This window comes from Phocoena phocoena, chromosome 13 (assembly GCF_963924675.1).
Source record: "Phocoena phocoena chromosome 13, mPhoPho1.1, whole genome shotgun sequence".
NCBI classification, from domain to species: domain Eukaryota; kingdom Metazoa; phylum Chordata; class Mammalia; order Artiodactyla; family Phocoenidae; genus Phocoena; species Phocoena phocoena.
The window spans coordinates 50,456,635-50,744,992 of NC_089231.1; the positions used below are offsets into that span (position 1 = coordinate 50,456,635).

At 43.7% G+C, this 288,358-nt stretch overlaps 6 protein-coding genes across 9 annotated transcripts in view; 3 read left to right on the forward strand and 3 right to left on the reverse strand.

The window, feature by feature from the left end:
- The window catches only part of LAMA3 (laminin subunit alpha 3), a 240,568-nt gene extending 227,839 nt beyond the window's left edge, over positions 1–12,729 (reverse strand). The window contains exon 1 of the mRNA XM_065889461.1: positions 12,436–12,729. Within this exon, the coding sequence (XP_065745533.1) occupies positions 12,436–12,729 (294 nt within the window). The remainder of the gene's footprint in view (positions 1–12,435) is intronic.
- Positions 12,730–35,083: 22,354 nt separating this feature from the next.
- ANKRD29 (ankyrin repeat domain 29) lies at positions 35,084–77,647 on the forward strand. Its single transcript, XM_065889462.1, has 10 exons — positions 35,084–35,575; positions 45,216–45,326; positions 49,011–49,109; positions 53,022–53,120; positions 56,667–56,765; positions 60,416–60,514; positions 68,541–68,639; positions 70,242–70,337; positions 72,571–72,669; positions 77,564–77,647. The coding sequence occupies exons 1-10, from the start codon at positions 35,084–35,086 to the stop codon at positions 77,645–77,647; spliced, it is 1,377 nt and encodes a 458-aa protein (XP_065745534.1).
- Positions 77,648–92,349: 14,702 nt separating this feature from the next.
- Positions 92,350–139,946, forward strand: NPC1 (NPC intracellular cholesterol transporter 1). The gene is made up of 25 exons (XM_065889768.1): positions 92,350–92,518; positions 103,355–103,477; positions 104,401–104,507; positions 106,454–106,629; positions 112,856–113,023; positions 113,590–113,839; positions 115,611–115,684; positions 116,267–116,637; positions 118,072–118,298; positions 121,033–121,133; positions 123,317–123,419; positions 126,064–126,253; positions 126,694–126,876; positions 127,649–127,763; positions 129,558–129,685; positions 129,781–129,921; positions 131,279–131,368; positions 131,771–131,961; positions 132,279–132,394; positions 133,046–133,175; positions 135,160–135,360; positions 136,249–136,480; positions 137,450–137,563; positions 138,377–138,539; positions 139,146–139,946. The coding sequence occupies exons 1-25, from the start codon at positions 92,462–92,464 to the stop codon at positions 139,226–139,228; spliced, it is 3,834 nt and encodes a 1,277-aa protein (XP_065745840.1). The 5' UTR covers positions 92,350–92,461; the 3' UTR covers positions 139,229–139,946.
- RMC1 (regulator of MON1-CCZ1) lies at positions 139,646–161,413 on the reverse strand. Of its 3 annotated transcripts, XM_065889769.1 has the most exons (20): positions 161,170–161,413; positions 160,396–160,472; positions 157,635–157,719; positions 156,709–156,765; positions 155,254–155,340; positions 151,464–151,604; positions 151,052–151,155; positions 149,358–149,447; positions 149,161–149,266; positions 148,305–148,416; positions 145,158–145,202; positions 144,852–144,905; positions 143,969–144,097; positions 143,379–143,485; positions 141,811–141,930; positions 141,421–141,498; positions 141,015–141,119; positions 140,859–140,927; positions 140,541–140,766; positions 139,646–139,809 (listed from the first exon to the last, which is right to left on the reverse strand). In XM_065889769.1, exons 1-20 carry the CDS (start codon positions 161,269–161,271, stop codon positions 139,730–139,732), a joined length of 1,974 nt encoding a protein of 657 aa, XP_065745841.1. In that variant the 5' UTR covers positions 161,272–161,413; the 3' UTR covers positions 139,646–139,729. The 3 variants fall into 3 exon arrangements, with proteins under 3 accessions (XP_065745841.1, XP_065745843.1, XP_065745842.1); XM_065889771.1 differs by lacking the exons at positions 155,254–155,340; positions 156,709–156,765 and having other exon boundaries at positions 140,541–140,642; positions 161,170–161,271; XM_065889770.1 differs by lacking the exons at positions 155,254–155,340; positions 156,709–156,765 and having other exon boundaries at positions 161,170–161,271.
- Positions 161,414–174,341: 12,928 nt separating this feature from the next.
- On the reverse strand, positions 174,342–198,793 carry RIOK3 (RIO kinase 3). 2 transcript variants are annotated; one of them, XM_065889826.1, is made up of 13 exons: positions 198,562–198,793; positions 190,810–190,925; positions 190,046–190,191; positions 189,845–189,952; positions 189,549–189,658; positions 187,741–187,884; positions 186,935–187,062; positions 181,305–181,502; positions 179,936–180,095; positions 178,125–178,205; positions 177,948–178,037; positions 176,946–177,053; positions 174,342–175,989 (listed from the first exon to the last, which is right to left on the reverse strand). In XM_065889826.1, the coding sequence occupies exons 1-13, from the start codon at positions 198,622–198,624 to the stop codon at positions 175,882–175,884; spliced, it is 1,560 nt and encodes a 519-aa protein (XP_065745898.1). In that variant the 5' UTR covers positions 198,625–198,793; the 3' UTR covers positions 174,342–175,881. The 2 variants fall into 2 exon arrangements, with proteins under 2 accessions (XP_065745898.1, XP_065745899.1); XM_065889827.1 differs by having other exon boundaries at positions 175,882–175,989; positions 190,046–190,143; positions 198,562–198,624.
- Positions 198,794–206,164: 7,371 nt separating this feature from the next.
- Positions 206,165–288,358, forward strand: part of TMEM241 (transmembrane protein 241) — a 91,268-nt gene continuing 9,074 nt past the window's right edge. Inside the window, exons 1-13 of the mRNA XM_065889463.1 lie at positions 206,165–206,236; positions 208,678–208,724; positions 215,077–215,154; positions 229,334–229,415; positions 242,940–243,017; positions 248,999–249,024; positions 252,348–252,399; positions 254,595–254,643; positions 255,779–255,824; positions 256,939–256,974; positions 260,345–260,379; positions 266,519–266,588; positions 270,341–270,434. Of these exons, the coding sequence (XP_065745535.1) occupies positions 206,165–206,236; positions 208,678–208,724; positions 215,077–215,154; positions 229,334–229,415; positions 242,940–243,017; positions 248,999–249,024; positions 252,348–252,399; positions 254,595–254,643; positions 255,779–255,824; positions 256,939–256,974; positions 260,345–260,379; positions 266,519–266,588; positions 270,341–270,434 (765 nt within the window). The remainder of the gene's footprint in view (positions 206,237–208,677; positions 208,725–215,076; positions 215,155–229,333; positions 229,416–242,939; positions 243,018–248,998; positions 249,025–252,347; positions 252,400–254,594; positions 254,644–255,778; positions 255,825–256,938; positions 256,975–260,344; positions 260,380–266,518; positions 266,589–270,340; positions 270,435–288,358) is intronic.

Below are 288,358 nucleotides of genomic sequence, written 5' to 3' on the forward strand. Positions count from 1 at the left end.
AACATGTTCCCACCTCAGGGCCCTTGCACCTGCTGGTCCTCTGCTGGGAACACATTTTCCCAGCCTTTCCTTGGGGCTAGATTCCTCTCAACCCTCAGCTTTCCGTACCAATAACACTCCTTAGAAAAGCTTCTCCATCTACTTGACCTATAGAAGCTTCCCTCTTTAATCTCAATCGCAAAATCCCATTTATTCTCTCCAAGACACAATAACAATCTATAATTATCATATTAGTTTGCTCACTGGTTACAGTCTCCCCATAGAAGGTTAGCTGCTTATAAGCAGGGACCTTTTTTCTGCCTTGTTAGGAATTGTACTCCCAGCCCATCATATCCCTGTCCTCTGTGCCTGGCACAGAGATGTCAATAAATATTTGTTAAATATAGTAGTGGATGAATATTGCACACAAGTATGTGTACAGGCATGCTTCCAGGTGGCAGTTCCTTCCCTAGGTGATAAAAAAGCTACAATAGGGATCGTCCACAAAAGACAGATCTGGGTGAGCTGCCAGGTGTTAGGTGGTCAAAGAGGACAAGGGGCTAATTTGAAAGCAGCAATCAAGACCATTCACTTCCTGTGCCTGACTGTGCAGGCAAAAGGCAAAGGAGAAAGGTGCCAACTCCCCAGGGTTCCATTTCCCCCATGGAAGGGCACCAGGCAAGGGTCAGATGACAGGGGAATGAGCACACTGCCCAGGAACCCCAAACAAAAGGCTCCTGCCTTCTTATGCACCCAGGGAGTTGGGAGGGGGATGCAGAGAGGAGTAGAACAGTACCAAGTCCAAGTGGGGGAAAGGGCCTCACCCATAGCACCCTGATAGCACCCCAAAAAGGAGTCTCAATGGAGGCCTCTGAACAGAGGCTCCAGGGCGGAGAATTTAGATAAGTATATGAGCATGGCTGGTCCACGGGGGCCTGACTCCTTGACTGCAGCTCCCTCCAGAAAACTGCAAGGCACTGGTGTGGGGAAGGCAGCTGCCCATGCTAGGCCCCTGCTAGGCCCCAATTAAAGCCTTTGGATTGCCTATGATGCAACCTAAAATCACACAGACGATTCTGACCTGGAGACAGCCTTCTCGCCCTCCTCTCTGAAAATCCTTTCAGTGGTGCAGTGCACTGGAGGCAGTCCTTCTCCACAGCTGAACTCAATCCTTCGCTCTGCAAAGCTACACCACCCTTTGTATTTTGTCTTCAGTGAAGATGGAGAACCATTGGTTACAAACATCCCTATCATGACTGTGAAGGCCCTTGGCCTCATCTTCCTTGTGGTTAATCAAGCAGATTTACTCTTTCAGCTATGGTCTTCCTAAGCTCCAGTGACAGTTACTATCTATTACAGCTAGGGAAAAACCACACTCCAGAACCAAGGCAAGCAACGGATCAAAGAAAAAGGCGGCTGCATGTAACACCAAGTATGTGAGGGGTATGAAGTGTTACTTCAAAACCAGCATGGTGCTCAGAGAAAGGGAATGAAAACTTTATCAGGTCCTGGTATTCTATTAGAAAAAGTGCCTTCAAGGTATATTTTTATTTAAATAAAAGTCTACTATTTGACCTAAAAGATAATGAAATAAAACAAGAGGGAAAAAAAAATCAACTAGTTTGTGGCAATCTTACTAAAAGATTTTCCTGAAGAGGTCTCTCAGCAACTTCTGCTACTTTTTCTGGTACATTAAAAACATTCGAAATTCAATGTCACATTAAAGATACATTAAGTGATCAGCTGTCACAATGAAATAGGAACATCACTTAGAAACAGATAAGACATATATGTATATGTATAACTGATTCACTTTGTTATAAAGCAGAAACTAACACACCATTGTAAAGAAATTATACCCCAACAAAGATGTTAAAAAAAAAGCTTCAGTTCCTTTAAAAAAAAAAAAGACATATAGGAAAGTTTGAAAGTCTAAAATTTTTGTATTCTCATCAAATCACTAGGCAAACTACCTTGCATAGAATCTTTGCCACCAATGTCTTTTGTACACACAAATCCTCAGCCATATTCAGTCTCTGCAGAGCCAATCTTGGGAAACAAGGAGCTGGGCCTTTCATTTCACAATCCCACCCCATCCTTCCCCTGATGCAGCCCCCAGAGCCCTCACTAGTAAAGGAATCACCCAACCACTGGGCTCTGCGCAACTCACTGTGTCCAGAGCCCCCAGACTCCCACCACCCCACCCGTGTTATTAGGCAATCCTTATTTTATGCCCCACTGATATATTCTTCATATTTAAGGATTACTCTCAATATGGGTGATCCCTGAATATTTGTTCAACCAAGAGCTCTCCTTATTCTGTTCAGGGACTAATTATGAATATCAGATTGCAAAGTCTCAAAAGCAGAGACCCTAGGACCACCCAAGAGCTTCATGTAGTCCCCCATCTTCCACCCTCCCATACACAGATAACTCACACGCTGGTCCATTAAACACTGCTGACTGACCGAGAGGTTGGTGACCTGGCTTAAAGCTGAAGCTACTGCTAGGGACTGAATATCTGTGTCCCTCCCCCAGATTCATATGTTAAGACCTAACCCACTAGATGATGGTATTAGGATGAGGGTTCCACCTACATGAACGGAATTAGTGCCCTTATAAAAGAGGCCCTGGAGAGATCCCTCACCCTTCCCACCTTGTGAGGACAGTGAAAAAACAGCAATCAACGAACAGGAAGTGGGTCCTCACGAGACACTGAATCTGCCCACACCTTGACCTTGGATTTCCCAGCCTCCAGAACTGTGAGAAATAAATTTCTGTTGTTTATGAGCTATCAATCTATTTTTTTGTTATGGCAGCCCAAACGGACTAAGCTGAGCTGCCGTAACAAAGTACCACAAACTGGGTGGCTTAGAACAACAGAAAGTTATTGTCTCACAGTTCTGGAAGCTGAAAGTCTGAAATCAAGGCATTGGCAGGGCCCCTTTCCCTCTGAAACCTGTAGAGGAAGGATCCTTCCTTGCCTCTTCCAGCTTCTGGTGGTCCAGTCCTAGTCATTGGTCTCTGCCACTACATTAGGCATTACTTTGAAATTCAACACACCAGGGCCACAACTGTCTTCCAGAGGCAGGTTGTTGAAAGTCAGGTATTCTTTCTGTCAAACAGCACTTCCATCAAGGTGTTGCTCTAGTAGGAAAGTTCTATGATGGTGTTGCCCTTTGCACATTTCTCCAAAAAGCATCTATGAAGTGTCTGTGATAAGCTGCCGCAGGGAAGACAAACAGCAGGAAAATGTGGCCTCACACTCAGGAAGCTCATGAATTAATAAGGATACAGACATGAAAATCAATGGCTCCAAGGCCATGAATGGAGTTAGGGAGGTGGCACAGAGTTTGGCTGGAACTCGGAGGGAAGAGGAGTTGGCTCGGCAGTGGCAGCATAGCACAGCATAGCACAACTCTGCAGCCAGAGTACCTGGCTTTTCCACGTACTAGCTGCGTGACCTTGAACAAATCACTTAACCTCTCTGTGCTTCAGTTTCCTCATTTGTACATTGAGTGTGCTAAGAGTACCTCCTTTATAAATTGTTGTGAGGATGAAGAAGTTTGTGAAAGGGGCTTCAGAACAGTGCCAGGTACCGGTTAAGTGTTAAATTAATACTCCACATTAAATAGGGGAGCTACTGAACCAAAAAAAGAAAAAAACAACAGGGGAGCAAGTCTCCTGGTTACTAGGCTGTTCTCCCTATTCCCCATTCTGCCCGCCCCCCCTTAATTTGGTATCACTCCTGTACACAGTATATAGCGCAACTTGAAAGTAATGGAGAATTACATCATACCCCACAGTTAAGATATGCATAGATAATCTAATTAAAACCTATATTTCTCTCAAGCTAATATTCATTTATTACTTCCACATGTATTTTCTAAACATTTAGGATGGGAAAACCAAGAGAATACAATATGCTTATGATATTGAGAAACGGGCAGGACACATGGGACTCAATGAGTTGGCTCTCCCTAGGGCAGGTTCCACCCTGTTGGCAGGAGGGATCTAATCAAGGATCTGCTAGCTCATGCAAACAGCTCTTTTTTGAGAAGCAGAAAAAGGCTCCCTGCCTCCGAGCAGATACAGCCTTGCCCGAGCTGGATTTTCAGCCCCCTTGGCCAGGAGCCCATGTATACAGCACAACACAGGCAGTTCTATTGACTAAGACCACTGAGGTACCATTTAATAAATCTTTTCCTCACTAGGCAAATGGTTCCACAATGTTGAGCAAAAGTTAACACAGGTTTCGTGAAAGCCTAAATCACAACGGGAAATAAATTTATGATCTGGGAGAATGTATTAGTGCTACCAAAATTCACCTTAAAAAAGTAATACCTCCCCAAAAATGTTAGTTTAGCTGATAAAAGTGTGTGTATATATGATGTGGGTGTATATAGGAATTAGTAGATATACATATAACTCCTAGCTCTGTCCCCTGAAAGGGTCTAGAAGCAATGACACACCAGTAACAATGAGCACACCTCATATCCAGACTTGGTTTCTACATACCACACTCAATTTAAAAAAAAAAAAACAGAGATTTTTGGAAAAGTAGTTAGTTCCAACGCTGGAGCAAAGAAAATTAAAAGTGACCCTGGAACATCTTGTGTTACCAGAAACTACATAAATAAATGAAGTCCCTACATAAATAATATCTGAACTAGTTATTAATGCATTACCAAAACAATTCAACATTGCTATTCTATAGAAAGCTATAAATGTCTTTATGCCTGTGGATTATTCAGCATGCCAAATGTGTTCCGTGTATAATGCACTGTAGACGTCATCATTAAAAGAACTTTTTACTCAAAAATTTAAAATGACTATTGTGATAAATCATTTTTGTAGCTTACCACTTCAGAAGTCTTAAAAAGAATTTTTTCTCTCCATGAAAAAACACATTTATTGAGCACTAACTATGTGCCAAGAAAAATACTAAGTGCTTTTATCCTCCAAATAAACCTGTGAGATACACAGGTTTATTAATCCTGTTTTATATAAGAAAACTGAGATTTTCCAAGGTCAGAGAGCTGGTAGAGTTAGAATTCAAACTCAGGTCTACATGATTGTAGAGCCAGAGTTCTTCATCTCTAAGTGAGAGTAGTTTGATAATATCTACAGTGAGATGATGTTGTATTTTCCCTCACAGGAGTTTCCCTGGTCATTTAAGAAAATTGGGTCATAAAAAGGCTAGTCATCTACAGAAAGATCCACACTGAGACACATTATAAACAAACTGTCAAAAGACAAAGAGAAAATCTTGAAAGCAACATGAGAGAAGCAATTTATCACATATAAGGGATCCTCAATAACATTAACAACCTATTTTTCACTGGAAACCACGGAAGCCAGATGGCAGTGAGACAATAAAGTGCTGAAAGAAAAAAACTGTCAGTCAAGAATTCTATACCTGGTAAAGTTATTCTTCAAAAATGAAGGAGAAATTAAGACATTCCCAAAGAAAAGCTGAAGGAGTTTGTTGCTAGTAGACCTGCCCTACAAGAAATGTTAAAGGGAGTCCTTCAAACTGAAATAAAGGACATTAGACAGTAACTCAAAGCCATACAAAGAAATACAGAACACCAGTACAAATAACTACAGAGGTAACTTAAAAAGCCAGCATTATTGTATTTTTGGTTTGTAACTTTTTTTCCTATATGATTTAAAACACAAATGCATAAAACAATAATTATGTTTTTATCCCAAGGGGCAACAATGTGTAAAGATGTAATTTGTGACAATAACATCATAAAAGGGGAGACAGACCTATATAGGAGAAGAGTTTTAGATGCTATTGAAATTAGTTGATGTCAAATCAAATTGGATTGTTATAAATTTAGGATGTTAATTGTAATCCTCAGAGTAAGCACTAAGAAAATTACTTTTAAAAATTTACAGGGGGGGCTTCCCTGGTGGCGCAGTGGTTGAGAGTCCGCCTGCCGATGCAGGGGACGCAGGTTCGTGCCCTGGTCCGGGAAGATCCCACATGCCGCGGAGCGGCTGGGTCCGTGAGCCATGGCAGCTGAGCCTGCGCGTCTGGAGCCTGTGCTCTGCAACAGGAGAGGCCACAGCAGTGAGAGGCCTGCGTACCACAAAAAAAAAAAAAAAAAAAATTTACAGGGGATTTCCCTGGCGGTCCAGTGGTTAAGACTCCAGCTTCCACTGCAGGGGGCACAGGTTCAATCTCTGGTCAGGGAACCAAGATCCCGCATGCCGCATGGCACAGCCAAAATATAAATTAAAAAAAAATAAATTAACAGAACAGGAAATGAGGAGGAAATCAAAATGACACATTAGAAAATTTAATTAAACACAAAAGAAAACAGTAATAGAGGAACTGAGGAACCAAAAAATATATAATGCATATATATATAAGACATATATAAGACATTTGTCACATATAAGACAAATAGCAAAATGGCAGAAATAAGTCCTTCATTACCAATAATCACTTTAAATGTAAATGGATTAGACTTAGTTAAAAGCAGAGACTGGCAGAATGGATTTATACATATATATATATATGTGTGTGTTCTAAAACTAGACTCTAGTAATAGCTGCACAACTCCATAAACTTTCTAAAAATTATTGAATTCACACTTAAAATGGTTGCATGTTATGGTATTTAAATTATGCCTCGGGGCTTCCCTGGTGGCACAGTGGTTAAGAATCTGCCTGCCAATGCAGGGGACATGGGTTCAAGCTCTGGTCCGGTAAGATCCCACATGCCACACAGCAACTAAGCCTGTGCGCCAAAACTACTGAGCCTGCACTCCAGAGCCCCCGAGCCACAACTACTGAGCCCTCGTGCCAAAACAACTGAAGCCCACATGCCTAGAGCCCGTGCTCTGCAACAAGAGAAGCCACCGCAATGAGAAGCCCGTGCACCACAACCAAGAGTAGCCCCCACTTGCCACAACTGGAGAAAACCCACGCGTAGCAATGAAGACCCAATGCAGCCAAAAATAAATAAATGAATTTATTTTAAAAAAAGAAGCATTTGTCCTTCAACTGCTGGCTGTAATCATTTGAAGTTTTGAAATAACTCTATTAATAATTGTTACAAATATATCAATGGACACAGTAAATGTTTTAGATTTCCCCCAAATTTTCACATCTGTATCACAAAGGAAAAGGCCCTTGTTGAAGTTAACAAATGGCTCTCTTTCACAATAGTTCTGTAAACAGAGCCTTAGTGAAGTTGAGTTTCCTTTATGGCTATTAGTGCAAGTTACACAAACACACAACCGGGACTGCTTTGTGGCAAGCATGCTCGCTCTTAGCCATAACTCAGGTGAGTGTACTTCTCTATCAATATCATTTAGGTTAAATACAAATTCTTATGCATAGATCAAAGTGCACTGAAAGAACTTATAAAAATATGTTGAGGGGCTTCCCCGGTGGCGCAGTGGTTGAGAGTCCGCCTGCCGATGCAGGGGACACGGGTTCGTGCCCCGGTCCGGGAAGATCCCACATGCCGTGGAGCGGCTGCGCCCGTGAGCCATGGCCGCTGAGCCTGCGCGTCCGGAGCCTGTGCTCCTCAACGGGAGAGGCCACGATAGACAGAGGCCCGTGTAGAGCAAAAAAAAAAAAAATATGTTGAACTGTCGATGTACAAAATCAAGATCATATGTTTGCTGGGACTTCCCTGGCGGTCCAGTGGTAACTCTGCACTTCCACTGCAGGGGCTGCAGGTTTGATCCCTGCTCAGGGAACTAAGATCCCACAAGCGGCACAGCGTGGCCAGAAAAAAAATAAAAAGATCATATGTTTGGTAAATACGTGCAGGTCATTTCTTGTGAGCATAGTGTTTATGTCAAGCTAAACCAAACCCAAGGCTTTTCAACACAGCCTTCCACTTCCATTTTATCATCACCTCTATCAGATGTCAGTAAATTTAGTCCTCCCTTGGTATTTGTGAAGGACTGGTTCCAGGAACCCTACAGATACCAAAATCTGCAGATGCTCGAGTCCCCTGTATAAAATGGCATCATAGTATTTGCATATAACGTACATACATTCTCCCATGTACTTTAAACCACCTCCAGATTACCTATAATACCTAATACAATGTAAATGCTATGTAAATAGTTGCCAGTATAGGGTGAATTTAAGTTTTGCTTTGGGGAACTTTCTGGATTTTTTTTCTCCCGAGTATTTTTGACCCACAGTTGGTTAAATCTGTGGATGCGAAACCCAAGGATACTGAGGGCTGACTGTAATAATGTCTTTACACCCCATAGGTAAGTAAACATTTAAAGTTAAAGTGCAAATTGTGACATATTTCGGTTATAATTACTTTTCATCAGGATAGAACTAATTTGCATACTTTTCTTGTTTCCTCTTTATATTAACTTCAACTGTACCTTCACTCCACCATCCTTTCATTCAATATTTTCCAAGCACCTATTCTGTTCCAGGCTTTTGTGCTCAGCACTGGAGAGAGAGCCGTGAACCAGACAGATAGGATCCCTGAATCACAGAGCTCTCAAACACCAGAAACTTAATGTCTGAGCAGTAGCAGGTATATAAAATCTTATTTAATGAATCTTAAGTCCAGAGAAACCACAGCAAACATTTTTCACCCAACAAACAAAATGCAGACTTTTTAAATGCTCTGCCTGTTGACACACGCTACCGTTCAAGTATCAGCATTGTTATTATAGAATCAGGACCATAAACCCTGGGTTTTTTTCTAAGATGTGACTTTTATCCATTTTTTTACATTTCTTGCATCCTTTTGGCCTGAAATTCTAAACTCTGGCTGGCTCCCAAAGATCTATTTTTAGAAAGTTCAAAGAAGTAGAACTTTTTTTGTTAACTCTTCTCCATTCCCCATCTTGAGCTGTACATGAGCAGATTCAAAATGATCATCACTCAGGTACAGCCACATGGTTAATCATAAGCTCTCTTCCTTTCCTCCACCTGTCTCCCACCACACCCACTTTTCTGAAAGGCAGGTCTGCACCAGCTGCTGCCAACACTGGGCTAGAACAAGTGTCTAACAGCCCAGCTTCTGGAATTTGCCTTCTCCTTCTTGTCTCCAACATGCTTCTCTCCTCATTACATGAGAACCTCTCACATCAGCAATCAGTGCACCTGCTCAGGCCCTCAACTGTGAACGCAGAAAGCACTTTTGTTCATCCCCAATTTTTACAGAAAGAATAAGGCAAAACACCAGATAGCATCCTTTTCCTGCAGGCTACACCTTGGCCTAGAAATGCAGTCTGTTGAGTGAGTTCAGAAAGGCACTTCCTACTCTATCTAGGCCTGTGGACCCAGGTTTAAGCACCTATTCTGGAAACTCAATTGGAACAAGAAACGTGACTTTTCTGGACTTCCCAAAACAGTAGTGCCAACTTATGACACTTAATAAAAATTCCAGCTGAGGAGAATAAGAGTTGGCCCATTTCTAGGCAAATCTGGGGAGAAGAGACGGCTGAAAATTTCCTTGATGACTTCCTTCTCCTTACATTTACTCTCCCCACAATTAGAACAATTTTCTCCGAAGTTGGGTGTGCCAGGCAATCTAGTGGGGTGCAAGAAGGGAATATTAAAACTGTTTATTTTACTTAAAGTGAAGAAATTCAATTTTTCTAATACTTAATATACAGATTGCCTAAAGGCCTTCATCCAGTCCACAAGTTAGGAGGTCACAAGAGTCCTGAGTGTCTGTTCAAGGGGAGAGGAGACGTTTCACCAGGCTATCAGCTGACCAGGACACACGAAGCGTAAGTGCACCTGGCAAAGTGGACATGTGGATTCTATTCTCCTAAATAGCAGAACAGTTAAAACCTTGTACTGAAATAGGGAGTGATTATGAAATACTTTTGACTACACAGGCTCACTGGTTTTCTCATGGAAAAGTACTTAAAAGACTTCTTAAATTTAAAGATGAGTTATACATTTTTTTTTCACAAAAATTCCAAATTGGCTGACTTTTGCTGGGATGACAAGTGACTGCCAGTAATATACTACCTGATAGATATTTACAAAATAATGGAAGTACTTTGTTCCATCAAAGAAAAGGTGTTGTTTTAAAAATGTGTGAAAAAGGACTTCCCTAGTGGCGCAGTGGTTGAGAGTCCGCCTGCCGATGCAGGGGACACGGGTTCGTGCCCTGGTCTGGAAAGATCCCACATGCCACGGAGCGGCTGGGCCCACGAGCCATGGCCGCTGAGCCTGCGCGTCCAGAGCCTGTGCTCCGCAACGGGAGAGGCCACAACACTGAGAGGCCCCTGTACCGCAAAAAAAAAAAAAAAAAAAAAAAAGTGTGAAAAAGTAAATACTGTTCTAAAGAAATGCAAACTTTGGAAAGACCATTTCGTAAAACAGATGTTTGGAAATGTGTCATCTTTTGTTGCTGAAAAGATGGAACTGTGTTACTCTAAAAGTTCTTATATTTGCACATTTTAAAAACACGGAAACAGAATTTTGTAACATTTTTCCAAATGAAGAATGAACTTTGAATCTATTGTTTATAGCATTAAAACACAACACTTTTCTATCAGGAAGTACTGAATTCCACTTGAAAAATGAACATATACTGGCCAAGTTTCTACTTAAAAAAAACTTTTAGAATAATTGGAGGATGGAGCAGAAGTATGAGTACCACAATTTAGGAAATTCTCACAGGGTCCCACTCCTAGAAAGGCCCCTCACTTAGTTTAATGCTCTGCTATCCCCACATCTTGAAATTCATAATTTTTGAACAAGCAGCTCCATTTCATTTTGCAATAGACAGTAAATTATGCAGCTGGCTCTGGAACTCAGGAGTCAATGCAGTTCTTTCATTTGAATTTACATATTTTTGAGGTATTTTTTCAGTGATGACAACTACTAAATTCCAGTATTAATGTAAAACTAACTATGAATGGCTATATCATATGTGCTAAACTACACTTGTCAAAAATAATTATATATATGACTAACATTTGAATATTTGTTTATAACTGGTTATACAAAGTCACAAAACATTTAAAGAAAGCAAAATTATTTGGGGCTCTTTTTTTTTTTTAAGGGAGGTTGCAATTTTTAATTTATTTATTTATGGCTGTGTTGGGTCTTCGTTTCTGTGCGAGGGCTTTCTCTAGTTGTGGCAAGTGGGGGCCACTCTTCATCGCGGTGCGCGGGCCTCTCACTATCGCGGCCTCTCTTGTGGAGCACAGGCTCCAGACGCGCAGGCTCAGTAATTGTGGCTCACGGGCCCAGTTGCTCCGCGGCACGTGGGATCTTCCCAGACCAGGGCTCGAGCCCATGTCCCCTGCATTGGCAGGCAGATTCTTCCCTGCACCACCAGGGAAGCCCTATTTGGGGCTCTTAATAAAGAAAAAAGCATTTTCATCATTATTCTTTTTATTTCTATTTTTGTATATTTTATAGTACACACAAATTAATAAAGTAATACATGCATGTAATTTATAAATAAATTAGCATCTATCGCATAAGAATATACTGCATGTTCAACAGCCTGTCATTTATGGGAGTGCTTAGTCAAAAGACTTTCTAAAAGACTGACCTAGACTCGGAATGATAATCTTTCGCTTTGGGAGCCCAAACTCCAAAATTACTCCCTCTTCTGGCAACAATTTCCTCAGCAATACTTCCCGGGAGAGGGAGGGAGGCAACGACGTCTTAGCGTAAAGAGGATTTGGAGTCAGGACTGGGTTCAAATCCAGATGTCCTCCATGATGACGTAGGCACATTTCTTAACCTGGTCACCTGATCCAGTGCCCAGCGCTGTTGTGAGGCTCGTGTGTAAGGACCTGGCACATTTCCAGATGCTGATGAAGCACCAGCGACACTAGCATTTACACAGGTGTTCGCAGTAGGAGTCCGATGGACTCTGAGCACCGTGTCTCTGTCCACTCGCGCCTAATGGCTCTGGATGGTGGCACTTCAGGCTGTGGGGTGAGGTGCGTTTTTCTGGTGAGATGGGAGTGGTACTACTGATACAATCTAAAAGTTCTCTCTTTAAATACACCACGGAATCTAACTGCTACCCGCTTCTCTGCATAAGGTCGGGGAGATGAAGGGCCTCGAAGGAGGGGCGCCGGTGAAGCCCAGGGGGGCTCAAGCCCTGGCCAGGCGCTACCTCGGTGACGGAGGCAGGACAGGACCACAGTTCAATGCATCCCGAGAGCGCAGCTTCGCACTTTCTCCTGGGCAAGCCCAAACTTAACCTCAGCCTGCATTCACCTCGGGATGGGCAAAGCATACCCATCCCGGCCCTGAGCGGCGCATCGGCGGAGGCGGTGCTCCCCAGTACCACTCCCGGGGGACACCGCGCCCACCTCCTCCCGGGGTCGCCGACCCGCGCAGGGGTTGGGGGAGCTCTTCCCGGTCGCCTCGGGTCCCGAGAGTGCGGGGAAAAGGCCCGACCCCTTCGCCCAGGGTGGCTGGCCCGCGCGGGGAGGGAGCCCGCCCGGGAGGGACCTGGGACCTTACCTGGATGGTATGGCCGCTGCTCTGGACGGTGGGCCCCCCCACCAACTTGCAGTAGAGCTCGGGCCGGGGTCGCGTGCCGCCGGGCTCCCGCTCCCCGCAGGTGGCGGTGGCCCAAATCCTCGCCGCCTCGGCCAGGTTGAAGTAGGGCGGGTGCAGGCTGCGCCGCGCCGGGGCCGCGGGGTCCCGAGAGGTCGCGCACTCGGCGGGGGGCGGCGGCAGCAGCAGCGGCAGCAGCGGCAGCAGTGGCAGCACTGACATTGGTGCCCAGCCCCGAGCCCGCCCGGCTGCCGCCATCTCGCCGCGCGCGGTCCTCCTGCCTCGGCGGCCAGCGAAGGGGCTCAGGGACACCGCGTTCTCGGCGGACGATCCTCAGGCTACCAGCGAGCGCGGCCCGAGTGTGGGCGGGGTCGGCGGAGGCGCGCCCGCGCCCCCACGCGCCGGGAGCCCGCGGCGAGGGGGCGGCTCCTCGGGTTTGGAACGTGCTGCGGCCGCAGCTGGCACCCGCCGGATAAGGAACTGACAGCGCCCGGCCTCGGCCCGCAGACGTTGTCTCCGCCAGCGCGCTGCGCGCTGCCAGCTTCGCCGGCTGGGAGAGCAAAAGGCGTGTCTCCGGCTGCCACCCCCGCGGCTGAGGCGGGGACCTGGACCGCCCCACCTCCCCACGGCCGGGGCAGAGATCCGAGAGTCCTCTTCTCCAGAGCCTCACGGTGGATCTCGGACTAGCGGGAAGGAGGCTCGCGGCGAATGGGGTGAGACAGCAGAGGCAACTGCCACTGCCTGCAGAACCTACACCAAAGACACTGTGGTTTCCCAGATGAGTTTCAGTTGTCAAAGGACAAGTCCCGTCAATTCTCAGACCCTGGGCGCCAACGATACCTATGGCACTGCACACGCGTACTGAGTGTGAGATCAAAGGAGCTCTGGGGAACTGGGAGTGACAGAACGTACACAATTTAAAGACAGCCACTAGTGCAAGTTGTAGTGTGCCCAAAGGTAAAGGTACTTTGGAGGAAATTTTTCAGATGCCCCATCTGCTATATTTTACAGGTGAACAGAGACATCGAGTGTATTACTCGAGCTGTCACGTCGGCCTCTGGGGAAAAGGATGCGAACCCCCCACCTCCCAGGGCTGAGGCTTGGTCTTGCACGCAGGACATCTCACCAAAACGGAGCCGGCAGAGGCCTCTAACAATTAGAGGGGGGTGTCATTGCTGCAGGCCAGGACGGACACAAGTGCCCCAGAGGAAGAAGGACTAGAGCTTCGAAAGACGGAGAAGGAAAATCGAGGGAGTGTGTGAGAGCACTGCTTGAACAAAGATTGAGATGGGAATTGAAGGGGAACAGTTGAAAGAAGAGAGAACTAACTAGTCATGAACCTACACTGCTTTGCCCTAATAAGAACATTCATATTTTAATAAAGCAACTGAACGAGTGCCCAGCACTACCTGGAATAGTCCTGCAGAGGTGGTATGGTCCTATCTAAACTGATGAAAGAAGATTGCAGAAAAGTGAGAAAGATTTTACATTCTTTTTATAAAGTCCTTCCGGACAAGATCATTTGCACGAAAACGTTCAACAAACAGCTAAGATTCCAAAATTATTTTATCAATAGGCAGATAAGAAGGCGAAGGGCTTCCCTGGTGGCGCAGTGGTTGAGAGTCCGTCTGCCGATGCAGGGGACACGGGTTCGTGCCCCGGTCTGGGAAGATCCCACATGCCACGGAGCGGCTGGGCCCGTGAGCCATGGCCGCTGAGCCTGCGCGTCCGGAGCCTGTGCTCTGCAACGGGAGAGGCCACAACAGTGAGAGGCCCGCGTACCGCAAAAAAAAAAAAAAGAAGGTAAAGTCTACATTGAAGTAACTGTTCTCGACCCAGCCAGTATCTCCCCACGCTGCCAGGCCTGTTCACTGAGAGGTTCTGGTGTCAGAATCCTCAGCAGCAGAACTGACCATCTCTGGATTCACAGCAATGCTTCTTCCTCATAGAACTTCGCATTTTGCTCCAAAAGGCAAAAATTACGAGCATGACATAAAAATTGCTGTATTGTACATGACAACATTTCTCTTTGGTATGTTTTATTACACTCCCTAGTCAGAAGGTATATAATATCATTGCAATTGAAAAATAACTTTGTGAAGTCAGGGCACAACAGGTGTGTTTGCCCACTGAGAATAGCTTTAAAGACGAACAAATAAAAGGTACATATCTGAAGTTCATATTTGTTAGTAAAGTTCTCTCTGTAAAGGCTATGTATCCAAAACAAACATCCCGGGAGCACCGACCCTCCGTGGTTCTAGATACGGGAAATATGATGGGAATATTGACACTTTGGTTGGGGGAGGGGAGATAGGCTGCTCTGAAGTTTAAATGAAGAAATGTATGAGCAAGTGCTTTTTTTTTTTTTTTAAACATCTTTATTGGGGTATAATTGCTTTACAATGGTGTGTTAGTTTCTGCTTTGAGCAAGTGCTTTTAAACATTAAGGCAGCAAACAGAAGGCACACTTGTGTTTTTAAGGCAAAATGGGGCTCTTATGTTTTCATGGGGAAAGATGATGCTTGAAGAAATTAAATGACTTGCCCATGTTTTAAGAAAAATAGGAATAATAAGCAGGACCCATGGCTTCCGATTCTCAGTTCATGCTCCTAGGAGGACTCCGGGGGGTGGGGGGGAAAGCCACCTGGGTGAGGCCCATGTGAGGTGTGAAGGCTTCAGAAGTGTCCCAAGCACAAGAGGAGCTATTGGTTTACTTAGCTCTAGAGGGGTGGGTGCGACAGACATGCATAGTTGGGTGTAAACAAACCCAAACTAACACAGTGAATTTGGGGTTTGGCTGACCTCTCAATACTTCAGTAGTGATTCATGCATAGCTGTGTCCTTGAGATCTTAAGATAGAAATGCAACTTGCCATGCCATTGTCGCAAAGAATTTCCCTGGAATCAAGAATGTAGGCACGCAAGGGTGGTAAGCTCACTGTCTTGCAAGGGCATAGTCAGACTCGATCATGTCCCATTAATACAGTGATGGGCCTAACATTATCCTCATGACTGATGCTTCTTTAGGTGAAAGCATAGATTTTCTCCTTCTCCTTCTTTTCTACCCCCTCCCCAATATGGCAGCTTTTCCTTCTGCCCTCCCAAGTCATCCTAGGAATATGAACTGGGATTATATAAATCCTGGGCCCTGCTTATTATTACTGTTCTTCTTAAAATTGTATTGTTAAACTACACCTTACCATTGGTTGGTCTCACTTTAAAAACAAGTTGCACTTTTCCTCTTGTATCATCACTTCGTAGAGAAAACAATGACATCGTTCTAAACCAACAGCAGTCTGTGGGTCACCAACAGCAGTGAAAAGAATACAAACAAAACAGAGAAACAGAAGGTGTTACTGCTTCTTGCAATACCACACAAGAGCCTGGCGAGAGCTCCCCCTGAAAACCAGGGGTAACTAAACGATGAGGGAAGTTCTGCTGTCCAACTGGCCAGCTTCACTGCAAACCCAAAGATCAAGAGCATCTTTTGGAACCCAACCATTCTATCATAAAATATAGGAATATAAGGATATATATTAATATCCTTTTATTACTCTTCTCCCATGACCTCCTGCTTGGAAAGAATTTCACAAACTGTATTTCTTAAGTATTTTCCATGTTACCAAAGATCTATATAACTGTCAATATAGGCTTTGGCTTATCATGAAGTAGTTAGCATGACCACGCTGAGCTTTAATCATTCCAGCTCAAAGTGGAGAAAGTGAGCTTCCATCCGCCTGTGTTGCTAAATAAAGGCAGGGTTTCTGCTGGTCATTTTGGAACTGAGAATTGCCCCTAGACCCCTGGACTTTGGAAAACACGAATCTAACACCACCCACTTTTATTTATAGATCAGAAGTCAAGGTTAAGGGACTTGACCAAGTCCTCATTACCACAAAATGGTGTCCAGAGCCCAGCCTGTGCCTGCCTGGGATTACAGCACACCTTACCCCCACTGCCTTTTGTGGTGGGCCCCCTGCTCCGGACCCCTAATCTAATGGCTCCTTGTAAAGTAGTGATGCTCCCTTGGCACATGGCCTGGGTCTGATTCATCGTCTCAGCTCAGAAACCCCAGTGTTAACCAAAGTGGAGCGGAAGTCTCAGTATCCAATGTTTCTGCTCACTGCAGGCAGAACCCAGCTTCGGTTGGAACCTTGACACTGGTACGTTGCATTAGGGCACTCTCTGGTAGTTAGCTCCACCAAAGGCCCTGTGAAGCATTCACATTCCAATTACATGAATTTCCTCTCCAGCTCTCGCTACACACACTCCAGTTTGGCCTTTATGTGAAATATGCAGTTGGGCAGAGCAGGTAATTTTATACATTTGTTATTAAGGAGGATTCCTTTTTCCACCCCAAGTGTGTGTTACTACAAGCAGTAGTGCTAGGATAAAAGAAAGGCTAAACCTAGGTAACAGTACCTTTTCTTTACGATGAAATGTTTTCCTATCAGCCCAGAGCTAACCCTGAAAGGTAAGCGGGCCATTATTCTCATTATTATTATTCTCATTCTGTGGATGAGTGAAAATAAGGTATTGAGTAATTAAATCATCTGGCTCAGGCTAAGTGGAGATTTAAGAAATGGAGCCTTCATTCTCTTGACATGAAGGTTAAGTAACTTATCTGGCAGAGATTTTGAGTGAAAATTAGAAAGCAGCCTCTAAGTTATCTTCTTGAGTCATTTTCACATTTTCTCCTTTTGGGCCACCCTAAGTTTAAGGACTTGAACCCAGTTGAATTATCTCTGTGACCACAGGAGGCAACACTACTGGCAATGTTCAACCACACTTCACTTTGTTTCCATGTCCAAAATACCTCACTTTGAAAAGGATTAAATAAAAAAATGATTGGAGCTCAGTCCAATGATGGTACCCAGAGAAGACCAGCAAGAATTTTTGCCACGTAGAAAGAATCTCAGAATATTGAGTAGAGTTCCCTGTGTTATACAGTAGGTCCTTTTTGATTATAACCTAAATGCGAAAAGAATCTGAAAAAGAATGGATATATGTATAACTGAATCACTTTGCTGTACACCTGAAACTAACACAACATTGTAAATCAACTATACTCCAATATAAAATAAAAATTAAATTAAGAAGAAAAAAAAATACCTAACTTCAGAGACATGTATTTTGGTAAGAATTTGCCCAAAAGATCCAATAAAAGGTTATTTCACAATAAAAGATGAAAACTCTTGTGGTCAGAGGCTGGCCCAAAGAATTTTTTCTTGGTATCCTTTGAGATCTCTATAGGAGTACCTTATACAGAGCAGCAGGTTGGTAAATACCTGTCAAAATTTACCAAGATGGAATGAATTTCACTTGAGCCCTAGAACACAGGGTTAATAGGTAATTTTGTAACCATATAATCACTGAAATCTCTCATCTCTTTAATAACTCTCTTAATGCTGAGTAGTTCACAGAACAAATTGGGGTGCTAACTTCAATACTTTTTTTAATTGAAGTATAGTTAATTTACCATGTTTTGTTAGTTTCAAGTATACAGCAGTGTGATTCAGTTATACATATATATTCTTTTACAGATTCTTTTCCATTATAAGTTATTACAAGACACTGAGTATAATTCCCTGTGTTATACAGTAGGTCCTTGTTGTTAACCTATTTTATATATAATAGTGTATATATGTTATTCCCAAACTCCTAATTTATCTCTCCCCCACTATCCGCTATCCCCTTTAGTAGTCATAAGTTTGTTTTCTATGTCTGTGAGTCTATTTGTTTTATAAATAAGTTCATTTGTATCATCTCTTTAGATTCCACATATAGGTGATATCATATGATACAATACTTACTTGTTAAGAAGTCAATGTAGATTCAACTTGCTCATTTCTCTACTTTTTTACTCTAGATTTGTAGTAGAGTACTGAATGACGTTTATGGAACTCACAAGCTATTTCCTTATCTCAGACACTGCGTTCTTCATGGATGATTCTGAGGGTGGCTGGTTAGACAGCCAGGCCTATAAATCAACTGGAAAATATGAGTGAACTTCATGCGTGGCTCTGAGGAGGTGGGAGGAGATGAGGGAGGGACAGGGTCAATGGTACGTGAATAATACGAAGAGGTGAGGAAAAGAAACACCAAAGAGTCATGGGAACTCTCAACATAATCTAGTCTGGTGGGATAAAATGACTAGCTGCCCACCAAGGATCGGTTCTCTCTTTCCATAGGGTAGAGTTGTTCTGTGAAGTGGCTGGTGGCCCCAGGGATACATTTCCCACCCGACTTGCATCTAGGTGTGGTCCTTGACTGATTCTGAACCAATGAAAAAGTGAGAAGTGGTCCATAAAATCCTCTTGCAGATCCTTCATGCTTTACCTCTTTTCCTGCCTGGAAGCCCAGGGCTCCAAAGCCCTAGGAGGTGGAGGACCACAGGATGGAAGGAGCCCGGGTCGCATGTGGGAGTCTGCCTCCTACACACCCACACTGCACTCTTATAAATGAGAAACAGACCTTCATTAAATTAAGCCACCAAGATTTGGGGGGTTTTATGAAGTTAAAGTAGTGTTACCTTAACTAATACATCTGAATTACTATTGTTGTAATATTTTTACATATACGGGAGCAGAAAGAAGACCCTCCTAATGAAATGTTCAATGGTAAATAAGAAGCTATCTAAGGCCTTACAGCTAAGTTATCACATGGGTCGTGACTCCAGTTTTCTCATCTCACAAACTAAGTAGCTTATTGTTTTATTTTAAAATTATGTTGGAATATTGAACTGGGTTCACTTGGGTTTAGCTGGACCAATAACATTAAACACCTGTGTGGTTTAGTTGTTGCCTGTTGCTTGCACTCTATTATGCTTAACATGCTTTATTTTCCTATTAACTCTGAAGGCCAAAGTCCTTTTAGCTATTTCCATTTATGTGGGCCAGCAAATAAAATAGTATCAGATCTGTTACCTTGAAACTACCCACTATCAAAGAAATCTCTTAAAACTGTTCATAATTTTTTTAATCCTATGGTTTAGACATCCTTAATTGTCTTTTCTCACCTCCTCAACAAACATACACAGAAAAACGTCTTCCACTTAGGATATACCTCATTTTCAAAATATATGCAGTGGGACCTACCAACATGCCCCCTTCTTGGCCCATCCATTTCCATCAGTGCCAACACCAATTTGTCTAGTATCCCAGAGAAAAATTTTTGTGAACGTATATACCATAGCGCAAATTAATAATCATTCATTCACTTTTCCCTTTTCTTTCCTCAGTCAGACTGGAAAACATGGCTTTCTCATGGATTATTCTTTTTCCATGATCCCTTATGTTTAAATGACATTGGTTACCATTCACCTGAATTCACTTATTTATCCAGACCACCCTCAGCCACGCCAAGAGCAGCTACCCTGCTGCTCTCGCTGCCTCCAGTCTCTCTCTCTTACAATCTATTTTGCATAACAGTGGAAGACCAGCATATGTGCCAGATCAAGGTGTTGCCCAACTTCCTACTGCTCCACAGGCTGGATTTGGCCTCATCCTCCTAAGTGGACTTATATGTGTCCCTACTCTTGAGTGCCCATCTTCTTCTCATGGTCAGGGCTGCTCCCTCCTGTCAAATAAGATACCAAATTCTGTCCATTTCATTTCCTAAACAGTTCTCAATTTGGTTGCCTCAACTGCATTTCCATGGCCCCAGCCTTAATTCAAGACCACATTTCTCCCACCTGAGTTGTTACAGTCTTCCAACTCCCTCCAGTCTTGTCCACATCCAATCCATCCTCCACACTGCTGCCAGAGGGATTTTTCTGAAGCTGATATGTCCAATATGGTAGCCAAGGGCTACGTGTGGCTATCTAAATTTAAGTTTAAAAATTAAAAATTTAGTTCCTCAGTACACTGGCTGCATTTCAAGTGCTCAATAACCGCATGTGGTTAGTGGTTACCATATTAAACAGAGAAGATTATAGAACATTTTCATCACTGCAGAAATTTCCTTCGGGCAGTGCTGTTACTAGAATGTAAATTTGATCATGTCTCTACCCTGCTTAATGCATTTAATGTTTCTCATTGCTTAGGATAAAGTCTAAACTCCTTAGTAGGTTGGTTGGTAAGTTGGTCCATAAGCTGGTCCTAAGCTTCCATTCTGCCCTATCTCCTTATTACTTGCCTGCATTGGACCATAGTCTTCAGCCTTATTGAACGATTTCCTTTTCCTCAGTGAGTCTCCATGACTTTGCGCACGGCTATATCTTCTGTCAGGAATGTCCTTCTCCACCTAGGTGACAAGTGTACTCCAATTTGCTCTTGAAACTTCACCTCAAGCATCACCTTTCTCAGCAGACTTTCCATAGCCTTACCCAGGACTCTCCCTTTACTCTCAGAGCTGGCCATTCCTGTCACTGTGCCCACACAGCACACTATCCACACCTCTATGGAGCATTTAGATCTGCCTACTTATGAGACAGGGAGCTCTTTGGGGACAGGCACCAGGTTTAATTCACTTTGTATCCCCAGAGTCTAGCAGAGTGTCTGGAACAGAAGTAGGTGCCTAGAGGAGAATCAGTGTTCTTTCTTCCCTGCTCTTCTGCTGCTCCAAATGCCGTCACATTCTCCACCATTTGGCATAACTACCCAGCTGTTATCCCCTCCCAGTGCACTTGAACGTAGCCCTGTGGCCAGACTGTAGGTTACTAACAAACAGGAGAACCAGGAAGATGCTGACAAATTGACTTGCAAGGCACCTGCCTTCTGAAAGGACAAGGACTCAGCCTTGAGAATGTATAACCACCTTTCTTTAAGCGTCTGAATGCCCTTGTTCTCTGCATTCATAAAACCAGTGTCCTCCACCCCGGAGAGGAGTACTAGTAGAGCCAAACAGGTGTTGTAGTCACCTGCACAGACTTGGATTAGTAATGGATTGTTCCAATTCTGAGACCATATCTCCTATGTTGAAAGGAGATGACCGAAAGTCTGAAATTCTTTACTGCTTTGTGGTCTATATGCACAGTTTAACACGTGGTTATATTGTCTTACCCGGTTTCCAACGCTAAATATTGTTTGTATTCAGCTCCATCGTAGGTACCCTGAATGCAAGGAAAATGTGTCTTCCATGCCACCTTGCATAGTGATAATAACTTAATAGGTGCTCAGTAAATACTATTGATCGGTTGGCTTGGTTGGTGTAATCTGGTGAGTTTTTATAGTCCTTCATGCCATTAAGAGTGTTCCCAAATACTGATGCCATTTTACAATCTCTAGAACATCAGCTGGATTTTCCAAGTAATGTAATTCTGCCTTATTCAGAAAAATGGAATTTGTATTTATATAAATTTTAAACATAATTTAGTTAAAATTTTTTTTATTTTATAATTAACTGTTACATCAGTGGCCCCCAATGAACCATGCCTCTCAGAACTCCTGTCCTTGTGTTGTTCCTTCCCACATTGAGTCTGAGTTTGGTCCAGTGACTTGCTTTAGCAAATGAGATATTAGCAAGTTTGATGCAAGCAGAGATTTGATAAGTGCTTGTCATCTTAGAATTCTCCCTCTTGGAACATAGACTGCATGCTGTAAGGAAGTCCAACCATACTGCTGGAGAAAGAAGGTATGTAGAGAGAGATTCTGAATATGTGAGACCATACAAAGCATGTGAGCAAAGCCAGCTTGGTCTTAAAAGACCGATTCAAGCCATCAGATCAAGCCACCTGCATGAGAGATCCTAGGTGAGACCAGCAGAACTGTCTAGCTGATTCCAGCCCAGGTTGCTGAATCATGAACAAATGAAGAGTTGTTGTTTTAAGCCACTGGCTTATGGTCTCTTACACAACAGTAGACAACCACAATAGTCAGAAATTTGTCTCTTCTTATTCATCAGTGTGAGCTGATCAGTATCACCTACTACTTGCAGGTTCTATTCTTAAGTGTCTTGAGTTAGCATTAAAAGTGAAATATGACTACTCTTTCCAATTAGAGTGAGAATGTTTTTATTTCTAGACACTTCTGGGAAACTGAGATTTTAGAATTTGACTTTTGCATTTAGAATTTTTTTCTATGTAGTTGATGTCTTTAAGACAAATTAAGTTTAAGTTTATCTCTTCTTATTTTTTTCCTGGCTTTTGCCCCTGGGTAAGCATCTAGGGAAAAGAAAAATTTGATCTCATGAATTTTATGCCCTGTTTTTTGCTCTTGCCAAAATGTTCTGTTAACTTCATTCCAAGTAAAAAAAAAAATTCTTGTGAATATGATTTCTGCCACGGCATCAAGAACTGTGCCAGAAAGGACAATTCTATAAAAATAGATTTCTTCATTCTGTATCTATGTGAATTCCACACAGTCAGATACTCCTTTAGCAGCTATCTTGTAAGTCATAGTTTTTCTGTGAAAGCAGACTTTTTACCATTTGTGAGACCTTGGCCTCCCTTTTTCCCCTCAGCTTGGGTTTATATTTTATATTTCCTTCTTTCACTCTTTATGTACCTTTCATAGGTTGGTCTCCAAAGGAACTATTTCTCCCTTATCTCTCAGTTGGTAAAAGTGTGGTTTACCTTGAATAATAGTTTCTTTAATAGGTTCATCAAGCATTGGAAAGTCCACTAACATGATAAGCATAAAGAATTCTAAAACTGGAAGAAAAAGCAAAAGCTCGTTTTTCAGTTGTTGGATGGTTTCAGAATGGTCATGCCTTGTTTAAATCATGACTGATCAAAGCGTGGTCTGTGGACCACTTCCAGTCCATGAACTGTTATTGCAATGAGAAAAAGTACGAAAACTGAGAGTGCTTATAAACGTTTTTAGCAATTTCATATTGCCATGACATGTGATCGTTTTTCTCATAACCCAGTTTTATTGTGTATTGCAAAATATTGGTCAACGATGGATCGGAATTTTTTTTAATGGTCTTTCTTCACGGATGGTTTAAAAAGCACTAGTCTAAATGATCTCTCCAAGTGACCTTCCAGCCTCAGGCCTAGAACACTGTGGGACACAGAGTGGGCAGTTAAGAAACATTTGTTGATTGATTGATGGTTACCTGAGGGGTAGTTTCTAATCCTATGATGCTCTAATATTGTGTTAAATCGTGGGGGCTTCCCTGGTGGCGCAGTGGTTGAGAGTCCGCCTGCCGATGCAGGGGACGCGGGTTCGTGCCCCGGTCTGGGAGGATCCCACATGCCGCGGAGCGGCTGGGCCCGTGAGCCATGGCCGCTGAGCCTGTGCGTCCGGAGCCTGTGCTCCACAACGGGAGAGGCCACAACAGTGAGAGGCCCGCGTACAGCACAAAAAAAAAAAAAAAAAAAATCTTTACCATTCACTAAACAGTACATACGACAAATGTACTGTTTTAGTCAGAGTTTTACAAACTTTTTTTAAAAGGGCATGAAATAACCTGCCTAATTCTCTTGGTTCGGTATGACTAATTAATGATACCCAAGTTTAGAGAACTCAAAAGAAAGGACACATATGCTAAAGTTAAAATTAGCTTTCACTGACTCCATAATAGCACTGACTGATTCAGCTGTCTTTGAGCAGGGAGATGGTATAAGGTGTCGAGCTCAATGTAAGGACTAAATCCATGACTCATTCCTTATGAAGAATAAATGCATCATTGGGTTATATCAAGTGAAAGCCACTCCTTACACCTAGTACAGGAAGTCAGACTCCTTGAAGTTGTGTGTCTTTAAAATCACTCCCTATCCTAGGGGATCTTTACTAACTCAGATTCTGGATTAAGAAGGTCTGAATGCACAGCAGGTATTACATTCTTGATGTGTAGGTCTCTTCCTTCTCCACAGCACATCAACTTCAGGGCAGCCTTGCTGCTGGTTTTGCTCTGACCTGTGCCCCAGTCCCATTAGTTGGGTTATTGCCTCCTTCCTGTGGGATTTTAGGCAAGCCACTTAGTCTCTATGTGCTTCAGATCACTCATTGGAAAATTTTTTTTTAAATGAGGACAAGGGCACTGTAAAGAGTAAATGATACAACGCGTGTGAACGCGTCTGCGGCAGCGCTGGACCGGCCCCAGTTGGAGTTCACTGTTATTCGCCCTTCACCTTGCCCCTACTCCCCGACCAAGCTTTCACCATGCAGTGCAGTGTAGTGGTTAAGCCCACAAACTGCAGAGTTCTAGACTTGGGTTTAAGCCCCAGCTCCCCCATCTACTGGCTTCTGTGACCTCATGACTTTGGGCAAGTTATTTAGGCTTTTTAAGTCTCAGTTCCTTCATCTGAAAAATTTTACCCATGGTGAGAGATTTGTGACTATTGAATGAAGTCATATCCTTCTCAAGGGTCAAAAGCAATGACAGCACATAGCATGCCTCGAATTAAGCCAGCTATTGTTATTTTACGCCCAGTTCCAGAAACAAGTTTTGACCGACTGTGTCTGCATATCTGTCCCAGGGCCTGCCTAGGATCCTGATTTCTCAGAACCTGGAAGCTTTCTTTGCTCTTGCCATTAAGCATCAGTCCTTAGTGATCGCATTTCTGCTTCTACCTGCTGACCACCTCTGCTGCTGCCCTTTTTACCTTGCCAGAGCCCCAGCATCCTAGAGGGCTGTCAGGAGTCCTATGGAAGCTCTCACAGCCTTAGGATCCTCTGGTCAGCTGTTCTGCCTTGCCGACCACCTACTGTCTGCCCCCAGATTCCCCAGGACACAGCACTGGTCCCCAGGCTTCTTTACTTTCTGTTGGGAGCTTCTGGATCCCTGCCCCCTCAGTGAGTCCAACTAGCCCTGGGATTGAGCCAGAGTGGCCTGGCCCTCAGGCCACCTGCAGAGCCCCAGCTCTGACAGGACTTGCTATGCAACAAGTCAAGGTCTTGGTCCCATCCTAGGTTTGGTACATCACCCCCAGGTCAGAATGCTGGCACAAGACTGAAGGCAGATATTACAAGACCCGTTTTGTCTAGAAACTATGTTTGATCGTGGCTCTCCTGGGAACTTCTGCTGACATTTCTCTTTCCAATGAAATCCTTTGGATTTCCCCACACACACTCTACCACTTTTTGTTTAGGGTTCCTTCTTCAGCCCCATCCCACTTTCTGGGGGAAGTGAGAATCCTACACCTGCATAAAAGGCATCGAAGCCAGCAGTGGCCAGTGAGGGGCTATGACCTAAGTTTGTTTGAGCTGTACCTTGCAGGGAGCGGGGGTGGGTGATGGGAGTGTTCCATACCAGCACAAGGTCCCTCATTCAACTCAAAATTCCAGAGCACACCCCCACTTACACGCACAGAGCACACATACACATACATGGAGTATCAGTTCATTTAAACACACACAGACACACACAAAGATGGAATCACAGCCCCTTACTACAAAAATAGGACTTTTTTTTTTTTTGCCTGCCCAATGGCCTCCCTTACAGCCTACTAGCTACATGCCTTAGATTCCTGAGTAAGATAAGAACCTCACAAACACAGACTCCAAATCTCATTAGAGAAAAGAGCATCAGAAGCTTTGATTCTGTATCTGAGAAGCTCGTGGATCCTCAGGTAATCTGAGAGAATTCCTTCAAAAATACTCAGTGAGCACCTACTATGTGCCAGGGCCTGGACTTGACATTGGAGCTACAAAGAGAATGAGGCAAATATGGTTTCTGATTTAACGTGGCTCAGCGTCTAATTTTCAGTCTCAGTGAAGTTCCCGTGACCTTACTTACGCTGCCTTGCAGCGTAACCCTAGACTTACCTCTAAGCTGTGAGAAGCCAACTAAGGAATCTTCACTGAAAGAATGAAGCTCCTGGGGCTTCCCTGGTGGCGCAGTGGTTGGGAGTCCGCCTGCCGATGCAGGGGACACGGGTTCGTTCCCCGGTCCGGGAAGACCCCACATGCCGCGGAGCGGCTGGGCCCGTGAGCCATGGCCGCTGAGCCTGCGCGTCCGGAGCCTGTGCTCCACAACGGGAGAGGCCACAACAGTGAGAGGCCTGCGTACCGCAAAAAAAAAAAAAAAGAACGAAGCTCCTGCCACACTCGAAACTTGCACAATTTTAAGACACAGTTTAGTACATTACTATATAATTGCCAAACAAGGGCTCCAAAAGTCAGCCTGTTATCTCCACAAACAAAAGTAAACTTGAAGTCCACACTTGCTCCCATGTAAGACTGTGAGAGAATTTCCATAGCAAGCGAGTCTTCTAGTCCGTCTTCCCTGAGGACTGAACTCAGCCTTTTTGGCTTCTCTTAAATGGTTTTGGTTCAATTAAAGATGAAGTGAGGGACTTCCCTGGTGGCTCAGTGGTTAAGAATCCGCCTGCCAATGCAGGGGACACAGGTTCGAGCTCTGGTCCGGGAAGATCCCACAGGCTGCGGAGCAACGAAGCCCGTGCGCTACAACTACTGAGCCTGCGCTCTAGAGCCCAAGAGCCACAACTACTCAGCCCACATGCCACAACTACTGAAGCCCATGCTCCTGGAGTCCGCACTCCACAACAAGGGAAGCCACCACAATGAGAAGCACGTGCACCACGACGAAGAGTAGACCCCGCTCGCCACCACTAGAGAAAGCCAGCGCGCAGCAATGAAGACCCAATGCAGCCCAAAATAAATAAATCAATAAGTTTATTTTTAAAATAAATAAATTTATTTTTTAAATAAATAAATAATAAAGAGTAAGTGAAATCAGTCCCAACTTTGGAAATAATTTAACCTGTGTGCACATTTCTGCTGCACTTTTGCCCCTATGGCTTTAACAACTTGGTAATAAAATGTAAGGACTGAGATTTCAGCTGATCAGCATTCAGGCTCCTCCAAACATTAAAAGATAAAGCCTTTGCATGGTACTGCAAAGCCTCAGCGGAATGCTGAAGACAGCTTCACTTAGGCGGCACTCCTCTGGGCCCACCCATAATAGATGCTTTTATCACCAAGGGCCAGATTACCAGCCCAGTGATAGAGTACTTGCCAGTTACTAACCCAGACTCTCTTTAAACAAATGTTGGGAACCGAGGCAGCTGAGAGAGTTACACGATAATGCTAGACGTAAAATAAAAATCAAACACTTCAAGGAAAATCTGGACATCTGACCAAGGGATGAAGGCTCCTGGATTGGCATTTCGACCCCAGCACTTAGTCCGCTGGGTCAGAGTAGAGTTGAGTAGGGGTAAGAAGGATGGGTCTTTATACTCCCATGTCAGTGTCATGAGATGTGGGCCCCGGGAAGACAGCATGACCTTAGCAAGGTGGCTGTCTGTAGCTGATGCAGTCCCGGAGGGCTAGCAGCTGAGAGTTATCTGCCGACAGCACTTGAATAACTGGGGTGACAAGTCCCTCTGCAGAAGAATTCAGTTAGGGAGACAGATGTCCCAGATAGGCCCCCACCTTGTACACTCAGAACCACTTCATACGAGTGCCCCGAGTAGCTCCTCTAGGATTCTGGGGGGCCCCTCTTCCTGGGAGGAAACATGGAAGAGGAAAGTTGGTGGGACGCATCACAGCCCCCGCTGCTGCATCTGGTCTCAGGACTGCAGCTATGACTCCTCATCTCACTCCTCGAACATCTGTGCCAGATTCCCCTCATCCTCAGCCAGCATTTCTGCCCGTCCTGAAGACTTCTCAGGCTGGAGTTTCATCTTTTGTCCATTTTTCATCCAAAAATGGTCAAGAGATACCCAGGTAGAGCATCTGAATTTCTTAAGTATTCCCCTTGCCCCACTGTATAACTGCAGCCCGTGTTCCTCCTGATGACTGTGGTCAATTACACCTGCCAAGATGGTGACTCCCCTTCTCACCTGCTGCCCCTGGACACAAAGAACCTAAAGTGCCCAAGCAGTGGCCATAGGTTATAGTTCAATAGAACTATTACTATGCCCATTGGTAGAAGTCTTCCCCTTTTTGGAAACCAGAACTTGGAAACTGGCAGAGCCTAGAGTTGCAGAGACAGGAAACACAAGTGGATCATTGGGAGTGATGGTAAATGGGGCCACGCCCACTTCCCACTCCCCGGTCTGCAGACCCTCATATTCTTTCTATGGGACACAGCGCCATTGACAGCTCTTCGATCCAAACTGTATATTGTGTCCTGGAAGATGGTACCCTATGCTTGTAAAATACCATCTCCAAATTGGTCCTTCAGCTATGCCTTCAACAAGCCACCCCCAACACTGAAATGTGTGTCAGCTTTGGGTAATGTGAATGCCATGGGCTTTAGCCCATGACGGTACCTCCTTTGCTGTAAAGTGGGTCTCTTGGTTTAACATAACATTATTCTGGATCCTGTGCTAGTCTACTAGTCCAACAAACACTCCATAAGCTCCCAGATAGTGGTGCTGGCTGACACCCCACAGGCAGGAGTAATGGCAAACCCATACCTAGAATGTGTCTATTCTTACCAAAAGAAATCATTGGCTTTCTAGGATGAAACATGTCCAATATAGTCAATTTGCCAGCGAATGGCCAGGCGATCTCCTCAAGGGATGACAGCATACTGGAGGCTCAGTATTGAGGCCTGTTATTTGCCATGTAGTGGCCACAGTAGCTAGATCAGGCTTGGTAAGTAGGATCCCATACCCTTGGGCCCATTCAATGACCTTCATCCCTGCCACCACAGCTGCATCGCTCACAAGCCCGTCATGCCAGCACTGGGGAGGCCAATGATAGAGGCTGGTTGATGTCAGCTGGTAAGTTATTTTTTCTGTTTGGTCATTTAGTGCCTTTCTTGTGGGGAATGCTCTCTGTTGAGCATTAATGTGTATTACAAATCTCTTCTTACTTTCTGCCCACACCCATGAGTCACCCACAGGACTCCTCCAGAGCTCCTTCTCCCCAGTCCTCCAACACTTCTTCTTCCTAGGACATGACTACAGGTCCAGCCATTCTCCTCTGCTGTGAGTCATAGATAGACTCACCTTGGGCCACTTCTCTTTCCATGCAAAGTGGATGACCGTGTCCTCCACCGGCAGTTCTGTTTTTCAAGCCACCTCTGAATGGGGCTACAGTGCAGCCACCATCCATATCAGCTTATACACATATACATCCCCCATCCTACCAGGCAGGCCAAGACCCCTGCTTCAGCTCATTTCTGATGCATCTGGTTGGCCAAAGGGCTTCCCCACAGATCAGCAAGTATAAGCCGAGAGGTACAGTCGTACAGGTTTGCTTGTGCCCTCTGATCCTGCTCAGACTCAACCTCAGATGTACCACTTCCACCTTCTGATGGATTATTGCTGGGTCCGCCCAAGCTTATGACAGAACCTAGCTCATGATGGAAAGTTCTGGCCATATTGAGACTTGATGTCCATGGTCAAGCACTCTGTCTTTACCAGGGCTCAGTAGCATCCATCTTGGGTTCGTCCAGGGCTTTATCTACTCTCTGGCTGGGTGGGTAGTCTCCCATTTAAGTTCATGTCAGGTTTCTGAGCTATTATTAGAAAGCAGCTCTCATTTCCATGTTTACGTGATTTAACTCCATGCCTAAGCCATTGCGCTCCAGGTACCAGCTGGAAAATGAACCTCAAACTGAGCCATTCAATGACTTGAGAAGAACAGTATTTACAGAGGACCATTTAAGGGTCTGTGGTCCCCCCAACCTCCTGGAAGCCAGCCCAGCAGATGCTATACCTAAGCTGCGCAGTTTTGAGTTCTCCTGAATTCCTCTGATGTTAGGTTGTCAGCCTGCGTGAAGGAATAGCCCCACATCAGCTCTGTGAAATTTACCAATGCATTTACCATAAAGATAATGCTGAGGAAGCTGTGCGTTGCTCTGTATAGTTTTATTTCTGCCTGTAATAGTTGACCCTTTCAGGGGCAACTGGAGAGTTTTGATCTTAGGGACACTCATGAACCATAAAAATGATGGTGTCCCGGCTCTGTGTTGGTTGTTGAAAAGCCAAGTGTGTCCCTCCTGCCTCCCCTTTTGTGTTCTCTCTTATTCCTGGCTTTGTGTTATCTTTCTTGTTTTCAATTTCTCTTTGTCCCATTTTTTCTTATTTCTTATTTTATTTTTACCCCGTTTTATTCTATGCAATTCTTGAAGAGAATTTAAATAATGTCTGGCAGGGGTATAAATAAGCAAACAAATAAGTAGAAAGCTTAGTGCATATAATGTTTGCCTACACAGTCAGCATTCAGAAAAATCCAAAATAATAATTTAATCAGCCTGGATGGAGGTATAAATCTGGCCGAGAATTTCTGTAAAGCAGTTGGTAGATATGAATTACCATCCTTTACAATGTTCACATGCTTGGGCTCTGGAATTCTAGAAATTTATCCTAGTATGAAATAGTGGGAGGTGTGGATAAAATTTAGGTATGAAATAATTATTCTAGGATTATTTTTAATAGCAAAACTAAAAGCAATGAAAGGTCTTGTAATAGGATAAAGGTTAAATCAATTATAGTATACCTCAATTTTAAATGCAATCATTAAAAGCAAGATTTTCAAAGAATTTTTATGCCAGAGGAAAGTGTCCTCTTTAGCATGTTTGTAAAAAAGCAGAATACACGTGATTCCAATTATGTTATTATATGCTTTTTAAAAGATCGGGGCATAGTTAGCAACTGATAACTCTAGGAACTTATATTAAAGGTCATTGTTATATATCTTTGTCATATATTATTGTTCTATTATCATTATTTTATATATATATGTTTATATATATATATTATATATAAATATTATATATATACTATATATACTATATATATATCATTGTTATATACAGACCTGGAAAGATAGCATAGTGGAGAGAGCAGGAGTCTTACTCTCAAATTTGCCTGGATTCAAATACCAGTTTCTTACTTTTAGTCCCTGTGATTATAAACAAGTTCTCATCCACTCTGAGTCTCAGTTTCATCATCAAGAACGCTTTCATATAAAGCTGGAATGAGAGTAAAATTTAATGACACATTTAAAATGCCAGCAAATAATGGACATTAATCAATATGGATTAAGTTCCTGACCCTTTGCCCCCCACCCCTTGCTTTCATTCTCACCCAGGATCAGAATACTTTCAATGGAAAGTAGCTTAAACAGCAAGAAGTCCTGGGACAGGGCAGCCCCAGTTGGTCAACACAGACCTTAGTGACACCATCTCTTTGCTCTGCCACCCTCAGAAGATAGCTCCCCTCATGGTCACGAGGTGGTTGCAGCAATTCCAGGCATCACATCCATTCAGGACAGCATTACAAGGAAGAAAAGACTTTCTCCTCCTGGGTATGTCTCTTAGAAGCAAGGAAATCTTTCTCAGAAGCCCCCAGCACACCTCCTTTCATGTCTCAGAGACCAAAATGTGCCACACGCTCACCCCCAAATCAAGCACTGTCACTAGCTTAGGTAAGAAAGTTTGTAGACCAGCCGGACCGACTAGAGCAAGTCCTGCTAGGGCGTAAACTGAGAGTGCAAAACCCAGAATAAACACATTACAGTCTGTGCTGGTATAAACCGCGGTGATAACAAACATGGCCTCATTTGAAATGAACTCAGATGGCTGCGCTTATGTGCCATGGGTGTCTGCAAAGGAGTGGTGGGCTTTCTGACCGTGTAGATGTGGAGAATACAATTCCTGAATCTTCTATTCAATCAACAATAAATACATTTCGACCACCTACCGTATCTCCAGCCGTAAACTAACCCCTGAAAAAAAAATAAAAGACATATTATAAGACTCAGAGTCTGACTTTGAAGAATTTAGACTCCGCTGGAGGAGTCAAAAGTAACAGAAGCAAAGTCTAGAGGAATACCTCGGGCTAACGGATGTGGTGCAGAGCAGAATTACAGCAAGAACTCAACAAAGTTGGGAGAGAGATGGCTGAGGGGCAGGACGCAGGAAGGGACTTGAGCTGGGAGTAACTCCGCCAGGTCAAGATTGGGGTTAGGGCAGACAGAAGAGGGAAGACACGAGCGAGCCATGGGGATGGGAGGGAGGATGATAACAAGGAGATGCCTAGGACAAGTGTGGAGCCCTTCTTTTGGGGGAGTGAGAAAGTATTTGAATATGGAGGGTGGGGCTACAGGGATTGAATTTCCTGTGTTAGGCCTGGTGGGTTCCTGCTAAGTTCCAGAGTAGAAGACCTTAGAAGGAGGTGCCTGGCTGTGGTCATGAGAGATTTGCTCTGTTTGGGGGCTTTTTCATGAAGACAAGCTGAGCCACGTGTATGGGATGGTGTACATTCTTTTTTTTTTTTTTTTAACCATTTAAACTTTGTATTCAGGCACTTTTTTTCCTTTGACAAGAATCCCATCAGCAGCCTGGCCAGAGACAATGTCCAAAACAAGTCTGAGTGGAAAGGAAACAGGCTTTGAAGCCAGAAAGACTTTTTTTTTTTTTAATTAATTTATTTGGCTGTGTTGGGTTTTCATTGCTGCAAGCGGGCTTTCTCTAGTTGCGGCGAGCCGGGGCCACTCTTGGCTGCGGCGCACGGGCCTCTCATTGCGGTGGCTTCTCCCACAGCGGAACACCGGCTCCAGGTGCGCGGGTTTCAGCAGTTGTGGCACGCAGGCTCAGTAGTTGTGGCTCACGGGCTCTGCAGTGCAGGCTCAAGAGCTGTGGCGCATGGGCCCAGTTGCTCCGCGGCATGTGGGATCCTCCCAGACCAGGGCTCGAACCCATGTTCCCTGCACTGGCAAGCAGATTCTTAACCACTGCGCCACCAGGGAAGCCCACAGAAAGACCTAATTAAAGGTCTAGGCTGACCACTCATTAGCAAATTACTTCATCTTTCAGAAAGAGTTTTTTCCAGCTGTGGACTGAGCATAATACACACCTCATAGCATTTTTACAAGGGAAGCTCCTGGTACATAGCACTCAAAATATTAATTCTTTCCCTTCCTCTTTTTTTCAAAACTATTAATAAAGCAAAACTTCCAATGCTTGATTTTATATAATAATGTCATGTAGCTACTTCAAAACTATCTCATCCGTAGACACCCAGGGCAGGGGAAAAGTTTTGAGTCTTTTTTTTTTTTTTTTTTTACTTTTTGGCAGCACCATGCAGCACGTGGGATCTTAGTTCCCCGACCAAGAATCAAAACCTCGCCCCCTGCAGTGGAAGGGCGGAGTCTTAACTGCTGGACCGCCAGGGAAGTCCCTGAGTCTATCTTGATTTTAAAAATTAGAAATTCCTATCAAATTTTAGAACTTTTTTCCTTAAAATTGTTTTAAACACAAAGTAATACAATTTATCCATACAAGATAAATATTTTTATGCTCTTTATGAACTTTAATTTGTAGTTTTTTTTTTAACTTTTAAATTAAAAAATCATTACAAATTCATTGGAAAAAAGAAGGAGGCTCAAACAGAGGTGAGGGGGAGGATGAATGGATTCCTGTAGTGTGAGGGTGTGAGACGTTCACTTTTACTTTAGCGTTCGAATTTTCTAGAAAGGATATTATTGCTGTTTATACTTTAAAAATAATATATTTTTTAATTTAAAAAATACGACTCTCCCACTTTTACTCCCCTCAGACCAACCCTGGGCAATTAGCAAGCAGTACGTTCGAGGGAGTGGACAGCTCCTGTGATACTGCAAGGTGTGCAGGATAAGGCCAAGGGGAGAAGGTGGTCGGTGTGGTAAAAAGAGGAATATGTGTCTATTTCAAACTGTGCCCTCCACCTTCAAAAAGGAAAATACCACTTATCATTCCTTCAGTCAAAAGGCTTGTTTCCCAGCTCTTTCCCCAGGAGGAAAAATCCCAGATTCTTATAAAAGAAAAAGAAGAAAAAGAAGAAAAAGAAAAGAAAACCTAGAAGGTCAGAAACAAAACTGAAAATGGTTATTTGAAAGAGTGGTGGGATGATGGGTGAATATTTTTCTTATGTTTCATTTCCATCATCATCATATTTGTGCTGTAATGAAGGTTAAGAGTCATCTGATGAAGACCATGCCCTTTTGGAGGATGTGGGTGTGTGTGGATGTGTGTGTACTGTGTATACATGGATGTGAGTTTGGAATTATGTATTGTGTGTGAACCTGTGTGCGTGGAATGTAGAGTCTGTGTAGAGACTGCAGTGTATGTGTGTGAGGACTGTGGATGTGCATGGAGTGTGTGCATGAGAGAGAAGGTGGGTGTGTGAGGGGTGTGGGTGTGTCTTTTTCTTTTCCTCCTGAACCAAAAATTTTTTTAATTAAGTTTTTAGTGCATACGAAAAATTTTCATAACACATGACATATAAAGATGTTAGCACATTGAACTACAATAGAAAACATTTTTATCCAACTTTTGAATCATTAATATGCTTATTTCTCCTGTGAATGAATGCAGCTAGCTTAAATCAACTTTGTCACGGAGTATCAAGTAGGTTTAAAACGTGGGGCTAGGGTTGAGTGTGTGTAACCTGGAAAGTGTGCACAGTGTGAGGTGTACAGTTTGGAGTGGGATGGAGTGGGAGAGAGTGAGCCCGGATGTGTGAAGAGTGATGTGAGGTTGTGAGCGTGCAGTGGTGGATGTATGAACCTGTGTGTGTGTAGAGTGTGCACAGTGCATGCGGAGTTGGGAGTGTGTGTGTGGTAGGTACGCGGAGGGCGGTCGCGTGTGAGCCCCCCGCCCCTCCTCCTTCCCCTCTTCTCTCCCCCCGCCCCGGCCCCGTCTGCTGCGGCGAGAGCGCGCGGCGCCGGGAAGGCCGCCCCTCTGCGGAAGGCGGCGGGTGAGCGGGGGAGGGCTGGGCCGGGCGTCCGGGCCGGAAGCGCACCGGTCCCGGCGGGGCGGCCGCGGACATGTGCAGGATGTCGTTCAAGGTGAGCGCCGCGGGCTCCGGGAGGGAGCGCCGGGCGGGCGGCAGACCTGCGGCGGCGGGGCCCGCACCCACCGTCCGCCCGGAGCCGCCGCGGGCCCGCAGGGAGGGGTGGCCGCCGTTCCGGCGGGGCTGGCGGGGGACGGGAGGGAGCGACCGGGCCTGGATGGCTCCTGCGGTTTGTGGTCTAGGGGTGCGGTGTTTGCCCGAAAGGCTTTCAGTACTTCTGGCTGCAGGTGCGGTGAGCCCGGCCGCGGGGCGCAGGGGCGGCGAGCACTGTCGCCGGGGTAACAGTCGGGCGGGGGGCGGGGAAGAAGCCCTGGGTCTGCGCTCCTGTGCGGCCGCCCCTCGCAGGGACCAGGGCTGCGGCACCGATGCCCGATCCTGCGTCCGCGTTCCCGAACGCCAGCCGCACCACTGCTGCCTTCTACCCACAGGACTTTTTTTGACCCTGAAGCTGAGTGACGAGCGCAGAGTGGAGCTGCGATTGATTACCAGACTTCAGTGTCCAAAGAGGTTATTAAAGTCATTCATTTAACACCCACATTTTAGGATGAAAATGAGGTTCACTGATATGCCTCTATTGAAGGTTTTAATAAAAATAGTAGTTAAGATGTATTGAGCACATAAAATGTGCCCGACTCTGAACCAAGGGCATCATGGAGCATCTTCTGAATCCTCAGGAGGACCCACGAGATGGTACTTTGGTGCCCCCGACTTTTTTTTTTTTCCAAATAAGAAAACTAAAACATGGAGAAGTTAAATAACTCCTCCCACAGCCGTGCAGCCAGTGTGTGAATGGTGTTCAGATTGAAACCCTGGTGTGTCTGGCTCCAAAGCCAGTGTAATCCCACCTCTTACAGTAGCTCGTGTAAGCAGAGGAATGACACGGTGAGATTTGCATGTTAGAAAGATCTCTGGCTACGGTTTGGAGAAGAGAATGGAGCTGGGAGACCAGTCAGGATGATGCTGGGGTCATCTTGTTAAATGGTACCAGACTAGGGCACAGGTTTTGAGGATGGAAGGAAGCAGACAAATGTGTGACAAAATTTTTTTTTAATCAGCAGAATTCGGTAATTGATGTTATTCACTGAGTTAGGGAAGGCCAGAGGAGTAAAGATAAAATGTTTGGGGTGGGACATGTCAAGTTTAAGGATGGATAGGAGTCCAAGTAGAGATGTTGGTTAGACAGATGTACAAACCGGGAGCCCAGGAGAGTAGTCTAGGCAGGAGATAGAGATGAGATTTAGGAGTGAGCAGTGTTAAGTGGTCATTGAACCCTTGGGGATGAATGTGATTGCCCAGTGAGATCACGTAAAGGTAGAAAATAAGAGGACTGGGCTTCCCTGGTGGCGCAGTGGTTAAGAATCCACCTGCCAATGCAGGGTACACAGGTTCGATCCCTGGTCAGGGAAGATCACACATGCCATGGAGCAGCTAAGCCCGTGTGCCACAACTACGGAGCCTGTGCTCCAGAGGCCGCGTGCCACAACCACTGAAGCCCGCGAGCCTAGAGCCCGTGCTCCGCAACAAGAGAAGCCACTGCAATGAGAAGTCCGCGCAACGCGACGAAGAGTAGCCCCCGCTCGCCACAACTAGAGAAAGCCAACACGCAGCAACCAAGACCCAATGCAGCCAAAATAAATAAATAAATAAATAAAATTTATTAAAAAATAAAAAAGAGGACTGAGGACAAAATCTTAAAGAAGCTCAAGATTTTAAGAATGAGCAGAATAAAGGAAACCCATTGAGAAAATGGAGGAGCAGACAGAAGTGTATGAGAAGAATCAGAAGCGTGTGCTATCATTAAGCCAAGAATCTGTAGTCTTTCCACAAAGGCAGAGAGGGCTGCAGAGTTAAATACCACAGAGAAATCAAACAAGCTTAGAATCGAAAAGTGCCTCTTGAATTTTGTAACAAAACAGGCTCTGGTGACCTTGCTGAGAGCAGTTTTAATGCAATGTTGAGTTCAGAAGCCAGATTGTAATAGCTTGAAAAGAGAGTGGGTGGAAACCACAAGTGGAGAGAACTCTCTCAAAAAATTCTGCGGGAACGGTGGCTGCAGCAGGAATCCAGACTTGGCCAAGGGTTTGTTTGCTTTAAAATGGTAGAGACTTCAGCATCTTTAAATGATAATAGACATCTCAACAATAAACAAGACAACCCAATTTTAAAATGGTCAAAGGATCTGAATAGACATTTCTCCCAAGGAGATATACAAACGGCCAATAAGCCACTGAAAGGATATTTTACATCATTAGTCAACAGGGAAATGCAAATCAAAACCACAATGAGATACCACTTCACACCCATTAGGATGATTACAGTCAACAAGACAGACAATGACAAGTGTTGGCAAGGATGTGGAGAATTTGGAACCCTCATACATTACTGGTAGGAATATAAAATGATGCAGCCATAATAGAAAACAGTCTAGTCATCCTTCAAAAAGTTAAACATAGAGCTACCATATGACCCAACAATTCTGCTTCTAGGTGTATATGCACAAGAAATGAAAACATATGTCAGGAATTTATATCTCACAGTGCTGGAGGCTGGGAAGTCCACAATCAAGCTGTTGGCAGGTTCAGTGTCTGGTGAGAACCCTCTTCCTACCTTGCAAACAGCCACCTTCTGGCTATCTCCTCAGAAAGGGGAGAGAAGGAGCTCTAATGTCTTCCTTTTCTTGTAAGGGCACTAACCCCACGATGGGGGCTCCACCCTCAGGACCTAATCTAAACCTAATTATCTCCAAATGCCCCACCTCCAAATATCATCACAATGAGGGTTAGGAATTCAACATAGTAACTTGGAGGGGGGAGGACACAGTCATTCAGTCCATAACATGGTATATCCATATAATGGAATATCATACAACCAACGAAAGGAATGAAGCACTCATACCTAGCAACATGCATAGACCTTGAAAACATTATGTTAAGTGCAAAAAGCCAGACACAGAAGGCCATGTATTACATGGTTCCATTTATACAAAATGTCCAGAATAGGCAAATCCATAGAGACAGAAAGTAACTTAGTGGTTGCCAGGGACTGGGGGAAGAAGGGGGTGATGGGGAGTGATTGTTAATAGGTACGAGGTTTCTCCTGGTTGATGAAAATGTTCTGGAATAGTGGTGATGGTTGTGAAACCTTGAGATTAAACTAAAAACCACTGAATTATATGCTTTAAAAGGATGAATTTTATAGTATGTACATTATATCTCAATAAAAAAGTATTTTAAGATGACAACAGGGAGTGCTGAGAAGGCTTGCACATGGAGGGGGTGATTGAGCTGAGTGCTGAAGTTCTCAGGAGGTGGGAGGGGCAGAGATATTGATGTGTTATACAGTGAAGGCCAGGATGCGGTCAGAATTTGGGGTGGGCAGAAAGGAAGGTGCCAACATTTCCAGTGAAGAAAATGTTCATTTTCAGTGAAGAAAATGTCAGGAGGCGACAACTACCTTGAGGTGAGGCAGAGGATGAGAAGGTAGGATGGCCTGAGTCTTGAAGCAGCAGAGATGTACACCTGGTGAGAAGGGCAGTGTCTGGAAGCCAGGTCAGGCTTCCTCACCCTAGGGCTGGGGTGAGAGCAGGCCCAGCCTCCACCAGGGAGGCAGAGGAAGCTCGGTGCTAAGTGAAGGAGAAAGACAGTTGATTTTCCAGCAAGTGGAGGAGTTCCAAAAGGCACAGAGGGAAGGCTTGAGGGGGAGTGGGGGAGGGGAGCAGAGTCACAGGCCGGTGACTAACCCTGCACTAGCCCCAGCTCATATCATACCAAACATATTAAAATGTACCCTTAGCCCACAATGAGAATAGCAACTTTTGGGAATTCCCTGGCCAGGGAATTTGGACTGAGTCCAGTGGTTTGGACTCAGCACTTTCACTGCCAGGGGCCCAGGTTCAATCCCTGTTTGGGGAACTAAGATCCCACAAGCACTTTTATTGTACATTTTTGGAAGGATTTGTATGCTATTGCTTTTTAACTTATTTAGCAACAAATAACATTTAATTTACATTTGTCCAGGATTTTTCTGCAATTCAGTAGTTCTTGTCTAGTGAGAAAATCAGCCCTGCCGATTATGTACATGTGTCAGCGGTATTTTATGAATACCAATTTTAGCAATTAGTAAAGTTGACCACATGTTACATTTCGTACATACTGAATGATGTTTTCGTTAACTTTGATTTTGGAGCCATAGATTAACTGTTTCATTTTCATGGGCAGCTGAAAGGCTTGTAGCCCCGAGGCCCTGGATCTCCAAGGCCTGCATTGAAAAGACCCAGCATTGTTGGCTGAGTCTGTGGGAGGATCAACAGAGCGTTAGAAACCACAATTTCACTTCTTCTCGATGACTGAGTCACCACTTGTAGGGCTATTTGCTTCTGAACCATGTGGACACCCTTTTTTATCCTTCGTCCATTGTGCTGTCAGCAGTCCCTTCTTGCTGGTAGCGCTTTGCCTCTCCAGTAAACTTCCTGTTTCACCCTTGGCAACTCCCAATTTGTTCTGGTTGGGAAAAGAGATACATGTTTGTTGGAATTGTTTTTAAAGTAAAAGCAAACTCAAAGTGCAGGTCTGAGTCTTTTTGTGGAATGAAGCTCGTGGATTTCAGTACATTAACTTTTGTCTTTATAACAGCTATTTCTCCAGGGCTGAGGTTGCCAAAAGTCTGGCACAATTTGGGGGTTAGACCCTAACCCAATGAGGGAGGTCACCATCCCAGGGGAATCATCACTAGATAAAGGATAATACCTAGGTCTTTCTTGAGCCTGTCTTACCCAAGAGGATAAAGCATCTCAATTCCAGGCTTCATCTTGGTGATGGAAATTGTTCATGTCTTGGCCAGACGTACAGGAACTTGTATGTTCCATCTGTGTTCTGAAGGTATGTAAATTATCTCAAAATCAACTCCAGTTCATCAATCATCTGAAATTTTTTGGATGAGCCACAGGAGAATAAATTAACAAAGCCATTTATTTTTTTTAACAGCTTTATTGAAATACAGATCACATACCATATAGTTCACCCCGCTAAAGTGTTCGTTTCAGTGGTTTTTAGCATATTCACAGAGTTGTACAGCCATTAGCACAATCAATTCTAGAATATTTTAATCACCCCAAAAAGAAACTATATACCTCTTAGCAGTGACTGTATTCCTCCAAACATCCTTGTTTCAGAAAACTGCTAAACTACTTTCTACCTCTATCGATTGGCCTATTCGGAACATATATGTGTCAAACAGACTTTAAACGTGGTCTTGAGTTCTGAGTTTGGAAACGCCAGTGTTATACAGGCCTACCTCTTAGGCAGAATGCCTGGGTGAATAAATCACTTACTTTTTGCTCTTAGGTTTCCTATCGCTTACAGAAGTGTAATGATACTTACAACACAGGGTTAATTCTCAGTTCATGTTTATTAAGCAATTCTGTAAATTTCAGCCATTTAGCAGGAAGTGGAATGGTGACATATCAAAAACCTCCTCCTGCCCGTGGTCTCTCAACCCTCCTTATCCCCCTGTTTAATGTGGCTTCGAACATCAGAGAAATTCATCATTGAACAAAGCTAATGTTCTCTTGATTAGATTAATTATACAAATGAAATCCACATTATTCTTAACCCTTTTTTAAACGAGTAGTTTAGATCTCTACCCCCTCTTAGCTTTTAATCAGAATTCCAGTTCTGTACAAGTAACAACTTCCCTTCTGTGTTTCTCTCCCCTTCCTTCCTGTATTTAATTTCTGGTAGTGTGCTAATGACCACTGTGTGAGCCAAAATTCTGGCAGTAAATAGGGGGGAAAAAGAGAAGGGAAGACAGCATATGTGGAAGGTTATACTCAGGTTTTCTCACAGCGGATGAGATATAGGATCTCAAACTCTGGACCCAAACAGACTTGGGTTTGAATCCCGTTACTTCCTAGCTGGATGACCTTACATAAGTCACTTCTGTGCCTCAGTTTCCTCATCTTAAAAATGGGAACAGTAACACCTACCTCATGGGGTTTTTCTGGGAATTAAAAGCGTTAGAACAGTGAGAGTACTCGGCACACTGCCTGATACAGAGCAAGAACCCAACATAGGTTGTCACTGCTGTGATGACAATGTCACAGCCAACAGCCTGCTTGCAGAGACCCAAAAAACCAAGGAAGAGGTTAAATAGTAATCACACGATTGGCGAAGTGCCTTAAGATTTGTGTGAAGCATTTTCACGTGCATCAGCTCCTTTAAAGACTTAAAGGGCTGCCCTATGTAAACAGCATTTTATGATTATGTGCAGATTGTACCCAGAGGAGGTTTGGAAGTTCACCAGGCAATATGGTCTGTAGACCCCAAAAAGAAAGAAGGTCGGTGGACTTTCCATCTTGGCAGAAGAGGACTTGGAATGAGGGTAGGAAGGAGGTCACTGGGGTCCACACTGCCTGTTCCTTGCTGTCTCTGGAGGAGAATTCCGCAGGAGGCAGGACGATAGGATGACTGAAAGCCCAGCCTCAAGCACCAGACTGCCTGGGGCTGAAGCCTGCCTTGTTGCTTCTCGCTTCTCACTTACGTCACCTGAGCAGTGGGATAATAATGCACCCACTTCCCTGAGCTGAGATGAGCCTTAGATGAGCTAGTCTGAAGAGGATGTGCCACTGGTTCGCAATAAGCACTTGGTAAGTATTAGCTCAGGACTCCTGCACTCCAGTAAAATGGGTTGGCCGCAGTGTGATAGGAGAACTTACGCATTGCTTTGCTAGACATTTCCACTTAGATGCCCCATAGGCATCTGAAACTCGGCATGTGCAAAGCTGAACTCATCACTTTTCCCCATAATCTGCCTTTCAACCGGAGCTTCCGACTTCCATGAGTGGCACCACATCCACCAGGCTCCTTCTCTCCCTCCGCTCCTGCACAGACAGTCATACACCGAGACTACTCGGTTTAGCTCCTTGAAATTTCCCCCGTCTGTCTCATCCTGCTGTCCCAACGATCGTAGCCTCAGCTCACCATCTCTTCCCTGTCTGTACAGTGTCTCCTAACCTTGTAGACACTAATCTCGGTCTGGCTCCAGTCCTCAGTCCATTCTTCCTGAGGCTGCCACGGGGACCTTCTAAAATGCAAAACTGGTGGTCTCTCCCCACCTTCCTTGACTCCCTAGTACCCACCGGATGAAGGCCAAGCTCCATCACATAGCACAGCAAGTCCTTCAAGATGTGGCCCTGACTACCTGCCCTCCAGCATCTCCTGCCCTCTCTCCCCCCAACGTCCTTCACTCCAGCCCTTCTGAGCTAGTGACGGTTCCCAGGATGCCCCCATGTCATTGCATCAGCACTCTGCATGCCTGGGATGCTCGTTTCCTACTGGCCCATAAAGCCATTGGAGCACAGATCAAGGTTGACTGGTACCTCTAGTCCTAGCCCCTGGCCATTGCCACTCTCCTGAGCACATGCCAGCAACCAAGCAAGTGAATTCTCCTGGACAAGTCTTTTAAAGGGCTGTGAGGACTGTGCATCTAGAGCTCGCATCTCTTGAGCGTTTGCTGTCAAAGTGCATTTGCATGTATTACTTCATTTATCCTCTAACAGCCCATGACAGAGGTACAGTTGACCCTCCGTGTCTGCAGGTTCCACATCTGCCTATTCAACCACAGATCAAAAGTATTCAGAAAAAAAATTCCAGAAAGTTCCCAAAAGCAGAACTTGAATTTGACCTGCACTTGCAACTATTTACATAGCATTTACATGTGTAAGCTATCACAGGTAATCTCGAGATGATTTAAAGTACGTGGGAGGAGATACATAGGTTATATGCAAATACTGTGCCGATTTATATAAGAGACTTGAGCATCCACAGAGTTCAGTATCCGCAGGGGGTCCAATCCCCCAAGGATACTGACTATACTACCACTATTAATATCATTCTCACTTTCCTAGGGCAGAGAGAAATTAAATAACCTGCCCAAGGTCCCAGAACCGGGAAGTAGCAGGGCCAGGACTTGAACTCAGCTCTCTCTCACCCCAAATCAACTACTCTATCATGCCTCCACCTCCCAGTATATCAAGCTCTTGAGGGAAAAAAGAAGGATTTACACCTTTTCCCAAAGCTCAGTTTCTAGAACCTTGTAGGAAACCAGGATGTGTAGCCCGTGCAGGAGAGGAATCCCCGAGGCCATCCCAAAGGCAGGAGAGGCTCCTGGCTGGAGAGCTTGTCATGACAATAGAAGTTTGTGGTTTGCGAATGGTTTTTTGAAAGGTATTTGGGGTTAAAGTGAAACAACAAAATCACTGAAAATGATTTACACTTTATGACTCTCAAGGTTTCATGTTTCCAGAAAAGCCAACAGAGCTGTTCCATGGTGCATATTAAATTGTCTTCCTGATTCACTCTCCCAAACTTCATCTTGGCCTTGTGCAATCTCTCTATTAAAGGGGCATTGTTTCATGATTTATTATACAAGTCAAACCAGCCTTGCCATTGCTTCACCCACTTACTAACAACTGTAACATCAGACCCAGCCTGGTGCAAAAACCACAGACACTGGGTGTGAAAACTCCTGGGACAGTAAAGCTTACACCTTCAGGGGAAGCAAATTATTCACCTGGAATTTAAGGTGATCTGTTTCCTCCTAAGTGAGCCAGGAAAGCATTCCAAGTATGCTTGTAATCTGCTTATCACTCCCCACTTTGCCACGCTCTTGTCCAAGAATGCACAGGAACAGTAAGTTGTGTATGTGCTGAAGAGCTCCTGAAATTAAATCCTCACACCCACAGGTGCGGCCACCGCTCTGCTGCCACTGGACCTTCACTTGTGATGGTTCTGTGGAGCAGCGGAAATTGTTGGTGTTTTCAACTTAGCATCGGTGAGTTAGCTATTGTATGTAATACCTTATACATACACTTAGAAGACGTATTGCATAAAAGACCCTCTGGGGCAGATATGTGCTTTGAGCCCACCCCAAAAAGTGTTTTTGTTCAACAATTTGAATACTAGAAAATTTCCTGAGACCAGCAGAATTCTTTATTAGTACCAATACTCTGAGTTCAGCTGTGCCTGTTGATTCTAACTTTGGAAAGAAAGTGGACAGAAGGAAAGAAACTAGTATTTGTAAGCATGTATGATGTGCTGGGCACCGTATTAGCCAATTAACCTGCATCATTTAATTTTTACCATAAACTTCAAGGCGGGTAATGTGATCTCCATCTGAGCAAGAGGAACCCAGGCCTCAGCGGGGCCAAGTCCGCTGCCCAGGGCTGGGGTGGAAACCCTGAGCTGTCTGGTTCTGTCTGTCCCTCACCCCCACCAGGGACTGTTCTCTGCAAATTCAAATTGATCTGTTTTAGAGAAGGTGGTGGTACTACAGTCAACTCTGCAGCTCTGATTCAGGAGACCTGTTCTCCAGCTCTGTTCCTTCTGTAGTTGTTCCAACGTTAACTTAGCAACTTTAAAATAACCCAGGAGTGGAGTGAAGGATCCACTGGACAAAACTGGAGTGGGAATGCCCGTTTTCACTGTGGCCTCACCCACTGACCATGTTGATTACCACTTTACTCCTTTTTCTTAAAGGACTCACAGCAACATTTTCTGCCCAGAGTTCCTTGTTCTCAGCAGAAACCTCTGTCAAGTTCCAGCTGAAACAGAGAAAATTTGGTGGAGGGAAAGTGAGGCATTTACCCAGGCAGCTGGAACCAGGTAGAAAGTATTGAGGTCACAGAAAAGGTACCTGTAAACTCAGAATTGGGAGAGATTTCCCTCTGCTTAGAGGCGAAGAGAGATTTGGGAACACTTCAGGGAGGAAATAACCTTTAAGCAGAACCTTGGCCGTGAAGGATGGGGGAAAATTCATTTCAAACAAAAAGGAAACTGTGAACAGAGGCAGGAAAGTGAGGACATTGGTGGGAAATAGAGTATTAATAGTGCTGTGTAATCAACAACACGGCTCTTCATCACAGCCCCATGGCTCGGGTATCTGCATCCCATAAACAAGCAACGACAATCACCTGTTGCCAGAGGAGCACTCTTTCAAATGATCAGACACATCTGGAAGTTCTCCCTTTTGAATGGTAGTGCGTACCTGCGTGGAAGCGGTCGTGTTAATGAAGATCGATTTTAAGATTCCGTTTTGTTTTGCTTCTGCAGAAGGAAACCCCACTTGCCAACGCGGCGTTCTGGGCAGCGAGGAGGGGCAACTTGGCCCTGCTCAGGCTGCTGCTGAACAGTGGCCGAGTGGACGTGGACTGCAGGGACAGTGTACGGACCGGTCCATTCGGTACACGCATGCTGGGAGCTCGCCGTCCCCCGCTGGCATGAGAGCGCCTGCCGAGTACCCTTCCTTCACAGTGCTTGTCTGCTTTTCCATGTGTTTGCTTGCTTCATCCTTTTCAAAAAGTCCGAAGTACCACGGGGAACTTCAAAACATACTGGGGGGCTTCCCTGGTGGCGCAGTGGTTGAGAGTCCGCCTGCCGATGCAGGGGACGCGGGTTCGTGCCCCGGTCCGGGAAGATCCCACATGCCGCGGAGCGGCTGGGTCCGTGAGCCATGGCCGCTGAGCCTGCATGCCCAGAGCCCGTGCTCCACAACGGGAGAGGCCACAACAGTGAGAGGCCCGCGTACCGCAAAAAACAAAAAAACAAAAAACATACTGGGAAAGCCATTACCTGCATAAAACAGGAGGGGCCACAATAGGGGAAGAGACACGTCACTGGGAATCAGAATCGGCCAAGTCCAAGAAGAAAAGGGGGAGATGATTCAGAACGGAAGGGGGCTGCCGCGGATGTGGGAGTTGGGTTTTTTCTACTGAGAGATGGAAGCCTCCACCCAGCCTCTTATCCCTTCCTTACCTTGGCAAACACCAATACCCTCATCGGCAATGAAGGGGAAATAAAAACAGGTCCTCCCGCCTACTTTCAGGCATCACTGCGAGAGCCCTTCCTTCCCCGGCTAGAGGCGGCAATTTCCCTGTTCTCGGCAGGATGTCGCGTCTCTGGGGACTAAGAGGACCTCAGATGAGGAGAGAGGAGATGTTTTGATTTTAGGGATTAAATAGAAATGTTTGCACAGGAGCCTTCCTGTTTTCCTGATAACAGGGTGTGCCATTTCCATTTTTTATTGCGCAAATTTGGTAGGTGATGTCAGCCACCAGCCCAAGCGAGGTATCAAAATTTGCTCCACTTTGCCCCCCCCGCCACCGGGCCTCAGTGCAGGACAGCTTGGGGTGCACCTCCAGACCCACTTGTAACTTTCTCCAGTTTGCTCTGTGTCCCAGAGTTGGAGCTGTCTGGCCTGCCCCAGGGGACTGGCTTCCCTCTGGCCTCCAGTAGGGTTTGGCCAGTGGGAGCATTGGCAGGAATCAGAGGGAGGGAGGACAGGGATGTTGGGGAGTCTAGACCCCCCCCATCCTGTCTGGCAGCAGGACTCTCACCCTCTCCGTCCTGGGAGCCACCACCTGTCCCTCACGCCTTCGGGCCTGGGCTAGCAGTGCAGCTCCGCTGTTACTCGCTCCCAGTACTGTTCTTTGTAGTTTCCCTACATCCAGAGCATAGCCTTATAAATAGTCTCTTTATTAAACTTTCGTCCAGTTATCCCAGTTTGAATGTACCATCTGTTCTTTGCCAGGACCCAAACTGATATGGGGTCTTGGGCATCTGTGAACTGGTCGTCGGGTCTTACTTGGGTCTCGCTGGGCAGCAGTGCCACACTGGACAGAACTGGAGTGGGAATGCCTGTTTCCATTGTGGCCTCACCCACTGACCATGTTGATGACCACTTTACTCCTTTTTCTTAAAGTCACCCCTTTTCAGACACCCCCTATGACCTTCTCCTGATTCCAGCTTTGTGTAGCTTAATACATCCACAGATCCCTCCTCTTTTTAAAATTAATTAATTTGTTTGTTTATATTTTTGGCTGCGTTGGGTCTTTGTTGCTGCGCACGGGCTTTCTCTGGTTGCGGCGAGCGGGGGCTACTCTTCGTTGTGGTGTGCGGGCTTCTCATTGCGGTGGCTTCTCTTGTCGCGGAGCAGGGGCTCTAGGCGCGCGGGCTTTGTATTCTATTCCTCCTTTGTCCCAACCTCTGACTTCTCCTCAGTCGACCATGATGTGGAAGTGAAATACAATGTGTAAAGGAGCATTTTGGTTATTTGTTTCATTCATCTTCCCTTACTGTAAAATAGATGAGCCTGTTGTTTTTTATTTTCTTTTTAACATATCCAAGTTAAGTGCTCTGGGGTTCCTGTAGCTCATGATTGATTTGTATTTTGAGACCATGATGTGACCCATGATGTGACCCATGATGAAAAAATTTTCTCATCTCTCACGCAAAGGATACATTCATAGCTTGCCTGTTCAGACTGGCTTTAAATCAAGGAGTCTTCTGTCTGAATGCTGAATAAAAATGTTCTCACATTCAAGAGGAGGTTGGTAACTCCAAGTTTGCTACTCTAATCTTGAAAAACACGGAGGAATAAGTCCCCCTGAATGATAGGTGGTACAGCCGACATGAAGGTCCTACATTCAAATACCAAATGCTGTCACGTGGGGTAGAAGAGTATCATCTTCTCAATTCTACCGGTACTTTTACTTATAGCAAACAAGACTTTCCCCAAACTAGGATCGTCTTTCACACGAGTCAACAAAAACCAAATAATAATCTAACATTTACTGAGGCATCATAATATTATTTTAACATCTAACTCTTTTTTTTTTTTTTTTTGCGGTACGCGGGCCTCTCACTGTTGTGGCCTCTCCCGTTGCGGAGCGCAGGCTCCGGACGCACAGGCTCAGGGGCCATGGCTCACGTGCCTAGCCGCTCTGCAGCATGTGGGATCTTCCCGGACTGGGGCACGAACCCGTGTCCCCTGCATCGGCAGGCGGACTCCCAACCACTGCGCCACCAGGGAAGCCCTAACATCTAACTCTTACTGAATATTTAACATTACTAAGATAAGCACATCGCCTGAATTATTGCTTTTCCCCATTTAATTTAATCAGGCAGATGCTTTTACTAGTCCGCATTACAGATGAGGTGAATGAGCCTTTGAGAGCTCAGATAACCGGCCCAGAATCATACTGTCAGTGACCACTCAACTACACTGCCTTCCTACAAAATCCCACAGACGTATTGAATATATAGCACGAGGCTTCTAAGAATCACCACCCCGTACCTCGTGAGGCTTCCTCACAGGCAGAGCCGTCTGCCTCTCTCTTATCCTCTCCACAGAAGCAGGCGGCTGACCACACAGAAGAGGTGGTTCAGATTACAGTTTCGAGCCCTTGAAAACAAATGTAAATTAAACCACAAAAGTCCACTTGAATTGGAATATCAGGTGGTACGTCTCAAGCCCTTGAATCTTAAAGCTGGCAGGGACCTTGGCAATCATATCATCCAGCTCCTCATTTTAAACCTGAAGTAAACGAGTCCCAGGAATTGTGAGCAGTGTGCCCCAGGTTACGCTGCTGGTTGATGACAGAGATGGACCCCGGGGCTCCTGACTCTCACTTCTGTAGTCTCTCGTGGCATCTTTACCTGAATCCGTTTGAAAATAAAGAATTCTAAACTCAGAAAACCGACTAGTACCACTTAACCCACTTTTTTGCGTTAATAACAGTGTTTTGGCTCAGGAATCATAAAACGAGGCCACCACGTCACTGCTGCCTCAAAATGCAATAACCGTGGTTCACTTGGACTGCGTGTCTGAGGGTAATGGAAGTAAGTGAATGTTTGAATTGAAAATGCCAGCCTCAGCAATTTGTCACTTTGCTTTTTCCTGTTTGGTCTGCATCATAAGATTATTCACGAGACACTTTTATTTACTACGGGAGATGTTGCGCTCAGCTCGGACGTGTCCTGGGAGGAGCTGACGTCTGCGGCATCTTCTCCAGGCCACCTCTCTGGTGTCACGTGGCCTGACTGCTCATCTGTCTCTCCCCCACCCAGAATGGCACAACACTCCTCATGATCGCCTCCTATGCTGGCCACATAGGCTGTGTGAGGGAGCTCGTCCTGCAAGGAGCTGACATCAATCTCCAGAGAGAGGTAAGTCAGGTTTTGCACGTGAATAAGAATAACGCAGCTCTATTGACAACAGCCAGGTCATGGAAGCAACCCAAGTGTCCATCATCGGACGAACGGAGAAAGAAGATGTGGTACATATATACAATGGAATATTACTCAGCCATAAAAAGAAATGAAACTGAGTTATTTGTAGTGAGGTGGATGGACCTAGAGTCTGTCATACAGAGTGAAGTAAGTCAGAAAGAGAATAACAAATACCCTATGCTAACACATATATATGGAATCTAAAAAAAAGTGGTCATGAAGAACCTAGGGGCAAGATGGGAATAAAGACACAGACCTACTAGAGAATGGACTTGAGGATACAGGGAGGGGGAAGGGTAAACTGGGACAAAGTGAGAGAGTGGCATGGACATATATACACTACCAAACATAAGGTAGATAGCTAGTGGGAAGCAGCCGCATAGCACAGGGAGATCAGCCTGGTGCTTTGTGACCACCTAGAGGGGTGGGATAGGGAGGGTGGGAGGGAGGGAGATGCAAGAGGGAGGGGATATGGGGACATATGTATATGTATAACTGATTCACTTTGTTATAAAGCAGAAACTAACACACCATTGTAAAGCAACTATACTCCAATAAAGATGTTAAAAAAAAAAATAGAATAACGCCAGTGACAGAGATGTGAAGTTCTCACAATAGTGAATTGTTAAAAAGGACTAGAGTACAGTCATCCCTCTGAATACGCAGGGGATTGGGTCCAGGACCCCCCGTGGATACCAAAATCTGCAGATACTCAAGTTCCTTATGTGAAGTGGCACAGTATTTGCATATAGCCTACGCATATCCTCCGATGTACTTTAAATCATCTCTAGAGTACTTATAATATCTAATATGATGTAAATGCTATGTAAAGAGTTGCTGGTGCGTGGCAAGTTGGAACTTTATGGAATTTTTCTTTTTTTAAAAAATTTAATTGGAGTATAGTTGATTTACAATGTTGTGTTAGTTTCAGGTGTACAGCAAAGTGATTCAGTTATACATATACATATATTCTTTCTTTTTCAGATTCTTTTCCTGTATAGGTTATTACGGGATATTGAGTAGAGTTCCCTGTGCTATACAGTAGGTCCTTGTTGGTTACCTATTTTACATAAAGTAGTGTGTATGTGTTAATCCCAAACTCCTAATTTATTCTTCCTCACCCACTGTTTGGTAAGTGTAAGTTTGTTTTCGAAATCTGTGTCTGTTTCTGTTTTATAAATAAGTTCATTTGTATCATTTTTTAATTAGATTCCACATATGAGTGATATCATGTTTGTTTTTCTCTGTCTGACTTACTTCACTTAGTATGATAATCTCTAGGTCCATCCATGATGCTACAAATGGCATTATTTCATTATTTTTTATGGCTGAGTAATATTCCATCGTATATATGTACCACATCTTCTTTATCCATTCCTCCGTTGATGGGCATTTAGGTTGCTTCCATGTCTTGGCTATTGTAAATAGTGCTGCGTTGAACACTGGGGTGCATGTATCTTTTCGAATCATGGTTTTCTCTGGATATATGCCCAGGAGTGGGATTGCCAGATCATATGGTAGCTCTATTTTTAGTTTTTTAAGGAACCCCCATACTGTTCTCCATAGCGGTTGTGGAAATTTTTTTAAAATATTTCTTTCTGTGGTTGGTTGAATCCATGAATGCAGAACCTGTGGATATGGAGGGCTGACTGTAATCATTGCTTTTTTCCTATATGACATTAAAGCCCAGGTTGCAGACTGCATTGTGTCTAAATAAGGCCCAGGGAGGGACTGTTGGTTGTACTTCAGTTGAACAAATCTTCTAGGCCCATGTTACATCTGACATAACAAAACCTCCAACCACATTCCTTAAACACCCATATGTTTTGCCCTGAGCCTAAATCACTTCTTCCTTCTTCCCTTGGGATGAGATGCTATAGAAGGTATAGGATTTTCACAGAGATTATATTTTTAGAAGGATTGGGTCACCCACTGTTAGCTAGGCTCACTGGCTAGCCTACCTCAGCCATTCTCACCAAACCATGTTTGCAAAGGGCTTCTCTGACCAGCCATGAGTTAAATAAGTTCTCTCTCCGAAAGGCATGTGGTGAACATTGGACTAAAATGTGAGCCTGTTCACACAATCGTTCAAGGGCCATCTCAGGAGTCCTATCTAGCCAGAGGATCCATTCTCAGTCCGATGCAGAGGAGCAGTGGGAGGCTGGAGATTCAGGCCTGGGGAGGTGCACGTATTTCCAAGCCAGTCTAGGGCCTGGTGAGTTCACCTTTGTGGAGACACATCCAAGGTCACGCCTAGAGTGAATGTGACCTCAGTCCACAGAGACTCAGACCCGAGGTGGGCATACAGGGGCAAGCTCCAAACCAGACAGGAGCGCTTGGTTTTCCTTGATCCACTCTTATCAGAGGCCCTGACCTGCAGGTGTTTCGGAAAGGATGATTCACCAACCAAACTTTCATCAAGCAAAACACCCTTCTCCCAGGCTGGACCCCCATCCCTGAGTGGAGAAAAGTAAGATACACCACGTGTAAGGTCTGCATTTTCCTGGGGGCATCTAGAAGTCCCTCCCTCTCCCCTCTGGGTGTCACCTTGGCTGTGGACCGTGGGAGAATAACCCTTGATAGATAGCATCCGGACACTGGTTCTCCACAGCCCCGGATCAGCAAGCCTGGGCCTTGAGAGGAGCAGTACAGAGACTACAGGAAATCCATCCAGTCTCCTCCCGGACAGATCCTTCTGAGTAATTTCCACAACACCGAATCATTGTTTTAGGTCATTTTCACTTCAGCAGCTGATTTTCTTCCGGAAGGAAGATGTTTGGGCCCCTTTAGAATTCGACTTTAAAACTTCCCTAATCGTTTTATTTTTCCCCTCTGCTTTACAGCCTTTGTTTATTTTAACTTTAAAGAAAAGACAGATTTTCTCTAATAAAAACAATACAGTCCAGATCTGCTTACTCAAAGACTTTATTGTGAAGGGCTAGTTCAACATACACAAAAATCTCTTAAGAAAAACGGAGAGAAGCTGGGAGAAGAAGAGAAACGTTTGTTGGACTTCCACCCAAAGTATGGTTTTTATGGTCTTTATATTTATCTGTTTGGTTCCAACTGCTCAACTCATGTTCTTGGTGATGAAAACTATTGTGCATTGAACACAGTGGCCCTTGAGGAATTAAGTGTGTTGGGTTTAGAGGTAACCTGTGTGGCGCAAATAACGATGACATGTAGGTCCCCGGTGACCCCCAGAATTCCCTGAGCCAGGTCAGTCTGGAAAAATAGCCAAAGAGAGGCCCTGACCTCACCCCGCATGTTTTGGAAGCTGGAAGAGAGTGCCTGGCAGTGCTGTGGAACTGACGCTTAGAGCAGACTTCCTCGGTTCATCTGTAATCCAATTTGCAATATCAGAATATTTGTCTCCTGAAGATGGACCTGCCACTGTTTCCTTTAGTTTGCTCTCCAGACACATAGCATTTGCACACTTCGGTAGTCTCTAAAATTCATGTCTATTAAGAAGGTGAGGGATTTCCCTGGCAGTCCAGTGGTTAGGAGTCCACGCTTCCACTGCAGGGAACACAGGTTTGATCCCTGGTCGGGGAACTAAGATCCCACATGTGCACAGGGCAGCCAAAAAAAAAAAAAAAGATGAGAGTTTTCCTATTCTAGCCCAGTTTCCTCATCCAGACCTTGTTACATCTTAACATTTCTGGAACCCAGCAGCCTCCACACTGGTCACTTACCTGAACAAGGAATACAGTCTGTTCAAATATAGCCCCCTCCTAGGCTGGAAGTTTATATGCAAGGATTTTGTTTTGTTTTGTTTACAAGCATATAAATCAAATGTAATGTAACCAAATATCTTTTAAAACCAGCCTCTGTCTCTCTCTCTCTCAGTCAGGTACAACTGCCCTGTTCTTTGCTGCTCAACAAGGACATAATGATGTTGTGAGATTTCTCTTTGAATTTGGAGCATCCACTGAATTTAGGACCAAAGTAAGAGAATTTTCTTGCTTTTATACCTTGTTGAAGAATTTCAGCAGTCATGAGTTTCCATTTCTCTTCATCTATAGTATGAATCTTTGCTTTGCTTTTTACAAGATTTTCAAGCCTAAGAAGGTGGGTTTCACAAGGTTAAATTGTAATGATTCAGGGGTAGTCCTAGGAATCCAATTCATTTTTACTTTGGGCTCACAATTGGAGAACTCGGGGTGGGAGGAATTGCTTAGATTGTTACTTGTACTGGTAACTTTCTACTCTGGGACACTAAATTTTGTTATCAGGATGGATACAGTAGCAGGTGCTTTATAACTCTCCCTGTTTTCATATGCTTTTTTCTGCTTCAAGGCTAATCCCAGTGCTATGATAGGAATTGTTGGAAGTATTAAGCCAATCCTAGTGAATCTGAGAGATTTCTAAGGAGGGTTTGGCAGACAGTTTACTTTCTGAAATGTCCTCACTGAAATATATATGATTACAGTTTATATAGTTGGGCAAGGAATTGTGGTTCTTCCTTTGAAGAAGTCATTGATTCTTCATGTTTGACGTGTGGATAAGAAAACTGAGGCTGCAGAAAGATAAATTTTGTGTTCACAGCATGACCTTTCATGATAATGCTTTGTAGTAGAAGAATTTGAACTGCCATCGCATTGTAATTGAAAACTTATTTCTGTCATAAAAAATTGCTTCAGTCATAAAAAATTCCTGAAAATTTGCCCTAGTTGGAAACTTTTAGGTTTTCTTAATTTACTCTATGTGATATTTTGATATCAAGGAGGTTTCCAGTGGAGTTTTTTTTTTCCTGTTAAAACACTATTAAGTAGATCTGAATTTCAGAAAGGGTTTCTGTCCTTTCTAAAACCTACTGTTGGACCGTGTACATGCCTCCAGACATGCTGAATATAATATACAGTAATCCAAAATACATGTGTACACATATTTTATATTAAATATCATTTTATTTTTAATTATAAAAGCGATACAACTAAAAATAAAAAGTTCTACAAACCTGACTCAACTCTGAACTACGTCAAATGATCGTGTGTGACCACATGGCTGCTTCGTTCTTCTTGGCTAACAAGTTAATGCTGGCCTTTGAGCCAGTTTGTGCTGTCCCAGAAATCCATGGAACATGGGACCCAGGGCGAGCAGTTCCACATGTTTCCATTAGGTCAACTGCAGGTGGCCAAGAGTTTTCCATGGGAAGAAGACAGTGTCAGGAGGCTTTGAGTTTTAGTATGATCCTGTCATCAAAACTGACTCTGTGGGCTTCCCTGGTGGCGCAGTGGTTGAGAGTCCGCCTGCCGATGCAGGGGACGCGGGTTCGTGCGACGGTTCGGGAAGATCCCACATGCCGCGGAGCAGCTGGGCCCGTGAGCCATGGCCGCTGAGCCTACGCGTCCGGAGCCTGTGCTCCTCAACGGGAGAGGCCACAACGGTGAGAGGCCCGCGTACCGCTACAAAAAAAAAACAAAAAACTGACCCTGTGGGCTTCCCTGGTGGCGCAGTGGTTGAGAGTCCGCCTGCCGACGCAGGGGACGCGGGTTCGTGCCCCGGTCCGAGAAGATCCCACATGCCGCGGAGCGGCTGGGCCCGTGAGCCATGGCCGCTGAGCCTGCGCGTCCGGAGCCTGTGCCCCGCAATGGGAGAGGCCACATCAGTGAGAGGCCCGCGTACCGCAAAAAAAACAAACAAAAAAACAAACTGACTTTGTGTCAACTGTTCTCATTGTAATTGAACCTATGTCCCCAAAAATGTGTTTTTTTAAATAAAAGGTATCAGCTCTTCTATGACGATCATGTTTTATCTGTTCTCTAAACCCATTAGGCAAAAAGCTGGGAAGATTGACACAACAAAACTTGGAAACATTGGTGCTCGTTGCTGCTAATAGCTTAATAAGCAACTTCTTAATGCCCACCCGCCTCCACCTCCACCCACCCCCACCAGCCTCAGCCCTCCAGTCTCTCTCCTCCATTCCCCACCCTTCAAAACGCAGCTCTTCCCACCACACAGCCGGGCCCTTGCTGAAGCCTTACTCAGCCATGTGCATCCCCCAGCACCCTGCCTGCCTGTGAATGCGGGACCATGTGCAGCAGTGTTTCTCCAAGGGAGGCCCACCTGCCTCTGGCACCTCTCGGTCACCTCACATGGCTGGTCAAATGCCTCCCTCTGGGGCTCACTCCAGACCTACTGAATCTGAGGGTGGGGCTGCGAGGGTAGCCATTTTGAATAAACAGTCTATGCCCAAATTTAGAAACCACCCTATCTTTTATCTATGACTTGTATTTTAGAACCAGAGTCCACGTTCTTCGATTGTTTACAGTTGGCTCAAATGTCCACATACCCACTCACAGAGCCAAAGAAACAACACAACAACCCTAGATGGGAAAAGAGAAAGCCTCAGCCCAGCACCTGAGAAAAACCATTAAGGGCTTCACGGACTTCCCTGGGGGCGCTGTGGTTAAGAATCCGCCTGCCAATGCAGGGGACACGGGTTCGAGCCCTGGTCCGGGAAGATCCCACATGCCACGGAGCAACTAAGCCTGTGCACCACAACTACTGAGCCTGCGCTCTAGAGCCCACGAGCCACAAGTACTGAGCCCGTGTGCCGCAACTACTGAAGCCTGTGTGCCTAGAGCCTGTGCTCCACAACAAGAGAAGCCACTGCAATGAGAAGCCCGTGCGCTGCAACGAAAAGTAGCCCCACTCCCCGCAACTGGAGAAAGCCCACACGCAGCAATGAAGACCCAACGCAGCCAAAAAAAAAAAAAAGAAAGGGTTTTAGTTGACCACAAACTCAGTGAGTCAGTATTTGGTGTGGTTGGCTTAAAAGCTAATTCTAATTTAGGCACAGAGATAAAAGTAGAGGAGATGGAACCAAGGAATGTCCCATCAGGCCGCATCTACTTTGCAGTGCTCTGTTGAGTCCTAGCGCCCACGTTTTAAAAGAGGTCTGGACAAATTGGCACATGTTCAAAGGAAAATGCAAAACAGGAGAGAGAAGCACATGGAATAGGCTGCAGTTATCCCCACTTTCAGTGCATGCAGATTTCGTCCCATGAAGGCAGGGGCCCAAGAGGGCTACTCCCTAAAAACACCTTAATCTCAGAGACCTACAACTGGGTGGACCCACGGGGAGAAGCCAATGTTTGTCAGTTGGGTCTCTGGTGAGACCACAGGAGATGATTCTGGTGATTCCAAGACACAACTGATTGGTACAGACTTCCTGTTCTGTTTCCTTTATTGAGAGGCAAAGAGATGATTCTGCGTTTGACATGAGAAATTTCTAAATTAATTATAATAACTTAGCAAATAGCTGTAATATATCTCAAGCAAGTCACGCCAGTACACAACATAAAGATGCCCTTAAGATGAACTCTGTCACGATTATAAAGAAAAAGTAAAAGAGAGAAAAGAGGAAAAGTGAGTTTGTTATTATGTATGGAAAATTCTTTTCCAAAGTTCTCACCACGTGAAGAGCCTCTGCTCGTAAGATTTGTGCCCTCACTGTTTCTAACGCATTTATACTTCTCATGACCGCAGGACGGGGGCACTGCCCTGCTGGCCGCCAGTCAGTATGGGCACATGAAGGTGGTGGAGACCTTGCTGAAGCACGGAGCCAACATCCATGACCAACTTTATGTGAGTGTGTTTCAGGGGGGCTCTCGGGGGGACACTTGCTCATTCCCTTATCACAAATAGCATCGCAGTCTAAATTCCGGAAGTGGCATCTGATGCAAATTATTGCAGTTATCAGAGAACTTCAGGGGAGTTGTAAACAGTGTAGAATGATAGAGAAATTAAGAAAGTTGGTGATTAAGATACGACCAGTGGATTTAGGCATTAGGATATATGTATTAAAAGAGCAAAACCCTCAGAGGTCACCAAAGAGACCAGTACTGAAGTCAGAATGTCAAGGGTTAAGAGAATGGGAGGTCAATGAGTGATAGTAGAAGGACAGCACTCACCTGAGAAGTATTAAAACAAAACACAGAGAAAGTTGATGCGAGATAGAAGTTTCACTCATTAGTTATACGCTCCTTTCCTTCTTGACAACCATAGACAGTATAAATGCATTTATGTTTTACTGGCATCATAATCAAAGATGTCATTAAAGATGTCAATCTACCGTATCATTAAATTTTTTTTCCAGGACCAAAAGCATTATGACATTTAAATTAAAATGTTCCTGACAACTTTATCCACCCTTCCAAAGTCCAATACCTATGAAATGAGTGATGGGGGAGGATCCTCTGGTAACAACCCTGTTGAGGACTTGCTCCAGAATTTCTTGTCTGATCATCTCATGGATCTAAAAAGAACAGAAGAACCAATAAAATATTCCTTGGTGACCTTCAGCTTACAATCGTATCAATGCATGTTAGGCAGAATAAAGAACAGTTTGAATATGGGTTAAAAAAAAAAAAAAGAAGTGACATCTGAGACATCAAAGGAAAAAGATAGAGTTAACCAGGTGAGCTTTTTCTATGTAGAAACCCATAATCTTATTTACCCACCTTTGCTCTGCCTTTTAAATCTCTTGCACATATGATATATTTCATGTACCTATGTAATTAAGAGCTTCAAAAATAATGTGATACATACTTATTTGTAACATGTCAAGCCCAGTGTATGGACTTGCTGAAAACCAACATAAGTCCTCCTGTTGTAGAGTTATTTGGGAGGAAGAACACAAAAAAGGAGAAATCAAGTTATTTGGAAGAGAAGTGAGGATGGGTGAATGAAGACCTCTGAAATACATGCACGCCATTGACCCTGAAAGGCATTCACTGCCAGTGTGGGTCTGTTTGCCGCTAATCGGCAATTAGCACATTACCCAAGCATTTTTAATGGTCACTCTAATTCCGTAGAATTTATGGCAAATGTTATTCTTGTTTTGGAGGAAAAAATAAAATATGGGGAGATAAAGTGACTTGACAGTCTCATGGTGAGGAGTGGAAGAATTCCTGCTTCCATTTGTCTAGGAACCATATTTTACGCTATTGTACCACTAGACATGAGCCCTATGCCCAGGGGTGCTATACTTTCATAGACGTGTAATGAGATGTGTAGGTGTGAACTTTTCCATTTGAACACCCTTTCCAGAGTTTACACAGATACCTCTGACAAATCACCAGCCTCTCTGAAATCCATAGAAACTAGCCTTAGGCTTTGCACTTCAAAATCTGTTACCACTCTGTGAACCTGTAGCATTCCTGGTTCAATGACTAAACTACTTGACTGTGGTCTGAAGGAGTGATTCTCAACTCTGGCTGTCCATTAGAACCAGGGAGCATTAAAAAAATTCCACTTCCTGGGCCCACCCCTGACCAACTAAACTGGAGTCTCTGAGGGCAGCTTGGGCAACAGGTGGTTCTGACATGTGGCCACATCTGAGAAACAGAGGTCTGCAGCTCCGTATTTCTTCAACTGTATATAGTGAAGTTGTATCTGAGAGTGTGTATGAGTATATGTATGTACAGGTTGAATAGCAAGAGCCCCTGTCTTTGGAAAAGGAAAATGGGTTATTGTTTTCATAGCATTACCATTAATAGTCAGCAATCCAAATTGACTGTGGGTATAGATTTTGTACTGTTAGATAACATTCTTCCATAAGGCTCCTTGAAGCAACACTTAATTTTAGAAATGTAGAGTTTGGGGAGATCCCATTCCCATGGTAAATTCCTCTCTGTTATAAGGTAACCTAGAAATTTCATGCACCAGAACTTCCATTTTGTATTAAGACTTTTACCCTTACCTAAACAGTCCAAATATAAATGTTTCCATTAAAAACAGTTGAAATACAGGGCAGGGGGCAGGGAGTGTCAATGATGCTTGAAAACTTCTAGGAACAGAAATGTGTAAAGCACAGTAAAAAAAAAAAAAAATCCAATGCATGGAGATCTGTTTTGGAAAATTCCTAAGAGTTATCAGCTGCTAAGGGCAGGGAAGACTTTCTGTGGCAACACAGTAAGGAACAGCTGAAAATTGTATCCCCATATCAAACATTTGCTTAAAAATCTGTACAGGCTGAGACTTCCCTGGCAGTCCAGTGGTTAAGACTCCGAGCTTCCACTGCAGGGGTGTGGGTTTGATCCCTGGTCAGGGAACTAGGATCCCACATGCCGAGTGGCACGGCCAAAAACAAAGAAAGAATCTGTACAGGCTGATTACTTTTTTAATGATTGCGTTGAGGGCAGTCTGGCAGCTCAGCTGACCCCCACTGGAAATTCAGCACCCTCTGCCTGGTTGGACTTGTAGGGAAGGTGCTTTGATCCTGTGGTTAATGTTCCTGACCGTGAGGGGTGGTAATTAGCTGGGTTAAGTAGTTTTCCACTTAGGTCTGAAAGTAATGAGGCTCACTCTGTCCTGTGAATGCTGTCTGTGTGAAGTAAGCACCTGGACAGGAGGTGTGCTCTCGACTGACCGATGTACTTGCTGAAATTAACCAATGATACGTCTTCAAGAAAAAAGAAATGCCCAAAAGATGTACAGGCCCAGTTAAAAAGAAAACTAAAGAAAATCGGAAACAAGCACTTGCTTTGGGCTTTTTATGCACGACTGCTTAGTTGTGTGTATAGGTATTGTTGGCGTCTGCTGGGCTGGCATGGAGAGAATTCATGGACATTCTTACCAGGGTGGGTATTCTGGAAGCATCTTGTGTTTTAAAGCTTAGAGGAACTGCATGTTGGGAGAACATGGATAAGGGAGCACGAAAGAGAAAGGAGTAGGGAATATCTAATTAAAAGGATACTTTTCATTCCCAGTTCATTAGAGCACACAAAATAGATTTGAGGGATTTCTTTTTTGTTTTCTATTAACAGATTTTATTCTGTTTTTTTGTTTTTTCATGAACACTTAGCTCTCAGTGACAAAAGGACTGCAATGGAAAATTGTATTAAATGTGTATGTTTTTAAAATCTAAATACAAGAGGGTGGACTCTGAGATCATGCAACAAAAGCAGAAGGCAGCTAATGAGAAACCTATGCAGACAGAGGAAAATGATGATTATTTGGAAAACCTGAGTTTTCCAGCTAGATGTATCATAAGCTGTATGACCAAGATTTTATAGAGTAAATAGTCATTACATATGTCGTAACTCATCCTTATACAACTGTCTATTTTAAACTTTACCTTTCAGCCTGACTTAGTGTGATGTTTTAGAATGGTTCTTCAATGAAGAAAACGCCACACATATTAAAAGGGGGGAGGGGAGGAAATAAAAATCTAATTTCTTTTATAATAAATGTGAAAGATGACTTGTTAACACTTTCAATTTGCTATCTGTCAGGATGGAGCCACCGCACTCTTCCTAGCTGCCCAAGGTGGTTATTTGGATGTGATTCGATTACTGTTGTCCTCAGGAGCAAAAGTCAACCAGCCGAGGCAGGTAATGTTTGCGCGTGCGCATGGGGCGGTAGGCGGGGCGGGCCTGCGGGCCTGCAGCAGCACGTGCCTAAGATAACCAGTCAGCACTGGGCGTCTCTAAACCCTTTTGCCTCTGGGTAAAAAGTTCATCTTTGATTAGGGTTTTCCCTGTTCTTTGCCTTGGGCTCACCCGAAAGCCTATGAAATCAGGCTGACACCATTATTCAAGATGTTTGGCGTCTGAGGACAAGTACATACTCTGCCACCTCCTGTTCAAATAAATGATGGCTGTACTGGGGTCAGGAGAGTAGGCTAGCCTGGGACATAGGTAAATAGAGGCGGGTCAGGTAGCCTTGCCCTTGCTCAGTCTCTCTGTTGATATGCTGCCTTATCTCTTACCCACCACTTCTTGTGCTGAGCCAAAGAGGAGTCCATGTTCTTGGAATCATTACTGGGTTCTGCACCTTCATCTCTCACCATTACAACACCACTGAGACTTCATTTACCAAAAGTAGTTGTTATCTGGCAAATCAATTAACTGATACTTAAAGGAACAGGACTACAAGGTAATACAGGCCACATTTATAAATGGTAAAGAGCCATCCAAATGTAAGGTATTATAATTAGCCTCTCATAACTATTTCTGCACTAATCCATTTGTTTTTAACGAAACATTTCAGATTAAGGTAACAGTACTTTAAAGGTAGTTTTCTAGGGAAAAGTCAAGCTGATAACTTACCAGTAAATGACACGCAGGCAGATTTCCACTGTCATGTGGCCTGATATGGGAAGACCTGTATTCTCATTAGTGAATAGCTATAGGAACCTTAAGGTCGGCCTGAGCTTTTGGCCACAGGCTTCTTCAGACTTTAGAAATCCAAGTGCATAAGGAACGTGAGAAAAGAAAGAGCCTTTGGGCAAAGTAGATTGGAGGTCAGGAATCCTGAGCTTTAGATCCAACTCTGCCACTAACTAGCTGTGTGGTTTTGAACAAGTAAATTAACCTCTCTGGACCTCTGTTACTTTATCTGAAAATTAGAAGGCTGGACAAAATGATCCTGATAATATCTTCAAGTTCCCAAATTTTGATAATTGTTTTTTTTGTTTGTTTGTTTGTTTTGTTTTTTGTTTGCGGTACGCGGGCCTCTCACTGTTGTGGCCTCTCCCGTTGCGGAGCACAGGCTCTGGACGTGCAGGCTCGGCGGCCATGGCTCACGGGCCCAGCCGCTCCGCGGCATGTGGGATTTTCCCGCACCAGGGCACGAACCCGTGTCCCCTGCATCGGCAGGCGGACTCTCAACCACTGCGCCACCAGGGAAGCCCCTTGATAATTGTTTTATTCAATGTTCACTCTGTATTTCTTGAGCACTTGTCATGTGACAGACACTGCTATGAATATAAGATCATAATTTTAGAATTTTAAAGATGTTATAGGTTTGGATGGCCCCAGTAATACTCCTGGGAAAGGATGCTTTTAGAAAAAAATAGCACTTCCAATGTTGACATTTGGGAATTGGAATTTAGTATTTTCTTGTTGGTCCTTCTTATTTCGAAATCATTGTTTGATTCTGAATCAGAGTCTTCATTTTTGAAAATTAATGAAAGGAATTTATTTTAGATTGCTTAAGTTTGATTTGGAGGCCATTATTGAGGGTACCACTGTGAATTTAGAAATGAGAGATTATCGAGATGGTCAAGTCTCTCTGTACATCTGGCACTTCAAAACTGTGGTTGTAAAGATGCATTATTTGTATGCCTGAGGTACTGTTTGTAAAAGACCAAGTTGACATAAGAGATCATATTTCAAATGTTGCCTGAATTATGTCCATTTAACCCTAAATTGAGTAGTGTGATGGCATTAAAGCCAAGAAGTTGAAGAGTAAGCCATCAGGGCATCCCTGGTGGCACAGTGGTTGAGAGTCCGCCTGCCGATGCAGGGGACACGGGTTCGTGCCCTGGTCCGGGAAGATCCCACATGCCGTGGAGCGGCTGGGCCCGTGAGACATGGCCGCTGAGCCTGCACGTCCAGAGCCTGTGCTCCGCAACGGGAGAGGCCACAACAGTGAGAGGCCCGCGTACCGCAAAAAAAAAAAAGAGTGAGCCATCAGTGCCGTGGTAGCCACAACACGCCGCAGCTGTATTTCATCTGTCAGGAGTGAGGATAACCTGGGCAAAGTAGGCAACCCAGCCTGGGAACAGGAGGGGCCCACCCTTAGCTCAAGGAGCAAGTGACATGCCCTTCCAACAACTGCATCTAATGCAACTGTTTGGAGTTGTGAGTGTCCAGATCTGAAAAGATTTTTATTTAGGGAGAGGTGTTTTATAAAATACGAATTGCTTTAGGGGGGAAAAGCGATGAAATTTTTCCTTTTCATAGAGTGCCAGTAACCCCTTTGTACCCTCACACCATAATCTTTTTACTACCACAAGCTTATAGTTAAAGGTGATCTAGCCAGGTCAGACTAGTCCAAGTTCTGTCTTCTGTAAAAGAGTAAACTTTGCATGTTTAATTCCATTCCAAGAAAACAAGAAGTGTCAGAAATATAGCAAAAGTGATATCAACCCCAGCTGACTTTGTCACAAGTTATGAAGAGGTTAAAAAAAAAAAGTCTAATTAAAAGTTTCTATTAAAATGGCCTGTACGTGGTAGACGGTTATATAGGTAGGACATTTGGAAGCCAATGTTTTATTCTGAAATCTCAGCTGCCACATTGAATCATTGTCAGAAAATTCTTGAATTTACAAAATAAGGGCAAGGATATTTGCCTGGTTTAATTTCTTAGTATTTTTAGATAAATCTGATTTCTAATTTTTGCTTCGCCATTCCAAGGAGTCCTGACATTTTATGGTACACTGTGCCAGGATGTGAATGAAGCTGCATTGAAATTATTCGGCTAACATTTGATCTGAGCTTCAGGGAACCTGAACGCTAGTAGAAATGACTTTTCCTTGTAATTCCATCACTGAAGAACTAACTGAAAACCTTCTTGGTACTCTTGTAGAAGGAATCATATGCATAAAGCAAGCCATAGGCAGATTTTGGAATGACTAATTTCTTTTTTTTTTCTTTCTTTCTTTTTAATTTTTTATCCCTGGAAAGACTAAATTACTGTTTTGAAACTTGAAAATTTTCCCTTCTAAGCTGTCCTGAATAAAGAGGTCAAGAGTCACAGACATAATTGAAATCCACAGTCATTTAAAACCTCATTTTCAGTTCTTTCTATGTGTCCTCACCAAGTGGAGTTGATATGACTCAAACCTTTTTGATCACTAGCTGAGATGGTTAGTCTGTTTTCCTACCAACAAAATGCTTTGACATATACGTTTCCCAGCTCAACTCACGCAGTCCATTAACATGATGCTTTTACAGAGTGGCGAAGGTCGGGCTCGGTTTACCTGGGGCTGAGGTTGGTCAGTCATCACTCATCTCTGTCTAGTCCTCTTAATATGCTAATCAGCATTTCTTTGAAGCCTGACCGAAACGCCATCTTATAAAATGCCTTCTCTATCAGAAGCCTTGGTTTGGACTTGTATGCAGAGATGCTGACACCCAGACAGTATCCTTTCTCCCAGGTTGTAAGCTTGGAGGGCAACCCAGTGGTGGGCAACGGGCAACATAGAGTCAGCAGATGGGTGCAGTGTCCTGAGGGTTCTGAGAAGGGAGCGGACCACAGTAGGGAGGCCCTGCTGCTTGCATGCCCTCTTCTCTCAGAAAAGCCGTGTTGACCGCCAGGGGACACCCTGTGGCCTGGGCAGAGTGCCCATAAGGCCTGGAAGGCTGCAGGGCATGGAGATCAGTGACTGGGAACTGGAACAAGGCTCCGATACAGGGCCCGGACTCCTGAGCAGGACAGGAGGATTCTAAGAGCCAGCTAGGAAGCCAGAGCCACGTCTCGGGGCTGGGACTGCAGATGGGGGAAGTGAGCAACTTGGTAGTTACAGGGATATGGATAAGAAAATGAAACACAGTCCCAGTTTTGCTCATGAACTGTATGACCTTGAACAAATCGCTTTGTCTCCCTGAATCTCATTTTTTTCATCTGTAAAACCATGATAATGATGGTACCTTTGCTACAGGAATACTGTGAGAATTTAAAAAATAAATAATCCCTGCAAAACTCTTCATGCAGTGGCCAGTATAAACCGAGTACCTAGTAAATGTTAGGTATGGTATTATCATTTCTATTCCATCCAGGCCTTCCTGGAATAGAAAACCCATCAGAAATCAAGGCTGCTCTCTTTCCCAAATAAGCCAAGTTGTCTCTGTCATCTCAAAGTCCCTTCTTTCCTCTCTTTCTCTCTCCCTACTCCTTTTCATTTTGATCAGCTTCCTCTGCCTATGTATCTTGTATGCAGTCCCCAAGTTTACAGGTCAGACTCCCAGACTCTTGGCGTAGCCATGTCACTGTCACAGCTCATCCCCGCCCTCCAGGCCACAGTGGACTGGCTGGCCTGCCCATCCTCAGTCTGATCACTTGTGGCTGGGAGAATGGGTCAGGGTGTGGGCAATGCAGGCATCTTTTACAGATTAAAAGATTTTACATCTTTTACAGATTAACATCTTTTACAGATTCATTTGCTGGACCAAGGACACAGAGTAGAGGGACCCAGTACTGAGAAATGGGCTCCAGGGCCGGTAGCAAAGTGTCTCCCTATTGAACCCCCTGTGTTACTGATGAGGTTCCTTATAATCTCTTGAACCCCCAACTTAGAATAGAATTGGTCCCCAGCACTTGCTGTCTGGCTCAAACCTGCAGGTGAAGTAGCCTAAGTATAGGTACCGGAAGGCAGTAGAAGCAAAGAGCCAGTGCCACTTAATACACTTATTGCCATGGGAGAGAATGGCTTTATGGTTTTAATTCTTTTTTCTACATCATCTTTAGGAGCCTAAATAAGACCAAATAAAATTTAGTCTCTAATACAAGTCACATCATATACTCCATCTCATGCTGTGACCTCTCTATAAAAATACATTAGAGGAGACTTGAAAATATTATCTCAAATGGAATGAGGGAATAACAGAGCTGGAAGGAACTGCAAAATCCCCTATTTAACCATCCATCAGGTACTAGAAGCTGATTGGGAATCAGCCACTGTCAAGCCTCTCCAGGCGTGGGGAACTCATTACTACCTCATCAGCTCACTCAGTCTTTAACCCGCCCTCCTTATCATTCCTTTCTTACGTGGAGCCAGTGTACCACTTGGTATGCAAAATAAATTTTTTTCCGCTTGTCATGCACACAAATAGTAAACAACAGCTGTCATAACCCCGGTGAATCCCATCTTCTTCAAGCAAAGTGTTCTATTTCTTTAAAAAAAAAAGTGCAGGTGAGATTGTAACTTCTACTTCATGACAACTTCTTTGACAAGAAGAAACTGTATATTTTTGTCAAGAAGTATTTTAAAACTTACATAAATATTTTCAGACGTTTTTCCTACTCCGATTCTCTCCAAAGCTCTACAAAAAAGAAGCTAAATCGACTTAATTGCCCTCATTTTTATTATGAAGCCATCTTCACAATGAAGATGCTGACTATCGTAATAGAAGGAAAATATATGACAAAGCAGAAATTGAGGTGTACGGAAGAGGAAGACCTGTCCTCTTCACAAACTAGATAATCAACTGATAAGTAATTGGATCTGACAAGAGTTCTCTAATTCACATTCAACTTCCTGGGTTCAAAAATCAGCTTTGGAGAAGTAAGCACCGGTAAGGAAATACACAGGTTTCCCCCAAATCTCATTTTCCCAATCGTTCCTACCTGCTCTATCAGTTATCTCACAGGGTAACTGGGAGAATCAAATTAAATAAAGCACATGGAATGCTTTGTAGACAAAAGTACAGATTAAATTACTTACTGTTTTTCATGATAACTAATATTCAGATCCATTTTCTAAGCATCTGTTGGCCATTCCTTGTTCTTAGCACATTTCTGTATGTTTTCTCCTTCACAAGTATCTCTGCGAGGCTAATGTTTTTGCAGAAGGGGACGATGAGGCTCAGAGGGATTTCCCTAAGTTCTCACAACCAGGAAGTGGTGACTTTTTTTTCCACCTACTATGACTATTGCAATTAAGGTGATAACATTTGATAAAATATAGAAATATAACTGTTATGATATTAATAGTTGTTGCTGATACAGCACCTCTCAGCACTTTCCCACATAGTAGTGTCAATTAATAGAATTTAAAGACAACCAAACCCTTGGAAAGCACGGGGAACAGCCTGCTGGCTGCCTTTCCTTGCCTGCCCTCTGGCGGCGATGACAAAGAACAGAATGAACCCAGAGCGGGCAGAAGGGGAAAGTGCATCCACATCTGAGCCCCGGAAAATCCTTTGTGGAGCCCAGACCCTCTGTCCGGTCTCCCCGGGCCCTGCCCACAGCCCTTGGGCTGTAGCCAGCTGGATTTCCCCCAGATCCTTCTAGGCTCCTGATTCGCCATCACCCCACTCAAAGGTCTTGGTCCTCTGTCCCTTTGCCAGGACAGCAGTGGGCAGTGACCCTGCTCCTGCTGCAGGTGGTACACTGGGGCTGAAATGATATCCTCTAGCAGAAAGTGAAACTTTAGCTTCTGTACCTGAATCGTCTTGCTCTTCAGCCCACAGTCCCACTGATGAATAATTCAGTCTTACATGACTAAGGCAGTCTCTTTGGGTCCCATTACCTTAATTGCATTTGAGGTTAAGGTTAGTCAGTTCTGGGTTCTCCCTCTTCCTGACCTTCTCTCCAGGTGACCCAAGTTCTCAGAGGTCAGACTATCACCCTGGCATTGGAGTTGGGATGGGGATGCTCGTGTCTGCTCCTTGTGCTGGCTTGTCAGCCTCCCTGGTCCCTGAGCATCCTGCATTGGTCCCCGAAGGCGCAGCTGGTCCACCATATGTGGGCCCTGCCGTCATCTATGTCCCTGACGTCCCGTGGCCTTATCTCCCCAACCCAGGCTTACTCCAGGCCACTGTTCAGCCTGCACTTCTGATTTCCTTCAGGCAGGCAGGCAGGGACTCCTGGGGGGATGTGGGCCCGGGGTATTGGGGGCGTGTCCAACATGGGTCCAGACGGCTCCCATGGCCATTTCTGTTCTACCTGTAAGGCACTGGCCAAGCGCAGAGCTCCTTAGGGGGCTTGCAGTGTTCCTGGGTTTCATTCCAAGAACAGGAGAAAATCCTTTCCTATCTGGAATTCACTATAATTTATCTGGGTGTTTCTAGCACCCTAGCTTACCCAACCCAGATTCAACCCAGAGCAGGAGGAAAACAGAGACACTCATGACCCTGCCTCCCCCATTCCTCTCTAGTGCCTCCCTCCTGCACTAGAAGGGTTTTCTAGTTTCCTTTCTGTCCAGCAGGAACCACCCTCCTTGCTGTCAACTCCTTCTCTGTCCCCTGGATGTTCCACCTCTTCTCTGGAGCAACATACCTCAGCTTCATGGCTCAGTGTGCACAGAAAAAGGGTCACTGGGCACATAATACACAGCAGGCTTTACCAAAACTATCAATCTGCTGTAGGTGGGCACTGTGTGGCAGCCCCCACAGTATCACATCCTGCATAAAATTATGGTCCTTGAGAATAACATGGCTTGGAGGGATTCTGGACACAAGAGCAGAGTGGGAGCAACGTCTTTAGCTTTCTGACCCTCAGACCGGCCTCAGAGGAAGTCGCCCCCTCTCCTGTAGGAATGAGGGGGCCCCACGAAGCAGGGTGTGTTGTGTGAACCCACCCGTAAAGCAAACAGGCAGAGTCTGGGCAAAATAAGGACAGGCTGACCTCTCCCCGGGTTTGTCGAATTTGGTTCTGCTTGGTATGCCTGCAACACAGCCGCTTCCCACGCGTGTTCCCTGGAGCCCCGCAGCACACTCGGCCGTGAAAGGTCTTGCCGTGCAATGGCTTTTATAAGCCAAGATCTGAATACTGGCACTTACCCAAGTAGTCCGGGCACTGCCCAATGCCAGCTTACTTACGTGGGTCAGAATCACCCTCGTCGTGGGCCGTTGGGAGCCCTCCCTGGGGCGTAACCCGCCATCCCGTGGATGCTGTGTCCTCTCCCCGCAGGACGGCACGGCGCCGCTGTGGATCGCGTCGCAGATGGGCCACAGCGAGGTGGTACGGGTGATGCTGCTGCGCGGAGCAGACCGCGACGCCGCCCGCCACGTGAGTGCGAAGACCGCCGCGCGCGCGGGCTCGGATGGGGACGCCTTCCTTTGAAGCCTTGACCTCCGAGTTTAACTCAACCGAAACGTGCGGAGGAGACGCAGCTTTATTCTGTCTCTTGCTCACCGGGGTTTTCTCCCGACCGCCTCCTGCTCTTCAGCAGGAAAACGAGGGAAAGGTCTGAATCAGTTGAAACCTAGCAACTGCTGCTCAGTCCCTGTAAGGGGAAAGTATTGAATTCCTTGAGCTCCTCCTCCACCTGGGCTGACCTCTGGATGACCCGGGAGGACCAGGTAGGAGACTCAGGCCTCCGCTGCCCTTGGGGATGTGTCCGCCAGCGGCTGCCGGTCTGCCTGGCGCTGCGCCTCCTGTTGGCCTCCAGGCCACAGTGCAGCTGGCTCGCGGGGTCTGTGGTTTGGGGTCCTCGGTGCCCCGGCTCCCCGAGCTGCAGACCCCCGCACCACATCCCCCATCGGCCTTCACTTAGCCTCTGTTGGGGTCACTTCATTTTTTTTTTTTTTTTACACTATCTGGCCTTTTTGCCCTTAATATTACCTTGCCTGTGTGACCCACCTCCACTCTCCCGTCTGAGCCCACAAAGGGGGAAACCGAAAGACACATTCCTGACCGCTTCTCTGTCCTCTCTTCCACCCTCTCTTTTTTCCTTCCCACAGTCTCTGAAGTCAGAAAGGAAAAATCCTCTATTCTCATCTTCCTCCTGATTCCAGCTAAACCTTTAGAGCAGCCTGGGATGTTTCCTTTACTACAGAACTCTGTGAGCAAAATCCTCCAAATACAGAAATTGATGCGTGAAAGTAGGAGGAAGGGGGAATTGGAAAATCTCTTTTCAGGCCAGAAAAGGATGACAGAGCTTAATATTAATTTTTGAACTTGTCTTTGCATTCTTTTTTTTTAACAGATTTCAATCTATCCCCTTCTTACTCTCCCCCCATCACCACTACCACAGGTAGGCAGGTACCCAGGACAGACTAGAGCAAGGCTGTATACACGGGAAGGCAAAAAGAAAAGCAATTTAAAAATTTAAAACAGTAGATACAGTTCAACAATTGTTTAAATCATTAAAAACAGTTCAACTGGGAATTCCCTGGCGGTCCAGTGGTTAGGACTCCGCACTTTTACTGCTGAGGGCACAGGTTCAATCCTTGGCAGGAAATTAAGATCCCACAAGCCACACAGTGAAAAATACTTAAAAAAAAAAAAAAAGTTCAACAATTAATTTCTAAGTCATGAACTGCAGAGAATGCCTCTTTAGTCCATCTATGTTCTAAGAATATCCTCCTGAAATTCTCCTTGTTCCTGTACCCAATATTCTAAGGGACTAGAAGACCATGGATTCCCAGATGGCAGGGTTTGAAGATACTGGAGTAAGTCACATATTTTGTCTGGTATTCTTTCACGCAGAATTAAGTGTTTAATATGCTCTAAAATGATTTTAGATTAAGAGACGTTGCAGGCCTCTGCTTTAGTTTACACATTTTGCCTCCTTCTGACAAGCACATCCCAGTTCTCAACCAACATTTCATTATTATCCAACACACACATATGTTAATAATCAACTTTTCTTTTCCTCTCTCTGTAAAGGATGGTACAACAGCATTACTGAAGGCAGCCAACAAAGGGTATAATGATGTCATAAAAGAGTTGCTGAAATTCTCACCCACCCTCGGTATTTTGAAGGTAAGACCTACAGAGAAAATTTTACCAACCTGTAAAAGAGAGAGGATAGAAATTTAAGAAGTCCACACTGGGGACTGCAGTAGAATCTGGGTATACCATTTGCATGGTTAGTTGTATTACTGAGAGAACATGCCTACAACTTATCCATGTTAGAGATTCCCGGGCACTGGTAGAAATAGGAAGGTAATAAAAAGAGCGAACCGGAGTCTGTAGGTACCTAGTTTTCTAGGGGGAAAAAAAATTAAGCAATAGTACTGAAATTGCTAAATTGGAAATCACCCATATTGATATATCATTGGAAGATTTGTGAAATCCTCCACAAATGAAACACATGATTTGTGTCCCAGAAAACATGAGGGATAGGAACTCACATTCCTTCTCTTCATTATCTGGGGCAAAGAACCACATTGTTACCTTAGGTGGAATGAAATAAGCCTCAAACATCTGGACACGTCAGAGAATGTGTCATTCTGGAGGGCTGCGTCTTCCAGAAAACAGAGCCCCAAAACTCCTTTTTTAAGTTGATCATTTTGGATTAAAATATTCCTCAACTAGAGTATCTACCAGAGGTTGGCAGTCTTTTTCAATAAAGGACCAGATAACAAATATTTTAGTCTTTGTGGGCCATACAGTCTGTGTTGGAACCGCTCCACTCAGCCATTGTAGAAAAAAAGCAGCCATAGAAAATACGGCAACAGCAAAAAGTGTGCCTGCATCCAATCATACTTCATTTATGGATGTTGTATTTCTAAAATTTCATATTTTTACGTGTCACAAAATAGTCTTCTTTTTTAAATTTTAAAATGCTGAGCTCATCAGGATGTAGAAAAACAGGCGGGGCAGGGAGAGGGGGGAGTTAGATTTGTCCTGCGGGCTGTAGTTTGCTGACTCCTGGTATACACTCTAGTGTTTTGTTAAATAGAGGACACCAAACCTGTTCTAAACTTGGGACAGTAGTTTAGCACTTTTTTGGATTTATTGATGTATCTGAAGTCTACTTACCCTTTAGATGCCTTCTGTCTGATTTTTATGGGTTTAAGGCTCCGTTGTTGCTGTCAGCTGATACAGAGCTGCTGTTGGTATGCCGTACTCTCTTGCCCCCGGGAACTAATTCTAATCTTCCATGAGCTTACGAGTCAAAAAAGCTGTACTTTGTACTTGTAAAACTTGTTTAGCAAGTAAGAATAAACAGTCTGTGAAAATGAATTCTCTATGAATAAAAGAAACTAGCTTCAGAAATGGACTTTGCGATATCTAGTCGTGTTGCAGACAGCTTTTAGGCTTAGTTTTTTATTCTTAGCCACACTGCACTTCGGCAACACCGATAAGTTGGTTAAGATTTTGATAAGTGAAATGTTACAAGGTTAGTGTATTGCTGCCCATGGCAAACATGGTGAAGCAAACAGGGAAAACGGCTACTTTGCTGGAGTTTTTCTCTGGGTATGATATTTAACGTGCCTACAAGATCAGAAAGTGTTTTACGTATATATATGAAGTAGTTAATTTGAAAACTAAGCTTGCATTTAGGTACTATTCACAGACATATGTACCTTCTAGAACAGATGTCTTGTGACTGCCCATCGTTCTTATATTGGGTTCGTCATATTCTCTTTTCCCCTCCCAGAATCCAGCTACACGCTGCGCATAGCTGCTTCCTTATGTCAATAAATATTTGCAGTAAATTCCATAAAATGTCAGCAACCTATCCACTAGACCCCTCAGTACCCAGAAATGCTCCAACTCAGGGCTGGGGTTGGGGGTGGTCCTCAACGCACCTACTCTTACTCTTAAGCCGTGTAGCTCCCAGTCGCTCTCCTGCCCACCTGCGTGTGTGGAGTGTGTACAGCTGGGTTGACAACTCGGCCCATAGGTGAGCAGGCTATTCCTCCAGCCTTGCAGAAGTGTGCTCACCAAAAGCACAAAGACCTTAAGAAAAAAAAAGTTTGACGTAGCGTTGTTGTTTTTCCCACAGCAACTTCTGATGCCTCTACAATGGACCAAGTGAGCATGAAATCATGTACCCGCTGGGCAGATGTCTTATTTCACTTGCAAAAGGTTATTGGCAATATTTATACTGACCATACACGGTGTCCCTGAGGACACTGTACTAGGTGCTGATGTGACTTTGAAAAGGGAAGATAAGGATGAGTGAGACTCTAGCATTACCGTCTCATCAGGCCGAGTGCTGATGGCTGTGAGCTCTCTCCTGACGCACACTGTCCTTTTCTCCTAGAATGGGACCTCAGCACTCCATGTGGCAGTGCTCAGCGGAAATATTAAGGCAGTCGCGCTGCTCCTGGAAGCAGGGGCAGACCCAGCCCTGAGAAACAAGGTACCGTCTTAGTCATCTTTTCCCTCCATCGGGCGCCTGTGCAAAGAGATAAGGCGGCGTCTGCTGAAGCCAAGAGAGCATCTTGGCTCCAGTCGCTCCTCATCCTTGGGTATAGTAAGGGCATAAAATGTTGTCATCATAGGTTATGAGTGAGCAGTACATTTGGACCCAGAGGACTATACTAAAACCCCTCTATTATCAGTGATTTTCAGGTAACAGTGGGGCGGGGGTAGGGGGCAGTGGTTGTGGGGAGTAAGGTTGTAAGTGTTCTATCATCAGAGAAGTGTCCTAAAAATGTCAAAGTTCCGGTAGTTTAATCACCATCCTCCGTGAGTTGGATACTGGTACCTTGAGAATTGCCTGTGCTCTATTTGGTGACCTCATGGGGAAGATGTTGCTTTTTATATTGTTAACAGGACTTTGCCCCACAGTTCCAAAACCAACCCATATTTTTTTTAATTGAAGTATAGTTGAGCAAAACCAACCCATATTTTTTCATAGCTCAAAAATTTTCTTAGTTTTCAATTAAGCCAAACTTGGAGGTGGGAGGATGCCCAGTAAAAAATGACTGTCATTGTATTTCCTCCTACTCAACATCTGCAGTCACAAGTAGAGGCTGAGGGTGGGAGAGTAGCCTAGGAAAGGTCTAGAGGAAGCACACTGAAACTACTGACTTTTGAAGGAGGAAGTATGGTGGGGACTTATTAACAAGGGAGGGTATGAAAAGCAACTTTCACTTTATACTTAGATAGTGTTTGAATTTTTATAAACATCTATTACTGTGTTAGATTTTATTAATAATAAAACCAAAATCATATAACATTTCATGATATTTTTAAAAGAAACTATTAAGAAGTGCAATTAGACAACATGCCAAGAGCCGCCACCTTTTCTCATTCCACTTAGCACGTGGAATTATTACTTCCCCTGTTCCTACCATTGAAACTGCTTGAAGACAACATTTCTGTTTATTTCTTCCTGAGATACATAGGTTTGTTTTCCATTAGCTGGTCTGGCTGTGTGATGAGCCCACTGAAATCACAATTGCTCTCTTATCTTTGCACCTTGGACACAGATGTCCTAAAAAGATCAGTCTTCGTTGCTAAGCCACCCAGTACTGAATTAAGGCAGTTTCTTTACATAGAAACTGAAAGATGCAATTCCTTGTGTGTCTCGTGGAATCTCAGCAATAATGGTTATGGGGAATTTCCAGTGACCAAAATGCTGGTCTTTGGAGGGTCTGTGTAGCTGCCTGTGTTGGAGTTTCATCCTGCAGAAGCCCTTGGAGAGCCGGGGGTAGCTGCCAGGAAGCTGCACGCCTGCACACCAGGCAGCCTGTAGAAGCCAGGCTCTTCAGAGGCAGCTCCAGAAGCAAGGGTGTTGGGATTCCAGCAGCCACTCAGGACTCTTGAGGGGGTATCCTTGACCTTTATTCATTCATGCAACAAACACTTATTGAGTGCCTGCTAGATGTCATGCGCTGTGCTGTGAGCATTGTCTATGCGGAGATAATAGTGAAAGAGATTCACATAGTGTCTGTCTTCATGGGGCTCAGAGTTTACTGGGGAATAAAGATAATTAAACAAGCAATTGCAACACACAGTGACAAGGGCTGTCAGCAGGAAGTGAAGAACGCTATCGAAGGCTTCCTGGAGAGAGTCACTTTTCAGCTAGTACAGAAGCACCCTTCTGCTCTAGGGGCTCCAGGACTTCTGCTCTGGGGCAGATGCCAGAGGAGAGGGTAACCAATGGCCGAGAACCTCTCCCCACACCGTAGCCATCCCCATGGGTGTGGGGATCCCATGTTCCTGATAACCCCCAACTGAGGACTCAGAACACATCTTCTCCCAGGAGCAGCGGGGACAGAGAGTGGTGTGATGCTGTGGGTCATGAGTATGGACCTATGGTCCTGCTCCATAATGGATAAGATGGCCTTTAGGGGCTAGCCTGGGCGCTAGCCATCATAACCTGAGCAACTTGAGAATTCAGTGGGGACCCTCCTGAGAGAGGAGTGAGACCAGGTTTTTAAAACTATATGGATGACACACAGAACAGCGATGTGATTGACTGAAGCAACACAGTTTGAGAGTATAAAGCCTATTTTAATGGCAATGGATATGGACATTCATGGAGATGGTCACACACACCGTAACTTAACGAGCTTGTAGACAGAGGTGCAGCTTCTTAGACCCACTCCTCTTCCTGACTGCAGAGGATCCTCTGGCTACCTGCCAGCCTGTCGCGAAGGACCAGTAACCGATGCAAAGCAGTTCGTTCTTCCTGAGGGTACTCTGAGACTGGATGGTGCTCAGGTCTGTTCTCCAGGAGCACTATTGTCAGCCCCAGGCATTAGCCCTCTACAACATCTGCTCCTGCAGGAACTAAGCTAATACTAGACTTAACCCCACAGAGGGGTCTCTGGTCTAAGGCAGCATCGAATAGCACCTCTTGTTAGAGTCAGTCCAGCACCAGCATCAAGGGTCCTTTGGGTGGGCAGGAGTGCAGCTGCAGGACATGCTGCACAGCAGACCACTGTGGCAAACTCATCATTCCCAGCAAGTGAGGTCCCAGCCAGTAGGTGGGGGTCAGAGGGCAGGATCCAGCCTAGAAGGTAGGTATTGCAGGAGCTTCACCTAAGATCAGGGTTTCAGATAGAGCAGACGGGGTTCCAGGTTTAACTGCAGGGGAAAAAAAAAAACTACATCCAAGTTCTCTCCCTGATGTGGTTGCCTTTCTACCCTTTAATTGCCTCTCCCCTGAATTCCCAAGAACATCCTTTTATTCATCTGTAACAACTGTTCTCAAAGTGTGTTCCGTGGACCCTTGGGGTGTCCTCAAAACCCTTTCAAGGGTTCTAATAGGTCGAAACAATATTCTTAGTAATACAGAGACACTATTTGCCCTTTTTCGCTGTGCCGACATTTGCCGTAACGGTGCAAAGGCAATGGCGGATGAAACTGTTGGCACCTTAACACACATCAAAGCAGGGTCACAAACTGTAGTGGCAAATGATTTTACAAACCTCTAAGTTACTTTACACGTTGTAGATTATTTTATAAAAATACCAGTTTTACCTAAGAATATCTTTGATGAAGCAGCAAACAGTTTTAATTTTATGAAACCTTGACCCTTGCTGTATGTCTTTTTACTATGTAACAAAATTCGAAGTTTGCGCCAAGCACTTCCGCTGTAGGCTGAAGCACATGGTTGTCTCAGGGAAAGCACTTGTGCAATTGTTTGAGTTACAAAGGGAGCCAGCCACTTTTGGGGGGGAGCTCCACTTTTACTTGAAAGAACGGACTTGTATCCATCACATGAGCCTGACAGCTTCCCGATACCTGTAGCTTTTCTGATGAATCAGTGATAATATTAATGAATGATGTGAGCTTTGAGGATTGTATAATAAAATGTGTCAACATTTGGAAGATCTGCATAACTCAGTGAGCTACTATTTTCTAAATGGCCGGTACATGATGTTACAAACATGCATAGGTAAAAAAATCCACCTGCAGATAGACAGACCTATGGATTTTAATGCAACAGAGTAGAAAAATTCATTGATATGGTTTCAAATTCCACATGGCAATTTAGCTTTAAGATAATTGATTGGATACAGAAGCAGATATAAGAATCCATTTGTCTTCTTTTAAGCTACACAGTAAAGAAATATGCAAAACCGTTAACAGTGCTACACTTCTAACTTTTCTGTTTTTGAAAATTTAGTTCTTTTTCATAAATATGTTATTTATGTTAACCTGTAATGGGTTTATTATTTTTAATGAATTAATAAATATACTTAAATTTTTTTCAGTTTTGATTAGTTAAAAACAAAAGCTCTTTGGGGTCCTCAATAATTTTTAAGATTGTACAGAAGTCTTGAGACTAAGAAGTTTGGGAACCATTGCCCTATAATGTCTATTTCTTAAGATAGGGACTCGCTCACAAAGTAAACACTTACAGAATGTGTCTCAGCAGCGCTGTGAAAAGAAAGGACATAGAGTGAGACTGGATCAGGTGGGGTGTGGGCCACTGAAGCTGTTCTTCCCCGTGTGTCTTACGCTCTGGGTGTTTCCTAACTCTGCCTTCTCATCAAAAGATGGGTCTCAAGTCCCTAGCAGCCAGACTGCCTTATATAATAAACTAATAAGTTATCAAATCTATTTATTGACAACATACTAGATAAGCTAGGCATTGTGCTGGAAGTGAGGATACAGTGATTAATAAGATATAGACCCTGGCCTCCTGGAGATTATAGCCTAGTAAGGGATATGGCTAGATAGAAAAATCACTCTAAAAGACAAATATCATATGATATCACTTACAGGTCAGATCTGAAATATGATACAAATGAACTTATTAATAAAACAGAAACAGACTCACAGACATAGAAAACAAACTTATGGTTACTAAAGGGGAAAGGGAGGGAAGGATAAATTAGGAGTTTGGGATTAGCAGATATAAACTACCATATATAAAATAAATAAACAATAAGAGCCTACTGTATAGCACGGGGGACCGTATTCAATATCTTGTAATAAACCATAATGGAAAAGAACATGAAAAGGAATATATGTATATGTGTTTATGTGTGTGTGTGTGTGTGTGTATCTGAAGCACTGTGCTGTACCCCTGAAACTAACACAACATTGTAAATCAACTATACTCCAAAAAATTGTAAAAAGAAAAATAACTAACAATGAGATAAGAAAGTGACTGATGATATTTATATTTAAATATATTTAAAGAAAACCTTTAATGCCTTGATACAAAAGGCTGAGTCCAGTGGGGTTTTTCATCAGTGGAGGAGCAAGTGTGGGTCAGGGGCCCCTCTTTGGAGTCCCTGAAACCACACCAACTGTGGGAATTCACTCATGCCTATCTTATCTTCTTTCAGGCCAATGAACTTCCGGCAGAACTAACCAAAAATGAACGTATATTGCATCTCCTCCGAAGTAAAGAAGGACACAGGAAGAACTAACTTAGTTTCATATTCGACTGAAAGATAGAAACCTTAATCATACTGTCCAAAAAGAAATTGCTTTTCAAATAGTGTTGGAAATTCCTAGAAGAAAGAAAATGCCCAGAATGCCCATGCTGGGTCCCTGACCAAGGAGAGCTGTGCTTTGTGCCCTGAGTCAAAAGCGGAGCAGCTCAGGGACCCCTTCCTCTCATGTAGTGGGCTTCTCACACTGGCCTGTAGCCCCACTCCAGGGGGCCTGGCATGTTCGTGGATTCCACAGAAACTCGTTTTAAACTACATCAACTTGGGTCTTTCAGTTAAACTCTAAGATAGAGTTAAACCCTCTGTCTTAAAAATAGAAACAGAAAGGAAGCAGAAAGCTTTGTTCCTTTAAAAAGACTGAAAGTCTGACCTTCAGTGAATTGGTGCACTTTTGCTTTTGTGTTAAATGTATGTGTGCTCAAAGATATGGCTCCATCGTATTTTACATATATTTGTATGTCATTCCAGTGTAAAATGTTCTCCTCTATGAATCAATAATGTATAAAGTTATATTATTGAAAAGCCACTTCTGACATTCCACCATGTGCTTTTCAAAGATGGACTGTTGAACTATAAAAAAAAGAAAAATTGTTCATTTTTACCTGGAGTCAATGTTGTAGGTATGATAGGATACAAGTGGCAAATTTGGAAATTCAGAAAATTACAAACCACAAGAAATGTAGGCTTGTCTCTTTGAACCATTACTTTGGGTCTATTGCTGGGAATCTATTTCCTGTGCCATAACTAAGTAGACTTAATATGCTGTGGAATCTTGAGCTTCCAACACCAATTGCTTGATACAATGACTTTGGAGTCCTTGGATAAAATGTGATATAATATGTTGCTATTACTATTGCAGAAGTATAAGTAATAAAAGACTGTTACTAGTATTTAATAAGTGTTCATCTATGCGTGTTTTTGGGTTGATTGATTCCAAGAAAGAAACCTGGGTTTTGTTGAATTATTCCTTTGAAGGGGGTCAAAATTTATACTCAATGCACTTTATAATCAATGGTGTCTAAATGCCTCAGTCAGTGCCTAACTGCACACACAAAAATTAAACCTTCTTTCTATAATCTACCATAATAAACACGGATGGCATTTTGTTATTTAAACACATCTTTAGTTTTCTTGTTCATGTTCTGCTCTGGTTTCCAGCCAATGTTCTATGTTGAGATGGAGGGAAATGTTCTAAACCATATTTTTTTTTTTTTTTTTTTTAACCAACTTGCAGTGGTGGTACTAAAAGTATTATCTTTATGTCAGTAAATGAGTTATAATTTTGAAATTAGAAGATATTCTCTTAAAGTTTGTTATGATCAGTAAAACAATCAACCAACAAAGATCAGCTTATTTTAATCCATGTCACAAGCAAAGCCAGTGATGAGCAATCCACAGGGCCCCCAGAGAGGCCTACAACCCGACCACCCAGGCAACAAGCCTGCAATCTAATTTCTGGATTAAAAAATTAGAAAGCTGTCTGTATTGCTAAGACATCCAGATATAAACATTTTAGTAGTTAAAAAGCAGTGCCCATCTCCGCGCTGGCTTTCTTTTATTCAACAAAGTTGTACAAATACATCTTCTTTTATGGGAATTTCATAAAGCTATATTCATTTTGAAGAGGAAAATAATGTGGCCTGAAGTGCTTTATTTTTTTCCCCAACCAAAAAAAAAAAAAAAAAAGTTTGCTCATCACTGATATAAATCAAAACAGTATAATGGGTACTGATAACAAAGTTCCAAAAGACAAAATGGGATGAAATGACAAACTTAATGTTTTTCACTAGAGCATGTTGTCCTGGGCCTACTTGTTAGATCCTTTAAAATGGATAATGTTCTTGACCAATATTAGGGGCATAAAGAATGAATTCAGTAGCTTTAACAATATTGAAAGGAGGCCTTCTTAACTGTAGGTAAGAGGTCTCTAGCTTAGAAGGATCACATTTAGTCTAAATGAGTCTAAATATTATCCATAGCAGGGAAGAAGATTGTGTTAATCCCTCACCAAAGACTGAACAAAAGTTCTGTTATTTAAAATTAAATTGCATTTTTAAACGTTTTTTAATAAGTTAAATTGCATTTATTTTGCACGCAGGTAGATGATTCTTACTTTATGTTAATCTAATTCACAATTCAGTGCTCTGCATCTTAAAACTTAGAAGTAGCAATTCCTATGCAAATTATTTGCTTAATTGAATCCCCAAAGTTTTTCATTACATTCATTTGTTTGATGACAAATTCCATGTTATAATTCAAAATAAAGTTAACGTACTACCCAATCTGCCTTTGCTGATTTTTCCTGTTTGTTCGTTTGTTTTTTTTCCCTTTTTTTTCCTTTTCCCTGTTTGTTTTTAATCAGAAGTTCTTTCAGTGTGATTTTTAATAGTATGGAATTTTAGAGTGAATAATTCCGCTCTGTTGATAAATATATTGATATTTGGAAACTGAAAAGGATTAAGCTTTATGGACCTATGATTTCATTACTTCTACCATGGAGAACTTTTGTCATGATCCCAAAAGGTTTTTTATTCAAACAAAAATTCCTGGGATAGTCATGAAAGGTACTGAAAGGTACCGAAAGGTACTGAAAATGAAATTCTAAGCTGTACGTCGTGACGATTTGCTATTTGTAGACGCTGTGAAAGTATTCCCCCAGCTAGGTAATTAACACATCCATCACCTCACATATTGATCTTTATGTGTGTGTGTGAGAACGTCTTAATATCCATTTGTATTATCTATGATGCTCCTGGCTCTTCAGTCCTTTGCATTGGCTCTTTCTTCTGCAATAGTTGAGGATTTTTGCACAACTTCATATTTAGGAAACAAGTATTTGCAACGGTAACATTAGGAATCTGGAGCACTCCATGGCCGTTCTGGGATCCTCCCCTCTTCCATCCACCCTCTGCAACTAAAACCGCACAACGCAGATGGAACTCAAACCCAGCCAAAACCCAGATTGGGACTTGAATCCTGTCGTTTAATTAAGATTGCACACGTGGTCTAATGCTCACGTGGACTTAATGAAGCTCAGGTTCTTTATGTCTCAGCACAGAAGGAATTCAGGGAGAGGCAAAGTAGTAGGTAAGCAGTGGATTTATTTAGAGAGATACACATTCCATAGACAGAATGCGGTCTGTCTCAAAAGGCCAGAGCAGCCCTGGGAGAAACGCATGCCACATACAGAGTGTGGGCCATCTCAGAAGACAAGAGCCCCGAAATATGGGGTGGTTAGTTTTTACGTGTTGGGTAATTTCACAGTCTGAGGAGTGGGAGGATTATTTCAACTATTTGGGGGAAGGGGCGGGGATTTCCAGGAATTGGGCCACGGCCCGCTCTTTGGCCTTTTATCGGAAGCCTCAGAACTGTCAGGGTGCCTGTCAGTATGTCATTTAACGTGCTGATGTATTACAATGAGCGTATGACGAGGTTCAGCTCGAATCTTCCGCTATCTTGGACCGAATCGGTTCTAACCAGTTTTTGTCGTATTCTCAACAGCTATGTTGCTCTTTTCTTTTATTTTGTTTTATTTTAAGAGAGCTTGGGAATAAACTATTTTATTTTACTTATTTATTTATTCTTTTTTTTTTTTTTTTACCGTGCCCCGCGACATGTGCACTGGAAGTGCAGAGTCCCAACCGCTGGACCGCTAGGAAAGTCCCCTTAAATGTTGTGCCCTGCCCCCTCCCTCCTCTTTCACAGCCACAGAAGAGTTACGTCTCATCATTACCCCACACTGGGACACCTACTCAGAGGAAAAGAGAACCCCGCAAATGCCAGGCTACTTGGAAACTGACGGCGATGCCTGCATTTCGGGGTGCGCCTGCGCTTCAGATTACAGGGGTGAGAAGCTGAGGTCCTAATTTCATTATGAAGTGGTTTTGGTGCTGGAACCGGCTGAGCCTCACAAGTGGAGTCTACAGATTATTAGTACTAACAATAGAAAGAGCAGATAACATTTGTTAAAGGATTGTTATGTGCTCAGCACTTTACATAGATAATCTCATGAAGTTTATACGCATTTTCTTATTTACCCCTGACAACAACCCTGTGGAACAGGCACGATTGTCATCGTCATCTTGCAGCTGAGAAAACGGGCTTTGAGAGTGTTTTATTCATTTATTTATTTATTTAAGATTTATTTTATTTACTTTGGCTGCACCGGCTCTTAGTTGAGGCATGCAGGCTTCTTAGTTGCAGCATGCATGCAAGATCTATTTCCCCAACCAGGTATCGAACCCAGGCCCCCTGCATTGGGAGCAAGGAGTCTTATCCACTGGACCAGCAGGGAAGTCCCAAGAGTGTTTTTAAAAAGAAACAACAGGCCCCAAATGGAGTCAGTTGCCCCCAGAACAGCAAACCTAGGTTTAATTTCAATTTCAGCTACTCCTAGGAGTGTGAACTTTAAGCCCTCGATCTGGAATTACCACATCAGCACCTGTGAGGTAAACTGCATGATAGATTCCTGCCCTTCCCCCAAAGGAAGGTGACTTTGCCTGAAATACTGTAACCATTTTTCTTTTTTATGACTTCCTTGTCCCACCCCCTTTCTACCTTTGAAACCCTTCCATTTTGTACAGCTCCTAAAGCTCCTTTCTACTTGCTAGGTGGGATGTTGCCCAATTCATGAATCCTTGATTTTTTTGGCTGCCCTGCATGGCTTGAGGGATCTTAGTAAACCAACCAGGGATGGAACCCATGCCCCCTGCAGTGGAAGCGCAGAGTCCTAATCACTGGACCACCAGGGAATTCCCATGAATCCTTGAATAAAACCAAATAGGTCTTCAAATGTACTCAGTTGAATTCTTTTTTTTAACAAGAAATAACCTCCCAATGCTATGAGGCCAATGCTAAACCCTCTGATCTTTGGGTTTTGCTTTTTTTAGTGGGGGAAAGGGGGGAGAATGGTGCCCAGATGGAGTCACGGTTATGGCATCAAGGCAGTGAGGGTGGAGAATATGGGACTTTTTTTGTTTTTAATATTTAGAGGTAGAGCTAATGATAATTAGGTGATTAATTGAAAAGAGAGGGTGAGGAAAAGAAAGAAGAGTTAGAAATTATACTAAGGTGTGTCAGGGGACCCTAAGACCACTCCCAGGTTTGGTGATTTGCTAGGAAGGCTCAAGAGGCTCATTGTATGGTCATATTCATGGCTAAGATTACAGCGAAATTGATAAATAGCAAAATTAGAAAAGGGAAAGGGAAATGAAATGGAGATATATAGGAAACCAGGTTAAAGCTTCCAAGAGTCCTCTCCTCTAGGAAAGTCTTGTGACAACATTACGAAGTGTCATCTGCTGGGGAAGCTCATTAGAGACTCACTCAGGCTTTTAACTGGGAGCTAGTCACATAGGCACCCTCTGCCTTAGCATTTACCAGAATTCCAGAAGGAAATCAGGCATTTAGCATAAACCACATTGTCTGTGTAGACAGCAGAGGCACCGTGAGCCATTATCACTTAGGGAAAGTTTTCTATCAGTGCAGGGAACGATTTGCCAGTCAAGAGTCCAGATGCCAGCCAGCAGCCAACCTTGTAAGCAAGACTTTCTATAGACAGGAGTCTCAGGTCTGCTGTGCTAAGTCTTTCCCACATACAAGGTTTACATGGAGGATGGTGAAATTTTCTCTAGGAAATAAAGAACAGCAGGGTTGGGGTGGGGACAGAGAGAGAGGGCGTTTGGACACGTTCAATTTGAAGAATGTGTGAAATAGACTTCAGAAGGCAGTTGGAAACAGCAGCTTAATGTTTAGGACAAGACTCTTCCTGATCTGGGCATCATCTACGTAGAAGTGATGGTCAAAGTCATGGGACAAATGAGGTCTCCCAGAAAGACTCTTGTGAGAGGAAATAGCTGAGAAGGAAATTAGAAGGAAGAAGGGAATCAGCAGAGGAGAAGAGATGAAATGGACAGGAGCGGGAAGTGAAACGCGGATCAAGGGAGGAGACAGTCTCAAGAAGAGGAGAGCAGACAAAAAACGCCATGAAGAAATGTGTGGCCATGAAACACTAGGGCCGGAAAATTCCAGACCTCCTTTACTGCACAGCCTTGCCCTTGGTGAGCTTGTTCAGTCGTCAAAGAACTCTGGCCCTGTGTTGGAGAGGAAAAGCATGGAGTCTGGTCAGGACCTGCCGCTAATGATAAATTAAATGGTTGACTTGAAATGATTCTAGTTCTGTTGGTAGAATTGTTTTTTGAAACCACTCCTAACACTTTCTAGGAATTGTTGGCAGCCATCAGAATGTATTACCTCTGCTTGTCACCAACAAGGGACTTTGTGCAGGATCTGTGTGGTGCCTGAGAGTTAATGTTTTACTACCTTCTTGGTAAAGCGCAAGAAAATACACTTATCTATGCCGGTCAGTTGGTCTTAATTAGTGAGTTCTATCTCACTGTGAGAAGGTGCTAAAAAATGAGCATGTAGAACCATGCTGAGACCCAGCTATGTACAGACTCACACCGTGTGATGGTGATTCATGCCATTTTCCCTCATCAGCTCACACCCATGTGCTTCAAAATACGGAGAAAATCAAAAACCAAAATCAAAACGAAATAAGGGGCTTCCCTGGTGGCGCAGTGGTTGAGAGTCTGCCTGCCAATGCAGGGGACACGGGTTCGAGCCCTGGTCTGGGAAGATCCCACGTGCCACGGAGCAGCTGGGCCCGTGAGCTACAGATACTGAGCTCTGCGCGTCTGGAGCCTGTGCTCCGCAGCAAGAGAGGCCGCGACAGTGAGAGGCCCGCGCACCGCGATGAAGAGTGGCCCCTGCTTGCCGCCACTGGAGAAAGCCCTCGCACAGAAACGAAGACCCAACACAGCCAAAAATAAATAAATGAATAAATTAATTAAAAAAAAAAAAAAAAAACGAAATAAGACAAAAAATATGTTCTCTGCTCTCTGGGCAAATTTAGAATAATTTATTTCACATCCCTCTGACTGAGAGACTGGCCTGTCTCTTTACTCTGTTTAACTTACCAAACACAATGAGAGAAGCCAGTAATACTAACTGAGGTGTTTTCTCCAAGCTCTCTGACTGTACTTAGTCCTCAGTTAAATAATTTATGCATTAGTGGGCCTGGAAAGTCTTAGAATCTTTTCCTGGTGACTTACCCTTATTTTTTGGCAGTATTTTAAGATAATTTAAAAATATAAGTGAAGTCACATTTTAACAATTGAAGGAAGTTAAAGATCTTCAGGTTTTTTTTTTTTTTTTTTTTGACCACGCCTTGAGGTTTGTGGGATCTTAGCTCCCCAACCAGGCAGTGAAATCGCTGAATCCTAATCACTGGACTGCCAGGGAATTCCCAAGATCTTCAGTTTTTATTAGATGCCTTGTCAGCTTTATCTCTGGCAACAGAAAGAATGACTTCTCCCATCGCTGGTCTCTTCTTCTCTCCCTCACTAGACTTTAACCCTCTAATTTTTAGGAAATGCTGTTATTGTTCCTATTTCTTGCAGTTGAACTTTAAAGAATAGCCTTAGAAAAGTCTTCTGTTTACAAGTTAGACTCCCGACTTTAGGAAAGATAATACCAAAAGCCACCCCAGGGCTTCCGTGGTGGCGCAGTGGTTGAGAGTCCGCCTGCCTATGCAGGGGACACGGGTTCGTGCCCCGGTCCGGGAAGATCCCACATGCCGCGGAGCAGCTGGGCCCGTGAGCCATGGCTGCTGAGCCTGCGCATCCAGAGCCTGTGCTCCGCAACGGGAGAGGCCACAACAGTGAGAGGCCCGCGTACCGCAAAGAAAAAAAAAAAAAAAAAAAGCCACCCCAGATGAGGGAGACTGTATTATGTGACTGAATCCTCCAGATTAGGGAATGCCAAGTGAAAACCACTGACAGCCATGTTTCAAGGTATCCCCGTGCTAATAGCATCCTATGCAAGTGTAAGCTACACAACCCATGACTGGATTAATCACCAATTCAAGTATCCTTAGTATGGTGAGTAATACTTTACCATAAGTCTGACCAAAAATAACCCATTCCTGAACCCTCATAAACCACTGACATTGAAGTCATGAGTTGTGTCTGTAAGCTATTTTAAATGAAGATGTCTGTAAAATTTGGCTTGCTTAAGTATGGAGTTTTAAAACTCTATTGCAGAACCCAAAAGAACTGAGGGCTTATTTCAAAGAAATGACCTGTACAAGAATGTTCATAGCAACTCTATTAGCCCAAACTGGAAACAATCCAAATGTCTGCCGTGGCATTTTTATACAATGGACTGTTACTGAGAAATAAAAAAAGATGAACTATTGCTATAAGTTATGTGGATGAATCTCACAGACACAGTGAAAGAAACCAGACACAAAAGAATATGACTCCGTTTGCATGAAGTTCAGAGACAGCAAAAGCAATTTATGATGATAGAAGTCAGAATCGTGGCTATCTTTTGGTTGGAGGAGGGGATGATATTGACTGGGAAAAGGCATGAGGGTTCTGAAAATGTTCTATAGGCTTCCTCTGGTTGGTGGCTACATGGATCTGAGGTAACTAGCCTCCAAGAAGGTCCCCAATGCTCTGGAATTCTTGTCCCTGTATAGTCCCCCTCCTACATTGTATCAGGACTGTTTGGTGTGATCAGCAGAATATGGCAAAAGTGATGGCATGCCACTGAGTTGAGGCTCCGTCTTGCTCTCTCTTGGATCACTCACTCTGGAGGAAGCCAGCTGCAAGTCTTGAGAACACACAACAGCCCTGTGGAGAAGCCCACACAGAGAGGAACTGAGGCCTCCTGCCAGCAGCATCTTGCAAGCCAATATTCCAGCTCCAGTCAAGCATTCAGATGATGTAGCCCAGCTGACATCTTGACCACAACCTCACAAGCCAAAACCACCCAGAACCACACTAATCCCTGGCTGACAGAAACTCTGATATAGTAGATGTTTCTTCTTGTAATCTACTACATTTTGGGATAATTGGTTATCAAGTAATAGGTAATATAAGTATATTATATGTAAGAACTCATTGAACTGTACAGGCAAGTTTTATATACTTTATATATGGGTTATATATTAATAAAAAAGAAAAAAGTCTATTACCAAAAAGAGACTGTCAAAAACACTCAACCTGAAACTCCCTAGATGTTTGGCAGAAGTATTAACTCAAGGTCTCCTATATTTCACCAAAATGTGTTCGCAGTGTGTAGTCGGACGGAGGGAGACAGGTGTGAGCTGGTCACCTTCTCCTGTTTCCTGTGTTGAACTGGTCATCCTCCGACTGTCTACAGGTGGTGCTTTTAGAGTCAGCTCTAGCTGCTCTTCCTGGACCTTTTTGGGGGCTGTCTGTTAGCAAAATTTACAATGTCTACAAAAGTGGGGCTGACTTCTCCATTAAGCCCAGTAGGCCTAGTGCCTAGGGCCCCTGACACTTTCAAGGTCTCATAAAATGTTTTAACATCAATTTATTTTAAAATCAGAAGAAAAATATAATAATAATAAATATATAATAATGAAATTAGCTTGGATTATATCCATCTTCATACCAAATGCAGTTGTAAAATATAATTTTAAGTGTTTTTTCTTTAAGGAGGGAGGGGCCCCCAAAGGCAAACGCACTTAGAGCCAACAAAAGTCATAGCCCAGCCCTGAGCACAAGGAGGCGTGCTATGGACTGAACAGTGTCCTCCCCCAAATTTATATGTCCCCCTAACCCCCAAAGTAACTATTTAGAGACAGGGTTTTAGGAGGTACTGAAGGTCAAATAAGGTCATAAGGGTGTGACTTTAACCCGATAGGATTCCTTGACTTTCTACGAAGAGAGAGATTTCTCTCTCCACATATGTTCACCAAGGAAAGACCATGTGAACACACAATGAGAAGCCAGCCATCTGCAAGCCAGCAAGCGGGGACTTACCAGAAATAGAACTCACTGGCAGCTTGATCTTAGACTTCTCTGTCTCCATAACCGTGGGTTATAAATTCCGGATGTTTAAGACATCCAGTCCATGGTATTTTGTTACGGCAGCCTAAGCTGACTAATACAAGGAGGGAAAAGTGGGAAAAAAAAAAGAGCAAAGTGAAGACATGCTGAGTCCAACAGGAACGGTCTCAGGTATCACCAGATTAAGTCAGTAGTATCCCAAAGGCCCAGCTCTATCTTCATTTCCTATTATTGAATTTCAGCCTTCAAGTTAGAAACTAGGCAAGCTTGCAATCTGTGCAGAGGTTAGGCATTCTTTTTTCTTTGACCACTTGAATCACTGCCTACTTTGCAGGTTTCAAGTTAGTAGCAACAGCAGCAAAAAAGCTTCTATATTAGAAGAACTCAAAGTTATTTTATTGGAATAAAATTTTATTAACATGAATATCCTGCTCAAATCACATCCCTAGTCTAGAAAATGAGATGCAGTGATTGCTTAGCCAATGAGGTAACCCAGGAGAATGAGGGTTAAAGAAGTCTATGTTTTATGAAGAATATGTGATCATCTGCTGAACGTTACTAAGAGGCCAAGTGAGATGAGAACAAAGGAGTTGTCATTGATTTGGCAACACAAAAACCAGTGATGACTTTAAGGAGAGCAGGTGTCCATCTGATTGCTGAGGCTCTGGGGGGAGGTAGAGAGCCAGATCTTTACATCACTCCTTGCAGCAAAATAATTCCAGATGGATCATTATCTTCATGAAATCATTAAAACTCTAAAGGAAAACATGGAATAATTTTTTATAACCCTGTAAGCTAGTAAATTAGTAAAAGTTTCTGCAGTGCATTTGCTATACCAACAGGTGAATTTTCTTAATAAATAGTTTTTACAAATCAATATAAAAAAAACTAACAGAAAATGAAGAATACAGAAAAAGAAATAAAATTTATAAGTGTATGAAAAGATTCTTAATCTCACTTATAATTAATAAAATACAAATTAAAGCATCATAATATTTTTTAAAATAAGAAACAAAATAATTAAAATCACAGATACTATTTTTCACCTAACAGAATGGCAAAGATAAGTGTTGGCAAAGAGGTAGAATCAAGTACTACCATATGTTGTTAGCAAAGGTGTCAATTGCAATCTCTTTGGAGGGCAATTTGGCAATAATCAAAACTAAAATACACATTTCGTTTGATCCAACAATATATACATTTTTCTGACAGTTCTATTTGTATATGATTGTAAAGATTTAGGTACAAGGATGTTCACTGCATCACTGTTTCCTGTAACAAAAGTGACAAACCAAACATAAGACAGGAGATTGATTAAATAAATTATGTAATGGATCAAAAACTATTAACAGACTATTTCTAGCCTTCCCCTTCCATCTGCTAGGTAAAAAGAAATTTGTTTTGGGTCAACGTTCTCATCTCTCTCCCTAAGGAAAATGTCCAATAGCTTTTAGACTTCTGTGATGCAATACCATGAGGAAAGCAGAGCGCACAGAAAGATGCAAAGCTTTGTGGAATCCAGACAAGCTCAGGAATGTGAGGAGGCATAAGAAAAAGAAAGGTGAATTTATACAGTATTACTAGAGATATACAAACCCTTCCCATGTTTCAGAAATGCAATTTTGAGGCTTAAGTCATTTTGAAATACTTTTTGGTGGTGAACTCTATTTCACTGACTTAGGCACAGCTCTGAGACTGGCCTACAGTGCTAGCTTCAGAAATGTCATATACACACAATGAAATCCATAAAGCTAGTAAAAGTATTGAGGTGGAAAAGCATATTGCTAAATGTAAAAAAGTAAGCTGTAAACTGTATACCGTATGTTCCCACTTGTTTAAAAAGCCCATCCATATATTATTCACGTACATGTTTTCGAATACATAGGTGTTTTCTGGAGGATGGTTCTGCACATTTATAAAGATGCATACATGTAATAATTTCATTGATCCTCTTGTTTGGTCCTTCATTTTTATGCAATCAATGCTGAATGGTGTTTATAATGACAGTGGTATTGAGTATTATTTAAACAAAAAGTCTCTCTTAGGACCTCAACTATGTGTCAACTGAAATAAAAATGCACAATGTAGGACTTCCCTGGTGGCGCAGTGGTAAAGAATCCACCTGCCAATGCAGGGGACACTGGAAGATCCCACATGCCACGGAGCAACTAAGCCCATGAGCCACAACCACTGAGCCTGTGCTCTAGAGCCCTTGAGCCACAACTACAGAAGCCCATGCGCCTAGAGCCCATGCTCTGCAACAGGAGAAGTCACTGCAATGAGAAGACCGCGCACCGCAATGAAGAGTAGCCACCCCCCCCCCGCCCCTTTAACCCCCGCTCATCGCAACTAGAGAAAGCCCATGGGCAGCAACGAAGACCCAACACAGCCAAAAACAAATAAATCTATATTTTAAAAAAAACACACAATGTAAATGTTGTGAGTCAAGTTTTATTTGGGGACCTTACTGAGGACTAGAGCCTGGGAGACAGCCTCTCAGGAACTCTGAGAAACTGCTCCAAAGAGGTAAGGGAGGAACCAGGATGTATGTGAACTTTTCTGCTTGGAAAAAAACTTGTAATCAAGCATAAAAAGATCACTGCTAATCACAAAGAACGGACATTTCAAGTTAATGATTTTAGTGCTTTTCTAAGTAGGGGAAGATGAAAGAATCTAGGGTCTTTTTGAAATTTTTCCTTAGCTACGTATCTTAGCTACCTAGTGGTCAGTATATCCGATGCACAGAATACTTCCAGTTTTTCTCCATCCTGAATTCCCCTCAGGGTGCACACATTAGCAACTGCAGTGGTTAAAGGCTTAATCCTTGTAGAATTGGGATGGCAGGCAACTTTTTTTTCTTTATGAGTGAAAACAATTTTCAGAGAAGAAGAAAATACACCATGATGTGACATAGATTATCCATAATGGTGGAATTATATATGACTTTTTTATTCTTGTCTGTAAACTTGTGTATTTTCAAAGTTTCCACCAAGAGCATGGATTACTTTATCAGCAAAACAAATTTCTCTTCAAAATATGATAGTTTATTTTTAAAATATATTCTAGCCTTTTGGATATTGTCAAAGCTGTACAAAAAAACAGAACCAGAAAAAATATATATAGCTAAAAGATCTTTTAGTTACTATTTTGGTGAATAGTAGACAATTTGTTGGGTATCAAAATTTCTGCCCATCCCAGAAATGTTTCATGTGGTGCTTAAAATTACCTTTATTCAAGTCAATTATTTAGTAAAGGTTGTTTGTTTGTTTCCCCCATAAGGACTTTGCTAATATTGGAAGGGTAACTAACCCACCAGGATCCAGGGAATACATTACAGAGGTAGTTCTTGAATTGGAATGTGAATTGGAACCACCAGGAGGGCTTGTTAAACTAAAAAGGGCAGCTTCATCCCCTAGGCTTTCTGATTTGGTGGGTCCAGGGTGGGACCCATAATTTGCATTTCTAACAAATTCCCAGGTGGTGGTGCTGCCAGCTGGTTCAGTGACAACAATTTGAGTATCTCTGCATGAAGCATACTACCTTATCATCAGCGAGAGCACCAGGCACCTGAGAGCAAGCAGATGCCTGAGGCCAGGGGGTCGTCATGGCTGAAGGTCCAGAGGGAATCCCTATAGTTTCAGTGCCCAGCCAGACAGGTGGACATTTCAGGGCTGAGGAGGTGGGGAGGCAAATTGGTAACTGAATCAGAGGTTTTGTAGAGTAGGGATGGGAATGTCACCTGCATCATGGTCCTAACTTCACTGGGTTTGTTCATTGCTACAGATGGATATTTAGTCTTTTCATTGTAAACTGGCTTCCACTGTGCGGAGAAGAGATCCATACCTGCATTTCCTTACCTTCAAAATGGAAATGACTGATGCTTCTGAGTGGTTTTAATAAGGGAAGGAAAATGTTACCAGAAATACATATAACAAAAATAAATGTAAAAAGATTATAATAAGTGTAAGACTTAAAAACGTAGATGCTTCTTTATCTTTGTTACTTCACTTCACCTAGAACTTAACGGACTCTGGTCCCACCTCTGGGTCAAACCTCCCCCCGGGCTGGTGGCGGGCTCTTCTGACGTCCGCACATTCCCTGCCACGCTTGGCTCCGCCAGCAGATGGTGCGGTTCTAGCGCTTTTCCAAAAGTGGGCTGAGAGGACAGAAAACACAGAGATTGGGTAGCTCTGAGGCATCGTCCACAGCCACGCACTGCCCGTGGAGCTCTCGGATCACAACACTGTCAGGCCACTGCGTGGCGCCGCCCCCCGCTTTGCTAGAAGTGCCCAGGCATGGATTCCTTTTGGGTGACTGGGTTTGGAAGGAGAACTTGCTTAGGGTGCTAATTGGACCCGCTGAGAAGTGGGGTCTTAAGTGGGAAGATAGTCCGCACGCAATCCCATGTGCTAAAACCTCGCCCACCGTCTCCAATCGAGGAAAGACAAAAAGGGGAGAAAGGAGTTAAACCATCAAAACCACACGCCGTTGGGACAGCTCCAGTAGTATGCTTCTCGGATATGTTCAGGGGCCCAGGTCTGCGAGTCCCTGGCCTGAGGCTGCGCCCCCAAGCGCCGCGGGACGGAGAAGTGCCGAGCTGGGACTGGGGAGGGCGCTGTGGGATCCGGCGGTCGGGTCCCGACTAGCCCCGCCCCTGTCCCGCTCCCCACCCCGGGCCGGTCCAGCCCCAGGACAGGTCTAGGGCGGGTCCAGGCAGTGCCGGCAGCGGCCCCGCCCAAAAGTGGGAGGAGCCGACGACGCCATCGTCATTCCTGACCTGCGCGCGCAATCAGCCGCAGCTGGCGCTTGTTCCCTCCCTCAGGCGGCGCCGGACCCAGACAGACCCGGACGCCGATCGGAGCCTGCCAGCTGACCCTCACAGACGTCTGCAGCCCGGCGCCACGGCAGCATGAGTGCGTGCGGCCCGGTCCTCGGCCTCCTCCTGCTGCTGCTCTGCCCCGCGCAGGTGAGCGGCCGCCGGCGACCCGGGCAGGCTGTGGGGGACGTGGTGAGGCCGCGAGGCGGGGAGGGCTGCGGGCTGTGCAGAGGCTCAGGCGCCCCCGGCCCCAGAGGGGACCAGCCGCGGGTCCAGCGGATCCCGGGGAAGTTGGTCTAGCGATGGAGCCCCTGGAGGTCCCCCCACAGCTCCCCGGTGCCTTTCTCCGGCCACGCGGTTTTCCCTGTGGTCTGGAAGACGGTGGCAACTGGGGGCTGCTTATTTGACCTGTTTGGAACTCCTTTCACCTGTGGTCACCTCGTTTCTGGATTTAGGGTAGGGGGTGAAGAGAGGAGGAAGAACATGGGCAGAGAGGAAATAGGGTTCGTATTATTTAACCTGCCTTTCCCCCTTAATTCTGCCAGATGCACGCGAATTCTTTGTAAATGTGTTTAGAAGATCTGACCACTTTATTTCTTCTCCTCCTCCCCTAAAGGTGAAGGAGGGAGGGGAGATAAAGTTAGCAATCCGTCAGGCCCCAGATTGGAACAACCCTAAGTACTTTACAGAAGGCAGCTTGGTCTTCTAAAGAGTGCAAGTTACTTCTTACCCACTCCCTTTATATCTCTAGAAGCTGAGGCCGACAGGTGCACGGGTTAATTGGATTTCGCAATACTAGCCGTGGAGAGGAGGGGCCTGGAACTCCCTGGGTCGGCTTTCCCCTGGTTTGGTAGAAGCCCTGGGCATGAGCGCCTCGCTGCTATTTGTGTGTCTAGTTTTATCCTTTAAAACTGTGGGTGTCCGGAGGGATGTCTAAGGATTTAGTGCTGATTAAACCAGATCCGGATGGGAATCCCAGGTTCTCGTGCCCACTCATAGGTGTGTCAGTGATGAGGGGGCAGTGAGTCCCAGGGGAAGGCAGATCAAGGGGTTTCCTGCACCAGGAAAAGCTCTCCTGAGACATCTGCATAGTTCTCAGCAGGGGGGTAGGTGTGGGTGACCGGGAAGGGCCTCCTGTATGTGCGTGTGGGCGTCGCCAGGGGTGTGGGTTTGTGGAAGTGCACACACCTGGTGGGCAGGGGAGGCAGAGGAAAGCAGGTTTCAGGGAGGTGCTTTGGAATGGGGTCAACCGGTAGACCGCCTGCTAGCTCTGTGGCTTTGGGCTCATTACTCTTTCAAGCCTAACTTTTTCTGAAGATGAGCAATTCCTCATACGGTTATTGAGGTCCCTTCATGCATAATGACGTTTGGAGAGATCGCATCACTGGTAAAAACTCAAGAAATAGCAGCAGTTATTTGCTTTGAAAATACAGCTATTCAATTTCCCGAGAGTTTTAGGTTAGGATCTAACAGGCAGGCTTCACATGGTTAAGTAGCTTTAATTTATCTCTGAAATCCTTTTACCTCAAGGTAGCAGCCAGGGCTGATGGTAAATGAGTGCCTCTTCTCCTAGGACTTTTGGGATAGGTCAGGGGTTGGTCACAAGTTCCTTGCAAAATGCCTGGAAGCCTTGAGAGGGTTTGCAAATATGAACTGGAGACCCTCGTGTTGATATTTTTAAGATTAGCTCCCTCATGTCTGCAGAGGCTTTCAGTACCTGCATTTCCTCACACCTGAAATGTGATGGGGGGGCGGTTCCCGCTTTTAGAATTCTCACCAGTGATAAGCAGCTCGTCTGGGTTGAGTCTGAGCACCAGTAAAGTTCTGTCACGGAATTGCAGACTAACTGTCCTTCATAAAGTCTGAAATACCCTTGTGGGGTGGGGGATTTTTGCTTTCCTTAACTTTTAAGTTTTACAGGTGATGAAATCCCATTACTAAGACTGCGTGGTTTTTAAACCTTGTGCTCATCCAAATAATGTGTGCAGTTTTGAGAAGTAGTACGCATCTCTCCTGACTGTAATATTTATAAGCTTTTTCTTGAGGGACTTGCACCATAATGAGGCCTGGGTAGGAATTAGGCCATTAAAACTGCTTTTCCTGAGGAGATTGGGAATGGGTTAATCTTTCAGCCTGAGAGCATTGAAGAATAACTTTCTGAAATTGGAGCGAATTTGGGTCATCTTCCCCAGTCTCTCCCATTCCTTAATTGATGCTGTGATCAGTTATTTTACTAACATAAGTAATCAAGGGAGAATGAGGCTTTTTATTATTAGCAAGTGGGCAGAAAGAAAACGCCTTGCTGAATAGGTCTTTGTATTCCTTCAGTGTTTGTCATATTACCCAGAACAAAGAATCCTCTTTCCTGGGTAACCCTTCCCCTCCCTCCACTCCTCCTAAAAGGGATGCTTTCAGGGGTGTGTTACAGATGACACATTACCTGTGCGGAAGCCTGGAGTGGGCCGTCTCTGACCTGATCTCAGGTGCCTCGTCTGCTCTTTCACCCACAGATCTGTGAAGGGCACCAGCTCTCCAGCCAAATAAACTACTTGCTGTCAAAACCCTGCCCATCTTCCAAGGCCCGGTTCAAAAGTATCTTCATCTGTGACGTTGTTATTCTGTTCCCCCAACTAGAATGCCTTCACTCTGAAGTTCTCAATCTTCTTTTAAACTGCTGCAGGAGCAGCAGCATTTACGGCCTGGCACAAGACTTGGAGTTAAAAGACCTGGTGTGGGTCTTGACTCTTCCTCTTACCAGGAGTGATCTTGGGCAAAGGCAGTCTCCTCCTCTGTAAAATGGGGTTAACAACTTCACCTACTTCTCAGGGTGCTTGTGGAAAGACAGAGAAATATTGTTTGAATTGAACTACCATGCTGCAGGCTCCTTGAGGGCAAGAACTATATTTTACCATCTCCAGCATGGCCTGAATCAACAAATCATTGGGCCTTCATGGATTTGGGTGAGGGAATAAGATCGGTGAGGCATTCAGAGGCTACTAGAGATCAGAATTGGATTTGCATTTTTTGTCTCGGTGATTGCAAAGATCAACGGTGGCCCGACAGGCTTTCCTTTGCTTGGAACACGCTTGTTATTTTCAGTCTTTAGAATATTTGCTTTGGCAAGAAGACTTTAAAACACACACACACACACACACACACACACACACATACACACAAACCCAAAAAACCCCTGCTCTCTCTGATGCAAGTGTGCTCTTGGGGGATTTGTGAGGGAATCTTTAGAATTGGGCCACGGAGGAACTCAAATTACCGTCATTCAGTAATTTCATAAATGTGAAGTGAGTGCAATGTAGGATACAATAGTAGATCGAAAGAATCACCTAGTCAGAAAGTGGTCTGTCTACAAACTGTAAAGTGCTATGTAAAAGTTAGTAGTTACTATCTCTGTCTTGTTCATAGTTGATGGGAGGACGAGTGGATACACAAAAAAATTACAATGCAAAGAAAAGTGTGCTCTAATAAAGGGACAGAATGTGATGGGGAGTCCATTTTTGAGCTGAGTATTGGAGGGTGAATTAATGCTTACCGGGCGGATGAAAGGAAAACTGGAGAAAATGGGGGGGAAAGTTACCCGATTGTTACTAAAAACCATTAAACTGTACACTTCAATGGTGAATTTATGGTATGTAAATTATCTCAATATTTTTAAATGGCATCCTGGATTACAAGAGACTAAGGAAAAAGGAATTACCTAATTTTTGCATAGTACTCCATTGCAATGACACCTCTGGTCTTGTTTTAACCTCCAAGGACTCCTTAATATAGGTGTGATGCTGTTTTTCCTGTTTTACAGATGTGGATATTAAGGCTGAAGTTTGTCTCAAGGTCATAGTTGGTACATGGCAGACTGGGGCTTGAGCCACTGTCTTCTGACTTCCGGGCTCTGCTTTATTCAAATTCAGAATATTGCTGCCAGGTTATTCATATTTAGCAAGCTCTGTTGAATGGGTGTTTAGCAGACGTTCTACTTGGCCAGTAACATTCAAGGCATGTTGCTGGCTCCAGTGTGGCTTCTCCAAAAGCCTGTGATAGATCAGGGGTGGATTTAGCCTACTGGCCTGACCCTTGGTTCAATTGTCACGTTGTGTGAACATTCCCTAGGAAAACACCTGCGGACAGTATACACCCCCATCCACTTTCATGGTTTTGATTTACCCTTGTGGCTTTTGGATTATTTTTCAAACTCATGAGTGTGGGAGCTCAGAAATGTCTAAGACTGACTAATAGTGTGACCTTGGGCAAGTCAGTTAAACTGCAAGCTGGAGGGGTTATCTGTAAAGTGAAGATTGGCTGAGCCCATCTAACTCGAAAAATATATCTAAAATACCCATCTAAAGGCGTGCCTGGTGCTCACACAAATTATCCTTTGTTATGTGGATATGTTTACCCCAGGTTGGCTATAAAACAGAGTTCCAGAGAATTCCATCAATAAAAGAGCAGACCAGCCTCCACCCCAAATGTCCTGTCATATTTGTTTGGTCTGCATACCTGACCCCAAAGGACACAGCAGGCAGCTTAATCTCTGGACAGGATTCTCTGGGCCACTGCCTCCTGGGTTATCCTGACTGGCCAGGCCAGCCCCTCAGCTCCACCCCTCGCGAGAGCTGCAGCTGGGTGTGTCTCCAGGTTCCATCGTGAGCTTTACTCATCCAGGACAGCAGCAGAGATGAGGGGCCCAGGCCCTGCACTGCATCTGCATGGGATGGCCAGGTACAGGCCTGGGGCTGAGGACAGTCACTGGTCCTGAGAAAGTGAGTCAGGACTTGACAGCTGCCTAGAGTTGTATGTAAATGGTAGTCATCAGTCCTGCAGCTGAACAAGGCTGTGTGGAAAGAGGGACACCTGTGTAGGATGATAGTGGAGGGGACAGCCCATCCCTAGCACATTGTCGCAATCTAAGGATACTTCCATGTACAGACTGAGCTGAAGTTTGAACACTGCAGCAGCTGATGGGGTGGGTGTGGGGGTGAATAGGAGGGAGAATGCTTAACTTGGCATTCAAAATCTTGTTTCTCATTACTGGTTTTCTCACTTATGAGCCATGTGACCTCAGAGAATCCTCTCTGAGCTCCAGTTTCCTTACCTGTAAAATTCTGTGATACTACTACTCCATGGGGTGTCTGAGAAATAAACGAGGCAGTGAGGGAGAAATCACTCAACTTTTTGCCTGGCACTCAGTTGATGTTCATTAAGCATTTGAACATGAGTTAATATTTACCCTGGAGTATAGAATTCTGTTGCTGATGTTCAGAGCTTCTCCGTGTGATAAGATGTGCTTTCAGGGAGCTCCCAATTAGAGTCTGTTTAGCAGCTGCTAGAGTTGCTGACACGTAGCAGAAGGGGCATTTTTTTTTTTTAACTTTCCTGAACTATTCCTATTATTATTGAAAGATGCTTCCCTGTGCAGTCATATATCCAATAATTAAGCTCTAGAGCATGTTGTGAAATAACCATGTGGCCTAACCTTTAAAAGCAGAGATAGCGTACCTAGGCTTGTAACTACTAAATTCTGGGTTAAAGCCAAAGCAACTTCTTATATAATCCAGTCAAGCTCCTTCAACTCATCTTGTACGTTTTGACAGTTTCTGAATGAGTGAACACTGGATGAGATACTATAGAAAATTTCAAAGGAAGTATAACACCTGGGCTCTGCCCTTTAGGATTCTGTGGCCTCACAGGGCATTCGAGACCAAGGCAAGAAAATACTCTTGCAACTTCTGCCTTCATGCACAACTTTGTGATACTCATAAATTCTCCTTGATCTTAGAGCAGGAGCCAGCAAATTATGACCTGGCTAGAGCCTGTAGCTGTGGATAGTTTTCTTGGGACACACCCACGCCCATCTTTTACCCATTGTCTGTGGTTACTTTTGAGCTACAGCAGACAAGGTTGAGTATGTAGCACAGAGACCTCAGGGCCCACAAACCTATCATATTTAATATTTGGTCCTCTAAGGAAAAGTTTATCCACTGCGTCCTGGTGGATCCCCAGGGGAGCTTGTGGAATGTAAGTCACAGAGAAATGGTTCGCCTGAGCTCTGGGTGCAGGACACCTGCTGACTCAAGCAGTGAGGATGGATTCCCGTGAGCACCAGCCAGGTGCTGCCTGGGGCCAACCTGCCTCTGCCCCAGGACAGCTCACCTGACAGGGGAACACCATGACCAGATCCAGGTGATAGGAGTCAGAGTTAAATTTAGTGGAGGCAGTGAGTCTTGGGTGAGGCTTGTAAACAGGGAGGCCGTTCCAAGATGGGGGGGACTGAAATGTGTGGAGAAAACAAGGGAGGGCAGACAAGGGATGGAGTCCGGCCTTGGGGACCCCGATAAATACATTTAGAGGCAGTTCAGGTAGAGTCAACAGCCAGTCACGGAAGGTAGTAGAGATTATGTAAAAGTTACTGCATTTGGGTGTGTTTGCGTGGATATATCTCTACAGGTTTGCCTGTGGGAGGGAACTGAAAGCCCGGAAGACCTAGATCTAATAAGTTAGCATTGGTTAAATCTGAGGAATGGGGTGGCAGTGGAGAGGTAAGGGGGAGCTTCCAATGTTATCTCATATACACCTGTAATGTTTGAATATTTGTGATGGGTGGGTGCTCTGTAATTAAGGAAAATAAAATCTACACTCATTTAACATTTTAGGAATCAGTCAAATGTTTAAATGCTTAAATAAGACAGTTCTTGTGGTCATGAATAGCTCTGTAAGACTGGTCAGTGCCCATGAGATGAACTGTGAAGAATTATCATTCTTTGAACTTGTCCCGCACCGACCCCAAGTGGAGCTTTGACAACACCTGTTATTAGAGACTCTGGCTGTGTCGCATGACGCTCAGACCCATGGTGTTCAACTGACGGTCACCCTTCTCTGTTTAATCTCAGTATAACCAAGAACGTGCTGTCTGCAGTCCTTGTCACTGGGCTTTTCTCTTACATGGTGAAGGAAGGGCATCCGAGCTCATGTATTGTGATAAAATACACATAAAATCGACCATTTTAAGTTAAAGTACAGTTCAGGGACATTAGGTACAACACATGTTGTGCAACTACCACCACTGTCCATCTCTAGAGCTGAGCTCACACGCAGTCTGGTGCCCTTTGGGCTCTGTCAGACCTCCAGCCTTGGTGGGTTTATTTCAGTATCGGGCAGGATATGTCCTTCCCCAGATAATCGACCACTTTAAGTTAAAGTACAGTTCAGGGACATTAGGTACAACACATGTTGTGCAACTACCACCACCGTCCATCTCTAGAGCTGAGCTCACATGCAGTCTGGTGCCCTTTGGGCTCTGTCAGACCTCCAGCCTTGGTGGGTTTATTTCAGTATCGGGCAGGATATGTCCTTCCCCAGGTGAGTATCATTGGTGTGAAGTCAGCACCAGTTGTTCTTGTATCAGAGCAAAGGCAGCTTTCACCCAGACACCTTGCTTCCCTGAGAAAGGAAGTACGTGGCCTGTACCTGAGCCCTTGATTGCTCGGCGTGCCCTTAGTCTTGGTGTCGGCTTGTGCTGCCCTGACATTCCAGGAAATCTCCCAGGGATCTTGAGGTGAGCCGTTGTCTTCGTTGATAAAGTCCGACCGCTGGGCCGTGGCACTTTGGAGCCTGGAAACCCCAGTTGTTCGGATGTCAGCTAGGTTCTTGACGGGCTGCATAGATGAGCTCGGCCTAGTCAGTGGTCCGCTGAGGAGTGACCCTCATGCAGCATAAGGAGTAAGAGCTCCAGCTTCCAAACCAGCCAGGCCTTGGGTCAGGTCTGGCTCTGCCGTTCTCAAATGTGGCCTCAGATGGGTCACTTTACCTGTGTAACCCTCAGTTTCCTCATATGTGAAATGGTGTTATTTTAGTGGCAGCCTTACAGATCTGCTGCGGGATTGAGGTGACAGGGGCACCCTTATCCAGTGCCTGGGTGCCGTGGGCGTGGCGTACCCCCATGGGAGCAGACCATGTGGTGGGAGGTGATGAGGTGGACAGAGGATGGCTGTGGGCTCGCAGGGAAGGGGTTGCGGGGGAAGGGGTGAGGGAGGCTGCACCGGCGAGGCTTCCCGGGAGGTTGGTGGGAAAGGTACCTGGGCCTGAGCCCCTGATGAAGAGGGCCTGGCGATGGAGAAAAGACTGGTTTCCTTTTGAGCACCTGGGCTGTGCAGCAGGCGGTTGGAGGTGCAGCTGGAGAGGAGTTGGGGGTGGTCTGACTGAGCGGGAGGGTGAAATGGAGCAGCCTTCATGGGCAGGAGCAGGTGAAGGGACCAACACAGAGATGAGGTTGAACACGTGGGTGAGGAGGAAGCCAGGTGGTGGAGGTCCCCAGGGGCCTCGGCACCAGCGGGGCCTGCGGTTGAAGGAGATGCTCGGGTTCCAGCTGTAGGTGAGCCGAGGGGAGTCGGGGAGACAGACTTGAGGTGGGGAAGAGGCCTCCCCACCTGTGCAGCCGTGTGAGTGAGTGCACAGGCGCACAGGCCTGCACAAGGGATGGGTGATGGACCCCCTTGAGGGAGGACCTTAATTATAGGGTTGATTATATCTTATTGAGAGTCTGTTTCTGGAACTAGAATGTTCTGCTTTGAATCCTGGCTCTGCTGCTTTGGGGCAAGTTATTTAGCCTCTCTGCCTCTGTTTGCTCATCTGTAAATTGGGCATAATAGCACCTCCCAGGACTTCCCTGGCGGTCCAGTGGTTAAGACTCTGCGCTTCCACTGCAGGGGGTACAGGTTCCATCCCTGGTCGGGGAACTAGGATCACGCATGCCGCGCGGTGTGGCCAAAAAAAAAACTTCCCTCGTGCATTTGTTGTAAGGATTCATTGGGTTAATATGTAAGAACAGTTAAAACAGTGCCTGGCACACAGCGAGTGGCCTGTGAGTACCTTTGGGCCCCGCCGGTTCATGCTTCTTTAGGTAGGTGACTTGGGAAAGCAAACCTAGGAGCAGTGACTCAGGCCCAGTTTTTTCCTGGCCCCAAAGAAACCACGAGCAGTTTATTTTCTTCAGGTCTTTGGATCCTCTTTGGTGAGGTCCCAAACAGTTGGAAGACATTAAGAATACTTCCTTACGTTTGAGTGGTAGTGCTTTCTAGTTTCCTAAGCACTTCCTCCTTGATTCCCTCATTCAGTGTTCACACCAGAACTGTGACGTAAGCGGGGTGTTGAGTGCAGTTCACAGGTGGGAGACTCCTGCTCTTCTCAGCCAGGTTACCTGCTCCAGGTGCAGCCGGCCGCAACATTTATGGAGGAACCCAAGACTCCTGATCTCCCGCCCCTCAAGCTCAACCCTCAGCCCTTCCTCCCTACCCCACCCCCCGCCCCATCTCTTTTTGGTGGGTGGAAACAACTTTGCTTTGAAACAAATAGTGTAGATTATAAAGGATCTTGTAAATAGGAACCAAACAGCATTGGGTCATCTTTATTTTCCCGTAGAGTGCTAAGTGCTGAGGAAGGGGAACTTAGACTCCAGATGTCCGTCCTGTTAGTCATGCCAGAGTTGGCGTTTTTATGACTGGATTCCTGCCACTCCTGTGGGTGATGTGCCAGAGTGCCCCCTGGCCGGGACCTGCTTGCCCTGTTGGTCTGTTGAGAATTCTGTGAGGGGGAGTCCAAGGGACGTGTCCCTTGTGTGTAAATTACGGGTCAGTATCAGCAGTTGTCACCCCTCCTTAGCTTATTTGCCTTTTCAAACTTCAGTAGATGGAGAATGACCTTTTAGTGGGAAACCCAGAGTTCTGGAAAGAGCAGTACTTTCTCTAGATTCGCTAGGTTTATGGACATAATTATGAGTCTTTTTATATAGAAATGGTGGAATTTTGCAACTTCTTGCCAGAGGTTTGGGATATGGCGTTGTTAAATGCTTGTTGCTTCCTCATTTGTATAATTTCCCTTCCTGTGGCCTAAATATATGACTTTTAATGAAACAAGATGGGGTAAGTCATAATTTCTGTTTTAAAAAATCTGAAGAATGAATTCAGAGACAAGTCATTTGGGCCCTGAGATTTCCTCTCGAAACCCCTCAACCTCCTGCTTGTTTTTCCTTTCATGTCTTCAAGGCCTGTTGTGGGATTTGTGTCTTGATGCCGGCGACCAACACAGCCCAGCTTAACTCCTTGCAGTGTGCGGCCCGTGTGCCACTGCCCCTGGAGAGAATTCACTCTCTTGCTTCTATGCCGATTTTTTTAAAATGACTTTTCCAACAGGTATCTTGGGATCCATGGTTGCTTCTCAACAGTCTCTGTTTCCCTACACGATAGCTGATTGCAGGGTCATGCCGGCCTTGACCCTGGCCAGCTTGGTGGAGCTTGGTGGCCTTGCTGATGGGATGAGTCACATGGTGCCCTCCTCCCCCCAACCCCACCGTGTGACTCACGTGGGGAATAGGAGTGGCTCTTGAGAAATCTTTACACAAGAGGTTTTATGTTTTTAAGATTCTGAGGGGATTTTCCTTAAAGTGAGCACATATCTTGCCTTTTAGTTAAATCTCGAGGACAAAGTATTCATTCTTCTCCTCCTTAAGGTCTTTTCTTCACATTACTCATGGTGTGCTGATATTAATTAACCTTAACAGATACGCAAATGATCTTTCATTATTTAGACCTGACGCAGTTCCTTATACAGACGTGCAAAAATAGAGCCTTAGTAATCACAGACTCACATACTACCTTGCTTTCTTCTACACTGATTGTTAGTGACTCTTATGTGGAACTGTAGCTTCCTCTTATTAATAAATAAATCTAGCAGGAAGTAGAAATCATGTAAATAAGAAATTTCTGTTACCTCCTTCACTGACTGACTTGACAAGTCCATTTTGGTCTATTTTAATTAATATTTGTCAAAATGTTAAACTAACCAGTGCCTCTTGCTGTTACTTGGCTTTGCAGGTAACCTTGGAAGCTTCTATGAATGAGGCTTGAGTGGGTGCCCTTTGCTGTTGAACTTTGTGTTATCCCTGAGGCCCTAATGAAGCGAGTTTTGGGTTGACTTTTGTAGGTATTTTCACAGTCCTGTGTTTGGTATGGAGAGTGTGGAATTGCATCTGGAGATAAGAGGTACAACTGCAGATATTCTGGGCTACCAAAGCCGTTGCCAGAGGATGGCTATGACCTGGTGCAGGTGAGTTAGTTGTCTTGGGCGTTGGGAACACAAAATGCTAATCAGAGATCCTCTGCAATTATACCTAAACATTACTGTGGGGTGGGGATAGAGATGAAATGAATGGGCTTTTCTCATCCCAAACTCTTATCTGTAGCACAAAGAAGATAACATAACTCCAGAGGCGTAATTTTTGGGGGCTTACTATACCTTGCTCATAAAGTTCCCCATTATCAGGTTACTACTTAGGGACTGATCTTGGTACCTCAGATGTTGCTTTAACAGCTTCTTCAAAATACACTCAAAGTTAACTCTTTTTGTTCCTAGATTTCAGGACTTGAGTGGGCGAGGCTGCTAAGTGGCTGTGACTCCCTTGTCCTCTGTTCACTTTAGTGATTCCTCCGGTTTCCACCAAGAGCCTATGAACTTTGGCTGCTACCAGGAATCTGTTTCCTGTTGTCTCTTTCACCATCCCTGATACACAGGGATATTAGAAAAGAACTGGAAATATCCAGGTGGAAAGACTGGTCTTAGAGGCTGCAGTTGACACGATAGCGGGTCATCTGGACTTACTCCTTTCATCAGAATTATTAAAGGCATTTGACATTCCCTGGAGTGACTGATGGAAAGAGTAAATAGCATTCTGGTTAAACTTAACCAAATAACCTAAAAAGAGGTAAAATGATTGTCAAGGGAGGAAAGTGAGCTTCCCAATTAGAAAAAAAAAAATTAAAATACCTCTACTGCCTCTACTTCTGTGAATCCTTAGTTATAAACAGTAAATATGATAGCCTTTTAAAAGAATTGTGCAAGCACTTTGCATATAGGTGTCTCACCGGTGTGTACCTAAAAAGGGCGATATGAATAAAATGGTCTTATATTTGAGGAATGCTTGTCCTTATTTAACTGTGCTCCTCTGATGTCCGTGCTTTCTCACCCAAAAGGAACTCTGTCCAGGGTTCTTCTTCGGCAACGTCAGTCTTTGCTGTGATATTCAGCAGCTTCGGACATTGAAAGACAACCTGCAGCTGCCCCTGCAGTTTCTGTCCAGGTGGGTTGACTGCCAGGCATGCAGGAAAAATAGGTCTAAAAGTTAGCTCTTGTTTTAAGAATGCTATCTTATGACTTCTCAGAAATAAACAGTAACTTCTGATAAGGTAATAATTATCAGACTCAGTTCTCTCTTTACATTCAGAGTTGCTACTTGGTTTTCCTCTGAGATGTCTTCATCCCAAAGGGGACCTGCACTGGGGTCTGGGTCCCTTCAGACTTGAGCCCCTTCGTGCTGTGGGGAGGAGAGGGGTTCCTGCCCATTTCTCTGACCTGAGACCCTCCTCCGTGCAGTCCTCTGCATTGCCTCCCTCCCCTGCTTTGTGCGTGGTTCTCTCTTCTTATGGTGACCCAGGCCTCATAGAGCCGGCCTTTGGTAACTGCTCAAAGCTTGTTTTGGCAGAGTCGGCTGGTTTTGTCAAAATTAGTTTGCCATCCAGTGTGTTCTGTGTGACCGGGGCAGTGAAAAGGGCTTCGTAATACATGTTCTCTAAGCTTACCCAGCAGTTCTCGAATGTGCAGAAGAACCAACTGGTGGTGGTCTTTAGATCAGCATGCTGAGCACCCTGGTAAAGGCGGATGGGAAGGACATGTGCTTCTCTATGCAGGTGTCACTGCAGGTGACAGGGCACAAGTCGGTGTCCACTCGGAAACTTAGCTTCTTCTCAGATTTTCAATCGGCAATATAGAGTGGAAAACCATCTGTAAATTGTTCTCTGAGGACAACAAACAATATAATAGATCAGAAAGTTGAGACTCTAATCAGGCCAGCTTATCTTGTGGAAGGAAGCCTAGTCGATGTTGCTGTAGCCAGATTGGAGCTGTCAGTTAGCCAAAATATATTTATCTAGCACCTGCTCTACGTGAGGTATTATGGGCGTAAACATCAAAAGATAACCAAGTTTTCCCCGTGTTGTCAGAGGTAGCAAAGCTTTATTTATAATAGCAAACAGTGAGATGCTAATATGGAAAACTATGCAGCTGTCCAAACTGATGATTGTACAGATTAAGTGGAGTACCATAGAAAGAGGTTTGTAATTTATGGAAAGTAGTAGAAAACTGTGCACCCCGAGAGCGAATTCTGTTTGAATGGTGTAATTGTCTTTCCTGTTTGTCACAGTAAAGCACGGAACTCCTGAAAGCAAGTTAGTGTGGGTGTCTGCTCCTTCACTAGACCAGAGGCTTTGAAGGCTGGGACCACACCTTCCTTGTTCTGTGTCACGTGTGGTCGTCTGGGTGGGTTCAGAATAGAGAGCAATCCTGATTGGTTTTGTTGCAAGAATGCAAGTCTGATGAAGCAATAGCTTTTACAGATAACGGTGAACCAAAGAGGAGAGAGAGGTCTTCTGCCACATAACTGGTCAACATTAGACGCTTAAGCTTTGAACCTGGAAGACAGCAGACAGTTGTGGTTCTTAAGAAAACCCAGGTGCTTCTGAAATGCATGCAGCCAGAGGACACCACTGCTGTTCTCTTTATCTTCTCATGTCACAGGGAAATCCTCTTGTGTTTAGAGAGAGCCTAGGATTATCTGGGGTTTGGAAGAGAGCCCTTCAGTAGGTTATAAGATGAAAACTAATGTGTAAATCTCATTTTTTCCCTCTTTTCTTCTCAATCAGAATTGTCACCATGATGCTTCTAAGTCCTTCTAACTTCAAGACAGAGAAAACATGTCTGAATTATAAAGTGCAGAATTCAGAGAGCATTTGTCTCTTTTTGAAATTACATCTGGGCAGCACAAATGTAGTAATTAGGGCAGTTTCTAAAGAGGTGTCTTTATTTTAACATGAGGTTTTAGGTTTGGAATTGCTGGGTTTAATATGTCCTCATGGTAATCCATTTGCCATTTTACAATAAATTTTCAACATTCTTTGTCTATTTTAAATCATCTTTTTGCTGGCCCTATTATCCGTGAAATCATACAGAGCAGTTTACTTTTCCTTTTAGATGTCCATCCTGTTTTTATAACCTAATGAACCTGTTTTGTGAGCTGACATGTAGCCCTCGACAAAGTCAGTTTCTGAACGTTACAGCAATGGAAGATTATGTTGATCCTGTTACAAACCAGACAAAAACAAACGTAAAAGAATTACAATACTATGTTGGAGAGAGTTTTGCCAATGGTAAGTAAATTTTTAACTTATTCCTCTTTTATATTTGGTATCAGGACAGTGGATCAAATTGTCCCTTTTTGTTGTCCTGTCAACTCTGTGAAAATGAGTTTTTAGTTCCATTGGCCTTGAAATGTGAGTTGTTGCTTTGCTTGTATCCTGGGACTTGAGCTACAACCTTTTATACAATCTCCTTAAAGTATTTGCTTTAACTCCTTCCTAAGTATAAGTTCCCACATGGAAATTTTTAGTATGTGCAAGCTTATTTCTATACATTTTAGAAACCATTGGAACTTTGGTTCTTGTGGACATGAAAGGCATAACTTCATGAATTACTGCAAGACTGAGGAGATGGGGTGGAAGGTAGAACTAGTTGGCAGAGGAGAGATTTTTGACCTTGAAGAAACAGATCACGAGAAGGGAAAGTAAGCAGGTGTAACAGATAGGAGAAAGGGTACCCCAGCAACTAGAAATCATAGAACAATCTGAAAAAGACCATGTCATGTTTGTTGAAAATGACTGAAATGAAAGAATTCTACAAGAATAGGACACTAAAGAAAAAGAATGAACAGATTAGAAATAGAACCACAGGGCTTCCCTGGTGGCACAGTGGTTAAGATATATAACAGGCAGGCAGTGGTTAAGAATCTGCCTGCCAATGCAGGGGAAACAGGTTCGAGCCCTGGTCTGGGAAGATCCCTCATGCCACAGAGCAACTCAGCCCATGCACCACAACTACTGGGCCTGCGCTCTAGAGCTGTACGCCACAACTACTGAGCCTGTGTGCCACAATTACTGAAGCCTGTGTGCCTAGAGCCTGTGCTCCGCAACAAGAGAAGCCATTGCAATGAGAAGCCCATGCACTGCAACGAAGAGTAGCCCCCACTCACCACAACTAGAGAAAAGCCCGTATGCTGCAACGATGACCCAATGCAGCCAAAAATTAAAAAAAAAAAAGGAATCGTCATTTAAGTAGATTAAAAGAAGATTAGATGCAGCTGAATAAAGAATGTGCCCAAAAACAATAAATAAAATAAGAAAATAATTCATCAAAGTTGTTGACTATAAGAGCAACATATAAATTTAATTATAATGATCAGTTAAAAACGTAACACAAAAACTTACTAGAAAAAAGATCCCATTCACAAAAGCAACAAAAAGTAGGGTACCTAGGAATAAATCTACCAAAAGATGTGACGTAAAAGACAGCCTGACAGGATGAAGAGAGATGATTCTGTGTAGAAACAGAACCATCCATGTGGACAGTTGATACAGGTGTGTTGTTACAAATCATTAAGGGAAAGAGTGGGCTAGTTGATAAATGGAGTGAGAAATTAATTATTCATCTAAATTTATTTTTGATTAACAAAGTAAAAATCCTAATCTTGGAAATTTTTAGAAGTAAATATAGAATGTCTTTATGACTTTAAGGTAAGAAAGGATTCTAGACAAGAGAGGAAAAGCAGAAACCAGAAGTGAAAGGATTTATAAATACAGATAATTAGCATCTGTAGCAGTCAGTGAAATGCAGATTAAAACAGTGAGCTACCATTTCATGTATCAGATTGGCACAGATTTAAAAATTGGTCAACTCGAAATATTGGTGAGGATGTAGAGGCAGAGGAATGCTAATATACTACTCCACTGGTAACTGTAACTTGGTGTGAGTGTTTGAAGCCATTTGAAAAATAGTTTTGCAATACCTGGTAAACTTGAAGATAAATAAACCCTCACCGCAGAAATTCCACTTAGAGGTGCCTACCTTAGGGAAACTCTTAATGCATGTAAGGAGGGAGAACCATATAAAAACGTTCATTGTAGCATTTCTGTGATCATGAAAAATTGGAGACATCAAGAGAATGAGAAGACAAGCACAGACAGGGAGAAAATATTTACAAAAGACATAATCTCATAAAGGACTGTTACCCAAAATATATGAAGAATTCTTAAAACTCAACAATAAGGAAGTGAACGACCTGATTGAAAAGTGGGCAAGACACCTGAACAGACACCTTACCAAAGAAGATACATGAATAGCAGACGCTAAGTGCTAATTAAGAGGAGAACAGATCAGTATACTGGAGCATAGTCATAGTCTGTTATGTTAAAATGGGTGAATTAGGATTGTGTCAGTCACGTGAATGACACTTAAAAATACTGACTGAAAGTAACAGAACATATGTAGTATGTTTATACTAAACAGTACTACATATTTATGGATACAATATATCATAAAAGTACACAAACGTGCATGGGAAAAATAAACATCAAACTCAGGATTGTGATTACCTTAGGGAAGGGTGGATGCCCATAGGAAGGGATAGTGAGGGAGCTTCAGCTATATGTATAATGTGTTTTTGTTAATGTTGAGGCAAATGTAAAATAGTCAGATCGGTAGAGGTGGGTGGCAAGTACATGAGAATCACATTCTCCATATTTTCCGTATCCTTGAAATATTTGATAAATTAAAACCTGAAAACCAAATGGTTAGCTGGAAGATATGAGGGAATTACTCAGAAAACAGCATAGAGATATAAAGTTCTGGAAATCATTAAAAGTGACATATGGGGGTAAGAGAGCTGGGGAGAGACAGTAAGCAAAAGGATAATGGCTGGGGATTTTCCAAAATGGATGAGAGATAAATCTTCAGGCTTATGAAAAGAAAATGAATCCTTAAACCAGATAAATTAAGAAGAAATAGAATAGGGGCTTACCTGGCAGTCCAGTGGTTAAGACTCGTTGTTTATACTGCAGGGGGCGTGGGTTTCATCCCTGGTCACAGAACTAAGATCCCACATACTGCATGGCGTGGCCAAAAAAAAAAAAGAGAAAATATATATATAAATCAGTTGTATTTCTATACACTTGAAATGGACAATCTGAAAGTGAAATTTTTAAAAAAATTCCATTTACAGTAGTATCAAAAAGAATAAAATGGGCTTCCCTGGTGGCGCAGTGGTTGAGAGTCCGCCTGCCGATGCAGGGGACACGGGTTCATGCCCCGGTCCAGGAGGATCTCACGTGCCACGGAGCGGCTGGGCCCGTGAGCCATGGCCGCTGAGCCTGGGCGTCTGGAGCCTGTGCTCCGCAGCAGGAGAGGCCACAACAGTGAGAGGCCTGCGTACCACAAAAAAAAAAAAAAAAGAATAAAATACTTAGGAATAAATTTAACAAAAAAAGAGTGAAACATATTCTAAAAGCTAAAGAACATTATTTAAAAAATTAAAGAGGATCTTTATAAATGGAAAGGCATCTCGTGTTCATGGATCAAAGACTTAATACTGTTATAAGATGGCAGTACTCCCCAAATTGATATACAGAGCCAGTGCAATCCCTATCAGAATCCCAACTGACTTCTTTGTAGAAATGGAGAGGCTGATTTTTAAATTCACATGAAATTACAAGGGACCCAGAATAGCCAAAACAATCCTAAAAAAGAAGAACAAAATAGGAGGAATCACACTTCCCAGTTTCAAAATTTACTAAGCAACCAGTGGAAATCAAGATGGTATGGTACCAGTATAAGGATAGGCATGCAAAGAAATGAGACAGAATTGACAGTAATCCCATACATCTGTGGTCATCTGATTTTTGACAAGGGTGTCAAGACCATTCAGTGGGGGAAAGAATAGTCTGCAACAAGTGGTCTTGGACAACTGGATAGCCACATGCAAAAGAACAAAGTTGTACCCTTACCTCACACCATATACAAAAATTAACTTAAAATGTTTGCAGCAACATGGATGGACGCATTATGCTAAGTGAAATAAGTCAGACAGACAAAATTAAATACTGTATGATCTCACTTATATACATGGGATCTAAAAAATACAACAAACTAGTGAATATAACAAAAAAGAAGGAGACTCAGATATAGAGAACAAACATGGTTACCAGTGGCGGGGTGGGGGGGCAACATATAAACCCTGAGGGAGTGGGAGGTACAAAATATTGGGTATAAGATAGACTCAAAGATGTACTGTACAACATGAGGAATATAGCCAGTATTTTGCAGTAACTTTAAATGGAGTGTAACCTTTAAAAATTGCATTTAAAAACTTAAAATGGATCAAAGACCTAAATGTAAGAACTAAAACTAGAAAACTCTTAGAAGAAAACATCAGGATTAAAAATTTTAAAAAAACAAACATCAAGATAAATCTTCATGACCTCAGATTTGGCAATGAATTCTTAGATATGACAGCAAAAGCATGAGCAAACGAAAGGAAGAAATAGATATCTTGGACTTGATCAAAATAAAAAACTTGGGCTTCCCTAGTGGTGCAGTGGTTGAGAGTCCACCTGCCAACGCAGGGGACACGGGTTCGTGCCCTGGTCCGGGAGGATCCCACATGCCGCGGAGCGGCTGGGCCCGTGAGCCATGGCCGCTGAGCCTGCGCATCCGGAGCCTGTGCTCCGCAACGGGAGAGGCCACAACAGTGAGAGGCCCGCGTACTGCAAAAAATAAATAAATTAATTAATTAAAAACTTGTGCATTGAAGAACACCATCAAAAAGAGGCGAAAACAATATTTTCAAATCATGTATTTAATAAAGGATTTATATCTAGAATATACAAAGACTTCTAACAACTCAGTAAGTAGATAACCCAATTTAAAAATGGGCAAACGATCTGAGTAAACATTTCTCCAGTATGTGATACAAATGGTCAATAAGCTCATGAAAAGATGCTTGAGATCATTAGTCATCAAGGAAATGCAAATCAAAACCACAATGAGGTACCGCTTCACACCCACTAGGGTGGCTAGAATCGAAAAGATAACAAATGTTGGCGGGGATGTAGACAAATTAGAACCTTCATACACTGCTGGTGGGGATGTAAAATGGTGCTGTCACTTTGGAAAACAGTCTGGCAGTTCCTGAAACAGTTAAACATAGAGTTACCATGTAACCCAGCAGTTCCACTCACAAGAGAAATGAAAACATATGTTCATAATAGATGGAAACAACGAAGATATCCATCAACTGATACATAGATAAACAAAATGTGGTACATCCATACGATGCAATATTATTTGACCATAAAAAGGAATGAAATATGGATCCATGCTGCAACATGGATGGACCTTGAAAACATCATGCTAAATGTTAGAAGCCAGTCAAAAGACTGTATATGATTACATTTATATGAAATGTCCAAAATAGGCAAATCTATAGAGACAAAAGTAGATGAATGGTTGCTTAGGGCTTGAGGGGATGGGGAGATAAGGGAGCATTAGTTAAAGATACCAGGTTTCTTTTTTTAAGGTGATGAAAGTGTTTTAAAATTGACTGTGGTGGTGATTGCACATATCTATGAATATGCTGAAAGCCATTAGATTTTAACTTTAGATTGGTGAATTGTATGGTATGAGAATTATCTCAATAAAGCTATTTTAAAAAGGAATCCATACCTAAATATAGCTCATAAAAACTATAAAATTCCAAAGACAAATATCAAGTAGAGAAAGGATAGAAATCACTTCAAAAGAATGACAATTGGAGATTTTCTAACCAGCAATGATAGAGGCCTGAGGGCAATGGAATTATAGTTCTAAAGAAGCTACTATCGCACTAGCTAAATTGTCTTTCAAGAGTGAGGATAAAGCACAATGAATTTATAAGTATCTCCTTAAAGTTTAGGGGAAGAAGGTCCTGGGAAGTTTCTAACAAGCAGGGACTGGTAATTGAATATTAAGATAGGACCCATTACCACTGCTTCCTTATGTGCAACATGTCATTGACATTCTTATTTCGTGTGTTGTCTTTATGCGTACTAAAATAAAACCCAAAAAGAGAGTGGTATTGGGGTCATTCACATGTGAAGTCTGTCCTGAAACCAATTTTTACCCTGGAAGTGCCATCATTCTCCAGCTGTAGAGTTTCCTGGAACCAGCTTTGCTGGCTGAAGAGGCACTGAGGTCCTTAGCTTCTCCTTGCTCGGCCTTCAGTATGCTGTTGCATGCGCTGGAGGTGATACTGGGATGACGTAAGCCTTTCCTGTCTTTGACTTTTAAGTTGCTTGGAATCTGGCCTGATGTTACTTGTAGGGTGACAAGCTGGTTTCAGAGGTGACCTCCGTTCCCGTCCTTAGTGTCTACTGTCCCGAGTCCCAGCCCGCGGCTCCTGCTTGCAGTGTGTCTGGATTTCCAAGGTCACACGTGAGAGGCCTCCGGTAAGATCACATCTGGTGAATTAAAGCAGCTCGGCTTCAGTCTTTTCCCTTCCTCCCCTGCCAGCCATGTACAATGCCTGCAGGGACGTGGAGGCCCCCTCGAGTAACGAGAAAGCCCTGGGGCTGCTGTGCGGGAAGGAGGCCGAAGCCTGCAACGCCACCAACTGGATTGAGTACATGTTCAACAAGGACAACGGCCAGGCGCCTTTCACCATCACGCCCATCTTTTCAGGTGGGGATGAAGACCTCCACGTTTGGTGTATTGTACTTAGGATTTTTTTAAAGCCCAGGAACCTTAACCTGCAGTAGGAAGATAAATTCAGATCACTAGGTCCTAGAGTTTCCTCCAGCGAGAGAGGTAACTAGAGCATTTATCCTGCCCCTGGTTGGTTAGGGGCTGGGCATGGGAGTGGAAATAGAAGAATTGCCTTCAGGTGTTGCTACAGAATTGAAGGAATAAGCTGTTTTTTAAAAAAAGTTTTTTCAAAAGCTCTGCCATAGTGTTAGACTAGCTCCTCAGTGGAGATAAAACTTGATTGAAGGTTTACCGTGGAATGTGGTGGACTTGGATTTCGGTGACAAACCCTATGCCCAGAGTTATTGAGGTTAACTTAAAATTTTACAGGACTAAGCAGCAGAACATAACTTGATCACCCAGAAACCTCCAGTCCTTTTTATTCTTCCATTTGTGTTACTTTCAGTGTGCTTATCATTGGGTTTAAATATAATTTAACACAAGCCTTGTAGTGTTTGCTTTTTTTTAATGGAGATTCTCACTCAACACAATCCTTCCCACAGATCTTCCAGCCCATGAGATGGAGCCCATGAACAATGCCACCAAGGGCTGTGACGAGTCCGTGGATGAGGTCACGGGGCCCTGCAGCTGCCAGGACTGCTCGATCGTCTGTGGGCCCAAGCCCCAGCCCCCCGCCCCTCCTGTTCCCTGGAAAATCCTGGGTCTGGACGCCATGTACGTCATCATGTGGAGCACCTACATGGCGTTCCTGCTCGTGTTTTTTGGTGCATTCTTTGCCGTGTGGTGCTACAGGTAATCCGTTTTGTTTTTCCTCCAGGACAAGAAGAGCAAAATTACCTAAGTGGCACTTCTAGCTTTCGCTCGGTAGACTTTGGTTCATTAGAATAGGAAACAAATATCTGCATGAATACCATTCCATGAATTGCTTATGCCCTGCAACTAGTCAATAATCAAAAGCCTATTTAGCCGTTGAAACATTTGAAGTCAGTTTCATTGATTTATTCAAAATGGCATGTGATTTAAAGCAGCCATTCTGTAACACAAAGTCTCATGAGCCAAATCTGATTCAAATCCTTTCAGATGCAGTACTGTATCCTTCTAGATATCTGCGTCTTGACTTAGGACAGCACATTTTTTTTTAAACTTTTTATTCTGAAATAATTTTAGACTCACCAAAAGGGTACAAAAATAGTAGAGTTTATTTATATCCTCTACCGGCTTCCTCTAGTGTTACAACGTACATCACCCATGGAATATTATTTAATCAAAACCATGAAAATAACATTGGTATACTGTTGTTGGCTAAACCACAGTCTTTTTTTCAAGTTTCACCAGTTTTTTCTCTAACACCCTTTTTCTGTTTCAGGAACCCATGTCACGTTCACTTTTTGTTTTATTCATCTCCTCCTATCTGTGACAGTTTCTCATCTTTCCTTTTCTCTTACGGCCTTGACACTTTTGATGAGTGCTGGTCAGTTATTTTGTAGAATGTGCCCCAGTTTGTCTTTATCTGATATTTTCTTGTGATTAGGTTGAGGTTAGGTGTTTTTGACAATATCACAGAAGTGACGTGTCTTTCTCAATGTATCATATCAAGGGCTTATGATGTCAGTATGTCTCATCACTGGTGAGGTTAGCCTCGATCGCTTGGTTAAGAAGGTGTCTGCTGGGTTTCTCTACTACAGTAATGGTGAAGTTACTATTTCTCCCTTTGGAGTTGATAAATATCTTAGAGGAGGTATGTTGAGACTATGTTAATACCTTGTTTCTCCTCAAACTGCCGCCCACTGATTTTAGCATCCATCCGTGGATCTTGTCTTCAACACTTATTTCCTGTGGTGTTTGCCTGCTGGTGCCTTTGTATTTCCCTCGTTCCTTCTCCATTTACTAACTGGGCTTACTCTGTACAGAGTTATCCTTTCTCCTCTACTTATTTATTTATTCAGTTACGTTTACATCATGGACTTTTAAAAAAAATTCTGTGGTCTCTGTTCAGTATCATCATTTATCTTATTGCTCAAATTTTCCCAGTTTCAACCACTGGGAGCATCTTCTGGTGGCTCCTGTGCTTTTTTAAGCATGCCCCCCCCCACCCCACCCCCCAATTCTCAAGCTTGTTCTTATTTTCTGGAATCACAAGATGTTCTTTTATTTTCCCTGCTCCAGCCCTAGAAGCATCCTTTTCTGCAAGGAGTCCTGGTTGCTTTCATTGGAGAGTGGTGTTTAGAAACCAAGATCTAGGCACTAGATGTGCTCATTGCTCCTGCAATATAGTGTTTACTGTGTTTTTAAAGAACCTAAAACTTTTAAATGTAAATGAGGGCTACAAGGTGAAATTATCCTTTATTAATTTTTTTTAATACCCTCATAAATTCTCCCCTGAGACTGATGAGCAGAGAGACCCAGAGCAAGAGAACTTAAGGGAAGGCAGGCACCAATTAGGGAGGAAGCAAACAGGATGCGGAAGTGAGCTTTCAATGGGGAAGCTCGTGTGGGAATGTCAGAAGAACAGCCTCACTGTGCCGAGGTCCACGAACACGACTTGCATGCTTTTATTTTCCAGAAAACGGTATTTTGTCTCCGAGTACACCCCCATTGATGGCAATATTGCTTTCTCTGTAAATGCCAGTGACAAAGGTAGGCACGTTGGTACTTAACTAAAAGGGTTGGGACCATGTTGGCACAAGAGTGTTCATGTCCTCAACAAACGTTCATATGCCTGTTCCAGGAGAGGCCCTGAGCTCATGCCGAGGACACGGCTGTGATGGAGACAGGGTCCTTGACTTTGTGTGGCACTAACAACCTGGTCAGGGTGGCAGATCAGAACCACGCAGTTAATGATAGCAGTAGAATGATCCTGGCCTGGGATGAGAGCTGTGGAGGCGCCAGCGTGGTGGGCTGAGAGCCGGGGTAGCAGGAAAGATTGGAGGGAACTGCTCTGGACAGAGTGCTGAGAGCACTTTGCTTTTCTGAGGCTTGTGTGTGAGCACCGTTCCTCTAGGGGTGGGGATAGGTGTGGGCAGGTGAGCAGGGCCACTTCCAGAGCAGACAAGTAGCTGGTGGGAGGCGGGCAGGGGATCGTCCTGTGCACGTCCCGGTGTGTCCTGTGTGGGCGCTAGTCCCGTTATGGGCAGTGGTAGCTGATGCTCTCCCCGTTCCGACTTTCAGGAATGGCTTGGCTCTTAACCTCCACCCTCTCTTCCTATCCCGCTCTTCCAGGGGGGCCGTCCTGCTGTGACTCTCTGGGTGCCGCCTTCGAAGCCCGTCTACAGTGGCTCTTCGCACAGTGGGGCTTGTTCTGCGTCCAACACCCCGGCTGCATCATTTTCTTCTCCGTGGCCTTCATTGCCGCCTGTTCTTCGGGCCTGGTGTTTGTGCAGGTCACGACAGACCCGGTGGACCTCTGGTCTGCGCCCGGCAGCCAGGCGCGCCGGGAGAAGGAGTACTTCGACACACACTTCGGACCTTTCTTCCGCACCGAGCAGCTCATCATCCAAGTCCCCCTCACCCAGCCACACATGTACCATCCCTACCCCTCTGGAGCCGACGTGCCCTTTGGGCCTCCACTTGCCATAGACATCTTGCACCAGGTAATCTGCTCTTTGCAGAAATCAATTCCGGGGGACGCGGCACTTTGTCAGCTTTTGACCAGTTTACTTGATGTGGGTTTGGGGCTGAGTGTGGTGGTTTATCTTGTAAACCTTAATGATAAAAGTACAGGCGCTTTTCACTTACTTTTCAAAAAAGTGATAGCTGTTGAATTTAATGAAAAATTTACTGTAGACCGCTTTGGTATTTATTTCATACAGATGGTCTTGCTTGAAATTGAGATGAGCATTTCTCTTTTGAAACAGAATGTATTTATAATTCACCTAGGAACTTATGGATTTTTTTCCCGTGATAATTAAAAAGTAATACACCAGGATCCAAAGGGATAAAGCCTCTTACGCTGTCCTGGGGACCTAGGAAGGAACTGCTGGATCACTGCTGATCCACCTGCAGGAATGAACTTAGTGTTGCCTGAATGTGGGCTCCCTGCCTGCGTTTGGTGGGAGGTGCATTTGGAACGAGATCCATCCCGTGCTCTTACAAAGGCTTTTAAACCTGCCCGTTCTCCCTTATCACACTTACCTGTAAATAAACTGCATCCACTTATTTTTTAATGAACAGTTGCACGGTTGCATGGTTTTTCCTTTAAACATTGCTGTTGCCCTACAGAAAGTCTTGATAGCTTGAAAAAACATCAAAATAGTCTCAAGACTTTAGTAGGATCTTTTTTCCACCCAATGACTGTCTGTTGCTTTTTCCCAGCTTGTTGCAAAAGGTGCAAATGTTGTCATTTACCTCCTGGAATATATTCTCTATTAGAAAGTACAAGAATATACATAAATAACCATAGTATGGAGGAAGGTGGTATTTGTTGGTGAGGGGAGGGAGTGTCAGGAAGATCAGGCAGATGACCCCAGGCTGCCCTCTGTGGCCTCGTGGGTCCCTGTGGAGAAGGGTGGGAGGGCAGATGTTCGTGTGTCCTGCGCTGGGATCTGACCTGTCGTGGTGCCCCCTCCTCTCTCTGGGTGCCTGTAGGTGGGGTCTCCATCCCAGTTTGCTGTTCCTCCGCAAAAATATGTTTGTTTTCTTTTTAAGATTTTTTTTTTGATGTGGACCATTTTTAATGTCTTTATTGAATTTGTTACAGTATTGCTTCTGTTTTATGTTTTGGTTTTTTGACTGCGAGGCACCTGGGATCTTAGCTCCCCAGCCAGGGATTGAACCCTCACCCCCTGCATTGGAAGGTGAAGTCTTACCCACTGGACCGCCAGGGAAGTCACCAAAAATATGTTTTAAAAAAAAAAAAAAATTTTTTTTTTTTTTAACCGTCATGTGTCTCAGCCTTCCCTGTCTCAGGAAGAATTTTCGCCAAATCCTCTTTACCTTCTGACTCCTCCAGGCGATAACGGTTAGTCAGCCTCTGAGGGAAAACTGATACATTTCTGGGTTTGTTTATTTTAAAAATCATCCTTCAGGTTCTTGACTTACAAACAGCCATCGAGAACATTACTGCATCTTACAACAATGAGACTGTGACACTCCAGGACGTCTGCTTGGCCCCCCTCTCACCATATAACAAGCACTGCACCATCATGAGCGTGTTAAATTACTTCCAGAACAGCCATTCCGTGCTGGACCACAAAGTAGGAGACGACTTCTTTGTGTACGCGGATTACCACACACACTTCCTGTACTGCGTTCGGTAAGTGGCAGGGACAGTCCTTCCTTCATTCCTCCAACATTGGAGCCCCTGCTGTGGCCACACACCGTTGAAGGTACTGGAGCCCCAGCAGGGGTAAACAGTGGGATCCTCCAGGCAAAGCCTTCCTTCTAATGAAGGGAGGCAGAGGGTGAACAGTAGCCACTGGCCCTGACACCGGGTTGAGACGGTGCCAGGTAGAGGCGATGCAGTGGGGAAAGGAAGCTGGGCGAGGGCAGGGAGTGCAGGGGGCATGCCGCTCTCCATGCAGCAGAGACCTGGTCAGCAGAAGGGAAGACGGAGGCCTGGGAGAGTTGGGGTTGGGGGGGTGGGGGGAGTGTTCCGTGTAGGCGGGCAGCAGGTGCAAAGGCCCTGGGGCGAGGCATTCGTGGTGTGTCATTGAGGAACGGCAGGTACCGCTCAGCCCCTGCCTGGATTGATAACACATAGTTGCACTGCCCCAGGCATTCCTGAGCTGGTTAAATAGTGCAAAAATAGAAGCCTATAGTGCTTTTTCTTGTCTTTCAAGTATAAATTTATTTCATGATACTGAGTTTTTAAAATGTGCAGCATCCCCTCGAGGAGTGGGGGCTGGATTAGAGTGCAGTTAGATCGCAGGGCACTGAAGCTGCTTCGCCTCGGCGGCTCGACTGGCTGGGCAGGGTGTGTGTATGGTTTGAATTAGACACAGAGAAGCGTGCTCGGTGACCTGTGAGGTGATCTTTAGGCCTGTCCCGCGGCAGGAGGAGCGGCTTGCGGCTTGCGTCTGCTGTCTCTGGATGCCATCCATGTACCTTGGCCTGATCTGGCCCAGAGACAGTTGTTCAGCCAATCAGACCACCACTGTGGCTGTTTCTTTTTTTTTTTTTTTTTGCGGTATGTGGGCCTCTCACTGCTGTGGCCTCTCCCGTTGCGGAGCACAGGCTCCGGACGCGCAGGCTCAGCGGCCATGGCTCATGGGCCCAGCCGCTCCGTGGCATGTGGGATCCTCCCGGACCGGGGCACGAACCCGTGTCCCCTGGATCGGCAGGCGGACTCTCAACCACTGCGCCACCAGGGAAGCCCTGGCTGTTTCTTCATTATGGAAGCAGAGAAATTATTCCTTGTCACCTGTGAACGTGCTGCTCAGTTAACCACATCTTGACAGCCAACTGCTCTAGCTTCTGACCTGGTTTGGTGACTTTAGGTTCCGTCTCTTTTTGTTACTGGAATGTGACTGACTCTAGATGGTTGGGCTGTGTTTACTCTCTTCAGGATGTCACATCTATAAACACAGCCCGTGAAACAATAAGTGTAGCCCGTGTACCCAAAGCAGTGTTCTCCGAAGGACAGGTGGTACAGGGTGGCCACTGGTAATTGGAAAGAAAGGTTCAGTATTATTTAACTTTAGTATTTAAAGAAAAAAGTTATTTTCTCTCTGTTTGTTTTACAAAATAAAATATCGACAGAATTTTGGCCACAGGGGAGACACATGAGATGGGTGTTTTGCCCAAGGGGAGTGTGGTTCACACAGGTGTGGAAACACCACCGTGAGCACCTCCTCTCCTGCGCGGCAGAGGTGTGTGTTGTCTGTGGTTCCGCTTGTGCGTCCCCAGCTCTCAACTCCCTCCTCACCCTCCACCTTTCCCTGGGCTGTTCCGCCTGGGGGCATGCAGGCCCTGCAGGAGCCCGGCTAGCCCAGAACCAAGCACAGACCTCCTGCTTCCCCCGCATCACATGATGGCATCAACGCCTAACCGCTTACAGGATGCCTGGACTCTTCCTCACGTAGCTCTTATGGGTTTTAACCTCAGCATGAGCCCTCAAGCCCGCAGTGTGGCAGCAGAGCCCCACATGTGTGGGTTGACAGGACTCAGCTTCTATGCAGCCCTGCTGTTTGCCCCCAGCAGTGACCTGAGCTCCAGGACCTGAGCCCGTCCCTTGTCCCTTGGCGCTGAAGGGCGGTGGTTCACATTATATACGAGGACCTTCACGTGTGCCCAGCGTCTGCCTGACTTCTGTGCTGAAATGCTGGTTCCCTGTCACCGGTTGTCTGTCTCTCCTGCACTGCTTGCATCCCTGGCCTGGTCTCCCTGCTTCTTTCTTTCCTACTTCCAGACCTCCTTCCGCTTTGCCACCCGAGTTATCTTTGTCAAACAGCTCATGACCTCCCTTTTCCCCACATCTGCTTGCTCCCTAGTGTCTACAGGATAAAAATCCAAACTGCTTAGCGTGGCGCCTACCCCTTTTTTCCGCTGCTTCCCTCTTCCTTCCTAGCCCCACCCCCTGCCTGGGAGGCCCCCCTTCATGAGTACCCCATGCTCTAGACCCAGGACTTCCTGTGGTCCCTCAGGCCGCCGTCCACTCTATCCTTTCCTGTACCTGTCCTCATGCTCTTTCTTCTCTTCCCACCAGTGTGGTGTGTGGAAGCCCTCACTTCTTCCCTGCCAGGTGAATCGCCCCTCAACCTTAGAGACCTGGCCTGTACAGCTCTTTTCTTCATGGTGGCGGTTTTCCCCACGTATTAGCGGCCCCCTCCTCTGTGCACCAGGTGACATCAACCACATTGCACTGTATGTGCCTGCCTCTCAGTGATGCTGAGCTCCCAAAAGCAACTACTGAACTGTTATTATTCATCCAAGGAACCAACCTCAGGCTCACATTCTTAATCCGCCTCATGACTGCTGCGTAAACGTTTAGGTCTCTGTGACGTCTTAAGGTTGTTCTAATTGGGTGGTGTTTTCTGAATTCTTGGCAGGGCTCCCGCCTCCCTGAATGACACCAGTTTGCTCCACGATCCTTGCCTGGGGACCTTTGGTGGACCAGTGTTCCCGTGGCTTGTGTTAGGAGGCTATGATGGTGAGAGAAGCTTTTACTCTTCCTGCTAGATAAAGTAGTCTTGGTTCTGTCATTAACAGTCAAGTGATAATTACGAAGATTTCATCAATCGAGCACTCTTATTATTTACCCAGTATATTGGGTCCCAAATATAGTATCTCCTTCGGCTTTGGGTTTTATTGTGCATTTGAAGGAAGTGGTATTAGCCATTTTTAGGTTACTCTTGGGAAAGCTGTCGACAGCTAAGGACGTTTTCCCAGAGTAATGCCATTGTGTACATCCACGTAATACGTTGCTCAGTTTCAGGGAGTTCATGGAACCCTTGAAACTCGTTGAGAGAGCCCCTGTGGAGTCTCTAGCCCTCTGGTTAAGAATGTCTGTAATGGGGGAGAGATAATATGTGAGATGGGGGAAAAGAAACAAAGTGGATAGATTTTTTCCTTCTAAACCAGTTGGCTAAGAATTCAAACACTTTTATAGTGGGAGAGGCGGTTGGTTTGCTCTTTGCTGGTTCCTGCAGCACCTTGGAGCAGATTCTGTTAGGTGTGATGGGGTAGTGAATCATGTGACAGCTTTGGCATCTGAAGCCTAATTACAGGCAGCCTAACAGGTTTTTCTCCAGCCTAAAGAAGAAGCCAGATGTTCTTCTCCTCATCCAGTGGGAAGGGAGAAGTTGTGAGCTGTAAATTTTACTCTGCCTTATGTAACACCATGTGGTTTCTAATCAGTGGGGAAAAGATGGTGTCACCAGCTGGGTAGCCACAGCCATCAAAATTAAATTTGTTCTCTACCTTATTCCTTCCACCAGAGTTAAATTCCAATGGAACAAAGATTACAGGATAAGAAGTGAAACTATTAAAGTACTAGAAGAGAATGCAGGATGAATTTTTAAAAATAATTTTTAAATGGAGAAGGCATTTCTAAGCAGGACACACAATGCAGAAGCCACAGAAGGAAACACTGATGAATTTGACTGCATGAGAATTTAAAATTCCTGTGTAGAGAACAAAGTTTAAAAAACAAACAGCAAACTGGAGAAAAAAAAAAGTTAGTGTACATAACAGACAGCATTTCCTTAATATGTGGAGAGCTCTTGGGGAAAAGAGAGAAGGTCAGCCACCCAAAAGAAAAGTGGGCAGAAGTCATATGAGTGTTAACAAAGGAAGAAATGCAAGTGGCTTTCAGTTATATGGGGAAAATGCTGAACCTTACTCCAAATTAGTGAAATGCCTCTCACTTCAATCTTTTACATAAGAGATTAGTAAAGATCTAAGTGTTTGATAAAATCTTTTGTGGATGGATGTGGGGAAACCACATTGTTGGTGGAAGTATAAATGGTTACTGGAATATAAGCTCCAGGAAGACCGAGATTTTTATCTCCTTTGCTCACTGATGTATCCATAGTCTCTAAGATAATGTCTGGCACAAAGTAGGTCTCAGTAAATATTTTGTTGAAGAAAGAAATGAAAAACAGGAGGCCTCTTTGGAGGGCAGTTGGGGGGCATCTATCAAAATTAGAAATGCACATATTTTTTGATTCTGTGATTGTACTTATAAGAATTGATTCTACGAATTACATTGTACATATTGGAAATATCAGGTTATTCTTTGTAGTAATTCTGTATATAATACCAAAAAGATTTGCAAAGATAGCCATCAACTGGAGATTGGTTAAATTATACTAGGAAATATCATACAGCAGAAAAAAGAATAAGGACACTCTCTGTGTACTAAAACAGAGCATTCTCAGGACACGACTTTAAAAGCAGCATTTGCAGAAGAGCGTGTCACCGCTTGTGTAAACAAGGAGGGAAGGGGAGACTGTGCTTATGCACGTGGCTGGAAGGAGTCACAGTGCCATGGTGTGGGGAGGAGAGCTGAGACACAGACGGGGACTGAGGGAGGAGGGAGGCTTTTCCCTGAACACCTTTCCGCTCTGTTTGAAATTGTCACCATGCACATGCCGTGTAGTAATGATGATATGAATGACAACTGTGCCTACTTCCACACGAGGGTCCTTTTTCTTCACTAGCTGAACTACACAGGCACCAGATCTCCTGTTGTGTTCCTCGAGCTCAGGTGTGTATAGGCTTCAGCCCTATGAGAAACCAGGCACCTAACTGGCTTGTGATTTTCCCCTCGTATTGATCTAGTTTTCTGCACGCTTGTAATCTGCTTTTTGATGTCACCTTTTTCCTTTCTAGATGAAAACTACAATAACGCCACAGCCCTTGTGATTACCTTTCCTGTCAATAATTACTGTAACGATACAGAGAAGCTCCAGAAGGCCCAGGCCTGGGAAGGAGAGTGAGTTGCTCACAGGGCCTAAACAAGCTGTTCTTTCTGTGGGAAGGTGGACCGTAGCAGAAAGCATTTACAATTAGTTCAACTACATTAACCAACAGTAGATCTAAGTTATGCCATTTTTTTCACTTGGTACTGGTGGTGCTATGAAAAAAAAATCTATTAATAAATTTACTTATAAACATTCTTTTAATACATATCCCTGCAACAAGAATGCAAAAGTATCTATGCAGAAATGTTCCTTGCATTCTTTTCTAACAGCGAAACCTGAGCAGGCTGAGTGTATGTTAGTAGGGAGAAGTACAGTAGAATATTATTTCGTCATTAAAGATGGTGAGGCAAATAAATGGTTCAAGATAGTGACTAAAAACTGCAGTCAGCATGTTTGGACAAATATATGCTATGCATGCCATCCATGCCTAGAAAAGATATCAAACAAATGACCTGGGAACCGGTTAGCTGTGGTATAACCTCTAGAGAATGGGAAGAGGGGACCGAGGGAGACAGGGACTCTGAACAGCTTTGTTGGGATATAATTCATATACCATACAGTTCACCCATTTAAAGCGTACAGTTCAGTAGCTTTTAGTATATTCACAGATGTGTGCAAACATCACCATGGGCAATTTTAGAACATTTTCTTTACCACAGAAAGAAATCCCATCTTCTTTATTGGTCACCCTCCTAACCCCCAGCCCTACCCAGCCACCAATCTACTCTCTGTCTCTAGATTTTCCTATTCCAGACTTTTATATGAATGGAATCATGTACGTGGACTTTTGGGTCTGGCTTCTTTCAGTTAGAATAATGTTTTCAGGGTTCATCCAAGTTGTAGCCTGTGTCAGTACTTCGTTCCTTTTTATGGCTGAAGAATATCCCATCCTATGGATATACCACATTTTGTTTATCCATTCATCAGTTGATGAACATTTGAGCTGTTTCTACCTTTTGGCTATTAGGAATAATACTACAAACATTCATATACAAGTTTTTGTGTGAACATGTTTTCATTTCTCTTAGTTGGTATATATCTAGGAGTAGAATTGCTGGATCATACGGTAACTCTGAGGAACTGGCAGACTTTTTTCCAAAGCGACTGCACCGATGGGACTTCCCTGGTGGTCCAGTGGTTAAGGCTCTGCTTCCACAGGTTGGGGAACTAAGATCCCACGTGCTGTGCGGCACAGCCAAAAAAAAAAAGTGACTGCACCATTTTACATTCCCACCAGTGTATGGAGGTTTCAGATTCTCCACACCTCGTCAACACTTGTTATTATTTGACTTTTTGATTCTAGCTATCCTAGTGGGTGTGAAGTGGTATCTCATTGCAGTTTTTTTTGTTTTATTTTGTTTTTTTCGGCCAAACTGCACAGCTTGTGGGATCTTAGTTCCCCAACCAGGGCTTGAGCCGGGCCACGGCAGTGAAAGCACCAAGTCCTAAGCACTGGACCACCAGGGAATTCCCTCATTGCAGTTTTGATTTGCATTTCCCTGATGACTAATGAATTTGAGCATCTTTTCATGCACTGATTTGTGTAACTTCTTCGGAAAAATGTTTATTCATATCCTTTGCCCATTTATTTCACTGGGTTATTTGTATTTTTATTATCGAATTATAAGAATTGCTATATATTCTACAAGTCCCTTATCAGATGTATGATTTGCAAATATTTTCTCCCATTCTCCAATCTGTGTTTTTGCCTTTCTTGATGGTATCCTCTGAAACACAGAAGTTTTTAATTTCAGTAAAGTCCAATTTATCTATCTTCTCTTTTGTTATTCATACTTTTGGTGTCATAGCCAAGAAACCATTGCCTAACCCAAGGACCTGGAAATTTACACCTATGTGTTCTTCTGAGAGTTTTATAGTTTTAGCTCTTACATTTAAAAGGTCTTTTATCCATTGAGTTAAGAGTTAATCTTTATACACGGTGTGAGGTAAGGGTCCAACTGCATTTATTTGTATATGGCTCTCCAGTTGCCCCAGACCATTTGTTGAAAAGATATTCTTTCCCCCATTAATAGTCTTGCCACCTTTATTGAAAATTAGGTGAAGGCAGATACATGGCATATTTCTGGACTCTTAGTTCTGATTCTTTGATCTGTATGCCTGTCCTTGCCTTGTGCTTGTAACCACACTGTCTTGATTACTGTTGGTTTGTAGTAAGTTTGAAATTGGGAAGTGTGAATCTTCCTACTTTGTTCTTGAAAAAGAGGATTTGGGCTATTCTGGGCCCCTCGCAATTCCATGTGAATTTTAGAACAGCTTGTCTTTCTACAAGGAAGTCAGCTGGGATTCTGATAGGGATTGCATTGAATCTGTAGATCAACTTTAAAAATTTTTGTTCCATGAGCATATGTCTGTAGTATAATATACTTCATTTAGAAATCATTTTTAGTAAAAAAGAAGTGAGACCATGAAGCAGTTTTTAAACTTGTTCTAAACCTGTTTTAAATACTGGAAAACTCAGCATGTCTGGAACTTCGTAATCTGGAAGTGTCCTACCTTCTACTTGCCAGTTTAGAAGGTCCTAACGAGGTATAAGGGTTAAGTGTGGCTTTTGTGTCGTAGAAGTTACGAAGAAGTTCCTTACTTAGTTGTCACTAAGTTTTAACTAAAAATACAAAATTTTGCTTACCCTTTTAGGTTTATTAATTTTGTGAAAAACTACAAGAATCCAAATCTGACCATTTCTTTTAAGGCTGAACGAAGTATTGAAGATGAAATAAACCGTGAAAGTAACAGTGATATCTTCACTGTTCTAATCAGCTATGGCATCATGTTTTTATATATTTCCATAGCCTTGGGGCATATCAAAAGCTGTAGCAGGTTTCTGGTAAGTGGGGTGTGTAGGTGTGTGTGTGTATGTGTGTTAGAGGGAAATGACAGTACACAGCGTGATGGCATGTTTTTGCCTCTGCTTAATCCTAATTCATTATGTTCAAAACTACCTTAAATTGTCCTGTGTTTTACTTGTTTGTCACATTTTCTGCTTCCTGCATCTGTTTTCTTCAGTTCCAATTTCTTATCTTCAACTTAAAGTTTATTTCACGTAATCCAGTTTTTTTTCTAACTTGCCATCACCTAAGAATGTAAGCTGATAAAATATGTTGCTAGGGAAGACCTAGACAACTTTTCATATCTTCTCTCAAACCGGGAACCGTACTTTTAAATCTAGATGGGCAATATCCAGGTAAAGAGGTGAAAATGAGGACCTTTTAGGAACAGGACAAAAAACACCCTAAATGAGGATTTATGTCTTTGTGGCATCTCCAGGTGGATTCGAAAATCTCCCTGGGCATCGCGGGCATCCTGATTGTGCTGAGCTCGGTGGCGTGCTCCTTGGGCATCTTCAGCTACATTGGGATCCCCTTCACCCTCATTGTGATAGAAGTCATCCCGTTCCTGGTGCTGGCTGTGGGAGTGGACAACATCTTCATTCTGGTCCAGACCTTCCAGGTGCATTTCAGAGTCTCACAGAGTCTGACCAAGTACCAGGCTCCACATACAGCTGTTCAGCTCCATGCGGAGTATTTGAGTGTGACACGTGGAGACTTCGTTTCCGTTCCTCTGTGTTGCTTGTTGGTGCCTGTAACTTGTTCTGGACATTTTGAGACCAAGAAGATTGAGACCAACATTCTCTTTGGTTGGTGGCATAGATATAAAGTGAGAGTTTGGTTTTATATGTGCAACATGTGTGCAAAAAGGGCTAACACGCTTGTAGAAAATATTTTGGGCACAACAGCTATTAAAATGATTCTCAGTATAGTGTAGAAGAATGAGGGATTTGTCAGAGGTGCCACAAAAAGGCAAAAGGTCAACACAGGACCCACTGATGTAAAAAATGATGTCAATCCGTTGGTTCTCCCAGGGTCCCTTGTCCTGTAGCGCTTACCTGGGCAGAGACCCAGTGGCATGTAGGAGTGTTATTTAAAGGTCCAGCCACCTGCAGCCTGCGTTGCTTGTATTTTCCTGATAACCTGATTCAATCCTTCCTTTAGATTCTCACCTGTTACCTGGCTCCGGGCTTCAGAAATATCCCAAATGAATCAACATGAGAAGTTTGGGGTCCTCACCGCTTTATTGTATAAAGTTCACAAACAACAAGTAGATGCTGCTAATCATTATTTTTTACCATCAGGTTAACACAAGGCACCAAAGAAGCAAAGAGGTGGCATTGTAATTGAGAAACTTTAATGTCGCGTGTTTAACTTTTTTTTTTATTTTTAAGAGAGATGAACGTCTCCAAGGGGAGACGCTGGACCAGCAGGTGGGCCGGGTCCTGGGAGAAGTGGCTCCAAGTATTTTCCTGTCGTCCTTTTCAGAGACGGTAGCATTTTTCTTAGGTAATTACTCTTTGAATCTGCCAACCCTGAGGTTTGCTGAGCCTGGGTGTATCAGTATATGACCCTTTGAGCTCTTTTTTAGGTTTTATTCTGTGATTGGAAAGTATCAGAGTGGACCACGAGAAAAATTGGTGGCAGTATCTCGGATACCATTAGCAAGTGTCTTCTTTTTTTTAACTACATTATTTATTTATTTTTAATTTTTAATTTCTTAAAATTTTGGCCACACCATGCGGCATGCAGGATCCTAGTTCCCCCACCAGGGAATTTCCAGCAAGTGTCTTCCTTCTCACATTGTTTCAGGACGGTGTTGATGTTGGGGTTCAGATACCTAGGACTGCTGCCCCTGCCCGTTTAGGGCACCCATGGCAAGTGCTGGGGTTTGAAAATAGCACTCTTGAAGGACAGCCACAGGGTCCTTCCCGTCACAGCACTCTCGGCAGCAACTCCAAAATCACAGGCGTTAGCTCGCAAGGTGTTTGCCACTGTTCCGAAAGGCAGTCTCCCCGCCTCTGCACACACATTTCACTGGGAAGCAGCCTCGTCAATGAGCAGAAGTTCTTCAGTCTTCCCTCAATACAAGGAGCCAGAATAAACTGGCACAAAACCCAGCACTTCTGTATTCCTTCAGGTGGAGAAATCGGTAGTCTTACTAGCAGGGCACTGCCCACCCCCATGTCTGGCATGTAGTAAGAGAAAACTGATCATATCCTCTGCAGAGGACGCTGATTAGAATCGCCCAGTAAGTCCAGGGAAGACACACGATCCGTGGGTCCCAATGGAAATGCCTGCAGGGGCCACCAGGTCATCTTACAAGGGGCCATGGGAGGGACATTGTAGGTGTGGTCTTTGGACACAGACACGCCGTTAGCATAGATCATCCCCCATCTCCACGAAGCAGTGCACTGTGAAACAAACCTGTGGCTCTTGTGTTTCTCTTTATGGATACAGATGCAAAACAGTTACTTCCTCTCTTTCTATTATAAAAAAAAAACAGTGCAAGTGTGTTGGTGATAGCAGCTGACCCTGGGCCTCAAGGTCAGAGTGACTTTGGGGGGACAGGAGGAGCAGTGGGGACCGTGGCACCCAGAGTCTGGGGTCCCATCTGCAAGAGGCAGCTATGTGTTGCTGGCCCAGTGCTGCCAGGTCCAATTTTTTTCTCAAGCGACGCTGTGAATCTAGATTTTTTTTCCTCTCAAGTGACACTGTGAATCTCATTGTTAACTATTGGCTATTTATTTTTTAAAAACTGTTTTTAAATTCTAAAATGGGTTTCTATATATCTGGCCCATGGGCAGCCAGTTTTCAGCTTCTGAGTCTTAGCCTGGAGGACGCTTGGAGCATCCTCATTTGTAACTAAACCAAGAGACTGACTGGATATATAATAGCATATGGGAAATACCATCCCTCTTGTGGACTGAAGCGTAGCAGGTACTATAAGAAATGGCCTGTGTTAATGGATCTCAAATGTGAAAGTGCATGCATTTGCTTGGAGAGCTTGTTAAAGTATAGAGTTGGGATCACAGAATTCTGAACAGCAGAATTGGGGTTGAATTCCCACTGTCTTGATAAAGTAGGAGGGGGCCCGGTCCCTGGAACGTACATTTTAACCTTGCCAGGTGGTTCTGGTGTGACACCCGCAGATCGTGCAGAGTGCCTTTGGGTGGGAGGATTGGGGGGATTCTTCTTGTGGGATTGGCCTGTTCTGGTGCCACGTGTTCATATGTGCACGTGCCTGTGAGGCCTGCTGAGCCCTCAGCTGGGAAGGACGTGGCTGCTCTCTTCTCCCCACAGGAGGCCTGTCCGTGATGCCAGCTGTGCACACCTTCTCTCTCTTTGCGGGGATGGCGGTCCTCATTGACTTCCTCCTTCAGATTAGCTGTTTTGTGAGTCTCTTGGGGTTAGACGTTAAGCGTCAAGAGGTAAGTTGTCATCAGGCGTGCAGCCTGTTTCATTTGAGTCTAGAATCTAGGTGAGGCGGCTGGAGGGTGACCTCTGTTCCTCTTCATCCCCTCAGAAGAACCGGCTGGACATCCTCTGCTGTGTCGGGGGCGCGGCAGACAGAGCAGGCATCCAGGCCTCGGAGAGCTGCTTATTCCGCTTCTTCAGAGACGCCTATGCTCCACTTCTGCTTAAGGACTGGATGCGGCCCATTGTGGTAGGAGCCTGTCTGTGGTTTTTCTCCCCAAAGTTGTCACATGCCTTCTAAGAAATCAGAGTGCTTGGGAAGGATTCTGACAGCTGTTGTGTGTGTGTGTGTGTGTGTGTGTGTGTGTATACAAGAATGCAGAAGCAAATATATACAAATATAAAATATTTTTAGCAGGCAATATAAGCAAGAGTTTCTGTCTTAAGTTGGTTGTTTTGTTTTTAAATAATTACAGATTCATAGAAAGTAACAGAGGTAGTGCAGAGAAGGACCCAGCTGCCCTTTGCCAGTTTCCTTCCAAGGTCTTACATAATTGTAGTTCAATATCAAAACCAAGAGCTTGACATTGGCACAATGTATGTGTCCAGTTCTGTGTCAGCTTATCACATGTGCAGATTCGTGTAAGCACCAAGATATAGATCTATTCCATCACCCTCGTCCTGCACCTTCAGTGTCACCCACCTCCCTCCCCTGCACTGTCCCTCATCCCCAGTAACCATGCAAGAGCGTTTTGTAGTACAGTTTACACACTGGATATAGCCAACAGCTATAATCTACCACATCTCCCCTAAAAGAATGTAAATTCATTCCAGTAAAAGTAATAGTGGGCTTCCCTGGTGGCGCAGTGGTTGAGAGTCCGCCTGCCAATGTGGGGAACACAGGTTCGTGCCCCGGTCCGGGAGGATCCCACATGCCGTGGAGCGGCTGGGCCCGTGAGCCACGGCCGCTGGGCCTGCGCGTCCTGAGCCTGTGCTCCGCAATGGGAGAGGCCACAATGGTGAGAGGCCCACGTACTGCAAAAAAAAAAAAAAAAAAAGTAATAGTAACACCTAACATTTATTGAACACTTAATATCTGGTATTGTGCTCAGAACCGGGTACTACGCTAAATTCTGGATTATCCCTAGAATTTTCTCATTTAATCCACAAAATTATCTGATGTTACAAGTCTTATTTTTCCTGTTTTATTGAGGAGGAAATAGAAGCTAAGAGAGGTTAAGTGACTTCCCCAGGGTCACTCAGCTTGTAAGTGGCAGAGCCAGGATTTGAACCCAGGTGGCTTTACTATTGAGACCGTGACCTCGGCTACTGTCCCAGACTCCTTGTTTTCTTAGCGTGTCATTTAAACTTGCTTTTCGTTTAGAAAAGTCCTGTTTTGTGTGTTTAAGATTTGATTTAGGGAGTTCCCTGGTGGTCCAGTAGGTAGGACTCAGCGCTCCCAGTGCAGGGGGCCCGGGTTCAATCCCTGGTCAGGGAACTAAATCCTGCATGCAGCCATAAATAAATAAAATAAATAAATAGATAAATAAATGATTTATGTTTTTAATCATGATAACTCTAACTCTGTAACTCACTTCACATTCCAGGTAGCGGTATTTGTGGGTGTTCTGTCATTCAGTATCGCAGTCCTGAACAAAGTAGAAATCGGCTTGGATCAGTCTCTGTCAATGCCAGATGTAAGACGCTTTCCTTTTATTCTAACTCATTTAGCCCATAGTGAATGCATTTTTCAAAATACTCACGCAGGTGTTTCAGCTGATGTCCGCTTCTAAACGTGGGTGCTGGCAGGCTCTCCCGCATTGCAGGAACCTCACCAGAGCTCTGCCCGTGAGGCCCGGGCCTTCTGAGCTCACAGGCCTCGGGCATGGCTGCAGAACACGAGCAGCCGGTCTTGACCTTGTGAGGTGCCCTGCTGACGGTGGGACCAACTGGAAAAGCCCCTGGGCCCAGGGTGGGGAGGGGGCGCTGGCTGTGGAGGGAGTCAGGAACCTGGGCTCGAGGCGTCTCGGCCGGGAGCCCCCCTCTCGCTTGCACAGGACGTTCACACTGTGTCCTGTTGTCCTCTCTCTCTCTCTCAGGACTCCTACGTGACGGATTATTTCCAGTCCCTCAATCGCTACCTGCACGCGGGCCCGCCCGTGTACTTTGTCATGGAGGGAGGGCACGACTACACTTCTCTGAAAGGGCAGAACATGGTGTGCGGGGGCCTGGGCTGCAATAACGACTCGCTGGTGCAGCAGATCTTCAACGCCGCCCAGCTGGACAACTAGTCAGTACCCCAGCTGCGGACGGGCTCCTGGCCCGGGACCTCGGCCTGAAACCTCTCTCTAAAGATAGCTTTTCCTGGAAAATCTATCTTGCCAAATGTGGGTTGAATCTAGCTTTACCTGAGCAAAACCTTTTAAAGGGCAAATTTACCACCTCACGTTCTGAAGCTTTTCCCATTAAGCACTAACGTGGTTTGTCTTCTGACTGGGTGGCATTAAAAGGTCTAGAAAAGGAAGTTTTGGATTTCAAGAAAAGGGACTGAAACTGAAGACTTCCTCCTTGTGGGGGCATCAGTAACCCTTTCTCTCCTTTCCCTAGTACCCGGATAGGCTTTGCTCCCTCGTCCTGGATTGACGATTATTTTGACTGGGTCAAGCCACAGTCGTCTTGCTGTAGAGTCTACAACAGCACGGATCGGTTCTGCAATGCATCGGGTACTTGATCCTTTTCCAGATCTTTCCCTCTTTTCTGAAGAACTTTAACATTATAATTTAAAAGTCATTTGCATTTTACCTCCACGTCCACCTGTTTGTCTGCCATTGCTGCATCTCATTCCCCTTGGCATCATCCCCTTCCTCCATTGTTCACTCTGGAGATACCTTGTTGTCCCCTTTCCAGCCCCCCATGGGGCTGCAGGCTGAACAAGGCCCAGGTCAGGGGACCCTGGTTTTCAGGTTTGTCATCTTTTCCCGACAATGCTGTTGGTCTCTCTTGATTGGTATCTGGCCGTAGCTTCTCATGGGAGTGCTTTTCTTTGTTTATCACTATTGCCACATGGTTTTGTAAAAGTGTTGAGTCTGTCCTAGGATTTTCTTGATAAAAACATGGACGTCCTGGGCTCTGATAATAACATACTGAGGTTGTCCTTAAAGCAGGAAACCTGCTTCAGGGAAGAAAATTTGTACAGCCTGTGTTAGATGAAGATGGGACCTCAAGTTTGACTGTGAAAACCATGTGTTTGAAGCTTTTGGATAAACAGAAGGATTCAGGAAAAGAATTCCCATCACTTCTTTATCATTATTTTTAAATGTTTTAATATGGAGACCCATCCTTCTCACCGTGGCTCCCTCAACCTGTTTGCACAGTGGTTGACCCTGCCTGCGTCCACTGCCGGCCTCTGACTCCAGAGGGCAAGCAGAGGCCTCAGGGCGCAGACTTCATGAGGTTCCTGCCCATGTTCCTCTCCGATAACCCGAACCCCAAGTGTGGCAAAGGGTAAGTGACACGGAACCCATTCAGCTGTGTGGCCGCTTCCCCTTTAATTTGCACTGGGAAGCTGGGGAGGGCTGGGGTGGGAATGGTGGATGGGAAGGTCCTCTTCTCTGCCACTCCCCACCCTGTCCCGCAGAGGAACCAAAACGCCTTTAAAGAAAACTCCTCATCTTAAAAGAAGATGGTTCTGGAGAACTTAGGGGCAGGATAGGAATAAAGACACAGATGTAGAGAATGGACTTGAGGACCCGGGGAGAGGGAAGGGTAAGCTGGGGTGAAGTGAGAGTGGCATGGACATATATACACTACCAAACGTAAAATAGATAGCTAGTGGGAAGCAGCCGCATAGCACAGGGAGATCAGCTCAGTGCTTTGTGTCCCACTAGAGGGGTGGGATAGGGAGGGTGGGAGGGAGATGCAAGAGATATGGGGATATATGTATACGTATAGCTGATTCACTTTGTTATATAGCAGAAACTAACACAACATTGTAAAGCAATTATACTCCAGTAAAGATGTTAAAGAAAAAAAAAAAGAAAACTCCTCATTCTGACCCGATTCCATCCTGGCTTGAGCATTCTGTCTCACGCTCCCCTCCTGGCGGCATGAAGGACACAGTCCTGTGCAGACCACCAGCAGGGCAGATTGTGGGGAGGGATGCGGGCGATTCAGGATGTGAAAGGGTTTGTTCAGTTGTGTCTGGGGCATATGGGGCACTGCAGCTCTGCTCTGGTGACATCACCCGGGATGAAGGTTTAGATTCTTTTTTTTTTTAATTTATTTATTTATTTTTGGCTGCGGTGGGTCTTTGTTGCTGGGCACGGGCTTTCTCTAGTTGTGGCGAGCGGGGGCTGCTCTTCGCTGTGCTGCTTGGGCCTCTCATTGCGGTGGCTTCTCTTGTTGCAGTGCATGGGCTCCAGGCATGCGGGCTTCAGTAGTTGTGACCCATGGGCTTAGTTGCTCTGTGGCATGTGGGGTCTTCCCAGACCAGGGCTCGAACCCGTGTCCCCCGCATTGGCAGGTGGATTCTTAACCACTGCGCCACCAGGGAAGCTCCGAAGGTTTAGATTCTTTTAGCCCCACTGTGCTTCTTGCCAGCCTGTCTGTACGAGGTTATGGGCGTCTGACTCCCCCATCTAGCCAGGCAGCCAGCTACTGTGGAAACAGGATCTCTGGCCCAGAAATAGCAAAGATGACTGAAGTCTGGAGTTGGGCGGATTTGGATGTTTTGGTAGGAAGGTGAATGTCCAGGTGTACATTAGGTAAACGCTGGACATCCCTGTTCTTCATAAGAATACATAATGTGACCAGAGTCCCGTCAGTCATACATCTCACGTCTGTGTTTTGAGACCTAGACTAGGTACCATGGGAGGCCTGTCCCTAAAAATAAAGGAGAAATGAACCCTGTAGCTTGGTCTCCTGGCAGACTGAATGCTCGGCTACATAAAAGAAGTCAGAATGAATTCAGCTCGTAGGAGGGCAACAGACAGGGAGCCTCCTGTGTGCCAGGATCGTGCCAGGCACCTCAGCGACACTATTTCACTGACTCGCCACACAGCCCCATGAGTAGGTGGTGGTACACCCTTTGCAGATGACACTGCAGCCCAAATTGAGTGATTCTGCGCAGGGCTCCAGGGCCGAGGTCGACCTCATGGCGGTCTGATTCCAGGGCCCTTGTCCGTTTGCGCCTCCTGTCACACAGCACTGCTGAGCAAACCCTGTAGAAGAACACACTGGGCTGTGAGCAGAACCAGCTACAGAAACAGTAGCGGCTACGCATCAAAGAAACCAAAGCAGCAAAGAAAAGCCAGTGTGGGCAAGAATGAGCTAAACCTTCATCGCGCCTTTTCAGGGGCTTCCCTGTCCCTGAAATTGACAGCTGGTCTGATCCCTGAGTCCAGGGTCAGGTGACACCACTCAGCCTTGATGCTCAGATTCTGCAGGTATGGCATGAGGTGTTGCCTTTGATACCACTGTCTTCTCCCAGGGGACACGCCGCTTACAGCGCGGCAGTTAACATCCTCGGCAACGGCACGGGCGTCGGAGCCACGTACTTCATGACCTACCACACGGTGCTCAAGACCTCTGCTGACTTCATCGACGCCATGGAAAAGGCCCGCCTCATCGCCAGCAACATCACCAGAACCATGGGCCTGGAAGGAAGTGATCACCGTGTGTTCCCATACAGGTAACGTGTGGATTTTGTAAATGAGGATGTCCTGGGGAAGCGCCCACACCCTGGGGTGCCCTTGCTGGGGGTGCCGACACTCGGCTTTCCTTCTGAACCCGGCTCCATCCTGAGCACAGGTGAAGCCTGTCTCAGGAAACGGCACCTGGGCCAGAATCTGCAGCACCTACTGAGGTCTCGGGGCTGGAGCTCACACCCTGCAAAACAGGCAGGGGGCATGGGTCACGGCACCTGGGGAGCAGCTTCACAGAGAGGGCCCGGCAACTGATCGCTGGGGACAGTGCCTCTATGGAGGTTTCTCTTTTTTCACTTATTGTTTTTCTTTTTTTCCCTCATAAAGAAAATATTTTATGAAATACTGAATTTGGAAAATACAGAGAAGTAGGAGAAACAAGTGATTTTCCCCCCAGCCCCTGTAATCTCATTGAAGGGAGTCTGGACCTGTTCCTGGCAAGAGGACAGCCTGTTTTCCTGTGGAAGGAGTTCTTGGAGTGGGTGTCCTGACTCCTTAGAGAAGCTGGTTAACTTTGCCGAAAAAGCATTTTCTTCTCAGGCCCTGCATAGACCCCGTTGGGCTGGGGGTAGCCCTCAGGATAGACCAGGCCTTGTTTTCCTAAAATACCACGGAATATTCTTTGTCAATAAATGCCTATAAAGTTGGGCACATCAACAAAAACCTTATATAAAATACATATCTCGGAGGCCCTTCTTTGGGTGTCAGTGGTCAGAGGTCCAGCTTAACTGCTGGAGGTGAGTCTTGCACAAACAGGGAGGTTTTATGTGAGGATGTCTCTCAAGGTAGTTTCTGTTCTGCAGTTGTGGCAGGATGAGGAGTAAAGATTCCAGAAGCAAAAACAAGCTGTAACAGAACCTTCTCCCCCTCTCCAGTGTGTTCTACGTCTTCTACGAACAGTACCTGACCATGATTGACGACACTATCTTTAACCTCGGTGTGTCCCTGGGTGCCATCTTTTTGGTGACCGTGGTTCTCCTGGGCTGTGAGCTGTGGTCGGCAGTGATCATGTGCATCACCATTGCTATGATCTTGGTCAACATGTTCGGTGTCATGTGGCTCTGGGGCATCAGTTTGAATGCGGTTTCTTTGGTCAACTTGGTTATGGTGAGTCCTGGTCCACTCAGTTTGTCCCTCACTCCTTATGTCACTGCTGTACATTGTTTCTTGGGGTGAGAGATCAAGGCCAGCTCCTTCTCTTGGCGCACGTGGTCAGGTGGGGTCAGTGGCAGGTGGAGTTGGACGTGGGTGGTACGTATAGCAATGGAAATGTGAGGTCATGGTCTGGCTTAGGCATTCTGCCTTTAAATTATTATTCTGGGGCTTCCCTGGTGGCACAGTGGTTGAGAGTCCGCCTGCCGATGCAGGGGACACGGGTTCGTGCCCTGGTCCGGGAGGATCCCACATGCCGCACAGCGGCTGGGCCCGTGAGCCATGGCCACTGAGCCTGCGCGTCCGGAGCCTGTGCTCCACAACGGGAGAGGCCACAACAGTGAGAGGCCCGCGTACCGCAAAAAAAAAAAAAAAAAAATTATTCTGAAGGGTGCTTTGCCGAAGTATGTAGCCGATGACAGCATGATGTTCAGTTTTCAGTTAGAAAAACTGCCCCTTCTCAGTGGAATTTTCTGACCAAGACCTTTTGCCTTCCATGTGGTTGCCAGGTGCTTTTTAATAGTCTTGAATATGTGCACATTTGAGAAAGTATTAACAGAAAACAGACACAGTGCATCTGCTCTTCAGATACGAACTGAATGTGGCTTCAGGGGGAGCGGTAGTGAGGCCCAGCTAAAGAAATGAGTGTGCTGGCTGGCTGGGGGTTGGGGGGAACTTGAGAGGTTTCAGCTGTTTCTCCGTAATAGAGGCAGATCTGCTAGAGGAAACTGTGCCTGGAGGGTTCCACAAGCTTCCTGGGACAGTTTAAGTTGGTGTGATAGGAGCTTTGTAAGTTAGAGGGGGTGCTCCGGGCTCCTTTACCTCCCAGGTGCCCTGATAACCACAGATCCCAGGAAAAGGGGTGGTTGCTTTTACTGTTTTTAACTGGAGAAGGGCAGTCGTAAAGGAAGCACTTTATTTCAGAGCTGTGGCATCTCCGTGGAGTTCTGCAGCCATATCACGAGAGCGTTCACGGTGAGCACGAAGGGAAGCCGCATGGAACGGGCAGAAGAGGCGCTCTCCCACATGGGCAGCTCTGTAAGTACAGCCTGAGCAGATGACTCGGGCAGATGCCTCACCGTGAAGTACCCAGCTTGGTGACTGAGTGTTTCTCAGGAGAAGGAACTTTAAGATTCAGTAGGGAAAGCAGAATTTGTATCTTTTACTTAGCAGCAGCTCCTAAGGATTATAGGTTTTCAGGCAATTCATGAAATAGCTGTATCTTGCATAGAGCTCCACCCTGAAATTCTTTAGAACTGTTACTGCTGGAGACTCCTTTGCACACGACAGTATGGCTGAAGCAGTAAAACAGAGAAGTTTGATTTGAGAGCCGTTTAAAACCCAGGCCAGCCATGTGTGCTGAAGAGCAGGGGAGCTGCCATGCTTGGAGCCCAGTGTGCAGTCTGGTTCACATTTGGAGAATCTTCTCAGGCTAAACCAGGATACAGGGCTGAGCTATGAGCCAGTTACTTTACCACCAGACAACACTGTTACAGAGTAACAACAAAAAGTGTGTAATAAATAGCATTGCCTAAAAAAATAGTACATACCTTAATTGAAAAATAATGCCGTTGGAAAAAATGGCACTGATAGACTTGCAGGGCTGCCATGGGGTCTGTGCGGAATACACAGCTTTTACCCTTATTACACCTCTTTTTTCCCCCTCAGATTCATAAGTAGCAAATAAAACAATTTAGGCAGAGCCTAATGCTACTTAACAGTAAATCTGAAAGCTGGGGTTCGGTCCCCCATTACTTTGGACCTTGGCTTTTAAGAAATCCCTCTATGAGGAAGTGTTCAGTTACGGTAGGTTGATAAAAGTTGCTTCTAACCCCATCTCTCTTCTCTTAGGTATTCAGCGGAATCACACTAACGAAATTTGGAGGCATTATGGTTTTGGCCTTCGCCAAATCTCAAATTTTCCAGAGATTTTACTTCAGGATGTATTTCGCTATGGTCTTACTGGGAGCCACTCATGGATTAATATTCCTCCCTGTCTTGCTCAGTTACATAGGTAAGAGTTTTTATTTTTAACCTAGTGGGATGGAGGAAGCATGATACTAAAGGAAAAGGATACCTTGAAACATTCTTTTGAAGTATTTGAATGTACTTATACTGATGGTCATTTGATAAGTAACGCTGAGTTAAAAAACTTCTAAGAGAAGAACTCCAATCCTGGGGCTTCATGTTCGTCCACACTACTTCATTAGAAAACTGGAGGCCTCGCGTCGTCAGATTGGAAGCGAGTTTGTGCGTCAGCAGCCCAGGGCTCCTCCCTGCTGAGGTGAAGGACACGAGTCCAGCCACAGCCCAGTGGTGCCCTGGAACAGCTTTCATTTCCGTTCGCTGTTCTAGCGGAACACTGCCTCTGCTGTTCACCTCTAATTTTGGAGTTCTCCTTAGGATCTTTTTGCCTCTGTGGTCACTTCAGCTTCTGTAAATGACCTGTGGCTGAAAGAACAGTACTAATTTGCTTGATATACAGCTTTGTGATTAAGAAAATGAGGGGGTTTTTTTTCCCCCTTAATCTCTGGGGGATAGGAAGTTGTGTTACAGTAGAAACTATCTCCTTTTCTCCTAAAGAAACGATCCCAAAGTTCATTCTTTTTATCCCTCACAGGACCACCGATAAATAAAGCCAAAAGTTTGGCAGCTCAAGAGCGATACAGAGGTACAGAGCGAGAGCGGCTCCTCAATTTCTAGCCCTCTCACGGGCTTCAGAGACTCTGCAGATCAGGTAGTCGGTTTACCACTGGACAGCAGCTGCATTGTCAAGGCTCGGTTGAACCCTGAGTGCGAGCAGATGTCAGGCTATTAACAGCAGCAGCTTCGGCCATAGCGCTTGTAAACTCAGGAATGCAGACTCTGCCCCGAAGCAGTATTGCTGAGCCTGGAGGTAGCCCCAAGACGCTGGAGCGCCTTCTGGTTCTCCAGGAACGAAGCGTTGTTCTCGGGCAGGCAGAAGGGACGGCTAGGAAGGCTGCTCTCTGCTCACTGACACTTTCTAAAGGCCAATCAATGCAATGTTTCTCCTTTTGTAGGAGTAAGCCATCACACAAGTTCTATACCATATTTTTAGTAACATTTGAGGATGTCGTAGATATACTTTATTACAACATCTTGTAGTTTAAAGAGCTTTATTAACGCAATAAATTAACTTTGTAAATATTTTATATATATATAAAAAAAAACTAGCAAGTGACCTCAGAACGTCGTAGGCCTCATTAGAGCTTGGTCTCCAAAAACCTGTTTGAAAAAAGCAACGTGTTCTTCACAGTGTTCTCCTGTAAAGGAAAATACAGATTTAATCCGTTAGACAAGGCACGAAAGGAGGAAAACGAGAATGAACACTTTGCAGCTCCTAGATATGGATACTGGGTTTTAACTTATTTTTCTTTCATAAAATACTTTGTTTTCCTAAGCTCTTGAGTTGTCCTTTCTGTTTACCCAGCTTGTGCCATTACAGAACCTTTACAGCCCCCAGCAAACTGCCCTCTGCCCTGAGAGACTGGGGAGAAGCAGGGTGATCAGTGAATGCTGGGAGCCCTGAAAGAGTTACAGGTTCCTTCCCATTCCTAAGGAAGAGGGTGCTTTAGATTTCATAACTTTGGAGATAAGAGTGATTAACCAATGCTTTCTGCCTAAAACTAAAACATCAACAAGCCCCAGGCCATTTACACCCTCCGCAGCCATTTCCTGTCTTGTTCCTAATTCTTCAGAAAGGGCCATTCCAGGCCCAGATGTCAGACGGAGCTGGGCCCAGGCTACCCTACCTTCCACCCCGACACCCCACTGCAGTTCCAGAGCAGAACTCCAGTTCCGTCAGCACCTTGAATCCACTCTTACCACAACAGGCTAAGGATTATGCGGGTTGGTACAAAATTTTGTTTTTTAAAAACTAACCCGAGAGTTCTCCAAACCAAAAGGCTTCTTGCCCCCCCAGCTGCCAGTGCTTTCCTGCTACTGTCCGAGTCTGTGGTCGCCCCAGGTCTTTTCCCTGCAGCTATATTCTCACCTGGTGTGAAACTAGGGTTCCCTCGCAAACGCTGGTTTCGCTGTTCAAAAAACCGGAATATAGTGTAGAAAAGCATGTGGTCTTCAGTCTGCTTTGCAGCATCTAAAAATTTCCGTGCAGAGATGTTGTCATGGCCACCAATGCCCCGAATAAACCTTAAGGCGGCTAACACTTGGTGTTTGGAAAGGAGAACTTCTACTATTTCATCATTTGCTGTGGAAAGTCGCTAGAAGTAAGGGAGAAAGAGAAATCCGGGTCAGTGCAAGTAATACGAACACGCTTCTGTGGGGTTTAAAACTCTTGCTGTATCAGAGTTACCTTCAACATATCCAGAGACAGCTGATGAGCAGGAGGGTAAAAACTTTCCAGGGAGAGCAGCAGACAAGCCTGGAAGACCCATTTTCAGATTAGATTTGCCGTATGTTGAAAGGTCAAATTTTAAGTCACAAAAGTAAAAATTGGGTGGTACTTAACCAAAGGCTTCGAGTCGCTGAGGACATGGTACTGCAGGAACTGGTGTAGCGTGTAGAATAGGTTGTGCTGGACGAGCGTCTTGATGACAAGCTCATGCAAATAATGCTGAGACAAGAGACAGAAGGAGAGATGGTGTCCACGTCGCTCAACTACGACAGACTAGAGGCTCAGTATGCCGAGGACCACGGCTGCTCTAAGTGACGGGTGAAAGAACCCAACCTGGCCCGAAACTGATCATTCCACCTGAGAACGTGGGGTCACGTGAGGAGGGTCACTGAGTCTGAGGCAGGTGTGCAGACTCTTGTGGCGTACGGAGAGTCATCTCCGTTAAGGCACTGACAGTGCTTTTACTTTAACAATCCCCTGCCCCTCTAACGTGGGACCACAGATGCTGGCTTGAAGGTACCTGTACTGTGATCTGAAACTGGTTCAGAGAGCGGATGTATTCCATGAACACGGCTATCATGAATTTCTGAGGCATCTCCTACAGAGGGGAAAAGTGTTTAGAACCAGAGCGGCAGAGGAGGCTCCGTGTAACAGCTCCTTGTTTATCCGCCCCCCTGCTTCCAGGGTTCTACTTGGCTGCTTTTGCACAAACCCCTCCAGAACCTCCCGGGTCGGGGATCATCTTTAGGCCTGTGTATTAGAAGCCAAACCATGAGCATTCAGTCCTCACCCAAGATAACCCAGTTACTCTAATCACATTCTGAGTTCTACTCGTTTTCCTCAGTCCCCTTCAAATGAGATCTTTGTTTTGGGAACCTTCAGTCCAGAAGGGGCGGCGAGCCTCCCCTACCTTCTTCTCTGCAAACGCCGACAGCACGTGGGTGTACATGTCAGACTGGTCGACCACGGCCTGGGTGCGCGCCGGCCTCCTGAGGAATGGGCCGCTCCGGCTCTGCCCCGCTTCCAGTGCCTGTACAATACATCACAGACGGGACCTCAGTCGTCTTCTGGGACATGGCGTGTTCGCAGTTAATCCAAAAAGACTGAACCCTTAGATGCTGGGAGCCTAAGACGTGAGCAGAGGATGACACTTACTTCATTACTCGGACAAAACTCTTTCCTGTGCTGGCCGGGGAGGAGTTTAGGAGGTCAGGAAATACACCAGTGTTCACGGATGGAACTAAAAAGCCTAAGTCACAGTTTTATCGAGACTTTTTTTTTAATTTTTGGCTGCACCACGCCGCATGCAGGGATCCTAGTTCCCATACCAGGGATCGAACCTGCACCCCCTGCAGTGGAAGCACAGAGTCTTAACCACTGGACTGCCAGGGAGACTTTTTTTTAACCTCTTAAAATAACTCCCTAATTTTATTAATCACAGACCACCTAGCATTTGGGTTATCCCTGAGTAGCTGAAGGGGACGGGCATTCTGGGGTTTTTGTTATTGTTTAAAACCACTTCCATTTTTAGCCTTTGGACTAATCAGATTCTTGAAGTGGAATCATTCATTCCACTTCTCCTGAACTTATTTCTAGCTTCAGAAGATACAATAACAGTACAGCAGACCCCGAGAAGCCATGTTAATTTTTTCCAGCCCTTCACAGCAAACACTTGAGCCCACTATAGGAAAAGTACAGTGCTGACGCTGAGTCATCGCAGTCCTAAGGGGATGCTGACTGAGTGCCAGGACACGTCTTATTCTTTATAGCTGTTACATCCTCAAAGGAAAGGAAGAACAAGCAGCAAGATGATTATATTTCTGATTTACTGAGTCTAGGCTCTGGATTGGCAGAAAGACATAAAATAACCAAACTGAGACTGCTTTTTTTATCCATAAAATAAAGGCAGACCAAGGAGCTAGCTAGCTATGTGTAAGATCAAACATAGATTAAAAACAACAAAAGAGGGCTTCCCTGGTGGTGCAGTGGTTAAGAATCTGCCTGCCAAAGAAGGGGACACAGGTTCGATCCCTGGCCCGGGAAGATCCCACATGCCGCGGAGCAGCTAAGCCCATGCTCTGGGCCGCAGCTACTGAGCCTGCGCTCTAGAGCCCGTGCTCCGCAACAAGAGAAGCCACCGCAATGAGAAGCCCGCGCACCGCAATGAAGAGTAGCCCCTGCTCGCTGCAACTAAAGAGAGCCCGCACGCAGCAACAAAGACCCAACACAGCCAAAAGAAAAAATAATAATTTATAAAAAACAACAAAAGAAGGTGAAGACATTAAGTGATGTTCAGCCTCTAGCTCACGGGACACAGGGACTCTGGATTTACGTTCCCCCTACGGCCGGCCACCTTGCCCTCTGGCACACAGCAAACCTCACTGGTGTCATTCTGTCAGAATCTTGTGTCATAATTACACAGACAGTATACCCGGGGTGGGGCAGGGAGGAGGCCCTCGTCACGTACATACAACTTACCAGTGTGTAACTCTGCTCGGCGTCCAGGTACTTCTTATACTCCTGGTTGAGTTTATCAAAAACAGTGGCTATCACAGGCAGCGTCGCTCTGTCTGACTCTGTCAACACTGGAAGGAGTCAGGGTTCACACAGGTCGGCCAACCTTGTGTGAACTTTAGAACTTAAACACACTGTGAGAGAAATGACTCATTTCCGGGGGCCACCAGGGCATTCGGAGAAACGGCGTAGAGACTGGGGCACGAGGGCACTCGCCAGCCCTTGCCGGTTACTAACGTAGCTACGGAGGGCGTCAGAAGATTCTCAAAGTAGGTATAAATGTCGTGAGTGACTTGGATTCTGAAACAGGTTTGTTTTCAAGCTGGGGAGGGCAGCCTCTACCCTCACGTGTGCCCATGCTTAGTTTAGTCTTTGCCCAGGAAATGTCTTGTAGAGACAAGTCATTTTTATACTGAGCAGCCTTTCCAGGGGGCTAAATAATCCACTTGTCACTGAGCCTACCGGCTGCAGACAAGATAAAAATGTGGCCCGTCTCCCAGTGGGCGGCGCAGGCAGTGTCAGGAATCAGACCGCAGGGTGAGGACCCCACTTACTCTGTGAGCACACCGACAGGACGACGGTCTTGCATTCCCTTCTCTGGAGGAGGAAGTCCATGAGCCTGCCTTTATCTGGCAAGAGGTTTACTATGGGCTGAAGTTTCACTTGGAGGTTCCAGAGGTAACCTGGATTGAGAGGCAGCAAATTTAATAGTGGGATGCAAACCAAAACAAAAGCCCCAAAGCTGGTTCCCCTCAACATTCATGGGGGGAAGTGCTGCAAAGCACAGCCAGGGGCTGCTTCTCACGCCAAAGCACAGGCTGCGATGTTCAGGACACGTCTGCCAACAGTGGGACTGGCAGCCAAAGCACCTCTGCGTGTCGGCTGACTCCTCACAGAGTGACCCTCCACGTGCACCCGTGGAGTGTCTACTGCATACAGACAGGCGACCCCTCCCCGCACCTGACCAACCCCCTTTGACCTTGAAGGGAGAACGGGTGTCTGCAGGGCACGAACTTTGGTCCTGGGCTCCGGTTTCTCCTGCTCTGGCTCATTGGTCAAAAGGCAATTCCTGAGGCTCCCAAAGGAGCTCCGTAACTCAGCCATCCACCAGCCCTGAACCTCCTGACACCCACACTGCTGGGCAGGCGGGCAGAGCCCTTCTCAGCTGGGGCTCCAGGAGAGAAGAACCAAAGGCTTCACTGGAAATGATCTGAGTTACCCCTTTCTCAACCCTCCCAGGGCGGGCACCCCTCAGGACGGACGGGAGGCTGTCAGCAAGCACGGCCTTCTAACAGCGTGACCCCCACCCCAACTAACAGCGCGACCCCCACCCCGACCAACAGCGCGACCCCCACCCCGACCAACAGCGCGACCCCCACCCCGACCAACAGCGCGACCCCCACCCCGACTAACAGCGCAACCCCCACCCCGACCCACCTTGGCTCGCACTGATGATGATGTCGGGCTGAAAGACAATCCAGGATGAAGAATCTACATGTCATAGGAAATTCTAAACCAGCAAGAGATGAAGACAAAAGGCAAACCCAGCTCCCACTAGCATCCTCCCACCCTGCTTGCTGAGGCCACCCTAGTGCCCGGCCCTTGATGGGAAGGAAACCCCACAGGCGCTTCCCACGACATTATTCACGCCTGACCGGGGGGCTCGGACCACCCTCAGACCCCAGTGTAAGGAGAGGTGACAGCTCCCCTGTTGTTCCCAGCCAAGGCCTTCGGAAAGGATACAGAGTTTACACGGGATGGGGGACTGGCTGGTCACGGGAGCAGGACCTACAAAGAGAGGAGACGCGTGTGTGTGAGGGCTGGTGACGCGGCCAGAAAGTGCTGCCAATACTGGGACGTAAAGGTAACACTTAATACTTCCTTCAGTAAATGTTCATTCGACTGTAGTTAGATACCGAAGAAGTGAACTGTCGTGTCCCACTGATAACGCCTATAAGGAGGAAGGGGGAAGTCGAGAACCATCCATGAAGATGTCTCGCCAAGGAGAAAGCAAGTCAAGGTTCAGTTCACGGCGTTTTCTTTTTTACACACATGCACATTAAAGAACTGAGAAATTCACCTGAGTGATTCAGAATCAAATACTCAGATAATTCACTGAGACTATTTCAAACAAAGTGTTTTGTGGCTTAATTATCTAAATAATGAGCTCAATTCTCCACTGCACAGTGCAGGTCCAGGCAGAGATCTCACCTGGGAAGCAGACCCCCCCATAAAAGCCTCACGTGACAGGGACTCACAACTACCAGTGACATTGCTCGAGTGTGTATGTCTGGGGGGGCAGCCCGCAGTAACCTTGATAAATACGGCCTGCAAACTGAACATGACTATTCCTAGTTCTGTTCCAATTACCCAGGTACAATCGGAAAATAGGTTTCAGTCGGCAGGTTGGAAAAGGTGGTAATTTTGCACAGACCCCCCAGTAGAGGACAGGGCCAGACCAGACAAGCTGAGGCAAAGAACACTTGCACTTGGAACCTACGAGTGAGGGTCCTACACGTGGGCCTTGACTGGCTACCCATCACGTTGACTTAATGCTTTGGTTTTGAAAGCCCACCAGGTGATCCTAACGTGTAGCCTACTCGAGAGCCACTGGTTGAACAGACCAAAACCAGAAGGGGAAACGAGGGAGGCTGGCTCTTCCCCAAGTTGCTGGTCTCATCTTTCAAAATAGTCCAACAAGCTCTTCCTGACCTGCGACAGCGCACCTGTGACAGCACACCTGCGACAGCTCAGATGGGCAAGATACAAAGATGCTACAAACCTGTGAGGGGCTCGGAGTCTAGCAGGAAAAACAAAAAGTCATTAACCACAAAAAACGCTTTGCCAACCCACTCTAGAAGCCCAGAGATTCACGGACTCTTGAATTCTTATTAATCCCTGGGCTCTTGTTTTAGCCACACCTAGCCTTTGCTTTATATAAACAGCCAATCAGAACCTGACTACCTTCTTACTGGTCCTAAACAACTGCAACAGAGCTGAAGGACTGAAACGTTTATAGTTGTTTCTGCCCCAATTCACCAGCAGTTACCTTCATGCTGAGTGAGCAGCAGATACAAGCCAACCATTTGACACAATCTACTCTTCTAAACATCACTACCCTGGGAAAAGGAAGAAGCTGGAAAGAACAGAGGGCCAAGAGACCTAATCAAATGTGCGAACTACAGCTGACCATCGAACAAGGCGGGTTAGAACCACATGTATCCACTTATACAGGGATATTTTTTTTCTTTTTTTAAAAATTTATTTATTTTTGGCTGTGTTGGGTCTTCGTTGCAGTGCACAGGCTTCTCATTGCAGTGGCTTCTCTTGTTTTGGAGCACGGGCTCTAGGCGCACGGGCTTCAGCAGTTATGGCATGTGGGCTCCGGCAGTTGTGGCTCGCGGGCTCTAGAGCGCAGGCTCAGTAGTTACTGCGCACGGGCTTAGTTGCTCCACGGTATGTGGGATCTTCCCGGAACAGGGCTCGAACCCGTATCCCCTGCATTGGCAGGTGGATTCTCAACCACTGTGCCACCTGGGAAGCCCAGGAATATTTTTCAACAGTAAAACCCACTGTGGTTGGTTGAATCCTTGTATGCAGAACCTCGGCTATGGTATGGAGGGCGGACCATAAATTACGTGTGGATGAACCCCACTGTTCAAGGTTCCACTGTAGCTTATTCTCACACTCTGCTCAGCTTCTGGCTGATCTGGCAAGTGCTCTTGCTAAACCATCAGCCAGGGCCTGATCTGATTCTTCCCTGTGACAGGTAACCAGGATATTCTGCCAGCAGGCGAGGCTGACACACCAAAGCTATCTGACGGGGATTCCTCTTAAGAAAACACTCCTCCCAGAGTTCCAAATGCGTACCATCTGACTATGGTTTACACACTGAAACTTCAACTAGCTTACTCTAGACTCCAATCTCCTTGAAGAGAATATGATTTGAGTTCTACCTTAAAATCGATTACATTGGGAAAAAGCAAAAGGAACCAAATGGTTTCTTTCCCTTTTTCTGAAATCCTGACCCTCTCTCTTCTCTGACTTCCTACTGCCACCTCTTCAGGTTGGAGGAGTGGTTCAGAATAACCTCAGAACCACAGCCTAAGTACTTACTGTGACCATCAGTCAAGGGAAAACGCAGTTATTTATTATAATTATGACACAGAATGTGCGAAAGATAAGGAAAAGCGATCCCAGGTTAAAATAACAGCCATGAGCAGCCAAATTTAACCTCAGGGCTACAGAGCACAGACCAACAGAAACGTCAAGGTCTTATTCAACATTAAAAAAATCTTTGGGCTTCAATGGGTAATCACAACTCTCCATTTTAAAGCTCAGGGAAGAGAATCATTCTATTTTCTTCAAAGGAAGATTCTTCTCTCTTACAAAACACTTTTCACAAGACTTCCCTGGCGGTCCAGCGGTTAAGACTCTGCACCTCCACTGCAGGGGACGCAGGTTTGATCCCTGGTCAGGGAACTAAGATCCCACAGAACCAAAAAATAAAAAAAACACTTTCACGGGCTTCCCTGGTGGCGCAGTGGTTGAGAGTCCGCCTGCCGATGCAGGGGACACGGGTTCGTATCCCGATCCGGGAAGATCCCACATGCCGCGGAGCGGCTGGGCCCGTGAGCCATGGCCGCTGAGCCTGCGCGTCTGGAGCCTGTGCTCCGCAACGGGAGAGGCCACAACAGTGAGAGGCCCATATACCGCAAAAAAAAAAAAAAAAAACACTTTCACAAGAACACAATTTTAGCTTAAAGAATCAGCAGGAGTATCATTTAAAAAACAAAACAAAAAACAGACTCACCCCTTGCAAAAGCAAACAGATCTGGGAAGCCCTTTGTCTGCTCCCCCATCCATGCACACACGGAGATTCCCTTTTACCTGCCACAGGGATCTGACAGGGCTGAATGGATCGAGCTGGAAGCACCGGGTGATGGAGGGTAATGGTGCCATCGAACTCCCCCCTCAGCTTGATATCAAATATCACTGATGTCTGAGGGGGAGAAAGACAAGACTGTGATATCAGCCCAGACAAACCACGGTTCCACCCGTTCCTCTCGTGACCTCACACCTGCTGTTTGGGATCAGCTGAAGGAGCCCCGTGTCTGCGTTCCACCCCTGCACGCTGGTTCTTATTTGAGGAGGAACCTGCTGGAACATCCCAGCTCTCTTGTACATGTCTATCAGCTCTCAGAAGTATTCCTGGAACCTATGACAAGCTGCCTCTGAAGAGCTCCATCTTTATTAGTTATCGACACGGGTGTCACCAGCCTCCAGGAGGCAAGGAGGGAAGTGGCTTGCCTCCCACCAGACACCCAGCTGGTGGGGTAGAAGCAGCAGGATCATTCTAGTTCTTTCTCTGTGGCCACAGAGCCTCGAAACCGTCATCACCTATGCTCACAGAGCCTTGAAACCGTCATCACCTACGCTCACAGAGGAAGTAAGTACAGGGCTCGTGTGCTCACACAACACACTGGCTCGGCGGGGAATCCCCAGCTGAGATGACTCGACCAAATAATTGTTCCAAAGTCCAATCTCCTCACATGTGTTACTTTGTGAAACAGTTTTTAATTATGTTAATCAACTGGTAGGGTTTTCCTAAACCATCTAGAAATCCAAACCCATTTCCACCTGGAAGATCAAAACTTTGAGCATAAAAAGCACTTTCTAGTCTCTTTCAGAATATTCTGTCCATTTTCACAGCTCTCTCAAGCAGGACACCCCCCAACACTCGTACCTCCGTGTCCTGATGATGAACGACCACCAGGTTGTCCACCACGTTCAGGGCGAACTTTCCTGTCCGGTTTAACTTCAGTATGTGCATCTTTTTACAGGCGCCTTCTCTGCAGGACAACAGAAAGGTCAAAAAATAGATCGACAAGCTTTAGTTCACATTTTACAATCGGAGAAGAGGGAAGAAAGCATTAAATATACCGTGGTAGGTGATACAGGACTACCTCCGCTCCAGTACTATTGGAGGTCCGAGAATGATGCCTCAGGAAGAGAACATATAGCTGTCCGTATCTAATCACAGAACAAAGAGACGTAAGTCATGCTGGCTGTTTGACGTCCCTCCATTCTAACTGTAGAGTTATAAGGCCACAGTTAAGTAAATTAAGAGATATTTACTTAATGGGGTATTTCGCAGCCAACAGAAATATTTACAAAAACAGTGCAGTTACCTTAAAAAAAAAAAGCCTATTATAAAGTTAAGTGAAAAGGGGGGATGCAAAACTAAATATAGCTTGGGCTTCCCTGGTGGTGCAGTGGTTAAGAATCTGCCTGCCAGTTCAGGGGACACGGGTTTGAGCCCTGATCTGGGAAGATCCCACATGCTGTGGAGCAACTCAGCCTGTGTGCCACAACTACTGAGCCTGTGCTCTACAGCCCACGAGCCACAACTACTGAGCCCACGAGACACAACTACTGAAGCGTGTGCACCTAGAGCCTGTGCTCCACAACGAGAAGCCACCGCAGTGAGAAGCCTGCACACCGCAACTAGAGAAAGCCCACACGCAGCAACAAAGACCCAACGCAGCCAAAAATAAAATTAAAAAAAACAAAACTAAACTAAATATAGCTTGATCACAGTATTTCAAAAGAAAAACACAAACTTCTGCAGAATGACTTATGCAGAATGTCCAAAACTACTGGAACGAAATACATGTTGTCAAACAGCTGCCCTTGAGTAATATGCTAAGTCCATTTTCTTTTTAACTTTCTGTAATTTCCCAGTTTTATATAATGAGTACATTCCTTAATCACAGGAAAATATTATCACTCTTGACTTTTAAGCCTCATCTGATAAATGTTGCCATGACCAGTTCCTGCATGTACACTTTTATTCCAGGAGTTCACACTTTGCTGGGGCTGCCTCAGGGACAAGGAGGAGACTGGGGGAAGGGTTTCCCCCTTTGCAAGGACTGTTCTCATTTTATCTTTTTCTAAACCAGGATGCCGCAGATTTCTTAAAAAAAAAAAAAAAGCATTCTAAATGCTAAAAAATTTTACTGTTTGGAAACCACTGTTTTAGGCTATAGAAGAATCAGAAGTAATTTAGGAGCAAACTGTTTATATTTGTTGAATATGGGTATATAGGAGATTCTTGGTATCAGTTTCTATTCTTGTGTGTTTGAAACTTTCATAATAAAGTTGTAAAATATGAGATATCTGCATTTCCAAATGAAAATATACCTTCCTACATAAGTAATTCAGGTCTACATTTTGTTAGATCAAAAATGTAAACTATGTTTTTTTTTAGAACAAGCATGATATATTTTAGCTAAAAAATAATGTGTGATAAGTTCTGACTCACTGACTGAAAAGAAATTTCTAAAACTAAGAAACCTAAGAAATAAATTGGTTCAATGTTCTCATTTTATCAGACTAGAATGGTGAAAAATTCCCTAAGATCACAAAGTTAATAAAATCAAAAAAGAATGTCATGAAGATGACGGGCTTTCTACATTCCTAAGATCTGGGTACGAAGCAGGGAAGGCGGAGTCCTTATCCTGTGTTCCAAGGCTACTGGAGCACCAGCAGCCCTGGAGCTCTTACAACATGCTTCTTCTATCATGATATCCCTGAAAGCAATCACGAGAAGGAATTCTCTCAAAGAACAGACATACATCGTCGCCATGGCAATGTCTCTCTCTGAGAGGCTCAGTTTAGTTGACTTAGGTGCAGCTGGTAATTCGATCTCAAACTTGGGCAGCTTTGACATAGTGCCAGCCTGTTTGGGGAAGAAAAAAGTTTTAAGAAAAGCTTATTAAACCCCCTCTGATGTTTTAGCACTCCCCACATCAAATCATTGAGGATATACACGCACTATGTCTTTCCATCCTTTCCAGGGTCCCAGGGTCCTGTCCCAAGAAGGACTCATTCTTGGCGGTGATGGGATGGTACGGGGTGCCCTCTAGTGGTCGGAAGTGGCAAGGCTCTTGTTGGAGGAACGTGCCCCTTTGAAGTTACTGGATCAGTTAGGATGTTAGAGGAACAAGGTAGGAGGGGAAATTTTTTTAAAGGGAAGCTGACTCTTACCCGGAAATAGAAGGGCTGCAGCACATTTCCAAGCACCGTGGTGGACAGCAGAATCACAGCACTCTCGGGACAGTACATGTACCAGTTCACATTGATGTTCTGGCTCTTCAGGAGTTTCAGATTCCGTTTCTCTGGTAATACCTGATGCAAAGTTCAAGAAACAGAGCCTTCATTTAAAAACAGCAAATGGGGCTTCCCTGGTGGCGCAGTGGTTGAGAGTCCGCCTGCCGATGCAGGGGACACAGGTTCGTGCCCCGGTCCGGGAAGATCCCACATGCCGCGGAGCGGCCGGGCCCGTGAGCCATGGCCACTGAGCCTGCGCGTCCGGAGCCTGTGCTCCGCAACGGGAGAGGCCACAACAGTAAGAGGCCCGCGTACCGCAAAAAAAAAATAAATAAAAACAGCAAATGGGGAATTCCCTGGTGGTTCAGAGGTTAGAATTCCACGCCTCCACTACAGGGGACACGGGTTCAATCCCTGGTTGGGGAACTAAGGTCCTGCATGCCACGTGGCTTGGCCAAAAACAAACAAACACAACAGCAAAGTGTGTGAAGACTGGGACTTCCCTGGTGGCACAGTGGTTGGGAGTCTGCCTGCCAATGCAGGGGACACAGGTTCGAGCCCTGGTCTGGGAAGATCCCACATGCCACGGAGCAGCTAAGTCCATGCACTGCAACTACCAAGCCTGCGCTCTACAGCCCACGAGCCACAACTACTGAGCCCGCATGCCATAACTACTGAAGCCCGTGTGCCTAGAGCCGGTGCTCTGCAGCAGGAGAGGCCACTGCAATGAGAAACCAGCGCACAGCAATGCAGAGTGGCCCCTGCTCGCCGCAAATAGAGAAAGCCCATGCGCAGCAATGAAGACCCAGCGCAGCCATAAATTAAAAAAAAAAAAAAGTCTGAAGACTGACACAGTAAATGAAGAAAATAATAAAAAGCAGAAGAAAAAACCCAGTAGGTTAAACAGAAAAAAATAATCATTTTTATTCATCACAGCTACCATTTATCCAGCCCTGTGCTTAGCGCTTCCAAATCTTAGCTCGTTTACTCTCTCCACAACGCCGAGAGCCAATTTGAGGGGAGAAAATAAGGCTCGGAGAGGCGAGGGGACCTGCCTCCCCAGTGACGGCCTAGGCAGCCCACTTCACTGCAGGGCAGGGCTGAGCCTCATTCCCAGGCACCGTCCACCGAAGGGCAGGGAGGAGCAGCATCCTCACTGTCACGGAAACGGTCAAAACAAACCCGTGCCCCTGGAGCCACGTGCACCGAACCAGGCGCCACCCAGCCTGCAGTCTCAATTTGAGGCTGGGAGGGGCTCCCTTCTTCTAACAGACGTGTTCATGAGACTCCGCATGCAAACCTAGTATTTTATAATCAAGACACATTTCAAATATACTCTCAATCTCCTGATACATTAAGGAATGCTGAATACAGCCCCAAGATGTTAGTTAATGCTCCCAGAACACTGCCCTGCAGAACAGACCTGGAAGTCAGGGCTGGGGGCGTGGGTTTCTCGATAATCCAGGTACAATAAAATAAAGATGTGATAGAGTCCTCTTTCTTTCTAACTTATTTCTTGAAGATCTGAAAACCATCTAGATGACCTGAATGGACGCTTTTCTACTACTGAGAACAGAAAGCCATACTTTTAAATGATTGCCCGAGGGAACCCTTCTGTAAAGCAAGTGGTCATTTCCTTGCTATCATAGGTACAAAATTCTATTTCTGTACGTATGGGATTCGTGTAGTTTTTCTTTCCTTCTGCTTGTCAGCTAAGGTTCTGGTTACAGCCCTACAGCAAAGCACCACAACATTCACTTTGCACACTGTTACACAGGTATATCTCCTCCATTAGTACATTCTAAATGACACTGCTTTCGTTAGGGCAACAAAGTTAACACTCTCCACATTGGCTCCACTTAGCGAGATCTCAGAAGCTTTCCCAATAGGTCAGGCAGCTAGAACATACTAGAAGATAAAGAGGAAGGTGCAAAGTAAAATCAGTAGAGTGAAAAGGCAACCTATGGAACGGGAGAAAACATTTGCAAATCATCTATCTGATAAAGGGTTAATATCCAGAATATATGAAGAACTCCTACAACTCAACAACAAAAAGAAATAACCCAAATAACAAAGCACTTGAATAGACATTGTCCAGAGCACATGCAAATGGCCAACAAGTCATGAAAAGCTGTTCAACATCACTAATCAGAGAAATGCAAACCAAAATCACAATGAGATACCGTCTCACAACCAGCAGGATGACTGCTATCAATAAAACAGAAAACAACTAGTGTTGGTGGCGATGTGTAGAAACTGGAACCCTGTGCTCTGTTGGTGGGGATGTAAAATGGCATACCTGCCACTGGAAACAGTATGGAAACAGTACGGTAACCCCTCCAAAATTAACAACAGAATTACCATGGGATCCAACAATCCCATTTTAGGGGTATATACTCAAAAGAATTGAAAGCAGGGTCTCAAAGAGAGACTTACACACTCGTGTTTCTAGCAGCGTTATTCACAATAGCCAAAAAAATGGAAGCAATCCAAGTGTCCATCAGTGGAAGAATGGATAAACAAAATGTGGTGTATGTATAACAATGGAATATTATTCAGCCTTAAAAAGGAAGAAAATTCTGACACATGCTATAACATGGACAAACCTTGAGGGCATTATGCTAAGTGAGATAAGACAGCCAGAAAAAAACAAACATTGTATGATTCCACTTATATGAGGTAGAGGTCCTTAAAGCAGACAAATTCATAGAAACGGGAAAAACAGTGGTTACCACGGGCTGGGAAAGGGGAAATGGGGGAGTTGTTGCTTAATAGGTACAGAGTTTCAGTTTTACAAGATGAAAGTTCTAGAGATCTGTTTCACTACAATGTGAATATATTTAACACTAATGAATTGTACACTTAAAAAATGGTTACGACGGTAAATTTCACCTTATGTGCTTCTTATCACAATTAAAAAAAATTCTTTTTAAGAGGAAGAGGCAGTTCAAGAGGAAACACAAAGGTACAATACACAAAAGGTGCTTACCTCCCTCGTAATGAAACATACAAATTAAAATGGCTTTCCACTTCTCAGACTGGCAAATGTCTACAGACTTATAACATCCAATTCTGCTAAAGGTTTGGAAAATGGAGATTCCTACATTGCTAGTGAGAATGCAACTTCTAGAAGAAATTCAGTGATATCTTTTCAGCTTTCTAGATGTTTGTACCTAGGCTGTAATTTTCCCTTCCAACAATTGCCTCACCTAAGAATATAAAACAATGGTTACAAACCCGTTCACTGCTTGAAATCACTGTAGAATTGTTTGTAATCACTAAAAAGTGAAAACAAGCATGAAGTTCAACAGGAACTGGTTAAACTGTAGCAGGTCCACACAACAGAACAAATATGGAAAGACGTCTAACGACAGCTATGCCAAAAATAAATAAATAAATCAAGCCACAAGTTTATATACAACATAACCATTTCTGTAAAATAAACAAATGTTGCTACCTTTGTAGGAATGAAATGGAGGAACATGCATCACATGGTTCATAATGGTTACTTCTAGGGATTACGGGGGACTTTTACCTTCCATATATCTTGGTAACGTTTGAATGTTTTACAAAATACATGTATTACTTGTAATCAGAAAAAAAGAATAAAAGCCCAAACGGAAGACTAAAGCTCTGGAATCTCAAAATATCTATCTAGTGCTGAATTCAAAAGGCGGCCAAAACACGATCACAGACCTTTCTCTAGCACATGTAAGTAATACAGTACCTGGTAAAATTCGATTCCTTGATCTGTGATGAAGACAATTTCAGTAGAACTGGTCCAGCAGAATCCTAGTATGTTGGCATTCTTGGTCTGAAAAGAATTGTAAAAGATTCTTTTTAATTAAAAGAAAAAAATGTATGTATAATTCTCTTCAAAAGCTTAAAATACCTTGTTGTTTGTATTGCTCTTTAATAAAAGTTACCGAGATTTGATTACTTATGAACAAATCAAACTTTCTATTAAATACACCGCTCCCAGATTTTCACCTGTAACGCCTCACTGAGGCACCTGAATCTGAAGTCCTTCTCGTCAACAGGACAGAGAGAAAGGCAACTGCCCCGCACTCACCAATACCAACCTCTGTACTTTAGGAATCAAAGGACAGCTGACACTCTGAGTCAAACACATCATAAAAGCTGGCGTTATGAAAGTATAAAGGCCTAAAGGTTCTCTGTGGCTCTTGCCCCAAATGGGGTTGGAGGCCTTGAGCCCCGTCCCAAGTCACGTGGTGAACAGCAGCAGTGGGAGCCGAAGGGCAGCTGGGCCAGGGCCAGGGCTCTGCTGCATACAGAGCACCCGGAGCTCTGCCAGGGGCTCAGGCGTTTGCAGATGGGCCCCTCCTTGCTGAGGGACCCACCTGGATCCCCAATCAGCAAAACCGTCACAAAAATGAAAAAGCTATACCCTATCCACCTGCAGCTTCTGCGGGTTTCCCGGGTGCCGCGATGCCCGCTGAGCTGAGCCCCCACTAGCCTAGTTCATCATAGCCGGCAAATCTAATTAAAATGGATTAGAATCTCCACCGAGGGAAAGAAGGGAGGGAGGAGGGAAGGGGAAGGACACGAAGAGCACAAGTCGAGAAAAGAAAACATCATCAGGAAAAAGGGAAAAAGAACTCCTTTTCCAAAAACCTCCAAAGAGGCTGCTATCGCCGCCCAGCAGAGAAGGGCAGGGGCAACAGGAAGACAACAGCTACCAAGTGCTGACATGGCTCGGTGTTCAGCATCCTGCATCCATTTAACTCTTCCAGACGAAGAAACAGGCTTTAAAAACTTTAAGAAGTGTCGGGCTTCCCTGGTGGCACAGTGGTTGAGAGTTCACCTGCCGATGCAGGGGACACGGGATCGTGCCCCGGTCCGGGAAGATCCCACATGCCGCGGAGCAGCTGGGCCCGTGAGCCATGGCCGCTGAGCCTGCGCGTCCGGAGCCTGTGCTCCGCAACGGGAGAGGCCACAACAGTGAGAGGCCCGCGTACCGCAAAAAAAAATAAAAATAAAAATTTAAAAAAAAAAAAAAAAAAAAAACTTTAAGAAGTGTCCAAAGTCAGAGCCAACGTGAGGCAGATCCCAGCATTCAAGCACAACCTGCTTCCAAGTTCGTGCTCTAAATTACCACGCTACCCTGCGCCTCTACCCCCGGAGTTAACGCTCACCAGCTGGGAAAGGATCAGGCCCATACCTTGCACTCCTGAGTGTACTCCAGCTGAGGACTATCCGGGGTAAAATTAGAAAAATCCTGGAAAACAAAAACACACGAGGAGAAATGTGGATTGGGCAGCATACTGCCGACCTACTTTGGTATACAATGAGACAAGAGAAAAAGACAAATTTAAAAAGTGATCAGAAAAAAAAACTGACAAAACCCAGACAGGAAAAATAAAAAGACTGATTTGGACAATCTGCCCCCTTAATAGCAGCAGGCCGACAATTCAGTTTTTTTAAACGAGTTAATCCAAATACTGTTAGGGTTTAGAAACTGATTTTGAGAATTCATTCCTCAAATGGTTGATTTCAGAGAAATGGGTTGCTGTATTTTACTAGGGGCTTTCCAAAAATTTTAGTAATTAATACTTGACAGAAGGAAACAGGATTCTGCCTCCTTCCCAACAGCTTTTCCTCTACTTCACGAATGGCGATGGTGAAGATTTATGAAGACTAAAATGCTGACAGGCTGCTCCAGCTTTGAATATCTGCTCCTATTAGGTTGAGCATTCAAAGATGAGAGAAGTGAATAAATGGAGTTACTCTGGTAAGCTTAACTCACAAAGTCACCAAAGATATGCTTCGCATAACCTGTGGTGCTGGCTGTCAATCAATACGAAAGACACCTGAGGTTCCAACTTACTTTAAAAAATATATTAAGTAAAAAAAAACTAAGGCCATAAGTATTCACCCATTTAAATGTCTTTCTCACCTTCAAGAATCCAAAGGCTCAAATACAATGCAGCATAACTACAGCTTCCATGTAGCTGTAGTATAAGCTTCCAGCTTATTATTATTAAAATAATAAATGGTTCCTTTAACACTGGAATTTTGCAATTCATTCTCTTCCAAATGTACTTCTAATGCCCTTTTCTTCATACTGTATTTAAAGATATGTCTTACCACGGTCTTTGAGGTCCTCTGAACAGCCAATATCTTATTTTCTAAGGAAAACTTAATGCACTTCACTTCTCCTTTGTCCTCCATTCTTTAAAAGAAGAAAGAGCAGGTTATGAGTTACACTTCAAAACTGCATTCTAGCATCTAACATTTTGTGAGAAGAAAAAAGGCAAGTTAAATATTCAGGAAGGGACTTCCCTGGTGGTGCAGTGGTTGAGAATCCGCCTGCCAATGCAGGGGACATGGGTTCGAGTCCTGGTCCAGGAAGATCCCACATGCCGCGGAGCAACCAAGCCCGTGCCGCCACAGCTACCGAGCCAGTGCTCTAGAGCCCACAAGCCACAACTACTGAAGCCCATTTGCCTAGAGCCCGTGCTCCACAACAAGAGAAGCCACCGCAATGAGAAGCTCACGCACCACAACGAAGAGTAGCCCCCGCTCGCCGCAAATAGAGAAAGCCCACATGCAGTAAGGAAGACCCAGTGCAGCCACAAAAAAAAAAAAAATTCAGGAAGCAGCAAATCTTAGTTTAAAATTAAAACTATGTTTCTGAAGCTATCAGTAGGACTGCTTTTCAAAGAACAAAGTCCAACTGGCAACGGGTGGCAGGAGAAATCGACAGAATTGCAGGTAACAGCGACTGAGGGGTTGAGAACACTGCACTTTCACCTGAGCCTCCCTTTAGGCGTAACTAAGTCCAGACCCATGCAGTAACTTTCTCCACACACTGCCGCCTTCCCTCTCCATCGCCCTCACAGCAGCACTTTATTTTTTCTTTGAGATGCTGGCAGCTGTGAAATATTTATTTACATACTTATTTTATTTATTTATTTTTTTGCGGTACGCGGGCCTCTCACTGCTGTGGCCTCTCCCATTGCGGAGCACAGGCTCCAGACACGCAGGCTCAGCGGCCATGGCTCACGGGCCCAGCTGCTTCGCGGCATGTGGGATCTTCCCGGACCGGGGCACGAACCCGTGTCCCCTGCATCGGCAGGCGGACTCTCAACCACTGCGCCACCAGGGAAGCCCTACTTACTTATTTTTGATTGACGTACAGCAGTGCTTTTCAAAGAAGTCTACTCTTTGCCACCCAGTACCCAAGGGCTGCACCGCCAGGTGGGCTCCACCTCGGGTCTCACAACTGCCTCAATCGGACATTACATGGGAAGTCAAGAAATGGACCACAGAGGAAACTCTCAGAGGAAAGGGGATGTTCACCGTCCTGACTGGTGATGGTTTCATGGATACACGTGTCGAAACTCATCAATTGCATATGTCAAATATATGCAATTAATGATAATTAGACCACAATAAAGCTACTAAAAGTAAATAAGATGTTTTTTTAAAAGAGGGTTAAGTTCAGTATCTCCCCCCGCCGAAGCCTTCCTGAGCCCCTTAATCTGGATCATCATGGCCTCACCCTCACTTTCCACACCCGAGACCACCAAGTCTTACCCCAGACCTTCTTAAGCAACCCTTGAGTGCCTATTGTTTGCTGGTCTACAGTGCCTTCAGGCTGGTCTTCCCTGCCTGCTCAGATTATAGCAATTGTCTCTTAATGGGATCCCAGACTGACAGGCTCCCAATAATCAAGCTTCAATGCTGCAACAGTGCGTTCTTTCCAAACGTTGATCTCATCATGCCACGCCCCACCTTTACCTTCAGGAACAAGATAAAGCCCGAAATCCACAGCAGAATATAGCCGACTACTGCCAGAGGTCACACCACCACCCACCCTTCCCTGCATGAAACCTCATTTTCAGTCACACAGACTCGGAGTCCCCCCAACACGGTGCCTGCATGCCTTCTTGTTTCCTCCATCCGGAAGCCTCTTCTCTTCTCTACCTAGAATCTTCTCTTTCAAGCCTCGCTCCACTCTGAGGCCTTCTCCCGCCTGGGCAGTGGTCTTCCCCAGCCCATCCCAAGACAAATGTCCATCTCTTCTCTGTGGCCACATTCTGAACAGAGCACTACTACAGCACCTACCACAGTAAACTGTATGAGCCCACTCACCTGCCTCCCACTCTAAATATATGACTTTTCTAGAAGGGAGCCAAGCTAACTCAAAGCCTTCCCACACCTGATGCCCAGCACAGGGGCTGCAATCAGTGTTTTCCAAACAAATGATGATCAAAGAAAAAGAGGCTGATTCATTTTCTGTTTCAAAAACTGTTTCCTATTTACACAAGACAATGGTAAAATGTAAAATGAGTACTACACCGTACTTTCCCCTTCTGTAATCAAAAGAGTTAAGGTGACCAGATAGTTTATCATCCAAACTGAGATATCTCTGAAAGTAAAAGAGGCTGCTATTCATTCCCCTTAAGTATAGTGAAGCTGAGATTTTAATGCACTTTATTAGATGGGAAACACTGACCTAGGAATCTTCTCCACCTCCCAAACGCTCTGCAAAGACCCTGGGCCCAAAGAGGAAATGAAGGCCTCCCTCTCAAGAAACCGGAAATAGGCACATCAACGCACCCAACCGGCTAATTTCAAGTGTCAGGAAGTAGGTGCCCTGCGCTGGAGTATCTGGATCCCAAAACAACAGGGAAGGCCTCCACACGTTCACTCTGCACGAGGTACTGAGATGTACCACCAAGGCTGCACAGCTCCCTTTTCCTACAGACTGGGATATGCCCCCCACTTCAGCCCTCTTAGCGGAGACAAGGACAAAATTTAAAACAATCTTCTGAACGACAACAGAAAAACACCATTTTGTTTACATGCTGAAATATTCTGAAAACGTCAATACAATCATTACCTAAATGAGAGGGGATTCCTGTCATCTGGGCCTTTAACTACCACTCCAGTAGCTCCACCGGATCGAACAGCAAAAACCTGAGAGGGAAAAGCAGCAACGTTTTAACGGCCTGAACTTTTAAAGGCTTTAGACACACATACCAACCTGCAACGATGATTTCTGCTACACCCTACCCTTGGTTCAACTAAACTAACGTGGCGCATAGCAAACTGCAGAGGCTTGGTGTCCACACGAATCTTCAGAAAAAAGAGAGTAGAGACCAAAAAAGTCTCCCATTCCTAGAGAAGCCCGCCGAGCGAGGCTCCAAGTTTTAATCCGTTTCGGCAAAGGCGATGCCGCGGCACTTGCGCACAACCTGCTCCTCCTCCGCGCTGCCCCCCGCACCCCGCCCCTTTACAAAATTCCGAGAATAATGAAAATCTCAACGTCTAAATCTTTGAATGCAAGGGAAACTAATGACAAATACAGACAACAAAAGGAGCCGAGGAAACACCGGAGTGCTACCAGCTGACCACACCGGCCGAGGGGCGCAGGGTGGGCGCGGGGGCTGGGGTCCACCCCGCTGTCACTTCGTGGGGGGGAAAGCCCCGGCCGCGGCGGAGCCTGGTCCCACAGGAAGGGACTGGCGCGGATCCCGCGCCCGCACGGCAGGAGAGGCCCCAGGCCTGGTCCCCGGGCTCCCAGCCCTAGCGCGCGGGACACCTGGGGGCACCGGGGGCGGCGGGCAGGGCGCGCCGGGCCGCGCGGGGGAGTAGGGCGCGGGCCTGCCCGCACCTGCTTGTTGGCCTCATCGAAGAAGACGCAGTTGACCGGGTTCGCCTTCTCGAAGTGCACCGGCCGCTCGCACAGCTCCAGGTAGTAGTCCTCCTCGCCCATGGCGGGCGCCGCAGCGGCGGCGGTGGGCCCGGGGGCGGCCGCCAGCGTGGAGCTGAGCTAGCGGCACCCGGCGCAAGGAGTCCGGCAGTGCGGCGGCGGCGGCGGCGATCTCGCGGGCTCTGAGGCCGCTTCCTGGTGCCACGCCCCCAGCACTCCGGCACGTGACTCGCGGCGCCGGCCCCCTGGCCACGGGAGGGGGGCTTCCCCCACCGGCCGAGACCAAGGCCCGCTCTCCGTTAGAGGTTCCTCGCCTTTCCGGGAGGGCGGGGTCCCAGTGCGGCCCACCGGGCGGAGGGCGGAGGGCCGAGGGCGGAGGGCCGAGGGCGGAGGGCCGAGGGGTGACCCGGAAGCCTGTCGGGTGCCGAGGGAGGGCGTCGGCGCCCTGGATCCCAGCCGCACCTTCGCTGACACGTTCCGGGCCTGGCTCCCACTCCGTTCCAGGAGGCTTGCTCAGGGCCACGTATTCGCGTGGGGCAAGGCTGCCCCCGGGTCTAGGGAAAGCGCATCCTTTCTCTTGGGAGGGCTTCTTGAGCCTGCCTCTGAGGGAGCTTAGTAAGGGAGAACAGTACTGTGGTCAGCACCTGGTTGTTGTGAGCTTGCAACAGGGAAACCTAGTTTAGCTTGCAGGTCTGAAAGCCTCTTTTGATGGCTTTGACCGTTGAGGGGGAGGGCAGGGGTAGGTGGGGGTAGCTCCTCATTCAAGAGATAGAAGGGAGGGAAGAAGGGAGGATCACGGATGACGCCCTAGGTGTCCATTCTCTACAACCAGATGGATTTTGGCACCATTCTCCAGGATACAGAGGCTTGAGAAGTTTGGCAGGGAAGTGGGAAAGATCAAGAGTTGGGTTTTCAACATGTGAATCCAAAGAGAAATGACAGCTAGACAGATGGATATATAGGTCTGAAGCTCATCAGAAGAGTGACGAAATTGGGAGTTATTGGAATATTTGAAGCAGTGGAATTGGGTGGGATCATCTGAGACAGGGACATAAAGGAAAACACACACACAACCAGCCTTTAGAGGCCAGGACCAGGAATCAGCAAAGGAGGACAAGCAGAGCCTGCCAGAGAAGTAGACAGAAAACCAGGGAGAGGGTTGTTTCTGGAGATGCGTGAGGAGACTGTTTCAGGAAGCTGGTGCTGTCCGCTTTAACAAAGGCGCTGGGAAGTCGGCTAGAGAGAGCACTGAAAATGTTCCAGAGCAGGACCCTACTGAGCCTTCCTGGGATAGACCCCCTCCCCCATATCCCCTACTGAAGCTCCTCTCTGAAGTACCCAGATAATAGTATCTCATGCATATTTCCTGAGTTCTTCAGATGCTGCCCCATCAATTTGAACAAAACACCGCTCCTCAGGGTCCCCAGAGACCTCCATGTCACTATGTTTGTGAAGATTTTTCGGTCATTGTATGTTATTTCCCAGAAGCATTCAGTGCCTCTTAATCACCCCCTCACTCTCTTGAAACTTTGTTGACATTTATTTTTGTAATTATTTGATTATAATCTGTTCCTGTTGTACTGTGAGATCCGTAAGAGTAGGGGCTGTGTCATTTGTACCAGTCTCTCAGCCGTTACATCAGTAGCCTACTTCCTTATCTCCCCTTGGATGTCTCAAAGCACCTGGAAATCAACATCTCTAAAATAAAACTCCTGATCAACCCCCACCAGGGTGTTCTCCAAGGGTCCCCTATCCCAGTTAAGAGCACTGTTACCGAATTGGTCGACTGGACCCACTCCGGGGTCCTAGCCCGGGTGAGACCCCTTGACCACAGAGGAGGTTCTTTTTCTAAGATTCGCATAGCCAACAGTGAGACCGATGCTGAGACTGGAGCAGCACAAGCTTTATTCAATGGCCAGAGAATGGAGAAGCAAGAACCTAGTTTGCAAATCAACTTCTCAACCCAATTTGGGCAGAGACACCAAAAATATAGAAGGGTTGAGGTAAAACAGAGGGAATTGGAAAGAGTGGGAGGAATATTCATGAGTTATTCAAGAACAGGGGTCTTATTTGGACCCAGAACTGATGCAACTCTCCTTCTCAGTCCTTATGTGGGCTCTTCTGGTTGTTGTCATGGCAGTTGTCAACTGTATTGCTGCTGGTGGGCGTGGCATTTAGCTACCGTATTATCATGAGCATGTAATGAGGCTTAAGGTCCACAGGAAGTCAAATCTGCCGCCATCTTGGGCCTAGTTGGTTCTAACCAGTTGTTTTTTTTTCCTCTTTGCAGCTTTCTCCTGAAACTCAGATACGAGTAATTGGTTTCTAGTCGAGGGAGGGGCAGGGGTGTAATTTTGGGGTAACAGCCTTGGTAACAGCACCTCCATCCATCCAGTTGCACAAACCAAGAAGCTGGAGTCCTCCTGGTCACTTCCCCCCTCTCACCATCCCCATGCCCCAACACCAACAGGCCATCAATTGGGAATGAGAAAAGTTTGGAGATTGAAGGGGCTCCCAAGGGAACCCAGGCTTCTCCACAGAAGAGCATATTTTGAACATAGCTCCTACAGGAATGTTGGCCAAACACAAGCAAGGGAGGCAGTAGTGCACTGCGTTGGCAGGGGGTGGGGGGCTGGGGGATGAGGGCTGCTCTGAAAAGACTGTGGTGTCTCCTTGACTCTGGGTATCTTATCCCTTTTCCCTGAGAGGTAGCTTCAGTTGATTATGGCAGATTTTTGCTCCTGACAGACAACGAGGCTTAATTCTTTTGCAGCTTACCTTGGATCTGCAAGCAGCATTGAGATCTGCCCGGCTGTGGGCAAGAGGCCCAGGAACACAGTGATCTCGACAGTGGCTGTGGCCCGGGAAATGCTGAGCACGTGGGCAGCCACTGCAGGCCACACAGAAACCAGATGATCCAGAAATGCCCTGGGCAAACCAAGTCTTTGCCTCTCCATCTCTTTCAGTCACAAACTTATTTTTTTCTGTAGAGTTCAGCATTAAAGACAATTTGAATATTTGTCCCATACTCATATAGGATTCCCTATTCTTCCCAGATTTAAAAAAGTTATCTTTTCATTGGGAAACAAGACTCTTTAAAAATGGACCAGCAGACATTTCTAGAGTTTTGAGGTTCCACATGTTACCAGGACTTAAATCTGTAGGTGCCCAGCATCAGCTTGGAAATCACCATGAATGACGGGCCAGCATTAGAATCGGGAGAGTCTTCTCTGTCTTGCGTCCCCTCACCCCCACACCTGATAATTACCTCTGTTACCAGAAAGTTCTTTCCGTGAATTTCCTTTGTTACTTAGGTAAATGTTTCCTTCCTCATTTCAGTTATTTGTGTAACAGTTTGTTTCCGTTGTTTCTTTTAAAGATTAAATTGAAGAAGGGATACAAAGCTCTACCTCCGTGTTGGTGTCTTTTCATTGCTGCCACACTTTTTCTCTGCTCAATTTGATTTTCAGAGAAAAAACTTCATTATACAAATCAGAATAATTTTAATACCTAAAATACACTTTTGGGCTTCCCTGGTGGCGCAGTGGTTAAGAATCCGCCTGCCAGTGCAGGGGACACGGGTTGGAGCCCTAGTCCGGGAAGATCCCACGTGCCGCGGAGCAACTAAGCCTGTGCGCCACAACTACTGAGCCCGTGCGCCACAACTACTGAGCCCGCGCTCTAGAGCCCGCGTGCCACAACTACTGAAGCCTGCGCGCTCTAGGGCCCGTGCTCTGCAACAAGAGAAGCCATCGTAATGAGAAGCCCATGCACCGCAACGAAGAGTAGCCCCTGCTCGCTGCAACTAGAGAAAGCCCGTGTGCAGCAACAAAGACCCAACGCAGCCAAAAATAAAATTAAAAAAAAAAAAGAAAATCCTGGTTTCCTTTAAAAAAATAAAATAAAATTCACTTTTATTGGGAATTAAAAGTTGTATTTTTAAATAATTCATTAAACAATTTCAAAGTATTGTTCTTTTAACTGTATTGCATTGTTTTAGAAGATAATTTGAGCCAAAATTTTCTAAAAACTTGCTTTTACGTTGAAACCCATGGAAGTACAGTAGGCCTCTTGCCCACCCTGCTCGCGACTCTCCTGGAGTAAAAGCTCACAGGAGGGCTTCCCTGGTGGCGCAGTGGTTGAGAGTCCGCCTGCTGATGCAGGGGACACGGGTTCGTGCCCCGGTCTGGGAAGATCACACTCTGCGGCTGGGCCCGTGAGCCATGGCTGCTGAGCCTGCGCGTCCGGAGCCTGTGCTCCGCAACGGGAGAGACCACAGCAGTGACAGGCCTGCGTACCTCAAAAAAAAAAAAAAAAAAAAAACTCACAGGAGAGTCTGAGCTCAAAGACTTCTCCCAAGACTCTGGTTCAATGGCTCCATGAACCAACCAGTTGGTTGTCAGAATCAAGAGTTAAAATAATCAACAAAAACATGCTGTCATTCGAAAGGAGTGCATTATGGGGGTTAAAATAATTCCAATAGAAGATATCGAGTGAAAAAAAATCTCCTCTTATTCCTCCCCCACAGCAATTCTCAAGGCCACAGCCCAGAAGAAGCCACTGTTACTAATTTCTCTTTCTAGCTCTGATGATAACACCGTTAACTCTCAGATACTTACCTTCTTTCATCAGCTTCACGCAGTATATGTTACTTTCTGCTCTGAAAAAGATGAGGAATTTAGCACGTTGGTCTGCCTCTCACCTCCCTTTCCCCCATACTTCTCAATTTTTGTTACTTGCATTATTTTTAGTTCTAGAATTTACTTGTGTAACTTTATATACCAAAAAAGGTTACCTAAATAAGAAAGGTGTTTTGCTACTTCAAATATCTAGAAGAGGAGTGACTCTTTAAGCACTGTGAAAAAAAACACAGTAACATGGTATCACAAAAAGAAAATGACGGTTCTCCAGAAACCAAACTTAAAGTCATAGAAGTTTGTGAATTATTATTATTTATATTTAGCAAAAAGATTAGGATCTTTGTTTTCATTACTTTGGGAAAGCAGGAGATCTTGTATCTTCCCTGAAAGCGCTGGAGAACTACCAAGGTAGCTGGAGCCCAAGAAGTCATGATCCAGGGGAGCAGGGAGGCCCAGAGAAGAGAGTCCGGCGTTGCTGCCACTTCGTTCCACAATGAAACTGCTGCTTTGAAAGCGATGGCTGAGAGGCTGAGGCACTGAGCCGAAGGGGAAAGATAAGACGCTGAGAAGCTGAGCAAAACGTATTTTTAGATACCTTCGGGGCTGCAGTGGAGGAGCGGGGCTGGTACCCACTAGGCTTTCAGTGATGCCCTAAAGGGCACGCCTACCCAGGAGTAGGTAAACTACAAAATCGGCAGAAGGGAAAACAGGGGCGGCCTCCAATCAGCTCAACCCCTAATGGGGTTAGGGTCACCTGCCCAGCCCTGACTGCCCCAGTGTTAGTGAATCAGCTGTAAGTTCATAATTGGTTTATTTTTTTCTTCTTTCTTATCTTACTGTGGGCTTGTGTTTTCCAGAGCCACGGAGAGCTCAGTGTAACTCCTGGTGTTTAAGATAAGCAGCTTTACAAGCTTGTGTTCCTCCCATAGTAGCTTAAAAGGTGCTTCTGACAGCTTCTAAAACCTAAACACAAAACACACAGGCGTTTCTGTTTTTCTGAGTTTTGTTTTTGTTTTGTCTTGTTTTTTAATTCTTTTTCAGGCTTTATGACACATCTGGAAGGATATGTATCAACATTTTTATATCAGTTCTCACAGCCTGTGACTTTCACTTTCGTCTTTGACCTTTTCAAATTCCCTTTGGTTTTTACAATGAGTGTAATTTTTATAAAAGGAACTATCTTTAAAAGTTTGTGTGCCTATATTTACTGGCAAATCTTGACTATCACTGTTTCACAACCTGCTTTTCATTTTGTATTTCGTGTGTGAATTCATGTTTCCTTACATATATGTATTTGCACGTATATGTGTATACAAGAAGTGTCAGGAATAGTATTGATGGTGGCTGTCTTGTACTGTGGGTAATTTCTGTATTTTTTCTACCTTTGGCATTATTTGCCTTAAAAAAATAAATGTGCATCGTCTTCATAAATAGAAAAGTTTCTTTTTAAGTTTAGGGTAATAGAAGATATAGAAAAGTTGCTAACAATTAACTAATCTAACCAACCATCTCATGCCCCTCTATACCCCACCATGAGGTCATCCAGCCCCTGTATCTACAACTCAGGTGGTAAGAAGCTCATGTCCTGACAAAGAACTTGTTCCCTTCTTGGACAGCTAGTAGAGACTTGTTTTAAACTGAACCCGACTGCATGTAATTTAAACAAAAAAGTGACCTGATTTAACTTCTGTTTAAAAAAGATCACTCTGGCTGTTGTGTTGAGACTTGTTCGAAACAGGAAGAGAGATAGGCAAGAACAGAAGCAGGGAGACCAGTTAAAAGACTAACTTGAACTAGGGAGGTAGCCGTGGATGCAATGAAAAGTGGTCAGATTCTAGATATATTTTAATTAGATGTGGAGCACAAAAGAAAGTTTGAGATGCCCACCAGATGTCCAAGTAAAGATGTTAACATGTTGGGTATAAAAACTGGAAAATGTTGTACAGCGTAAGTTCCCTTCCCCCACTCATTATTTAGTTAGGCATTCATTCATTCACTCTTCATTCAAAAATTAATTGAGCACCTATTGTATGCAAGACAATTCAGGGTGCTGGAATTCCAGTGAAAAAACATAAAAATCCCTCCCTCCATAGAGCTTACATTTTAGTGGAGCCTCACCTATATTATGACATAAGACTCATAAAACAGTAGATACTACAGTTATCTTTAATTTTTTTAATGCAAACAAGGAGACCTAAAATGTCTAAATGGGCACTTCTACATTAAGAAAAACTAAAGAGATATAACAGTCATATTCAATGAGTGAAACACGATTGAATCCTACATACAAAAAAAAACCCTATAAAACATTTTTGGGGACAAATGGGGAAAATTGAATGTAAACTGCGTATTTATTAGACAATATATATTGGGTTGGCCAAAAAGTTCGTCGGGGTTTTTCCATAAGATATTACCGAAAAACCCCAATGAACTTTTTGGCCAACCCAATAGAAGTATGTTAATTTGTAGACTATCCTTCTTAAGTGATCCACACTTGAAGGACAGTTCTTGGGCACAAAGAAGCATGATGTCCGCAATGTCCTTTAAATGATTCAGGAAAATAACAACAAAGAATATAGAGATAGGCAAATGTGGTTAAATGTTAACAGATGAATCTAGGAGACTGGCATACAACTTTTCTGTAAGTTTGAGTTTTTTCAAAATAAAGTTGGAAAACTTAAATTTCAAAAAATCATGGATTCACACCCATTTGGATGGCTATTCAAAATATATACGGCAAGTGTTGGTGAGGATGAGAAAAAATTGGAACCCTTGTACCTGCTGGTTGGAATGTAAAATGGTTCAGTGGCTATGGAAAATGGTATGGAGATTCCTCAAAAAATTAAACAGGATTACTAAATGATTCAGCAATTCCACTTTTTGGTATATACACACAAAAAAAGCAGGGACACAAACAGATATCTGTGCACCCACGTTCACAGCAGCATTATTTAGGATAGCCAAGAGGTGGATACAACCCAAGTGTCTATTGACAGATGAATGGATAAAGGAAATGCGGTATGTCCATACAATGGACTATTATTCAGCCTTAAAAACAATGGAATTCTGACACATGCTACAACCTGGATGAACCTTGAAGACATTACACTAAGTGAAATAAGCCAGGCACAAACTGACTAATATTTATGTGAGTTACCTAGAGTACCCAAATTCAGAGAAACAGTAAAATTGTGGTTGCCAGAGATTGGAGGAATGGGGAGTTTAGTGTTTGATGGATACAGAGTTTCAGTTTGGGGAGATGAAAAAATCTTGGAGATGGATGGTGGTGATGGTTGCATAAAAAATGTGAATGCACATGGGCTTCCCTGATGGCACAGTGGTTAAGAATCCACCTGCCAATGCAGGCGACATGGGTTCAAGCCCTGGTCCGGGAAGATCCCACATGCCACGAAGCAACTAAGCCTGTGCGTCACAACTACTGAGCCTGCGCTCTAGAGCCTGTGAACAACTACTGAGCCCGCATGCCTAGAGCCTGTGCTCCACAACAAGAGAAGCCACCGCAATGAGAAGCCCACACACCACCACGAAGAGTAGCCCCTGCTCGCCTCAAATAGAGAAAGCCCGCGTGTAGCAACAAAGACCCAACGCAGCCAAAAATAAATAAATAAAGTAAATAAATTAAAAAATAAATGTGGAGCTTCCCTGGTGGTGCAGTGGTTAAGAGTCCATCTGCTGATGCAGGGGACACGGGTTCATGCCCCGGTCCGGGAAGATCCCACATGCTGCGGAGCGGCTGGGCCCATGAGCCACGGCCGCTGAGCCTGCGTGTCTGGAGCCTGTACTCCGCAACGGGAGAGACCACAACAGTAGAGGCCACAACAGTGAGAGGCCCGTGTACCACACAAATAAATAAATAAATAAATGTGAATGCAGTTAATGCCACTGAACCGTATGGCTTTTTTTTTGGCTGCATCAGGTCTTAGTTGAGGCAGGCAGGATCTTTCACTGTGGTGCTCGAGCTTCTCTCTAGTTGCAGTGCACAGGCTTCTCTCTAGTTGTGGCCTGCAGGGTTTTCTCTATCTAGTTTTCTCTATCAGGGGCTCCAGAGTGAATGGGCTCTGTAGTTTGCAGCATGCAGGCTCTCTCTTTAAGGCGCGCGAGCTCAGTAGTTGTGGTGTGCAGGCTTAGCTGCCCCACAGCATGTGGGTCTTAGTTCCCCGACCAGGGATCAAACCCACATCCCCTGCATTGGAAGGCGGATTCTTTACCACTGGACCACCAGGGAAGTCCCTGAACTGTATGTTTTAAAATGGTTAAAATGGTAAATTTTATGATATGTATATTTAATCACAATTTTAAAAATCAAATTTAAAAAAGAGGAAGGAAAAACATGATTTAATTGCTCAAACCACAGAGCTCTTAATACCATAAGTGGGTCTCAAACACAGGTCTGTTTGATTACCAAACTCCTGCCGTTAACTCCCATTCTACACTGCCTTTATAAAAAATCAATGCTCCTTTCCTTTTAGAAGATAGACATTAGGTCCTAAATCTTTTCCAGGCTAACCACCTTCAAATTCTTTGGCTAATCCACATACAACATGATATGATTTCCAGCCCAATTCTAGCTGCTTTCCTGTAAGTATATTCTCATGCTTGTATCCGTTAGAGCAGCAGTTCTCAAACTTTTGGCCTCAGGACACCTTTTTACTTTCAAAAATTACTGAAGACCTCAATGAGCTTTTGTTTATGTGAGTTAAATATATTGATATTCAAAATTAAAACTGAGAAATTAAAAAAACTCTTAAAAATAACAAAACATGTCAATATAAAGAATATTTGCAAGTAAAAAATAACTGTATTTTCCAAAACTTCAGTAAGAAAAATGGCATTTTTCCAAATATCTTTAATGTCTGACTTATTAGAAGACAGCTAAATTCTTATATCTACTTCTGTATTCAATTTGTTGAGGTATTTTGTTTTAGTTGAAGTATATGAGGATAATCGGGCCTCCTACAGATAGGTAGTTGGAAAAAGGAGTAAATAAATGGCCTTTTCAGATCATTGTAGATATTCTTTAATACACCAATACTCAACAAGTCATAATTTCTTAAAGGCTAGTTGCAATGTGGAATCCAAAACTGTATCAATGTATTTTTTGTACTGTTACATTAAAATCTATTGGTCTTTCTTGAACTTTGAATCAACCTCTTATCCACTGTATTAGTTATCTATTGCTCCAATACAAATTACCCACAAAACTTAATGGTTTAAGACCACAAACATTTATTATTATTTTTAAAAGTATTTATTTATTTTGGCTGTGCTGGGTCTTAGCTGTGGCATGTGGGATCTAGTTCCCTGGCCAGGGATCGAAGCCGGGCTCCCTACATTGGGAGTACAGTCTTAGCCACTGGACCACCAGGGAAGTTCTCACAAACATTTATTTTTTTTAACAGTTTCTGTAAATCAGAATTTGCGCATGCTTCCCTGGGAAGCTCTGATTCAGGGACCCACCTGAGTTGCAGTTATGATGCTGGCCTGGGCTGCTGTCACGTGAAGGTCTGACTGAAGATACAAAGGGTCTGGAGTTGCTCTGCAACTAATCTAAAGTTACCATCATGTTGTCTATATTCTTCTAGCTTATGGGGGTTGGTAGCAGAGACACCTAAAGTCCAAAATCCTACCTGTTGTATTTCCCTATTTTAATAACCCTGCTTAATAGTTTTTTTTAGAAATTCATGCAAGTTCAAATGGTAACAACATAATTTTAATAATTCTATATGTGTAATATACTGTCTTACCATATACCATCTTCTCTCTTTAAACATTTTCCCAAATATCTTGGATATTTTTCACCTTAGCAAAATTGTTAAATTAGCTGAAGGAGTAGGATGCCCTCCCCATATTCCACCCACCAAAAACACTATATCTACCTTGGGTTTTGTATTAGTCTGCTTGGGCTACTGTAACAAAATACGACAGACTGCATGGCTTAAAAAACAGAAATTAATTTTCTCACAGTTCTGGAGGATAGAAGTCCAAGATCAAAGTGCAGGGCTGATGTCTGGTGAGGCCTCTCTTTGGGGTGCAGACAGCTGCCTTCTCGTGTGTCCTCACATGGCCTTTCCTCTGTGCTTGCGTGAAGGGAGATCTCTGGTGTTGCTTCCTCTTCTTATAAGGACACCAGTCCTGTTGGATTAGGGCCCCTATGACTTCACTTAACATTTATACCTTCTTTTTTTTTTTTTCCTTTAATACCTTCTTAAAGGCTCCATTTCTAAATACAGTTGTCATGATAGGGGTTAAGGCTTCATATGGATATAGGGGAGAAAACATTTGGGGGAAAAGGCTTCAATTACTCTGTCCAATATTTGTTTTATCCTTTTCCGAATATAACTCAACTTCAAAAAGATGAAACAGGAAATGAGTAGTACTGTTTTTGTTACTTAATAATAATATATTAAAACTTCAAGCAATGGACTCGTGTTTCTTCTTAAGATTTAACTTTTCAAACCCTTTTTGATAGTTCCCACACTTTTCATAAATTTTGGCTCATCATTTGGCACTTTACCCAGATACCGTTCTTATGGTTTTGCATCAAGCATTCTATTTGATTATGTGTTCTTTCCCTGCCAGAAGGCATTAGAGAGAGAAAAACAGTTTAGAGCTATAAGTTGTAGCTCACTCATTTATTCTGAAATGAATACCCCACCTTCCCCCTCCATCTGCTTTGTTCTTATCTTTCTACTATATTTGGTCTTAACTCCTCAAAAAGCTAGCTATGTTTGGGGAAAAGCTGGAAAGCCCAGGACAGCAAAAGTAAGGCTGCTCCCAAATGTAACTGTTTTATATTAATGAATTGGGAAACAAATATGAAATCGAAGAATAAAAACAAAAGGCTTTGAAATGAATAAACTGATATGCCTCCAACTATAAACTCTGAGAACTTAGGGACTTCCCTGGTGGCGCAGTGGTTAAGAATCCGCCTGCCAATGCAGGGGATGCGGGTTTGAGCCCTGGTCCGGGAAGATCCCACATGCTGCAGAGCAACTAAGCCCGTGTGCCACAACTACTGAGCCTGTGAGCCACAACTACTGAGACCGCGTGACACAACTATTGAAGCCCATGCACCTAGAGCCCATGCCCCACAACAAGAGAAGCCACAGCAATGAGAAGCCTGTACACAGCAACGAATTGTAGCCCCTGCTCGCCACAACTAGAGAAAGCCCATGTGCAGCAATGAAGACCCAACGCAGCCAAAAATAAATAAATAAATTTTAAAATAAACAAACTTTGAGAACTTATAATCATGCTTAAAATATATATCTTCAAAAATAGAAGTATTGAGGTTTGAAAATACAATCAGATGAGCTTTTCCCTAGCAATTTCTAAAGTGTTGGAAACTGCTCAGAAGTTTTTCAAAAGGTGCAGACAACAATTTCTTCTGATGCCCAGGGCCTGAATGAGCAACAACAGAAAATGTACTGCCTCTACCATATCTCAGAGCCTCCATCTCCCTCATCTTCCTTAGGGGTTTACCATGATCATCACTTCACCATCAGCTACTTTGGTTCATCTCACTTTCTGTTCAAAGATTTTTTTTTTTCTTAAAGAGAATATAACATTTGCTGAGAGAAAAAAATTGGCAGGGGTGTATGCCCCACTATATGCAATGATTTTTGGAATGCAAGCGACCTTTACTTTAGCGTTTCTGAATTTCTATAATATTTAAATTTAAATGAGCATGCACGGGCTTTCCTGGTGGCACAGTGGATAAGAATCTGCCTGCCAATGCAGCGGACACAGGTTCGACCCCTGGTCCGGGAAGATCCCACGTCTCGGAGCAACTAAGCCTGTGTGCCACAACTACTGAGCCTGCAGTCTAGAGCCCGCGAGCCACAACTACTGAAGCCCGCACGCCTAGAGCCCGTGCTCCGCAACCAGAGAAGCCACTGCAATGAGAAGCCCGTGCACTGCCATGAAGAGTAACCCCCGCTCACTGCAACTACAGAAAAGCCCACGTGCAGTAACAAAGACCCAACACAGCCAAAAATAAATAAATAAAATAAAAATCAAATAAACGAGAATGCACGTCTTACTTTTGTAAGCAGAAATGATTTTTTTAAAGAAACTGGCAAAAAATTATCTTGTTGAAATAAAAATTCTCTACATATAATCTTTATTTTGATAATTTATCTTATATTCATATATCCATTTCCATTAAAGTGAAACAAAATATGCTTATTTCCATTTTTTTCCCCCATCTGTATTTGACTATTTAGCAAATCAATATTTTCCACTTTCTTTTTCCACTGTGTGAACAATTTACTCACTGATCTATATGAGAGGAAAAACCTGTTTGTAATGTGAAGTAGGTCATTTAAAAGTGAAATCTAAAGATGGGAAGTTGAGAGGAAAAAAAACTGCTGAAAATAGCACTGTTTAACTTAAACAGAAGGGGTAACCTGGTGCCAGGACATAAGTTAATACTTCCAAGGAACAGGAAGAATCCACACAGAGAACCAATTCTAAAATGATCTCTTCGTTTTTAATTTCTTAAGAAGCATGTTCACGGCACACTCCAAGAACACCACACAGCAACAGTTTGCTGCTACTGTCAGAGTATGTCAGAAAACAAAACAAAACAAAATTTAATGGTTAACTGTTTTTAAAATTAGTTCTTTGAAACTTCTGTAAAGCCAATAATCACCAGTCATCTAAATATTTATTTCATAGTGGTAAACATTTCAGAAACGTAATGAGTACCCCAAATCACACTTCTCTGAAATGCAACTAAAAGTTATACAACAGAAACAAAAATATTTTTCTAGAAAGAATATATTTGGCATTTTTAAATAATTTTAATGTAGAAGCTTTCAAGTGCAAAGTTCAGATTTTTACTTTCTATTACCAGACAGAAAGGTTAGGTCTTTAGTGATTCCAAGCTGATTCCAACAATAGGAGGAATGATTCTGTTGCAATGAATGAGCTTCAATCCTAACAAAGCCAATGTACTTTGGCTGCATTAAGAAGTGGAGTCCAGCCAGTACTAAACATTATTAAAAGTGAGGCCAGATAGTTCAAATTAGTTGGTTAATTTGGTACTCAACTTGTTTTATACATACTTTTCATCATTTGATGATACAATGTTTCTAATTAGCTTGCTATATTTCTCTCAAAATCAATTAGTAAGTATATAGTTTGAGTGAAACGTAAACTGAACTTTGTTTCACTGACTTCATTAAAATATGTCAAACATGGTTAAAGATTCCATTCTGTCCTTCTAGATAATTTACATTTTCATTATAAATGCAGAGCAGCTGCACCGTGAGTTACATCCTAACCATTTCACCTAAATGTAGAAAAGCTGAAAGTTAAATTTAAAAAATTTGGATAGTTGAAAAGTGCTTATATATTTATCTCTTTCAGAAACCGATGATGCCCTTCCTTGCATATGAGTGTGGAAAAGAAGAATTCAGTTCATAATTCAAGATATACCAAAAAAAAGTACTTTGCTTATGTCTATTTCTGTCAGCCATTCTGAAACCAAATTTCCATTTATATCAGCTACTAAAGAGAAGAAATTTTCCTTTAGAATCATGGTCACAGTCTGGAAAAAGAATTGAAAAGGGCTAATTTTAGGTAAATAAAATATATGAGGAAAGACGCAACACAAAACAGGGAGGTGAAAAAAGCAAGTAAGTTGTAATAAAAGCCTCCCTTGTAAACACATCTGTCCCTTCCTCCCATATTTGGAAATGTTAAAAATTCTCATCAAAACATTTTATGCCACAAATCCTTAAAATCAGGTTGATTTCAGCTAGATAACCTGTAGCTGTTAAGAATTATATTATCCTATTCATATCATGAGAGGTAGTTGACATTTCAGTCTCTCAATGCCAAGCTAAAAATTCCACATACCTGGCATATGGGTTACAAGGGAAAAAAAGCACAGAAGCACCATTGTACATTCCTCATGTTTTGGTATTTCAAGTCACCCATAACTTCATTTGCTAATGGCAGCTGACAATCACCACTGTGTTAACACTGAAAGCAGTGGATATTAGTGCTATTCATCGTATAACACTGGCGGACCTCCATCATCTTTCAAAAATGAAGCAGCTTTCCTTCCATTCTTCTGAACGTGATCTTCATTCATTTTCTCCAAAGCTTCTATCTATAAAATTAATATATTAAATCCATTTGTCAAAAATCCTACTTCACAGCAATTATGCTTGAGATTGAACCAGTATTTTTACTCTCTTAAAACTAGGTCATTCCTAACGACATTGGCCTTGAATTAGAATTACAGCGTGTGACATATTACAGTGGGTCACATACATCTATGTTTTTACTTGATTATATTACCAGGGTTGATGTTTAGTCTTTATCAAGCTAGCAATTGGCATCAGATATGTTTTACTATATAACCTATACAGCTTTCAGGGAACAAGAAAAAGGAAATTCCAAAGTTGATTCAACAGCAGTAACACCCAGTAACTGTACAGAGCAACTGTACTGAACTAAAGGCTGGATTTACCATCTTCCTGTTACTTCGCTTCTGGCCTTAGACTCCAGCACAGCTTGGCCAAATTCAAGTCAATATGGGGATTTCTGGAACAGACTCTATAATCATTCTCTGCTTTGGCAGGTTGCTGGGAATAATTAGCTGCTGTTTCACTTTTCAGTTTTTGTTCAATTGTAAGAGAACTTCCCCGGAGGTATTTTTTTTTTGTATTGTTCTGTAGGTCCATATTGTAATGACTGGGTATTTCCAAGGATGGCCACTGCTGAATCTCTGTATTCAGTTAAAGGCAGGCAGGGACCAAGTGTTACTGCTTTTTGTGTCACCCAGAGTGTTCACCGGTCAGGGAAAAAGGCATATACTGGAAATGTGTTATTTGCCATCTCGACCAAACTATGAACTTCTTGAAGAAGTGTTTTGCTGTTATGTTTATCCTAGGGTTTAAGCCTGGAAAAGAAGGGTCAAAAACAGTATCTCAAGAAAGGAAAAATCTCTAATTAATTTTGTTTTTGAGGGGATGAGAGGATAAACTTAGCTCTGGTTTTCATTATCTACTCTATCCAGGTCCCCACTAACAGCAAGGTGAAAAACAGCCTTATAACACTTACCTCAGCTAAGAAATCAGCTTCATTATCCGCTGAGATGTTTAAGCCTGAAACGGCATTGAAGAGTTCTCGTTCACTAAGGGCTTCCTTTACGCCTCCTTTCTGGAAAAACTAGTAAAGAAATATAAGAAAGTCAGTAGACTTATTAGCAAGGTTCTCCTAGAAACAACAACAACAAAAAAAACAGGGAATAGTGTACTTGTAAAACACCAGTGATTTCCTTCCATAATTTTTAAGCTACAGATGTTTCCAATTCAAGTATAACTACACTCAGGTCCTACTTGCTTACTGTCCTCTCACACATCTGGGCTGTCGTCTAGATTTAGTAAGTCTGTCATATTGCACCTTCCATAGCTATGTATGAGTGGTATATGTAAAATTGCTTGGCATTGCTTTGAATGAGTAGACACAAAATAATCACTAAATCCCATGAATTAAAATTTTCCAGTAGGCTCAGAAAGTATTTCCAAAATAAAGTTGTTCTGTCATATTTAGGAAGATCATCTCTATCTGAATCTGTTGCTAACAATTCATTTCCTTTAGAAATAGCAAACAAATGCTTCCCAACTCTGTGATTACTGAGTTTTACCTTCCCTAATCTGTTCACTCTGCCTCAGAGAATGTGGTCAGACTATACCACTAGGAAAACTATTCTTTTAGTATAATAACAATGGCAGTAAGCATGCAGGCTTGCTTCAGGCCAGCTTCCCTTAAAGCATTGTGCATATATTACATGTCTACTTGACTGCTTAAATATTTAGAACCAAAATAAAAACTTACTCTTGGAAATTTAATTCAGTGGCCCAAATGTGGGGCATGCAATCAAATTCTTGCAAAAAATGAAATCTGACAAATCAATCTTTGTCTCTTTACCTTGAAAGCAACCAGTTAACTAAACCCTTCCTTTAATTTCTAAGAATACAGTCATCTTACTTGCCTTAGGACTGAGAAAAATGTTTGAATATGTTATAGCCCATAAAAAAGACAGTTAGTTTACATGCCTACCTGTGAGACATTCCTACAGTCACGGAACAAGAACTCCAGGCCATGAGGATGGGTTGGTTCTACAGACTGACTGACGTCGATCAACCAGACCTATTTAAATATAGAGCACAGTGATTTCTGTACCTTCAGTAATTTACATCAAGTCACTTAACCTGAACGTTACAAAATGCTCCTCACCTTCCCAGCATGCCACAGCATGTTGTACTCACTGAGGTCGGCATGTACGAGCTTACACTCATTATATAACTGCTGCATCAACTGTAAGGAGGCAAGGCAGACATTTAGAAAATGAAGGAACAACTCTAATTTACCTACACAACTAAAATGTCTATGTCACCCAATATTTTCCATAAAGAGCAAAACCAGGGTAAAGAACTTACTTCTTCTTTGTACAGTCTAGGACTGGTTTGTTTTTTTTTTCTACCCTGAAGGAGGGTGTGAGCACAGTGAGACAATGGAAGGGAAGAGCACGTGACACTCTACTTCCCTATCCATGTGACAGCAATGAGATCAGGAGACCAAAGGGTAGTCCTGGAATCCCACATACGTAAGACAGCTATGGTCACTAACCAGGGGACCTAGGCTTATCCTTCATAAAAGGGCAAACATCCCACTGAGAGCTCTATGGAGTGTATACAACTCCAAGGTAAAAAGTACTTCCTGCCAGACAGAGTGGGAAAGAAGTATTCTTCTTAATTAAGCGGCATTATATATTCATGACTGATGGTGACCCCTAGCCTCATAGTAGAAATCAGCATTAATGCTTTATTTCCCAGCTTTAACAGAATCAAATAGGAAGGGCACATCACTACCTCATCTCTGCCCCAGCCACCCCACAGCCAAAAGAAGCCAGAAAAGTAGGCTTAATTTTCTTTGAATGTTTTCCAACTGAAGGCAGAGAAAGTTGGATTATCTAACTATATCTTAAAAAATTATTTGGATAATACGTTCATATTCACATCAACTGCCGCATGATATAAGAGTTCCACGCAGAGACTGTTTTAAAAACATGTTTTGGACTTTCCTGGTGGCGCAGCGGTTAAGAATCTGCCTGCCAATGCAGAGGACATGTGTTCGAGCCCTGGTCCCGGAAGATCCCACATGCCGCGGAGCAACTAAGCCCATGTGCCACAACTACTGAGCCTGCGCTCTAGAGCCCACGAGCCACAACTACTGAAGCCCACGTGCCTAGAGCCTGTGCTCTGCAACAAGAAAAGCCACCGCAATGAGAAGCCCATGCACCGCAATGAGAAGCCCATGCACCGCAATGAAGAGTGGCCCCCACTCGCTGTAACTGGAGAAAGCCCGTGCTCAGCAACGAAGACCCAACGCAGCCATAGATAAATAAATAAACAAAAACAATATGTTTCTCCACTATTCAATTAAGACAAAAAAAAAAAAGACAATACAGAGGAACAACAACAATATGAGGAGCATTTCTTAAGCTTGAAGGACCCCAGACTGAATTTGGTTGCTGTCCCAAAGCATAAACAGCTTCCTCAAGACTCCTGACAAGTGCCTGCCAACTCTAATGCCTGCACAGATGGAGAAACCACCCCTTACTACCTTCTTTTCATCATCACTTACTTTCACTGACCAAATCTGCTTCCCTCTAATTCCCCAACAAGAAAGGTATTTCCCTTCACTGTTTCAAAAAGGCACACAAACTAATGAGGCAGTATATTTGCTAAATATAGTAACATCAAGTTTTAGTTAATGAAGTTTTGTCAATAATAGCTTCTGGCTTCTATGTCATTAATGTTAACAATACTGAGCCCTCACTTTCTCCACTAAGATTTTCCTAAAACAACTCAAGACATACGCATATTGATATAAAGACAATTCTTCAATATTAACATTCTTTCACAAACTTCAGTTTGTCCTCGTTATATCACCTTAAAATAGTACTATTTTAGGAATTTCTTTTCTAGTTTAGAGGAAATATTGTTTAAAGTTGGTGTGTGAATGGTCTGAAAGGCACAACTTACATGAAGAGTTTGATAGTAGGCTTCTTTCATTTCTTCACTGCTGAGCTTTACTTCTTTCAATTTAGGGGCTGGAACTTGATCATAGCCAATAAAAGACATAACCAAAATATGTTTCTTTAGTAGCACAACTGTTGGACAAGGAATTCCAGCTCTCTGCATTCTATACAGAAAGAAATGATTAAGAATGTAAAGATCAGAAGGAGAGGAAATTTCATTTACTCAACAAATATCTAACGAGGTCCTGCAATGAGGGGGGCATTATGTTGTAATCTGGGGAATGTTGGAAGGCAAAGGCAGTAAGAACAGCCTCTGCCCTCACGGAGCCTGCGGCCTGGTGAAAACAACAGACAAGTGAGGAGATGATTACAGCGCAATGTGGTACATGCACTGGCAGAGGTGGGGGTAGGAGGCATCAAGGAAGAAGCAGGCAAATAGGAATTAGCCAGGTTCCAACTGTAGGGAGATGCTGTGGAGATGCACAGAGGAGTCCAGGAGCACAGTCCATGCGGGGAGTGTGTATAAATCAACGCAGCTGGATCATGAGTAGGAGGAAGGGCAATGTGGGTTTAGGCTACAGAGACAGGCAGGCTCCACATCGCAAGATGACTTTGAACTTTACACCAAAGACTATGGGAGCCGCTGAAAAATTTTAAGAAAGGCAGTGATGAGATCTTAGTAATCCAGAAAAGAGATCGGAGGACAGCAAGACCTCTTAGGAAATTATTCTAATTAGAAGTCCTACTAAGTAGAAGACTTTTGCAGCTAATAAATATAGATAATTACTTTTGAAAGCAAACATCTTTAGGAAAAGCAAACTAAAATTAAAAGCTTTCACGGTTCAGATGTGGGCAGGTTTGTATGTAAGAAAGATTATTAATTTCTTGGTTGACAAAGCAAATTCCTTGATAAATTCTGCGTAGAGAATTGAGAAACAAGTCTAATAAATTAAAGCAAAATGCAATTTGACTGGTAAAACCCTGCCCTCGCCAAATGAACAAACATTAGATGGAATATACATTTTCTGAAACAAAAAAGGAAATCATTATTTATAATATGCCTAGCGGGAAACTGGAAAGGATAGCGTTTAGATATATGACAAAATATCTGCAGTTGAAAATGACTTAATTTCCCTCAAACTTTACTGAGGAAAGAAAAACAAAATGGATTTTTCATCCTACAAGTATGAATTCAGGTTATATACATGGAAATGTTTTCTTACAGAAACTCTCCTTAAGCACTAGAATTTCAAGGCCTTTCATACTTTCTATAAATGAATTTAAAAGAAAGTGTGGGTTTTTTGCCTGGCTGGTAGGCCTAATACAAACAGGTGATCACCCAAGATGATTTCTAGCACGATGATTTTCTTTACCTTGTGAGATTGTGCATTTCTTTTTCTGCCCACATGCGGATGATCTTACGTGGATTTAGTTTACTGAAGCGATCTTTAAACCTGAAATCATCTTTAATATATTTGTCACGATTCTTAAACTCATTAAGGGTTGTTTTAAATACCTTGATGGCACATTCTGTAGGTATAACTTTACTATCTTCCTTTTCATCCTCCATGCTAAGTGGAAGAAACAAACATTAAGTCAGTTCAAGTTGCCAGATAACAAAACAATTTCAAAATAAAGATTTTATGACATGAAAGTGGATCTGCCGTCTCTGAGAATGTCAAGTCTTGGGTTGGTTGTTTTTTAAGCCTTCAAGTTTGAGGTCTTAAGAAAACCCTAGGTTTTAGCTTTTTTAATAAAACACACTTTCAAATAAATTCTCAACAGTTTTCAACAACCCATAATATAATCTTCATTTAATGACTATGGAATTAAACTTGAGGAACAATGAAGACCTATACACTTTAAAATAGGCTATGGTCTGCCTGGGATGGTTCAGAGGCAAAACTCAATGGAACGAGCCAAAGAGTCTAGACGATGCTTAGGATGCTAATTCAACAGTCCCACAACAGCGAGCCACTGAGAGGGTCTGAACCACGGTGGTGGCAGTGCGAACCAAAGGGGGGAGGTGGAAGGAGAGACAAGATTTACCTTTGAACCTCTGAAGGGATGTTAGTCTGGAAAAGAAAGGAACTATATCTAGAGCACAGAATCTGACTCAAACTCCCAATCCCCTCCTTCTGGGACCATATTTTCCCAGCAGACTCCTCCTCCGCCAGGTAGCCTCAGAAGGCTACAGTACAAACTCTAACTGGTTCTAAGTAACGCCCTCTCTTCCTAACTGCCTTCTCTACCTAAGAAGTGTGACAGCTCCATGGCTTTAGATATCATCTAGATACAGATAACTGCTACATTTCTATCCTTAGTCTTGACTTTCTCCAGAAGTTCAGGCCCATTTATCTCATCCCTACTTGACTTCAGTTGGATGTCGAGAAGGCAACTCAAACATATCATGCCCAAAACAGAATTCCTGATAACTGTACCCTAAACCTACCTATCCCCAGTCTCTCACCTCAGTAAATGGCACCACCCAGCTGCTCTAGCCAAGAATCTATCCTCTCACACCCCACATCCAATCCAACAACACAGACTGTCCACTCTCACCTTCGAAACACACCTCACCTTCGAAACCTTCATCAGAGGTTCCCCTGTCCTACACATAAAAAGCAGTCAACCAGTCACTATAACATCACCCTATTTTATCTATTTGCGTAGCACATATCTGATAGTCCTGGAAGGGGACTGAAGGGAGGGGTGGGGAGGAAGCACATTCTATGAGAGCAGAGACCTTCCTTGTACCATACATTGCTGTAGCCCCAGCACCTAGAAGAGCCTGGAACACGGAAGTTGCACAAATACTTGGTGAATGAATGGACCAATTTTCAGGGAGACAGCCTAGAGATCCTTTACAAGGAAGAAATTCCCAATAATTTAAAGATGTTATAATAAACGTCTTTGGATTTTGAGATGGTAAGTTTCCTGTCACTGAAATAATTTAACCGTAGGTAGATAAGGCCCTATCAAAAACACCACTGGGGCTTCCCTGGTGGCGCAGTGGTTGAGAGTCCGCCTGCCGATGCAGGGGACACGGGTTCGTGCCCTGGTGCGGGAAAATCCCACATGCCGCGGAGCGGCTGGGCCCGTGAGCCATGGCCGCTGGGCCTGTGCGTCTGGAGCCTGTGCTCCGCAACGGGAGAGGCCACAACAGTGAGAGGCCCGCGCACCACACACACACACAAAAAAACACCACTTAGGAGATCCCTAACTTGGAAGGTCTCTAGGATAAAATCTAATTTGTAAGATTAATCTCGTCATTCTCTTACTAAAAAAACTTCTGTGTTTCTCACTAAATTACACATCCCTCTGCCTAGCTTTTAAGGTCCTCCTTACCAATTTCTGGTTTGCTTACACAATTTTACATCTTATTACCTCTACATATATACCTTCTAATTTCCTCACTGACAAATCTCATCGCCTAAATTTCAATCCTCCCATTTTCAGCACCCCTCCCCCACCCCACTTTTTTTTTTTTTTTTTTTTAAGAATTAAACTTTACAGATAAAGCTGAAGTTACTTTTGATTATTTACCACCCCTGGTAGTTTCAGTCCCCATTCCAACTCTTTAGAGACAATCACAATCATGAATAGTACCCTTCTAGTCTTTTTAAAAAGATACACACACATACGTAAGTATCCACAAACATACATTTTAAAAAAACCATGTATGTTACATCCTGTATAACTAAAAATTTAAATAGATGCTATACTGCATATATTCTGCAACTAGCTTTTTGCACTCAGTACTGGGGGGTGGGGAGGGTTGTCTTTTTTTTTTTTTTTTTTAACCTATTTTTAAAATCCAGGTTGAGATCCAACTTCATCATGACCTCTTCCTTGAATGTGACCAGCAATGATCTTCTGTTCTCTATTCCTATCCCGAGGTCTCACTTGTCTAACTGCGTACTCTATTATGTATTATCTTTAATGGACCATAACGGTTCTTACTGTAACGTTCTCCTCTTGGCTATACCATAAGCTCTTTGACAATAGAAAACATGTTATACACTTATTCCCTGAAAAATCTAGAACATGTTACTATTCAAATAACTTGATTACTTGGCCAACCTGAGACTGACAGAACCCAGAAGAGCTTTATGGCAGGCAGAACTTAAAATGCCCCCCAAGATCCCAGCCCCTGGTGTACAACCCTGTATAAGCCCCTCCCTTTGAGTGTGGGAGGGATAGCCACTCCCTTGAATAGCTTACATTATATGGCAAAGGTGATGGTATAGTCGTGCCCAGGATTACATTCCATTGTCTAAGACTCAGTCTCAGTAGACTGAAGGGAGAGAGTCTCCCGGTGGTTTTGAAGAAGTAACCTGCTGTATGAAAGGGCTACATGACCAGGACCTGCAGGGGCCTCTAGGAGCTGAGAGCAGTCCCTGGCTGACAGCCAACTAAAAAGTAGAGACCTCTGTCCTACAGCTACAGGGAACTGAACTGTGGCAAGGGAATAGGAACCCATGTCCAGAAAGGAATGCAGCTCAGCTGACACGCAGATTGCAGCCCTGGGAAAGCCTGAGCAGAGAACCCAGCTAAGCCGTGCCTGCCCGAACTTCTGATCAACAGGAACCATGAGATAATAAATAGGTGTTGTTTTAAGTTGCTACACCTGTGGTAATTTGTTATGTAGCAGAGAAAACATACACTTTAAAAAATATTTACTCTCAGTTGCTGAAAACCAAATGCTCTCTAGCTTTGCTAATTTACAAATGCCAAAGTATAGATTACAATACCAATTCCACCAGAAGGAAAGGGAGCTCATTCATTATATCAAAGCATCATTAAGTAAAACAGAAAATGGAAAAGGCTAAACAAGGCAATTGACAAGAAAAAGAAACTTAAGAGGCCAATACACTCAAAAAAAAAAAACAAACTTAACCATAATTAAATAAATGCACACCAAAATATTAAAAAGGTACTTTTCATCTTTTCACACTGACAAAAAAAGTATTGTTTGATAAGACTAGGCACTGATGAGGGTGAGGGAAACAGGCTCATACTGCTGGTGGTAGCATGAACTGGTTAACTTTCTCATAGGGCAATTTGGTAATACCTACTGACATTCAGAATGTACGCAACCTGAGGATGTGACTAGCTCGTAGAGAAAATTGCAACTGCCCTACCATTAAAATGTAAACACAAATTTGAGATTTCTGGTCTTTGGTGTGACATACAAGAAAAAAATTTTTCTTTAATTTTTAATAAATAAAAGAAATCAAGAAACATTGCTTGCTACAATAGCCAGCTCAGAGGCCCAAACAGTGAGCAAAATCTGGTACTCTCCATTCAATAAGACCTTCTACTATTTAACAGAAAGGGGAAAAAAATGCATGTAGTCTCTGCCCCAGAAATTTCAAATGTTAGGAATTTAGCTTAAGGATTTATTTGCAAAAGCACACCAAAGTATATGTACAAAGATATTCCTATATATTCACAAAGTAGAATGTTCTACTATAAAACTGGTATGATATAAACCAGCAATATAAAAGGATATAAGATATATTAACTGAAAAATGAAGATGCTGAATGCAGAATATAATCTCTTTTGTACAAACAAAATAAGAAATACATGCATAAAAATTTCTGGAAGGCTAGACTAAAAACTATTAATAGTGGTTGCCCTTAGAGGAAAAACCTGTGGGGCGACAGCTGGTAAGATGAAGGCTACCTTCATTTTAATCCTTTCTGTACAGTTTAATTTCTACCATGAGTAATCTTTCATTTTAAAATAATTTGTGCAATTAAGTTATGTTTGCCTGGTCTCAGGGAACGCTCAATTGAAATTTGGAAAGAGGGCAACAGAGCTTAAAGCCAGAAAAAAATAAATGTTGACTAAAATTAATATATACCAGTTATTATAAAACATGATTTCATTTACCCCCAACAAAATCCTATGAGGTAAGGGTCACTTTTTAAATGACATTTAGTAAATTGCTCCATATCACGTTGCTTGAAAAATGTTGAGCCATTTTATCCCTTTCATTTCAGAACTTAGTATAATTCAATACATGATTATATGTATGTCTCATTTAGAAAGGGAGACTAGTTAAATAACTAAGAAAAACAAAGACAAGGACTTGACCAATAATTGTTTGAATCCCCTTAAGTATACAATAAATACCTTCTAAACCTAAAAAAAACTAGAATAATCTGTAATCTATTTTAACATTTTTGTTTATAAATAATGTTCAGGTAAAGGAATAGCTGAGCTAGTAAGCCTTGCTGAACTAGTAAGACTTCAAAGCTAAGTAACCAGATGACTTCATATTCCTGGCTTAAGCACGTTCTCTCAACAGCATCCACGTTTAAAATTTTTTCTCTTCCTCATACCATCCTTTACTCAACTAAGCCCTCATAACAAAAGTAAAATGGGTAAGCTCTAAAATGGCATACGATCTTTAAAGACATTTCTTTAAATAATGAAAGCATTATTAAAAGGGTAGGAATTGGTAGCTGATCTAAGTATGGCCCTCCCAACCTGGTACCAAAGGGTCCCACAGTGGAAAGACGTGGGTTTTGAGTCAAACTCAGGTTCAGGTTTTGCTATGCCACTTACAGCTGCCTGTATGTTATGGTATAATTACAATAATGTGAAAAATAATATATTCATAGAAAAAAGACTGGAGGAGTCTACAGCAAAATTATTAATGGTTATCTCTGGATGGCAGAATTGGGATGATTGTGGTTTTGTTTTGTTTTTTTTGGCTGCACCGCACAGCTTGCAGGATCTCAGTTCCCTGACCAGGGATTGAACCTGAGCCACAGCAGTGAAAGAGCTGAATCCTAACCACTAGACCACCAGGGAACTCCCCTGGTTGTGTTTTTCTTTACACATCCCTATATTGCTGAGACTTCCTACAATAACACTTTAAATTACTGTTTGCCATGCAGAATGAACTTTGATTTTGTATAAATCCATTAATATCAGAGAGAAGGGGCTAAGCTTTTGTTGATATGATGGTATTGTATTTTGCTCATTTACCTCCCTCCGTATGCATGAAAGACAACAGATTCCTTTCCTGTACTAATACAGCCAGTGATTGTCTCCAACATTCCACAGTTGACCATTTTATACAGAAGTAAACGTGTCTTCGGATCAACTGCTTTTTCCTACAAAAGATAAAGCACTGTAAGTGAAAATAACTGGTAATCACAAAACATTTTCTGAGCCATTTCTAGTATCTAACATTCAAAATATATACTTTTTTTTAACCTTTATTATTAATTTACCTAGGTGTATATACAACAGGCTCTTAAAAGAGTGCTGTCAAGATACAATTCATTTCTGTAACTCTAATGTCTTTGAAAGTGAATATCTAAAAGAACCATTAAAAATCAGACTTTAGTTTAGTCAAAATTTTATCTCCAAAGTTTAAATAGCTCTCCTAATGTACTTACCATTAATTTGTTTTTCTAAAGGTTTAAAAATTATTCTCAAGATATTATATACTATCTTTGTTAAGGTAAAACATTGTAGACTATTAAGTTATTATAAATATGTCATGACAGGAAACAACTTTTCATACGCAATGTAAACTACACAGTCCAAATTAATTATGACCACTGAAATGTTAGTTTTGAATAAGTGATTAATAACCACTACATGAAATCTGAAAAGTCAAATGGCAAAGCTACTTGGGTTTTATTTACATCTTTGATTTGAAAAGTCAATCTCATGAAAAAAACATCAAACATGAAGTTTTATCTTGTTTTTTCTCTGAACATGAAGTTTTCTAATATGAATCTTTCCACTAAAAAAACAGAAACAAAAACGTTAAGAATACTTACTGCAGTAGAATGCTCCTTTTTCTCATGGAGGCGGGCACTTCGACGTTCTTCTGAGTAGGCATGTTGTTTTAAAGCATTGAAAACATGGTTTGATAGTTTTAAATCCATTCCAATTCCATCTCCTACCTGAAACCCAGGTGCAAACTGCCAAAAAGAAGAAGAAAAATTAGCATCTGAGTACTTTAAAATGGGGAAGTGAAAACAAAAAACAATGAGAAAATCAGTTTTACAAGGATTGGGTTTTCTACTCAATAGATGATAATGCTATGAAAGCAGAACCCACAGGTATTACAGAGGAAAAAGCAAAATAACTCTCTGGTAAGCCCAACAGAAAGGGAAACAAGGCTTTTTAAGAAACTGTATCCCAAAGGAAGGGAAGGTTTATTTTTATTTTTTATGTTTATTTTTTTTTTTTGCAGTACGCGGGCCTCTCACTGTTGTGGCCTCTCCCGTTGCGGAGCACAGGCTCCGGACACGCAGGCTCAGCGGCCGTGGCTCACGGGCCCAGTGGCTCCGCGGCATGTGGGATCTTCCCAGACCGGGGCATGAACCTGTGTCCCCTGCGTTGGCAGGAGGACTCTCAACCACTGCGCTACCAGGAAAGCCCCGGGAAGGTTTATTATATGCATAGAAAACATCCAAACACATCTAAAAACTAAGGTATTTTAGCATATGCTTTGAACATATGCTAAAATACCTTATGCTTTTACATCAGACAAAGGATACATTATATTTTGAAATCATACCAAATCTTACCAAAAAAAAAAAAATTTTCATAGTCAATTATTTTTGAAGAGTGGGTTAAAATCACAAGCTATGCCCACACCGTGACAATTATGTCCAATACGGAAGCCACTAGCTACATGTGGATATTTAAATTTAAATTGATTAAAATAAAATTAAAAATTCAGTTCCTCAGTTGTACCACCCAAATTTCAAGTGCTCAATTGTTGAATATGTCTGCCATATTAGACAGCACTGACACAGAACATTTCTATTATCACAGAAGGTTCTACTGGACAGGGTTGTTCTAGAGTCAGATCTGGATTATTTCTAGAATATGTTTACTTAACAAGTATTTGTATTCTAAAGCCTAAATGTTTTATATTAACCACGATAATTACAAAGGAGGAAAAATGCCATTTTTCTTTTTTTTTTTGCGGTATGCGGGTCTCTCACTGTCGTGGCCTCTCCCGTTGTGGAGCACAGGCTCCGGACGCTCAGGCTCAGCGGCCATGGCTCACGGGCCCAGCCGCTCCGCGGCATGTGGGATCTTCCCGGACCCGGGCACAAACCCGTGTCCCCTGCATCGGCAGGCGGACTCTCAACCAGTGTGCCACCAGGGAAGCCCTCTCCTATTTTTTTAAAAATTACATTGTGTTTCTGATTTTGCAGGGGTAGTTCAGGCACAAGATAAAAAATTCAAAAATTATAACAGGGTATACAGTAGAAAGTATATTTATCTCCCATTCTTATCCCCCAATCACCATTGTTATCTATTTCTCAGGTATTTTATGGAAAATAAGATGCTGAAAAATAAATGTTACTTTCAGAAGAACCATTTCTTAATTTTAGAATCAATGTAAATCAAACTAGTTTTCTTAATATTGATGTAGGATTTTATTCTGAGGTACATTATATTCTCATTAGTGGCTCAGTTTCCACGGTGTTGCTATACTGTCATCTAAAATATCTTTAGAAAGGAGGAAGGATATTTTTAGAAATTTAAAGATATTGTATTTAGAATGCTATGTTTTTAACTTATTCTAATAAAACTTTTGATTCAGAGTAATACTTCTGTAACTTACATTTTCCATTCTGGCTGTATTCTTTCTCCCACATACTACTTCATCATGTTTGGTGGTAATGTCTTTTCCTTTTCCAATAAAACCCTTTTTGGGAGTAGGAACTGGTTTTGCTAAAGGCGATTAAGACAAGCCAAGTATGTAAAAATAGCAAAGACTAAATTGCTGCATTCACTATTATCTGAAAAAGATATTTGAATCTAATAGTAAATTACCAAATGAGATTCAAAGAGAAATATAAAATACTTAGTCTTCCTACATCCCCATCCTATGCCCCCAGAAAATAAAAGCACTGATACCTGGTCTGTAGGGATCATCACGAGTATCCTGCCAGTCAACCTCATCTTCAGAGCTATCACTGTCTTCATAAGGATGTACTTTTCGATAATTTTCAAAGGAAATGGAAACTTAAAAGGCAAAAATGGTTGAAGATTTATTTAGGGGCACATTACAAGCATTTTTTACCACCCGATGGAGTTGACACAGTAAGGTCATAGTACCTTTGCTATCTCCATTGAATTTTTTTTCTTCACGCCTCAGCTGTGCATCATATTCTCTGTCAAATTCCATCTGTAGCATCTGAGCCAGCATTAGGTCGCTGGAAGTGTCAATGTTTTCTCCAGTAATAAATGGTCCTTCAGCAACGCTATTCAAAATAAGGCAGTACAGACTAATATAATGTGCTTGTGTAAAGAGACGCTACCAGTTATGGGTGAGATGTGCCTTTTCAGTGTTAACTGTATTGAAGAAACAATGGAAAAGAACTTTACCAAACCCTTCACCCTCTCCTGCCCAGCTGCCCTCTGACCAATAGCAGGCACCTGTGAAAGCACCAACTAGGATTAGGAGAGCTTCAAGAGAAAGCTAAAGGGCCTATAATAAAAACCAAACAGACCCAAAATTCATTTGTTCTGTGTTCTGATCAAAGGAGAGATAACATATATATGAAAAGATAAACAACAAACATTTGATCAAAACTGTACCCTACTTCATTATTTTTTAATCTATTTGATAACAGAGTTCAACTGTTGCAATGACTAAAACCCAGAGAAACAGAGTGGTTTGCCCAAGATAATACTGAAAACTAGTAACAAAATTAGGACCAAAACCCATGTATCAGTGAACTCCCAATACAGTGCTCTTTCTATTGCACTGCTTTTCTAAATGCATTTCTGAATCATTTGTCATGACAATCACTAATCAAATCCTAAGACTGTTATAACAAGCTGCTAGATAAAATAGAGTCTCTATGAATTTTACTCACACAACTTCAGGAAAAGCGGCAGCTTCTTCTTCCAGCTGCAATTCTTTAGCCAACTGTTCACTCATTACATCAGACAAAGAACAAGATATTGTATTTTGAGGGGTAGCCCATGGACACTATAAAAAAAAAAAGGCAATTCTATTCACAATAATGAACTTAAAGTACTTTCCAAACTTGGAAATAAGGTTATCTTTTGAGAATTAGACTATCTAAATCAACTCAAAAGGAATGCTTACCTTTTTTGCAGAAATCATCTTAAAAGGAAAAATATACCCCAGCTCAAATCTAATCAAAGAAAAACCTAAACTACGACAGCCAAAAGCACTCTCCAGCCTGCTTGGTGGGTATGTCCTTACAGTTGAGGGGAAGCACAGGCTACTCTAGCATCACCAACTAGCCAATGAGTTCATGTAATGCCCCTTGTTCTGATTCCATGCTCACCGAGCAACCTTCTGCTTATAGTTTGGCTTCTGGGTAGATCCTCTTACAGGAACAGGCTATATACCAACTACCACAATTCAAAGCCCACTTAGAAGTTACACTTCCTTCTAATTTAAGCAGTAAGTCTTCTACATGTAAAAAGTGTGTGGCCGACCCTTTCAAGACACCTTGGAATATGCGAAAATAAAAACAGCAATAACAAACAATGAATCCTATATTTCTGAACTTTGGAAGCTGAGAAATAGATTCTTGAAACAATACTACTAGAACAAAGTAATACTCTGTGAGACTCTTCTAGAGCAGCCAGCCACTCAGCCCTCCTCAATGGCATCACTATCTCAGCCCTCTTGAAATACGTACAAACCGTAGGTTTACTTCACAATTCCTAATTTTTGAGGGGGGCAGGCTTTACTTAGCAGCAGCAAATGATTCCATTTGATAGTCTAGTGATTAAGACCATTAATACTGAATAAGATGTCTAAGTATCTCTTGAACCTGCCCAGCTCTCTATCCCCTTTCCAGTATCATCCTCCCATCACTGGGCTACTGTAAGAGCCTCCTAACTCATCTTTCTGCTTGCTTCCATTCTCCACACCACAGCGTAATGGTTTTTCTAAAACGCAGATCTGATTGGTTCAGTTCCTTACTTAAAGCTCTTTATTGTTTTAATGTTTCCCACTGCCTTTAGGATAAAATCCAAACTCATTGCTTAACTATTACTGAGAGTCTAATTTAGAATATAGCATATGATGGTAAGTGTTTTGGCCACAAATTTGTTTAATCAAGTTTAGCCAGTACAGGCCCTCTAGTTGGTCTAAGGGCCTGCTGGAGTGACTCCCAGGGATAACTGGGCAACTTACCCTTGCTCAAGTTCCATAACGTTGAGGTTTAGGGATTTATTTGGTTCAAACTGTTAGGGTGAAGCACATAAGGGTGATAAATGATCATTATATTTATGCCTAAGTGAATCAGAATCAAGTTTTATCTAGTCTCACCCTAAGACTGGTGAGATGTCCCCAGCCCCCACCTATACTAGCCTATTGCAGAACTGTTCTCGCCTTGTATAAGGCCAGGCCTGGAAACAACAGGAAGGTTTCCTCATGGTGTGGTATGACTTCCACTGACTCAGATCTTGTCAGCAACTGAGCACTCTCCTGGTGAGGATTTTGAGGTCTGTAATCTTGAAGCTCTCTGTAATCTGGAGAATACAGCTAATCTTTTGGCCACATGACTCTCCTGACTTGCTTCTGCATCTTCTAGGTAGAAGATAAAATGCTGCCTCTTACCTAGAAATGCTTGGTCTGATCAAAGTCCAGGTTCCAAAAGGCAAATAACTGTATTCTCTAGCTCAGAACTGTCAATCACACTTTGCAATGACTAACAGCAGCATAACAGGCACCACGGGGATACTCTCTATATTGGCTAAATACACCTAACTTACATAGATTAAGTGACACACTGGAGTAGTTGCAATATCATCCCCATTTTATAGATTCAGAAACTGAGACACAGAAAAGTTTTTTAACCCAAGATAACACTGTTGATGGAAGTGCTGAGATTTGAACCAAGGCAGTAAGGCTTAAGAGTGTTTTGCTATACTGCTTCCCTAAGCACCTTGTCCTGGGATGGGAGAAGCAAACTGCTGTACTGCCTGCAGTCTAAAATCCAAATTTCTCAGTAAGGAATGCCCTTCACAGCTTGACCTAATTTATCCTCCCAGTCTTGACTCTCACCTATCCTAGACTCTGGCAACACTAATTAAATGCTAAATATGGCATACTTTCACCCTTCCACGCCTTTCACCCCTCACACATCCCCTTCTCTCTCAAAGGTTTTTCTTCCTTCTCTATTTCACCCAATTAAGTGTCAGCTCTTCCATAGGGTTATCTCAGTTTTATCAGACAAAATTAGATCCTTTCTTTTATCTTCCCATATCAGTATTAGATAGTTAAATGCATCAGCCACAACACAGCAAGAGCCCCTTGAAGGGCAAGGTCTTCTCATTCTCAGAGTCCAGTGTAGAGCTTCAGACATAACGAGGCATTCAAGTATTTACTGAACAAGATGTGCCAAAAGGAAACCTGGAGATATCTCATGGAACTGCCAGGCTGTGCCTAGGCGGTAGAGGTCTGGTGCCTTTCTACACCCCTCCTATTTTAAAGTCCTTCTCTCCACCTTGCAGTCAGCCGCTTTGCCCACCCATTTCTTTTGTTTTGTTTTTGGCCGTGCCACCTGGCATACGGGATCTTAGTTCCTCAACCTGGGATGGAACCCGTGCCCCCTGCAGTGGAAGCTCAGAGTCTTAACCACTAGACCACCAGGGAAGTCCCTGCCCACCCACTTCTGATGTTTCTACTCTCTTGCCAGCAGTCAATCAATTCTAAGGTGTTAAAACACCAGCGGAAAATCTCTCGGAGAGGCAAAAATGAGAGGCAGTAACTGTGTTATTTTGTGGCAGAGATTTACCTACCCCCAAGATAGACTGAATCAGAAAGGGAAACATGCAGAGACCAAGAGGGTACCAAGACACCCTAACTGCCCACTCCTACTGACCTTGCTCCTCGGAGCCTCAGACTCTAGAGCTGTACTTCCCTGCACCTCTGCTGACCGGCTCAGCTGGGCAACCTCACACTGAGACAATTTCCTTGGGTGGGATAAATAAATAAAGACTTCCGAAAGTGTGCCAACTTCTATACTTTGAAATCAAATCCAAACTCTTCAAACCAGTAGCCAAAATCCCTCCATAAAATGTTCTGGGCTGGAGGGAGAGCTGCTGGGCAGGGACAGTCCTCCACAGGCACAAGCAGTTCACCACCCTGAGGGGGGCTTAGAAAAGGCACTGGGGGCTCCTCCCACAAATGGGCACCAGTGGGTGTACGGAGGGGAATCCTGTGTCATCATCTTGCAACTCTTCAGTAAGTCAAACACTCCTTGTGAACAGAGAAACTCCGTGAAATGTTCAAATAATAATAAATCTAAGAAGATAAGAGTAAAAGGCCCTTCATCATCTTGCTCTATCCCAGCGATCCAACGTCCTTTCCCACTACTCCCTTCACCAGCATAAACTTCCCACTGCATCAAGATCTGATGGGAAACTCCACACAATCCTTTCCAGTTAGTTATTCCGCTTTAAATGACATCTATCAAGCCCATCACTAGCTCTCTGATTCCGGTTTGCTGAAGACCCCTCACCAACCTTGTTTTCCTCTCCTCTGGGAAACTGCCACCACTAAACTCAGCAGATTAGTGGGAAATCATTCCCCCTTCCTTCTACTCCTAAAGATGCATCCCCAGCTGCCCATCCCACTTTTTTTTTTTAAGGTTTTACCGCACACAACTATGGGGAAACGATCAAGTAAACTGAAAAAAAAAAAAAAAAAAAAAAAAGCAAACATGAAGGAGGCACATAATAAAAAAAATTCAGTCCTCAACTTGAAGCAAGTCAAGAGAACCATAACCCCACAGAAAGCTCCCTTTTCTGCTCATGCATGCAGGTAGAAGACATAATCTAGGCAAAATATTTAAGTGGGTAATTTTACTTCTCAAAACAAGGATCTCTGCAAAACGTGATCTGGGTCTGTACAACAACACTAATCTTTTTTTTTTTTAAACTTTCAATTTTAGAGTATTTTTAGATTTACAGAAAAATCACAAAGATTGTATCGAGAGTCCCCAGATACCCCATACACAGCTTCCCTGTATTAATACTGTACATTTGTCACAATTAATGAACCAAATCATTATTATTAACTAAAGTGCATACTTCATTCAGATTTCCTTAGTTTTCCCCTAACGTCCCTCTTCTATTCCAGGATACCTACCAGGATACCACGTAACATTTAGCTATCATGTCTCCTTAGGCTCCTCTTGGCTCTGAGTTTCTCAGACTTTGTTTTTGGCGACCTTGACAGTTTTTTTTTTGTTTTTGGGTTTGTTTTTTTTTTTTTTTTTTTTGGCGGTACGTGGGCCTCTCACCGCTGCGGCCTCTCCCGTTGCGGAGCACGATGCCTAGGCCCAGTGGCCATGGCCCACGGGCCCAGCCGCTCCACGGCACGTGGGATCCTCCCGGACCAGGGCACGAACCCGTGTCCCCTGCATCGGCAGGCGGACTCCCAACCACTGCGCCACCAGGGAAGCCCGCGACCTTGACAGTTTTGAGGAGTACCACTAATCCATTTGTTACAGCTCTTTCCAACAGAGCTACACAATTCCTCACTTTTGCCTACAGTTTGTCAATTCTCCCTGCTTGGAATACTCCCTAAAATTCTTTGTTCATAACAGCAGTTTGGGATTTTGCAACTGGGGACCCCAAGTCCCTTTCAGGGTGTCTAAGAGGTCAAAATTATTCTCATAATAGTTCTAAGGTAGTTTTTGTCTTTCCCATTCTCATTCTCTCAAGAGTGTGGAGTGAGGTTTTCCAGAGTCTGCATCAGATATGATGGCAGCACTCTGGTGGCTACTAGAATGTGTGCATGTGTATTCTTATGTTTTCTAAAATTTTCAAAGGTAGTAAGTAGACTGAGGATATAAATGTGCATTTTAAACTATTATATATAGGATGGATAAACAATAAGGTCCTACTGTATAGCACAGGGAATTATATTCAATATCCTGTGATAAACCATAAAGGAAAAGAATATAAAAAAGAATGTATGTTGGGCTTGCCTGGTGGCGCAGTGGTTAAGAATCCACCTGCCAAGGCAGGGAACACGGGTTCAAGCCCTGGTCCAGGAAGATCCCACATGCCGCGGAGCAACTAAGCCCGTGCACCACAACTACTGAGCCTGAGCTCTAGAGTCCATGAGCCACAACTACTGAGCCCATGCACCACAACTACTGAAGCCCACATGCCTAGAGCCCGTGCTCTGCAACAAGAGAAGCCACCGCAACGAGAAGCCCACGCACCGCAACAAAGAGTAGCCCCTGCTCGCCACAACTAGAGAAAGCCCGCGCGCAGCAACGAGGACCCAACACAGCCAAAAATAATAAAATAAATAATTTTTTTAAAAAAAGTATGTATATGTGTAACTAAGTCACTTTGCTGTACAGCTGAAATTAAACACAACAATTGTAAATCAACTACACTTCAATATTTTTTTAAATGTGCATTTTTAGAGATTAACTCAGTTTGTTCTTAGTGCGTCTACCGTGCTCTTATTACCCATCTTCAATTATGCCTGCTATAATCTACATATTTGTTAGGATAGACTTTCATCATATACTTCAACTAACACATATCACAACAGATTGAAGAAAAAAGGAGCTATGAGAATCCAGCTGTTTTCTATTAAGTCAGACATTAAAGAGATTTGCAAAAATACAAAACAATACTACTCTTCATTAATTTTTTGTTTTGTAAAATAGTTTTTTAAATATAAAAATGTTATTTATATTAACATAATCACTTAAACATTTTTTTCAATATCTCAGTTTTAATTTCTGATATGACAAATATAATAGATATAACCAATATAAACAAAAATTCTTGGCGTCCTCAATGTTTTTTAAGAGTGTAAAGAAGTCCTGATGGAAAAGTTTTGAGAACTGCCAGCCTTTAATATTCTTTCCATTTTCCAAGACTTTCCTCAAACCTCTACCTCCTCCAAAAAGGCTTCTATAATCACTTCAGTCTTTCAAGAGGTTAGAGAAGGAAATGATTAATACTTGTAGCATCTTTCTATTTGTTTTGCCTATGAAAATGCTGTCTTCTCAACAGAACACCAATAAACCCCAAAATGATTTTTTGTTGAACAGTGAAAATGAAATTTTATAGTTCTGATGATGTACACCTAAATGAAAATATGACTGATATCAAATATTTTATTACTGAATTCGTTTTGTAAGTTTGTTCTGAGGTTAGGTATTCTAAGCAACGTTTGTTTCATCTGACATTTTTACTAGCTTTATAGATGCTTACCTGGAGGAATTTAACACGTAAAGTATATATTTACTAGTATCTCTCTACTGATTTCATCCTTTTATGTCTACTGATCTTGGCCTTGTAAACAACGCCTTGATAGAAAAAAATATGCAAAGTAACACATAGATGTAACCACATTTGCCAATGGAATATCTGATTCTCTCTATGGTTATATGAGAACTTTTATAAAAATTTACCTAAAAGCTTTACCTAAAAGCTACTTATTTCCCCCACTTTCTGTTAAGACCTAGTCTGAAGATCTAGTAAGAGTCATGAGTGACCCTTCATATGGAACAAATGTTCTGTGTTAGCATGTAAAGAAGTGCATGAAATGGGTAAAGGTGGTCAAAAGGTAGAAACTTCCAGCTGCAAAATAAATAAGGCATGAGATGTCATGCACAGCATGGTGACTATAGTTAATAATCCTGTACTATATATTTGAAAGTTGCTAAGACAGTAAACCTTAAAAGTTCTCATCACAAGAAAAAAAAAAATTGTAATCCTGTATGTTAACTAGACTTATTGTGGTGAGCATTTTGCAATATATACACATATCGAATCATTATGCTGTACACCTTAAATATGTTGTTATATGTCCATTAAATCAAAAAAGAACCATTATGAAGTTAAACCTTCACAACCTTAATTTGAGGAACACAAAATCCCAATTGACCCACTTTTGCTTTCAAGTAAACCCTCCATAAAGTAGCAAAAGAATCTTTTCAACCTTCTAATGAAAGTATCATGAAAAGAAGCAGCCTGAAACCAGAAACCAAATGTGAAATAAACATTTTAGTTGGTCATTACAGGGAAAAGCTTAAACGTTAAAACCCAGGTAAATGAGAATTTCATAACCGTCTCAACAGTATGTAAACACTTGAGAATTAGCCTGGAGCCGAGGGAGGGTGCGCCTGGATTTATCTTTTACTACTTCAAAAACAAGAAACTGCCCAAGTAGGATAACCACGCTTGCCAAGTTAAGGAAACAGCTTCCTAAACCTCCTTTCTGTAGGGCTTTCTGTGTATAACTGGCCTGATTCATGTGGCCAGTGAAAAACAAGTTCGTGCTTGTTTTCCGTCAAACGTCAGCACCTTTAAGCGAGTCCTGCCCAAACATTTGTTACAGAGGTTCAGAAATCAAGGTGTAGAACTAGACAGTGACTCCAAACCGCCCAGGGTGGACTTTGGTTGCCTGTGCCCCTTCCCTGCCTCTCCCACCCCGAGCCCCGCAGCCTCGCCGCCCGTCCCCCGTTCCGAGGTGGTCAGGGTCCCGCCCAGAACTTCCCGAATCGCCTGCGGAGCCGCTTCGGCGCCTGCCACCCTCTCCGGGCCCTCCGAGAGGACCAGCCCAGGCGACTGTGGCAGGTACGTCAGTCCCGACCGCCACTCACCTTGCTGGGTGCCCAGGCCGCTGCCGGCCCGGGCTCAGGGGATGCCACTCCGACCAGATCCATGTGGGGGAAGAAGTCAGCGACGAGAACAGAGCAGAGAGGTGGCAGGACCGGGAAGCAGCCTCCGCCGAGGAGACAGGCAGCGGGGTAGGGACGACGGGGTGCTGGTGCCGGAGCTGAGATGACAGATGGCGGCTACAGCGCCGGCGGCGGCAGCCGCGTCCGGAACTAGACCTCTTCTCTTCCGCCGCGTACGCTGGAATGCTAGCTTCCGATTGGCCGCCGCCCCGGGCTCCGCGTTGGGTCACCGTTCCCCGCCCCCGGCGGACCGCACTTCCGGTCGCTGCCCAGCGCTCGGGACTGGTGGTGGCGACCGCCCTTGCCCGGGAGAGCAGCGGGTGGGTGTGGCTTCCGCTGGCCAGGCTCTACTCTGTCCCTGAACCGCCTAACCGGTTGCCCGAGAGGGCAGCTGGATCTCGTTGAACGGAATTCGACTGCATGGACTGTAAATAAACAAGCAAATCAGGCTCTCTATTCATGCATTATTTCCCGGGTGAATTCTGAATTGGGATGGTATGGAAGACAGAAAATGGCAGGTTTAGAGAGGAGAGACTGAAGAAGACGGTCGGATTTTGTTTTTATTGCAGTTGTCGGAAGGAGGCGGGGCGTGGAATATGAACTTTTTTAAATGTGTTATGTAACTTTAAGCAAAAAGAGAACTGCATAATAAAAGGTTTTGTTTTTGGTTTTGTTTTTGGCCCCGCCCCGCAGCGTGTGGGATCTTGGTTCCCCAACCAGGAATCCAACCCACGCCCCCTGCATTGGAAGCACAGTTTTGATTCCGTATTTTGTAGGGAGATTTTCATAAAGTGACCAGAAAAATCCCGAATAGGTAAATCAATGAAGACAGAAATCAGACTGGTGGTTGCCAGGGAATGGGGTGGGGAGGAGGGAAACGGGGAGTGACTGCTTAACGGGTAAAGGGTTTTCTTTTGGGGTGATAAACTGTTTTGGAACTTGATATCAGTTGATAGTTGCACAACATCGTGAATCTGTTCAATGCCACTGAATTTTACACTTTGAAATGGTTAATTTTATGTTAAGTGAACTTCACCTCAGAGAGAGAGTGAGTGAACTCCTTAAGGGTTTTAAGGGTAGAGCAGATGCAGCTTATTCCCAGATCAGAGGAAACCACAGTGAAACAATGGTGAGGATGAGGTCGGGAAGCTTAAGGGAGCAGGGTAAAATGCCAGCGTGTTAATGGGTGATGCACATGGGCCTTGAAATTACCCAGCAAGATGGCAGGGCTTCGGGTGGAATTGGAAGAGCGTGAGCAGGTGCTGGTCTTCAGAAGATGTGCAGATTGTAATCCAGAAGGGTTGGTAGATGCTGCTGCTAGGGAATCTTAGAGACAGTGACAGCGGGATGGGCAGAGATGCCAGAGGAGAGCCGTATTCCTGAGGCAGCAGGAATCATGTTTTGGGAGCTGCACTGGAGAGAGCAAAGAGTACAGACCCTCTCCCCTGCCTTGCACACTAGACAAAAATGAATAGTCTCAGAGGACACTAAGGTTTTACTCAAGACAGGGAAGAGAGAGGGCGGGCTGTGGGGACAAGGGAAGTTTATTCATCCTGAGTTGGAGTTCCAGGTTAGAACAGAGTTTGTGGGTTAACAATTTTAATGGTTGTGTGTCAACAGTTAAGGTATATACCTGATGCCACCAACTATGTGCTCCTTCAAAAGGACAATAGAATTTTACAATACTTAGAGTTTACATTTACAAATATTATTAATAGGAAAAATGGGGTTTACCAACGACAGCATGTTATCTGTTTGTTTAATCCTATGCTATTTAACAGTGAGTTCTTGAATGGTGTAACGGCCATTTTGCTGTGAAGTGGAATAAGCACAATGTTTAAAAGATTTAGTTCCAGTTTTTACTCCTATCATCTCTGTTGATAAACTCGCTGGTGATCAACAGAGATGAAGCTATTCTAGAATTTGCACTGCCTCAGCACGTGGAATCAGCAGATTCTTCAGTCTCTAAAGGGAACAGAAATAAAGCTCTTTAGTCTTTATTATTGAAATTAGTTAAGTCTATTTTGCAAGTACCTGTTTCAGGCAATCAACAAATATTTACTAACTGCCTAGGATATTCCTAAAGTCCTGTGGGAGAAAAATAGAACTGTGAGATATGGTTGGAGAGATAACATATTCACATAACAACATTGAATGATAATACAAAACTTCTGTCTCGAAAGTGTGCATGATTAATTGCCACATGACAGCTATAGACAACAAATGTTTCAGGATTCATTGTGGGTTGATGAGATGTGGAAAGGCTTCATGGAGGAGGTGTTATCAAATTAGACCACGAAGTTTGGAGAGAAGCTATAAAGCTAGTTTAGCTGGAAGGAACAGTATAAGACTAGTGTAAGGATAGGAAAGTCCATTATATGTTTAGTGATGACTCAGTATTTTCATAAGGTTTCTAGAGTGGGATTTTATGGATATAGGTCAGTTAGGTTCAGTTGGGACACAGTGGTTTTTGAACGTTATGCAACCCAGTGCCATTTTCTTTCTTTGTTTTTTTTTTTTGGCCAAGCTCTGGGGCTTGTGGGAGCTTAGTTCCCCAACCAGGGATTGAACCCAAGCCCTTGGCAGTGAAAGCCAAGACTGCTAACCACTGGACTGCTAGGGAATTCCCCATTGCCATTTTCTAATAACAAATATTTTGTTCTCTTTACTGCACATTATTTTCTTTAAATTGATGTAATGTTCTGACTATAAAGGATAAAAAAAAGTTGAATAATTTTTAATAAAATACATGTCCTTGATTCCACTTAGATAAGGTATCCAAAGTAGTAGAAAGAAAGTAGAATGGTGGTTCCCAGGAGCTGGGAGAGCAGGAAAAGAGGAGTTGTTCAGTGGGTATAGAATTTCAGTTTAGCAGGATGCAAAAGTTCTAGAAATCTGTTGCACAACAATGTGCATGTAATTAACACTACTATACACTTAAAAATGGTTAAAATGGTTATATAACAAATTATATGTTGTATATTTTTAATACAATAAAAATGTGAACTTGAATATGTAAGTATGTCTAAGAGTGGATTTCTTTTCATTTGGTTTGCTCAGGATTCACTGTATCTGAGGATTCATGCCTTACATTAGTTCTGGGAAAAAATGCCTCTCACGTTCTATGTATCCTCTTTTTACTGAATTCTTTTTTTTTTTTTTTTTTTTTGCCTGAGTCAGGTCTTAGTTACGGCATGCGGGCTCTCTCGTTGAGGCATTCAGACTCAGTAGTTGCGGTGCATGGCCTTAGTTGCTCCGTGGCATGTGGGATCTTGGTTCCCCGACTAGGGATCAAACCCGCATCCCCTGCATTGGAAGGTGGGTTCTTTACCACCGGACCACCAGGGAAGTCCCTGAATTCATATTAAATAGAATTAGACCTGCTTATTCTGTCCACCATGACTCTTAACCACATTTTCATATTTTCCATATCTTTGTCTCTTTGTACTGTGTGATTTTTATTGAAGTAAAATACACATACAAAGTAATACATACACAACTATATGAATATTGCAAAGTGAGCACATCATGGAACCATCAGGAAACAGAATAGTACCAGCACTCCAGAGCTACCCTTCATGGCCACTTCTAATCCTAGCACTCTCAAGGATTGTCATCCTTGTTCCCTTAGTTTTGAAGTTGATGGTCTCCATGGGATGTGTTTTTGCTAGGGGGGTCTGTTTTTTCTTATAACAGTTTTATTGAGGTATAATTCACATACCATATAATTCACCAATTTGCAGTGTACAATACAATGATTTTTTAGTATGTTCACTAAGTTGTGCAACCATCAACACAATCAATTTTAGAACATTTTCATCACCCCATAAAGAAACCCCACATCATTAGCAGTCACTCTGCATTTCCCCTAGCCCCAGGCAACCACTATTCTATTTTCTGTTCGTATAGATTTGCCCACTCTGGCTATTTCTATAAACGGAACCACACAACATGTGGTCTTTTGTGACTGGCTTCTTTCATTTAGCATTTAAGATAATTTTTGTATGTTGTATGAGGTAGGGGTCCACCTTCATTCTTTTGCATGTGGATATACAGTTGTCCTGGAACTACTGGTTAAATTTGCTCCTTGGATTCTCTTGGTGCCCTTGTCAAATTTCAATTGGTCATAAGTGTGAGGAGTTACTTCTCACTTCTATTCCATTGACCTATATATATATATTCTTATGCCAGTATCACACTGTCTTGACTACTGAGGTTTTGTAGTAATCTTTGAAATCAAGAACTATGAGTTCCTTAACTTTGTTTTTTTCAAGATTGTTTTATCTATAATGGGTCTCTTGAATTTCCATATGAATTTTAAGATCAGCTTATTAATTTCTACAGATAAACCAACTGGAATTTTGATGGGGTTTTGTGTTGAATTTGTAGATCAAATTGAGGAATATTGCCATTTTAACAGTATTAAGTCTTCTGATCCATGAGCATGGGGTATCTCTCCATTTATTTTGGTCTTCTTCAGTGTCCTTCAATAATGTTATATAGTGTTCAGAGTATACATTTTCACTTATTTTGCTAAATTTATTCCTAAGTACTTTGTTCTTTTTGGTGCTATTTTTATTTATTTAATTAATTAATTTGGCCACAGCTGTGGGGCTTGCAGACTCTCAGTTCCCTGACCTGGGATTGAGCCTGGGCCAGAGTAGTGAAAGTGCCCAATCCTAACCACTAGACCACCAGGGAACTCCCCTTTTTGGGCTATTTTAAATGAAATTGTTTCATTAATTTCTTCTTCACATTGTTCATTGCCAGTGTATTGAAATATAGTTGACTTTTTGATCTTGTGTCTTGCCAACTTTCTGAACTCATCTATTAGTTCTAATAGTATTTCTTTAGTGGATTCATTAAGATTTTCTGTATTCAAAATCCTGTCATCTGTAACAGAGATAGTTTTACTTTTTTTGCAATCTGGATGCCTTTAAAGTTTTTTTCTTGCCTTATTTTCCTGGATAGAGCCTCCAATACAATGTTGAAGTGGCAAGAATGGTCATCCTTGTCTTGTTCCTGATCTTAGGGAGAAAAGCATTGTCTCTCATCATTAAGCATAATGTTAACTGCAGGTGACTTTTATTGTGTTGAGGAAGTTCCCTTCTTTTTTTCTAATTTCTTTTATGTTTTTTTAAAATGTATTTATTTATTTATTCATTTATTTTTGGCTGCTTTGGGTCTTCGTTGCTGAGCGCGGGCTTTCTCTAGTTGCGGCAAGCAGGTGCTGCTCTTCATCGTGGTGCGCGGGCTTCTCATTGCGGTGGCTTCTCTTGTGGAGCACAGGCTCTAGGCGTGAGGGCTTCAGTAGTTGTGGCGCGAGGGCTCAGTAGTTGTGGCACTCAGGCTCCGTAGTTGTGGCTCGTGGGCTCTAGAGCGCAGGCTCAGTAGTTGTGGCGCACGGGCTTAGTTGTTCCGCGGCATGTGGGATCTTCCCGGACCAGGGCTTTAACCCGCGTCCCCTGCATTGGCAGGCGGATTCTTAACCACTGCGCCACCAGGGAAGTCCCTGTTTTTTTGGCTGTGCCTTGCAACATGTAGGTGGGATCTTAGTTCCCTGATGAGGGATTGAACCCTGTGCCCCCTGCAGTGATAGCGCAGAGTCTTAACCACTGGACCGCCAGGGAAGTTCCTCTTTTTATGTTTTTGTTATGGAAGGGTGTTTAAGTTTGTCAAATGTCTTATCTGTTTCTACTTGAGATGGTGATGTGATTTTTGTCCTTTACTCTATTGATATGGTGTATTGCATTAATTGATTTTTGGATGTTAAACTAACCTTATTTCTTGGGATAAATCACTTGTGGTCAGGGTGTATGCTCCTTTTTTATGTTGCTGGATTCCATTTGCTAGTGTTTTGTTGAGGATTTTTGCATCTATATCCATAAGAGATATTGATATTCTTTTTTCCTAAGGGAAATTTAGGAAGTTTCAAAAAGTGTGCAGCCACTTCTGCCGTCTTTTGAGAATTGTCCATGTGTGCTGTCAAAAAATTCATTATTAAAAAAGATTTGTGAGGAGAAAAAACCCACAAGTTATTGTTTAATCCAAGCTCCCTTCTTTGTTTATTCAACAAACATTTTTTTGAGCACTTAACAGTCAATTTTCAAAAAGTAAATTAATGACTATGACCCTTTGGCCTCAAAGATCTCAATTAACAATACAACTAGTTAAATCTTTTTGTGTGAATAGAAGGTCTAACACAATCTCATATATAGCAGCTTGTTGTTTATCAAAGTAAGACCTGGTAATTTCATTTTTATTCAGTATTAGTTTAGTTTGTTTTGTGGAACAGAATAATGCAGCTTTGGAAAAATCAATACTTATGGTAAGACCTACAGCACTTTTGCTACAAATGTCAACTTCTATTTGCATGGTTCTTTACTGTGCTGGTTGTTCCTGCTTGTTAAGGAGATTTTGTCAAAGAAAATAAGTTAAGCAATAACTAGGAAGTAATAAGGCCTGAATTGAATTTGTTCACTTCTTAAAAGAGTCCAGGGAAATCTCAGGTATATAACAACCATTTACTTCAACCAAATTCTATTGGGCAAAAAGTTTCTTTGTAAGGACTGTTTAGCTCTGAAATAGGTTTTCTAAATATTGTCAAGGAAAAATAAATTTTTAGTTTATTTGTGTTTTATGTGGAGACAATATATCCAGTATTTTCTTGGATAATACAATTTGATAGGCAATTTTACATTGGGCATACAGATAAAAAAGAGTGAAGGCTTCCTGGTACATGGGGTATTTCTAAAAATCTGTATGTTTCTATATGTGCAGACACTTGTACCTCTAGTTCCTGACAAAGTCCCTCAGTATGTTTTTGTGCATGTTTACTACTGTCTGCCCGAAGCCTAACTAGGTCATTTTTCCTCCCTAGAGACTAGGAATGGGGCTGTGCTTGAAGCTCTACTTCTGGAAGGATTTATTTTATGGAAATTTCAAAGCAATTGGATTGACTTCTCCTAAAGAAAAAACTACACTGATTATAGTTCCTGCTCCCTCAGCCTTCCTTCTTTTAAAATAACATTTCTTGTTGTTAGCTTTTTTATGTCGTTTGCAAAAGTAGTACAGACTCGATGCAGAAAATTGGGAAAATTCAGTAAAGCACAAACAACATTTTGCTCCCACCGCTTAGAGCTAGCTATGGACATTTTTTCTTTAAATGCTAATGGACTGTTGTGAACTGTTCTGTCAGCTGCTTTTTTCCCCACTTCTACCATTTTCTACTTTTTTTTTTACAAAAACTACTGTCCGCTCTTGCTCTACGGGTGGTAGCAGCCCTGGGGGACCTATCCCTCCCTCCGCAGTCCTGGGTAGCTGAGCGCCGCCCCGCCCACCGCGAGGCTACGAGGCCTGCGAAGGCGCAGCCTCTTTAAGAGGCAGGCACCGGGGGCGGTCCCTGCGCGGATTGGCTGAGCTCGCAGCCACGTGGCGGTCGTAGCAGCCGCGGTGGAAGCGGCCCGGCTCGCGCGGCGGCCGTGGGGCTCCTGCGGGGTCCCCGGGAAGGGGCGCAGATTAACAGATGTGCATGAGGAGGTGCCTGGTCGGCCTCACGTTTTGTACCTGCTACCTGGCTTCTTATCTCACGAACAAGGTGAGGAGGGCGGGCTTCTTACCTCACGAACAAGGTGAGGGAGGCGGGCGCGGGGGGCTGATGATTGCCCGTGGGCGATCTTAGTCCCCAAATCGTGTGTAGAACAAATGCTGCCTCCAGCTTTTTATCTGATTTGTTCCTGATGACGATGGAGAAGAAAACGACTCTGTGTACGATGCTCTTTTAGAAATAAGATTTGTTGGACGGTACTGTCCCCATTTCTCGTCCTGTAATGCATTCTTTACATCTCCTGGGAAACTGGATTTTTTGACTGGTGAATTCCCAGGAACTTAATTTTTGGATATGTGGACTACTTTTTAGGGAAAGAAAAAGCAATTGGCTCCTGTTCCCTCGAGGAGGAAGAGTAGGCGAAGAAATCATGCACATCCTGCTTTCTCTTCTAAACATGCCCCTGCCCCAGAACCCCACAAGGTTCCAGAAACCTTTAAATAGAAGATATCAATCCATCTCCATCTCTGCCTCACACCACTGATTCTCAAACCTATTTTTTCTATGTCTCCATCCCAGGCACTTCCAGTATATTCAAGATTTTTTCATGGAATTATTTTAAAAAATAAGATGTAAACTTAATTTTGTTTAATGTTGTAGAACTCTTTTGATGAAGAGGCAGAAAAGCAGTGGTACCATGTTTTTGTTTTGTTAGGAGGGAGAAGCTGGCCTTGGATTTGGTACCATGCAGGGAAATGTTGGATCCCTGTGGGCTAGGGTGGGGCATCACCCCCTGTCCTGGACTCCAGGGTGGACACCAAGCCAAAGTGGCAATAGGGAGCTCAGGACCTCCTTCCCCCACTGTAGGGTCTTGACTGCTCTCTCCCCACTCCCTCTTGAGAATAAAACCCTCTTGCTCTCTGGAAAAGAACTATTAGCAAATAGCGATAAATGAGCATTTGTTATCCTCATGAACGTTGTTGAGGATGATGTAGGTCATGGCCCACATGCTCAAGCCTTTCTCTGTCTCAGTTTTACAAAGAAAATATCATGGAAAAGTGGAGGGGAACAAACTGAATTGTGTGAGTAAATAGACTTCAGAGAAGAATGAAGTTCCATTTCTAGGAAACACAGACCAGAGCACAGGTAGTTAACCATAATTGTGGCATTTAGGGGCTCATACAAGGGGAATTACATGTTGATTAATCCATGGGGAAAAAAAGTATAAATGTAAACTTGCCCAACACCAGTCTATTGCACTTTTCAGATCATGTGAAGTATCAGTAGAACCCTTGCTTAAAGCCATTTAATGGTTTTTAGGCTTTTAAAAAATTCTTAAAGTGTTCAGTCATAGAAAACAATAGAAAAAGATACCCAGAAAGATAAAATACAGTTCTCCCATTCATAATGTGCTGTAAATTTGGTTAAAAGACATAATAGAAATACAAGTTGACCTTAGCTGAGTTAGCTTTAAACAAATCCTTAAAAAACACACCTAAAAATGTAATATACCTAAGAAGAATTAGTTAGGAAAAAAATCCTAAGAGTGCAAAAACCAAACAAAACCCTAAAAATGGAAGGAAAACAAAGGAAAGAATGAACAGGATGCAGTTCTTACTTGAAGAGAAACACAGAAGACGGTGGATTTTTAGGTAAACTGGGCAGTAGTTAAAGTGGATACCCCGAGAAAACAGACAGTGTCCAGGGGTTTGTCTGGTTTTCTCTGGTGTTACCGCAGTTATAACATGGCACTTCTGGGGTCTGGGACGATGCTGAGGGGTCAGATGTCCACAATATCTGGCCCAGCTGCTGTGTGTTCCACTTTGTTGCATCCCCAACTGAGAGATTGTCAGATTTCTGGTGACCCTGGGGAAAGCAAGTCTCCCTCTCTTTTTTTTTTTTTTAATTGTATTGGAGTATAGTTAATTTACAATGTTGTGTTAGTTCAAGTGTACAGCAAAGTGACTCAGTTATACATATACATATATTCATTCTTTTTCAGATTTTTTTCTTGTATAGGTTATCATAGAATATTGAGTAGAGTTCCCTGTGCTATACAGTAGGTCCTTGCTGGTTATCTATCTTATGTATAGTAGGGTATGTATGTTAATACGAAGCCCCTGATTTATCCCTCCCCCCAGCATTCCCTTTTGGTACCCATAAGTTTGTTTTCGATATCTGTAAGTCTGTTTCTGTTTTGTAAGTAAGTTCATTTGTATCACTTAAAAAAAAATTAGATTCCACATGTGAGTGAGAGCATATGATATTTGTCTTTCTCTGTCTGACTTACTTCACTTAGTCCTGTCCCTCTCTTTAGTATGAATTGGAAGGTCATTTTTTTTCCGAGTGTGTGATTTTTGGGGGAGGAATAAAAAAAGCCTTTTTGAAACTTGAGTATACTTATGTTTCTTTAGTAGGGATTTCTTTGATTATATGATCTATCACTTCTCTATAATTTGAAAATGTCCATTAATTTGGTATTTGTTTTTCAGTATGTCCTGTCTGTCTTGAAATTTACCTACCCTACATTATTCCAAGGGTGAGTATCTTTTATGTGCTTTATATACATTTGTAGGAAATGTCCAACCAGCATCATTAAATGTTGTTCAAAATATATTTAATGACTGCATAGATTTTTTCATTAGATAGACATCCTGTAATTTATTTAGTCATTCTATTAATGGCATTTGAATGGTGTCCCATTTTGGGGGTATAAACACAACAATGTTCTCAGACATTTTTTGCATTCAAATCTGCCAAATTTCTAACTATTTCTTTAGAATAGATTCCTATATAAGAAATTTAGATTAAAGAACATGAACTTCTTTAGTAGTCTGCTTGAATATTAAAAAATTCTTTTCCAGTATCTTTTTACCAATTTACATTGTAACCCAGCCTGTGTATGAAAGTTTCTATGATATTATACTCAAACCATGACTGTTACTTTTACCCTCTCTCTGCTGATTTCATGAGCAAAAAATGGTATCATATTATTTTGTCTTATCATTTCTTAGATTATTCATGAAATTGGACAGTTTTCTTATGTTATCCACTTGTATCTCTTTTTTTAGTGTCTATTTGTGCCCTTTACCCTTTTATTTTTTCTTTTTTTAACCCTTTTATTTTTACTAGGGTTTTAGTATTTTTTTTATTATTTAATGAATTCTTCTTATTTAAAGGATGTCAACCACTTTTCTATCATATTTATCGGAATTTCTTTTTTTTTCAATTTTTTCTTTGCCATTTCATTTTGTTTATAATTACCTTGATTATTTAGTTTTTTTAAGTGACATCATAGAGAATTCATTGTTTGAACATAGGAATGAAGCAGCAGAGAGAAACACAGATGAATCCAGTGTGTGATCTTGTGACTGAGAGATGCTATTATTAGGAAGAAGATAGAAAGTGATGTAGAGTCGGGTCAACAGTCTAGAGAAATGGTAGAGGCAGCATGGAATGCTCTGGCGTTCACATTTCCCCTTCTCACCTCAAACCTCCACCCCCACCCCCATCTTTTAAAAAAATATATTTTAGTTTTAAATTGATCGTTTCTTTTGTGATAGCTACCATTGCTTTTATGTTTATTCTTCTCTATCACAAGATCATATAGATATTCACCTATAAGTCATTAAAGCTTTTTTCAATTCTTAATTATGATCCGTTTATTTTAGTGTATGGTGCAATGTGAAGAAATCATTCCTCCCCTAATGGTTTTTTTTTTTTTTTCCTAATGGTTTTTTATTTATACTAGCCCCATTTATTATATTTTATTGTATAATCCTTCCTTTTGCCTTTGGGTCATTAGTATCATATGTAAAGTCATTTTTCTAGGGTCTGTTTTTGAGCACTTATTTGTCAGTTTTTATGGAAAGGGGCTAGTGGTAAATTGTTTTCATTATTATAGCATTTAAATATGTGGCACAGCACGCCATCCCTCTTCTCTTTTTCCTTTTTTTTTTTTTAAGTGTCACACAATTGCACACAGAAAAGCAGGGATAGAGATCTTAATATCAATCAAGGTTGAATTCAGGACAAAAACATTAGCAAATGAAGAAAGCTGTGTTAACAATGTTAAAGCAATGCAGTTCAAAATGAAAAGACACATTATAATGCCGGAGCATGCAGTTCAAAGTGAAAATAAAATAGGGATGAATATCTATCAACCAAACAACAGGCCATCGTCATTTGTCAAATAAAAACAGCAGGAATACCAGGGCTAAATAGGAACAAACTAGTGATAGGAGACAAATTTACTACTATTTTTCCATGACAGATCAATTGGACCAACAAAACACTAGAACATATATATATATTGGATAAATAATACAATTAATAGATAAATATCAAACTCTGTATCTTGAAAATAGAGATTATGCCCCCCTTTCGAATGCCCATGGAATATTCACCATGAATAGAACATCAATTATTTTAAAAAAATATAAAGCAATTATACAATCCCAGTGCACTAAAACCAGACCTTTATATCAAAAACAAAAATCCCTACCTACAAAGGGCTCTTGAACATACAAAAAGATATTCTTCATTCATAAGAAAATATAATTTTAAACTGTATTGAGGTATATTTTTACCAACAAGATTTGCAAAATGAAACTTCAAAATTTGATAGCGTAGCATTGATAATGAAAGAAAGCAGGTGCTCTCATATATTGATCATGGGTGGCAAACTGGTACAATATCTATGATTGGCACTTTGGCAGAATATAGCAATGGTCTGAATCCTTCAATCCAGCAATTCCACTTCCAGTAATTTACTTGAGAGGTTTACTTGCATTTATGTAAATGAAATATGTACAAAGATATACATGTGAAACATTGCAGCTGTTTGTGACAGAGAGCATTTTTATTTTTTGAATTTTATGTTATTTATTTTTTATACAGCAGGTTCTTATTAGTTATCCATTTTATACATATCAGTGTATACATGTCAATCCCAATCTCCCAATTCATCCCCCCCTCCCCTGCCGCTTTCCCCTCTTGGTGGCCATACGTTTGTTCTCTACATCTGTGTCTCTATTTCTGCCTTACAAACTGGTTCATCTGTACCATTTTTCTAGATTCCACATATATGCGTTAATATATGATATTTGTTTATCTCTTTTTGACTTACTTCACTCTGTATGACAGTCTCTAGGTCCATCCACAAGACAGCATTTTTTTTTTAATAATGACTTTTTAAAAAAAATATTTATTTATTTGGCTGTGTCAGGTCTTAGCTGTGGGTCTTAGTTCCCCCTCGGCATGTGGGATCTTAGTTCCCCAACCAGGGATTGAACCCTTGTCCCCTGCATTGGAAGGCGGATTCTTAACCACTGACCACCAGGGACGTCCCAGAGAGCATTTTTAAACAACCTAATTTTCATCTATACAGAACCAATTAAATTAATTATATTGTATTCCTAATGGAATACTATTCAAATGTTAAAAAATAAGGAAACTTGTGTATTGACAAGGAACGGTCTTCAAGATTCATTTAATGGAGAACAAAAGCAAGTCCATAACAGTATAGTACGTTACCATCAAGTAGAAATGTGTGTATGTTTTCCTTATTTAAAAAAAAGATGAAGACACTAGTAAGAGTGGTTACGTTAGGGAACTACTAAGGTGGTGGACAGGGAAGTGCAGATAGTGGACAGGGAAGAGAAGACTTTTCACCACTTTTTTATGCTTTTGAATTTTTGTTCTTTATATTATCACCGATATGTTATTTCAGATGAACTTTAGAATTACTTCGTTGTTTCTCCATAATATTTCACAGCAAAACTTAAAAAAAAATATCATCTATGATCGTGTATATTTCAGTCAATAAAGCTGGGATATTGTTTTCTCATTTTCTTTTCTTTTAATTTAATTTTATTTATTTATTATTTTTGGTTGCACTGGGTCTTCGTTGCTGCACGCGGGCTTTCTCTAGTTGCCGTGAGCTGGGGCTACTCTTCGTTGTGGTGTGCGGGCTTCTCATGGCAGTGACTTCTCTTGTTGCGGAGCTCGGACTCTAGGCAAGCGGGCTTCAGTAGTTGTGGTATGTGGGCTTCAGTAGTTGTGGCTCGCAGGCTCTAGAGCGCAGGCTCAGTAGTTGTAGTGCATGGGCTTAGTTGCTTCGCGGCATGTGGGATCTTCCCAGACCAGGGTTCGAACCTGTGTCCTCTGCATTAGCAGGCGGATTCTTAACCACTGCGCCACCGGGGAAGCCCCTGTTTTCCCATTTTCTGATCCTGATTGTCCTTTCACTTCTCTCCGGGTAGAGGGACTTAGGGAAGTTAGTGGGAAAAGGTGATGTTTTCACCTGAATTGCCTTTTCCCCTCCTTCTCTGTAGATGTCAGACTGAATGCACCTCCCCCGATAGAATGTAAGGTCTACAAATGCAAGAATTAAGCAACAAAAAAAATCCATTTTGTCACTGGCGTATCCCTGATGCCTAGAACCATGCCAGGTACACAGGAGGCACATAGTAGGGCAGAATAACTCATTCTAAGAAAATTGATCGCATGCATATGCCAGTCACTGTTTTAGACCCTCGGACTACTTCAGTGAAGGAAAGAAAAATCCCTGCCCTCCTAGAGCCTGCTCATTTCTTCTTCAGTTTACCTGCGGTGAATGGTACCTTGTATCCAGTCGCCCTACTTAGAAACCTGTGTTATTCTTGATTTCTTTGTCTCCTTCACCCCAACGTCTAATCAACAACTAGGACCTCTAAACATCTTTAGAACCTGTCCACCTTCTTCATCGCCTCTTCCTGGGCCACTATCATCTCTCAAATCACCCTAACAACTCCTAACTTGCTTCCTGGCCCCTGGTCTTGCTTCTCTCAGCAAACATTCTCTCCCTTGTAAAGAGACAGAGCTTTCCCCAAGGTAAATGTGGCAGTGTCGCTCCCATGCTGCAGACCCTTCAGTGGGTCCCCAGTTTGAAGCCCCAGCTCGTTGACGATTGATAAGGCCCTTCATGACCAGCCCCCACCTCGAGTACTCACATGCTAAGGTCAGGCCAATTGAACCTCTGTAAGAAGCTTTGCTGGAGCCATTGTCTCTCTTACCTGTGGGCCCTGGTCCATTCTGGGTCTCCCACTTTGAAGAGGCTTCAGGCTTTTGCTTGAATTTACTTCCTCTAGGAAGAGTCACCCAACCCCCTAGACTGGATTAACTGCCTCTGCTAGGGTGTTTTGTGCTACCTGGTACTCTTCCCATTAGGACTGTATCACACTTTATTGTAATTATTGGTTAATTAGCTTACTTCCCTCTAGACCAGAGTTTCTCGGCCTCAGCACCATTGGTATTTTGCACTAGATAACTCTGTTGTGGAGGGCTGTCCGGCACGTTGTAAGGTGTGGGGCAGCATCCTGGCTTCTACTCATCAGGTGCCAGTAGCAACCCTTCCCCCATCCCCAATTGTGACAACCAAAAATGTCTCCAAATGTCCCCTTGGGGGGAAGAGCACATGATTGAGATCCACTGCTCTAGACCAAGCTGTTGGAAGACACGACCCATATCTGTCCATTCCGCCTGGCGGTGTCATTGAAGTCTTCACAAGGGAGACGTAACACCTGGATCTTACAGGATGAGCAGGTGTCCACCAACACGGAGGAGAAGGGAAGACGTTATGGGTCACGAGGGCCGCACGTGCAAACTCTAAAAAGTATGAAATGGGCTGGCACATTACCGAGGCTATGGCCTGTTCCGTGTGGCTGGAATGTGGCTGCCACTGGCAGATGGACAGGAGCTAACCCTGGAGAGGGGCAGCTGCAAGTCCTGGAAGGCTTCTATGTCACATGCAAGTGACTTTTCTGTAGACCAGGGGTTCCCCAGTGTCGTGTCCCAACACACGGGTGTGCTATAATAACCTCTGAGGTAGGTGTCTCAAGTCATAACTAAAAATAAGGTTTTGAAATTTATGAATGACTCACCAAAAACAGAGTAAAAGCAATTAGTGTGGAATAGGATACAGTTATGCCTGTAGTACTGGTCACTCATTTGGCATTTTGCTGTGCTTTCTGCAGTGGGAGAGGGAGGGGTGTTTATCTTGTCACCTATGCTCCCCCTAAACTCTGCACGTGAGGAAATGTGTCTCACGTGAGCTTCATGACCCCAAGTGTGTTGCAGCAGAAAAGAGGCCGAGGGCTGCTGCCTATAGCACCAGGAAGAATCAGCCATTTTTAAAACAAGTGAGGGGCACAATTAGGTTTGCATTTTAGAACAAACCCTTTGGCTGCAGGGTGGAGAATGGATGGTGCAGGGCAACCCTGGAGAGAGGGGGACCCGTTAGGGAACTGATGCTATGGTCCAGGTGTGGGATGATGAGAGTCTGAATTAGGCAGATGGATGGAGGGGAAGGCTTCGGGTTTCAGAGAGGTTATGGGGATAAAGTCAATAGGATTTTGTAAGTTGTTGAGGGAGGTGATGACAGAGGAGGGCTGGGATGACATCTAGGTTTCTGGTTTGGCTGACTAGGGATAGTAGGAGAATGACCAGGATGGGGAGAGGGAAGTTCAAGGTAATGTTTTAGGCATGTTATCATTGGGAGCTTGTGGGGTATCAGGGTGGCCATATCCTCGTGGGAAGGGGGATATGGGAACCATTAGTGCAGAGGTCATAGAGAAGTGGTGGCTGTGGGTGAGATTGTTTGGGAAAAGTCTAGAATAAGAAGAGGAGAATATCAGTGTCAGCACTGAATGGTGCAGCTGGACTCAGGGAGTAGTAGAGATTGAGAAGGATGGGTCTGAGAATTGGGATGATAATTTGGAGAAAGTGGGAGAAAGGAGTTGTAAGAAGGATCACATGTGTATATTTGTGTCACTCGACAGATCTGCTGGGGGTGGATGGCGTTTGAGACCATGGCACTCTGTTAAATTCACATTGGCCCTTATCCTTTTCAGGTGGCAGACATTAATTGGTGGACTTTTGCTTCATGTGTCATGGAAACTGGGCTGGGCGGAGATCAACAGCAGTTCAAGGTAGGACCACCTCTTCTGTGATTGATTCATGACTCATACCCAGCTTCCTTGTGTATTATTTAACTTCTTCTGGTGTTACATTGGGAAACACGGGTGTTTATTTGAGTTGTATGATCTCTTAATTCCCTTCTAATCTTGAGATTAAATGATTTTGTAATCAAGTAGAGCTCAAGTAGTGTTTTCCTGGTTAATAATGCCACTCTTATAATATTAAAATAAATTGAGATATACAATTTATAATACCATATTAATTTGGCTTTGTTTTAGATCATAGGACTGCTATGAATAAGTTATTAAATCAGCTTTAAATTTTTTGGGTAAATTTTTAATTTTGAAATTATTTCCTGCTTACAGAAAAGTTAGGAATAGTACAAAGAAGTCCCATATCCTTTACTCAGATTCCCCAATTATTATTTCACCTTGCTTCTCTTATCAGTTTCACTTGATACATACGTACATATTTGTATACATGTAATTTTTTTCTGAATTATTTGAAGGTAAGTTGCAGATTTTTTTTTACTTCTGAATTGTTGAGCATGTATCTCCTAAGAGCAAGGATGTTCTCTTACAGGACTGCAGCAGTTATCAAAGTGAGGAAGTTAACATTGATGCCATACTATTATCTCATGTATAGACTGATTCATGTATTGCCAGTTTTCTCAGTAACATTCTTTATAGCCCTCTCCACAAAAATTTGATCCAGGGTCTGATTCAGATCACACATTGTTGTTATGATCCTATTAAGACCGCTTTTCAAATAGATTTGAAAGAAATGTCAAAGACAATGACATTTTTCAAGCAAAATTGTAATCCGAATTGGCTATTCAGTCCTGCCTCACCCAAATAAATCCTCATGACTCTTTGAGAACATCATGCCTTGCCTGAAATGATGCACAAAATGAAAAGAAAATGAAGTCAAGGTTTACATGAATAAGGTAAACAACCCAACTGAATGATCAGGCCAGATCATTTGCCTCGTGGTCCAAGTTAACTGCCCAGCTTCTCCGTGAATTAGATTAACTGCTTCGTTGCTAAGTCATCCCTTGGCTCGGCGCTCTGGAGAAGCTTTGAGAATGAGTCCAGTATTTGACAAGGGAGAGGGCCTGGGAACTGAGGTGTGGATTAATTTCCCTGACCCTATTACATCACAATCCATATTCTGAAAGACTGTCACACACAAGATGCTTAACTAATCCAAAGGAGTAGTTCATTAAGTCATAATTTTACATTTCCATGGTAGAGCGTCCTCCACTTGATAAAACCCCAAAATATAAAATTTTGGGATTTTATATGTGATACTAAGCACAGGTCTTACTTTATACTCCATTGTTATGGTGGATAGTTCAAAGAGAATGGGTCTTCATTTAAACGAATAGGAGCCCTGAATTCACAAGGACTGTGGTAGTTCTAAGATTTAGTTCTAAGATTTAGTTAAATGATGAAGCATTTTGACTCCAAATAGTTGAATGTATTCCTCCACAGAAGCAAGAGATTGGACTAGAATCAGGGAATTGGCCGTCGCATTTTGCACTGGGGTCCACCGGTGCTGATCAACATGGATCTTCCTCTTTTTTTTTTTTTTTTTTTTTTTTGCGAGTCCAGGCTCAGCGGCCATGGATCACGGGCCCAGCCGCTCCACGGCACGTGGGATCCTCCCAGACCGGGGCACGAACCTGTATCCCCTGCATCGGCAGGCGGACTCTCAACCACTGCGCCACCAGGGAAGCCCCGGATCTTCCTCTTTTACAGTGTTCCTGACTATGATTATCTTATAATTTCTGATGTGAATTATTTACTTGTTCATAATGGTCATTTAAACGTCACCTTAGGGAATTCCCTGGTGGTGCAGTGGTCGGGACTCCGTGCTTTCCCTGCCCAGGGCCTCGGTTCGATCCCTGCTCGGGGAACTAGGATCCCACAGGCTGTGTGGTGCGGCCAAAAAAAAAAAAAAAAAAAATTAAAATTAAATAAGTATTACCTTAGTCATATTTCCTTAAAAGCAATGCCATTGTTCATACTCAAACATTTTTTTGTATGTAAAATATGCATAACATAAATTTTACCATTTTTAAACATTTTTTAAGTGTACGATTCAGTGGCATTAGGTACATTCACAGTGTTATGCAACCATTGCCACCATCCATCTCCAGACCTTTTCACCATTCTAAACAGAAACTCTGTACCCATTAAACACTAGCTCCCCCTTCTCCTTCCACCCCCCCACCCCCAGGCCCCTGGTAAAGCTCTGTTCTACGTTGTCTCTATGAATTTACCTATGCTAGGTACCTCCTTTAAATGGAATTGTACAGTATTTGTCCTTTTGTGACTGGTTTATTTCACCTAGCATAATGTCTGCAAGCTTCATCTATGTTGAAGCATGTGTGAGGATTTCCTTCCTTTTTAAGGCTGAATAATATTCCATTGTGTGTATAGAGCACATTTTGTTTATATACCGCATTTTGTTTATCCATTCACCCCTTGATGGAATTCTTCATCTTTTTATTGCTTTTTTTGGAGGGGGGTAGAGGGGATGACTAGTAGAACTCGGTGAAGTCAAAGATTCTCAAGATGCTTTTCCTGGAAGAAGTGGTCCTTGACAGAGAAGGATCCACTAGACACTGTTGTCCCTTTAACTTGCATGATGCTAGGCGCCACCCATCTCAGAAGAGCCATAATCATATCCCTTTTTGGTCCCCTTGCTAAATCTCCCGGAGACTTTTTCACCTCTATCCCCTGGACTTCCTTAGGTGGTTTCACAGCCACGCACACATGATGTCAGCTCAGTTAAGCTTCTCGTCAAAGATTCTAGTGTCTTAGTTTGTAGTGGGTCTTGTGGTTAATAACTGCTGTCACAGCTCAGGATTTCCAGTTACGATGGGCCCTGGGCAAAGAGGTGTTAGCAGGTAGCAAGCAGTGCTCCTTTGTGTGTGCCCGGGCTGGGTTTGTGCTTGCTGTGGCTGCTGTTTCCTACTGGGCTTGGTTTTCCAGTGATGTCATCAGAGAACCAAAGCCCAGCTTTGCTGTGTGACTGTGTACTTGTGCAGAGATAGCAGAGGTTGGGCTCTACTAAAACTGGAAACAACAGCTGGAAGACAGTTTGGAGTCCCTGATGGCATGATGGAACGTCATCATGGAGTTATAGTGATGGGGCTGGAGGGTGGGCTCCAAATTGGTCCTTAATAGCATATGCCATAGAGAGCTCATTTAGACTGTCCTTGCAGCCTGGAGCACAGCAGCAGAATCCCAGATTCCCTTGCAAACAAGCCGCAGACCCTGGCACCATGTTTCTTACGTCGCAAAGAGGCCATACCTGCTGTGTTTGTCACATCATGTATTGACTCCACCCAGTGATCTGATGGAATCATTCTCCTCCCAGGATGTTTGCCTGGTAGCCAGTTGTTGTCACCGGGTGTTGGATGATGCCCTGGAAGCCTCTGTCTTGGGAAAGATAGCACTGGTTTTCAGTCACAAGCTTGTCATTATGTGGTGGCAACTGTTGTAGCCAAGACTTTGCAGAGCATTGAAGTGATTTTTCTAGCAGATGTTGGAAGTCCTGTGCTGAAAGCTTTTTGTATTTCTAAAACATGATCCTAAACGAGCACTGTGACCTGTTTCAGCTGACTGGAAGCCTGGTAGCACAGTGAGACCGTGTCACTCTGTTAGATTCTAGAACCATCGCTGAGGACCGACTCAGGCATGATTTCATTGGAGACTTTAGATGCCATCTCCTGGCTCCTATATTACCAGGCTGCATGTTTAAATAAAAACATTTTGAAAGTAATCTTTAACCTACATGCCACTTTTTGTCCACTCTGCATATGAGAGTAAAATTTTGATTCTCAAGGTTTTCAAGTATGAGAAATTCTAAGTTAAAAAAGCCTATGCCATAATACCTTTGTGAGCAGAGATTTCTAATAGATGAAGAAGCCCTCACACCATAACTTTACATTAAGAGTCTTCGCTGGGGAAGCATAACGAATCTCTTTGATAAAACCTCCAAATTAACTCAGCCTCTCCCTAAAGAAATGAATAGTGAGGCAATCAGGGTCGAGATTGTACTTCTTTTTAATTATTGATTATTGATTGTTTTTTAAGTGAGCTAGCCCACCTTTATGAAAGCTACTGGTGGTTGGAATTTCCCAAATCATGTTGTAATGTATTGATATTTCATTTTGAGTGACTCTTATACCTTTCTAAAAAGTCATCTCTGCTCACAGAGGAAAGTTAGCACTTAAATTCATGTATTTTTGATATTCTTCCCAGTTGTTTTCTCTCCAGAGGAATGGTTTACATATACACATATGTTGAAATTACTTTTTGGGGATAATACAGTGAACTTTCAAAACTTCCTCAGGAAACAAGCTAAGAGCCACGAAAAGGATAAAATATCGAATAAAAGCTGATTGGTGTTGGTGTGGTGATTGGGCTGGTACCTGGAGGGAGTCCAGGAGGCCAGCGATGGCAAAAGGACAGGAGGTTCTGAAGTATCAGCTTTATTGAAGTGTCATTTGCAAATAAAATTTTAAGATGTTTAAAGTGTACCATGTGGTGATTTACTATACATATACATTGTGAAAGATTCTCACCATCTAGTTAATGAACACATCCAGCATCTCACATATTTATCTTTTTTTTGGCGGTACGCGGGCCTCTCACTGTTGTGGGCTCTCCCGTTGCGGAGCACAGGCTCCGGACGCTCAGGCCCAGCAGCCATGGCTCATGGGCCCAGCCGCTCCGTGGCATATGGGATCTTCCCGGACCGGGACACGAACCCGTGTCCCCTGCATCGGCAGGCGGACTCTCAACCACTGCGCCACCAGGGAAGCCCTTTTTTCTTTTTTTTTTTTTGGTGAGAACATTTAAGTTCTAGTCTCTTAGCAAATTTCAGTTATACAGTACAATGTGATCAACTGTAGTCAACATGTTATACATTAGATCCTCATAGGATACGTTATTCATCATTCATGAGTAATCAATATACATTATTCATCTTGCAGCCGAAAGTTTGTGCCCTTTTACCAAACTCTCCCTGTTCCCCTCACCCCCCAGTCCCTGACAACCACTTTTCTACTCTCTGTTTCTCTAAGTTTGACTTTTTAAAAAAAGATTCCATGTAATAAGTGATGCCATGCAGTGTTTGTCTTTCTCGGGATGGGATATTTTGACCTTTGACACCTGCAGGTCATGCCCACGCCACTCAGTGCATAGGAGTCTGCTGAACTCACGATTTGTCATAGATACACCACGTGTGGAAGTCACTCTGAGTCCATATAACCCTTTCTGGCCTCTTAAGTCCATGGTGTGAAATGTAAACCTCCCCAGACTGAGATCAAAGGAGTTATGTCTTGCACATTAGCTTGGATTTGCAGTCCCTCGTGGACTGTGCACGGGCAAGGTGCTTGTACTGGGTTTTCTTTCTTCCTCACATCTATTAGAGATGAGATATGTGCCTCTTCTATCCTGCCTCACTTATTATTCGGGGACCTGGGTGGCCTATGTTTCTTTTTTTTTCTTTTTTGGACTATATTTCTTAGTACTGACGTCTCTGTTCTATGCCATGCCTGCCATCTGTCTCCTAAGGCTCAATTAACTGCACGTCCAGCCTTGGTCCTCCCAGGGGAGGGGTGAGGCGCCCAAGGGTACTACCACTCGAAAGTTCCAGACGTTGGGACCCAAGCTGCCTTACTCTAAATCAGGGGTCAGCAAACAAGAGCCAGAAAGTAAATGTTTTAGACTTTGTGGGCCATGCAGTCTCTGTCACAACTACTCAAATCTGCTGTCGTAGCGGGAAAGCAGCCATGACAACGTAAACGGATGGGTGTGTCTGTGTGCCAATAAAATGCTATTTTCAGCAACAGGCAGCAGGCGGGATTTGGCCCGCGGGCCCTTGTTTGCTGCCTCCTGGCTCTAAGCTATCCTCTCTGAGAAACAGTGTCATCACAGGGTTCTTGGGTCCAAGTAATATTAGGGCTGGACAAGGGAGTGTGGCCCTCTGTGAGTCAGGGAGAGAGTAAGGAATGAAGGAGTAAGGTCTAAGAATAGGAGGAAGCAGCGAGAAAAGGGAATAAGACACTTTGAGGACCATATTCACCAGGAATGGACCAAAAAGATGAAATTAGGTGTCTTCTATAAGTAGGAAGTTAATGTATGCGGAAGTCCTTTTGAATTGTAAAGCAAATACTGATTTTACAGTTATAAGGTGTGTTACTGTTTTAGGCAGTGCCAATCAATAGTCAACACATCAACTCTGGTATCTTGGTCAGGTGTTATTTTCATGTTTGGAAACTGCTTTGAGGTCACTAGGTGTCAGTAGAATGCAGAGAACTTTTAAGAATTCAGCTCAAGGATCCCTCCAGGCTCCTATGAACAGATAAACTAAGTGTTTTCAGGGAGCAGATGTTCCCTCAATAATGCATGCTCTATTTGAAAAACAAATGATTTAATTTAATTAGCCTTCATCTCAATAACAACAGTTTTATGATTCATGCCAACAGACTATTGTTAGCTTCTTGTAAAATGCTTTACTCATCAGGGTTCTTAGGGACAGTAGAGCGTGCACAAGCAGAAAAGAAAAAGTACACGATGCAAACAAGATGCATTTGTGCTTATAATTCACGGAGGAAAAATTGCGTATCACCACTATTTTCAAAGCAGACCCTGTAGCAAATAGTCCTTCAATAGAGTACAGCCTGCAGTCTTTCCCCCAAGGAGTTCCTCTGAGATCCCTCCTACACACACACACACACACACACACACACCCTGGCTCAGCCCTCACACCACAGAGACTCGAGATTCTGTCAGGACCTCCTCAGGATTTAATCCCATCTTGCCTCCTTTGATGGCACGTAGAACAATGTAAGAATAAACCAGCACAGAAGGCCCAGATGGTGCCACCTTATGAATTAAAGGTGGAGAGGAGGTGCCTTAATAGATGTGCCTCATTTGTTTCTAATGCGCAGGCTGTTGGGTGTCTCAGAATCATGCAGTGTTAGAGCTGCCAAAGAGCGTCTCAGTCAGCTAAGGCTGCTGTTACAAAAGACCACGGACTGGGTAGCTTAAACAGCAGACATTTATTTCTCACTGTTCTGGAGGCTGGGAAGTCCAAGATCAGGGTGCCAGTGTGGTTGGTTTCTGTTGAGGGTTTCTTGTGGGTTTACAGATGTCTGCTTTGTTCCTGTATCTTTACATGGTGGTAGTGTGTGTGTGTGGGAGAGAGAGAGGGGGAGAGAGAGAGAGAGAGATGGAGAAAGGAGGCATGCTCTCTTGTGTCTCTTCTTACTAGGGCACTAATCCCATCATGAGGGCTCCATCCTCATGACCTGATTACCTCCCAAGGGCGCCACCTCCAAATACCGTCATACTAGGGGTTAGGGTTTCAACATATGAATCTTGGGAGTACATAAACATGCAGATCATAGCAGAGAATGAGTCAGTATAATGTCTCTGGAAGGCAATTTTGTAACCAGTTACAAACTTTAACGTGTGTATCTTTGAACAGCAATTCCACTTCAGGAAATGTGTTCTGAATATTGTGAAAACATCATAAATATGAGCAGAGAATATATTCAAGGATAATCATTACTGTGTTAGAATAGTAAAAACCTAGGATAAGCTTAAATGTCCAGCAGTAGCCTGGTATTCAAGTATTAATAAATTGGGGATGACTTTTTTGACATGGAAAGATGTTAAACAGGTTATAAAACAACCTGTGCAATTGGATCCCATTTTTGTTGAAATGTTCATATACGTGCATATGGATGCTGTTTGGAAGGAGATATAACAGGGTATTAACAGTGGTTATCTTTGGGTAGTAGGATTGTAATTATAATGTTTTTCTTGATAATCTGTGTTTTCAAAATTTTCTAACATGGAAGGTACCACTTTTTAATAAGAAAAAGAGATAAATTATTATAGGAAACAAAATAACTGCCTCCATTTCAAGTTTCTAAGTTCACATCTATTGAAGAAAAACATGTTTGTTTTTTAATGCAGTTGGGTTTTTTTGGTCACAGTTATAGGCTACAACATGATCGTTACAAATGTTTATTGAATTTGAAATTCTTAGGATTCTCGCATTGGGGCCATTTCAAACAGGCAGATGGCAGGATATGGAACCTTTTGCTTGCATCCCTACCTTTGACAACTGAGTAGCTGTAAGCGCCAGCAATTCTGTTCAGGGCAAAGTCTCTGAAGCACTTGAGAAAAGCAGAGGAAGAAATGTGAATTAGAGTCATGACTGCAGTTTCCTGTTGTATCTTGCTGCTTTGTACCAAACTAGCAAGAGAAGGGAAAACTTTTTTTTTTAAGTTACAAAAATAATACATGGTGATTCATTCAGCAAGTATTTGAGTGCCTACTGTACATGCCAGGTATTGTGTTAGGTGTAAGGGGTGCATAATGAACAAAACAGACAAAAATCCTTGCCCTCATAGAGCTACGTTCTAATTGATGCAGACAGACAAGAAACAACTAAAAATGAAAGTGGATGATGTAATAGGTGTAGAGAAGAATAGAGCTGGGTAAGTGGATAATGTGTATGTGTGTGTGCCTGAGTACGGGCCAGTGGATGGGGGGGGGTTTGTTATTTTATATAGGGTGGATAAGAAGGACTCATGGATAAGAAGCTGTGACAAAGCGAGAGAGAGGCATGGAGATACATACACTACCAAACGTAACGTAGATAGCTAATGGGAAGCAGCCGCATAGCACAGGGAGATCAGCTTGGTGCTTTGTGACCGCCTGGAGGAGTGGGATAGGGAGGGTGGGAGGGAGCCGCAAGAGGGAGGAGATATGGGAACCAATGTATATGTATAACTGATTCACTTTGTTATAAAGCAGAAACTAACACACCATTGTAAAACAATTATACTCCAATAAAGATGTAAAAAAAAAACAAGATGACTTTTGAGCAGAGATTTGAATACGTGAAGGAGTGAACCATGCAGGTATCCGGAGGGGGAGGGCTCCAGGCTGAAGAATGTTTGATGATCAACAATGAGGTCAAAATCAGTTTTGTTCCACTTGTAAATGGAAACATCACTGTAGATATCTTTAAATACCTCAACAACAATAATAATAAATAATAAAGTATAGTCAAGTAGTACATATGTAGCCTCCGAAAGATACCAATTTATATCCCACAGCAGTATATGAAGGCATTAATTTTATGACCCCCTGTATAAGATACCATCTTTTAAAAATGGCTAGTTTCTTGGGCAAAACTTGATATATCATTGTTTTATTTTAACGTTCTTTTTAGTATTAGGGCGGTTGAATAACTTTTCACATGTTTATTGGCCATTTGTGTTTCTTGTGTGTGTGTGTATGTGTATGAGAGAGAGACACACACGTACACATACACAGACAGACAGGAAAAGGAGAGAGAAAATTACCTATTTCTGTCCTTTGAATGTTTTTCTTTTGGGGAGTTGGTTTTTTTCTTATTGATTTGTAAACACTCATTATACATCAAGGATATTAAACTCCAACCTGTTTTATATGTTGCCAGTGTTTTTCCTGGTTTGCTAATCATCTTTTCACTTTCTTTATGGTGTTTTGGCCATCTTCTGGCCATCTTAGGTGGATCTGTCAGTCTTTCCTCGTGGCATCTGAACTTGGAGTTATGTGTGGAAAAGCCAGAAGGAGAACATTTGTTGAGTGTTGTTTTCAATGTGCCACATGCTACCTCAAGTGCTGCGTATTCATTCCTTTAGCTAATTGTCTCAATAGCCTTTTGAGCATTATTATCGCCATTTTATAAATGTAAAACGGAGCTCTCACTGCAAACTAGCTTTAGAGTTGGGATGTAAATCAACTAGCTTTAGAGTTGGATACACATCTTCTAAATAGGAAGGTTTACCTGAGCACATTCTTTCTACTACACAGAGCCTCCTGCTCTATACTTGTGCATCCTTCCTACTCCCACCTCTAGATAACCTAGATGACCCCTAGATGATCCCAGCCCTAGATGCCCTGACCTAGAAGAAAGGGCACAGCCCAGGGACATGTGTGAAGTGTGTCCGTCCCTTAGAGCTGTTGGTTAAAGTTTTCAGCTAACTGCTGGAACATTCCTTGGGAGTGAAGAGAGCTAATTATAATTTCCAAAGATTTGAGCAACCATGTGAATAAGATTATACTCTCCAGTGCCCAGAACCAGGTACAGTTTCCATCACTTATTGCTATATCTCCTGAGGAAAGAATCCTCAGTTTTAGCAGACCTACCTAGGATGTAAAAGTTAGTTTCCTTTCTTTCTGAAGAAAGGATTTTAAAGAAATGCTTCAAGAGATGGCAAAAAACACAAAGAAGCACTGCCCTTGTAGCTGGTACTCACCTTGTTTCCACACTGCCTGGAAGAGTATGGAAAATTCAGTCATCATGAATTTTATCTGCCCTGGTAGGTGTTGAAAGGTCTGACCCCTCCATGTTGTAAGATCACACTTACAGTCGTGGAAACCCTGGAAGCCAGAGGTCCAAATTCTAATTCCTGGAGCAGCCTGTGTATATTTTTTCTGGTTGAAGTTCTTCCTTTTTTTTTTTTTTTTTTTTTTAACAACAAAAAGAAACTTATGCTTTATTGAGAGAAAAATTCTACTCTAGAAGTAAGATACAGAGGAAAATTTAGTCAGACCTTGTGCTATGCTCTGTACTTACAGTACTTACAGAGATGGAAATTTTTTTTTTTTTTTTTGGCTTAAAATAACACAGGTTTGCTATCTTACAGCTCTGGAATTCAGAAGTCCAAAATGGTTTCACTGGGATAAAAAGTCTTTGGCTGTAAAGAATTTGTTACAATTAGGAAATTTTTCCCGCATTTTTTATGTTACAAAACTTTGCGGTACATCTTAAGTTTTCAAAGGTCCCAACTCCTTTTCAGAAATTTTTCCCCAGAAAATTTATATTTATACATATCTTCTAATTTTGCCTAAACTTTTGTTTTGAAGTTATTTCTTTGTATTTTAGGGCGGAGGGGTTAAAATACAAGAGGTTCCCTAGCGCTGTTTTATTTCCCTCACGTCCAGATACCCTGACGTCTCCTGAAGTATGTATGAGAGTAGGCGGGAGTTTTCTTTGTTTAGGAGTGGGTGGGGCACGCGTGTCTGGGGCTTCACTGGCCTTCCATTCTGAAGTCGGGCTTGCCGCAGCTGGGCCAGCCGCTATTTCCCCGCCCCTGCCCGGCACACGCCTTCCTTCCTTCGTCATCATGCTCCCTACAGTACATGCTCTGGGCTTCCTTCTAGGGCACAGCATGTCATGGGACTTGGCCCTTAATGTCTAATGGGAAAGCCTTTTCCTAGAAGAGTAGCAATTGGTTGGTATTAGCTTGGCCCCTTTAGGATGGAGGCTGGCATTTCCATTCTTTGTTCACCTTTTGGTTGGAAGTACAGATGTCTGTGATGGCAGCAGGACTAGTAATAGCAGAATATTTCTCAGATAACTAGCTGCTTGAGCTGCTACCAGGGCAAAATCATGTTGTGTTTGCAACTTATTTATTTATATATCATTGTCTCACATTAGATTATTATGAGATCCTTGAGGGTAAAGTATGAGAGGCGGTTAAAAGCAAGGTTTTAAGTCAGACAGGCCTGAATTCAAATTGTGGCTTTGCCATTACCAGCTTTTCTGACCATAGACAAAGTACTTAAACTCTTTGTGCCTCGGTTTCCTCATCTGCACAGTGGGGGTAATAATGATAATAATGATACTTTCCTTGTGAGATTGTTGTGCAGATTTTATTATTATTTTTTATTTATCTATTTTTAGATAAATATTTTTTGGCCACGCTGCACAGCTTGCAGGATCTCAGTTCCCCCACCAGGGATTGAACCCAGGCCACAGCAGTGAAAGCCTGGAATCCTAACCACTAGGCAACTGGGGAACTCCCACAGATTTTAAAAAGATTACAGTGTAGAAAACATTTAGCACAGTGCCTGGTTTGCAGCAAGGGCTCAAAAAATGTCATTGGTGATGCTGCTGTTTTTTTTGTGTGGTTTGTTTGTTTTTTAAATTTATTTATTTTTGACTGCTTTGGGTCTTTGTTGCTGCAAGTGGGTTTTCTCTAGTTGCGGAGAGCGGGGGCTACTCTTCGTTGTGGTGCGAGGGCTTCTCGTTGTGATGCGTGGGCTTCTCATTGTGGTGGCTTCTCTTGTTGTGGAGCACCGGCTCTAGGTGTGCGGGCTTCAGTAGTTGTGGCACGTGGGCTTCAGTAGTTGTGGCTCGTGGGCTCTAGCGCGCAGGCTCAGTAGTTGTGGTGCACAGGTTTAGTTGCTCCGTGACATGTGGGATCTTCCCGGACCAGGGCTTGAACTCGTGTCCCCTGCATTGGCAGGTGGATTCTTAACCACTGTGCCACCAGGGAAGTCCCTGATGCTGCTGTTAATATTAACTCTGGCGCTGTGAGCACCTTGCAAGTTGTTGTGAGTTTGGCTGAATGACTATATACAGGAAGTAGGGTTCGAAGGCCTTATCTGAGACTAGAAACGTTTTCATGCCCTGTTCCCTGGGAAGTTGTACAAAAGCAGGTCTGATGATAGAGTGCCTGCCCATGTTAATAAAATTACCAAAGAACACTTCTTGAACAGGCTCCATCCCAGGAGAGCAGTTCATTGAGTTACTTGGGATTATTATGTTGTATCCTGCTGGAATGTCTTCACTAATTTATATTTATTTTAGAATAACTCTGGAAACTTGAATTAGTGAACCGAATGCATTTGTAACTGATGGGGGAAGCAAATTGCACCCTCAGTGATGTGTACTCTATGGAAAGACTGGGATTTTGCTTTTTAAAACTTGATTTCAACATAACTATTCTTACAGAAATACACTCATATTGGTTATTAGAATGCAATTTAACTTATCCTACACAATTTGGACCAAAAAACTTGGTACATGGTTTGCTTTAAAAAGGAAAGAAAAAGCATTTGCAATCTGGTTTATTTTTCATCTATTACAAATGTGTATAAAAGATCCACCATCAAATGCTGCTAAAACAAACAGCATGAACCTTGAGAAATTAAACTTTGGTTTGTCTCTGAAAAATAACATGTATTGCACTGTAAAAGTTTATAAAATTGGTGCAACAAAACATTGTTGTAATGTTTCAATGCCAGTTCACAAAGTTCAATAACTAATGGATGTTGATGAGGGTGGGGAGAGCCTATGTGTACGTATGAAAATATAAAAGCTATCCAATCTAGTTAATATTGCATGCAGATCACAAGTTCACTCAAACCAAGATTCAGATAATTTCTTAAATCTGAGTTAACACTACCGGTCCACTTCATCTGCTGTCAACAAGGAAACTGCACAGTAGCTGTTTTTCTGATTTGCGCAAAAAAGAAAATGAAGTTTCTTCCCCCAGGTTTTCAGTGTAGAACTGAAACTACAGGAAAGGTATTCTGAGGAGAGCAAGATTCTAAACTGTGTTGAAAAAGCAGTTCTTGGGACTGGCTGTCCAGTGGTTAGGACTCCATGCTTTCACTGCCAGGGGCCCGAGTTTGGTCCCTGGTCAGGGAACTAAGATCCTGCAAGCCATGCAGTGTGGCCAAAAAAAAGAAAAAAGAAAAAGAAAGAGGAAAAGCAGTTCTTGGTGTGGCCACAAGGGAATCAAAGAAATGTGCCCTTGAGAAGTCCTTGGAGATTCCCTGAACTGGCATCCCAGGTAAACGGTTGAGGCTCAGCAATTGGCCACCCAGCTCAAGTTCAGGCACTCTTTTCAATTCCATCCTTTCACACTGTGGTTCCTTTTGTTGTGGTTCCCTGGAGCTGTTTGGTACCTTGCCTAGGTAAATTGCCTTTAAAAAATTTTAAAAATAATTTGGCATGTGTTCAAAGCCTCCGGCTACTTAAATTCCAAAGAATAACATTCACTGCTTCTTTTTAAAAAAATCAGACCTGTTCTTTCTCCCAACCTTCAGGAAACCTTTTCCATCTCCAGCTCGTCTGTGCCCGATTGTGGGATCAGTAACGCCACATCGTTGGCTGAGTGATGGACTGTAGTCAGGATGGCTTGGTCAGCTTCCATCCCTCTCAATGATACACAGCAAATCATGCTTCACAAGTCACCTGGGGATGTTTAGACAACCATGAGTGCTGTATTTGGTGTATGGGAGCGTCATACCTTCCAGCGAGGTCTTTTGGACATAAAGTGACAGAAATCTATGGCCTCTTTCCCTTTTACAGATCTGATGTTTTGACATGGCTTCCTGCTTCAGTGCTGTTTGTGGGTATCATCTATGCTGGTTCCAGAGCACTGTCCAGACTGGTAAGTGTTAGAGGTTTTGGGGGGGACAGTCCCTTTACCTTCTTCCCCTTTGCCTTTAACTTGTTGTGCCTTGGATCAATAGGGGGCAAAGCAACAGCTTTAATGATGGTGCAGCTAGATTGAAGAACAAGTCTTGGGGCTGAGGCCAACGTGGAGTGGTCCCACTCCCTGAATGGAAGATAACCAGATAACAGGGAAGGACTGACTTGTTTTACAAGATGGAGAGCTGCAGATGGAGACGTAGGAAGCCGGAGTAGTGATATTTGTGGAGCCTGCTCTGCGTGGATACACCCCGTCATTGGGAGCAAGGAGGGTGGGCTCAGTCTGCTCCTTGCTTCCGGGGACCGTGACCCTGCCCATCAATAACACGGCCTGGACGGGCTGGGCTTAGTCGTGGGTTCGCATGCTTGGTACGGAATTGATGCCCAGTATACAGGGACACTAGTGAAACAAGTGTTCATTCTGTCCTCCCACCCAGACCCCAGGACTGAGCTCCTCAAAGGAGGGTACTGTGAGGAACAGATTTCTTCCAGCTGTGTTATATATGATATGGAACTCCAAAAATTTAGTTATTTTGCCACCAAAGGAGAATCCATAAATATCAGCATTGACCAGAGTCTCAGAACATGGCTTAAAACTCAGGAACTTTTTGTTTTCATATAGTTAAGGTTTTGTTTTTTTTAATTGGGGTATAGTTGCTTTACAATGTTGTATTACTTTCTGCTGTACAACGAAGTGAATCAGCTATATGTATACATATATCCCCTCCCTCTTAGACCTCCCTCCCACCCCACCCCCCATCCCACCCACCTAGGTCACCACAGAGCACCAAACTGAGCTCCCTGTGCTATACAGCAGATTCCCACTGGCTATCTGTTTTACACATGGTAGTGTTTATATGTCAATCCCAATCTCCCTATTCATCCCACTTCCCCCTCCCCCACCGAGTCCACATGTCCATTCTCTACGTCTGCATCTCTATTCCTGCCCTGCAGATAGGTTCATCTGTACCATTTTTCTAGATTCCACACATATGCGTTAATACACGATATTTGTTTTTCTCTTTCTGATTTACTTCACTCTGTATGACAGACTCTAGGTCCAGTCACGTCTCTGCAAATGACCCAATTTCGTTCCTTTTTATGGCTGAGTAATATTCCATTGTATACATGTACCACATCTTCTTTATCCATTCATCTGTCGATGGAACTTTAGGTTGCTTCCATGTCCTGGCTATTGTAAATAGTGCTGCAATGAACATTGGGGTGCATGTATCTTTTTGAATTATGGTTTTCTCAGGGTATATACCCAGTAGTGGGATTGCTGGGTCATATGGTAGTTCTATTTTTAGTTTTTTAAGGAACCTCCATACTGTTCTCCATAGTGGCTGTATCAATTTACATTCCCACCAATAGTGCAAGAGGGTTCCCTTTTCTCCACACCCTCTCCAGCATTTATTGTTTGTAGATTTTTTGAAGATGGCCATTTTGACTGAGGTGAGGTGATACCTCATTGTAGTTTTGATTTGCATTTCTCTAATGATTAGTGATGTTGGGCATCTTTTCATGAGTTTGTTGGCCATCTGTATGTCTTTTTGGAGAAATGTCTATTTAGGTCTTCAGGAATGGTTTTATACTCTAATTGCTGTTTTTAATCTATCAGAAAATGATTGTATCCTAATGTTTGAAAACATGAGAAATTTTCAAACAATTCAGTCTTTTAATGTAAAGTTTGTTGTTATGTTGGCCCCTTAGGCCTCAGATATGAAAGCAGTAAAAACAAAATCTGCCTCTCTGGATAATAATAGTATTGTTAGGACAACTCCAAAGCTGCAAAGTAGTGGCTGAGAACTGCGATAATTTCTAAATTAAATCGATAATTTCTAAATTAAATCATCATTTTCCTTTCATGATTCATAAGCTTGAGTAGATGGGATGATGTGTGCGATGGGGGAGAAAATAGCCTGGGTGACCTAAGAAGTGAGACACAGAGCACGTTGGTGCTGAGCCCAGAACAGGGGGCCAGGCTGGCTCTCAGCTGCCGCTCTTGATGCTGTCAGGCTCCTCCAAGTCCATGGCCTCTCTTTACGGCCTCTGGCCTGCAGGGGGAGCTTCCTCTTCTGTAGCAGAGTATAGGGTTTGACTGGAAAACAAAAAAAACAAAAAACAATCTTTCGTTGTACAAACGTTTTTGAAATTTTTTGTAGGCTCTGGATAGTTATGGATGCCAGAGTTTTGAAGTTTGAATAACTAGGGTGTTGTGCTAATAATTTTTTGTTTGTATAGTGCTTTTTTTTGTTTGTTTTTTGCGGTACGTGGGCCTCTCCCATTGCGGAGCACAGGCTCCGGACGCGCAGGCTCAGCGGCCATGGCTCACAGGCCCAGCCGCTCCACAGCATGTGGGATCTTCCCGGACCGGGGCTCGAACCCGTGTCCCCTGCATCGGCAGGCGGACTCTCAACCACTGCGCCACCAGGGAGGCCCTGTATAGTGCTTTTTCATGTGTTCTCTGGAGTGATTTCCTTTGTATCTTTTCATGTGAGTCTCACAGTCACCTGGTATGTGAGGCAGATGTTAATAACCTGGCAGAGGAAAACACGTAGGTGTGGGAAGTCTCGGTAAGCTGTCTCTAGTCCCAGGTAATGGCAGCTCTTCTGACTCCCCACCTTTTGCCTTTTCAGATTTGTCTCTTCAGGATCAAGGTATATGGATTTTAGAATGAGCCCAGGGTACAGTAGACATGCATAAGCTTGAGACTCTTGGTTGCAAGTGTTAGAAAGCTCACCAACTGGTCTAAGTAAAGGGAAATTTCCTGGTTCACATTAATGAAAAGTCATAGTGTAGAAACTGCTTCAGGCATGGCTTGACCCAGAGGTTCCAATGACCTACTCAGAATCCAGCTTCTGTCTCTCTTTCAGTTCTGCTCTCTGTCTTTGCTTCATTTCACAGCCAGGCTCTCGCCTCATGGGTGTTGTTGACTTCAGGCTGACATCCTCACAATTTTAAGTCTAATGGAAAGACTGTCTTCCTTGTAGCTTCTGCATGAGTCTCACAATTCAGTCTGATTGCATCAGTCAGGACCACTGCCCATCCCAGGTCTAAAAGCTGGATGGATTTACGTTGATTGACCAGTCCTGGATCATGACTTTTCTGAACCATTCACTGTGACTGGAGAGACTCAGAGCACTGTTTGGCCAGCCCTGGTCATACAGGATCCCCAGCTGGACCCACAGACTGAGAAAGGGTGAGGCAGATGCTTTATATTGGAGTGCTTTACCAAGGAAGGGATAAGGAGGCTAGGTGGCCAAAAAACCCTCAAAAGTCCATTGTAAATGTCAATCTAGTACGTCTCAGGCAGATGGAGATTTCTGTAACCTGGAGCAATGCTTCTCAGAGCGTGGTCCACAGAAGGTGATAGCCTGTGAGCTCTTTGTTACCTGTCTGTAAGGAGATTGTGCCAGAATGAACATCACGCTTGGCACTAAACACGCTGATGAGTTTGAGCTGACATTTTTTTTTTCATAGCAGGACTTTTTGAGGAAGGAAGCAGTGCGCTGACTTATATTCTGTGCGAGATCCTTATCTTTTGGAGGGACTGCATTGGAGTGCCCCTGGCCTAGAGCACAGACTTCTCTCATTGGCAGAACAAAGCTGTTGCAATTCGAACTCTGAGCAAAGGGAAACAACCCCAGACCAAATATATCCAGTTAGAGTGGGAGGAGGACAGAAAAGAGACACTTATTACTGTTTTTTTTTTAGTGAAATAACTCAACCCAGCATCTGTTCTTTGTTCTCTGAGTTTTTTGTTTTTACATAGTTGCTTAAAAATTTACAGAGTGGATGAAACACGAGGCACTCGTACAGCTTGTGTTAGATGGAAAACCTGTGTCAACATGCTGGTGCCAGGCTGGCAGTCTCATGAATCCACGAGGACCTGGGGGAAACGTGCTCAGTTAAAATGCGTGGGTGTGTTGTTATGCAAAACACTGAGGAAGTTGCTCTGCTCCATAAAGGCCTCCTTCATCTGACAGGACTTTGAAGTTATCCTTCTGATGTGCAACTCCTGAGAGTAAGCTGATGTAACTCTTCAAAGGCGAGGTGGGGACAGTTCTTTATTGATTTTTCTACCTGGAACTCACAACCGAATGATAGAATTAAGGGAAGGAGATTATTCTTGTGGCTCTCCATTCAGCAAATATTTATTGGGGAATCTACTTCTGGGGGCTTAATGAGGAAGAAGACCTGCTTCCTGACCTTGAAGAACTTCCAGGGGAATCCGTGGGAGACACACAACTCACCATGGGAACAGGCATCGTGAACAGTCAGTGTTACATATGTGTGCCGGGCACTTCCTATTGTCAACCCTCATGACATATGAAGTTGGACTTAATTACTCCCATTTACAGTTGAGGAAACTGAGATGCAAATTATTTGACCAAGGTCACCAACTAGTAAATGTTAAAGTGGAGATGCAAGCTCAAGCCTGTCCGACGATAGTGGTTCATCTGCAACGCTTACCCTCTTTCCTCCCTAAATCACAACAAGCAAAGGAGATGAGCCCATCAGGATGGAGCTGGGAGGAGGGGAGAGGAGCCGTGTGGCTGTCCTCCCTTCTACAGGGGCTAATTTAGCTCTGCTTCGCCAGCGTTCCTGCCCTGAATAAGGTCACAGTGTTGAGGGCTGATGGCATGAATGTCAGTCTTTGGAGGGACAGGACAACGTCAACCAGTCGTTATTACTCTTATTATAATTTCCCTGCCGCAGCCCTTCTCGGCTGGACGGGATTGCCCCAAAGCCTATGCTGGCGAGTGTTTAGAACAGATGTGCAGATTCTCACACTCGAGAGCTTCAGGGAGAAGCCATCCCAGTGCTGGTGATCTGGGTGCTCAAACCATGCTCTTTTCTTGCTTAGGGTCAGCAGTTGGAAGACTCTGCAAATCTCAACTGAGGCATCTCGACAGGACTGGCCTTGGTTTCCTACCCAGCACTTTGATCTTGAGCCTCCCCTAACTGCTTGTCAGGGTTTCTGTCTTCACTCAACACAATGGAATAGAGATTGCCCCGGGGGTGTCGGTGAGGAAACACACATGGATAATCATACTCACGGGGAGTGAAATTACTCAGTTAAGCAAACTGGAGCCTGTGGGCTCCCTCCTGCTTGGTTTGGCTCCAGTATCACATAAGGGATCTTGGATCCATGGGAAAAGGACGTAAATGTTGATCTATCAGTAGAATGGAGACCCTTCCCCTGAGGTTCCCTGTCACTGTGGTTAGAGGCAGTTGTCTTTCACATGGTTTTCTCATCAGAGGTGATCAGAGTCCGATTGCAAGGATTACTTAAGATGTGGGCACAGTGGCAAAATAATAACCCCCTCCTCTGCATTTTAGTTATGTTCCTGCCCCATCTAAAGATGTTTTCCATAACCCTTATAAAATGACTTATTAAAACTGGGCTCCAAGCGGAAAACTTCATGACACTGGACTTAGCAGTGATTTATTGACTGTAACAGCAAGACACGTGCAACAAAAGAAAAAAATAGGCAAATTGGACTTCATCAAAATGAAAAACTTCGGTGTATCAAAGCACGCTGTCAACAGAGTAAAATGGCAATTCACAGAATGGGAGAAAATATTTGAAAATCATCTATCTGATAAGGGATTAATATCCAGAACATATAGAAAACTCCTAAAATTCAACAACAAAAACCAAACAAGCTGATTGAAAAATGGGCAAAGGACTTGAATAGACATTTCTCCAAAGAAGACATGCAAATGGCCACTGAGCCCATGATGAGGTACTCAACATCGTTACGCATTAGGGAAATACAAATCAAAATCATGAGATACCACTTCGTGCCCATTAGGATGACTGTTATCAAAAAAATAGAATATAACAAGTGTTGGTGAGGGTGTGGAGAGGTTGGAACTCTTGTGCGCTGCTTTTGGGAATGCAAAAATGGTACAGCTGCAATGAAAAACAGTATGGTGATTCCTCAAAAAATTGAAAACAGAGTTACCATATGACCCAACAAAAAAATTGAAAGCAGGGACTTGAGCAGGTATTTTGTGTACCTGTGTTCACAGCTGCATTATTCACAGTAGCCAAAAGTTGGAAACAATCCAAGTGTCTGTTGACAGATGAATGGATAAACAAAATGGTATATCAGTACAATGGAATATTATTCCAGCTTAAAAAGGAAGAAAATTCTGACACATGCTGCAACATGGATGAACCTTGAAGACATTATGTTAAATGAAATAAGCCAGGCACAAAAGAACAACTCCTGTATGATTCTACTAATGTGAGTTACTTAGAAGAGTCAGATTTATAGAGACAGAAAGTATTGGTGCTTACCAGGAGCTGTGGGCTGGGGAGAATGGGGAATTGTTGTTTAATGGGGACAGACTTTCAGATGAAAAGAGTTCTGTGAAAGGATGGTGGTGATGGTCGCACACAGTGTGAATGTACTTAATGCCACTGAACTATACATGTAAAAACGGTTAAAATGGTAAATTTTATATGTCTATTTTACCACAATTAAAAAGATGTGTTTATAACTCCCCTCCCCAGGCTACAACAGAGATTTTCTTGAGGATTATATGGGGGAGGGGGATATGTTCTCACTTACCTCACTCAGAGCCCTTTCCGGTGCTGTAGGAGGTGCATATATATATATATTTTTTTTGCCTCTTTATTGGAGTATAATTGCTTTACAATGGTGTGTTAGTTTCTGCTTTATAAGAAAGTAAATCAGTTATACATATACATATGTTCCCATATCTCTTCCCTCTTGCATCTCCCTCCCTATCCCACCCCTCCAGGCGGTCACAAAGCACCGAGCTGATCTCCCTGTGCTATGCGGCTACTTCCCACTAGCTATCTACCTTACATTTGGTAGTGTATATATGTCCATGCCTCTCTCTCGCTTTATCACAGCTTTAACTGAATTCATTCCTATGTACTCGTGTAAAAAAAGGGTGAGAAAAATAGCAGTTCACTGAGAGCAGGCCAACCTGCCCTCTGTAGTAGCACGTGCATTTATGGCCCCAAGTGAGGTTCTTATTCCCATGCATCTTACAAGCTGGCATTCTAAGCTGCCTATTTTTCAAACAAAAAGGCCCCTAAACACAGGTCAGCTACTTTATGTGATGAACAGATGAAGGAGGGAGGTGGCCTCCAAGCTGGTGCTGGAGATACTCTGGCAAAGAGGGAGTCTGGCCCTCTGCCCTCAAGGAGTTGACCTGAAGGTCCAGTGGTTAGGACTCCACGCTTTCATTGCCAAGGGCCCGGGTTCGATCCCTGGTCGGGGAACTAAGATCCCTAAAGCCGCTTGGTGCGGCCAAAAAAAAAGGTGTTGGCCAGTTAATGACAGAATGATAAAATTAATGTAAATAAACACTCAAATTTATCTCATGCCAATCAATTTGTGAATATATTCATTTATATGTACACATAAACATATTAAAACACCTCAACTGTCTTCCCAAAAGAATGTGTTGTGGCTTAAAAGAATAATGATGATGAAAATAAGATAAGCATTTCTTATGAATAGAATTTAAAAGAAATCTAGGTCAAGGGTAATTGAAGAAGAACTAGATGAGACCACAGAGAGACTTAGCACATATCTTATGAAATAAATACAGCTGGGCCTTGGAAAGATGAGAAAGCTCTCATCTTTCTGCAGCCGAATAAAGAAGTTACGAGACTCTCAGTGCTTGTAAGAGAAAAGCGGGTTGTTGCCGCAGACATGCTTCTTCCTTGCTGTCAGGTCCTGAGTCCTCATAAAGGGTAAACTGGGCTACTTAGGGTCTTCAATCGCATCCTTATAACAAACACAGTGGTAACCTGATTTCTGGGATTCTTAGTGCATTTTGGAGGCCTAATGACAGCACAGTTCAGTAGGAGCGATTCTCCGGGGCTAAAATCTCTGCTCTCCAATTATCCGGCTCCCTTCCTGTAGGAACAGTTATTTCTGGCATGCATGATTTTGATGAAAACTAGGCAGCCAACAGTTCAAAGGTACATTCTTTGGCAAGGGCCTGGTGAGCAATTATTGTATATTGCAGATTAAGGCCACGTCCACATATTTAAAAATCACCCAAATTGAAGGTAGGATTGATGTTTTTCTATAAAAACTTAGAAGTCGACCCAGGACTTGGCTAAGGGAGTCATCCCCACTCCTACAGCATGACCCGAGTCCATGCCTGTGGGCAGGGCCAGGATTTTCCATAGAAAACTGTTTTAAGTCAGTTCCAACACCTGAACAAATAACAATCAAGGCTTGAAAATTCCACTCTGGGAAGCATGGGAATAATGAAAAATCTTAAGTAATAGTTACCAATTTCTCTTTACATCCAGAGAAAAATTTCCAATGGTACATAGATGCAATGTAAAATTATAAGTGAATGTTAAAATTTTAAGAATAAATTAGTTGCAAACTGTGCCCCTAAGTAATGAAATGAATTGGACTGTAGGGTAGTTGCATTCGGTCAATTACATTTTGTGTCAAAGTTGATAACTTGGGCTTCATGGTAGTTGATCTTGAGCCATTTTTCCTGATGAAATATGGTGGGGACCTTTTGTTATTGAGCCCGTTCCTAGAGTCTTGATGTGAAAGAACAGGCTTATTTTTCTGTTCTCTTTAGCAGCAAGCTAGTGTCTAGATCGTCTAAAGTGATTTCAAATTATTAAGAGGCAGGTTAAAAAGGAGAACCAAAATACATCCTTTCTTTTTTCTCATCCGTATAACTGGAATGTTAATAGTATCTCCCTCATAGATTTATCATGATGATTCAATATGTAAAAGCAATTAAAACAGAGTCTGGGGGCTTCCCTGGTGGCACAGTGGTTAAGAATCTGCCTGCCAGTGCAGGAGACATGGGTTTGAGCCCTGCCCTGGGAAGATCCCACATGCCGCGGAGCAACTAAGCCCGTGTGCCATAACTACTGAGCCTGTGCTCTAGAGCCTGCAAGCCACAACCACTGAGCCCGTGCGCTGCAACAACTGAAGCCCGTGCACCCTAGAGCCCATGCTCCACAACAAGAGAAGCCACCACAATAAGAAACCCATGCACTGCAACTAAGAGTAGCCCCGGCTCCACGCAACTACAGAAAGCCCACTTGCGGCAACGAAGATCCAACACAGCCAAAAATAAATAAATAAATAAATTTATTAAAAAAAAAAAAAGTACAGTGACAGCAGTAACATTTAAAAAAAAATAACAGAGTCTGGTACATAGTAAGTATTCAATATATCTTAGCTATTATTGTTATCATATCTCAGAACTTTTTATTTTGTTTTTTTTGCCTGCACCGTGTGGCTTGTGGGATCTTATTTCCCCGACCAGGGATCGAACCTGTGCCCCCTGCAGTGGAAGCGCAGAGTCTTAACCACTGGATTGCCAGGGAAGTCCTCATTTCTCAGAACTTCTGTCTGATTTCACAAAAATAAGTCCTGCTGAACCTCACTCCATAAAGATAAAAGGCAGGTTTTCTAAAATAATCAGTCACTGGAGTCTCTTGAACTAATAACGTAGTTCAGACTGGGGCTTCATGCACAGAGGTGGAGGCCAAGGGAAAATCAGTAATCATAAATTGTAGACTGCCTTAATACTGTTTTTGATAGATCTCTATGGAGGCTGATAAAATCAGTCGTAGAATTACTGTTTCTAAAGCCTGTTAGCTCCTCAGTCGAAAAAATGGCTTGAGAAATTCAGATTAAAAAATTTTTAAGTGGAAATGGAAGATATCCCTTTAAAAAATGGCGTAGAGTTTACTCCGAGGTCATCTGTTTTAGATCATACCAGTTATATTGCTGGAGGAAGCAGACTGGCAGGATTTGGAACACAATGGTATTGGACATTGCACAGTTGTAGGTCCAGGAAGTTTATACTGGGGGCTTGCTGTAATTTGGCTCCATAACATCGAGACTGGGAGCGTGGGCGTTGCCGTTACTGGGTTGGAGTCATGGAGTCATACCCAGAACTAGGTGTGAGCTCGCCAGCAAGCTGCCCCATTAAGCTTCAGTTCCCTTGTCTGTAAATCAGGGCAACAAGCATCCGTGGATACAGTTGTTGATATATGGTTTAAATAAGAGAATGCAATTAAAATAATTAGCACTGTACTGAACACATTGTTGGTATCTATGATTAGAGAACTTTAATATCAGTTCTGGGGACTTCCCTGGTGGTCCAGTGGTTAAGACTCCGCGCTCCCAATGCAGGGAGCCTGGGTTCCATCGTGGTTGGGGAAATAGATCCTGCATGCATGACTCAACTAAGAGTTCACATGCCACAACTAAGGAACCCACATGCTGCAACTAAAGATCTTGTATGCTGCAACTAAGACCCGGTGCAGCCAAAAATAATTAATAAATAAATATTAAAAAAATTTTTTTAATTAAAAAAATTAAAAGGCAACTTTCTTTTAAAAAATTAAAAATAAAATAGAATAAAAAATAAAGTAAAATCAGTTCTGTATGTGTAGATAGATCCTTTTCCAGAATCTGATCAGAATCTCCTAGGCAGATGGAGAAACCTGTCCACAGTTTATAAAATTGAGAAAATTAAGCCTCCTTGAAGTCTAGAGTTAGCGTCTAGAGTCACCCTAAATCTCGTTTCCTTACAGATTTTATAGTCAAGGAGGCAAAAGCATTTTAAATCAGGGCTTTATTTTAAATAAATAAGATCCAGGTTGCCCTGTCATTTTCATGTCATGTACCACAGGGTTAACCTCTCTAAGATTTTCTGTGCTATCTTCTTAGGCTCAGACCTAGAAGGCCAGGGCCCACGTTTTCCAAACATGAGCCCAATGGATAAAGCCAATTAAAAAAAAAATCTCTTTAATAATCTTAAAATACATAAAGAATAATTGAAAATATAAAAGTTTAAGAGGGATAAAAAGAAGCACAAAAGATGAAAAACATAGAAAATAATTAAAATAAGGATGATTTTAAAAGGAAAAAAGTTTCAGCTGCACTTTTAAAGGAGTAGAGAACGTTAAAAAGGCAAGAAAAATGTAAGGTGAGAGCTCAGAATGAAATGAAACAGTGCAAGTTAGAACAAAATACCAAAATAGGGCAGAGCGATACAGTTATAAAAGTCTTAAAGACAAGGTAAAAATATATACTCCCAGGGACTTCCCTGGTGGCACAGTGGTTAAGAATCCACCTGCCAATGCAGGGGACCCGGGTTCAAGCCCTGGTCCGGGAAGATCCCACATGCCGCGGAGCAACTAAGCCCGTGCGCCACAACTACCGAGCCTGCGCTCTAGAGCCCGCGAGCCACAACTACTGAGCCCATGTGCCACAACTACTGAAGCCCGCTCCTAGAGCCTGTGGTCCACAACAAGAGAAGCCACCACAATGAGAAGCCCGTGCACCGCAACGAAGAGTAGCCCCCGCTCATCGCAACTAGAGAAAAGCCTGCACGCAGTAATAAAGACCCAACGCAGCCAAAAGATAAAGAATAAATCCATCTGGAAGTGGTTGGGCAGCAACATCTGCTTAAAGACCCACTTAAGATTCCTCCAAGCTGGAATAATTTCCCAGCTCAGGGTCCTCCATCGATGCCACTAAGCGTGGGCTTGGTACCTCTTAATATTGACAGCCTTCATGCAGTGCTCCTGCATTATTTCCATCGTTCCTCCCTATAGCTCCAGGTCGTAGATATTGTTATCCTCATACTACAGAGGGGCAAACTGTTTGGATACGTGCCCTGCTCCACTAGCAGATGGTGGAGCTGGAGCCTGAAGCCCAGCTGATGCCAAAACCCATGCATTATTCTTGATCTTTTTCTGCTTTCCAGGAGACATTATCATCATCAGCAGCAACAAAGACAATAGCACAATCCCTCACCCCTTAATCCCTCCCCTTTACCTTGTCAAGATTATCTATCAAATTAGGAAAGACTGCTGTTCTTAGCAAACAGCCCAGCGATAGTCAATGTGCAGTGGGTACTCTGTGTATCTTGATAACCCACTGGAGTGTTACCTTTTTTTATATCTTCTCCCTCCCCCCCCTTTTTTGGGGTACAAAGTTGATCCCAGTTATCCCATCATTTACTGCAGTTCAGTCTCCTAAATATTTCCCTCATGTGGCCACTTTTCTCCATCTTCGCTGCCACTACCAAGTTCAGGCCACCGTCTTGTCATTCCTTGTATTAGTTTCCTGTAGCTGCTGTAACAAATTACCACCTACCTAGGTGGCTTAAAACAACAGAAATTTATTCTCTCCCAGTTCTGGAGGCCAGGGGTCTGAAGTGAGTACCAAGGTGTGTCAGCAGAGCTGCGCTCCCTCCAGAGGCTCTAGGGGAGAATCTGCTCCTTGCGTCTCTCTTCCAGCTTCTGGTGGCTGCTGGCACTCCTTGGCTCGTGGCTGCATCATTCCAGTCTCTGCCTCTGGGGTCACATCGCCTCCTCCTCTGTGTGTGTCAGATCTCTGCCTATCTCTTAGGAGGAGATCTGTGTTTGCATTTGGGACCCACCCAGGTAATCTAGAGTAATCTCCCCACCTCCAGATTCTCACCTTAATCCCATTTGCAAAGGCCCTTCTTTCACCCTATGAGGTGATATTCATGGGTTCCAGGGACTAGGCTGCAGCTATAGTTTGGAGGGCCATTTTTCCGTCTACCACACCACTGAACTTTCGCAACCATCTCTGCCTCCTTTGCCCCACCCAGCAGTCCAAGGTCCCCTAAACGCACAGATCAAATCATGCACGGTGGGCTTTAAACTCTTCAGTGTCTTGTGGTCCTTGGGACGGTCCCGATTCCCTGATAGGGCCCATGATTACCTCTCCACCTTCCTCTCCCCCACTTTTCCCTTCCACACTATATTCCACCCCTCTCAACTCCCCCTGGTTCCCCGAGGAGGTGGGCTTCCTCGCTCCTCTGGGCCCTTGTGTGTGCCTCCAGCCCTCTCCCGCCTTGTCTCTTTTTGCTGGGCTCATTCTTTTTTTTTTCTTTTTTCCCTTTGGCCGTGCCATGCGTCATGCAGGATCTCAGTTCCCCAACCAGATATCGAACCCACGTCCCCTGCGTTGGGAGTGCGGAGTATTAACCAGTGGACCACCAGGGAAGTCCCTGGGCTCATTCCAGTTCATCATTCTGTTCCCGTTTAGACTTTGGACTTCGCTTCCTCCGAGAAGGTGTGCTCTGCCCACACTGGGTTGGTCATGCCTTTCTGTGCATTCGGTCAGAGCTCTTACCTCAATAGGGACAGCCTCTCTAACATGTGTCCAGCTGTTCACAGGATGTGTCCCCTGCACCTGGCATGGCACCTGACACACAGTAGGTGCTTAATAAATGATGAGAATACCCGTAAGAGGGGAGCCTGTGCATCCACCCTACTGAGCACAGTGCTGCAAGCAAGAGCACTGATCCACGCAGAAGAGTTTTTGCTGGAGAGCAGTATCAACGTGAATGCCAAAAGTACCCACAGATCTTTATTTTTAAGCATAAACCAAGAATTATGTAATTATGAGATCCAAGAAAATATTTTCATGCTTATTCCTTTGTTTTCTTTCAGGCCATTCCTGTGTTTCTCACTTTGCATAATGTAGCCGAAGTTATAATCTGTGGGCACCAGAAGTGTTTTCAGAAAGAGGTAAATGATTACGCAAAAGGCTAGTTTCACTTCCCTTGCTTGAAATTTCAAAGACGTGCTTTTTATGTATGGTCCAAATTAGTGTCTGCCTTTTCCTGCCATCTGTTTCCAGTCAGGCCTGCCTGACGGTGGTCACTAATTTCAAGGATCACGGTTTTGACATCCCTTCAGTTCACCAAACATACGTGGGGATGCTTGTGGGTCTGAATGGACCTCAACCCCAGGCCAGCGCTGAGCCAGGGCCTGGGGGGCCGAGGTAGAGATGACTGTGGGCCTGGATGGTGGTGGTGGGGCATTCCCCCCTCCCCCCACCGCATCCCATCACCATGAGGAAATATTTGGCGAGCTTCCCACAGGGTGCTGGGAGCTTTAGCCCACCCTGTGGACATCCTCTTTTCCTCCCGACCCCAGCTCTGCCTTCCACCAGTTGGAACACGTTTCCTCACCTTCCGGGCCTCCATCCATGAAAAGGGGAGAGAAATGATACCCACTCAAAGAGTCGTTGGGAGGACACCATGCAGCACAGGTGCTAGTAGGTGCTCCCAACACTTTCCGGCACATAGTAGGTGCTTTGTACCTACTATGTAGTTTAGCTATGATTTTTAACGTGATTGGTGGTTTTAGTTTGGTACCTGTTTTGAGAGTTCCTTTTTTCTAACATCTGCCTGTTTCAGATGACTTCACATCAAAATTTTGGAACTTTTAAGCTTGAGAGAGGCTAGTGGGCCATGCAGGCAGCACACTTCTTACAGGTGTGCCAGGGACAGAGAGACACCTTTCCTGTGGCCAAGGCCACTCCACACACCAACACTCCCGAGGGACCTTTCTGACACATGGATCTGATCATGTCCCCCTACATACAGCCCTTCAGGACCACCCAGAAGCTACCTGGAGGCCTGCAAAGCCCTTTACCACCTGGGCCCCATCCACCTCTCTGGCTTCAGAAATTCCGGCCACAACCAAACTTCTCACTTTCCCTAGACCATGTCGTAGTGTTTCTCTCCTCTGATCTGTCAGCAAACCTCTTCGTGCACCCCTGTCCCATTCACTCTATGAATATTTCTACATCCCTGCGTATGTGGCCACCCTGCCAGGCCTGGGTCTACAGTCGTAAGCAAGAGGCATGATTGCTGCTCTTTATAGAGCATCAGCCCAGAAGGGGAGACAGACATTAAACTAAGAATTAGACCCACCTGCTCGGTTGTGTGGCCACAGCAGGCCACTCTGGGGAAGTGACATTAAAAACAGACAAAGGATGAACAGGAGTTAGACATGGTGGGGAGGGGAGGGCTCCCTGGAAGAGGAAGCAGCAGATGCAAAGGACCAGACATAGGAAGGGACTTGGTGGAAGTCATTCTGGGCTGTGTGGCTGAAGCTTGATGAGAAAGAGAGGGGGCGCTTAGGACGAGGCTGGAGACGGGCCTTTGGGGCTGAGCTAGGAATTTGGGATTTAGGCTGAGTGCACTGGGAGGAACCGGTTGGGTTATAAGGCCCACAGACACTGTGCAGCTTCACAGTGTTAAAAGCTCCCCCAGTTTCTGCGGAGGAGAACGGATTGCAGGAGGCGAGGGAAGCCTGTAGTGACTCCGGCGAGGCTCCGTACTTTAGGCTAATCTGCCTGCCGTGGGAAACTTCCCCGACACCTCAGGCAGCTTGGGCACCTTCAGCTGACATTTTACGTATCACCAGCTTGCAATTTCCATATTTCATCAATTCTAACATGTGCTGCTTTTTCTCACATCTAACATTTTCACTCTCGGGACTTCCCTGGCGGTCCAGTGGTTAAGTGCTTCCACTGCAGGAGGCACAAGTTCGATCCCTGGTCAGGGAACTAAGATCCCACGTGCTGCGTAGTGTGGTCAAAAAAATAAATAAGTAAAAATAAAATAATTCTTTAAAAAATAAAAAATAAGTTTTCACGAGCTAAAATCAGGGTGGTTTTATAGTCAATGGTATGTCCTGGTCTAATGTTTGTTGGTTTTTTTTTCTTAGTAGTATAAAAAATACTAATTTTACAATCAGTGGCATCTGAAATTCAGTGAAATACAGTATGATTTTCCCTGTGTCTCTGCCTGCTTCCAGCCCTCTCATTGCAGTGACCCTGTGGTTGGGTGTTTTTTGGAGCCCCAGGTCTCAGCCCAAGGACTGGAGCTGAGCTGAAATATTCACTAACTGGTCACTTAGGTTCCAGGAGCTGCTCAAGTTCTGGGAGACTAGTCAGACCCTGACTCAATTCCACTCAAATTCCAAAGAAGACTTCTTATTCACAAAATGAATACCTTTTGTGTGAATTAAAAATGAAGATTTACCTGGTCTAGGGATGAGATCCAGCCATCTTCATGGGATACTGCTTCTTTCTTTTTTGGGGGGGGCCACACCATGTGGCATGTGGGTTCTTAATGCCCTGACCAGGGATAGAACCTGCACCCCCTGCATTGGAAGTGTGCTGTCTTAACCACTGGACCGCCAGGGAAGTCCCTCCATGGGGTATTGCTTCTTGATGGACAAGTCAGATCAGGTAGGTGAAGGTGAGGGTGGGACATGGAGCTGGAGGGTCCTCAGTGTATTTCCACCAAGCAGAGCGCAAGGGTCAGACTCCCAGGCCAAGAGGACCTTTCCTCGGAAGCAATTGGGTGAATACCAAAATATTGTGAATCTTCGACTCCATTTCCTTACTGACACAAAACAACATCATTTCTTGTCAGGGCAAATTAGGAAACAATTGAGTGGGTTACATATCTATTTAGTTATTTTTTAAAAAAACCCTTTCTTTCCTTTATGAATATCATAAGACGTAATAAGTCGTAGAAAATGCAGAGAAAAAAAATGGCAGAAATCAACTGTGATCTTACTTCCTAGAGGAAACGACTTCATTCATTCAGTTCAGACATATGTAGAATATTTACAGAAATGATAAAATACGTCCTGTTTTTCCATTGATCGATTTGTCGGAATCCCTAAATGCCTCATTTCTCTCCACGTGGAATGCAGTGTGTTGGCCGGTCCCTGTTTGTAGATTTGTAGGTGGTTTCTAGTAGTTTGGCGTTAAAATCTGCTCTGTGATGAAGATGACCGTGATATGTTCTTCATACGATTTACATTCCTGAGCATTCAGCCTGGAGCCACGACCAAGTGACCAGGTGTCATGAGGAACGTGGTTGGACGCCGTCTCTCAGACTTGACCTGTGACTCCGGACGTGGGCTCTTTGGTCCGTTATGTGTCAGGTTTCCCTAGAATGGCCTTGGGAGAGTAGAGTTGACCTCTTCATGACCTTGCTCCCAGATGATGAGAATAAGCTCTATCTGGGCTGTGGTTCATTGTCACCATCCATAACTAGTTGTTTGTGTATGTGCACACACAGAGGCACACACTTTGACTCTAAGTTAGCGTGTGGCTTGTGGAATTAGTCTCAATAACTTGCAGATATATTTGTCACGGTTTAACCTTAGAATACTGCTATTCATTCATTGGTTCGCTCAACATTTATGAAGTATATGCTACATGTCGAACATCTTGCTAGCTCTACAGCTACCGATGTGGAGAGACACATTTATCACCCTCACAGAACTCAGGTTGAATGGTGAGCTGACATGTAAACAGGTGCTGGGATGCCCATAGAATGTCCTATGGGCTGGAACAGGCGTGTGGGTGCACTGGGGGGCGACCGCTGGTAAGTCTGCTTCCAAGGGCCAGATTTGAACCCAGTCACACAAATGGGTAGGAATTTTCTGGGCACTCCAGGCAGAGAGGAAGCAGCCAATGAAGGCCAGTGGCCAGAAAGGGCCGGTGGGTGTCACTGCAGGACTGGCTGTGACAGAATAGAGTCCAAAAGGGTCAGACTCTGGAGGTCGATTGCCTGGGCGCACACCCTGTGATCCCAAGCAACTTAACTGATTTCTCTGTGCCTCAGAATCCTAGCACGTAACCCAGGACTGTACATTAACCCGTAGTGACACGAGTCAATATGTGTCGAGCACCTAGGACAGCACCAGCAGTCCTCAGAGCGCGTTAGCTCACCCAGAGCAGCATCAGCTACTTACAGCTCACCCAGAGCAGCGTCAGCTACTTACTGTGACTTTGGCAACGTGACTTTTGAGGAGTTATAGTGACCCACGCAGAGCTGAGATGTCGTTAGGACTTATCACTGGGTGATTTGGGGACCGAAGGGCTTGCAGAGGGGAATCTCGGACACAGACTCCTCGGTTGCTCTTGGAGCCTTGGGGGCTGGGAGCTCTGTAATGAATTTCTTGCTGGTTTTCACTCTCCATGTCTCAGGTTCTGGGCTCCTGTAGTCAGAGGAGGTCAAAATAAAAAGGACTCTCCTCTGTGGGATGGGCAAACTCCTTCAGGCACTAGGGTTGATTTGCTGCCCTGTAACGGAAGCCCCCGAGCACCTGCTGGTGAACATGTCACTCATGGAAGAGTTGAGCATCCTTTTTGTTTCCATCCTCTCCATTCCTTCTCTTCCTCCGAACTCTGGAGATGTCAGCTTTATTTAGCTCAGAATCTTTGAGTGACACGTGTTCCCATGTTGGGGGCAATTATCCAGGTGGGAGCCAGGTCACCTCTGCGTGTGTCATCCTTTCTGTACTGAAGGGATAAGTGTCCCCACTGGGGGGCAGTGGAGTCAAGGTTGGCTTTGCCTTTGGTCTCTGCTGAGGCCGGTTCCACAAAGATGAAAGATAACGTATAAGAGGTAACAAAGGATCTAAAGATGGGAGCCACTGCTTTGTACACACAACATCGTGTGTTTATTAAAACAATGCAACGTGGATTATTTAGTCACACATGAAAGCTTAAGATAACCTTCATAGCAAACCACACGTTTCTCTTGCCAGTGCTTTACTTTTTTAAAAAATTGAGATATAATTGACAGATAAAATTATATTTGTTTCAGGTGTTCAATATAATGATTCAATGTTTGTATATATTTCGAAATGATCGCCACAATAAATCTAGTTAACATCCATCACCACGCATTTGTTTCTCTTGTGATGAGAAGTTTTAAGATCTACTCTCTTAGCAACTTTCGAATATATTCAGTACAATACACTGCTGTTAACTATAGTCACCGCGCTGTATGTTTCGTCCCCAGGCTTTGCTTATTTTATAATAACTGAAATTTTGTACCTTTTGAGTGCTTCATTTTTAAACAATATGTTCATAGTTCACACTTTATCTGAGCTGGAGTAAAAGAAAATTGCAGTTTGTCCTCAACTAGCAAAATAATCCTTCTGAAATGTCCAGAATTAATCTATTATCTTGCCTGACCATTTCCCCTGTCAAATATGAAAAAAATCTATGCTTCTTCCTGCTAGAGCTTTCTTCCCAAGTGCCAAGGACTAATTCCCTTAAACTGACCAATAAAAAGGAGGTAACAAAGGTAGAGTATGCATTAGAATTACTTCATTTCAGGGAGCTCTAAACGGCAACTTTAGATTTCCCCAATCTGCCCTTTTTTCCTTCTCTCTAGGGATGGAGTCAAATGTCCCTTCTCCTTTTTTCTGTTTCCTAATTTACACATCATACCAGAGAATTTATAGCACTGCTCAGGGTCAGAGCTGGATTAATGAAAGGAAAATTTAAAGAGACAGACCGGAAGAGAAGTTGAACAAGAGCTTAATTTCTTTTCCTACACATGGTACATTGATTTCTCTCTCCTTTTCATGGTGTGTAAGATATTCGAAGGCTTGGGCGTGGCGTCATTTTGCTTTTTTGTGGGTAAACATAGTTCTAATGGTGAGAGCGGTAAAACTACTCATCCAGAGTGCTTTGCCGAAGTGACTCAACTCTGGACCTCTGAGTCATCCTTCCTTTGGTCCAAGCAGAAAAAGCCTCAATAAATACTGAAGTGCAGCAAGTTGTTAAGCCCCCAATAAACTTATTCATAATTTATGTGCCTCTTGATCTAAATATTTACTTTTAAGGGGAACAAAAAAGTTTTCAAAGACTAATTGTACGTCTCTTTATTTTCATACAGAAAACATCTCCTGCAAAGATCTGTAGGTAAGTTTAAAAAAAACAAAAAACAACTGCACAAACATCTAAAATAGAAGATTTAACCTGATATTAACTTCGATGAGAAACCGTCTGTTGACAATTCATACTTGAGAGTTGACAGAGGAATTTATTACAGACACTCACATATCCCTATTTTGTGTCTTATTCTCAAATTTGCTCTTTTTTTTTTTTCTGAAATATTTTATCCCTAAGGGGAAAACAACTCATGCTAGATTTCAGCCATTGATGCCCAGAATTTCACTAAGAGTTGTGCAATACTGATGAAGAATGAAAATGGAAAAATGGAAGTGACTTAAAGTTTTAAAAATAATGTTTGATCCTCATTGGGTTTTTAAGAATTCCCATGGTGGAAAAGTACTGGCCTGCGAATCCACGGATCTGAGTCGTGGTCTTGGGCCACACAGCACCGTGACCGTGGGCAGGTTTCATACCTCTCTGTGCCTCAGTTTCCCCAGCTGAAACATGAACTGGGATGGACCCTCTGGCAGGTCCCTGTGCTCCTGGTGTGCTAATTCTGACCTGGATGCCTTGTCCTCTGGTGGCTTCCTGCTTCCTCGGCAGTAGCTGCGAAGCTCGGTCCTGAAGATAGAAAACCAGCAGAATGTTTTGATACGTGGATTTAGGACTTTTTGTTTCATATATTTCTGGGCTTTCATCCAATCTCCTTTTTTTGCCTTTATTACAGGCTGCTACTTGAAGAAAAAAAAAAATCCCACTGTCAGGAAGCATCCTCTTGTTTAAAAGATTAGCAGGTGTTAAAGAGAGGCATTAAAACCCATTTATGCCTGATGTCATCAGGTGTTGCTCAAGGCCAATTTCGGTGGGAAACCAGGGGCTGCCTCACACCTGGCACTTCTCCCCTCAGCCCTGAGGGCTTGTCTGCTTGAGGGGATCTAATGCTCATTGCCTGTGGATGGGGAAGCATCCTGCATCCTCCAAAGCCTCTGTCCACTGCAGGCAGACACCAAAACCATGAGGGTTCTCCTCTCCCCCAGCCTACAACCTGCCTATTCCTGTGCAGTCCCAGAAACCCTCCTGGACAACCTCCCTCCTCTCACCCCACCCTGACCTCTGAATCCCTCAGCAGTCGGGTGCCAGGGAATTGTCTCAAGGCTGTTTGAGTGTGTGCCTTTAAAGTTGGCGAGGCTATAGGAGTGGGTGGACTGGAGTGGTTAGAACCTGTCCCATGTTGTCCTGCCCTTCCTGAAGCCCTGAGGCCCCAGCTCTGAGGATTCCTCTGTACCCATCCTCCTGCCTCAGGCCCAGCAGCCATGCTAGTCTTTTAAGGGTTACACACTATGTGTGATGACAACAGTGAAGACTGTGTGTGTGTGGGGGGAGGTGTGGACAGAACTGATTAACATCACTATTGCCAGTGTACTTAGGTTATGAGTATCAGGCTGTTGTGTATTACGTAGATATATGTAAGTAATACAGAATTTGATATGTATGTAGAACATATATTGGTGTGAGATGTCATATGATAAAGTTCCCTAACAGTGAAAATGCTGTGTTCACTGCCCCCATTTATGTCTTTGATCCTTTGCTGCTCGCTGCGTAATGCAATGGTCAGAAGGGACCCAACCCTGAATATGTTGTTGCATCATAAAATGGAAAGGGGGGGAAAAAGCATGTGGTCCTTTGGATTTTGTGTTTTCTGGTGTCTTTCTTTCAGAGGAGAGAATGATTGGCAAAAGCTATAGGCCAAGATATTTTGGTATATGAAGCCCATATACCATCTAAAAACCACTGATTTCTAAGCCAAAAAGTATCTCCAAATCGACTTTCTAATGAATGAGAAAATGTGAAAATATCGTGATCGGCAATGTTACTTTTTTGTGCAAGAATTATAAAAAGAACCTTTTATTATGGAAATTTCTAAACAGATATAAAAGTAGACAGAACAGTATAATGAAGCTCTGTAGACTCATCCCCCAGATTCAACAGTTTTCAACTTAAGCCTCTACCCAGCGCCTCATTTCAGCAAATCCCAGGCATTGTAGCGTTTCAGCCATAAATATTTTGGTATGTATAAGAGATTTTTTTCTAATGAAACGTTTTTTTGTTTGTTTTATTTTATTATTATTTTTTTTGGCCACGCTTCGTGGCTTGCAGGATCTTCGTTCCCCAACCAGGGACTGAACCCCTGCCCTTGGCAATGAAAGCGCCGAGTCCTAACTACTGGACCGCCAGGGAATTCCCTTATTTGGGAAAAAGTTAAAACCGATAGAAAAGCTCCAAGAATATTACAATGAACTCCCATATACCTTTTATCTAGATTCACCCACTGATAACGTTTTTTGTATTTGCTTTCTTTCTCTCTCCATATATATATGGAGATGATACATATATATATGTAAGAATATATACATAATTATTCTTACTCTTTTCTGAACCATTTGAGAATAAGTTGCAGGGGTTATGACTCTACCCCTAAATACTGCAAAGCGTATCTCCTAAAAATAAGAAGCTCTTTTATAACCACAGTGCAATGTTTAAGTTTAGAAAATTAACATTGGATACAATACTGTTATGTAATATTGAGTCGATGTTCAAATTTGGCCAATGATCCCGATATTGTCTTTTATAGTAACTTCTTCCCCCAAAGATGTCATGTCTCTTTCATATCCTTTAATCTGGAACACTTTCTCGACATTTTATTGCCTTTCATTGGCTTCATAGTTTGAATAGTGTAAGCCCATTGTTTTGTGGACTATCCCTGAATTTGGGTTTGTCTCAGTGTTTCCTTGTGATTCAGTCCAGGTTATGCATATTTGGCAGGAATACCACATGAGTGACGTCGTGCCCTTCTCAGTACATTGTATCAGGAGGCACATGATGTAGCTCTGTCCCACTATTGGAGATGTTAAGTTTGATCATTTGGATAAGGCGATAAGTTTGTAATGTGCTTTCCGTGGTGTTTTCTTATTGGTAAGCGGAACAACTGTAGTCTGCTTGCCCAATTTTCCACTAGTGTATTTTTGGGGATCGGTAGTTTAAAGAAGTTTCCTTTTATATATACTGTTTTTCTCAAGTGAGCCAGCTGTGCTTTTGCACATGTCCTGCAAATGCCTGTCTCTGGGAAGATGGCTAGCCGAGCCCCAGAGAAGAAACTGGTGTCAGCAGAGCACATAATTGAAAACTACATGGGTAGTGAGGTTCTCAGAGGATGAACGGGGGAATTGGGTGTGGTCTCACGAGATCTTTGCCTCATCTGAGCTCCAGTCCGTGTATTTCAACCTCCACACTCTCCGGGACTCACCCTTGATGTTGACAAGTGAAGCTGCGTGTTTACCTCCTCTCCACAGTGCCCTCTTCCTCCTGGCTGCTGCAGGGTGCCTGCCCTTCAACGACTCCCAGGTGAGTTCAGGCGGACTCACTTTGCCTTCCAGGTATCTCTGAAGCCTGCGTGGATGAGCAGAATTTCCGAATCCTTCCTTTGAGGAGCAGGATAACCTTGGCCTGTACAAAGGCATGTAAAAGCAAACTTTCGGGGCCCTAGGGCACTTTTTGGCCAGGCCAACACCTCTCCTCAGGTCTCTGCCTTCTCCCAGGCTGCAGCAGGGGAGCCCGCAGACCTCGGGCCTCTGGGTGCCACGATGGGGGCGGTCCACCCTCTGTACGTGCTGGGAGGACCTGCACATCCAAATGACTCCAGCCCCACACACTGAGGTGAAGTTGGTTTTCTTTTCCTCTCATCCCAAGGGCCTCATCTGCACAGTGATTTTCACTTTGTCAGACTGAGTTTTTCTTTTTTAGGCACTGAGAACCCACCCCCACCTCCAGGAGTCATCTCATTTCGGGCTCTTTTTTTCTTTCTTTTCTTCCCCAGCATTTATTCAGTTCCCATCAAGTGTTAGGCACCAAGCCAGGCTCTGGGGGCACAAGGAGGAATTGCCATCGTCCAGGCAGAAGTCGGAGTCTAGTCAGAGCAAAGGGGAAGGGGCAGACGATGAACAGATAATTATAACACAGGAAGGCCAGGGCTCTGTCCAGGGAGGTGTGGGATCCTTCGAGGCTCAGAGCAGGAATAGGGAGCAATTATAGGGAGCTTACTGTGTGCCAGGCTCTGTGCCAATGCTTTAGTGCCTTATTCTATTTAATCTCACAGCAATTCCACAAGGGTAGAAGCTATTATTATCTCCATTTCATAGCTGAAGAATAGCGAGGCCCAAAAGGTCACCAGCTAACAAATAAGTGGGGATTTTAGAATTTAACCCAGATCTTTCTATTTTCTTTCTTTCTTTTTAAGTCACTGATCCTTTATTTTGTTCCAGTTAATATATCAAGTATTAGTAACATGAAAGCCATCATATATTGAACACTTGTGTGCCAGGCACTGTGCTGAGATCTCTGTATGCTCTGTTTCATTTAATTCTCACAACAAACCTTGAATGGTTAGGATTACTATTTTACAGAAGAAGAAACAGACTTAGATTAAAATAATTTTTTCACCTGCTTGGTATAGTGAGTGTATAGATCGTGGCACAACCAGTCTTCAAACCTAGACTTGTCTGCCTCCAAAAGACATGTGTTTTTTTTGCGGTACGTGGTCCTCTCACCGCTGTGGCCTCTCCCGTTGCGGAGCACAGGCTCCGGACGCGCAGGCTCAGCGGCCATGGCTCACGGGCCCAGCTGCTCCGCGGCATGTGGGATCCTCCCGGACCGGGGCACGAACGCGTGTCCCCTGCATCGGCAGGCGGACTCTCAACCACTGCGCCACCAGGGAAGCCCCAAAAGACATGTTTTTAATTACCATGCTAGTTTATAGCAGATGGGCAATAGTCTTTTGGATGTGGGGAAGGGAAGGGGGCAAGAGAATTAACCCAGATCTTTCTGAATCTGGAGCCAGGCTCTGCTTACTGTACCTAAATCTTGAAGGGTGAGGAGGAGCAACCCAGGAGAAGAAGGCAGGTACGGACAGAGCCCTAGAGGCGTCCTGAGTGGCCTGTGATTCAACTTTATTGAGCACCTACTATGTGTGCGTCCCTGGGCAAATTCCTGCCCTCTTGGAATTAATCATCTAGTGCGGGGTGGAGACAGAGACAGGTCACAAGTAAAACAGAGTGTGTCAGGTGAGATAAATGGAAAAAGGAAGGGAAGAAGAGGCGGGAGTGCCCCTCAGCTGAGTTGGCCAGGGAAGTGCAAGTTCTCTTTCTCTGGAGGGGGATGGGCAGTGGATGGGACTGGTTGGGTTGATAGGAGCTTGTCATAGGGATTCTTGGGTGTCCTGAGTTTGGATTTCATCCTGAAGTCACTGGGGGATGGCTGGATGATTTTAAGCAATAGGTGGCACCATCAGGTCTACTTTTTAGAGATGCAGTGCTGGGGAGTGGGGGGGATGGGGAAAGAGGTGCTGGAGGCAGGGAGCCCTGTTAGGAAATGTTGTAGGCAACCGGGTGAGAAATAAGGAGGGACTGGTCCAAGGCCCCAGAGTCCTGTCTGGCACCATGCCTGGCACTGTGCATTGACGTTTAGTGTTTCTGATCATCATGCTGGATCCCGTTTGTCTGTACTTACAGCCAATTTTTTTTGTTTTTAATCTTGTGTTACAGTTTGATCCAGATGGTTATTTCTGGGCTGTAGTTCACTTATTCTGCATAGGTAAGGGTTTTTTAATAAATTTATTTATTTAATTATTCATTTTTGGCTGTGTTGGGTCTTTGTTGCTGTGTGGGCTTTCCTCTAGTTCCGGCGAGTGGGGGCTACTCTTCGTGCGGTGCATGGGCTTCTCACTGTGGTGGCTTCTCTTATTGCGGAGCATGGGCTCTAGGTGTGTGGGCTTCAGTAGTTGTGGCTCGTGGGCTCTAGAGCGCAGGCTCAGTAGTTGTGGCGCACGGGCTTAGTTGCTCCACGACATGTGGGATTGTCCCGGACCAGGGCTTGAACCCGTGTCCCCTGCATCGACAGGTGGATTCTCAACCACTGTGCCGCCAGGGAAGCCCCGTTGGTAAGTTTTTAAAGAAGTCTTACTGAAACAATTGAGACTTATTATTCCTTATCATGTATCCACTTTTTAGTGATCCTGGGCAATAGGAAGATGAAATCCAAGGTGTCAAGGTTAAAATTAAATAGGCATTTTTCTGGTTTGATTTTTCTGTTTTGGAGTTTTCCTGAAATGTTTTCAGTTTCCATAGAGTCTCGCCTTTCTCATGACAAACATTCATTAACTTGCCAGGGCCCAGGCTTTGCTTGCTCAAATCCATTTGTGCAGTGCTGGTTGGTCTTCTCTAAAAATGGTGAGAAGAGATCCAGATCCAGAGGTTTGTGTCAAAAACACTCTTTCAGCAGTATACCAAAAAAAAAAAAAAAAAAAAAAAAATTAAGTGGGTGAAATAAAAGGACCATCTACTTTATTTCAAACCAGTGTTTCCTATCTGTAGTCTTAGAGGGAAAAACAGTGCCCTGACTTTGTGACACATGGGTCAGAAGTCCAGCGGTGTTTCTCATCACCATCAAAGGAAATCCAGGCTTAACAATCCTGTTAATTGTGTCCTTCTGGGGACCGCGAGCCTTTCCAGCCCAGCAGTCTGTCTATGAACTGCATCATCTGGGGGATTATCGAATGTGCATCCTTGAAATTCTCCAAAGTGCTCTTGGTCGCCCCCTATTGGCTGCGGGTGACCCTTGCAGGGAAGAGGGGCCCTTCTCCCTGCGCGTTTCATGCTTCCCAGGAAGCACCAGACGGCCCCCTCCACAGAATGCCGCGTGCCAGTGACTTGTGTTGCTTCCTTTCCAGGGGCTTATAAGGTACTACAGAAATCCCAGAAACCCAACGCGTTAAGGTAAACTTTTAAAATTTGGTGAGTCGTCCTTTGGTTAAAGGAAAGGGGTGAGACCCATGGGGTCGTGAGCTTCTTCCATCAGCCAGAGACTCCATGAGTCCAGGATGGGGGGAGGGCAGCAGGCCGGGTCCATCAGTACCTGTACCATTGCCAGCGATGTGCAAAGAGCCTGGAAGTCTCTCTCCTCTTCCTTCAGGGTGGCCCTTTAGATGACATTTTGACAAAAATTGCGTGACTGGCTGCCTTGGGCCCCAGTTCACTTCCTCCAGCTCAGAGGCACAAGTCTTTTTTCTTGTTTCTCCAACCCCTTCCTAACTTTAGACCCAGAAGCCTCCCCCGTCGCCAGCTCTGTTCTGGGGTAAAATGAGGCCTTTGTTGAGGGCAGTCAGTGGAACAGAGTTGCTGAATGTAAATGAAAAAGATGAGAATTCAGGCCTTGGTTGGGCTGGAGCCGCCAGGTCAGAGCCCTCCACTGGCCAGCTGGCCACTGGGTTTCGGGGCCGTCTGAGGCCCACAAAGAAAGGTCTGAAGGGACTGACTCCTGGGAGAAGGTTATACATGCTGAGGGTATGTGGTGGGTCCTTAGAGCACCATTTTTTCTTTGAATAAAGTGTTTTTTCAGCAAGAAGCCAGTAGAGTTGTTAGATAAAATACAGGATAACCAGGTAAATTTGAATTTCAGAGAAGCAGCAAATAATTTTTTTAGTTTAAGTATGTTTCATGCAATATTTGGATCATACTTAGACTAAAACATTATTCTTTATGTGAATTTCAGATTTACTTGGGTGTCCTGTATTTTTATTTGTCAAGTATGGTAGCCCTAGAAGCCAGTCCAGTGACCTGAGAGAGCTGACACTCCTTTTAAAATGGCAAATGTACACATAATCGGCCACAAGTGAAAATGCATGTGATAGTACTAAATTGAAAACGTTTTTAAAAAATGAGCCAGGAAATGGTTTTGAATATAAAGTACTTTTCTTAGTGTTTATTAATGATTTATAAATCTAGGAACTTATACATAGATCTAATTTATTAATGGAAGAAAATGACTATTTTGTGTATGTTAAACACATATTATTTTACCTTTTATGTTTTTTTTTTTCTCATTTCTTAGTGACATTGACCAGCAGTACTTAAACTATCTATTCAGGTAAAATATAATTTAAATTTTCAAAGAATAACTCATATTCTTCTAGAGCTAATGGATTTTTATTTTCCAATAATGTATATATTTTCTATTAATTTTTTTATTGGAGTATAGTTTATTTACGACGTTGTGTTAGTTTCTGCTGTACAGCAAAGTGAGTCAGTTATATCCAGTAATATTTTGATAAGGGAGATCTGAGCCAGTGTGCCTGCCTGCCAGCAAGGCAAGCTAAATAATTGGTGAGATGATCAGAACTGCAGAAACTAAATAGTGGTCCTGCCGTTAGGCCAGGCAAGAAGGGCTTCCATCCAGCCCCACACTTCAGAGAGCCATGCCTCTCCCCAAGGCATATGGAGTCTGTAAGGCTAAGAGCCTACACCCTTCCTTCTAGACTGGGCCTTGGAATTTCCGACCCAAGTGGATTCCAAGGCCTCCCTGGGTCTGTCTTCTTAACTCATTCCGAGACCCAATGGATGTCCAAAGAGAGGCTGTTAGTATGAGGGATGTGCATGGAGGGTGGGCTTGCAGACTGAGGTGTCCACACAGACATGTTTGAGGTCCTTGGGTGCAGGATGGAGTCTGGTGTCGGGAGAGAAGAGGGTGCACTGGGAGCCGGGAGCCAGAGGCAGGATGTCCCCACACTAACACCTTCTGACAAGAAGCTCCGAGGACTCCAAGAATTCTAAATTTTAATCTGGACTTTCAGGTTGCTTTGAAGGTGTATTTGTTAAGGTAGGATGAAGTTTGAGGCTTGATTTATAATATGTAAGTGTAGTATATGGATTTCCATTTGTACCGTTGCCCCAAGCCAAGTAAAGAATAGGGGTTGGCTGCTAAGTAGAATAGCTGGGGAGTATTCTTGCATTCTGAGAGTCCCACATGGTGCACTGAGGGACCTAATTGAGAAAGTGAGGTTTTGCTGTCTAGAACTCAAGTTTGCCTAATGCAACAACATTCAGTCCAGAGGACCAAGGTCGGAGAGGTGCCTCTCAGCCTTTGGCCACATGGATTTCTGCAGGAAGTTGGCTTAAAACGTTCAAGATCTGTGTTCTCTACCTACAGGTAAAGTTCCTAAATATCTTAATATTTATGAAAATGCCTTTTTGAAGACAACATTCAACCCAAACATAGCTGGGGCCTCTTTTGTACTCAGTGGAACAGTCATTAGTTCCACTCTGCCCAGACCCACCAGCTGCCTTTTCAAGAGATGTTTCTGAAAATGCAGAAGTCTCTTGGTGTTTGAAATGTTTCCATGACATCGGACTACTGTAGACAGTTCTTTTTCCCCACAGAGCTTATAGCCAAGGCAAGCAGCAGAGGGTTTTGGGGGTGGAAAAAAACAGCCGCTGTGACCCCCAGCTAGTTCTCCTGCCCTCCCCCCTCTCTGCCCTCCCCCGTGTGAGGGTTTCACTACCTGGGAGCCAGGTGCTCAAGGCTTCCTGCCTCAGCCCGCTGCACACCCCGCCAAAGCCACACTGCTGTTTCCACGTCTTCTTTCAGTACAAGTGATGAAGATGAGCCAGGACTGAGATTCGATTTCCCACAGGCCCTGGGTATCAGCCTCCAGAGATCTGCATTCACTCAGCTCTGTAGGGTAGCTGCGCCTGCAGGTGCCAGCCCGGAGCTCTGCCTGCTGGTTTGATCTCTCTCTGCTGGTTTGAAAACATAGGGAGAACCTGCTATGTATCTGGCCCTGCTAAATACTTGAGCTCCAAAGACAAATAAAATATGGTTCTTGCTCCCCAGGTCATCACAGTGTAGGAATTAGGTGGGTGTAACTCTGTATTTACAAAATTCAGACATGGACTAGAGAGTCAACTCTTTTATTTAATTATCTCTTATTTTTAACTCCCTAGTGTTTTCTTTTAGAGTCACCCTTTGGGGTGATTCCGATGATGGCATTTGGGATACCATGTCAGGCCCTGGGACATGTTTTGGGATGGAAAGGGGCCCCTCACATCCTGCCATAGGAGCAATAACTTCTGCTGCTGAAGTTGAAGCCAAGAGGGGATCCAGCGAGATAGAATAATGGAGAATGTACAGGGTATGTGTTTTCCGGAGAGAGACAGAATAATGGAGAATGTACAGGGTATGTGTTTTCCGGAGAGAGACAGAATAATGGAGAATGTACAGGGTATGTGTTTTCCGGCGAGAGAGTAATGGAGTATGTACAGGGTATGTGTTTTCCGGAGAAAGAAGAGACAGCAAGCAGACGCCCATGAGAAGGACAGGGAATCTCCAGTCTTGTCTGTAGTGTGTGTATTTTTTTACAGCTAGCTACCTGTAAACCCTTGTCTCACAAACCTACAACTTCCGAATGACCAGAATGTGACTATTCTTACGGCCGTTGTCACAACCCTCCTCTCCTCCTGCCTCTTTCTGTGATGCTGTTCCTCTGAAAACCATCAGAAAAACAGAAACGATGCTGGGAGATAACCCAAGAGCAGGGCTGAGGAGCTCACATTGGTTTCCCTGGCTGTCGTGTCACCAACTGGAGATTTGTGGCAGTGGTTCCTGATCCTGGTACTTTGTAGCTTCCGGGAGCCACAACAAATAAATACAATGGATGCCCGGACCGTACCTTAGAGATTCTAGCCAGGATGTTACACTATTTGGATGTGTATCCAGGGTTGAGAACCAGAGCAGGCCATCCAGCGCTTTAAGAAAACTTTCCTTCTTATATTTGAATTAAAAGTTTCATTCCTAACCTCCAACTAAATCAGCTGCCTGCGTGGCATGAGTTTTGATGGAAGAGGGTACGGAAGGTGGGCTTAGGACCGCACAAAGGCACTTGTAGACAGGCGCCGGGAGATGGGACAGGCTTCCAGAGATAAAGATGGGAGACAGCCAAGCACAGGTATGGCCTGCATCAGCCCATACAGCATCAACTGCAAATTGGTCCAGGTAGTTTTCAGACACAGGGTGGATGGCATGGGTCATTTTGTGGGCTAGCTTCCTGGAAATTTACCTATTCTTCTGTGTAGTGAATTTTGTGATTTAGCTCACATTCAACAGCTAACTTTTAGGCTGCAGCCTGTTTGTAATTTAGACTCTGCTTTGTTTAGCTGACAAATAATCTCTGTGGATTAGGTGAATATGATAATCATTAGTGGCAGGGCTGACCCTCCAAGAGGGGCACGGACCCTCAGAGTCCATCCCAGGGGAGATCCAGCCCTCTTGCCAGAACCTGAGGCATTTCAGGAGATTCTCACTCTCTCCCTGACAAGCTGGGTTTAGGCAGAAAGAGACCATTCAGTGCAGATAGTTTGCTTTTAGGCAAATCTCACTATTTCCAAGTAGAATGGGTGAAAATGGATGTTGTTTTCTCAGTGCTGGGGAAGCTTTCTTCACGAGTCTGCTGTTTCTTTTTCAGCGTGGTGCTCCTGGCATTTGCATCTCACCCCACAGGTAAACATGATTTTGTTTGTTTGTTTGTGTATCTTACATTGCCCATTCAACCCAGTGCTCTGACTCTGGTTATATCTCTGAGGGAAATTTTGTAAGAGAATGTAGCTGCCTTCTAGGGTGTCAAACTTAAGGGTTAGGAATGGCCCACATACTTGAAACTGTTCTTAGTATCCCGTTATGGATTTATTGCTCATGAATTGAACCTTTTTCCATCTTTTATTGTTGATGTTTTCATCTGGTGCAATCTCAGGTGTACAGGCGGGTTTATAATCTGCCAAATAAACTAGTGCTTGCTTTGTCCTTTTCTAAAATTCTCCCTTCAAGTACCCAGAATTGCTCTTCAATCCTAGGGCTAAAGATTTGGTGGAGAAGTTCAAATTGCACCTATTTCTCAGTGACATCCTTTTATACATTTTTATCATATATTGTCATCCAGTTTTCATAATTCCAGATGAAAGAAGTCATTTTAAAACTTACCTTCGCCCATATATACACTGATACGTATAAAATAGATAACTAATAAGAACCTGCTGTATAAAAAATAAATAAATAGAATTAAATTAAAAAAAAGAAAACTTACCTTTACCCTGTTGCTGCCTCAATTACCCTAGAGTTGTTTTCCAAATTCAGGAATTTTCCGTAATCCTCTATTTCATTGTGTTTTTTTACTTTGAAAGGTTTTGAAGTTGATGCAAAGATAAAGCAAAAATATCTGTGTGCAGCGTGGCTGGAAATACACATTTTATTGGTCACACTTAAACTAATGTTTATTGACCTCTGCTATGCATGAGGCATTACCCAAGCCCTCAGGGTCTCAGTCTCTTATCCGGAAATTAAGAAAGGTGGACTGGATTATTTCTGAAGCCCCTTCTAGCTCCCTACTGTGCCCCAAACAGCAACCCCTTTCTGTTTGTGTTTTTAGCTGCTTCAGACTGTTTGAACTAATATCCTCAGGGAATTGCTGATGGTGACTCGGGTCATGTTTCTAGATTGGACATGACCTATCTGAACTGCTGTCTCATTAGCATAATTTGAATTATTTTTTTCTCCATGAGTGCTTCTACACTTGCCCATACTGAAGCACATCCACTGTTTTCTGCCCACTCCCATAGCCTGAAAACCTATCCTCTGTAAAATTACAAGTCATATGAAACCCTGGTGTTGACCCTAAACACCTACCTGTACCGCTGAGTGTCCGCCTCCAAATCCTGCCTCTCAGCATTCCTTCGTGCAGCCAGAGGGTTGCCACCCAGCAGATATTTCAGAGCCTACTAAGTGTCTTCTGCCTTTCAAATAGGTTTTTAATCAAAGACCTTTGGAGCATTATGCTTGCTGGTTCTTCTTGGTTTACATGTTCATTTTCCCCCTGAGTGATTTCTAGTGGATTTGGGTGAATGATATTCACTTAAAGAAGCCGCTCTGCCTTTCACTAAGAGGTTGTGCTAGTTCATCTGTTACACTCACGCTTATCAGAACTGGAAGGAACCTTAGTGATTATCCAAGGTGCCACCACATTTTACAAATGAGGAAATTGAAACCCAGAGGAGTTAAGTGATGTGACCAAGATGAGGAAGTGAGTAGCAGAGGGAGACTGGAGTTTAGCTAAAGCTTCCCTGCAAGGGGATGCCCCACAGCCATAGTGGTCAGGAGTCCTGTGGGCCTCAGTAGCCATCGTAGCAGGGCTCAGGCAAAGGCCCCAGGGAAGGTAGGTGTGCGGCTACCTGTGAACTGGCGGCAGCCTTCCAGAAGAAGCCGGAGATGTTCATCTATACCAACACCAAGTTGGGTATCTAATCCGTGAACATTGCAGGGAAGCACCGTGGAACCACACCTACTTTTACGTGAATGAAGTAACAAATACAGTTGTGGTCTTTATAAACAGTGCAGTGTGTTTATACTGAAGTTGTGTAATGCACAACCATGTCCAGCTCTAAGCAGTGGCCCATTGTTTCAAAAAGCACACAGGTTTGCTCAAGTAGGTAATTAAGGCAGATGGATACGAAGGTAGGGATTTGGTGTGTGAGATTATGGAAGCTGAGAATCTAGAAGACCCCTTGGGGATCCATTTTTCCCAGCTTTATAAAGCCAGGTCAGTTGCCCTAAACCCTTTGATGGGTCCTGGTGATGTCTTCTCATAGGGGCATAAGGTTGATTACAAAACTTAAGCAAATAAAACCGCTGAGGAGAATCTCTTTCCTCCGGAAGTATTCGAGGACTGCTCTGATTGGCAGCTTCAATTCCTGCCAATTCGTTAGCTTCCTCGTTGGACCCGTGGGTGGTCCAGCCCATTTTTAAGGTGGAACAGCACTTCGTTCTTTCCCACTTGCTCATTATACTTTCCATCTGGAGTGTCCACTTCAAGGCCTGGGTGTGGGTCAGGGAGAGCAGCTTGATCAGTTGTGACAAGTGTATATGCCCATGTAACTCACACCTCTATCAAGATATAGAAAACTTCTGTCACTGCAGAAAGTTTCCTCACGTCCCTTCTCAGTCACTCCCTCTCACCGACCACCAGAAGCCCCTGTTGATCTGATTTCTGTTACCATGCATAAGTTCTGTCTATTCTAGAGCCTCATATAAATGGAAACACACAGGAAGTATTCTTTTGTGTCTAGCTCTTTCATTCAGCATAGCATTTAGAGATTCATCCAGGTTGTTCGGTGTCTCACTAGTCTCTTCTCTTTTATTGCTGACTAGTGTGCCAGTGTGCGAACCCTTTGTTTATCCATTCACCTGTTGATGCTCACCTGGGATGTTTCCAGTTTTGGGCTGTTATGAATAAAGCTGCCATCAAGATTCTCATACAGTGCTTTTGGTGGACTTATGTTTTAATGTCTCTTGGATAAATATCTAGGAGTAGAGTTTCTGGGTCTTACAGTAGATATATGTTTAACTTTTAAAGAAAGTGCCAGTTTTCTAAAGCATCTGTACCATTTTACCCTCCCACCCAACAATGTGTTAGAGTTCCGGTTTCTCCATGTCTTCACCAACATTTGGTGTTGTCTGTCTTACGTTAGCTATACTACTAGGTGGGTGATGGTCTCTCAGTAGTGCTTTTGACTGAGCCGCCCTTCTCACTCACTCCCGAGTGACTAGAAAGATGGGCTTTCTTGCAATGCAGATGGTGTGGCTTTGGGTCACCACCTTTGGGGTGCATTGGGATGTAGCGGTAGGTAGGGACCAGGTAGATAGTTCTCCATGTCCTAGGTGCAGACCCTGACACTTTTCCTGTTTCAGGCACTGGGTTTGCTTCTTGATGGGTGGGATCTACTTCTCCTTCTAATCTTTCAAAGTCACAGTTCATGCAGAAGCTCCAAGAATCTTAGAAACTTGCACCCCCAGGACTGCTTTAAGTAAAAGTAGAGAAAACAAATTCTTCCTCTGTTTGAAAGTTTGCATTTCATCTTTGTATGGGTCCCTCTGCTGTGGCATTTTCAAGAGAGAAAATTTCAAGGAACCAGAAGGGCAGGAAGACTTTCGGGAATCTGACCAGAAATGACCTTGTTATGTGGTGTGTCTACTGCTCATATAGAGATAAAGCAAGCAGTACGAGCTACATCCTGGAGCCGACCTTCCACTTTTCCACTCATTCTGAGGACTAAAATGTGGTGAGAGGAAATTTTCTTGATGTCCAAGTATCCATTATTCTTGATGTGGTAAAATTGTGCCACACTTTTCACCGTGGCGATTTCATGCTCCGTTATCTTCAGAGAGATGGGACTCACTCCCTCGCTCAGAGAGTCAGCAGAATTTTAACTGTGGGGCACAGGCATGAAGGCTTAACTCCGACTTCTGTGCATAAGCTGCGTGTTGATGCCACAAAGCATGTGTACAGAGCTTGACCCACTTAATTTGTGCCTGAAGTGTGCGTTCTGCACTAGGTGGTGCAGAAGTTGTCTTTTGAGCACCTTTACACAGTTTTTAGTTCCTGGGTCTAGTTCTCATGTGGTTGGGGCCAGCTAGCCACGTACTGCAACATTTTCGGGGCTATTTTTGTAGCACAGTTATTAACCTTTGCTGTTTAGAGGTTGGTATGCGCCCTCTCTGTTGAAGTAGAAGATGAGGCCGGCTGAAGGCATCAAGGGGGACGTACTGGGGGCCAATTTGAGATTGAGGACCAGCAGAGCCAAGTGGAAAGTGTTCGGAACATTCTCTCCAGGGAAAGCAAGAGGGGTTGAAGTCTTCCAGATACTCTTGGATCAGGAGTGCTTGTCATTTGTCAGAGATGGTCCTAACACAGCGGATACAAGTGTTGAGTATAGTAGAATCCTTGCTCACAAGGACTCGATGGCTCTAGAAGGAGAGACAGTCATGGAGTCAACTACGTGAGAAATGTGTGGAGGTTTTAGAGATGGCTCAAAGGGAAGAGTGAGCTATTCTCTCTCTTGCTCTCAATAATCGACAGGATCAATTTTTAGGATTTGAGGGAGGATTATTATGCAGCTGGTCAGTTCCCTAGGATGGTGATTTTTTTTCTTTATCTTCCTTCCTCCCAGTCTACCTCTGCCCACTCCACTGCCCTTCAGACCCCTCCGTAGCCTGGGCCGCACCGGGAGTCCAGGTCACCTCCCCTGAATCCTGAGGTCCTGCGTTTAATTTATTCTTCTCTGCTCAGTCCTCCTGATCACACTGACTGCGCTGCCGTTTCTCGCACGCTGAGAGGGCGGTTGGGAAACAGCCAAGAGCCAAGAGCTGCCAAAGAGACAGAGCAAATCCTCCACGAACATGCCTGCGCCCACCTTACAGGGGGCTGGGGCCGCCTGCCAGCACCGGGGTGCTCAGGGTTTCCTCAACTGTCACTTCTGTGCGAAAAGGGGCTACAGAAGCAGTGGAGCTCCTCATGCACTGGATGTCTGGGCCTGATGTCAGTTACAAAGTCCCTCCACCAGTATGGGTCCCTAGTAAATGACAGGGATGTCCAGTGGAGCCGGAGCAGAAGGAGAACAAAAACTCTTAGCCTTTTGTTGGGCTGCACGAAAACCAGATCCTAGGGGACCTCTCCTTTCAGTTAAATACACATACATATGTACAAACCATATCAAACAAAATAACAATAGTTATGGTAGAAAAAAGCAGCCGTCCGGAGAAGTGGAATTCAGACCTTTCCTTCCCAGTCGATGGTTGAATCATTTGAGATCATTTAGGTACAAGGAAGTGTAGCGATGCGTTGTGTCTTTTGTTCTGAAACTCTTGATTACTAAGTGTAGTGATGAAGGATGTTCCACCGCCCCTCACAGGCTCCAGTCCATCCAGAACTGAGAGACAGACCGAGGCCCGGGGGTCTGGAAGGTCTGGCGCCTCCAGAATCTCAGAAATTCCAGATTTGGAAGGATTAGGCTATCTGCTGTGGAAATGCTTAATTCCTTTTCTCTGGACATTTTTGGAAGGCTTTCTGCTTTTTTAATCTCCTGACTTCTTGTTTGTGACCAAGTTCAAATTCCAGAGAGGGAAGCGGCCAATATGTGTGATTATTTCCTCTTGCACCAAGTGGAACTAAAAGAATGAACTTACTTCACTAGAAATAAATGTACCCTTTGGACCTTGAACTAAAATGAGTATGCATGGGCGCTTGGCCCTTTCTCTGTTTGTGCGGTAATTAAACACAAAGATGAGAGGAGATGTCAGAGGCATGCGTTTATGATCCTTTTTTAGATGTAAGGCAGAAAAGAATAGAAGAATCTTAAAGATTCTTTTTGTCCTACGCTCTGGGCCAGGGATGGCTGCCTGGCGAAGAGGAAAGATCTTAGGACTTGAAGTCACCGGGGTCCACATTCTGGCTCAACAGTTAAGAGAGCTGTGCAAACGTAAACAAATCACTTCTCTGAGCTGCAGTTAAAATGGGGATAACAAAGCTTCACGGAGTTGTTACAAGGATTGAAAGAGACAATGTTCGGGAAGCCTTTCACACAGGGCCCTGCACAGGGCAGGCTTTCACTAAATGGGTGTCATTTTCATCATACTATTATTATAATAAGACGATGCCAAGGACACAGAAACCCTCGAATGCAGGAGTGAACTCACTGCTGGGCAGCTCAACGCTCAGAGGGCTGATGTAATTAAGATCCTTGCCTTGTGTTTCCGGGCAGCCGGGGGCAGGGGGCTTTCGGGCTGTGTGTCTCACCCTTGCTGTTTCCCTCAGGTGATCTCCTCAGCGTCCTGGACTTTCCGTTCCTGTATTTCTACAGATTCCATGGCAGCTGCTGTGCCAGGTAATCTTAACTCGGAAAACCCCTCGCACTGTGGATTTGTATGTTTCTGGACTACCAGCTGTGTCTTCGTGAAGCCCTGGGTCACTGTCTGTTATCTGAATGAGCGTCGGAAGAAAGTGGTGTCTGGTGCAGGTGAGGAAGTTGCCCCGTCGGCCATCAGAGGGTTGTTATGAACGTTCTCAGGTGCTCAGGGCTGGCCTGGGACCTGCGAGGACCCCTGTCCTGAAGAATTTTCTCGGCCAGGGCAGTGGTTTTCAGACTTGCAGAAGAGAGAGAATTCTCCCCCTTTTTTATTTTTTTCCCCCACAAGCAATTCTTAAACAGAACTTCAGCATATAAAAATGATGACACTGACTCAGTTCAAGGGAAGATTTGGGTACAGAATCACACCCTGTCGACATCTACCTTGATTTCTCTCTTGTTCCTAAAGGGCAGCCTCCAAAAAATTTTGACTGAACCCTAAGACTCTGAGAGACAGATTTTGAAACCAATGACTAGGAATTGTCTAGACCACAAGGTGATCGTTAATATTTGGCCTTGGGAAGTATCAGAGATGTGGACCAAATAGATGGATACATTTAGATACAAAGAGGTTCATCCCCATCCTACCCCCACCCCTTTCCTGCCATGACCCCCACTTCACTTGACTGTATTGTGCTGAGGAATGGAAAGGCTTCTGTGGACAGTCTCAAAGCATGGATTCTGATGTGGTCGAAAGGCCACACTTGGGTTGAATTTCAGCCTTGCCGTTTGCTAATTTGTGTCTTTGGGCAAGTTATCCTACTTCTCCCAAACCTTAGTTTAGTTTTCTCATCTGTAAAATGGAAAGATAATACTAATGCAGGGTGATTGTGTGTATTAAATAAGGTACACGAAGCTCAAAGCATCTTGCCCAGCTCAGCAAATGATGGGCATTATTATTATCTGTAGATAAAATGTCAACAGACCAGAAGCAATTGCTACATAAAAGCCAGACCACCTATTTCCACCCCAAAGAGAGTGTATCTTGTGAAGCAGTGGTTCTTCACAGAGAGTTAAAGAGCTGATATGCAGCTAGGTGCTGTTTCTGATGGGGGTGTGTTAGGGCAGAAAAAAATCAGTATCCTGGAGTTTGCTCCTACATTGGAGCCTCAGAATGATTTATTTATTTTTCTTATCATTCTCAGAAAAGTTTCAGGAAAACACTGACAGAATTTGTCTTCTCAGTTCCTATCCATTTGGTCAGGCCTTGTCACTTGCCCATTAGCTAGGATTGTGTGGCAGGAGTGTCAGTGCCACCCTGGTGCCTGCGGACTTGCTTCCCTTTGGGCCTGCTTCTTTGGCCGCGTGGGTGGCCAGGGTGCCAAGGGGGCCGCCAGGTTTGGTTATTTGGAGAAGAGCATCACGGTTCATAGCCCGTTGGTGATGGCTTTGTGGGGTGACCTATTTTTTTTTTTTTTTTCTTGGCCACGCTGCGCGGCTCGCAGGATCTTAGTTCCCCGACCAGAGATCGAACTTGTGCCTCCTGCAGTGGAAGTGCAGAGTCTTAACCGCTGGACCGGCAGGGAAGTCCCTGTAGGGTGACCTTCTGCCTCCATTTCTGCCCCTTTTAATCTGCAAGTTTTTCTAATCCAACATGAAAACTCAGGTGTTTTTTTTTTTTAATTTGAAAGATTTGGAAATCTTTATCTGAATTGGTTTAACTCTCTATTACATTCTACCTCTGGCTTACCCTCTTTTAAGAACGTGGTGCTTTTCCCCACATCATCTCGTGACTCCCCCATAACCGTATCTCAGACTAAGAGCTGTCACCTTCAGAGGTCCTGGGGGAGCTCAGGAGGGGTCGTGGAGGCCTGAGGGGTCAGTGGTAGCCGTGGCCTGGAGACCCCATGAATAGGGAGCCCCAGGCTCCTTCACTCCTGGGGTCTGCCCAGTGCTCTTAAGACCGCCTCCACAGCAAGGGGTAGACAAGCTGGAAGTGGGAGACACAGATGAGGGAGTTGAGGGAGGGACCCATGAGTCATTTAGAAGTGATTCACCGACATGCAAGTCAGGTGATGGGAAAGAGTCATGGACGCTTTCAGGAGCGTGTTGGTCACAAGCCAGGGGTCGCTCAGTCCTAGCAGAGTCTGTGCTGAGGGCAAGGGTCAGCGTGGAACTGTGCCCTCCTCTGGCCAGGGATGGAGAGGACAGGAGAAGCGCAAAGGGGACCGAGGTATGGGGGATGGGACAGGCACCTTTTGGGGATGCAGGGGGTGGACACCACCAAGAGGAGCCCTGGAGGGCCGGCTGCCTCACTGTCCTCTACCAGCCTCGCGACCTTGGGCACCCGGAGCATCTCACTCCATCTCTCTGGCCGAGAGCACATTTCCACGCTGAAGTCTGCAGGACCGTGGAGAGCTTCGGAAAAGCCAGGAAACCTGGGCTCTAATTACACCTGTGACCCAGTTTGCTTGTTAATAAAGTGAGACTTGGGGCTGGGGAACCTTTCTGTTCTGAAAATCTCTGATTTCCATAAAATAGGATGAAGAGCGCTGTGCTTATTCCTGCTTTAAGGCCACAGAACCGAACCTGGGGCAAGAAAAAAAGGGGGAAAAATGGGGATTTGGTCAAGGTTACGAGGGTCGGTGAGCACAGCCAGGAATAGAATCCCGGATCACTTGATTTCCAGCTTCCTGGTTCCCCACAGGGGCTCCTTGTGAGGGTGATTCAACGCCTTAATCAGCGCGGCCAGGGCTCCCATGACTGCAAGTGCAGACCTGTGCAAACTTTGTGGGTAGTTAGGCCAAACAGGCTGAAATATATAGAGAGGAAACCTAATCCCTGTCCCTGGTCTTGCCCCAAGAATGTGGCTGTGACCTAATCGAATCTAATGAAATGAAGGCACACATTTCTGTGAAATTTGGCCTTAGGTGCATTTAAGTCAATTCAACCTGCTTCCAAGTACACCTGCCAAACATTTATGTAATACATGCTATGATCAGGGCACCTTATTTGGCTCTGTTGGGGAAATATGGAAAAGCCCAAGATTGGGCCCCTCCCTCTCAGGGCTCATGATCTGGGTGGGAGCCATACCCCAGCAACTATAATAGAGGTCAGATGGCAGTCTGGCATCCGACACCCTGGAGCTACAAAGGAAGAGGTATGTAGAGCTCCAAACCTCCGGATAGCCCCCGAGATGCTGTCCAGCCTCAGGCTCCCTTGGGAGGTGAGGGCTCTTTCAGACATCATTCCCAAAGTATAGCGTCTGTGTAGGTCACCCTGCTTTGGGGGACTTCTGTTATGCAGCCCTCCCCTTTAGGTTCTTACCTTGAACCAAGGGGCCAGTCCAGACCCTCTGACTTCATACGGTGAGTGTTTCTTTGGAAGTCTTTTCCTAACAGTTTGTTCTGCTTGAAAAAAAAGTTGAAGCTCTACCTTGGCAAGCACCAAGCTCCAGAAGTAGTACAGAAGGAAGCAGGAGATACTGTCCTCCAGATTTTTTTTTTTCTTTCATGATTTAGCCAGAGATCTCCCAAATTTCTATACCCACTCCCTGCCTCCAGGGAAATGATCTCTTCATAGCTCCTTAGCATAGTAGAGCTTCATGGGTTTTTAAATTTGGGGTATTTTTATCCAGAGATCACTAGAAAACAGAGATGAGATAGGGGTTGTGTAATAACTAAATATAGACTAATTTTTGTAAAGGTAAATACAAAATGTAACAGGAAATAGTTAGCTACTGGCTATAGGAAGGCAAGTCTCACTAACAAAAGTATATTTTCTCCTTCCAGTGGATTTTTAGGATTCTTTCTCATGGTCAGCACAGTGAAGCTAAAAAGCCTTATGACCCCAGGACAGTGTGCAGCCTGGATTTTCTTTGCTAAGGTAAGAGACAGGGGAGGGGTGGGAAGAATCCATCTCAGGAGCCCTGTGTCCAGTGTTCTCAGAGTCAGGTTGGTCTTCACGGAGTCATCTCTAGTCCCTGGCCCTGAGCCTGATCCTTCGCTTGTTCAGGTAACAATTTCTGAGGGTTTCTGCCTATTTTATCAGCATGACATACTGATCTCTATCACATTCCTGGAAGGTGACCCGAGTATGCCCCTTAATTTCCCAGAGCCTTAATTTTCCCATCTGAAAAAGAGAGGTTTTGCCAAAACAAAACAAAACACCTCTAAGCCTTCTCTTGCTCGAAGAGGCTGGACCCCCGGATGCATGGGGCAGTTCTTATCTTCCTTCCTGGGAGCTGTGAGGGTGTCCAGAGCTCCAGTGACTTGCCCAGAAGGTCTCAGCCCGTCAGAGGCAATTGAAAAAGGAAAACAGATAGATGGCCTGATAGGGGGACTCTGATGGACCATTCAAAAAAGGGACTAATAAAAATGCCCAGCACGTATTGACCATGGTTGAAGCATAAGATAGAGAGGTGGGAAAATAAGAAGGAGCAGAAAAATCAGCTCTGGGATGCAGGATCTTAATGCTTTGGGGCTAGCTCTTTCTAGTGGAGCATTTCATTTCCCTAAAGTCTGTGAAGGAGTCAAGTTACAGTGCCCTAGGTGCTGCTTCCACTGACTGAGATTTCTTAATTAATTTAATCTAATACAGTAATCATTTAAACTTGTGCCTTTAGCCATCTTTATGTTTGTTGGCTGAATTTTTTCCCCCAGAAAGCAAAAACAAATGTTTTTATTTGAAAGTAAGATTTCACAGCGATGTTCCCACCTGCATTGTCTACTTTCTAATAGCATTAATAATTCACATTCCAGAAAAATGTAAAGATTGGCTGTGATACGGACTTAGAGCATGACAGAATGACGAGGTTGATAAATCCTCTCCCCCAGAAGCAGCTAGAAAGCTGGAAAAAGACTGTCAAAGATATCCATTTCAGTTCTCTAAATATTGACCAAAAGCATACAACAAACTGAGAGGCATTTGTTCATGAAAACTCCTAAACTTCGGGCAGGAACAGCATGAGTTAGTGGTGCTCTTGCTTTAGGTTGCTCTCCTTCCCTTCTCCCCATCTCTATAAGTATTCTCTTTCAACCAGAGCAGGGCAGGCTGTGTAAACCAACAGGCTTGCTGCTGCTTCCAGAAGGGGCTCACTCTCTTTGGAGTATTGTCAGGTAAAGGGGCCGTCTAGGTGGTAAATGAACAGGAAGTTCCACTAGCTTGAGTTTACCTCTTTGGGGCAAGCAATGGACCAGTGGTCTAGCTGGGGACTTATCAGGTAGTTCTGGGAGGTGAGACGGCCATCAGGGGCTTGCTAGCGCTCCATAAATGCCAGATTCACCTTAGTCTGTGTGCATAAGCAGCAGAGATGGAGGATGCCCAAGACACGTACACATCCCTGGTCAACAGAGCCTGTGTGCACACACAGAGGAGACGTGAGAGACCAGCAGCAAGAAAAGCCGGGGCAGACATGAAAACAGCCTAAAGTCTGAATGTGCTCCCCAGCCCACATACAGAGTCAGAAGCAGAGAGAAAGCTTTCTGGCTTAAGGTGTTTAAGCAAAAGCTCTTGACTAGTCTTTGCCAGAACACTGAGCTATGCAGACTGGGGATGATCCCTAGGAAGACAGGCTTAAAAATAAAAGCAAGAAAAAAAATTGAGTGAAGACCGCAGCAATGGTACCTTATATGGGAGACAGGTTTCACAGACTGAGTCCAGTCAAATTACTAAACAAGCAAAACAACAATGCCAACGAAAATGCTCTGGGAAAAAGTCAGAATCCAGAGTTGCTATACTATCTAAAATGTCCAGTAGTCAGTGAAAATTAGGGCATTCAGAGAAACAAGAAAGCATAACCCATGCACAGGAAAAAGGCAGTCAATAGGAATTGTGTCTGAATGTCTATCCTCAGAGGTAGGACTTAGCAGAAAAAGACTGCAAAGCAGCTATTTAAATATGTTCAGACAGCTAAAGGAAACCATGTTTAAAGAATTAAAGGAAAGACTCAATGAATACAGAGTCTCAAAGAGGTAGAAATGATTTCTAAAAAAAGAACCAAACGGAAATTCTGGAGTCGAAAAGTACAGTAACTGAACTGAAATGAAAAATTCTCTAGAGGTACTCAGCAACATATTTGAGGGAGCAGAAGAAAGAATAAGTGAACTGGAAGGTGGAACAAAAGAAATTATTCAATCTAAAGAACAAAGACTTTTTAAAAATTGAAGAAATATGAACAGAGGCTCAGAGACCTGTGGGACGACATCAAGAATATCAACAAATGTATAATAAGAATTCCAGAAGAAGAAGGTTAGATGAAAAAAAAAATGACAATCAGCAGATGACTTCTCATCAAATACAACAGAGGCCAGAAGGCGGTAGAAAAGAAAAAAGGTCTCAAATCAGTAACCTAAGCTTGCACCTTAAGAAACAAGAAAAATAGGAACAAAATAAACCCAAAATGAGCAGCAGGAAGGATATGATAAAGTTCAAGGTGGAAAGTAATGAAATAGAAAACAGAAAAGCAATAGAGAAAATCAATGTTTGTTCTTTGAAAAATCAACAAAATTGACAAACCTCTAGCTAGACTGATGAAGAAAATAAGAAGATACAAATAATCAAAATTAGAAATGAAAGAAGGGACATCACCACTTATCCTATAGAAACTAAAAGTATTGTATAGTTTTATGCCAGCAAATAGATGATTTAGATGAAATGGACAAATTCCCCAAAGGCACAAAATAGGAAAATTGACTCAAGAATAAATGGAAAATCTGAATACGCTCATAACAAGTAAATAACTGTAAGTAGTAATTTAAAAATCTTTCTACAAAGAAAAGCCCAGGCCCAGTTGGCATTACTGATGAGTTCTATCACATATTTAGGGAAGAAATATTTTTTCTTTACAAATTATTTTAGAAAATAGAGGAAGAGGGAATAACTCCCAATTTATTCTGTAAGGTGAATTACCCTGATACTAAAGCCAGACAAAAAATTGTAAGAAAACTACAGACCAACATCCCTCATGAACATAGATCTTTAACAAAACATTAGCAAACCAAATTTGACAACCTACAGGAAGGACTATACACAATGATCAAATGAGATTTATCACAGGAATGCAAAGCTGGTTTAACATGTGAAAATTAATATGTTATATTAATAAAATAAAGAACAGAAATACATGATCATGTCAATAGGTACAGAAAAATCATTTGACAAAATCCAACATCCATCCATGATAAAAACTCTCAACAAACTAGTAACAGAAGAGAACCTCCTCAGTTTAATAGAAGGCATCTACGGAAAAAAAAAAAAAAAGGCATCTATGAAAAACCTATAGCTAACACTATACTTAATGGTGAAACTGAATACTTTCCCCCTAAGATTGGGAGCAACACAACAATTTCACTCTCACCACTTCTATTCAACGTTATCCTGGAGGTTTCGGGCAGTGCAATAAAGAAAAAAAAATTGTTTGTACTCACAGATGACATTATCCTATACATAGAAAATCCTAAGGAATCTATAAAAACCCTAATTGAACTAATAAATGATTTCCCAAAGTCTCAGGGTGCAAGATCAATTGTAGTTTTATGTATTAATAATGAACACTCGTGCAAAAAAATGAAATTAAGGAAACAATTCCATTCACAATAGCATCAAAAAGAAAAAAATACTTAGGAACTTAACAAAGAGGTGTAAATTTATACACTGAAAACTACGAAACCTTTCTGAGAGAAATTAAAGAAGCTCTCAATAAATGGAGAGACTCAATATTGTTAAGATGGAAATTCTTCCTAAATTGTACAAATTCACAAACTGATCCTAAAATTTATTTGGAAATGCAATAGCCAAAACAAAAGAAAAACAAAGTTGGAGGACTTTAGCTACATAATTTGGAACTCACTATAAAGCTAGAATAATCAAGACATCTTGGTATTAGCATAAGGGTAGACATTAAGGTCTATTGATTTTCTTTTTTTTTTTTTTTTAAGGGTGTCAATGTATTTTTTTTAAGATTTTATTTTATTTTATTTATTTATTTGGTTGCACTGGGTCTTAGTTGCGGCTCACCGCCTCCTTAGTTGTGCCATGCAAACTCTTAGTTGCGGCATGCAAACTCTTAGTTGTGACCTGCATGTGGGATCTAGTTCCCTGACCAGCGACCAAACCCGGGCCCCTGCATTGGGAGCACGGAGTCTTAACAACTGCACCACCAAGGAAGTCCCAAGGTCTATTGATTTTCGATAAAGGTGCCTAGGCAGTTCAATGGAGAAGGGGTTTTCTCTTCAGCAAATGAGGCTATAACAGTCCGTATGCTGGGGAAAAAAAGTACTTAGACCCTTGCCTTGCATTGTTAATTCAAGATGGATCATAGACCGAAATGTTAGAGCTAAAACCAGAATACTCTTAGAAGAAAACACAGGAAAAAATCTTAATGACCTTGGTTTAAGCAAAGAGTTCTTAGATATGACACCAAAAACATGAGCCATAAAATAATTGATAAATTAGACTGCATTTAAGTTAAAATATTTTGTAATTCAAAAGACACCATTAAGAAAATGAAAAGATAAGCCACAGTCTAGGAGAAAATATTTGCAAATCATAATGGACCACTTATACATCAAAATGTGCTGACATTTGGAATACAACATAATTGTACTTAGCAATACAGCCTTTCCCCCATGTCATTGCGACTCTACTGGGTGCCAGTATATTTAGAAAGTGACTCAAAAAGATGTTCCATTGGGCCAGAGGAGAATATGGATTCTGTGAAAAACTCACAGGCAGAAAGGTTAAACAGAAGGATGTGCAGGTGGGGAACCAGGAGGAAATAAATTTAGCTAGAGGAGGAGGAGAATGTAGAGGGGAAGGGAAGAACTGAGCATAGGAGAGTCAGATTATAGGTATCCCTAAAAGCCATGCCACAGAGACTACTGTGAACCTCAGAATGAGACTGACCAAGGGTAATGTTTTAAGCAGGTTAATATAGCGGCAGTGCTTAAGACAGATTGGAAATGACTTCCAACCATTCAGAAGGGAGGTGAATCAAGGTAGTGATGGCAAGAAGAAAGGTGAAAGGTCAAACTTGACTTACAGTACACAACTTACCATATAATTGTTCTGTGATGTGATAAAAGAATTAGATAACAAAGACAAGTCATTTTAGAACAGTTGGGGGGATAGTTTGGACATAGGAATGATGGGTATGGAAGGTCACAAATGGCTCCAAGGTTTGTAGCTAGAGACATGGGAAATCCATGGCATTACAGACAGAAATGGGGGTGATTGTGAAAGAACATATTTGGGGAGGAAAGCTGGTGATATACATTTTAGACAAATGTGTATGGTGATAAAACATCTACATGGAGTTCTTTTTTGTTGGAAACATGGGGTCAAGTGTAGGCAAGGGCTCAGAGCTCTGCATGTCCATTTGGGCTTCGCCTGTAGAAAGATGGAGTTGAAATCAAGAAAATGTGTAAATTGATGAGCTCACTTAGAGAGTGAAAGAATTTGGGGAGAACAGAGAAGAGGCTTACAACTTAGCCTGGGCAATACTTAGATGCCAGCGACCAATAATGAGCAGGAGAGAGAAGTAACAGCCGGAAGGTAGAAGGGGGATCAGGAGAGTTCAGAGCGGGGAAGTCTAAGGGAGAATTTTAAGGAGTAAAGCAAAATGCCACCAAGAGGTCAAAGAGATCCGACTGAGAAAAGACTAGAGCAAGGACTTTGCTGACCTTTGAGGAAACAGTTTTAGGCAAAGGGCAGGGGTCGGAGTGGGGCAAAAGCTGGATCAGAAATACTCAAGAATACATAAAAAGTGGATAGAAGATTGTGATTGGTGGTGGGCAGATCTAACGAAGACAGCTTCTGTTCTAGGAAAAGAAGGACTTGGGCGTACTTGAAACTGGAAGACACCTGTATACAGAGATTTCACGATGCTAGAGAATGAGGGGAAATTGGGAGAATAAGTTTCAAAGGGAAATGGAAAGAGTGGGGGGGGGTTAACTTCAGAGAAAATGAAAAACCTTTATCCTGAGCCTTGGCAGAGGGCGAAGATAGGAAGGAGGCTATTCCTTGAGTCACGTGGCAGGGGAGCTCGGATTTCAGGGGTTTCAGGGAAGGAAAGACTCTTTGGCTTTGATCACTATGTACCGAACCCCTCTAGTCCTCAGCTTTTTCATCCATAAAGCAAGGGGTCTGGACTAGAAGATCTAAAGATAGTTCAAAAACGTTGTGATTCGATTGAGCTCTGACGGTGCTGACTGTATCTGATACTTGGGACTGAACGCTGGTGGCATTTACATTCAGTTGTAGGATTGTATATAATGATGATCTGCTGGGAACCATGTCATTAACTGTCAGTGCCTACTTAATGAAACATGTGCCAGATTTAAAAAGTCTTTAATAGAACCGATCAGAGTAAAGTAGGAAACCACTGAGTAATATGACCTTCTTCCATCGCTATTACCAAATCCCTTCTCTCATGGAAGATTATGTATAAAGGCCATATGTGGTTAATTGGAATGTTTGTCCCTGTTCTTATTTAGAGTTTGGACAGTCACAGTTCATGCTTAGGGAATGGGGTTTCCCTTCCCATTGCTCCTTAGGCTAGAGCTGCTCATGCAGTCCAGGTGGAAGATGGGGCAGCCTTCTTTTTTTTGGTTGTATTTGAGAAATCTTTGCCAAATCTAAGGTCAGTAAGATTTTCCTTTATGATTTATTCTATATGTTTTATAGGTTTAGCTCTTTTTTAAATTAATTAATTAATTTTTGGCTGCGTGGGGTCTTCGTTGCTGTGTGTGGGCTTTTCTCTAGTTGCGGCCAGCGGGGGCTACTCTTCATTGCCGTGTGTGGGCTTCTCATTGCGGTGGACTCTCTTGTTGCAGAGTACAGGCTCTAGGTGCGTGGGCTTCAGTAGTTGTGGCGTGTGGGCTTCAATAGTTGTGGCTCGTGGGCTGTAGAGCACAGGCTCGGTAGGCTCGGTAGTTGTGGCGCACAGGCTTAGTTGCTCTGCGGCAAATGGGATCTTCCCGGACCAGGGCTCGAACCCGTGTTCCCTGCACTGGCAGGCGGATTCCTAACCACTGTGCCACCAGGGAAGCCCGGTGCAGCCTCCTGACATGGGGTCCTACGTGAGTCTTTGAACTTGGAGCGTGTGGTGGGTGTAGAAGTGGAGCAAGGAGGCAAGGAACAAGGGGTGAAATATTGCAAACTGAGAAAATTCTAGAACCTGACTCATCAACGCTTCAAGAAAAAGGCAGAATGTATAAGAAGATAGACCACAAAGTGCTATGCAAACACAGAGCATTATGTAAAGTTACTTAAATCCCGACCAAGACTTAATTTTGACCTAGCTCTGAGTCCCAGCTCGGCCACACTTTCTAGGTGTGTGCTTCATTTTCTCATCTGTAAACAAGTATAATAATAATGTCTACCTTGCTAGAGGGTTGAATAATATTTAGACAGCCCTGGAATAGTGAGTGCCGGCAGCTGGCTGGCCCTCCTTGGCGCTGTCGACCACTAGTTTAATTCTTCCTCCAGATTAACCAGTGATTCCTGAGTCTGGATTTTCCATTTGTATTTGCTAGTTCTAGGTTATGAATTGAGTTGGGAACTGCCTATCTAGGCACTGCTTAGAATTCAGGGTGCAGGAGAACCAGCTCTCTCACCGTGTTTTTAATCAGGCATTCCCTAACAAAGGAAGCAATTGATGTACCATTCACAATGTTTTTAAACCTATATAAAGAGTCATTGATTCAGAACAGTTGCTGTGCCTGTGGAAATGTGTGTTTGTTGGTCTCCATGGAGACCACCTCTGGCTGTTCTGTGATCATTGGCCTTAATTATACCCAGGGTTGCCAGGGAGCCTGCAAAGCTGTCCCCATAACAACACATCCTTGTGTAGTAAAAGGACCGAAGTCCTGAACTGTGTTTCTCATTTAGGAGTTTCTCTTAAAAGAGTTGAGAAGACTATACTGGTAAGTTTTAGCCTCCGTTTGATTCATCCTTATGAAGAACTCTTGAGTGGGTAGGAATTTCTCTTGAGTTTCGACCACCTCTCTCTCAGGCTGTTTGGCCAGGTCTTGGGAGCATGGCCTGACATCTTTCTTTTTCCAGTGACATCTTGACATTTCTCTTGACCTATTGCCAAGATATTGAATTAAGAAGGAGGCTTGGCTATGTGAGTTTACTAGATAAGATTCAACCTGTTTTAAATATAGGATGTACTTGTAAAAGTGTCCTCAACAGATGCTGTCAGGGTTTGATGTTCGGAATTTTCAAATGTCTCCCAAGACCATGGGTGAAATGCTTGCTGTTTCTGGTGGAATTTAAAAAAAAGAAATAAAAGAAGCTTAGTGTCTTTTATATTGGAATCACAGAGATTTTATGACTTCTAAATAACATAATTTTTTTCTCCACTGAATTTTTATTAGATATATTTGTAGGGAAGTTCCAGAGCTTAACGTGAAGTCACACCTTAAATTTCTGAGGGGGTGACAAGTAAACAAATCCTCCAGGTTCTGGAATCTGACTTAGATTCAATTTCTGGTGCATGCAAACATGCATGTGTGCGCGTACACACACACACACACACACACACACACTCAAGAACAGACTACAGACAAGTCCTGGAAGTATAGTTAACGATCCCCATCATGTTTCGCTTTCATTAGGTCTAGTCTATGCTGAACAGTGTTAGTTCTCCTCCGCCTTCTACTTCCTGCTCCGTTACTACTCTTCTCCTTTTTTAAATTTTTTTAATTATTTATTTTTATTTATTTTCTTTTTGGTACGCGGGCCTCTCATTGTTGTGGCCTCTCCCGCTGCGGAGCACAGGCTCCGGACGCGCAGGCTCAGCGGCCATGGCTCACGGGCCCAGCATCTCTGCGGCATGTGGGATCTTCCCGGACTGGGGCACGAACCCGTGTCCCCCGCATCGGCAGGCGGACTCTCAACCACTGTGCCACCAGGGAAGACCTCCTTTTTTTAAAAAAAAAACAGTTTTATAGAAATTTAATTGTCATATAACATTGTGTTTGTTTAAGGTACAAAACATAATGATTTGATATTTGTATATATTACAAAATGATCACCACAATATATTTAGTTAACATCTCTCAGCTCCCATAGTTACAAAAAAATATGGAATGCTTCATGAATTTGCATGTCATCCTTCTCTGTATCATTCTGGTTTTAGTGTATGTGCTGCTGAAACAAGCACAGTTACTTCTTTTTCTTTATCATCATCATCTCCATCACCATCTGTTGGGTGTGCAGAGCCTGTTGCTGTCTTTCCTCCCCTCCTGGATGGTAAAAGGCAATCACAAAAGAGAAGGCCACTCCTCTCAGTTTGCTATTTGCATTTCTTCCCATTTTCTCAGCTTCTTAAGACTCCACACTCCTTTCTGGGGAGCAGCTTCCTATTTTTTTTAATTTACTTCCTCGAGCTGTTATTCAGCACCTTGATGTGTACTAGAATGGTCCGATGAAAATAAATGATCAAACCCAATGAAGCTGTGCTGTCATGTAATTTTTATGTTGAAAGAATGAGCTTACAAAATTATGACTGTTTTCCTAATTAGATCATTTTTCTTTTTCACAGTCTAAGCGGCTAGGGCAATGAAAATAATTTTCATTGGTAAAGGAAAACCTAGAGGCAGCAGCATACTTTCCTTTATGGTCTCTAGCTGGGCAATAATAACATGTCTATGTCTTTCCATGACATCACCACTGAAGCGACAGGAACGTGAAATAGCAAGTTCAGGAGCTTCTCTGTGTTTGTTGAGCTGTATGGAAACAGTCAGCAAGAAGCTGGTTATCTGGGAATGATTCATTTATAAGCAGGGTTTTCCCAGAGGACACATGGGAGGGGAAATACAATTTTGGATTAAAGGGAAAAAAAATTCAATTCCATTTCCTATTGTCAAAATAATTCCTAAGGAAGTGAGTGATGTTAATGGACATTTTGCTATTTTGGATAAGGTTGTTGTTTTTCTTGTTTCCGATTATGAACTCCTAATTTTTTCTGGGCTATTTTTAGTGCCATTGATCATCACAATGTTCTGTACTGCAAAAATATGATAACGATTCTGGATTTCTCAACTTTTGACCTGAATGAATTTGCTTTAAAGGAAATGCCCGGAATTTCTGTAAATGTTCTGACTGCAAGGTTTATAGGAGTGCTGTCAGTATCCAAGACCATTTATAACACCTAAATTAAAGTGATTTTTTGCAACACAAAGGCCAGTTAATTGGGAAAGTTTACAAAGCCTCCGTTGGGGGGATGAATCAATGTGTCCTTGGTTCACTGTAGGATAGCCTCAAATAAATGAGTGCCAAGTGAATGCTTAAACACACTGATCTTATTTTACACATCTTGGCAGGTTTGTGCACTCATGTCAGAAACAAAGGTGCAATCCCACATGTATCTCTTGAAGTTACCTTCCACTGCCCCCAGGGATGCTCTCGTAATGTACATATTCCTTCCCTTAATTGTGCCATTAATCCAGTTTGAGTTCACCTTTCCTTATGAAGATCTTCTATCCCAATCACTAGAACTAAGTCCCCCGAGGTATGGCCGGACATGGGGTGATTAGCAAGGAGCATTTCATGGCCTGTATGTGCCCAAACCAGAGGGCAAGCTTCAGGCAGCAGCAGCTGCCCGTGTCATTAGAGGATGAGCAGGCGGAATGAGAGCTAATAAAAGGAAGCAGTTTTGGGGAAATCTGAAGAAGCAGAGTTTCATTATGGGACGGCTAAGTTTTGACACATAATAGAAAGGAATGACATGTGGATCTGAAAGACTTAGTAGATATTTACTTGGTGCCATTTTGTGAAAATAGCTCTTCTCTCCCACTGTGCCTTAGAGACATCTTGGTGGCCTGGCCCCCCGGGGCCCCCAAGTACCCCATCGGATCCCGCCCCACGCTTGTTCTCCTGTTTTATCCCCCAGAGTGGAATTTGCTTATAGATAGTCATTTGCTCACTATTTTCCTATTTAAAATGTACTCCCTTACAAAAAGTCATCCACACTTGCTTTTCCCCTCCTGACTCTGCATCGTCACTTTGAACTGACCCAGTGGTTCTTTAGGTTAAGATTTCTGATGCTTTTGTTTTTCTATAAGTAGACTGCATCTAACTGTAAGGCCAGGCAGTTAAGTACAAGCAGGTGTGCTTGTTTATGTGACTCCAGAATAGCCAGTCTGTTAGTCAAATATGTGGCAGGAAAGGTTTTTTTCAGTCAATAATGAATTGCCTGATACCATGTAAACTAGCGTTAGATTGTGTTTGTAATTTTATTTGATTGTGTCTGTGCATATCTGGGTGGTTTTGGGGGGTAGATTATGAGGGGAACAGGCTCTCTCTGTCTACATTTCCACATCTGTCTTCTTGTCATGTGACTTCTGGGGGTGCCCTGGGGGATACAAAGAGACACCTCTCCTTCAGTTATTTGGAATGAACTCCTTTTCTAACTTCTCGAATGTTCTAGCTATCTGTGAAGGACGAAACCTATAAAGTGTACTCCAGCAAAAGGGGAAATCGAGTAATTGCCAAAACCTTCTCTCCCAAAGCGTTGAGCTACCAAATCCTAACTTTTAAAATTAATTAATTAAATGTTTTGGCTGCGTTGGGTCTTCGTTGCTGTGCGCGGGCTTTCTCTAGCCGTGGCGAGCGGGGGCTACTCTTTGTTGCAGTGTGCGGGCTTCTCATTGCGGTGGCTTCTCTTGCTGCGGAGCACGGGCTCTAGGCACGTGGGCTTCAGTAGTTGTGGCTCGTGGGCTCTAGAGCACAGGCTCCGTAGTTGTGGCGCACAGGCTTAGTTGCTCCGCGGCATGTGGAATCTTCCCGGACCAGACATCAAACCCGTGCCCCCTGCATTGGCAGGCGGATTCCTAACCACGGAGCCACCAGGGAAGTCCCCCAAATCCTGACGTTTTAAGGGTGCACAGAGAGAAGTAAAAAGCTCTGAATGGTGTGGTCAAATGGCAGCAAACACCCGGCAATTTGGAATAGCAGTGCTGACACTGCTTACGGTAGGATTTCTAAGGTGGGAATGCAAGGCCTGAGGTTGTGAGGACATCTCTTACTCTCACTTGAAGGGAAAAACCAGCCCAGTTCTGAGCCCAGTGAACTGGTGCTTTTTCCCCTGAAATATCCCTGCTCTGACATCTAGGTTGAGCTACGCTGTGTGAACCACTTGGATCCAATCAAGTCCTGCCATTATCTTTTGTGAAGCCAGTCAGTTACTCTTATTTTCATGTTATCCTTGGGTGGTTGACTGTTCACTCTAAGAATTACACAATGCATGACTCCGTTTCAGTACTCATGCTTCTGTTTTTTTGCGGTACGCGGGCCTCTCACGGCTGTGGCCTCTCCCGTTGCGGAGCACAGGCTCCAGACGCGCGGGCTCAGCGGCTATGGCTCACGGGCCCAGCCGCTCCGTGGCATGTGGGATCTTCCCGGACCGGGGCACAAACCCGTGTCCCCTGCATCGGCAGACGGACTCTCAACCGCTGCGCCACCAGGGAGGCCCTAACAGGGTGAATTTTATAGTATGTGCACTCTATTTCAGTAAGACTGTTATTTTTTTTAAGTGCATAATAGGAATATCCACAGTAGTTTTACTCATGACAGCCCCAAACTGAGGAAATAGACCATACATCAATCAAGGAGAAATAAAGTTTGATCTCTCCATACAGTAGAATAGTATACTGCAGTAAAAAAGAGCCTACAGCCACATAGGTGATTCAGATGTATTGATTGGGAAGGAACCTAGGTTCCTTCTCTGTCTGGTGGTGGTTACATGGATGTTTCAAGGTGTAAACATTCAACAAGCCCTACACTTGAAATTCAAGCTCGTCGTGCATTTTACTGTATTTATGTTATAATTCAGTTTTTATTTTATTTGTTTATTTTTTTGCGGTACGCGGGCCTCTCACCGTTATGGCCCAGCCGCTCCGCGGCATGTGGGATCTTCCTGGACTGGGGCACGAACCCACGTGCTCTGAATCAGCAGGCGGACTCTCAACCACTGCGCCACCAGGGAAGCCCATAATTCAGTTTTTAAAAATCCGATGTGGGTGCTGCAGTGGTGCCATCCTCAGAAAGCACAGCTGAGCCTCCTCTCCTGCTGGTCCCTGGGAAGCCCAGGTGTTGGGTCCAGCAGACCCTCCCACCTCTGGCTTTGACCCTGTCTTTGCACTGCAGATGGTCTGGGGTTTCACTTACTGGGGAAAGAGAAGAACCCACAGAGTGGTGCCTCACTCTTCTGGGCGCCGGCCACCAGTTCTGTTGAATGTCATGGTTGGAGAGGGTTTCTAATCAATATTCAGCTCAGTGCCAATGTAAAGAAAGTGAGCTCAGGCTTCCTGGTAGCGTTGCAGAAGTATTTATTGGTCTGCTTCTGCTCCACAGGCTTTACCGTTTCTTCGGAGAAAAGCAGCCTCTGCTGAGCTGTCTCCTTGATGGAGGCGGGCGGGGCTCCTGGCTGCACCGCCAGCTCCCTGCACTCAGACTTTCTGCTTCCTGTAATGGAACCCAGGCGAGGACCGTGGTGCAGATTTCTCTATTCTCAGCTTCCTAAATTGTACACGGGGTGTACCTTGTAAATGGCATGGGAACAAGACAAGACATTTTCTTCCCTCTGGGTCACTACACTGGGCCTCACTGTGGCAGTTGACAGGTTTCCTAAATTAACTGCTCTGTGCTTTTTTGAAACATATATTTGAATGTCTGTAACGATGTTTTCAGTTTAAACTTCGGAGACAGACTGACATTAAATGGCTTCTCCCAAGCAGTCCGTTTGCCTGCATCTTAGGGACACCCCTTGTGTGACTGACCATATGGACCTTCACGGCTGTGGCTACAGCCAAACTCCTGAGCTGCTTCCTCCCCTGCTATGTGTAGTCCCCTCCTCACTGCGTCAGTAGACATCTCTGGCGTGGACTTGGGGTCATAGCCTCATCTCTGCCTCCCTGTCTTTGTTTTCCCCCTATCTTCATCTCTCTTATCTACTTCCTACAGATGTTTTAAGTCTGTAAAGATTGTCTTTTTAAGCTTCTTGAAAATTCTCACTGGAACAAGGAATAAAATTCCCCCATCCCTTTCAAAGAAAAGGTGTAAGTGAGAGAATAAAATTCAGTCCCTGAGAAATAACTTTATAGATGATTCCTTTGTCTTAGGGAGGAGGAAACTGAAATCTAGAGAGGGGAACGGCCAGCCTGAGGTTAGTCAGTGAGTTTGTGACACAGCAAGGGGACACTGGGGACTCTCAGAGTGCTGGCCCACTGCTCTCCCACGGACACGGCACAAGAACAGATTGGGATGAGCTCTTTTGAAGCCCAAGTCCAGACATGCTACACGCCCAGTCGTCCTGGATCCAGCTGCCCACGGTCTTTAAGGGAATAGGATTCCCATGGGATTTTTTTCAATACCTTGCTAGGAAAAAGCATTTTCCAGCTACTGGTTTTTTCTTTCTCTTCGGGTTTCCTTCAGCTTTAATGGTGGCCTCCACCCAACTCACACTTTGCATTTTCCGATAAAACCCAGTGGCTTAGCATCTGTGAGTTTGTTCATGCTGTTCCTTCTATGTAGAAAGCCCTTTTCACCCTTCCTCACCTGGTAATTCTTATCTGTCCTTCAAGATTAGCTCAGGCATCATCTCGATGTGGGCTTGTTCCTGCAACACTGAATATACCCATGTCTTAGCACTTATCATATGGTATTGAAATTACTTGCTTAGTAACCTCTGGAAGTAGCTAACCTAGAATGGGGTGCTGGGGGCAGGTTCTTGCCTTTCATTTTTGCCTCTCTAGTTCCTAGCGAGGGGCTCAGTGAAGGGAATTTGGCCTTAGTGTCCTTCCAGCAATAACTCAAAGCCCTTTTCCTTCTTCACTTCTAATTCAGTGAAAGCTTCTTCCTAAACAATTTGTTGTTTTTTTAGCTTTCCTTTTGTAAACTCTCCAAAAGAGCAAGGAATTATGTCTTAGCTCGGGCTGCCATAACAAAATGTCATAGATTGGGTGGCTTAAACAACAGACGTTTATTTCTCACAGTTCTGGAGGCTGGGAAGTCCAAGATTAAGGTGCCAGCAGGGTTGGTGTCCGGAGGAAGCTCTCTTCTTGGGTAGCAGGTGGTTGTCTTCAGCTATGTCTTTGCATGGCAGAGAGAGGGCACAAGCTCTCTGACCTCTTCCTGTAAGGTCACTAATCCCATCATGAGGACCCGACCCTTATGACTTCATCTAACCCTAATTACCTTCCAAAGGGCCCATCTCCAAATACCATAATATTGGAGGTTAGGGCTTCAGTATATGGATTTAGGGTGGAGGAGGGGCATACAATTCAGTCCATAGCAAAAGAGTGCACAGGTGACCCACTGACGTTTTGCAGTGAGTGCCAAGAGTTGTGTAACAAGAGCTAGAAAGGGGCTTCCCTGGTGGCGCAGTGGTTGAGAGTCCGCCTGCCGATGCAGGGGAGGAGGGGACACGGGTTCATGTCCCGGTCTGGGAAGATCCCGCATGCCACGGAGCGGCTGGGCCCGTAAGCCATGGCCGCTGAGCCTGTGCGCCCGGAGCCTGTGCTCTGCAACGGGAGAGGCCACAACAGTGAGAGGCCCACGTACCGCAAAAAAAAAAAAAAGAGCTAGAAAGTCTTCATGGTTTGTGTAAATCCCTCAAGTGGAACTGAGCTGGTAGAGTGAGTCTTGTGCAAGCTTTGTACATTTTTAAGGAGTTCTCACTCTCTGGTCATGTAAAACTGGGTGTGACTAGACCTGGAGCTGAGGTATAGCCCTCGACATCATAGGCTCACTTCTCCCAACTGATATTTCATCAGGAATTGTTGGGATTAAGGAAGAAGGCAGGTTAGAAGTAGCAAAAAGGTTTTTGCCAAATGAGCACCACATTTCCTATCTTTAAGCAGGTCTTGTATATCTTTTGGCAAATCTATTCCTTCACCTCCATTATTACTAAGTATAACAATAACGTGAATTGCAGTTGTTGTTAAATGGAGATTAAAAAATCCTCATGACCTTGGAGTAAGTATAATTATGGTGCTTTTATTTAAAGCTCCTTTGAGTTAAATTCATTTCATTTCTAAAAATAGACTGCAGAGATTAGATCTATTCTTTGAGAGGATCAAAATAACTTCGAATATAAAAACACCTTAGCTGCATGCTCCTCCTTTCCAGAAGCACAGAGTACTGCTTAGCTGGGAGACTGATAGAACTTTTTAATCAACAAGGCAAAGTTTGAAAAATAACTTTGGCAGAAATCCATCATTCTAAAAGTAAGTCTGTCAGTAAGTGAGTACATTTACTGAATAACATGAGACTGAAAAAGTTGAGAAAAAGTACTAGAATGAAGAATCTATTAATACTATACCAGGCTGTCACTGAATTGAATTTGAAGGAAAATTAGAGTAGCCTCAAATTCTCCATTTGTCTTTGACGATTGGATGTTCTGAGTCTGTCTACATTATTTTGCTCTTTATAGTTCTTGGCAAAGGAGCAATACTTGGCAAATTATAGCCCCTTTATTCAAAGAAATTCTAGTATATTATAGAAAATAAAACAAACAAAAACAAAACAAAACACCCAACCAAATCAGGTATTTTAGGATGAGCTGAAGTGGAATGCCCAGAGAGATAGGTGAAAGGAAGAAGCCCCCCCAAAGGTACCAGGGAACACCGCTTCAGCAGACATGATTTAATATGGCCTCTTGAGAAATGTGAGTACTAAAGAGAAAAGTCTGACACCCAACCCTTTCTGAGGGAGAGCCAACACTTTCTGCACTGCTGATCCAGGAAGATTGCAAGTCCAAGATAAAAGGTCCAAAGGTCACAGATTTCTGAAGCTGGAACCAAGGGATCAGTGTCAGATGGCATAAAAGACACATGGGTCTCTTCAGCCTACAGCATGTGTTAAAAGGTTCAGAGTTCTGGTACTTGAACTCTTCTACCCACTTCTCCCTTCTTGGTATATGGACTAAGAGAACACATGGACAAAGAATAGTAGGCAAGTGGGAAACAAAGTTGACTTGAAAAACTCAACCTTAGTTTAGAGACTTAAGGCTTTCTGCTCCCTATAGGAGGCATGGCTTCCTCTCCATCCTCCACTCCCACCCTGCAACAGGTGAAGACAGGGTAAAGAAAATTTTATTGCATGGATTCAAGAGAAGAAATAAATCATGTGGAGTCTGGATTCTTGCCTTTAAAACACTGGAATCCCACTAACTAGTGTAATGAGCCTCATTAAGTGTACAATCAGATGAATAATTCTTCCCATTAGAGTGAACTTGGAAGAGATTGAAAGGATGGAAAGCAGAAGAGTTTCCTCCTCCCAGGCAGAGAGAATCGTGAGGAAAGGAAACGGTATGTTCCTCTCATCTCCAGTCTGTCTTATTAATCATCATCAGTTGCATCATATCTGAATCTCTGTGTCTGAAGAGAAAGAGACTGTGCCCTTAAGAAAGTCCTGTTGCCCTCGGCTGATAGATACAAGATCCTAGGCTATGATGAAAATACAAAGCTAATTTACATTGTAATGATGAGTTAATAAGATTGTCGCTGATCAGGAAGATGTTCAGAACAAATCAAATAAAGCCTCCCCACCTTGCGTCACCATGATGACATCCAAGGTGGCTCTAGGGAAATAGTTTTCAGCCAAATCTGGTTTGAAAACCAGTGTCTTACCATCTCTCTCTGTCTTAGTTTTCTCATCTGTATAGTAAACGGAAATCCTCTACTTCAGAGTAGACTGTTGTACATTGTGACAGGCCAACATTCAGTTGAAACAACTAGGGGAAAAACAAGTAAATTGCAAAAATCATATTTTTAAAGAAATCAGAGATCTGTGAAAGCAAT

Coding starts and splice junctions, on each gene's coding strand:
- RMC1 (XM_065889769.1), bottom strand. CDS start 161,271: ATGGGCGAGGAGGACTACTACCTGGAGCTGTGCGAGCGGCCGGTGCAC. Junction 151,156..151,463: donor TGCAGCCCTTCTATTTCCGG/GTAAGAGTCAGC, acceptor TTCCCCAAACAG/GCTGGCACTATGTCAAAGCT. Junction 141,499..141,810: donor CGGCGTTTGCAGAGAAGAAG/GTAGGGGAGGCT, acceptor TCCCCTCTGTAG/GAGATGCCTCAGAAATTCAT.
- NPC1 (XM_065889768.1), top strand. CDS start 92,462: ATGAGTGCGTGCGGCCCGGTCCTCGGCCTCCTCCTGCTGCTGCTCTGC. Junction 116,638..118,071: donor CCATAGACATCTTGCACCAG/GTAATCTGCTCT, acceptor ATCATCCTTCAG/GTTCTTGACTTACAAACAGC. Junction 129,686..129,780: donor TAGACGTTAAGCGTCAAGAG/GTAAGTTGTCAT, acceptor TCATCCCCTCAG/AAGAACCGGCTGGACATCCT.
- RIOK3 (XM_065889826.1), bottom strand. CDS start 198,624: ATGGATCTGGTCGGAGTGGCATCCCCTGAGCCCGGGCCGGCAGCGGCC. Junction 190,192..190,809: donor GCCGCTTTTCCTGAAGTTGT/GTGAGTAAAATT, acceptor TATTTTGAATAG/CGTTGCTGAAGGACCATTTA. Junction 189,953..190,045: donor ATTCAATGGAGATAGCAAAG/GTACTATGACCT, acceptor TTGCCTTTTAAG/TTTCCATTTCCTTTGAAAAT.
- ANKRD29 (XM_065889462.1), top strand. CDS start 35,084: ATGTGCAGGATGTCGTTCAAGGTGAGCGCCGCGGGCTCCGGGAGGGAG. Junction 49,110..53,021: donor ACATCAATCTCCAGAGAGAG/GTAAGTCAGGTT, acceptor TCTCTCTCTCAG/TCAGGTACAACTGCCCTGTT. Junction 60,515..68,540: donor AAGTCAACCAGCCGAGGCAG/GTAATGTTTGCG, acceptor CTCTCCCCGCAG/GACGGCACGGCGCCGCTGTG.